Below are 209,531 nucleotides of genomic sequence, written 5' to 3'. Positions count from 1 at the left end.
TTTATAAAGGGGGGGGGGTGCGAACTATGTTTATAGTCCGAAAATCTTATGTAAATTCTAATATTTATGACTTTACCGAAATACCGTTGTTTTTTATAAGAATTACCTCATCCCGGACGAAAAATCAGGTGTTTTACCGTCACCGTGGCTCTTTCAAAATACCGTTTCCCGAATACTTTTTATCGTTTTACCGCTTCCCGGCCCTAAATTAGGCCTTATCCCGAGTACCGCCAGATCGTACGCCCCCCCCTTTCATCTTGTTTGAAAAATAAATGCTAAGGTAAACAAAAACTGTTGCACGAAATGCGAAGGAGTGTCACTTGATATTGATAAAAACGACCAAATTAGGAAAAGATTGTACTCCATCTTATTGTTTTTTACACAATTTTGAAACACTATTCTATCCCTTATAAAGACAAACTTTGAAACAAAATATCTATTCCACTAAAGTTTGTTTAGATGAGTTTAAATCAATTTCATTGTGTGGACATGTGTAGGATAAAAAGAAATCTACACGCTTTTTTTATAAGAATGGTGTAAATCCATTTCATCATGGATATTTATAACTTTTTTTGGGAAAATCATCCTAAAATATTCTTACAGTATTCTTAGGTTAGGATCCTAATTTCAGACTAGATTTAACATTTAGTACAAAATAATAGCGCTCCGCAACGCATACGTCATAATTATTACTTTACACTTTTTTTGACATTTGTACGAGTTGCAATCCCACAATTCAAGCGGCTCAATTAAAAATACGTGCAAGTTGTTATATATATCTTTTGTCAAATGATGCAATTAAAGTGCAAAAGAAATTAACGCAAAGGTTGATGGGATTGGAACTCGTACAAACACATCGAGAGTAATGATTATGTCAAAAATAAAATCTGTTTTTAGACTCAGCGCGGTGCGCTATTGAGAATATGCTAAGAATACCACCATCATGGAATTTTTGGAACTGAACATAAAAATGCCCATTCAAGAGCAATTTAAGGGCAATTTACCATTAAACTAACAATTTTTCCCAAGCAATGCTAAAATGTTTCACATAAATGGCAAATTTTAGCTTGAGGGTATGAGTTGCATACTAGATTCAGGCTGGGTTTAGATTCTATATTGAGTTTGAACCCCCCGAATTAGTTAGACAGGAATCTTCAACCTTTCTATAGCAAAAAGGTGAAGCCTTAAGTTTGCCCCGCGTTTTAAACGGTAAAAAAAACAAACAAAAAACAAAATTTGTTTGAAAAACACACGGGTCAAGTGTTCTGGATGGGAAATAAGTTGCTTTCATTTCCCATCCAAGAGTTTTGGATCTAGCTCCTTCGGAGCTTTGAAATCAATGGGGTTCTAGTCTTAGATTCTTTCAGAAGCTTTTTTCCCAATACTCCTTTTTGACCCTCTTTTTTCACACCATAGACAATAGAAAAAAGTGTCAAAAAGGATTGGACCCAGTTTAGGGACAATACCCGCGCGGTAATTGGCGGCTACGGTCGAAAAGGTGTATAAGGTTAAGAATATCCATGATGAAATGAAAAACACCATTCTTACAAAAAAGAGCGAGAGCATATCACGCAACACTGTTATGACATTACTAAATCACCGGCTCTTTTTAATATTGAAACTGGCACGGAAAGCTCACAATTTCTTCAAATCAAGAACGATGAAAACAAAATTGAAATTTCGGACAAACTTTAAAATCAAGAAACGGAACACATTAAAAAGAACGCAGAAGCTTGTTTCGCATTGAAAATTACTCATAAAGAAAATGAAGAGGGTTGAAAATTTGTTTTCGAAAAATCTGATGTCTATTTGTCCAAATAATTACAAAAGTTTGTTTGCAATATGAATTGAAAGAACAAGATTTTTTATAAGAACAAACTATATAAGAACATAGAATAAGTTGTGAACATTTGAAGGCTTTACAGACTCTTAAACACTCAATTTCTTAGGAAAATGAACAAAAATATTCTCGAAATGGTAAAAATTTTAAAGACGTTTTTATGCTTAAAACTCAAACAAACCGAAAGTATAAAAGAATTTTGGATGTTCTTATAAAAAAAGGCGCAACTTTTAAAGATGAAGAAGATGAACGGGAATAACAAATCGAATTCCTCGATACTGTTTGGTTGTTGAGGGGCATTAGTTGGGAATTCTTTTTATAAGAATATACAAAATTTTTGAAGCCTTCGGATGTTCTTAACTTTTTATGTATTATGTATGCATCTTTTATGTATTTTGTCAATTTTCCTAAGAAATTGGCTGTTTTCGAGTCCGCAAAGCCTTAAAATGTTCTTAACTTTTTGAGTTTTAAGCCTAAAAATGTTCTTTACATGTTCTTATTTTCCCCTTTCTTTTATGTATTTTTGTCAATTTTCCTAAAAAATTGGTTGTTTTCGAGTTCGAAAAAACCCTTTGAAAAAAGTCTTCAAGAACTAAAGCCATTATTTTACCACCTGGAAGTTCTACAATAATTCTTTACCCCCTGGAAAAATAAACAACTGGAATTATCATGGTAAAGTTACCACCAAATTACCACCCCCTTTTTTAAGCATTCACGTAACGACAAAAGCCCATTGTCACAAGAAAAACATTTTGAAACTGATTATTTTTGTATCGCGATTTTTACAAGGTATGTATAAATCAATTCACCACAAGAGTGCTCAATGGTTGCATGCGTAAAGCAACCAGGGCGAATTTTATAATTTTTTATAATTTTTTGCGTGTGTAGATTTGAGTCAAACAAGGCTAGTTGAAAAATGAACTTATTTTACTAGAGGAAGAAAGCCAGTAGCGTAATTATTTTGGTAGGTTGCCTCCCTGGAGAATTTTCCTTAAAATACGGGTGATTTAGAGTTCCAAAGCCTTAGACGTTCTTAGCTTGTTCGTAATATGTTGGCTATCAAAGCCCTATGTTTTTATAAAAACACGTGTGCATAGGAAAGGTTTAATCTATATCGAACAAAGCGAGAAAACAGCAACAACATTAAAGAATCCAAAACCCAAAATCCAATCCCAACACTAACAAATAAACTGTAGACTGGAATAAAAAAAATGCTTTGATTTAATTATACAAAATTTCTTCATCAAGAATCAAAGTGAAAACTTTATGCGAAAATGCGTTTCAGCCAGTGTTTGCGGTGAAATCCACGCGAGCGTAACATTGAAACAGACATTACGGAAAATTTATTTATTTGCTTACAATTTGGCGAAGATCTGTTGTTTTGATTTTAACACAAACAAATTAGTAAAATATGCAGAAGTATAGAAAGCGAACATTCGTTTAGTGACAGTTTATACGTGCTCAACCAGACAATCAGAAAGATTTCACACCATTTTTGGTTAGACATGTCTCTTTCGCTTAATTACTGTTCGAGAACCTCCCTCGTTTTAAACTAAATTAACAAACTAGATGTTTTTTTGTAAGAAACTAATATAAAGGACCGGGAAAAGAAAAAGTTTTTTATAAATATTAAGTTTCATGTATGTATGAAATAAAGGTCCGAACCAAACGATTTGAATTCGAAATTTTCTTCAACCGAAGATGTATCTCACGTTTATCGCTTCATTGCTTTTACGGCAATGAATTTTGAAATAAGCCGTAGATACTGGGTTTGTGTACAGACAGCATAAAGCTTCGATGTCCAAAATATTAAAAATAGGTTAAGAACTTGCAAGGCTTCCCGGGCTTTAAAACAATATATGCAAAATTATTCACAAAATGTTAAAAACATCCCAAGTAAAAAAATTTGGACGTTCGTACAAAAAACGTGTTTGAAGTTTTAAAGGTTAGAAGATTTTTTTGTGCGTTTTGCAAAAACTAAGTTGAAAATTAGCTCTACACTTTCTTTTTTATATAAGAACAATTCTATAAGAATGATGCTGAGCCTGAAATTACTCGAATTCGAGCAATTTAATGGTTAAAGTAGTAAAAATTGGGTATAACGCCTAAAATACCTCAATTACATCCTATGAATAAGAACAGGATAAGAACAATTTGAGACTCAAAGTGCCAAAAGTGTAAAAACAACCGAGCCTCAGAAAAATTTTACTTTATTTACTTATAGTATACTTTATTTAAACGACTCCCCATTGCTTTTACCAACCCGCAAAATGCTCTGCTTTTCTCAGCTGCAGCATAGCACGGCTTAAACGTCCATAGCATAACGTCCGTTGAACCTTATATGAACGTTGAATCAATGCTATGTTGCAGCTGAGGCGTTAAAAAAAACGGGACGGGCCTATATAGAGTACACGTTTTTTTTTATAAGAACAAACTATATAAGAACATAAGGCTTCGAGGCCCAAAAATTTAAGAACATTCTAGAAACATACTAAGGCTTTGGAGACTTAAAAACATGCAATTTCTTAAGAAATTACATCAAAATGCTCAAAATAAGAACATTTTAAGAACATTTTTAGGCTTCAAATCCAAAAAATTAAGAACATTCGAAGGCTTCAAAATATTTTGACGTTCTTATAAAAATAAAACATGTATCAACCAGCCAGAATAGCATCACCTGTTTGTTCCTCATCCGAGCATTATGAAGAAGCCACAACTATAAAGAGACCATAAATATGACATTTTTTCGTCCTCCAAACATGTCTTATCACATTAACAGAGATATTGATAACACTAAACAAACAACCAAACAAATCGAAAGACCTTCTCTCTTATTTACTTTTCTTTTTATAAGAAACGTAAATTACAAAAAAAACAGCCGAAAATTGTCCCTAGTAAACGAAAAGTAACATAAAATTTGGTCCCAGTTTGTGAAAAACACTTTATAGAGTTCTAAAAACCTCAATTGAAATTCTGTGCTGTAAACAAAGAAATGTTGGATGAAAAACCAATTAAAGGCTCCAACCCCGTTGGCTAAAACAAATTCACCAGGACTGTAATCTAACTTTCCTGTGTTAACCTCTTTTAATATATAGAATAAAGGTTTTTCAGGTTCCAGTCCCCGTGAAGGAAAAACCTCTTAAAATAGTTTCTATAATTCGAATCTCTCTGTAATTCGAACAAATAAGACTCCCATTAGAGTTCGAATTAGTGAGAGTCAACTGTAAGGGTTTCCAAGGTTACATAATTCTAAGAAATAATGCATTCGATTTGGATTCGCTAAAATTCGAATGTTTTTCTATAATGGTGGATCTGTTGTCCGGAGGGGGTAAATTTCAAAAATGTTATATCCTCCCCCCATATTCAATTTTTTTCTGGAAGAGACCATTACGCAGGCTTTTATCTGCCTTTTGGTAAAGTAAATGTTATGTTCTTACAAATAATTGTAAGTGTGAGTCGAAATTGGGAAGAAGCAAAAATTGCAAAAGAAACTCTCGATTGAGCAAAAAAAAATAATAATTTATAAAGAAAATAAACAAATACAAACAAAAACAGTTTCTTGATGTGGACTCAACAGTGAGTGATGTGAAAAGTCAACACAATATTTCATAACGAGACAAATTATTTCCTTCTCATGTCAAATAGCTCTTTGTATGGACAAAAATGCAGACCCAGATTAAAAATGATTTCAGCTTATAACGGTAATACAAGTAATATTCTAATTTCCGGGAATGGTTTGTGAAAGACATTTCTCCTCGAATAAAATGTTCCTCATGTAAGAGAACTTATCGCTAAGTTGTAGGAACAGTTAAAGAAAAGTGCTGAGCCTGGAGTTGTTGAATTTCATATAATTCGTTTAAAGTTTTTTTAGGTCATTCCGTATAAAACATTACGTCATGATTATGATTATCATCAATTTCGCCCAAAAAATAAGAACAGGTCGAGCCTATTTATTAGTTCTTATAAAAAAGGGAGTGTATGAGAGAGCAGAAGATACAGATGAAACTACTGAAACCAAATTTTGTTGTCAGAAGATAATGTGTTGTGTTTCTGCTGAGTTTGCAGACAGACTTTTTTGGAATCCAAAAATGTAAAGCCTTCGAATGTTGTTCTTAACTTTTCGAGTTTTAAGCCTAAAAATGTTCTTAGAAAGCCCTTATTTTCCCCATTTTTTGAGCATTTTTGTTAATTTTTCTAAATCAGTTGTTTTAGATTTTAGTCTGAAAATTTTCTCAGTACTTTTTCTGAATATTTTTGCCATCGAACCCTTCTGTTCTTTTTATTTCTATTTACTGTTCTTATATAAATTTTTAAGATTTGAACAAATATATTTAAAATTCTGCAGCCCTTCAGTAAAACTGTCTATTTCAGGAGCCCCAAAATTGGTCTGCTTATAGAAAAACACATCCTACATTGTAAAGAACAAATAAAGATTAGCATCATGCAAATAAATATTGAGTTACACATTACGGAAGATGACATTCATGCATTTTCATGTCCACAAACATGCTTACACGATGAAGAAAATTTCGATGAAAATATTTGCACAAGGTTGCATGACCAATGTGTTTTATCTGTCATCCTTAGTTTAAGATAATTCAAACTTTTCGTAGCTTCAGAGATACCACAATTGTCAGGTTTACAAGTATTTTGCGAGAAAAAAAGTTCTGGTATACCTTAAGGAATTAATCTTCGCGTTTTTGAGTGTTTACCCCGAAAATTTAGTTCCGCAAAATTCAATTTTGCTAAAAGTTCTCGAAAACTCCTAGAAAAATGAAAGAATTTTGACAAAAAGTGCGTGTCACCTCGAAAATAAGTTCGACAAAAAACACCATACGGCGAAAATAAGTTACCGCGAAAAACCAAAGTATCAGTAAGCAGGAACAAAATAGTGAGGATACTTTACCGGCATCCGATATTTTGACTTATCAGTATTGAAATGTACTTCGTCGAAATCTTTTGAACTCTTTTATTGTGATTGGGTCACTAACCTTTATTAACCTAGCCCTGGACCTATGTTTTTTCCCTTGTAAACAAAAAGAAGCCATGGAAACAATAAAGTGCCAAATGTTTTACACCTCTATTGGGTAGTGCTACCATTAGGGCCTCGTCCAGGGTTTATAGAAAGCTTAGTGAATTTGGGATTTGGTTTGGATCGTGGTTTCTAAGCTTCAAGCCAGAGACTCGCTGTAAAAGCTAAGCAAAATATTGTCACGCGAACATTATTTTCAAACGACTAATATTACTGTTATGCATGTAATTTGATAATACGCAAATTTGGTTTTGTCCACATAGGTCATATAACATTTTCGCCTACCTTTTAGTCTTGTAAAAATCACATGATCAAGATATTGATAAATCAAATACAAACAACAAGTGTGCATTCGTCAGCTCTGCAAACATAAGTAATCTTCTTTCCACTTTCTGACCAACGACGACTTACAAATAAATATATAAAGTCTTTGTCCTGACACAATCACTGACCTTTATATATTCCTGGACCAAGTTTCTCAATCCCGGCCAAGCAAAATCTTTGATCGGAGTTTTTTGAAAAGTGGTACCCTAATGGCGGCACTACTCAAAAGCGGTGAAAATGCATCGAGAGCGCTAGATCTACTTTCCCTCAAATACTTTTGATGATGTAGCCCCGCTATACGTTAATTTTTAACATTGCAATGGCTTCATCTCGGGTACCAATTCCAAATTAACTCCAATCAAAGATGACGGATATAACTTGGTCCAGGGGATATATAAAGGTCAGTGGACACAACCTTTCGAAGGTACTGAAACTACTTAGACTAGAAACCTATCAGCCTGATGTTTGAAAGTGTTGCGCAGAGCTTGCAAGATAAAGCGTGTCAGATTGTAGAATCTAGATACTGTATTATGTCTATAGACACTCTCATTTTAGACACTGTTTTACAAATGTTAGAATCATTAACAACCATAGAAAATTATAGCTTTTTCTGAAGGGTGTATCGTTTAGACTGCCAACACGACTCATCGTATAGGCTGAAAGTGTCAGTAAAATAAACCGTCCTGGTTCCTTAATCATGCAATATTTTACTTTACAAGACCAACATTTTACAGTGACAGCTTGCATCCATTTCAATTCCAATACATAAATCACATCAGCAATTTTAGTGTGGATCCTCTCAAAAACCCTCAGACATGCAAATTTAGTCACACGTATATACAATATTTTTTAGCGATTAACACATCGCATAAAGACATTTCAAAACAAGTTCAAAAAGTAAACAAATCGAAATTTAATCCCCTTTTTTTGACTTTGTAAGGATGCTGTAGTAACTTATAGACAGCCTGTACCAGACTTCGTATTACAGTTTCACGGATAAAGAGAAAGTGTGGTACATTCTTCGGTCCCTTTACAAAGGAGCAGAGTTCACACTTCTTCTCTAATAATCTACAAATTTCGGACAATTAATTAACAAGGTTCCTAAATAAATTTAGATAATTAGCATGTAATCAAATAAATGAAAAATACTTATTGAAGGATATCAATTTGGTCAGCCAGTTAGACCATAAGCAAATTATGGAATCGAGGCTTGCGATCTGAAAATATTGGACAATGTCTCCTTTTCATGTTGAAAAAAGAGTAATATTCATGAAATGCACCATTGCAATGTCTTCTGACATTACATCACGGAGCCAACAGTTGGTTGGTTGTAAGTGACGTAAAATTAATCAATAGACCAACTCGGCAAAATCCAGTTAGGCTCTATCTTCAAGCAAATCTCAAGCAAGCTGCTTGTTCCTAACTGACATGAAATTTCACCCGCGAAACAAAAACAAACAAAAAAACTATGCGCAGGTCCAAACAGGAAATATTTGAAGACTTTGAGCTATCAAGGTGTTACTAAATCATCCTGTACATAATCTTTCTATCATTCCGTAGGTAAATGCTATGATCGTAGGTGAAAATGACGTCACACGAAATCGGTCTATACGACACTTTCAACCAAACAGCTGTTGGGTCTATGGATGACATTGCGGTGTTGCATATCATGAATATAATGTCTTATGTTTTGAAGTAAGTTTCACAAAAATTCCGAGTGAAAATAAAAAGAAAAAGAGAAGTGAAAAATATTTTTGAGAGACAAACATAAGGTTAAGTAATGAAAGAAAAGAACAATGAACATCTTTATTATGAACAATACGAGAGGCAATGAGGGGGTAGTGGAAAAGACGTGAAAAAAAAGAACGAGAAAGAAAAGTGATTCCTACGATCCTACAATTTTGTATTTCGTTGCGACGAGAAATTTATCCAATGTTAGTTTTAATGAAGCTAGAATAAGTGAATTTTTAGTTATTCCAGAACAACAAGCGTCGAACATATAGTAACCGTACACACAGCTGAGAATAGAGAAAGGTTTACTTATACTTGAAAATTACAGAAAGTTCATTTTTCATGTTTCAAATTTCAGAGTTTGAGAGCGAAAGAGGAAAAAAGAAAAATACCATTTGTTACCACTGATGGAATACCAGTAAGACAGAAACAAACATGAAATAAAAAAGGGCGTACAATAACGGCATGTTGGTATAATACAGTATAAGCTGATTAAAATGGAGAAGACTTTTCGCAATATATTTTCACAACAAAACAGAATTTTTATATGTCCCACTCAATAATTTGTATGTACAGTCAGTAGTGTGGTGGGTCGACCAAAATTCGAGCAAATTGGGGAGACAATTTTAGAAGATTTTGATTTTGGCGCCCCCTCTGAAAAGTAAGCGCGCACGAACATTTTCTCTCTTTTTGGCCAGAAACTACCAATTATAAGGGGGAAAATCAAAAGAGCGCCACAATTAGTAATCAGAGACGTCTGTTACGCCCTTTGTTTTTCGGCGGTCGGCAACCATATCAAGGACAGCGCATTCACCATCCTAGGATAGAGAAATCACTGCGCTTACTCAAAACTGCCAACTCGTGCTCGCGACACAAAGAACTGAAGGAGTATAGTACATAACTAATACTCAATGATTGAACCTGACAAATATATTAGCCACCATACCACGAAGTAAGCATACCATCCCAAACTCTTGTATCAGAGAACGGTAGTCAATTCCTCTTAATTGGCACAAATTAGCCAAGGCGAAGATATAATCACGTGTAAACATCATCGAGTGGGAATCGAACCCCAACCTCCTACACAAACTGAAGACTGCTGCCCCTAGCGTTAATAAGTGAACTTTGTAATTTCAAAAACGAAAGAAAAATATGTATATAAGCATTTACCAGCAAAACTTCATACGTAGCTTCATACAGAATTAACGATTATCAAAATGATCAAAAAAATCTAAACAAAATTTCTCTCATACTTATGATTACAAGATACAAACCAATTTTTGGCCTCATTAAAATACTCTTTTCAATCAAAACAGAATGGAAAGATGTATAATTAAAGCGAAAAATGGTATGTTATCAAACAAAATTGGTCAGACCCTTGTTAACTTAATTACACTGTCTTCAAGCGTATAAGCGCCTTAGAACAACTATTTTTTATAAGAACAAACATTGAGACTTCTCAAATGATACATCTGTTACATGCAGCTGACGCTCTTTAATTCGACACTCTACTATTTTGATATAGGGGATACGTAACGTGAAGAAAATTGCCGTCCGAGAATTACCCCCGTCTTTGTCAGAGAGTCATATCAATCTTATAAAATTTGTGTAGTGGAATGAAGTGGCTGCAAATTGAAACAGGTTACCCCAAACTTGGGGTAACTCTCGGAAATTAATTTTATACACAATGCGTGTCCTCTATATCAAATTCAATTTCGGGTATGCGCGCAAGCTACTGTTCGATACTGTACGCTCCTTCCCTTAGTGCCAGTTGTAGATTTAAAATCAATTTAGACTACACAAAGAGTACACCTCCTTCTTGCTAATGGTACCACATAAAAGATAACAAATCTTGCGTTTCTTAAAACTATCAATAAATAAACGACCCTATAATATCCAGAGAGAGTTTGATTCTTATAAAAAATTAACCTTTTTATCAGATGAAGATTATTCTTAGGAAAGCGGACAAACTTTGGTATGAAAGATAACACCGATCTCGATTTCATCCACTAGATAGCAGATCATAGCTCAGGAATATAGCAATAACCGACCGTAAACATATGCTTTCCAACTGTTTATCCAATGTTGGATAAGAATTCATGTTTTTCATGTTCAAAGGTATCTACTTTACAACTAGTCTAGCATGCTAGGCGACTAATTCAGACATTGTAGGAAATAAGCAAAAATTAATGAAACTGGCAAAATGTAATTGTCTAAAAGGTTCTGTGCAAGCCAAAAGTTTAAATACAAACTAACATTACCCCGTAACAGTTATAACATATCATATCATATAACACCAATATTACTGTATTACATGGATTACAATTAAGACTCTAGTCTAGCTTTCCAACAAGTCAGCATCTTAATATTCTTAGGCGAGGCAAAGAACATATTAAGTAGAGAAAAATGTATGTCTGTGTAGAGATGAGACAACATCTCTAATCAGATTGTTTTTAATGTTTTGTTTGTTACCTCCTCAAACCAAAATAAGTACTTCAATGAAGCTCGATATCCGTAAAAACTAAACCGAATTAAAGGCTTGGCTCCAAGACGAATTTTAAAGCACTATTGTAATAAATAATTGTTTTAAACTTGAATCTGCCTCTAACCCGTTGGGCAGGGTTACTAAGTTAATACAATCCGAAAATCCAAAATCGACCCATTAGAGACAAAAGGAATTAGGAGGGACCCTTGAAATTTGGTTTAGTATCGTAATTTTTGTGATTTTTTCCTTGCCACTCGCACACAGCCGGCACCCATTTCAACAAAGACCCTCCCACCACTCTAAAAAAAAGTCCTAGGGATAATAGAGAATCTTAGAACAATTCATTTCCAGAAATTATTTTTGGTATTTAAAATCGAATCCAAACGTTTAAAGGAATGACCAGTATTTATCTCAAGATACGTACTGGTCTGACACTATCAGTTCTTTGTTCCGTTGTGCTTCGATGTTCGGAGAAAAAAAGAGCGGTATTTCGGTGTCGAACATGTGCCATGCGATGACGAAATATGGGTTTTGAAGCCTTAGAATGTTTTTAACCTTTTGAGTTTTAAGCTTAAAATGTTCTTATTTTCACCATTTTTATTAGCACTTTTGTTCATTTCCCTAAGAAATTGGGTGTTTTAGAGTCTACTAAGCCTTAAAATGTTATTAACTTGTTCTTAAGCATTTTGACCATTGAAGCCTTATGTTCTTATATAGTTTGTTCTTATTAAAAAGAACGTGTACTCTAAGTGAAAAAAGACTTTTCGAAAAAAAGTACACGCCTTTAAGTCAGAATCCGTGCTAGAAAGCAACGATGAATACCTTCGGTTTGGAGTTAGGTGAACACAAATAGGCCTTCGGGTCGTGAGTCTCAACGCGTCGCTCGGAGAGAAAAACCCTGAGCGCGCTACAACAATGCTCAAAAGTTATCGCTAGCAAAAATATTTTCATTTTCATTCACACACAAATCATACCATTCAAAAGTAAATGCAAATATATTGATTGTGAACACTCTGGTGTCATAACAAAAATATCACCACGATTGAGTTTTTGATATTTATAAGTGCAAAGTTATAAATGCAAGGTTTGCCAAACATAGACTTCCAAACACAAATTTGATAACATTTAAAATTCTTGAAAAGACCGAAAACTCAAAATGTTGAAAATAAAAACAATTTTTAAAGGGCATTTTTACGTATAAAACCAAAAAAAGTTACGAACTTCCAAATATGTTAAAATATGGTGACGTCCCCATAAAAAACATGTATCTTGTCAAGTGTTTGACTTAAACGCTTTTTTATACACTTTATAAGAATGTCCATGATGAAAATGGCCAAAAAACTATTCATACAAAGATATGTCATGAACGAGAACAAATGGTATTGGACAGTGACATTCATTGGGCCTTTTCCTTGGAAAAATTCATCTACTTCAATGTTGACGTGAGAGGTTTTGCAACGTGTCCAATCAATGGAGCAATTGTAGCCAATTATTGAATCATCAATCAATGCTAGAGCATTTTACATTCAAGCCATTGGAAACATCAAATGTTCTTCAATTAAATTACTGAAGAGTTCCAAGTAATTTCTCACCTACAGATGCGAATTTCAGTTATCCAATCCACAAAGTATCAAAAGATCTTCAATAAAAGTACACACACACACACAAAAGCTTCGTGCAATTTCTTACCAATAGAAGCGCAAAGTTTTCTTGCGATAAAAAAACACATAAGAATCATCGGATTTTGCGTCGTACCAAAATAAAGAAATCGAAATAAATCAATAGTAATACAAAAAGATCTTTTCAATTTCGGGTGGCTGACCCTCGTGGGAATGGAAATACTGTCCAGTCCGAGACGTTGCTGTATGATGATGGCCAACACACAACAAAAGATAAGAATCTATCATTGTCATATGTCGCGTTAAATATGCATGATGAAATTCTGGCAAAACAAAAACACGAAAAAATAAGAAAAGGAAAACGAAATAAAAAAGCATTTTCAAAACAATAAAGAACGAGTCACACCACAACAAAATAAGTTCAAAAAAGCAGAAAAAGGAAAAAAATGGGTTTAAAATTTCATCCATCATTTAGAGGGAAGAACAATAGAATGATACGGATTATGAAGGATTATACGACATCTTGAACCGGATGAAAGCGAACCCTATATCTTGACATTATGGTCAGAAAGAGTGATCGAAAAAAAAAGAAAAAGCTAATTTCTATCTTCAGTTGAAATTTGTAACAGCTTATTGACCACTGTTTCGAGAACCCCGGAATAAAAGAAATTTCAAAAAATGTCAGAAATTTCCGCAGCCAGAAAATTTCACGAATTTTTTCGTACTGTATTTCGTAAGCATTCAATTTGACATCGCGAATTTGACTTGAAATATTTAGCAGGAATTTTTAACTATCTAATAACTTTTGAAGTACTTTTGATTTATTTCGCGAGAATTCAATTTCGTGAAAATTTCGGACATTAAAGTATTGTGTAAATGATTCACCAATCCATGATCGTCAATATCTAAACTAATAATAAATAACATCCAATTTCCACTCCAAACAGCAATAAAACCAAATACATAAAGTGTATCACAAAAATTTACAAACAATTTTATTAATTCCATACAAAACGAAATTGATCAAAAAAACACAATCAACTTTTTGAATTTCTTTTTATCATTGCTCGGTGTGAACAGTGATGAAGGTAATGCCCTTTTTACACCATGACAGAGCTGACATGCACAGCGAGGATAGAGAAGTATTACATGTTGTTTTTGAATCGTACTGTTTCCCATTTACTTACTCAACTAGTGTCCACCGCTACTTGATTACTCTGTACCAGAGTTGTATCTCACGATTATCGTAGCGTAGTTCCCTCTACGGCAAGGAATTTTGAAATTAACCGTAGCCCAGCAGGCACACAACGTTGTTTCAACGTTTCTCAAACGTTCACAACGTCCGTATAACGTTAGATGAACGTTGAAACAATGTTGTGTTCCCGCTGGTAGATACCGGGTTTGTGTACAAACTACTACTGCTTCAAAACATCGAGTCTGATTTATTATTATTATTAATATTATTATTTACAGCTTGGAGTGTAGGGGCATAGATTTATAGGCGTACTTTTGCTAGTCTAGCAAGCTAGACGACTAATTCAGACATATTAGAAATAAAGCAAAAAAGTAAATTTTAGTCGTCTAGAAACCTTTGTGCACTAACTCCAAACAAAAAAAAAGTGTCAATATCGCAATTAAAATTTTTTCCCGCTCAAAAAAAATTCTTTTAAATAAAATGTGTGTGGATTTGTGTGTTAAAAATGTTTCATTTGAGTTGATTTTATTTTGAGAGTTTGTTGTTGCTTAATAAATTGTTTTCTCGCTACGCAAGTTTCTGCGTAGCTAGCCGGGGTATCTATAAGGCTGGAACACCGGATTCTTCCAGTCGTTTATACAAACTAAATCCCGTATCATTATTTGTATTTATTATTAGTATTACATACATGCATTATAAACGACTCCAGTCTATACTTTTGCTGAAAAGTGTGCCGTGGTTAGGTAGGAAATCCTACCTAGGTCACATGACATTACAATAGAATTTCAGCGATTGACCAATCAGAAGATTCGCGGGTTTTCGAAAACCAATAGCAAAAATATTTTTTCCGATATTCACTTTTTTTTTGCCTGTGATGGCTTAAAGCACGACATCTCATCCGCCTTTGGCCTTTATAAATCTATGTGTAGGGGCAGGCACGACGGAAGCTTTTTATATCTGGTACGGCGAATGAGGAAATTTAAGCGATTTTATAGCGATTTGACCGACGAAGAGGAAAACTTCGGGTATTTTTGTGAAAATCTGGTACGGCGGCCGCCGTACTGCCGTACCCGTTGCGTCGTGCCTGAGGGGGTTCAAAGGCCGGGGATGCTGAGTATGTGCATATCTACTGTATGTGTTTTGCTTGTAATGCTTATGGTGTTATTCTGAGAGTTTTGAGCAACGATGATGAGGGGTAATTATTGGCCATTTACAGGTAAAAATGCTTTAAGAATGTACTAATTAAAGCCTGAAATTGGCATTCTTAGGGTTCATTTTCAAATTTAATGACGGTGATATTCTAAGTAAATACTTCTTGATTTATTGATAAAAAACTAATTGAAAGGTCAACTCACCAAAAATAAAAGTTCTTGAGACAACCCGAATGTCTTCATTCTTTTACAATCGATCGACAAACGTCAAAAAAATAATAATCAAAGATTCCCTCTTCAAAAATTACCACAACAATCAAGTACCAAAAGTGCTACAAAATATCAAGCAAAAAAAAACTGAACTAAAGTGTGGCGCCTACAATGTATAGTTTCGCTCTCAAAACGATATCATGGAAAATTTCGCAAGTCTGAAAGTTTACAAATAAATCGACTAAAAAAAACCGTTTAAAAGGGGAAAGCTTTCTTATAAGAAAAATCATCATAAGTTTTGATAAATCAGTAATTTTAAATAATTAAACCAAAGATAATGCGAGGGACTGCAAAGAAAAACGTTGTTAAATTTCTTGGAAAAATGTCTTAATTTTATTGAGCTAATGAAAATGCTAGATGCGAGATAAATTTGATTGTTTCGAAAATATCAAATCAAATTTCACGACAATTATATAATCCTCATAAAACCTGAAACGACCAGATAAACACTGTAGCATATCATGAATATAAAAAAAACGATTGACGAAATACACCTCTGTGTCAGACCCACTAGAAAATTTGGCTGAAATTTCGCCCCCGAGAAGACGGATAAAAAGTCTACAGTTTTAACTTCAGTGAGAAATTACTCTCATTTTATCCCTTTTTAAGATTTAAAGTAAAAATTGGCACTCCAAAACCATCCCCACTGGATTTCCTTAAAAGGAAAAAAAAATTTCCATTGAGATTTCGATAGGAATTTCAATCTCCTCTGTCTGAAAAACTTCCACGGGGGCTGTGAGTCAGGGGTGATAAAATAGAGACAAAATAGAGACGCAGCAAGGCTGAAATTGAGACCGCTATAAACTCAAATTCTTATAAAAAGAATGTTTATAACAAAAATGGACCATGGGGACCAGTTATCAAATCCTCAACAATAACAAACAAACAAACAGTCCTTTTTCGAGACAAATCTCTCCCTGATTTGTAAAACATTAAACGCGTTATAGTCAGAATGTTATTTTTCTTAGATTTTAAGACAACAAATGTGAAATATAGAGCCCTCTTTGACTGCAAAGGTACTACTACTTTAAAGTTAGACTATTTCCCGTCCATAATTTTTGGTCTACACAAAGGTCAAAAAAATTCTAGGACTAACTATCTGAGAATCTTTCACTCTACCTTAATGCAAAAAATCAAAAAAAACTAATAAAGCAATTTCACACTAGTCCAATAAGCCCCATTTTTAGGCGCTTTTTGGCCCAAATTTGATCAAAAACATTTTTTTCGAAAGTCAGAATTTGGGTGTTGCCATTTTGCATCATTGTACGAAAATTCAGATAAAAGTAATGAGCCAATCCAGCAGAATCCCGAAGAAAGCTGGTACTGGTAACAGACGGACGAACGGACGGACGAAAGGACACATCAAAATATTCTAGGCAACGATGCAATGATTTGAGCCAAGTACGAATAAACAGATTGTTGAAATTTTGCAGTAATACTTACTCCGTCAGAAACTAAGGAGCCGATAAAGACGAAAATAAGGCAATAGAGACGATACATAAAAGCTAAAAACAAGCTCAAAGAAATTTCGAAAGTTAATCAAATCAAATACAGTTGGCTTTCCAGTTCGATTTTCAAGAGGAATGTGATTTTCATCGAATAAGGGAGCGTATCGAAAAGTGGAGCGTCGTTTATGAGAGTTTCTTGTCAATGACGACTTTCACTATTATCGAATAATGGAGCGTATGGAATAGAAGAACGTCGAATTAGAGAGCGTCAACTGTGTATAAAAGTTCTACAAAGCCACCAGTAATTTTCCATCTGTGCTGTAAGTGATCGATTATAGCACGATACGCCCAACGTCTTAGAATATGCTTTCAAAGTAATCACTTTGAACCAGCACAATAATTTGACAACTTCTACATTCGTTCAACTCCAAACACCTGGCAAGTTTATATAGCCTAAATTCAGAAGAATATTTTGAATTCTATCATATCACAAGCCTCAAATCGAAATAGCTTAGTTTGGCGTCAAGTTTGAGACAAGAGAAATATATAAAAAGCCCTAAAATACTGTAAATAGATTGTGTACAAATAAATCGTTTCATTTTTATCGATTGATCTGATGAAGTGTCGTTTGACGAAAAAAATCTTTCTCACAGAGAACATAAGCTGACGAGCGAAGAAAAAGTTTCACTTTTCTTTTAAGTAACATAAAATATTCATCCCTTCATAAGTATTTGAACCGTATCCATTTACCCCCCCTCTAACTCACAAGAAAATTGTAATTCGTCAGGCTTGTATTCAAGTCCTCCTTTACTTAGTATTTTATCCGGTTTTAAAAATTCACTCGTCTTTTACAATTCCATACTCAATTTCCCAGCTGAAAGATTATATTCTTATATGCAAATAATGATACGTTTTTTTATAAGAATAAAACATTTAAGAACTTAATGCTTCCATGGCCGAAATATTATGAAAAAGTTTAGATCATTTTTGAGGTATAAATGGAATCAAAAACATCCTAATTTCTGAGGTAATTCCACAAAACTCCAAACAAGATGGTGAAATTAAGGAATTTTTTTTAAGAACGTTTTCAGGCTTCGATAGCCTTCATAATTTTTGGATGTTCTTATAAAAAACGTGTAGATTGGGAGTTTTAAATAATTTCAAACAGTCTCATAAAAAAATCAATTTCTCTCTCAAAATAAGAAAGAAAATACAAGATTTCGAATTTTAGTTCACTTACTTTAAAACGACTTAAACGATTTAATCAGGATAAAAAAAAGATATAAGAAAGATATAAGATGAATTATGAAATTCTATTTGAAAGATTTTGCTTGCGACTAAATCGAAAGCGAAGTTACCCTACCCCGTTTATGACCTACAGTTTCCTGATCGTTGGAAAGATATGAATATTTCTCATACTACTCCACGTAGGGACTAGGCTGCACGCATTAGCATCCTCTAGATCACAGAGGATGCGTAGAGTCTACTAAGGACGTAGGGGACCATTATAAGTGTTCGAATAATTCAATAACTTGCATTCGAGATTTTAGGATTCCCGTAAGGAGTAAGGAGTTCCAGCAACCTCAGAGAAAAAAATCACGTTTTTGTAAGAAATTTTGCAAAAAATAAAGCTGAAGTCGATAAAATGTGTCATAAAAATACCATAGTAGGGTTAGTAAAGTAAAAATGAGGTCTATAACGCACTTGTGCGCATGAGGGTTTACATCTATAAAGTAAACACTAACTCTACTTTCACGCAGCATCAAAATTTTCAGCAATCAATTTTTCTAAAATCATCCCTAAGTGAAACTTATAATAAGCCATTAAAAATCAAAATAAGACATAACACATTTTTCAAACATAAGATATGTAATATACTCACACGCAACCCAGCTGACAGTAAAAAAAATATGAACAAAAAACACAAAATCAAAAAGTCTTAACAGTTCAAAATCAAAGTTTGAGATGAACAGGGCCTCCTTTAATAAAAAATGATCATAAAATGCACCCTGCTACTCCTTAATTAAGACATTGAAACTGTATTAGAATGAAAGTGAGAATGATGTAAACTACAGATTTCCTTCCTAAAATCCCGCCCTCCTTGTTTTCATGCTTTGTAAAAAATATGTATGAATCAAGAATTTTGGAATTTGATATGATTGGAAAGTCAGATGGTAGGGAAAAAATGCAGTTTGGGGGTGTATCTCCCTTCTATAAAGTGCGCATTCTTGATATTCATGAAGCACAAGAATTTCATTTTTTAAACTCAAAACTGGTGGCAAGCGCCCGGCGTTTTTCGGGTGTTTCCGTATAAAAAAGTACGTCACGAATATCAAGAACAATGATGGGTAATTTATTGAACGAAGATCTTTCGTAGTCCAAAATACAAATGTCATATTAATCAAATATTTCAATTTCAAAGAAAAAAATGTATTGAGTACTCTATGATTTGAAGATTTTAATTCTTAGAAATCAGATATCAATGTATGTACTGCTTGCAAACAGCTCTTACAAATATTCAACCGTGTAGACATTCAACAACATTAAGTTACTTCAAACCATACTAGCACTACAGAGCCGCAGCCGTCGTTCTGAGTTGTCTAGTAACGAAAAATTCTACCAAATTTCTGTTTTGGAGTCAAAAATATCAAATTTCACTTCACAATGGTTCTTTTATTAACAAACGTCACCAGGATATATTAACCAATCAAACTTGATGAAAAAGCAGGAATCAACCTATCAGGAGGCAATCTTAATTCAGTCTTATCCTAAAAGAGAATGACCGTATTATGAACTCTTTAATAATACCAAAATATTTTGAATTGTGTGGCACGTTAGAATTGAACAGATTAGAAATGGATTATTTTGTGACGATTATAAACATTTGGAACGTCAACGTTTTTCCGACGTTTATCTAACGTTCACAACGTCCATATAACGTTAGATGAACGTTGAAAAAACGTTGTGTGCCAGCTGGGTAAACATTTGGAACGTCAAAACTTTCAATATACAGTAACATTATCATCATGGCGATCAAAGTTTTTTTATAATACTGTAAAGCTGTAAAGAGCTAACCTTCAGTGTTTTTAACAGTTTTGGAGGTCTAAAAAAGAATTGCAAGCTGAGTGGTGTCCGTCGCCCTGACTTTTGACCTTTAGAGCGGGACAATAAAGGTGGAAAAGTTTGTGAATTTTTCTATCCTTATATTGGGACTAAATTGTCCTAATTTTAATCTTTTTCCAGAAGCAAAAATATTTTTCCGACTCTCTGTGTGAATAAGATAATTTTCTGGGAATTTTTTACAGGGACGATTAAGATTTCATAAAGGCACACTCAACGACCCCTACCCTTCTCTTACCAAGTTGAGAAAATGAACTTACAACTCTCAAACAACTGCATATTCTTGCTTTTGCCCAACATAAAAACATAAAAAACTTGAGTTAATTGCATTGTTCTGAAACACTAACTTACTTAACTACCTTCAAACAGCCAAAATACAAGTTAAACAATTCATCATTATAAGTCTAGTATTTGAAACTCTTGACAAGAATTGAAAGAAAAAAAACAATTTTCAAAAAAAATTTCCAACTAAAATCTAAAAGTAAGGTTTATAAGTGAAAAAGTTATTTCAATAAAAATCGCAAAAATACCCCAAAAAACAAAACAAAAAGGGGGCGTTGGAATTGTACCTCAGAAAAGAGAGGAGGAGGGTTTTACTATTACTACCCTTCCCTTTATAACATGTTTTTTATAAGCATACAAAAATTCGAAAACAAGCTTAAGTTGAGTTGCTTAAAGTTGAGGGCTTGACAAAAAGCCAAAACAGCATAAATCAGGGAATTACATTTTTCGTAGGCTCAAGGTGATGCTTAGCACATGCTTAAATTTTGTCATATCTAAGCCTAGATATGCTTATCAAAAAAACATGTAATACGAAAAATTGCAAGAAACTTGGTAAATAGAAGGTCAAATCAAAAGCCCTTGGTCGTAATCAGCTCTAAGTGTGATATGTTTAGGAGGACTATTCACGATATGCATCACTGCAATGTCTTCTGACATTACATCATGGACCCAACAGCTGATTGGTTGTAAGTGACGTATAATCAGTCAATACGTCACTTTCAACCAATCAACTATTGGGTGGAATGGAAGACATTGCAATGGTGCATATCATGAATTGTAAGAACGAATGTACCTTTCCAGAAAGAAAAAAGACAACCTCTCTTGCAGAGGTCCACTTCTGTTCCGATAGAAGCTTTGTAATTCGATGAAAAAGGGAAAATCTGTCAAAAATAATCATGTCAGGCTATAACATTTTAAAACCATGTACAGGGGTAAAGAGTTTCTGTTAAGTTTTATGGAAAATTCTAATCAGAATCCAAATCTGCTCCAATAAGCTTTTCTTCAACAAAGTATGTTAAAAAAATATTCAAATTCACATTGTTGTATTATGGAAAATCATAACCAGCAAATTATGTAAATATGATTTTACACCTTGTATCAAAATAACAATATTTATACCATCTTTAACGTTTAAAGGCATCAACAAAACTGATCCACATATCTTAACATGTGACATTTATCTCATTCATATTATTAAAAATGTATCTCACACACAAGAAAATGTAAATCCTAAAATTAATATAACTTTTTCATGAGAGTGAAAGAACAGTTACACTAAAGACAATAAGAGGGGATCATTTGCAATATCGTATTTTAAAGTATGAAAAGTCTCATTTTTTTGACAAATTAGTAATTCATTTCTATTACACTTTTTAAGAGGATCAAGTAACGTTACAGCTGATTTAGTTAACAGAATATATGGTTCTGGATATACCATATATATATTTTTTTTATAAGAACAATTTGATTGAGGGGGCGTTGGCGTTTATTTGAGAGGGTATTTCATTGAAATTTTTTCTTTGGGGAGGGGCAGTTTATTCTAGAGGGTTAAAAGAACGCGGCGTTTTTTTTCTTCAAAGTAATACAGTAATTTTGTGAAGTCATTTCAGTGTGGCATTTCATTCCTGAATACTTTTTACATTTTACAAAATTACAAAATCAAACAAAAATATCTTCAAATTATAATAAACCAATACATATACAATATAAAATACACTACACTATCGTCAGCGATTGGGCATCAACAGATAATGATGAGTGATTCATTTTGTAAAATAGGCAGTCGAACTCCATCCCTAAAGCTAGTATATACATTAACATTAAAGGTTTTATTTTTAAATAAGAGTGATATCGTTTGCTTACTCATCAATTTTAATATACAAGCTTTTATATATTGAATTGACACGGATGTGGAGCAAGATTGGTCAGAAAGAGGAAAAGGAAAACATATTTTTGCTTATATCAGCATAATATAAGAAAAGGAAGTCACTGTGCTGATATGAAATACGTGTCTGATATAAAATGGGAACACTTAAAAATAAAACCTTTAACATTCGTCACGGTGGCAGATGCAGTGGAAACAACTTAATAAGGTAATAACTCTCCACACAGAAAAGGTTCGAGATAATACACCTTTCAACAGTTGGGGCTTTTGGAGAGACTGGTATCATGGAATCGAGCATTGCGATCAAAAAAACATTCGACAATGTCTTCCTTTCATGTTGAAAAAAGAGTAATATTCATGATATGCACCATTGCAATAATCTTCTGACATTACTCATCACAAATCCAATCGCTGATTGGTTGTAAGTGACGTAAAATCATTGGTAACCATTGGTTGCTGGTGCAGACTCACTGAAGAAGATAATCAATCAAATAAGAGTTTTTAAGGGCTTCTTCCCCATTCGAACTAGTCATTTAAAATGCTTTTATGACTGAAAAAGAAGAATCTTCAAAATATGGCTTCCAACAAGTTATTTTGATATGGAGGGAGTTACGGTCGATCTTCCTCTTTCAAGCCTCAATTGGTTCAAAATCAACTCAACGAACATAGATTCTTGGTGACTCTTGTCAATTTTATATTATGTCCTATAGTAGCAGAGAAAATACAATTTTTCGACCCCAATTGATTCATTTGCAGATATCAAAGACAACCAATAGAGGCATTACACAAATTTATTCATCGTGTGACATCACTTATAAAATGCAAAACAATGTGCAAATTATTTATGTGCAAAGAATCTGCCAAAGTAAGTTTTCACATCAATGAAAATTGTGAAAGGTCTTGGCTCATCTGATAAAATGCATTAGAGAAGAGTTAGTAAGACCGAAGAGTTCTGGGCTACGTTGGAACACTTTTTGTGTCAATATTCAAAGTGCTGCAATATCTAAGCTCACTTCTTGCTCATTTAATGTTTGTCCTAATCTTAAGTATCGTAAAGAGATTTTTACATGAAAGATTTCATTTGCACTGATCGAATGATATTCAGCTTGCCTAAAGACAGGATGTTGTTACTCAGATATCTACATAAATGAAATAATAATACACGAAAATTAGCATTAAATTGATCATTTTTACAGTCACAAAAATTACCCTCGGGTACTTAAAAGGCCACCCCTTTCCCAATTTCTTCGAGTCTTTCTTGATTATTTCGACATGCCAAAAATCAAATCTTTTGAAAAATGAAAAAAAAAACACCAACAAATATTCATCGAAGGAACTTAAGTGTGCCGATATTTAGGCAAATCAGACCATTTTTTGACGTCTACAAGCTGTCCTAAAGTTTTCAGACAGACTTACAGCCATTGTCGCATTCTAGCTCAAGTGAACTTGAGACTACCTTATTACACTTGTATAACTAATCATGTATCTAACATCAAGTATTTAACGCAGGAAAAAGAGTGCAGCTATTTTCAAATGCAAGGTACTCACAGGTACCTAATAGCCGAGGGGTTGGAAAAAATCACAAAACTTTAATAAGCGGGGGGGGGGGTTGGAATAAAAATGTCCTGGGCGGAAATTTTTTTTAAAGGAGGCTAATACTGCAGGATTAAGACAAAAGAGGAAACTTTCAAAAACATTTTCCCAAAAATCAATAAGCGATGGGGTTGAAATAAGAATAGTAGAGGGCATTTTGTAAAATCGCTCGAATGTTTCGGTCAAAGCACTTGTTATACATTTTTGGAAAGCTAAGGGGTAAGGGAATCGAAATTACGATGTTTCCAGTTTCTGGCTGAAAAACACAGTTTTCAAGGGTTAATATCTTGAGTTAGGTACAGAAATCACCTATACTTGCAATATATCTCTAATCTTAATTTTTTGAGAGCTGTCCAAAAATATACAACAGGTCTCCGTTTTCTCGAGCTAAAATTTTCATTAATTTCTAACCCTATAATTTTTGCCTGAGACCGTCATATTTGTCCGAAAATCACACCAAAGTGTCCGAAAAAAAATTGGAAACATCGTAATTTCGATTCCCCTACCCCTTAGCTTTCCAAAAATGTATAACAAGTGCTTCTAACAAAACAATCGAGCGATTCCAAAAAATCGAACAAAATTCCCCCTACTAGAATGTCGTGGGTGGAAAATTTTCGAAAAATTAATTAGCGGGGGGGCAGCTATTAGGTACCCGAGAAAACAGCTTTTAGCTATTAAAGGTCAATAATGGACCTTTTGCTTGGTCTAATACCATTTTGACTCCAGCAGCAAAAACATTTAGTAATGACTCCACGCATAGTAGATCAACTTCTTAGAAAATTTTGTGTGGTTAATTAGCTGCCTGTTGCACGTTTCATTTTGTTTCAAGCTTTAAAATTTAAATTGTCTTGGGAACTTGATAGTCGTTTATAATCAATAACCAATACATAATGGATATACAAATGGATAATCAATAATGCAGATTTTCAGAAAAGCTTGATTGGCGATCAATTGATCAATTACCTAAGATAATCGATTGATCACAATCCATTTTCAATCTATTTTAGAATAGTCTTGATTACCAATACCCAATCAATCGATTGGCAGTCTAGACTTAAACTCCTTTTTATCAGGATTAGAAACTAGGCTAGCCTCACCCCTTTTATCTTTGCCTTTGTATCAATACAATACTGACAAGTTGACACAACACATTGACAAATAACCCCTGTGAGAGAAGTTTATATCGAAATCTGCAGCAAAAACGAAAGTGGTCTCTTCTACTGATTGACTCGTGGCGCTCCTTTACAGACTATTTATTTAATTTCCACCGATAAGATTGCCGCATTTCACACTGCCTTTCTTCTTGGCACCCATGGCCTTTCAGTGCCTTGGCAGGCGGCTGTAAAATCTCTTATGTTATGAAGTTTCAATCCGTGATCCTAAGGTGTAGACTATTTCTCATTTTCAATTCTCCGAAGAAAGCAGAAATTTAATGCGAGAGGTAGATTGTAAAAAAAGTGTCGTAAAAAATCATTGAATGAAAGAAGAACTTAAAATCTCAAATTTTCATTTTGAAGAATTGGTGCAAAAAAGTGAAACATGGAAAAGTTTCATTTTTTATTGTTTTAATTGAAGGGGGGATTTGGAAATTTTTTTATGTTTAGTTTTTTGCACAAACTCCTGTAACTATGGGCAAGCATCCTGTTGCTAAGATGTTGGCTTGAAATCGAAAATGAAACCACTGAAAACAAAAGTAAAATCGGCCTCCACTCCAAATCCTGTAATCTTGATATAAATGTTTAAGATTGGTTATCGATTAGTCATTAAATGGAAAAACTTATTGATTGTATTGAGTTGCAGAGACTGGTTATTACTAAAAGCTTGATTTCTTAGTCTTAGTGAGAGCTACAATGTTCTTTGTGTGCACAGACTTGATAAAAGCAAACTAACTTTCTTAAATAATCAATTAGGTCTATAAGATCACAAAAACGAGTGGTGAGAAAATTTTTGACCATTTTGCTGGTCCCCATCTGCCTTGATCTGACAAAAGGAAGTAACCATCAATTTTTGAAAATTCATATTTTTGCAAAAATCAATTCCTAAGAGTCCAGCCTATGTTTTCCAGTAGTTGATTTCTAGTAAAAGACTTCTTTTTATCTTTTTTTTTTGGACTAAAGTTTCATTTTATTTTCTGAAGTCACTTACTTCTTTTTATAGCCTGAAAAATGAAAATTGCTTGCAATATTTTGCAGTTTATTTTCTGACAAAAATAAGTAGCTTTAATTTTTTTAGCTTGAAAGAGCTTGAGTAGAGTGGATTTTTCCAAAATCAAGTTGTTTTTAAAATACTCCTTTTAACTCCTTCCTTTTAAATATTATACTATTCTAGGGTTTGGTCAAAAATTTTTTCAGGGCTAATACCGTGTGCGCAACAAAAAAGTTTCTCTCTTTAAAACTAATTTTCTCGAAATTGTTTTCGGGCACTTTCTGAAAGTAGAGAAACTTTTGATCTAATGAACCGAATTTATTAAATGACCCATCAAAATTTAAGTTTATCTTTCTTCTTTCCAATGGAATACGAATGATTCTTTTAAAATCTAGAGAAAATCAGTTTTAAAGAGAGAAACTTTTTTGTGGCGCACCCGGTATATTATCGTCAACTGCTCTAACTTGGGACCATTGATCGAAACATGGGACTGTTAATATCTGGCCTGTATTTTCCCTTACTGTTAAATTTCTTTGACAACACATTTGTTTTGATAACTCCACCAAGTTTATCAATCAAACTTTCTGTCATAACATGTCATGATAACTTTCACGGATAGCGCACTCTTTTTAATTTTTTGTTCTTATTCAAAATGACCGGACACCGATTAGAGAATTAGAGAACGCCCGCCGCCTAACTGCCTATCGCCCGATGGGATCAAGAAATAACGAGTGACGTCAAATGCTCCATTTTTTTGCCACTAATTTGTTCTTCTTCGTTCCAGACACTCGCGTGTGTTCCACTACAGATTTTTTTTCATATTTTGATTTAAAAGCCTACTCGGTGCCAAAGAGAAATCATGTATTTTTTTAATACACCGTTCATTGACTCAAATCAAATGACTTTGGAGGTTCAGTGAAATGGTGGCCGAATTGCCGTCCTGCGTTTTGTCAGATAGTCCCAAGTTAGAGCAGTTGACGATACCGTAAGTTGGTCTAATGTCAACATCCCTCTTCTAATTTTGACACCCTTCTTTAAAGACAGTAATAATAGGAAGGTCAGAATCACTGATAGATTCAGATTTTTTCCTCTCTATGGTCGCTAAGGAAATAAAATTAACTTCCTCTTACGGTAGGTAAGTAGTCAAAATGGTATCATGCCTAGCAAAAGCTCTAATAAGGTGGCCAAATAAGTGAACTGTGCGTACAGATAAGTGAACACGTGGACGCAAGTTAACATGAGGACGATGACAGGTCTACAACTTTTGCATGAAAGTGGGCGGAATAGGAGTAGTGAAATAGACCTTTTTTTAAAGAGGCAGCCATGTTGAATAATTATGTACTCCAGCATAAAAACAATGATACAACCATGCTTAATTTTTAAAATATGCATGATACAGTAATTATGCATGGCTGTATCATTGTTTTTATGCTGGAGTACATAATTATTCAACATGGCTGCCTCTTTAAAAAATGCCCATGCGATCGCTTGCCCGTTAGTCTAGGGTAAGTCTAAAAAAAAATAATGTTTCAATCCCCGGCGCGGTCATGCAACAAGGAAATCCCCGGTGTCCAGCAGGGCATTGGCGGGGTCTTGGCCATTAAAACCAAATTTAATTCTGAAGATGAAGAAAATTTTGAGCGTAAAATGTTACAAACAAGCAAAAATCCTGTTTTAAGGCCTGAAATAGTACAAATTTGGTGAATAAATGGATGAATTTAAACTTGACAGGAACTTTCATTATTTGATGGAGAAATCTAAAAAAAATTGTTCCTTTGATGGCACGATGTCACAGACCTTTTCCTAACAAGGATCACTTATTTTGTATGTTTGAATATTAAGCACAGAAGTCACGAAAATTTAAGTAATGTATTTTTATTGAAAGATGAAAAGAAACTATTTCAAATTTTACTGGGCTCTACTTTTGTTTTTTATGGTTACAAATATTTAAAGTATAGTAATTAAAAATATGAAATGATACCTATATTCATATTGCAATCATAGGGTCGAAGGATGCAAGAAGGCTAGCTGTGCTGAGTGGGATTAAAAAATGTTTTAACGAATTTTTTGCCTTTCACCTCCGCCATTGGAATTCAGCATGGCCTTCTTCAAGAAAGATCTCAAAATTTTTGAAAGTACTTTCACTATCGGTGCGGTTTTTCTCATTGGTCACTCTTTCTATAACTGTTTTATGCATCTTTCACATTGTTTTTTTTCGGCTGTGAAGCCAATGAATAACAAATCGCTGATTTCTCATGGCTTTCCTCGGAATCGAACAAATAAACATGATTTCTTATTGTCTAAATTGAGCCAATCAGAGAGAAGACAAGTTTTTTTCAACCAATCACGTATAAGTCGGTAACGAACCTTTTGGATTTCCCCTGAATAACAAGATTCAGCCAAAAATGAGCAGCAAAACATATCAATGAAAGAACCGAACGAAATAGAGCGCACAAATTTCAACGACAATCATTTTAGATTTTACACATTTTAATCTCAGTTTTTATCAATATTATATCCACAAAAATGGGCAAGAAGATGCCTTGGAGTAAGTATTTTTCAAACCTCTCTTGGCAGCTGAAACTAATCTTTTCACTGGCAATCTCCACCATTCCATGATGGACGAGGTAGTTTTGGCACTGAGATAAAAATGGCGCTCTTTATACCTCATCGCAAAAGTTCGGCTTCTAGCTAGTGATGGCGCCATACACGAGTTATAGTCGTCCAAATTCTTATGAAATTCATTATTTTTTTAATGACAACAGTGTCTACTCAACCTTTAAACAGTTTTTTAAAAAATAAATTCGAAGTTTACAAATTTCTATCCACCTAAAAGTCAATTTTTTTGAAAAAGAGAAAAGCTCTCACCCTCCCCTTTCATCCAAATTTATGACCATTTGTGAAGTCTACTCTAAAGTTGCTTTGTTTTAGGGTGATATGTCGATTCTTCTTCACAGTAGTTCCCCCAGGTACTTACTTAAGCAAAAATTTTGCCAACCTAGGCTTGTTTTTTAGGTCAGCAATGCCAATCTGAGCTTTATTATAGGTTGGTAAAGTTGTTCAAACAGTTACTGTCAACTGCTCTAATGTCTAACTTGACATGGGACTGTTGCATATCTGGTCTGTATTTTCACTTACTGTAAAATCGAAAGGGAAATCGTGTATTTTTAAATACGCTGTTCCTTAACCCAAATCAAATCACTTTGGAGGTTGGGTGAAATGTGGCCAAATTGTTGTCCCATGTCTTGTCAGATAATCCCAAGTTAGAGCAGTTGACAGTAGTTACACTAGGAAATCGAGCTTTCAGAAGAAACAACGTCAGTCATCTACAGGATGTATTTGCAACAACAAGGATGAGAGTTACCTGAATACACTTTTTTTTTCATAAGTAACAGGTTTATAAGGAACTTGAGGCTGAAAATGGTCCAAAAAATAAGGAATTGTTAAGGAACTGCTCAGGCTGAGAATAAGAAAACAAGTTTTTTTTATCAAGGGTTGAACCGATTAGGTTCTTAGCAGCTATGTAAATAAGGAACTAGATAAGGAACTTTGAGGCTGAAATCCTCTGTAAAAATAAGGAACTCCAGGCTCAGAGCAAAATTAAGGTTCCTTATAAAAAAAAAATGTGTAAAGTTCAAGTTCCCAAGACAATTAATTAAAACTTGAAAACTTAAAATGAGACAAAATGACCAATTGCAAACGTGCAGTAGCCAGAATATCAACCAACCAAATTTTGTCATTCAATACACCGTTTAGGAGTGTCGACTGCGCACGCGTCAATCCAATTTTCCATTGTTTTGATTTTAGCGATCACGGAAAATTCACTCTCCTCCGCAAAAAAACGGTAGGTAAACATCTGGTTCTCATAAGGAAACATAGCAGAAAAACGGTAGGTAAAGAACTCCTTTTAATCATAACTTCTTTTCCTCTTGATGAATTTTTGTGAAATTTTCAGGAGAGACTTATAAGATTATCATTGATATCATGTTCAAATATCTAAATCATTCTCTTTAAAGGAGAGAAAAAAATTCACAATGTTTACATTCCTCTAACCTTTCACAGTACTAAAGTGCGCATTTTTACCTACCATTTTTACCGGGCCTCTGCAATGGAGTACCGTGAAATAGCGAGACTCCTAAACGGTGTATTCCCGAGGCAGCGGTTCGATTTTTAAGGCCTTATTGTTTATACACTAAAGTAAAAATAATTCTTCACGTAAATGGGTCAGTGTTTGGGGTCCGGCAAAATTTCCGGGAAGTAGCCTATCCGGCAGTACGCGGATCTAGGTGGGTTCCGTCGCCCTCGTATATCTTTTTCTTGGGAAGTTAATCTTCAAATTAGTTTTCAAAGTTGGCTTGGCTCAAATTTTCTCATCTATGGCTCAAATTTTAGGCAATTTCTCATAGTTTTTAAAAATGTTAATTTCATTAAAAAGTGCCGCGTTATTTTTTCATAAATCCCTTTAGAAGTTTTGCTGCGTATTTTTTTGCCTGCGAGTCAAGTAAACGATATAGCGTCTTCGCAGCATTAATCTTTGATACGCATTTTGGCAGGACCTAGTGTGACTACTTTAATGGGATGAATTTTTGTGGGGATTAAATTTTGCGGATTTTGCAGATTTGGGTGTCATCTGCGAAAATACGCGAAATTAAGTCCCAATGCAAATTTGGAAGGGCCTCATCCAATATTTCTAAACAAAACTCAAAATATGTCAAATAAATAATATTTGAATGGTTACTTGCATCAAAGCGAGGCGCTAATACTGTGTACTTTAACAACCAACATGCATGATTTGACAGTAAAAGTCACAAAATTGTGAAAGTAATGCCACCCATTAGACATTAGAGCCAACCGCAAAATTAAGTCCCCGCAAATTTTTTTAATTTCGCGGAGAGGCCAAACCGCGAAATTTAATCCCCGCGAAAGTTTAGTACATGTAATCACATGATAACGAGTGCAATTCAAATATAATTGCACGATTGATTTTTTTTTTTTGTTATTAATTTTCCGAGTCCGAAAGGACCAGGGAAATTCGAAACAAAAATATCACGAGTGCAATTTTCGAATTGTACGAGTTATTATGTGATTACAAGCTAATCGCACAATGGCTTTGACTACTTTTTCCCAGTTAGGAAAATAAATTACAGAAATTACACTGACAGTTTTATATTTTTCTCTTCTCTTTATGTCTTTCTTTTATTGTTGTTTATTGATTTTCTTTCTCACAAAATAAATTTTGAATGCAATTAAAACGTTTGATGAAAAAAAAAATGTAAGAAAAAACATTAAAATCAATTTTGTAAACATTGGCGCGGCATTGGAGAGTGTGATTAACGATTAATTGCTCTCTACAGGATGCAATTAACGATTAATTGCTCTCTTTGAGGGCGTGCCAAATAAGAAAAAATAACCCATTGTGCGATTATCCCATTAAAGTAACTGTCAAAGGCTCTGGCAAAGTTTTTTTTCTATTTGAAAGCTACAATGTCCTTTGAAACAAGAAAGGGAAGTTCTACGAGCAAGGGAAGCTCTCTTGAAGACAAAAAAAGGATCTGCTTTTCTTTTAGTTCTGTTTTTACTTTTTTTATTGGCCAGGTCAGCTTTGCTGACCAAAAAGATCACTATTATGGTCGGCTGGCAATGAACTGCCGATCATGCACAATCTTTGGGTTTTAGGTCGGCACTGTCGAATGGCAACCTGAAATTTAAGGGCTGGAGTCATATGTTTTAAGGATCACTTTTTGGACCTACCTCCGGGTACCCCGGTGGAGGTTCTATAAATTTTAACCCATGTCCGTTCGTTCGTTCGTCCCTCCGTCTGTTACCAGCTTTTCTCAGGATTGGCTCATTAGTTTTTTCTGATTTTTTGCACAATGATGCAAAATGGCAATGTCCAGAACGTGACGGAGCCCGATTTTTGAGAAAAAATTTATTTGGGCAAATTTGGGCAAAAAACTACCAAAAAATAGGGTTTTTTGGACTTTGTGCAAAATCCTGTCATTACTTTTTTCTGATTTTTTGTACACAGATGGAGGGCAAGAATCTCTAAAGAATGGCTGAAGTGGTTTTTCCCGGAAAATTCTTATTCACCCTAAAAAACGGATTTTGGTATTTTGGGGGAAATTCCCTTTAACCAAATAAGAAAATATAGCTTTTCTCAAAGTTGACTCGTTATTTTTTTCTGATTTTTTACACAATGATGCAAAATGGCAATGGGAATTCCCTTTAGTCTTGTTGATTTTTAGGAAAAATTAGCATTTCTTGCAATTGGCTCAATATTTTTTAGATTTTTTGCACAATGTTATAGTTAGTGTTTAAAACCTTATAGAGCCAAATCTTCAAAAAACAAATTTGAACCCAAAAATGCCTAAAAGTAGGATTCTTTGGAGTCACACAATCATTTTACTTTTTTCTCAATAATCAATGAAAACAATCAATAATCAGCAGCCAAAAACATTGTGAGAAGGGACTAAATCAATCAGTTATTGATTATAATGATGAATCCATTAGCCATATGGGCTATGCCAATGTAGGGTGTATCAGACATTGGCTATATATTAGGGTGAAGCCAAAAGGGAGTCTTTCCAACGAGTAAAAATCAAAAAAATGCAAAAATTTAACAAAAATCCACTTTTTTGAGATTTTGACTGCTTTTGACCATTTTTGTTCAATAAGTGATCCAAGAACCTCCAAATTTGGCCCTTGTTTACTTGATTCTGTCCTCTAGTGAATTTTAAGTTTTACTACTGGGCACCTTTCCTTCATTCAGTCAGGTCCTGGCGACTAAGCTATCCAACAAACTATGAACGAGCTTCTTACTCCTTCTAGAGGAGGATTCTATTGACTAGAATGGACAAAGCCTTTTTCGCCTTTAAAATCCCCTTGAAAAAACCTTATAAAGCTTGAAAGATTTTAAAGTCTAAAAGTCCACACTCTAAAATGGACTTACTGGATGACTTTTTTACTTTGAAATTTTTGACTTATTTTGAACTTTTTGACTAAAACCTAAAAAAGATCACGAGTCCAACAGAAAGTTACCCATAGACTTAAGCCTCTTTTTTTACTTAAAGATAATTGGATGTAGATGACCTCTATTTACTAGTAATAACATGGTTTAAAGGGTGATTTGGGAATAATAGCAAGATTAATATAATCGAAATATTTAAATTTCACAACTATGAAATCGATTGGTTAAAAAAGTCAGTTAAACAAGTTGTACCACTTTTTTGATGAAAAAAACTTTTTCTGTTTTTGCAGGGTGATGACAGCAGGGCTATTACGGATTAATCACCCCGCTCCTCCCTTACATTTCTAAGCTAAATGTAGTCAGCCATATAATTAGGACTATACTCAATTTGCCAAAAATTTGACTTGGGACACTCTTTTTCTGATGAGACAAAATTGAAACTTTATTCCTTTGATCCAGTTACCTGATTTACTTGTATTTTACAGACAAGAATCTTGAGTTTTGTTTTAAGCTTAACATCAGAAATTGGAAATTGGAAAGTTTTTTGAACTTTTACTTTTTTAGTCTCATTTTTTACTATTGTTGCCATTTCCTCCTAGGTAGGTCCATTCAGCATGTAGTTTGTTGCCTTTAGTGGAAATCAGGGCTCTTCTGGGGGAATGCTATATTTTGCCCTCAAAACTTAAAAATTGTGCCAAATTGTCATAGTTCGGAAGGGGGTCACTACTTTCAAAATTTGATGGAACCCCTCTCAAAGTGGGGGCGTCATCAGGATTTTTTCCCACTTTCAAGACATTACGCACCACTCAGATTAACTAAAAAGATAGCATATTCACTCTTGAAAAGAGGTTCTTTTGAGTCTATTCACAGAATTCCTTGTGAAAATTGGTTAAAGTTTTTAGGATTTCAACCTTATAAAGGGGGGTACAAGCTATGATGGTCTTACAATTAATTACAATTATTAAAATTTTTTGACAATCTACTGTTTTCGTCAGTCCCATCAATCAGGATCCAGCTTGTTTGTTTTGGCCATGTGATTCTTCAGTAAAAACAATGAAAAAAATTATGTTTTTTTTTATTCAGCTCGAAGTCGCTCTAATGGCTCAAGGCTAGAAACTGGACTTGTACCAAGAAGACGAAGTAGACGCTTGAAGAAGAGAAATGTAACATTCAAGAAGCAAGTGATGATGTCAGCAGATATACCATACAAATGCTCTGCTGCTCGAAGTCTTTTTGTTGTCAGATCATTGTCAGACTTACCAAATGAACTTTCCATCAAAATACTTGAGTATTTCAATGCAAAGGAATTGATTTCATTGAGATTGGTAAGAATAACAGTATAATCACTTGTTTGTGTAAAAGTATGTGGACACCTTCATTTTGAATTATTATCCAAAAATGTTTTAACATGTATCAATCAACATTTCTCCAACCTAGTACAAAATTAATGAATTAATTTAAAATCTAACTGAATCTAATTATTTGAAAAGATTGGTATCTTTTCTGTGAAAATTTAAAAGTAGTTTTGGATTTTTAATTCACTATGCCCTATGCTTCATACATAATGGAAAACCTACATTTTTACAGGCCACAAACCATTTTAAATGCTTTAAAATGCCCATGACTTACTGTAAAACTGCAGCATGATAATAATTTCAAGCTCAAAATTCTCCAAATCCCAACTACAAAATGGCATTGTCTCATTGTCACGTTTCAATCGATAGGTAAACAACCATTTTAAAAACCTTATTGATGGTACCCCAAGTATTTGGTCAAGAGTTAGCTACCAAAACATGTGGCCATCAACGCAAAAAGACTACTCCCTTTTCAGAAGGTAATACATTCATTTTTGATCTTCTTCTTGGAATAAAATTGCTGAGCCTACCTGGAGCATATTCTTTTTTTTCTTCTGTAGTTTAAAACCCACCACAGAACATTTGAGCTTTATGGTTAATTGCACTTTCATTTTAGGGGTTCAAATCATGGAAATGTTGAAAGTCTAACAAAACTTGGCTTGTCTCATCTCTACCATTATAACTTAACAGGTTGGTTTACAAATTTGATGAAACAATTTTCATTTGCTCTTCCTTTTTTAGAAAACACAATCCTTCCCTTAGCAGCAAAAAAAAAGGATATTAGAGCTTTCTCTGTTTGTTGCTAAAAATCTACTTATCACTTTTTTACTTTTAGGTGTATAAACTTTTAAGAGCAGAAACTTTTGTGATATACATGAATTTTAACCCTTTTTGTAAAAGTAAAGGTCTTTAAAAATTCTTGAAGGGGTCATTCCTGAAAGTTTATGGGCATTATTCAAGGAGGCGCTTATTAACCTAGGTCACTTTAGTAAAATGAATGGGAACCTCATTTGTGACTTCCCAAGCGATTTAAAGTACCTGAAAATCAGACCGGTCTTGGTCTTATTACGAGCGGTCTAGTAGCGGCCAAATCTTTGTTTTAGATCAGCCTCCAGACCTTCTAGAAACGTGATCTCTAACAGTCCTGGTTGCTTCTAGACGCTTGTGGCCGCTCATTAGACTGGTCCGGGCCGCTCATTAGACGGGTCCGGGCTGTTCGTTAGATCAGTCCAAGCCGCTGGTTAGTGATTTTTAGTAACAATTACATCAAAAAATTGTTGTAAAAGGATGTCGACGGGTCACTCGGGGCCGGTCTCAGACCAGACGCTTTGCAGCGACAGCTAAATTAACTAGACTCATAGCAGCCTTTTGGTAAACTGTTTACTTTTCATTTCTTGCTTTAATAAATAGTTGGGGAAGAAAAAAACAAGAAAGACGTTCAAGAACACTCAATCAAAGCTGCAAACTACTTGCACAATCTGGATCTCAATATCCATCCCAATAAACCGCTAACTTGGATGTTAATTCGGCCACCATGGTCTATGTCCAAAAGTATCTGCCTGAAACACTTGGTGCATACGCAAATGTTAACTCTCAAGGTATGCTTTAGAATTTAATATTCCTTGCTTTTCTTTGATGATTTGCATCAGCCTAACTTTCCCTTGTAATGTCTTATTTTTTTGGATAAATTAATGTATTGACTGTACAACGGTGCTGCAAATAAGGAAAAGGAAATTTCAGTTGGCAGGTAATTTCCTTAGTTTCAGATTGGCTAAAGACCTATTTTAATTAAAAGTTTGTTTGTCTTTTATTTGAAAGCGGTATGAAGTATCTAGTTGGGCTGAATCGAAATGTAATTAGCATGATTGAAAATAATAAAATAACTTAATAAGCCTTTAACTTATAATATTAACCTGACTGGTAATTACAAGTCACCGGCCGTTATTTGCGGCACTGTAATGACTTGCGATTTAAAACTGAACTTTGAGAAGAATAGAATTTATTTAATTCTCTTCCCTGTAGGAATCCAAAATGAACGGACCATTGTGTTATAACATTGGACGTATCTTCAACTTGGAATCAGACAACAACAGCAGCAAAGAAAAATCAACTGAAAACTTCCTACAATCCTGTGATCTTCGCTGCTCACATGCAAAGTTTGAGCTTCTGTTGGCAAGGAAAAATGAGATTTCAGCTGATGCTGGAAAGACCTTACAGTGGGTTCGAGAATTGAGAGAATGTGCTATGACAGGGAATAAGGAAACAATTTTTGAACTTGTTGGTTTTGCTTTATCAAACAATTCACTTTTTATTGAGGACATGTTGAATATGAACAAACTCTCGAAAAACTTATTTTCCAATTGTCAATGTGTTCGTGTTGACAAACTTGAACTTTACCAACCTAAAATAAATAGCTTAATGAGATGTATCTTAGTAGATTGGCTAGCAGAAGTTGCTTATATGAAAGACATGTCACATGAGGTGTTACATGCAGCTGTTAGCTATGTTGATCGTTACTTGATGTCTCGAGTGGTTGAAAGAACCAAATTGCAATTGTTAGGAATCTCATGTTTGTTGCTGGCGGCAAAGTAAGTTTGGCCTTGGGTCAATATATTCTTAAATTGCTTTCTAATGGTTTAATGAATGCATATCTTTGTGATAAGTATCAAAAGTACATCATTTTGCAGTCAAGTGGAAATTACCAGATATGAAGTTCCCTATACCATGTAGATAAGTGTTGAATAACATTGCTAGATATAAGTTTGGATGGCAAAATGGATTTCATATTATTTATCTTCAAAACCAAGTATTTCACACATCAGAGAATCCTTTCGACATGTGCAAAATTCGTTTAAGCCTTCGCAATGCAATAATAATGAATTCTTTTCAATTGAAATACATCCTTTTCATATCACATTTTCAAATACTTTTTAAAATGTTTAGATCACATTATGATGCAAGACAAGTACACATTTTGACGGTCAGAGAATCATCATGGTTGACTGATCAAACCTACCAATATGAAGACGTTGTCAAGTATATAAATATTTTTTCATGAGCTTGTGTTAGACATACATTTTTAATCTTTATGTCAACTTGAGTCTAAAACGATTGCTTTGTGCATAGGATTTGAATCTAGCTTAATTTCAGAAAGAATTTTCGATTTATGTTTTGTATGTATGATTTCATTCACCTTAAAAGGTTGGATTTTGTGATGTCAATATAAATTCCGTTTTCTTGATATTATTATAAATAATATTCATTTTTCAGGATGATGGGAGAGATTATTGGAGCATTTGCTGGTGATCTATGGAAACCTACTTCTTGGAATTATCTGAACACCATTCTTGCTTTACCAATCGTACAAATTGTTTGCACTTTTAAACCTTAGCCAACGATCACTATAACCACCATAAGCTGATATTACTTAAAATAATCAGTTTGCTTTATAAGCTCTAGACAAAGCTATCAACCACCTTTGATCAGATTTTTTTTGAAGTGGTGCCTGCAAAAAAAGCCTTTGTAGATTAAAAAAGATGAATGAGAAAGTTAAATGACACTACACCATCGCAATTATTCAATGAAAAATGAAAAATATATAATAGCGCTCTGGATGGATTTACACCGTTATTGAGTAGTGCTACCATCTAGGTACCACTTTTAAAAAACTCTGATCAAAGATTTGGTTGGCCAAGACTGAGAGACTGCCTCCAGAGCCTTTTTCTATAAAGCTCAGTTGAAATAATATGCCTATATTACGTGCAAATAAAAAATAATAATTCACATCGACTCCTGTCAAAGTCAACCTTTGTAACTCAAAGTACAAGAACACCGGATTTGTGGAGGATGTACTGTTGATGAATTTTACTTTGATTTCTTTTGTTCACATTTTAGATTGACGATACATGGAAATCTTGTTGTCATTATGTTCATGATTTAACGCTGCAATTCACTTTGTTTGGAAGGTAATTTCAAAAACTCATGACTTTTGATTTTCTGCTAGGTTAATTTCAATATATAACTTAGGTTTTAAAGATATACTCCAATCAGATTAATTTTCACGAGATTCAATTTTCTGAATTACAGTATATTTTTGCGAATGAAAAACAATCAAGTTAAAATGGTTCTGAAAGCGAAAACCTGAAAATTAATCCCATGAAAATTAATCCTGCGAAAGTTAATCTGATTACAGTACAAAATAAGTAAATGTTCAGAAGTTGAAGCCAGGCATTTCTTATGTAAGAATCCTAATGGTAATAAAAGGCACTCTCAAAAATGTTTTTCTTCTTCCAGCTACAAACCGTCTGTTGTTGCTTGTTCATCTTTGTTCTTAGCTGGTCTCATCTTGGACAGAGGTATGGTTTTTCTATTCATTTTCTCAATTTTCACGCATTAAAGCGTGTGTTTATAGAAACCACCAAATAAAAACAGTTGATACTTGATGCCTGTCTGATCTGTTACCATTCTTTTTTTCTCTGATTTGCTTTAGTTTGTTTTGATCTGATTCCAGTTGTTTTGTTTTCAGAAAAAATTGATTGAAAGAAGCCGGCAGCATTTTTTTTACCCAATCTGAAAGTAATGATTTTTCTCCAAGTTAGATAAAAGAAATAAAAGAAAAGACCACAGCCAGTCCTGACTATAGTATACAAACCGATTAAGAGTGATTTTACATTTTTCCAATTATTATTTGTTGTAGATAACTCTTGGCCATCAGAACTGGAAGAAGTTACTGGATTTCACGTCAAAGATATTGCTAACTGTGCATCCCTTATCCACTATAAAAGGTGAAAAAGAAAATTCGTTTCTCTATGAATTTGGAGCAAAAGAAATTTGGGGCTATTGCACAAAATTTGAAATGATAAAATGATATTTTAACAAATCATATTTCAACATTTTTTTTCAGCTTCACCTGCTCCTCAATGAAGGATGACCGTGGTCTGCCACTTGAAAGCATCAAAGCTCGATACAGGAGTCAACGAATGCATTGCATTGCTTCCCTTCCTTTACAAGATGAGAACACGTTGAAAAGCCGCATATTATCCACTGACAGCGCATTATCATGTGCATCGCAAGAACCACTGCAATTTGTCGTGTTGTCTAATGACGTTGATGAAACGTTAAACACGAGCATCAAAAGTGTTGATTATGATGGAGACAGTGAATGCGAAGTTGATTCTGAAAGTGATTTTGATGAGAGTTTTTGTGTTGGACGCAGTCGGTTATCATCTTACCATTCAGTAGAAGAATTCTCAGACGACGAAACCACCATGGATGCTAGCAGTTTCAATTTCCGTGATCCTGATAACAGTTTACCACCTAAAGAGAGCTTCACGCCAATCTTTAATAAATCGCATAACTCCTCTGCAACCAAAAGGAACTCTTTCTTTGATGGCGTGGAAAATCATGAAAATAAGGTCACCGGTTTTCACGGGCAATATTTGGAACCCTTGAAATATGCAGGTGCGCAAGGTTCACATGATAAAGACTCGCCCAACAAGCTCGATGCTGCTTGTGGTACGACAAAACCGTCCACAAGTCGCCACCAAAGCCCTAAATACCAACCATATCAACCATGTTCTAGCCGCTATGATCATGTCGGAAGGCGGACTCGTTCAAGTTGTACACGCAGGTGAGAGAATTTCAATTTTTTGCTTAGTGTACTTTTTAGTTTCCTTTTTTTTAAATTCAACTGTAGATATGTAAATAGACCTATTCACAATTGAGAAGTTATTTTTATCTCTAGGGAAATGACTGACTATCTTATCCATCTTTTGAGCGTGAATATTTTCACTAAATTCTTGAAAATGTTATTCACAATCTCTGTAGTACAAGTAGAAAGCTGTTGCAATGGTATCTTAGAGAAGTGGGCTTGTCGCCGTGTTTGGGGCGCTATCTTCTTGGGTGATTTTAAAGATTGCAGATTTTACCTTTATTAAAAATGCGTCTTAAAAGTGGATTCATAATGCGAAAAGTGTATATTTTAGTCACCAAATATGTCATGTGGGATGTTAGAGTAAAAATTATATATATCCTTACTATTTCTTAACATTTTCTAGAAGCTTTTTCGGCTATATTCTTTATTATTATTATAGATATTTAAAAATTGAAATTTACAAAACATACAATATTTAGTTATGAAAGTACAAAAAAATGCAACAACATTAAAAAGGCGGTCCTGTGATCGCCTTTTTAATCATTTGTAAAAAGTTCTATGACAATTGTATCAAAATTTTAAACCTTTTTTTTTTTGGAGTATATACATTCCTAGTAATTATCATTTTTGAAAATTAGGACCTTCATATTTTTTTAAACTTTTTAATTCATATTTAAGTGTTTGGGTAATGTCTTTCTCTATATCGAAATGGGATCGAAATTTCAGGAAACAAATTCAGTTTAGATAGGCTGACTGGTCTATGTATTATGTGTCTTTTATTATATGTAAACACCATGCTAATTAATTATTTCTTTGGAAATTCGATGTCACTTTCGTTGGTCAAAAATTAAGCAGTCCGATTTAAAAAAAAATCTTGTATGACTAGTTATTTGTCACTTTGTATATTTTCTCATATGACTACTTAATTGAATAATGAAACAAAAGAACATTTTATTCAATAACATTTTCATGTAAAATATTTCTTATTTATTTGTTTCTTTCTATAGATTTCCTTACGTTATTTGTCTTCGTACTTAGTTAGATAGCTTTGTTATAATTACGAGTTTATTTCCAAATGAAATGTACACCTTTTCGACCGTAGCCGCTAATTGCTGCGCCGGCATTTTTTGTCATCTTTATCCCACTAAAACCTTCCCAGTCCTTTTTTAGCACCTATAGACAATAGAAAAATGTGTCAAAAAAGGATTGGATCGAGTTTAGGGGGATAATTAAATGATTAAGTGGCACGTGCCTAACCACGCGGCTACGGTCGAAAAGGTGTATACAGATACCTATTTGCGGAAGGTTTATAAAGACTTTTACACTTTAAACTTTGATTGCGTGAATTTTGTAATGTCAGCTTTATCTAAGGTTGTACTTTATCTATGTTTGTATTAATAGTTTCTGTTTCCTTAGCTTACCAGATAAAGAGTGTCCGGGAAAAGAGGAACATAATTTTCATTTTCGGTGTGTTTTATTTAGTCTTTTTAATTATTTTAGTGTTTTTTTATCACTGATCCTTTACGTTCTTCCTTTCAGAGACACTTTATTTATTTCTATATTTCACTTATTCCATTTTGTTTTTGTTTTTTTTATCTAGGTATTGTTCCCATTGTCTAGGTAGAGTGTACATACAGGACCTCGTTAATTTTATTGGTTATTTTTCTTTAATTTTTTTTTTTACGATTCGTAGTGATTCATATTATTATACTCTTTGCTTTTATCTCTCTAAGAATTTGTTATTATCAAAAATGTAGCATACATAATATTCTTCATTATTAAGTACATGTTAATTTTATTTCCTCAATTTTTAACACCCTATACCGTTTTTAAGTTAATGATAATGTTTACAAAAGATATTTTTAAAAGAAAACTTTGAACGTTTTAACTTGTAATTGGTTCAGTTGTCCTCGTGGTGTTCTAAAGTTTATGAAAATTCTGCTGTGAATAGAAAGCTCTAAATTTTGAAAATGTGAATTAGATTGAGTATTTGATCCACAGAAATCTACGCCCAATGAAAAAGCGCAAAAAGTACCCTTTTCAAGATTTTTAATTTTCAATTTTCAGCCTTAAATAAACTGGCTTGCGTGAACGATTGTTAGACTATAGAAAGCTATGGTTGTCCCACAATTATGTAAGATATCAAATCAATGATAATGAACGATTTGATAAATCAGAGCATCAGCGTCCACTAACAACGGATTCATTCTCCTCATACCATAGTCATTATAAAAAACCCCGGTCTGGTAATGTATTTTTTATTAGCTATTGTCAATTTTTTTTTTGTTGCAAATAAAAGGCAAGTTGCGATTTGCATACTTTTTTATCACGTTACCATTTTCGACTCTTGGGATTGGTTTATTTTCTAGTCAAATGATCAAAAAGTATGCAAAACAAATCGATTTAAATACGAAAGCTCTAACTGTTAGCAATAGAAGAAAGAAACAAAAGCCTTCCAGACCGGGGTATTTTATAATGATTATGCTCATACTAATACTACCTGCGGTTTTGTTATCTGATATACCGATGAGGGATTGGCGGCCGCCCACGTTTAAGCTCTAAAGGAGCGGGCTAATTTCCCATCGGAGAGGGATGATAGTTATGGCCTTTGAGTGTCGCATCGCCTGTCGGGTTCAACTTGCGCGTAAAAGCGCGTAAACCTAAAACTATTTCGTTTGGACGTTGGACGCGCCAATCCCCGAAAACGAGGGCTTGTTTACCAGACCTCTTACTGCGAAATCCCTGACGCGGTCTTGAAAAATTCTGCAATCTGAACGCTTCCGCGCCGCAGATGCGATGAAAATTTTCCCGACCTTTTCCCGATTTTTAGAGCTTTCTTTTTAGCGTGTCGTGGATGAAAATTTCTGTATCTGGTATGTTAATGGTAAAATTCAACTCAACATTGACAGAAGAGCAACAAATTATTTTAGGTACTATATATACCATCAGTATATTTTTGTAGAAAATGACTAGACGAGACTTAGACGAAAGTGAAAATATGCCCACGTGCGGGGAGGGGGGCGAAATATATGCAGGCGGACATTCCCTTCACTTGCGGGCGGCTGTTAAATACGCCATCGTAATAAGAAAACCATCCATCAAGACAACTCTTATTTTTTTTTTTTTTTTTTTTTTTTTTTTTTTTTTTCAAGAATATAGTAATTAAATATTAAATTAAAACGTTACAATATATAAATTGCTTAAAATACGTAGAGCTAGGAAATTTAAAGTTAAATAAAGAAAAAAAAATTTAAATCACGACACAAACAAAACTGAAAACTGAATCGAAAAACTGTCGAAATAGCACAACCTAGCGGGTCATGCCAAACTCAAAAGCATAAACAAAAGCAATGGTCAATACGGTGAAAAAAATTAAGTACTAAAATCTATGAAAAGCTAACATTTCAAAATATTATTATTTAATAAGTCAATCTCATCAAACCTAAGGTTTGGTTTTAGTGTTCGTGTGCCGCGAATACATGTTACGACGGATCTCGTTAAAGCAAACGAAATTTTTGTTCTGATCCAATTTTTGGTTTGAGACGCGTGAGAATCTGTCTTATCAGCTAGTAGATTAGCTAGCGCTCCAAAGAAGTGCTCAGCCTCTACACCCATTCCACCATTCATGGAAAATATCAACGGAGTGAATGATCCATGATCAACTTTGATAATTCGTTCGTTGTAGTTTCTCTTTTTTTCCCGTTCGTTTGACGCAAAAGCGCTTTTGAGACTTTGGGCTGTGTATCTCAGAGCATAGGCGTTGAATACCTTTACATCAAAAAATGCTCGTTGTCCACGAACCCAAAAGCCTCCAGCACTGATGTCAGCTCTCGCGTTGTCAGTCGTGATCGCACCTTTGTTTAAGCGTTCGCCAGTGATCGGCTCCAACATTGGTTCGATAGCGACATCATGTGTCACTTGATTCAACATTTGAGCAATTGTATCCCTCAAAGTGTTGTGCCGTTGGTAGATGAACCCTCCTTTAGGGCAGGAAAGTGCATGCTCAACAGAGAACGACTTGCCACATGCACATGTCGATGGTAGGTGCTTCATGTTCCATCTGTATCGGACGGCAATTGCGTCGAAGAACTCTCTTTTTGATAGGTTGAAATTTTCAGATTTCAGGGGTACAGTGGTCAACCAATTGGATGCACCTTTTGCTTGAGCAAGATCGTTCGCTTTCAGCTCTTGACGTGTCATTTCTCTGCGGAGATTTTCGAGGATGATTGTTCTTCCTTCTTTCCGTTTTCTCTTGATCTCAGACTTTGCTGCCCTGTTGTCAACTTCGTACACTGGTTTCTGTTCGATGATGTCTTGGGAGAACTTCATTGTAAGTTCTCTGGAGTTTTGAAATTCTTCCTTCGCCAGAGATGATAAGATGGGTATGGCCAATCCTCCCATACGCACCGGTAGTGACAAGAGTAGTCTTTCTTCGGTGCTGCAGTGATGGTTTTCAGTAATTGAAGGAATGAAATGTTTGTCAATAACTTCATCGAGGGGCTTCAGATATTCCTCAATTCCGGGCATCACACGTAGGTAGTAGGTGAACTTGCTAACATACCCACCAACGAATGCACAGTAGGCGAGGTGTGGTTCTGATCTTGCGATATCACTCAGTGTTTGGAGCTCAGCTTGCCATTTTTCTATCAATTTCTTTACATATTCCTGTTGGCCACCCTCTTGACCAATGAAACCACCAAGATATTTGTGTCCATCAACCGTGATGTTGATTCCTGTGTCTTTGAATAGCACCTTTGCTTCTTCGAGCTTCTCCTCCTTCACTATCAAATACGACTTGGAAGCTTTTGGGTTGTAACCTAGGAGAGGTCCTAAGTCATTGACGTCATCCCACCACTTTTTCAGGGCTTGAAGCTTCCCAGTACCAGCGAGGTCGTCAGCATATGCAGCATTTTTAACTCCTTGTGTCAGCAAATCTTCTTGGAGGATCTCAAGCAGTGGCATTAATCCAATTGCATATGCTGGCATTGCTGCAGGGTCACCTTGTGTGGTACCTTCTTGCGATGCAATCTCCTTTCCTCCCATTAGGAAAAGTCTTGATGGGCGGTGGTAGCAGTTGTGAATATATTGAGCCATAGCTGGACACAATATTTTGATGTTGTGGAGCAGTGATCTTCTGTTAATGCTGTTGAAAGCATTCGCTGCATCCACTAGTATCACTCCGTCTGTCTCATCTTCTTGGAATAGTTGGTTGATTGCGTGAACTGCCGCTTCACAGCCAGCCTGCTGTCCAGCGCACACTTGAACACTACCAGTTGCTTTAAGGATATCTGGCTTGATGGTGTTGATCAGAACTTTGCCGAAGATACGTCTCATCACTTCTCCAATTCCAATTGGTCGTACCCCTGGGTTTTTGTCTAGAGGTATCAATCTACAAGCAAGTACAGCTTCAATTGATCGTCTTTTAACATCAACTTCTTGTCGGCATAAGATTTTCAGCATGCGTGCCATTGCTTCCCTCAAATCAGAGCTGTATTTGCCATAGTTCTTGGAGGCAAGGATACGTCTCCATTGGTCAGCATCTTGCCCTGATGGTCCAGCAGCACCCTTCGTCTTAACGGCTGCCTCTCGAATCATTGTCCCATCAATGGACTCAAAGATGATTGGGTCAACTGGAACTACTTCTTTCTTCGAGATGATACGATCGTCGGTGTGTTCGTTTGCATTTGGATGAAGCGATTTAAGAGTGTTTATTACATCCCCAGTTGGTTGCAGGACACCACTTGAAGCTGTATCTTCAAGAGTTCTAATTGCCGCGGAGATGTTGCCCTTTAACATGTGCTTCGTGAAGAGTGTGATTGGCTTGTTTTTGTCTTTAGTCTTTAAAGCGTCAACTCGGGGAAGACGTTTCTGTATTTCTCTTGTTTCCCTCAACAATTTATCAAAGTCTCCTTCTTTCCAGATGTTCAATCTCCTAGCTAGCGTTTCTGAGTGTTCTCTAGCTTTGGATCGTGCGTGAGTCTTTTGGAGGAGTATTGATGGCATACACATCAGGAGTTTCATTGATGATGCTGAGAAATCATCAGATTGATTGTTCCAGAAGTTGATCAGTCTCGTCATTTCTTCTATGTAGTCTTTCCCCGCTTTTCCAGATGGTACAAGGAATAGATTTTTACGAAAGTACACGATTTCTTCGTACATCGAATCAGCAATTTGACAGAGATCTTGCTTCGACAGCTTGCCCCAGACAGGGACTTCTTCTTGTTCGATTGGAGTATGTGACGTCAGGTTTCGTTCAACATTAATTGACGTAACTTCTGCGGTTGGCACCAATGCAGGAGATTCTTCTCGATTTTTTCGTGCGTGGGCATTTTCATGATTTGTTCGACCAGTTTTAGTAGAAAAGCTTCTTGAGCAATATTGACATTGAAAACCCTTTTCTTGTGCAGATTGCGAATCAGGAATAGCGGTCTTCAGCTCGTTTGTTAGAGTTCCCCTTATCTGCTGCTTGTATGGTTTTAAATGACAAACTCTTAACCCTATTCAACCTAGGCTCTTAGGGGCGGTTCAGAACTAGGGGGGGCTTTTCCTGTACCACCCCTTAACTTTTGATCTAGTGGGTCTTTTTGGATGAAATTTGGCACACAAGATCCTTGTGACGTAAGGTAACTTTTGACAAAAAATTTTTTTGATGACGTCACTCATCATGCCCAAAGTGAGCAAAAACCGAAAATTTCCTTTGTTCTTATAAATAGCTATTGTATTCTAACAAAGGCTTTAGAAAAAAGTTGCCTGAGTTTAAAATGCTTATTTTATCCTAAATATTCAATAAATTACGGTTTAAACGATATATTTGACAATGAAAATAAATTTGTATTGGAAAAGTGTCAATTTTGTGACACCTTACTGTCAGAAATGTCATCATGCTCAAGGTGTGAAAATATTTAGGTGTCAATTTTTTTTTTATTTTGAAGCTAAATAAAAGTTAGGAATTTACAGAAAATTTCACGGCAAAAGCTCTATTATTTCAGGAGCTATTACCAATAGTTTGACCTCCGAACAGAAAGAGCCCCCCCCCCCCTAGGCCGAATAGGGTTAATGGAGTTCATGACATCTCTAAATAAAATTGTGAAAGTTCAAAGTCCATGAAAACAAATCAGAATTATGATATAAAATTTCGGAAAGTGATAAAAATTGACCGTCAGTCGAACATGGTTTTTTTTCTTATCTACGATTTTGTGTTTCCGGGGGTTTTGTTGTTTAGAATTGATTAACTAACAGTTAGGTAGGGTTAGGGTTGCTAGTAACGGCTTGTCACTGTGCCGGGTGCATACTCGGCGCCTTGGGCCCCGCAGGGTTGCTAGTAACGGCTCGAATTTCAGTCAGGTTAAAAAAGGGGTACTTTTACCCATATTATAATTACATTACCCCCGTCTTTTTTGTCATTCTATAAGTATTTCCAAATTTTGTGTTTTGTTGTGCGAGTGTGGCTCAACGGATAACGCGGTGGGTTCCTGATCATAGACTCTTTCATTTGGTGGTTCGAATCCCGGCCGGGTCGATATTTGGAGAAAGTTTAAAATTCATAGAAATCATAGAAAAGTTAGTAGAAATTAGAAAACAAGTCTCAGAAAGTCAGAAAATAGAAAAGGAGATAGAGAGATAGGAAGTAGAAAAACAGAGGGGAGGATGTTCGGTTGACGGTCAATTTCTATCACCTTCCTAAAATTTCGCACAAGTCAGCTGAAAAATGACAAATAATGTTTTAAAAGGATATAAAAAGAATAATGCAATAATGTGATTAATTATCAGCTAAATTTATCATTCACCATGCTGTTACATAAATCATGCATGATCGTAGTTTCTTAGTTTGGTTAGTTTTGAAGTTTGGTTATCAAACAACGTGCAGACAGAAAGATTTTAATTAAAAAACATCTCAATGCAAGTGCAACATGATGGTTTTATCATTACTTGGAATGTTAACAAACATAATTTTTTTCCTTCCTGTGGTCCTTTTCATATTGATTGCTTATAATTTATTGAAAAATTACATTGCATGCAACAAGCTGAATAGGCATGGGGGATCTTACAAGAAGATTCCAGAACCAGCAAGCTTACCAATTTTGGGACACTCCATGTTTATTTTTACAATGAAAAATCAAGATGAGTTTAATTACAAACTTGGAAAACAGTTTGAAGAGTATGGTGTCTATCGCATACGAAATACACTTTGTAAGTTTAACTGGACAACATTCATACTAAGCAACTACCTCGAAACAACTCTAAATGATCCTTAGATTAACTCATAATTGATAATAGACCTTTTTTCAAAGAGGACGTCCTGTTGAATAATTATGTAGTCCAGCCATAAAAACAATGATAGAGCCATGCATAATTACTGTATCATGTATATTGTAATAATTATGCATGGTTTTATCATTATTTTTCTTGCTGGGCTACATAATTATTCAACAGGGTGGCCTCTTTGAAAAAAGGTCTATTGTGAGAATTCCATGACCATGCATGACAACCTGATCCAAACAGCAAAACCCACTGTCAGGGAATTTTCTCAATTTTTCATGATTTAGATATATGACCACCGTAACTTGGTCTAATGTCTACACCCCTCCTCTGATTTGGAGCGACACCCTTTTTATCAGACTGTCAGATGAAATTGATAGAAAGGTTGTTGAAACTGTTTTTCTTTGCTTAATGGTCAGAGAGGAATTATTATTTTTCGCAATCAGTGATTCAAGCTTTCATATTATTCCTGTCCCTAAAAAAGGGTATTGCTATTGGAATTAGACGAGGGATGTCGATATTAGACCACCTTACGGCATTTTTGCAATTGTAGACCATTTGCTAGATCAGGATGAGGTGTGGGTCTGAATATATATAGTGTCGTTATGGAGAACGCGAGTGTCTTTTGAATAGTTGTTTTGGAGAACATGACAGCATAGGTTTTTGGTTTGGCAGTTTTTGGTGTCCACTGAAATCTACTTAGTCTAGTTAGGCGAGGCCAATTTAAATTTGTTGTTTCACGGGCCAAGCTACTACCCAAAAAAAGAAGGTCAGTCGTTCTGCGAAAAAATAAAAATAAAAATATAATTTCACCTATAACATGTATATATAATGTATCTTGACAAAAATGCGAAATAGAAAATAAAAAGACATAAAAAAGTTGAATTCATGGATAAAATGGAAAATTGAGTAATAAAATTATCAAAACCTTGGAGAAACTACTAAAATTTTGAAAATTTGGCACTCTGTAAAGCTATATGGCAGTATGGAAATAAAAATGTACTACCAAAATCAATTTTATTTTTATTTCGATTTTTAAAATTTTAGGGTCAGTTGAACCTGCAAAACAACTAATCAAAACCTTACTGCAAGAAAATTTTGGGGATGGATAGCATATGAATATATCAACATATCAAAATCAAATTCCTAGATTATTTTGATATATTTTTTGCAAAACCAGAAAAGTTTTTCCAAAGTGACGTCTGAATTTCCAGTCAAATTTTCAATCAATTGAAAATTGGTAAACTTAGACTAAAAATAAGTCCTTTAAACTAGGATCAGTTTTAAAACCCTGTCTATTCTGAACATTTTGCCAAAAGTTTAAGTAACAAACAAGTTCCTTTAGGCTCATGAGGTATCAGAAAGAAAACAATAAATCTATCGACATTTTTTGGGGTGCTTCCAAGTTCCAGCCACAAAATTTTGGTTCCAGCCACAAAATGTCATATTTGTTGTCATAATTGCCCGGCATAATTGTCATAATTAAAAGCTCTAGTATTAAAACAATGAAACATTTTTAATGGCACGATTATCAAAAGTGTATATAAGTTTTTATTATTATTATTAGTTTGGTGCTGGAGTTTTTAATTATCCAGCAGGACATCCTGATTAGCAAAGGTCTATCTTAATTACTAAGAAGTTATCGAGGCTTTCAAAAGTCTCATTTCTGGAAAATCTGAAATAGGTTCATTTTAAAGCATACCAGTAGACCGAAATATTTTTTTCTAGATTAGCAGTTTTTGTCTAGAAAGTATGACCCTAAAAATTTAATTTTTTATCCTTGCTGATGATATTCTCACTGGTTCATTGACTTACTTTTGACTTAACTAATGTTGACTGTTGGCTTTTTTGTTTAAGTTTGTTTCCAGTTTGTTGAGGAGATCAATAGTTCTCCTAAGACTAAATTTTAGAAACACTTGTATCTAATCCTAGCCATTTTAAGCGGTCATTATGCAGTTAAGATTTGCTCAGAGTTTATTTTTTGCAAATATTAGGTATTTCCACAGTGTGTTAGCTTCCTTTCTTTCTTCCCTTTTTGATGTCAGGAGTTAACAAAATCATAAAACTTTACTTGTTTTTCACGATGAAGTCCAAAAGAAATAAAATTAAGGATCGGTGGCTTTACGATAAAGTTTACTTGCAATAGACAACGCAACGATCACAAAAGTTCGTTATTACTAAGCTCTGGTAATTTTCCGAGATCCTATGCTATTAACTGGCAACTTTTGTATTGAAGTGCTATTTTTTGAGTTATTTCTTTTGAAAGAAAATATTTATCCTTTATCAAAAATATTCTGAGTATTTTCTGTATCGTTTTTTCTAGTGGGAATGAATTTGGTATTCGTTTTGAAACCAGAATGGGCCAAATATATATTATCAAGACCAGACGAATTTCCACGTGGTGAATTTCTACCAAAGTTTTTTCCACTTCTTGGCAAAGGATTATTGACTTCAGATGGTGATCTGCATCGTTTCCAGAAAAGAGTGCTTGCAAAAGCATTTACTACGCCACAACTTCAAAAATATGTTCCAGTATTTGATCGTCACACCAAAGATTTTGTTAAGGTAAGAATTCGTTCTTTAAAATCATTTACAAAGTTTTGTACACATAATCCTAAGTTCACTTTTTACGTTTCTGATTAATTCTCATTAAAAGTGTATGTTCTATGATGATGACGAGATAAAATATTATCTCTTTAACTTTGATTCTTTGCCCTTCAATTAAAGAAAACATTCACTTTAATGTCAGAATTTTCTAACCGAGTCTCTTGAGCATTACTGCGGGCGTAAAATAAACTTTTGCGAGCAAAAACTTTGATGAGTTCGAACATCCGGAAAGTCGCGAAATTTGCGACATTTTTTTCGGATTTTTGGATAAACCTTTGCGAATCATTGGATAAGAATAAGAAAAATTTACAGAAAATAATCAAATGCCTGAAATCGACAGAAATGTTGTTTTTCAACTTCAAGAGGGTGTTAGAGGCTAATAATATCAATCTCATCCCAGTGTATTCCAGGATTTTTAACGTTTCTGATGGACGTCAGAGAATATTATCTGGCACTATCAGTAAGTGTCATAAAGCTGATGATGCACAGGGAACGAAGTTGTAAGAATATACAAGAACCTTTTGAGTATAAAACATTTGCGAATCTCTTGTTACGAAATTTAAAGAGGTTTTCAGGAAAAAAGACCAAGAATCACGAAAGTTTCTGTTGTTGAAAGTTTGTACGCCCAAAATACAAGTTAAGATTTTTTTTATTTCAATTTAATTTTCGTTTACTTTCAATTTTCGAAGAATTTAGAAAAAGAACTTTCTAAGGTTTTTAATCATGCTTATAGACAACATCATATCAGAAGTATAAGAAAAAGTCGGGAATAAGAATGCTTGATTATTTATTCTTCTGGAACCCTTCAATTTACATAATAGATTTTTTTCCAATTTAAATTTTATTGAAGAAATTGATATCGATCATCGATAGCAAAAAAGATGGTACCAACATACCGATCCGTAAATATTCAAATGTCTTTTCCTTCAACACCATTGCTGAGATTGCTTTTGGTTATAAATTCAGCGAGAAAAGCTCCAATACTTACCTTAACGCTATCCAACAACAGACAGAATCACTGAAAAACTGGAAAGGCCGTGTTCTACTCAAATTGGTACCGTTCTTGAGATATATACCCGCAATTAATAAAATGGTGACTGCTGAAAATGGAAGACAAGTTCTAGCTGATGTGAGTATTATTTTTTTAATAAAATTAAGAGGCCCAGAAGTATGACACCCGTATCGTTGTCAAGGATGTCTTGCTGATGTTCAAACAAATAAAGGTTTTATTTTTACATAAGTGTTCCCGTTTCATATCAGATACATATTTCATATCAGGACAGTGTCTGCCTATTGTTATATTATGCTGATATAAGGAAAAAATGTTTTTTCTTTTCCTCTTTTTAACCAATCTTGCTCCACATCCGTGTCAATCCATTGTGAAAAAGCTTGTTAATTAAAATTGATGAGTAAGCAAACGATAACACTCTTATTTAAGAACAAAGCCTTTAAACCCTTGAGTGTGAATCGTTTAAATCTTTCCAGAAAGCACAATTGTTGTTTTTATTTTGTTGCGGTTGTGTCCTTTTGAAGCGACTGAGATATACTGTGATCCGATCTAGAACACATGTAAGAAAAGACCCCCTTTCCAACCTTTCCAACGGCACTCCTCTCCTAGAGAGAAGTAATCATTATAATTTGGTCGGTGGAAATTGGTCCTTTTGTTTTGAAAGTCTAGAAAACATAATATTAAAAAGAACTTTATAAAAAAGTTTGTGGAAACCGTTCTCAAGAAAATTAGTCTTATTGTGCGTGGTTTCTGTAAGGAATTAAAAAAAAGAGTACACGCTTGATTCGAGTAGACTACAGTGTGTTCCAAAAAAGTAAAATCCTCATTATTTATGCCGAATTTTATGACTTGTATACTTCATATATCAAAAACCTATTCCATCATCTTTGGAATTGAATATCAATTGATTGAACAGAGAATTGAATCTTATTTCGATTATTCTTTCAAGTTTAAATAATTTTAAGTTGAGAGTTTTGAGGGTTTTACTTTATATAGAAGTTTGTCAGCTTTTTTGGGACATACTGTAGAATTTTTATTACAGATTTTGTTGACACACGTGGAAATTGTTTTCAAGAAAATTTGTCGTGGTTTCTGCAAGATTGTGAGTGTCCACTTAATGAATAGACTATAAATTATATTACAGGTTTTGTTAACGCGGAAGCAAAAAGTGGAAACAGACTCATTAACGGAATTTGAGAAAAATGACATGTTGTCAATTATGATGAGAGAGCGGGACGAAAAAACGGGACAAATATTCACAGATCAAATGATACAGGATGCATGTTTCACTTTTATGTTGGCGGGATATGAAACAACAGCAAGTGCGATCCCTATCGTCCTCTATTACATGGCGAAGGTAAAATAAAGTCATTAATTCAGTGTATTTGTAGACGAACAAGGTCACCTAAAATGGGGAAATACTTTTAAGAAATGGGAAACCTGCCTCTTATCATTAATCTTATTTCAGCGCTACATTTAATCTCGTTTGTAGCCGAATCAAAAGGGGAAATACTTCTAAGACAACCCGCAGCTAAATAAACAGTGATCGATATATTTGGTACTTTTATTCTCACAAAATTTCAATTATCGAGCATATTTTGAGTCTCAATCAATAATTTCAAATTCCTCAATTTTTTCTTTGAAATTATCTTTTTAGTATCCCAAAGAGCAATCCAAATGCCGAACAGAAATAATGAACGCCATTCCAACGCCCAACGACACCATGAATTTTAAACACCTTGATCTACCCTACACGACCGCCTTCATTCGGGAAACGTTACGCCTTTTCCCGACAGTCAACGGTAATGGCCGAATGTGCGGTAAAGACACGACAATTGAAGACTATTTCTTCCCAAAAGGAACGCACTTTGCATTCAGTAACTACTTCTTAAACAGGGATCCAGAATTGTTCGACTACCCGGATGGTTTTCTACCGGAACGTTTTCTTCCCGATAGTAAGATATTTTTGTTTTTACTTTATAATAGACTATGCTATGGTCAATGACAAATCACTTTAAGGACAGAAACTTTCGCAGGTAGATTTTGATCCTTTTTCGCGAAAGTTTCTGCCAGGTAAAAAATTAAACCTGAAAAACGCGAAAGTTTTTTTCGCGAAAATTAAACTTTACTACTCAGTTTTGCACTGTTTGCTAAATTTTTGCATGTTTTATGAGTTTTTGTTACCAAATAAGGTAAATTTTATATGGATTCGCGAAAGTTCTACCTGTGAAATTTCGGCTAAAACCATAATTCGCGATAATTTCACGATTTTTTGACTTCGCGAAACTTTCTGAAGTAAGCCCAAACCGGAAAAAAATTTTCAAACGGGTTTTTTTGCCGAAAAGTAACAGACGATAACATCGTCTAACTTTATAATAGAGTTGACCCCCAACAACTAGAACAGTCAATAAGGTTCTATACTGATTTGAAGACAAAGATTGTACACCAAGCAAAGACTTTAAAGAATCGCACTTTATGCGAAGAGAAGAAATCTTCTAGTCTTGTTTGCATACATCTCTATCTTCTATAAGAAACTTTTCCGCTTAGACTTGGTAATCAAAGGAAAAAATAATGCCAGCTCATCATATTTTTTTCTTCTGCCAAACTTACTTATTCTAGGATAGGAGGATAAAACTATCTTTTCTATGTTCTTCACAGGTGGTATAAAATGTGGCAACATCCTAACCTTTGGTTATGGACCTTTCAATTGTATTGGGAAGAACTTCGCTATGTATGAGCTGAAAATTGTTACAGCGCGTTTATTACAACATTTTGAGGTCGGTGCATTAGACGAAGGTTATGAGGAATTTAATAGGAGACAAATGTTGACCGTCCGACTGGACCCAGAAATTCACGTACGCTTAAGGACTTTGTAACTTTCGAGCTTGCACATAACGTTTTTGTGATGTGTTTTCTATATCGATGTTTGATCGGTGATTACGGGATAATGACGCATCTGAAATATTCCTATTTAAAATTAAAGGCTTGGGACACGAAAAGTTTTTTTCGCGTTGGTGCAATGCAACATGCTCTATCCCACTAACACCAGAAAAAAAGTGCGTATACTATGGTTTCTTTTATTGTTTCACGGGACAAAAATCGAGGGAAATACCCAAAAGACACGCTGATTTTGTCCCTGGGACAATGGAGTAAAATCTTTTCTAATCGATTTTGTTCCATTGACCCAAGGACAAAAGTGAGAGAAGCACAAATGTTATTAAAAGAAAAATGGGTGGAGACACGAGAAAGCGTTTCAGGTTAGTGGAATGGAGCATGTTGGATTGCACCAACGCGAAAAAAACTTCTCGTATCCCCAAGCCTTAAACCTTAATGGAGATTTTTTTATATGTTGGAGCTGATTACAAAAAGCGAACATAATGCATTATTTTCTTATTACCTGAAAGGTATTAAACGAACTGCTTTTATTTCCGAGAAAAAGGATGACATAAAAAATGTCCTCTCTTGTTTTTTTATTCGTTGTTTGATGGCAACCTTGATTACAACTTTATACCATAGACCATTTACATGATTTTGGTCTAAAAAAAGCGATGAGGACATATAAAGACGAGAAACACCTATTATTTTGGGACAAGTGACATGTTTTCTATAAAATTATGAAAAATATTAAAACTATTTAATTTAAACCTCTAAATATTTTTGTTGTAAGATAAATATACCTATAAACCATTCAAAATGGTAAATTCATTTCTGCACTCTTTGTAACAGATATTCAATATCACTTAACCTTTTGTTAATAAAATAACTTGAACAGATTCAAAACCTTGTTGTTATGATATCCGAAACCCAGCCCCCTTACCCTGAGTATCAGAGGCTAAGTTTTCAAAGAATATATTAACCTCTGAAGACCAATAATATAAATTTTATCGCGCATGTGTCAATCTAATCACTGTAGAAAGAATCAAAGATAAAGAGCAAATATTACCATATTAATGTCTAGAAGACTGTATCAGTATGCAGTTTACTATTTACAAATTCCCCAGAAACCTCCAAGTGTAATTGAAATGAGTTTCTTTCAAAAGAAATCTTTTACATGATTCCCAAATGTATAATAGTAGTTATTAAACTATTAATTATGGACAAGCTATTTTAATTGAATCGAAATAATAGACAGGCTTTTTGTTATGATTCTCTATCACTGTCTCTTTTTAAAAAGCATTGATGACATTTGTGAGTTGTGTTTTCAACGACGGGAATAAAAATATCAACTTTGAACTTCATCCAAGATCTTGGATGGTCGTCATGGTTACTTTTGTCTTCGTTGATTGCGCGATGAATAGAATCTCGATTCGTCGGCACAGCGTCAATATATGATTTTGACCTGTGCTTTTCACGGTACAGCCCCCTCCGAATTTTTCACCTGACCGGTAAAAAATATTTTGGCGGACAGACAATTTGACCTGTAATTACCCTGTAACTTGTAAGTTTGTTTCTTTTGTGGCAAAAATAGCGTATTTAGGCTGATTCGCGAAAACCAGGATTGAAAAACGAATCAATAAAATATTTCGCGTTTTTTTTTTTCGCGCGCAAAATTAATTCCCGATCATATTATAAATTTTCAAATAAGAAACCATTAAGGGCTCTGACCATAGTCGGAAAATTGATTTTAGTATTTGAACATAAAAGTTATGTTTTAGGTTTTAGGTTCTTTAACACTTTCAACAAAGAATTACCTTTATAAATTGCTTTTTAATCAAATCCCTTCAGAGTAATTAAGAATTTAATTGCAGAAATGACGTTATGAACTTTAAAAAGACGTTAATAATATGTTGCATCACCTTCTTTTATAAAAAGTGCTAAGTTTTAATGGGTAATTAACCTTTTTGTTTCAAAATTTCTTTACACTGTCTGCAAAGAATTGAACTATTATAAATTTTGCGGAAAATTTTTCTAAAAAGATGTGTGAAAAGTTATGACTGTTTTTTTGAGCAAAATCAAGATGAAAAATTGATGAAAAACCAGTATTTTGAAGATTTCGAGAGAAAGAAGCATTTACAAAATTTTCCGCAAAATTTTTTATTGCTAAGTAAAAGATACACCATCTACTACGAAATTTTTTTCATAATGTTTTTTCTTCGCCGAAACTAAGCTCTTCAAAGTTGAAATACTCTTCCTCGCAAAAGTCTTCATTTTCTTCTTCATCAAATTTTTTCATTGCAATTTTTGAATTTTCAGATTCAGGAATAGTTTGTCTAACAGAAAATGTATAACATGCCATAGTTTTGTTGGTTACATCAGTCAGAAAACAGATTTTAAACACGGCAAATTATGAAAAATTCACTATGGTCAGAGAGCCCTTCAGAAATTTCACTGAGTGTGTGTAGACAATCCTCCGTGAAAAATAAGTTTTAGGAAATTTCTTAAAAAAGGGGAGATTTTTAATTTTATACTCAAGAAATTTCGAAAATTCTTAAAAGATTCAAAAATGGCAAAAATCACTGACTTTGGTGCTAAATGTACTAACTAAAAGAATTTCCAAGTATCCCACCTTGCATTTTGGTATTTTCAGAATAAAAAAACGTTGTCCGCTATTTGAAGAATCACTATTGATTTAGAATCCACCTTTTGAAAACTTTTTATGATGATTTGACTAGGGAATTACCGGGGAAATTAGAATAGAATCAATTGTCCGCAAATCAGAGGCGCATCCGTCTTTTAGCGAGAGTGTCTGTTAAATGGTAGTCTGAATCGCAGACCTCTACAAAACCCCTGGTAGTATAGGTCTGCTTAATGATCTACCAACCGCTTTCCGATTCGGTTTTTTTTAATTCGATGTATTTTACAGAATCTTAGCGAGTAAATAATTTGATTGACATTGATGTGCGCGCAAAGACGACCGTTTCGAACGTTTTCAATCAGAGAAACAAAACAGAAAGAAAATAAAAAACAATTTGACGCGCACTTTGTGTAGATTTATTTTTGACTTTTGCTTTTATAAGATATCTGGTCTGTAAATTTATCAAAACTTTTCCTTCAGCTCTTCGGTCGAAGCTCAAAAATACAAATATAAACAAAAAAGTGAAAGAAAACAACCAAAAACACTCCAATCTCTTCAAAAGGATTGAAGCTAAGTACATAAAAAAGTTAAACACAAAGGCCACACAGTATCGAAAAGTGAAATGCCAAAGCTGAAGAAAAGTTATTTGTTTGTTTTAATATTTAACAAGGGAACAACAACACTCCCTTTTGTAGAATCATAAAGAAGTAATGTCAGAAATATTCAATACAGCCCCCAAAATGTACTGTATATACATAACTAAAATACCTTGAAATAATCTGCAACATATCTGTAGAACTGACAAAACAATTATCTGGAGCCAAAGTGATCAAACAAAGCAAAGAATCCAGTGTGGTAAAAAAATATACACTCATACAAGTCCAAATTCAAGCATCAAAATGTAGTTTTATGAAGCAAAATTTTGTTGGTGCACACAGGAGATACATCAGGGCACTTAAATTCAATAAATTTAATTTCTAATCTTTTACAAAATTTCCACATTAAACAAGAAAGGAGGAAGAAAAAGAAGCAAACTTCCTTCCGCCTACTTTAGGCGTACAAACTTTCGCGAGCAGAAACTTTCGCGAGGACGAAAAATCGCGAAATTCACAACATTTACTTTCGCGAATTTAACAGAAAAATATTTTTCGCGAGCATAAACTTTCGCGTATCAAGACGTAAAATTGAGAATTTTCACATGAAAAAATGGCTTAGAGGGACAAATACTTCTTGGATTGGCTTGAAACATTTGTCCTTTGACTTATTAGTCTTTTAGCAGGCTAAAAAGTGTCATAAAAGTTACATTTTATTCAAAGTTTGAAGTTTTACAGATTTTCTATTTTGTCAAGAATATTTCGCGAGCATAAACTTTCGCGAATGGCCCTTCCTAGAATTTTTAAAGACATTTACTTTCGCGAAAAGGGCCAAAATTCGCGAAAATCGCGAAAGTTTCTGCTCGCGAAAGTTTCTACGCCTAAAGTACTTTTTTTTCGAAATCCAAATATATTTTCCAATCTATGATTCGGTGCCTCACAGAAAATGTAAACATTACGTAATGTTATATTTGTAGACACTCGCCAGCTATCGGCTAAAGGCGGCAAATCTCTGGACAAAGGAAATGTCGCTTATTAAGCATCCTCTATAAGGAGCACGAATCCGTTAGTGGATGCCAGCAGCCTAGTTAAATTGAGGTGTCACTGAATCTGTTAATTTGGGAACCTGCAAAACTAAAAATATATATTTTTCTTTTTTCACCCGGAAAAGTGTGGCAAAACATGTTAATGTTATGTCAGCGATACACATCTTGAAAATTAGTAAACTTTGGTTCCTATAAGATACTTTAATCGTAGAAATTTTAGCACGAGTAATTTTAGCGTATATTAGCGAGTCAGGAAAATCTTGATTTTTTTTGGATTTATTTTAGCGAATCACGATTTCAAAAAATTTCGCGTGGATAAATTTTAGCGAATACTTGTCTGAGAATATTTCGCGTGGATTAATTTTAGCGAATCGCCATTTCCAAATAACTTTTTGAGATGTATTTTGGTGAAAGTTCGAGATATAAACGGAGGTTCGAGATAAGCGTGTGTTTTTAAGCCTACATTTTCTTACAGAACTCTAGGGACCGACAAAAATAAATAATCTTTATTAGTTTTCGCAAAAATCGTGAAAAAAAAAGAAGAAAAAAACTGGATTTATTTTAGCGAATTGCGTTTTTGAAAAATTTAGCGCGGATAAATTTCAACGACCTGACGATTCGGCGTGTTTTAGCGAGATTAATTTTAGCGAAAATAGGGAAAACTCGCTAAAACGCTAAAATTAGTCTCGCTAAAATTTCTACGATTAAAGTATCTAATCTTCAGAGTTCAAAAAAGGGACCTTAGCCAGCGACACGTCCTCCGTACCCAATTTCGCCTAAGTACCCCTCCCCACACGGACGAATGGCTTTGAAAACATTTTGCAGATGAAAGATATTTTGTCTACAAGTACAAAACTAGACTGGCAGGGCGGTCGAGCTGGAATGATACTACGCGGGAAAAATGAGCGTAGGATTTAGGCAAGCGTAGGTCACTTTGATTTTACTGATGTGATGGACGTAAAATATTTTGCGAGCGCTATCATAGTATCAAAATCATAATTTATAAAAAGGCGTGGTAAGGGACTGGATACGCTCGCCACGCAGAAGATGCTATTTATTGTCAATTTTAGACCAAAATGTGGCGAAAAGTGGAACTTGCGCATGAAATATCTCGAGTTACCTTAAAGGAAGAAATTTTGGCGGGTACTTAATTTGGCGGATGGCCAAAAAAGTTTTTTCAGAGGGAATATAATTTGGCGGATGGACGAAAAAACTAAATTTGGCGGTCGCTTAAAAATTTAACCTTAAGATGGCGTCAAAACAGCAAAAAAATAGCAAAAACACCTTAAAAGAGATCATATTTTTTAAATGTTTAATTTGACGGGAATTTAATTTGGCGGATGGTGGAAAAAATAAATTTTGGCGGGAACAAATCCGCCAAAATTTCTTCCTTTAAGGTAGGTAAGGAAATCGGCTATAACCGTTTAACAGTCTTCTATATATAGTTATTCGAGAGCTTTCGAATGGTATAATAATACATGATATTGTCTGGAAATAAGTTTGAAATTTTCAAAAAATATCGCCCTTAGGCTTTTGCCTGGGGAAAATATAAATTGCCTAAAAAAGGGATGTTTTACCAGTGGGATTTTTTCCTGAGGTTAAGTATCCTATAGAGAAGGTCTGGAGAAACTTTCAGCTAAATCTCATGTCACGACCACACATCATCGGATTTTTCGATTTTGGAAGGGGCAAGTGACTATGTTCGCTGCCTTATTGAAACATTTTGGAGCTTTTAGATCCTGAGTCTGAAGTCTAGTGTTAAAACTCAGAGTTAAAAATCACTAACAGTTTTTAAGTTTTGAGGGAATTCCCCCTTTTTTGCCAAATATTTCGGCGCCAATTGTAGATAAAAATTAGGGGTGGTACAGGGAAAGCCCCCTAATTTTGAACCGCCCCTAAAAGCCTAGTATGAATAGGGTTAGAGTAAGCAAATTCACAAAGGATAAAGCATTCAATGTCGAGAAAATTTTATACACCCGTGTCTCACAGGCACGGTGAAACTTGTCCCACAGGGGGATAAAATTTTCGAAGAAATCTAAATGTTCAATAAATGGAATTGAAATCAAGTCAATCACCCAGGAGGGCTGAAATGCTAGTGTATTTTTTCCAACGGGAACGAAATTTTTGCCAAAATTTCCGGTATCGGTTTCCTTATCTGACAATCTCAGCTGGGAGAATTTCTGGCAGGACGAAAGACAAAAAATTAAATGTCAAGTTTTTTGAGGGAGAAGAATCTTTTATGTACATGACGACAAAAATTAAAAAATACAAGAATTAAAATTGATCCCACCTAACGTGAAATCGGTTCTTGAGCTTAGTGATGTTCAAAATATAGACTTTGTGATCCAAATTAGTTTAAAAGATTTGTAAGAGGGATATCTTCTATGGTTCAATGAAAAATCAAAAGTGAGACCTCCACTAAAAAATCACCTTGTAAATTCAAAATCTGGTATAAAACTTCTTATTGATAAAACTTCAGCATTATTTACAAGTCTTTTGTTGTTCATGAATTACCATAAATATTAAAGTCTGTTGTTATATATCAAATTCTATGCTTAAAAAACCCCCTCATACTGCTTATGCACGTTCTCCACGGATTCTTCGGGCCAATTGGATATCTTTAGGCATAATGGTGACACGCTTAGCGTGAATAGCGCACAAGTTGGTGTCTTCAAAGAGACCAACAAGGTAGGCTTCAGCAGCTTCCTGAATGAAAATTAGGAGACAGTTTAGTAGAACACCGCCTAAATGCAGCACTGCATATCTTTTTTCCTGAACTTTAGATAAAGACTTGAAGTTGCACAAGTTTTTCTCAGTTTTATTTTGCTTCATAATCTGAAAAGTCTTTCCTATCCTTCAAATTTTGATAATGTCAGCATATTTCAAAATAGACCCAATTTTTAAGGCAAATGTATGGAACAAACTAACAAACTATAAAACTGAATATCGATCGTAATAATGAATCAGAGTAAGATGTCTTTCAAATTTTAAGTGTTAATAAGTACTAAACAAAGGGGCTTTTTCATGATGTTTATGTCTCTGTGACTTGCTAGATGGCTCACACACACACACAGCCCTCAAATTTTTAAGTTTAAAAATATTTAAACTATGGGATCCTTGCAAAAAAAAGATTGCTGACAAAAAAGCCATTAGCCGTAGAATATTTACAGGGATGAAGGTTTGAATATCTTGAGAGTAAGTTTGATTGTCACAGCAATGTTATGCTATGGAAGGGGTGAGGGGTTCTTAAACAAAACATTCCAAAGTTTTGTGGTAAGTTTGAGTTTGGATGGCTACTTGACGCATGGCCTCGTCTTCGGCCCAGGGGGGGCATGCCCCCCCCCAATATTTTGCAAACTAATTTTTTTTACTTTAAAAAATCTTACATATACCATTAAGAGGGGTGAAATAAGGGTGAATAGTCGAACATTTTCTTCACAAACTCAACATTCAAATCAATAAATAGTTGTAGGGGGTAGGGGGTCTTGACATTATATCAGAAAGACATAAACTGTCGAAAAATTTATCTGATAGTGGCCCCTAACAGTCTGTTCCACTAAAGAATCCTGCATTAGGTTATTGTAAATGTGTGCAGATTCAAATTGAACTCTTGCTGTTCCTTAACTTGTTTTTTTATTCTCAGCCTGAACAGTTCCTTAACAATTCCTTATTTCTCAGACCATTTTAAGCCTCAAGTTCCTTATAAAAAAAAACATGTACATATTTACCCTGAAAAAGGCTAAACTTGGGAAAAAATCCCCCATGGGTCTCAAATCTATAAAATTTTACTTTTTCTTCGATTTTCTACCCTAACATTTCTGATTTTCAAAAATCTGGTGGCACCACACTGTTATCTCGCAGACCTAGTACCCCCTCCAGGAGAGGAATGAATATGTAGGGTGGTACAGTCACTTTCAGTGTCAGGTTGATTGTGGATGGCGAAATTTGTCGTTCTTTATGAAAGTTGTTGGGCGTGGGTCATCAATAAGTTGTGTTCGCATCATTTCCAGCCCCAAATTGTGAGTAGGCCGGCCGGCATCTTAGATCATCAGATAATGCGCTCTGAATATAGACGATTGGCGGTGCTAAAATCATCGGAAAAATGCGCTCTGAGCATTAAGGTTGTTCAGCCGACAAGAATCATTGAGTGCGTGCGAGCTGCGATGTGATTACTTTGCATATCGCGACCGACCGCACAAAAAGCAGTTGCGCAGTGCTTTTTACCGCAAAAAATCTTTGCAAAATTACGGACAAAATCTTAAAAACACTCGATGATCAATACACTGCCTACGCTGCATTTACAAAATTCTTTGAATAATAACACTGAAAAATTCGACAAATTTTCCAACATTCCCACTAGAAAAGGGTCGGATTTAAAAAAAATAGAAAGCAAGTTGGTCGGAGGATGACGCGAACACAACTTATTGGTGAGCCCAGGCCTTGTCCTTTTTGTCTAAATACATGTCTACTTTTAGTATATAAGTGCAGAATTCTTTAAATAAAACCCCTCTAAGAACTAACTTTTCGAAAAATTTTCTGATGCGCATAAAATTCTAACTTCTAACACTAATTTAATATTCATTCTCTTAATAAAAAATCATGCAAATATTAAAATAAGACTCTTACTTGCAGGGCACCAATAGCAGCACTCTGGAATCGAAGATCAGTTTTAAAGTCTTGAGCAATCTCACGAACTAAACGTTGGAAAGGAAGTTTTCTGATCAGTAATTCAGTAGATTTTTGGTATCGACGGATTTCTCGAAGTGCGACAGTACCAGGTCTGTATCGATGTGGTTTCTTCACTCCACCAGTCGATGGTGCACTTTTTCTTGCTGCTTTGGTGGCAAGCTGTTTTCTTGGAGCTTTTCCTCCAGTGGATTTCCTGGCTGTTTGTTTAGTACGTGCCATTTTTAAGTAAGTTTTGTGGTAATGATGGTTCTTGTGTCAGACTTTTTCTTCTTCTTGTGAACTTTTTTCGTGATGAAAATTGAGCGGGGAAACTATTTCAGCGCGCCAGAAGAATGGGTCGAGAAAAAAAAACCGGGGGTTAAATAATGATTTCTCCATAAGTTGTTTTTGATTTGAAAAGCTTAGTAAAGCAAGTATTAATCCATGTTTTAGAATATAAATCAAAATTTATCAACAGTAAAAGTTTTTGCAAAAATATCATCAACATTCATCTAACACGATGATAAAATTGCAAAATGACCCCCTTAAAGATTTTCACATACAAGATCGACATGTCGGCGATAAAATACGCCATTTCGGAGTTCACGACGCCATTTTGTAAGCGGAGCAAATCTAATGGCGGGGGTGCAGTCGGCCTCAACCAGAAAATCATTTCGGAAAGCCGTAAGCTACGATCTCGAACTATTATCGAGTTGTACCCGACTGAGATAGAGCAAAACAAGCCCCTTGGGGTGATTCCTCCAGCACTCCCTCGTCGTGTCTACATAAATAGTAAACAAACCTTTAAAAATTCGATTGAAACTCATCCTCAAACAGTCAAGATATAATTTTCCACTTAGAACTAAATCTATCACGGATGTTATTACACAAAACCTAAATATTTCTCTTCTTTAGCTTACCAAGAGTCCTCTATTCTTCATTGCCTGATTGTTCATATCTAAAAACAATGCTGTGACTGGGGTCTTTCTATATAATCATATCAAAGAAAACAGGAATTAAACAAAAGGAGTCTCCTAAAGAATTGTCCTGATTCTTTTTTTTCTAGGTATTTTCCCATCTAGGAAATTCCCATGCATCAAAGCAACGATAAATAATGGAACACACTTTTGCTAATTATACACCAGTTTGTTATTGTTTTGTTAGATGGACAGAGTTTTATATATTCAACATGAATTTGTGGCTAACAAAAATATCTCTAGCTAAACACTTCCATTAGCATTAGCTCAATAAAAAATATAAAATAAGATCTATTAATTAGGAGAACAATGACTACAGTAGTAATTTGATGATACATTTGAAATTCAACTAAAAGGAAGAATAAGTTTGAGTATATTCAGAAGTAAATTTTTATAAGAAAAAAAAACACGATCATTTGTTTTAACTTTATGAAGTCTTTAAGCCTGTTTAAGCAGCTGTGGTGAGAGCAAATTCATCCGTACATATTCCATAATTTTACACCGTTGACTGTCTATAAAATAGGGTTTTTTCAACCGATAGCCCATTCACGAAATCTTGATGATTATACACAACACAGTCTAAGATTTAGTTTATATTCAAAAATTGCCCAAACATTGTATATAACAGCATCGTATCATATCATTATGAACCCATCGGTTGATCTTTGACGCACAGGTTCAAAATCAGGAGTATTCCAACAAAAATGTGTCCTACAAAATTTGTCTGTGTTGCCACTTGTAGCATAATTCTGCCAAAAGAATAGTATACGTCCAATTATTCAAATTTCCTTTGAGAGTAATTTGTCTGCCATTAAAAGCACTTCCTCTTTTGTTACTACAAACCAGATAACATCAACCATCAACAAGGCCAAATAAGATAACAGAACAGCTTGTTTTCTCTCTACCATGCTTGCTAATTCTGCTAAATTCATTCATTCTGTCATTTGTTTTTTTTCTAAAATAAGTAAATGGAAAATGTTAAACCATCCTGACACGACATGCTTGAGATATGGCATATGGGGCAATGTGAAGGTTCATTCACTTGCCAAGTGAACCGCTGCAAGTGGGAATCGAACCTCAGTCGCCTCTGTACAGCAACCAAGATCAATGACCACTATACCACAGCGCCTTAGAGTATATCTACTAGTGTATATTCCAATAGAGCAAAAGGTATAAAAAATATATCTGAGAAGAGCATATAGCTAGCTAGTAGAGCTACCAAAACCAACAAAAAACTTCTAACAATCAAAGCAAGGTATAATGACCACACAGAAAAGAAGGTTATACCTGCCTAACTAACCAGTGCAGTACATAATACTGTAAAAAGACAATGGTAAAGCAGTAATTAAACACTTTTATGGTAATTTAGTGAACAAATACAAAAAGACAGCCTTCTCTTTCCATTTTCCATCCACCAAGAAATTGCAGGAAATTGCAGAAAAGTTTTTAGAAAGGGGATTCTCTTTTGTTTACAAAGGAATCTCCACCGGCCTCTGCCCCTCCACGGCCATTTTTTGCTCCGCCTGCAAAATGGCGTCGCGAACTCCGAAATGGCGTATTATAAACAAAATTCTTCGACGATCAGAAAAATTCAAAATGGCGGCTCGAGTTCGTGAAAAAATTAAGTATCTCACTTTTTTTATTTTGTTGTCTGTCATCCTTTTGTCTGCTGTTTTGTAATATTGCAAATGGCGAAAGTAAATAAAAGTGTTTGATCTTGAAAGAAGGAACAAAGTTGAGACTGTCCCTATCTACCTTTTTGTAATCCTGTCAATACCCCTCTATTAGCCATAGACCTTTTTTCAAAGAGGCCACCCTGTTGAATAATTATGTAGTCCAGCAGAAAAACAATGATAAAACCATGCATAATTATTACAATGTGCAAGACACAGTAATTATTCATTGCTCTATCATTGTTTTTATGGCTGGACTACATAATTATTCAACAGGACGTCCTCTTTGAAAAAAGGTCTATTCCGGGTTTGCTTGTTTTGTATTTGACGCTTAGGCGGCAATCGCAAATATGTTCATTTCACGTCCTCGTTGGGTCTAAAAAGTGAGTCGGTCGGTCGGTCATAAAAAATTTTGGGTTTCCATTTTTCCATCCATTTTTGGAGTGCATTCTTGGAGTAAACTGCCAGCCAGCCAGCAGCCAAAACAACCACGTGTAATGGGTGGTTTAAAAATTATGACCTTTGAAAACTTGTGACCCTCCGATCCCAAAATGGCGCATGTAATGATAAACAAAGTCAAAAGCTGCGAATGCGCTAGAAATTGCTCGATTGTTCGCAAAAAATCGACAACAATAAAATTTTTGAATGAAGGAAAGGTCATGACAGAAAAAGTCCGACAAATTTACCGACTCACCGACTCAATTCTACTCAATTTCGAGAGTCGGTCGGGCGACGCGAAACAAAGATATTTGTGATTACCGCCTTATCAAAATCTTCAATTCTAGGTCAAACTTTGAAAAGCAATTGTTCTTTGTGTAGTTGAGCTATGAAATTAATTATTTTTGAGTAATTTAGAGCTTTCTTTTAGCTTTCCAACCATATATAATATGCAGGTGTAATATTCTACACTTTTGTCTAAAAATTTGTTTCAACTAAGGCCATTTTTAGAAAAATTAGATCTGCGGGACACAAAAAATTTTACAACTCATCTTTGATTTCAAAGCGCTGCGAAGGAAAAAATGTTCAGACAGTGAAACTTTCCATATTTATCAGAAAATACCTGAGAAATCCAATGGTGCTACTCTCTGAAATTAATTCTTTCATTAAAGTTATTATTTTTTACTTTTCATACTTTGGCAAGCATTTTCAGCCTAAAAATGAGGACTAGAATTATAGAGAGTGATACCACTGAAAAATTTGACCCTTTTTTAGCCTAAAACAGTTATTTATATATGCCATGAGGAATTTTTCCTCCGCAGCGCTTTGATTACAAAGATAGGTAGGTTCAGCAATTTTAACTTCCGCTTTATAACGTTTTTATTGTTTTTTGCAATGCAATGTCTTCTTTTTCAAAAAAATGTCTTTTCATTTCTTCCTTGAAGTGTTAGCAAGCCATTACAAAAAGAATTTTATAAAAGTCTGCAGTCAAAATGAAGATATCTGGAATATCTTGACTCAATACAAAAGCTTGAATTTTCAATTTTCGCAGCATATTTCGGTGCCATTTTATATCCCATTTCTGGGCTAAATTGTCAACCTCAAATGTCTAAAAAGGTGCTATTTTAGCGGAACCAAAATCTCAATATCTCTGGAACCGCTTATCATTAGGAGGTGTATGACCCCTCATATTTTTTCTTTTTTGAAGCTCTACAAGATGAACTAGGTTTGATTGCCACCAGAATAGTTTCAATTTGACCCTGGAATGGCTACCTCTATCGCTCTATATTAAATGCCTATAAAAATGCCTAATCTAGTTCTATTGAATTATCACATAATACATTACGTACATTTTCGTGATTTTAAACATAAAGGATAAGATAAAATAAAAAGTTAAAAACATTAGCGCAAGATGTTCTAAGACGCTGGTAAAATCAGCTAATGGCTTTTGTTTTTGTTTTGTTTTGTGGATGGTAATAACTCAATATATTCAGTATATTCCCCGTTGCCATCCCCCCCTTGCTGGGCCATTCATTACCACTCTTTGGTTTATGTCAGCGTGTGAAAGCATGATTTGCTTTTGCTGCTTCATATCCAGGGGGGGTCAGGGTCCAGGATACCAACCCAGGGCCCAAAAACCTGACTTTTCGAGATTTGAAAGTAGTACACACCACCACCCCCTAAATGGGTATCAATACCAACTTGAAAAACCCAATTTTCTAAAAAAGGGGGACCCACCCCCCCCTAAATTAGTATCGATACCAACATGAAAATCCTGATTTTCTGAAAAAGGGAGGACCCACCTCCCTAAATTGGTATCGATACGAACGTGAAAATCTCGATTTTTCTGAAAAAGGGGGACCCTACCCTCCCTAAATTGGCCATCAGTAAAAATGCATATACTGCATAAACGGGACGCTAAACAAAATCAGTGGATGTTTTTATTCAATGAACATTCCTCTTATTAATCACTTATATTATGTACCACACTTTAGACTCAAGAAACAAGTTTTTCTCATTCAAACACAACGTAAATTAAGTTTCTTGAACTAAATTGGCAAAATGTATCTAATTCATAGAACTAGTTGATAAACTAGACTAGATAAAAAACTCATTGTATTAGGCACGAGTCTTTGTAACATAGCCTATATGATGAACGTTATGTACAGAAAAACTTTATCATGACTAAAAAAGTTTCAGTTTGTTCAACTCTAGTCTCTAGTTTTGAATGAATTTTGGTTGATTGAAAGGATTGAGAGCAGCAAAAGTTGAATAAAAATTTAATTTCAATTATAGAATGAAGAATGCTTTTATATGGAATTGTGTAAACGATTCAAATAAGTTTTTATACTTACATTATACAACATTTTAAGTCAGATACCAATTTCAAATTCAGCAAAAACTAGAAAAAAAGGGGACCCACTCCCTCATTTTGGTATCGATACCAACTTAAAGATTCCCTAATTTTCAAAAAAAGGGGGACCCACCCCCTCATTTTGGTATCGATACCAACTTGACTTTTTGAAATTTGAAAAAAAAAATTGACACCACCCCCCGGCCCTGGGTTTGGTATCTGGATCCTGACCCCCCCTGTCATATCGTGAAGTCGGGTAACTTGCATCAGTGGGCAGAGCCAGATCAGAGTGGAGGGTAACTACAGCGCAAAACGAAACTATTCATTCAGCGGATCGTCTGGTAGGTTCTACTAGCCAAAGAGGCCATTTCTTTAAAGTGTCTATTCCTCCTTTTCAACAAACAACCCTTTTCAAAATAGGGCTGGACCCTTCATGCATCTTGGCAAGGAAGGGGGGGGGCTCGAGCTCGGGGGTACTAGGGTTGCGAGAGTTGCGAGCTGACGGGGGGGGTGCCACCCGACTTTCAAATTTTGGACCCTATCAACAAAGATATCCACAGAATCTGTGATTGCTGTAAAACTTGTATCAGTCACTCATCCAGTCAGCCCAAGGAACAGATCATCCAAAGCCCTCCACCGCAATATCCATTTCAAATGATCACCAGTGATTATTTCATTATTGCAAGTCACCACTATCTGACGATCATTGATAAATATAGCGGTTGGAACTGCCTGTATCATTTCGGACCCAATGAAACCACCAGTGCCACCCTGATATCCACTTGTCGCACCCTCTTCACTACATAGTGCGGAAAGGGGTCTGAGCCCCCCCTTCTTAAATGACCCCCCCCCTTCTTGACATCCCCCCCAACCTTTAAAAATGCCTATCCCCCAAGGGTTTTGGGCTAAATTTTTTATGGTAAAAAGGGAGAGGAAACAGTAAAGAAAAATTAAGTCTGGCAAATAGAATACCACTTTTTAGTGAAAATAAAGAACTTCCTTTCATGCAGACCAAATTTCATAACAGTGCTGGAAAATAATCTACAATATATGTAAGCCCCCCCCCCTTCTTAAACGATCCCCCCTCCTTGCTACCCCCCCTTTTTAATGAAAATTTCTGATCCCCCCTTCTTCACTTTGGCATAATTGTAGTTGAGTCCCGACACGGGATTGTAATTCAATCCCGACGAAATTTTTAAGAATTTTCGTTAAGAAAGAAGAAAAATGGCGGGACTGAACTGCAAGTATATATAGTATTTGGCGGGACTAAACTGCAAGTATATAATATAGTAATTGGCGGGACTGAACTGCAAGTATATATATAGTAATTGGCGGGACTGAACTGCAAGTATATATATAGTAATTGAATAATTAATTTCCTTTTGTTAGTTTAGTCCCTTTAAAAGAAGGACTGGCGGCTTGAACTTTGAAAACAGGGAAGAACGGGGCTAATTATAAATAATACGCACTAATTATAAGGCTTTTAAGTATTTGTCGGGACTGAAATTCAGTCCCACCATTAAATTATCGGGACTGAAATACAGTCCCGCCGAGTATTTGGCGGGACTAAACTGCAAGTATATATAGTTTTTGCGGGACAGAATTATTTCCCGTTCTTTAAAAGGATTATACTAAGGGGTTATTCTAAAGAACGGAAGATACACTGTCATAATTTAAAGTCCATTCCCAATTTTTCCCGTTCTTTAAAAGCATTATAGAAAGGGGTTGTTCTAAAGAACGGAAGATACACTATTATATCTGATAGTCCATTCCCAATTATTTCCCGTTCTTTAAAAGCATTATAGAAAGGGGTTATTCTAAAGAACAGAAGATACAGTATTATATCTGATAGTCCATACCCAATTTTTGGCCGTTCTTTAAAAGCATTATACAAAGGGGTTATTCTAAAGAACGGAAGATACACTATTATATCTTATAACTATTCCATACCCAATTATTGCCCGTTCTTTAAAAGCATTATAGAAAGGGGACATTCTATAGAACGGAAGATACACTGTTATATCTGATAGTCCATACCCAATTATTGCCCGTTCTTTAAAAGTATTATAGAAAGTAGTTATTCTAAAGAACGGAAGATACACTGTTATATCTTATAGTCCATACCCAATTATTTCCCGTTCTTTAAAAGTATTATAGAAAGGGGTTATTCTAAAGAACGGAAGATACACTAATATATCTGATAGTCCATACCCAATTATTGCCCGTTCTTTAAAAGTATTATTGAAAGGGGTTATTCTAAAGAACGGAAGATACACTGTTATATCTTATAGTCCATACCCAATTATTTCCCGTTCTTTAAAAGTATTATAGAAAGGGGTTATTCTAAAGAACGGAAGATACACTAATATATCTGATAGTCCATACCCAATTATTGAAAGTACTGATTTACTGTCGTCCTCAATTGATCAGGAACTAGGCAAATCAAAAATGAATCGGTCCCGTTAATTTGACGTTTAGTTTAGCTTTATAGTGCACAGTGAAGGTTATCAAGAGTAATAGTAGCCATCAAATAAGTGAGTTTTCATTTTATTTCTTTCCAATTTTTTCACAAATAAGATCATCAATTTAGATCTGAAAAAATCAGTCCCCCTGGGGGACTCAAGTGCAATTATGCCTTCACTTTTTTGGAAGGTGTCACCCCCCCCCCCCTTAAGAAAGGGGGGGTTCGAACTATGCACTAACTACGGCATTCCAGAAGAATTCAGTTCAGATGGAGGACCTCAGTTAACCGCAAACAAGTTCCAACAATTCTTATCAGATTGGGGAGTCAAACACCGTCTATCATCAACAGAGTACCCCCAGTCTAATGGCAGAGTAGAGCTAGGGGTGAAAGCTGCAAAAAGAATTCTACTCGATAACGTATCACGAAATGGCACAATCGACAACAACAAGGTTTCTCGAGCAATCTTACAATACAGAAATACTCCTCTACCAGATCTCAAACTCAGTCCTGCCCAAATCCTATTTCACCGCCAGCTGCGTGACCACATACCCACACACCCATCCCATTATCAGCTTCACTCATCATGGGTGATAGACGCAAGACAACGGGAAGAAGCATTCTCCAAACGAAACCATGTCATCAGTGAGAAGTACAACAGACACGCCAAAACATTACCGTCCCTATCCGTTGGAACCACTGTCGTCATCCAAAACCGTAGTAAGAAGCATCAACGCCGATGGATTCGCTCTGGAATGATTGTAGAAACACTCCCTAATAGACAATACAGAGTCAGAACCAATGGCTCAGGGAGGGTGACACTGCAAAATCGTCGCTTCCTTTGACTAGCAACATTTTTATCACCAACAGCACCAGACGATCTCAATCGAACAGAATCAACAATCGAACCAGTCAATCGACCGATTGAAATTCAGTTGTCGAACGCAATCGAATCTCAATCGAACGTCAAAATTCTGGGTAATATTCGATTGGTTCAATTGTTGTTCGACTGTGGTTCAATCGTCGATTCCGTTCGATTGAGATCGTCTGGCTTTATTCTTGCAGCTTCCCAACATCCAAGCTCTCAAGCAGAATGAAATTACTTTCGATTTCCCGTAGAAATTATGCGATGAACAATCCGGGGATCAATGAATCGACAATCAAACGCAATCGAACGCAATCGAACATCAATCGAACGCAATCGAATATCAATCGAATTTGAAAATTGCGGTAATATTCGATTGAGATTCGATTGCGTTCGACAATCGAATTTCAATCGGTCAATTGCGTTCGATTTGGTTCGACTGGTTCGATCGTCCATTCCGTTCGATTTAGATCGTCTGGACAGCACTACCCACACCCACCAATCTGCTTCCAGCCTCACCATTAGAGACCACTCCTCCAACTATTCCTCATCCAACCGTTCCTATGCCCGCTCAGCCTCAGCCAGCACAGCAAACACAAGCAATAGTTACCAGATCGTCATCAAATATTTTACGACGATTAGCATCTCATAACGCGCCTGGCCTCTTGGAACAACAACCACTAAAAAGAAACCGATCACTATCTACAGTGACCATGACCTCTCCGGGAAGGGGAGATGTTCAGATTAGTTTATATTCTTCTTTCTTTTCATTTAGATCTAATGTATTAGTAAACAATATATTTAGATGTGGCCTTAGCCATCATTGAAACTAATTCGTTTCCTTCAATCACCTTTCTACAGCAGCCCTGTGTGCTGTGATAGATTGTGCTTGAGACTAGGTTTGATATAGAGAAGTACTAAAGAAGTATAAAAGCTAGCAGAAAGAATGTAACTTGAAGTAGCCTCAGTGCTGGGGTAAGCATAGAAGCAGGCATAATGTGGTAGCAGACTACTAAATATTATAAAAATTTTATAAAACCGTATTTATAACTCGTTTACTGTAACTCGCCTTTTCTGGACGTAACTTTCGGACGAACTGAGATAGTTTCAGTTAAATAAATATGATAGTTTCTTTTTAAATGAGATAGTTTCATTTTAAATGAGATAGTTTCAGTTAAATAAATATGATAGTTTTGTTTTAAATGAGATAGTTTCGTTTTAAATGAGATAGTTTCGTTTTAATGAAATAAGTACTAGTTATCGCATGACTTCGAGTGCAATACGAGAAATATTTTACGAGTGCCGAGATTTTTCCGTAATATTTTTCCGAGCCTTTAGGCGAGGAAAAATATCGGTAAAATCTCGGAACGAGTAAAATATCGAGTATTGCACGAGAAGTCATGTGATAACTAATTTATTGTCGACTCAAAAAAATTGTCCTGATATAAATCTCTTTATGTTTTTGTTTTAAAACTTACTTCCGCCTTGCTTCTTTCTTCTGTGTAGTTTCGAATGTTTTTATTCGAAAATCTAATTCGAACGTTAGGTTAGAACAAAAAAATTCGATATGTTCCCGCAGAAAATATTCACACAAAAACAAAACAGAAAAGCATTTTTCGATCATTTTCGATCCAGAAGTTTTGTTCTGCAGAGTTGCAGATTTTTCAGAGATGTATTTGAAAGTTTCTAGATTGATAATTCAAAATGCAGATGGTGTACAGTATTGTTTCGATAGACAAGAAACCCTTCATCATTGGATTAATCAGATTGATAACATTCAGTCTTTTTCTATGTTTTTGTTTCGATGCATGGAAAAGAATAGCAGAGGAAAGGGAGTCCCATGATGGAAATGTATGCTTATAATAATGGTTAAAGAACAACATTTTTTCAAGAGCAATACAATTTGGATACTTTCTTGATTATCGTCAAGCTTTAAATGTTTTGAATTTTAGAAGTCAGATCCCTCTGATTGTTGAGTTGAAAATTCAAGGACGTACCTCGTCGAGAACGAGAATTAGGAGAGAACTTTTATAAAAATCACTCGTCATTTGGTTTAATACAAGACATTTCACTTCCCTTGCTATGTTATGAGAAATTTTATTGGCAAACATTCAAGAATCTCAAGTTTTTTTGTATGCATGGATAAAAAACTGTTTGGTTTTATCACACGAACAAATTTTATACCAAAAGCTGAAAATATTTGGGTGGTCTCAAGTAGTTTTATAATTTCTTAGTTCATCAGATTTGATTTTAGTGTCTTTTATGGAAGAACTCCAAAGTAAAAGTTAATCTGAAAATATTTTTGTTGCGTTTTCCCTTTGACTCCCAAGTCAGTTTCTTTTCAGCTGTTTTGTTTTGATTTTTCTCCCGCCGCTTACCCAGTCCCCCAAAAGTCAACGCGGTCATATTTCCATACTAGAGAAATATGAAATATCGCAAATATCTCGATGCTCTTGACCAATCAAAACGCTGATATTTTTTTGGGTCGGCAATAAAGTTTCTTTTTAAACAAGGTAGTTTCGTTTTAAATGAGATAGTTTCGTTTTAAATGAGATAGTTTCTACTGAAATGAACTTAGCTTCTTTTTAAGGGAAATAGTATCCCCTGAATGAAACAGTTTCTTTTTAAACGAGATGGTATCGGTTTAAATGACATAGTTTCGTTTTAAACATTGCAACGCAATATTGCCACAATTGCCATTTACCAACTACAAATCTTCGCTAACACTTATAATAATCAATATGTATGTCACAGTTGTGTGCGAATAACGAGATCCTTAAGAAGTAAAATCGGAGAAAACAAGTACCATATGATGCAAGAGCAGATTGCTAAGAACGTCCCTGTTTAGAAAACCAACTTTTCTATTTTAGAATATACCTTATAATCTAGTTTTCATATTTATAGAAACTAGATTGCTGACGTGTGGAAAGGAATTTCGGCATGACTGATCCTTTTGTTTCTATAATAACATCAAAGCGGGAATTAATTTTCTTCTCGTTTCTTTCTTTCCTTTTTCTTTCTTATCAGTCCACGCTTTCCCTCACTACTTCCAAAGCGTGGTTAGCTCAAGCGGTTAGATCGTCTGTCTCATATGCATGGGGCTCCAAGTTCGATTCCAATGGATGTCCATTTTTTCAATTCTTCAATTTTCTTTTTTTTAAAGCGTTTAATAGTTTTTTAAATTTTTTTTTCAAAAGTCTTTTTCAAAAGTGTTGATAGTTTCTCCCAATAGATATGCTTTCATTAATTTTTTTTTATTTTGTCCAGTCATGTCTTATGTGTTTCATTGTTTCAATGTTCATTGATTAGTTTTGATAACCAGGTAGGTCCATAAAAGTATCACGCACTTGTTTAATTGTAAAGTAGTGTTGACTTTTATAAGCCTTTGTTTTGTTGCTACCTTTTCGTCAACATGAAATAAACTATTACATACATACATACATACATACATACCCTGGGTAGGAAAATTTCTTGTTGATTTTTCATCACACCACCACCGTAGTAAACGTCATTATGTCTGAGATTCTACTATCGACCCCCCCCCCCTGGCTGGAATGGATTGAATATCTTTTGCACTGTTTTTTTTATGGCCAACTAGCGAACTCTGCAAAAGATTTTACGTTTTCAGCAGAATTTTTTCTCTTGATTGTTGAGATTTCAAGATATTTCTTCTACAGAAAAATAGGAAGATACATTAAAAGGCTATAAGCCAGCCTCTATAAAATAAGAGATTTAATGTTAGGTTGTGCCCAAAGTCCAACTGCAATTATCGTTTCATTTACAGGAGATAAGATAAAATGGTGAAAAAAAATAATAAACAACAATTGGCAAAACAAAATAATAAGAAATCAAATGTGAAATCAAGGCTTGGCATTAAAAATAACCCTAACTTGGGCAAATTCAACAAATCAAAAACAACCACTAAAGCAATAATTAAAAAGATAGAGAATGGGGGACCTGGTAGTAAGAAAGAATTGAAATTGTTCACAAAACATTTTGATGCTAGAAGCAAAATCAAGCCAAAACAAAGTGATACAAGATCTCACAAGCAAGGAGGAAGAAATGATGGAGGAAACTTAACAAAGGTGAGACACAATTTTTTTAAAGAAAAACAAAAGTGGGTCAAGGCTTCCACAACATTTACACTGTGATAAACCTAAGTATCTCTTCAATAAGTAATTAATATGATTAGTAAAAGTGAAAGTAAGTGAAAATATTTCGTTTTCATTAACAACAACCAAAATATAAAAAAATACTAGCTGAACTTTTTCTTTGTTTGACTTCTTCAAAATAAATTTCAAGTTAGTTCCAATCTTTCCACAAGAAAAACAACCAGAAAACTAAATCAGATGTGCGTGCAAAACAACAACAACAACAACAACAACAAAAACAAAAGGACAAAAAGAATACAAAAAAGCATTCAACAACAGTACAACAAAACTCTGATCGTTTGTCAACATTTACTGGAAAATCTATTCACATTGTCGCTAAAAATGATCTCATACCCAAAGCAAGAGAGACACACGTTAAAGGTACAATTTACATAATTTTCCAAGATTCAACTATCAGGGTCTTAAATTATCAGATCGTGTGAAGGTAAACATGATTTATTCTCTCCTTCTGGAAAGTTCTTTTTGGACCTACCGGGAGGTCCTTTAATTTGACCGTTGTCCGTTCGTCTGTTACAAGCTTTTCTCGGGATTGGCTCATTAGTTTTTTTAAATTTTTTGCACAATGATACAAAATGGCAATGCCTGAAAAGTGACGAAGCCCGATTTTTGAAAAAAAATTTTGGGGGGCAAATTTGGGCCAAAAACTACCTAAAAATAAGGTTTTTTGGACTTTGTGCAAAATGGCTTCATTAGTTTTTCCTGATTTTTGGCAGAAAGATAGAGTGCAAGGTACCCTAAAATGTGGCTGAAGTAATTTTTCTCAGAAAATTTTTTTTCGTCGTCAAATACGGATTTTCGCAAATTTGGGCCAAAAACTACCTAAAAATACGGTTTTTTGGACTTGGTGCAAAATTGCTTCATTAGTTTTTCCTGATTTTTGGCAGAAAGATAGAGTGCAAGGTACCCTAAAATGTGGCTGAAGTAATTTTTCTTGGAAAATTTTTTTTCGTCGTCAAATACGGATTTTCGCTTTTTTTGGGAAATTCCCTTATACCATTTTCCTGTTAGCAGCTTTTCTCGGGATTGGCTCATTAGTTTTTTTTAATTTTTTGCACAGTGATACAAAATAGCAATGCCTGAAAAGTGACCGAGCCCGATTTTTGAAAAAAAATTTGGGGGGGCAAATTTGGGCCAAAAACTACCTAAAAATAAGGTTTTTTGGACTTTGTGCAAAATTGCTTCATTAGTTTTTCCTGATTTTTGGCAGAAAGATAGAGTGCAAGGTACCCTAAAATGTGGCTGAAGTAATTTTTCTCGGAAAATTTTTTTTCGTCGTCAAATACGGATTTTCGCTTTTTTGGGGAAATTCCCTTTTACCATTTTCCTGTTAGCAGCTCTTCTAGGGATTGGCTCATTAGTTTTTTTTAATTTTTTGCACAATGATACAAAATAGCAATGCCTGAAAAGTGACGGAGCCCGATTTTTGAAAAAAAAATTTGGGGTAAATTTGGGCCAAAAACTACCTAAAAATAAGGTTTTTTGGACTTGGTGCAAAATTGCTTCATTAGTTTTTCCTGATTTTTGTCAGAAAGATAGAGTGCTAGGTACCTTAAAATGTGGCTGAAGTAATTTTTCTAAGGAAAATTTTTCTTTGTCATAAAATTTTCAAAAAAAGACGACCAAGTTACACAATGATAAAAGAAAATAAATCAGACGTTTTTGCATTGTTCTAAAACTTATTGTGTTTGCTCAATACCAATAGTAAAATGTAGAATACCTACTTTTATCTGATTTTGATCAAGGTAGGTCCATTCAGCATGTTGCTTGTTTTGTTTTGAATAGATTTGTAATTTTTTATAGTATTTTTTATAATGTAATTTTTTAACTTCTGACATTTTATTAATGGCCAAAGGTAAGTATTACTTTTTATTTCAGTGATAACTTCTCAAATCATCAATTTGTCAATAAGGGGAACTTACTTGAATCTGAAGTGAAGTGGAATTGCGGATTCACTAAAAACATTTTATTTGTATTGGTGAACCCTTTTCATAAATTCACAAGATTCTTATTTATCTGTTTTACTTTGTCTGAATTCAGGTAAAATGTTATCAGTGACAGCGACAAACTCAAAAACAAGGAAACAGAGAAGAAGTCCACAGAAACAAAAACAAAAACAGGACTCAATACTTTCCAAATCTTTCAAGTTGAGGACCACAAGGCAAGCAATGGAAGAACCTGAGGATTATATAACACCTTCTTCAATTTTGTCGAAGGTTTGGATTTTGAATCAATAGTTTAACACCACCTTACCTTATTTCCTGTTTTTGAAAATTATTTTGTGGTTTTGTGGTATTCAACCATTGATAACTTTAGGTCCAGCCACTTTTCATAACGCAATTATGACAATTATGACACTTGGATTTTCTTCTTTAAAAGATTAAAATACCACAGATTAGCATGATCTTTGTTAAGAATTTTGTTTAATTTTTGTTTTCAGCAACAACAACATCAAAATTCACTTCCTGCAAAAATCGTCATCTCTAATTTACATCAAAATGTAACCCATGATGATATAAAGGTAATGAGAAATTACTTAGATTACAATATTTTATTACAATGAAGTGAATACAGTCGCTCTCACATTTTCTTCTGATCAGCTACCAGAACCTTTGGAAAACTATGGATCCAGCGAGACCCAACTCACAACCAAGCCATTCGCTGGGATTTGCTCTACCATTGAGCTACGGATCCATGTGGAACCAGAGGACTCAATTGCCAATAGGTAGAGCTGGAAGTGAATTCTTGTCTACTGACTAGACAGAGACAGTAAATTGGGATTTTCGTTTTTCAACTGTTCTGGTGACTGATCAGAAGACAGCATGACAGCAACTGTATTCACTTTTTTAACGAGAAAGTAATTAACATAGGGTGAATGCAAAAACAAATATAGTTTCCATTTTCTGCTTTTTAAAAATTGGCTCTTGGAGACCTTGACACATGGCCAGGGGTGGTGGAAGACATCTTTCTAATGACCATCCTGGGCATTTCAGAAAAAAATCACTTTAAGGCCACCTTAAAAGGGAGAAATTTAAAGCGGAAAGACCCCAGTTCAATTCGAGAAAAGCACTCTTTCAGTAAATCATTGATTTTGAAACAATTCATTTCACTTAAATTCCAGGAGCTGTTTGGTGCTGTGGGAGCATTGAGGGAAGCAAGGCTAAAAAATTTGGGGACAGCTGAAGTTGTTTATGAAAGTGCAGAAGATGCTTTTGCTGCATACAATAAATACAATACAAGAAATTTAGATGGTATAAATTTTATTGTACTTACTCTTTTGGTGAATCTAACTTTGAAATATTTCTCGGTGAAAAAGAATCAAAATTGGCAGAAACTCCTTATGGTCCAATGAAAATAAATCTTTTGTGATTGGTAAATTTGTTGTGCTAGTTTCGAATGAAATTGATTATTTTGTAATGAGAAATGTTGGATCAATAAGTTCAAAAAGTTCATGCAAGCAGATGGCAGATGTTTTACATTCTCATTGTAAGGTGTTAGAAAATGACAAAAACTTTTTCATCTTCATGTTACTCAATACCTCTTGTCTTCTACAGGTCAACCTATGATTTTGAAAATCACAACTGTTCAAGAAGCTCCAGAACCGCAACCAATGCCTTCGCAATCATCAAGGTATTTTCCCCTATCCTTTTGAAATCTATTTTTGATTTTAATTCATGCAAAGGCTCCAGATCAAAAGCCTTTGGTTAAGCTTTTTATTTGAAGACTTTAATTAATTTAATTCACAGAGTCATCATTGGCAAGTGAACTTAGGGGTCGTCCACAGTACGTACGCACTAAGGGGGAGGTGGCATCTTCTCAAAAGCGTATGCTTACGTACAGGGGGAGGGGAGGGGAAATGTACGTACACAGAGAAAAAAATTTTATAGCCCTTTTTTGCTTGTAAAATCTTTTGAAAGAGAATAAAAGCGAGCAAGGAAGACTGAATGCCAATATAATGCCAATATTTGATAATGTATTTGAACTATTCAAATGACCTTTTTTACCGATATCAACGTTGATGATGAGAAAAAGAAACCTTTCACTTATATATCTGTTTATTCTGATATTTCATGTTATTATTATGTTTTTTTGTCAACTTTTACGCTTCTTATACGAAACAAAGAAAAGAAAAAGTTTCATAAACTAAATAAAAAAAAAAAGAGTTTTGTGTATGAAATAAAGGTCCGAACCAAACGATTTGTATTCGAAAAATTCTTCAAATGAAGGGGGCGGAGGGGGCGGTGAATGAAAAAGTAAGTACTTACCAGGGGGTATAGCAATTTGCGTAGGCTTGCGTACAGGGGGGGGTAGTCGATTTTCGACATGGCGTACGTACTATATTTGGACGGCCCCTCAGATAGATTAGATTAAGAAGGTAGATTTTGAGTTCAACTTTGTATGTGCAATTTAGATTTCTAAAATTAAATTTTCTTATTTTTCTCTTCAGGAGCTCCATGCCATACTATGAAAATAGACCATCACAAATATACAGCAGTGGTGGTGTAAGCGGTGGTGCCACCCCGCTCAACAAAAGGTTCAATAGCGGTGCAAGTTACACATCAAATGCACCTGCAGCCAAACCTGTTGTCTTCACTGTGCGACTGTGATCCACATCACATGTCATATGATCACAGTGAAATTTCGGCCCGAAATGGGTTCAACCCTTTTGTATATATCAAAAGTTTTATACGCTGAGCTTTAAAGTCTCAATTACGAGAATGTTAATAAAGCATGACCAGCTATAATTGTATATTTTATATACCAAATTTTTATGCAAAAGCTCTGGTCTCGGTATGTGAGAGTCATACTAGAGGTCCCAGTTGCTTTTGTTCGAGAACCTACCATACTGAATTTTATATTTTTTATCATGGGTTAGTGTGACCCATATTCAGTAGTTCTCTCATATGTACTGTTGTTGAATGCTTAACAGACCTTAGTATTGGTCAAACACACTCTTAGAAGTTAATTAAGTTAAGGTAAGTATATTTTTTGTTACGATTTTTTCTCAATTTTAAAGGCAGTTATAGAGGCTAGTTTATTAGGCAAGTCACGGAATAGTTTATAGGAAAGGGTAGATTTATTATTTTGATTTAGATGTTTACGCGTAACTCTTTGCGTGTCAGGAGGGGTTAAAAATTTCCCAAAAACGCTACTTGTTGAACGTATCTTATTCATGATATAAACCATTGCAATGTCTTCCACGAGCTGATTTTACGTCGCTTACGTGCTCTTTCAGAATGCTCGTTCACCAACTTCGTAATAGACCTTATCGGAGGTCTTTTTTTTCTAAAAAAGCGCTGCATTGTGGGATTGTTTCGAGTGTATTACAATAGCCTCGGAATCTCACCCTGATATGCTTATTGAACTTATTCTTATAAAAAGCGTGTATTTTGTAGTGTTGTCAGCAAGATAGTTCGTATTGTTGAAGCTTTGAAGAGGTGTATCAATTTTAATTTTTACCCTTTTGATTTGGATAATACATTTCGATTTTGGTTAGTGTTGTACGATGGCTCTGAAAGCGGTTTTATTCTCTTTTTCAAAATTTCTCCGTTCCTTTTAATGAAAAGGAGAAGTGAAATATAAAAGGTAAACTTTTTTCTCCTTTTAACACAAAAGGTGAATTTTTTTCTCCTTTTAACACAAAAGGTGATTTTTTTTCTCCTTTTAACACAAAAGGTGATTTTTTCTCCTTTTAATCAAAAGGTGAATTTTTTTCTCCTTTTGAATTTAACACAAAAGGTGAATTGTTTTCACTTCACCTTTTGACAAAATGGAAATGGGAATTCTAAGGGAATGCACACTTGTGTGGACAATCATTCGTGTTGAATATGAACAGTACTAGCTAATAGCCAGGCCATGACATGATAACCTTTATTAGATTTCCCAGAAACAAAACGGACCGCATTTGGAGTGAGGAGGGAAAAATGAAGTAAAGTCGAATGATAGAAGTGAATCTCCTATGTAGAATTTGAAGCAAATTGTTTTCTACATAAGTTGCGCGGCCCGCATGGTTTAACGTACAAACGCCAGATTAAAGATGGTCCGAAGACAACGGGATATACTAAGCTTTTCCTCATCAACTCATGATTAAGGTTAAGGTTAAAATTCAAGGTTAAAATGCATGACGACTAGTCTAAAAATCCAAATCCAGGCGATAAAAGAATTCTCATTTTGACAAAAGGTGAAAAAAATTCTCCTTCTGTGAAAAGGTGAAAATAATTCTCCATTTGACAAAAGGTGAAAATAATTCTCCTTTTGACAAAAGGTGAAAATAATTCTCCATTTGACAAAAGGTGAAAATAATTCTCCATTTGACAAAAGGTGAAAATAATTCTCCATTTGACAAAAGGTGAAAATAATTTTCCTTTTGAGAAAAGGTGAAAATAATTCTCCTTTTGAAATTCACTTCTCCTTTTGATAAACAATAGAACCTATTGTTTGTTTTAAAAGGAAAAGAGAATTTGAAATGGAGAGGAAATTCTCCCTCAGAGCCATCGTAGTGTTGTATGTATGTGCACTTCCATAACATAAAATTTTTGTATAAAGGTGACTGAGGATATATCATTGACTTGTCCCCATCCCCACAAATTAAGTTTTAATCCCACAAGCCATCTTGTTTTTTCTCTCCTGACAAGCACTAGTGTACATACTCCCTGGGAATTCCGTCTTTTTTGTCCTCCTGCGGGACAAATTTTCTTCACCCTAGATTAAAGACCAGTTTTGGGAAGGGTCGATTTCCATTTAAGCTTAATCATCTAAGCCCTTCCCACACCCTAGTATATCCTGCTCTAGAAGTTTCATTTTCTTAGTTAGAGGAAACCAGAGACTAAATGGAGTCATGTGACAATGAAAGGAAGAAGAAGAAACATGTTTTTTCAAATATATTTTTACCTCCTTGAAATGTAAACAGTTTTTATCGTGTTAAATTATTTTAGCAAAGTAACAGAAGAAATCAACTTGATCATTTTTTGAACTTTTCTATTTTGTGTTTTATTGGTTTGGAACACTTTAGAACACTTTAAGGTACAAAAATTCAGGGAAAACCTGGGAATGTTTTAATCCGTTAATAATAATAAGGAAAAATAAGGTTCAAATTTACATTTTTAAATTGACCTGGGTCATAAATGATTTAATAAACACCCCCTTCTTCAAAATGTCCCTTCCTCCTCGAATAAACACCCACCTAAAGCCAAAAAAATGATACGATATAAGTTTTAGTTTCCCCAAGTTATCAACTATTATTCCCAGGTTTTCCCTGAATTTTTGTATAAAAGCCTACATATTTTTTTCTGTCTGAACCCTTGTTTTATTGGTTTTGAACACTTCAATGTTAAACCTAGTGGATTAAAGTGTGGAAATAAATTTCTTGGTGAAAATAATTCTTGTCTCCGATTCTTTTGAGGTGTCATTAATAGTAGGATCAAACATTAATACACGCTTTTTTTTTATAAGAATAGTGTACTTTGGTTGAGGGTGAGCATTATTCTTATTTTTCTATTGTTCTAAACAATAGGCTTATTGTTTTAAACCCAAAATCTCACCCTGATATTCTTATAGAAGTTATTCTTATAAAAGAAAAAGCGTGTAGTAGATTCAAAAATGTTTTGTGCCAAATAATAATGTGCACTGAAAACAGAATTAGTCATTCCAATTTTAATTTCAATTTTTTCTATCCTTTTATAGCAAACAAAAGAAAAAAATATTTGATAAATAGAGTGGAATATGGAATCGTAATCACGCCACTGCTTTTTGAATGAAATATTCAAAATAATTTTCAGTAGAAAACACGTTAGTCAGCAGACTCCATAAATCGCAATGGAATATTTGAATGAAGCGATTGTGAATGGTCCAAGGACCTTCGACTTCTTGACTCACTTTAATCATCCACAAGAAAGAAGGCTTGGAACACATTGCATGAAATAATGTTTAGTTAACAAGATGGAGGCTGGCGGTTATTTTTCCAATATTTTAAAATGATTGTGGATATGATAGATGTTGACGATCAGCCCAACCAAATGCTCTCAGGTGAGATTGACTTCTAAATTTCAATTCTTTAAGGATATCTAATTTTGTCTGTGTAATTGTACACGTTTTTTTTGTTTTTTTTTAAGAAACACTTTTAAACCTGAGGCTCAGAATTCCTAAAAAGTAAGAAACATCTAAGAAACATGCTGAGGCTGAGAATGAGAAAAAAACATTTTTTAATTCGGGTTTTTTAAGAACCTTTCAAAAAAAACAAATGTTTTTTCTTCTTTGCATGAAAAATAAGCTGATTATTTCAAAAAGTTTAGAAACATGTAAAAAACATTAAAGGCTCAAAAGGTCGATTTCTTAAGAAACATTGAGGCTGCTTGGTAAAACAAGTTTTTTAAAAAAAAATGTTGTTTTTACCCCTTCGTTAAAACTGTGAAGGTCCTTCTTAAAGATTTTCAATATGCTGGAATTTCGACCTGACGAGAAGTCGCTGACATATCGGCCGGATCACTAAAAGCGAGCGTAGCCGGCTGCCAATCCGCTATGAAATATCAGATAACTAAGGTACATCACTTTCTTAGACCACGTTCACACGCTCCGGATCCGTTTCACTCCGAAACGAAATGAAGCCATTCTATTGGTTAAATTCATTTCTTACGTCACTTCTAACCAATAGTATTCATAGCAATAGGTTCATTTTGTTTCGGAGTGAAACGGAAAAGTGGGAAGAGGAAGTCTGGTCAGATTTTAATTAGATACGCACGTTTACACAATATTTTTGATATGCGAAAGTTAAGATTACCTTATCGGGAAAACTTCGTCGGGGAAAAATATTCGTCACTTGCTGGTAGTTGGTAAACACATTAAGGCCGGGGAAAATTTTCGTCGGGGAAAAATATTCGTCACTTTTCCCCGACGAAGTTTTCCCCTATAAGGTACGTCATTTTCCCTATCGGAAGCACCCGAAAACCTTGAATGTTACTAACAATAGCAACACAGGGGTCAAATTCTGGTGTTCTCGGGTGTTTCCGATATAAAAAATGACGTAATCTTGACTTAAGCATATCAAGAATTGAACTTTTTGTTGAAAAAATGTTTGTCTTTTTCTCTGAAATATTATTCTGCTTTACACGTTTTTTTGTAAGAACATCCAAACTTTTTGAAGCCTTCTTAACTTACAAAACATGATTGTATTCTGCTTCTGAAGATTTCTAAACCAATCAAAGACAAGCGCGGGAAACTGTTCGAGGGCTTCTCTATACTGGAGTCTAGAAGATAATTAAAACCCTGTTTCTTTCACTTTCGTTTTCAAGCAAAAGGGAACGCGATTTTGAATGTTTTGGCTGAACAACCAGGTCAGATAATTCCATTGGACACACCCATTTAGAGCAGAGCGTGGTGTGGTGTGGGCAGAATGTATGATCTGTAATGAGATTAGTTTAACTCGAGCCAAAGTGTGTTTGTAATGGTTTTGAGGATTGAAATTCTGAGCCTGAGAGATTTGCTGTCACAATGATTATAAAATTACAAGAAAATCTACGTAAGATTTAGATAGGAATAAAATGACGCTAAATTTTAATCAAACAAGGTAAAATCATATTCAGAGAGTGTTCGATAAACCAACCAGGAGTAGAGCTAAATGACGCTAAATTTTATATTTTATTTGATTTGGCCTTTCAAAAATGCATGCCATTTAAGTTACAATTCTACAAATATGTATGTTTAGGGATTAATTTTATTGACGGAAAATTCTATTTGATATTTAGATGAACTGTTTCATCCTAGTCTTCTCCCACTCCTGCTTGTCACTGTGTCAATAGAACCCTGCGTTAGAGTGCTTTATCACTTTAGCGAATGAGGTATTTTGTTTCTTTTACACTCCTCCGTCGATGATTTTTAGAGAGTCATGTGTGTCAATAATGATACTGTATCGCATTTAGGATTTAATGATGTTCGACTTAAGTTTTTTGAGATGTTGGCTTTGATGGTTCAATGCTTTCTAGGAGTTTACCATTTTTATGTTCTCCATATTTAAGATTAGATTTTAAACGGCCTGCTAAGAATATGGAAAGTTACGTCTTCGTTTAAAAGAATCAGAAGTTCTTGATATTCGGAAACGGAAACACACGAAAAACACCGGGCTTCTGGCACCAGTTTCATTGTTTAAATTCAAAACTGGTGGCAAACGCTCGGTGTTTTTCCGGTGTTTCTGTATAAAAGATTACGTCATGATTATCAAGAATAGCCATTTGGTCCTTAGGGAAATGATTGTAAAGTCAGTCGGAAAGTTCGAAAATGAAACTATAACAGAACAGAGTAACAAAACAGCCATTTTAATATTTTTGTTCTTCACAACCTAGAGTGTCATTTTTTATATGGGATGGGTTTTTTAAAAATTATCTAAAACATATGATTCAAATCTCTCTATAATTCGAACGAATTTGACTTTTCGTTTGAGGTCGAATTAGCGAGAGTTTACTGCAGTGTTTTTTGTTACATTTTTCTCTTCAATTAGAGACTCACTTGTATTGTCATTTCTTGAAATGAGAATAACTTTGGAGTAGCAAAAATAATTTGCACAGTATTGCTGAAAGGTTTAAGTACAGATTCAATGAATTAGCATTCTCTCGTTAAATGCAAAGTGAGCCATTTTGTCAACAAACTTATTGCATCTTTGATATCATATCATTTTTTACATCAAGCAATGGTTAGCAATGGTTGATTTTGATGTTTTTAAGTTTGGATTTGAAAGTCCAGTCTAAATCTTTTTGTAGTTGTTACATTTTTTGAGCGAGCAGGTTAGACTTGTTATCATAAATTTGGTACTTTTACTTAGCTAGGTGATTTTAGATTCTTTCCGAATTTCGATTCCTCGAATAGGATGGCTACAGTGCGTACCATAGTTTAGCTTTCTCTGAAATTTGACCTGTGGCGACGGACTATGATAATTTTATCGCGCATATCTCAATGACATTGCTATTCAAAGAACGAAAATGGAGAGTACGTATCCTCATCTAACCACGCGGCTCGTATGGTTTTCATACAAGCCCCAGATTGAAAGTAAATTTTATTGTCAGATTTCAAAAAATATGCCGCGTGAAAACAAAGAAAGCGCTTTATTCAATCCGTCATGCTAAAAGTTTTGAGCTTCACTTTTCTTGCTTGAGAATGGTTAAAGATTTCTCTCGAGCTCTTTGGGCTTTAAACTCAATACACCTTTTCGACCGTAGTCGTGTGGTCAGGCGCGTGCCACTTAATTATTTAATTATCCCCCTAAACTCGATCAAATCCTTTTTTGACAGATTTTTCTATTGTCTATAGGTGCGAAAAAAGGACTGGGACGGTTCAAGTGGGATAAAGTGGACAAAAAATTCCCGCGCGGCAATTGGCGGCTACGGTCGAAAAGATGTATTCATTTCTCTCTTCAGAAAAAAACGTTAAAAGCATCTGAACTTATTTCATGGGTGACTTTATTTTTGATTCATTGCCTAATCAATTGTCACTCCCATCTTGTTTTCGTAGAGAAACTATTAACCCATTTATCTTTTTCGAAATGTTTTCGAAGTTTTGCAATTAGAGGTACGTTTTTTTATAAGAACAAACTATATAAGAACATAAGGCTTCGATGGCAAAAATGTTAAGAACAAGTTAAGAACATTTTTAAGGCTTCAAACTTAAAGAGTTAAATCCCTAAAAAATTTTGAATGTTCTTATATAAAAGAAAATGTACATTTGGTTAGACCTTAAAACTTCTATGGCTTCAATAATGAAGGAAACATTTTCGTAGGTTTGCAAAAGTTTCATGATCAACATGATAGCGTATGAATATGTAGTTTACGAAATCTTGTCACGTCGATGTGAAAATATTTTGATTTAATAAAAATTAAAGATATCGGAGACTTTAATATTTAATTATAATGACAGTATAATGTTTGTTGTGATCAATTAGCCAATTAATGAAAAACACAGATGAAGTCTCAAGGATTATGTTTTGATTGTTTGTTTTGAGTATGTTTGTTTGTGATCTGAATGGATAAGAGGGAGCTTAGAACTTCGAGATAAGTTAAGCTTTATGGTAGGAAGGGTTTTGAGATTTTTGTTTCGATAAAAACGAAACCTTAAAGGTTTTGTATTTAAATAAGAGTGATATCTTCTGCTTACTCATCAATTTCAATTCACAAGCTTTTTCACATTGAAAGAGAGAGAAAAAAACATTTTTTGCTCATATCAGCATAATATAACAATAGACAGACACTGCGCTGATATGAAATATGTGTCTGGTATGAAACGGGAACACTTATGTAAAAATAAAACCTTTAAGGTGGAAACGGTTTGGGTATTTTAGATTATTTTTAATTTATTCTAAGTGTCGTGGTTGTTCTTAAATTGTTCTATCTTTTTGGCTTTTTCCAACCTCATTGTTCTTACAAAATTGTTCTGATAAAAAAAGAGTTTCATTTCCATTTTTCATCTCAATCGTCTCTCCCTATATTTGTTTTAAACATTTAAGAGGACTAAATCTTTGTGCATACAAATTAATTACGTCTGTTTATTTAACATGGCAAGAATGAGAAGATATACACATTTTTTTGTATAAGAACATCCAAAATTTTTAAAGCCTTTGGATGTTCTTAACTTTTTCAGATTTAAGCTTAAAAATGTTCTTAACATGTTCTTATTTTCGCCATTTTGTGGGCAATTTTTGTGCGTTTTAGAGTCCCCAAAGCCTTAAAATGTTCTTAACTTGTTCTTAACATTTTGGCCATCGAAGTCTTATGTTTTTATATAGTTTGTTCTATAATAAAAATGTGTATGTTGTATGATTTTGAAATTAGTAAAATGACTGTAAAACATTTGTTGGGCAAATACAAAAATACGTGCTACAAATTTTCGGAAAAGACTTTCCTTGCAAGAAACATAGGCGGTTTTAGAACACGTCAAACTTATCAGAAGAAGAGATTTGTAATTGTAATTTCATTGTCTTTTAACGAGCGTTACACTCCTTTGCATGTTACCGACGTAATTGCTTCATTGTCCTAAATCCGTCAGTGTAGTAGTGAGAAGCACGGGTACTAGGTTTTTGACACGCCTTTTAATTATTCAATGCTATTTTCAGGGTTGGATTAGATGATTCCGTTATTTTACTCAGTTGTATATTCGTAACTTAAGTGGTGAATTCGCTTGCCTCGTTTTGAAATTATTGCAATGGTGATTAAATCCAAGCGGATTTCATTATGAAAACTACTTCCTATTCATAAAAAATCATTTAATGTCTCAAGGGACATAATCACCATGGTAATTGTTTGAATACGAGGCAAGTGATGTTTGTGACGTAATTTATGAACAGCTCCATTGTGAAGATAATAAAAATGCTTGCTCGAACAAAATTTCCGGTATCAGCTCTTCTTTTTTATGCTGAAGGTTTGAAGCGAAATATGGATTTTAAAGTTTTTCACGAAGATTTATTTAGGTGAAAGTGATTTTGGCGATCGAAAAATTTAGTGCCTTGAAGTAACTTCAACATCTAACGAACTTGTTCACTCATTTTTCGTTTTCATGAATATGTTGTAGCCCAGTTGGCACACAACTTTGTTTCAACGTTTATTCAATGTTCACAACGTCCATATAACTTTAGATGAACGTTGAAACAACGTTGTGTGCCAGCTGGGAGATAAAATGTGGAGTTTTTCCCTTTTTCATAAGTTGTAGTTTTTGTAAGTCTAAGGTTTCAAATTGATTACGCGGATCTTGGGGCTGAGGTATAGTGGTCATTGACCTTGGCAAGTGATTGAACCTTTGCCCGGGTCAACCAATCCCATGTTAGGGGAATTGGGTAGTCAGTTCAAGATGCTGACGGGGCGCTAATCGAAAGCATCTATAGTTGCGATAATTGGCCTCAAAGCCTCCTGCGACTCAACCAGACAGAAATTGAATTTGGTTCTCATTTCATTTCTAGCCTGTCTATTTTTTTTCAGCTCATAGGTTACGGTGATTTGAATTGAAAAGTTTGACTTTCGGAGTTTCCCGTAGCCATAGTTTTGCTTCGAATACCTATTAATTGTATACCTTTTGACGTGAAATTTAACTTAGATTTAAGATGGCTTATGGCTTATGTTAATTCTGGAGTCTTTGAATCTCATGGGTGACTCATATTTTATGTATTTAATTTTTTTTATTTCAGATAGAAAATACAATAAACTTTTTGCGTATTAAGAAACTAATTAGGCACGTATGAAAAAAATTGGAAGGCCGATAGTCTCAGGATTTGACAACCCAACAAAGTGTTCACCGACAACCTCGCTTCATCCTTTTGTATTTCAGAAAGTGACTAAAAGCTGAAATAACCTTTTCTAACGTGCTTCAGAACATCTAGAATATCTGTATATAATTTGTTATGAACATCATGGGGAAACAGATGTCAGATTTCGAACTTATTCTTCTAATTCTGACGTCATTCACCTTCGTGTGTGGTTTGGTCGGTAATTTATTCATCTCCGTCATAATTATTCGTCAAAAACGTATGCAGACCATTACCAATTGGTTCGTTTTTAATTTATGCGTATGTGATTTATTCATTGTTTTGATTGTTATTCCATTCAATACAATTATTCCACATATGGACTGGCCCTTCGGTGAATTCACCTGCCAGTATGTTCAACCCATACTTGAGATGTTCGCTGGTGTTTGCGTCCTGACACATACATCATTAGGCGTGGCACGCTTCGCGGTCCTTAAAAGTGCGCTTACAGGCCGCACAATCAAAATAAAGCACGTTCGAATAACACTTGTTTTGGTATGGCTTGTACCCTTTCTTATAATGGCTTTGCCCCTGATGCCCGGCCTCTTGGGGCCGGGACCTGGTTTAGTGGTACAAGGAGGACAACTCTATTGTTTAATGCGAATCCCAGATCCAGACAGGGACTTTGGCTACGAGTTGATCAAGTTCTTTTTAACTTATGTTTTCCCTATGCTATCGACCGGATTCGCGTACTTCAAAATCAACCGGATTGTATCAAAAAACGTTAAACAGATGTACGGACATATGTCGGAATTTGATTTACAAAATCGACGAAATAAAAGCCGACGTATGAACAGAGCATTAATGACCATGTTTTTAACATTCGGAGCTTTAACGTTACCAATTCATATTTATTTCTTCTTGTTTACTCAAAAAATTGTACCAGATGACCCTGAATATATGAAATTTTTGAACTTTCTGTTGGCTCTCTTTTACGGACAAGTTGTCACAAATCCTTTCGTGTTATTTTACATGAGTGAAGAATACCGTAAGGCACTGTATACTCTACCATTTTGGATTTGTCGACCTCGTATGATGCGAAGGTTGTCAGTGACAACAACAACAACATTGCATAAATTTCAAGAAAAAATTAAAGCAAGACGTAAATCGAGCTCCTCTCCTTGGCACGAAGATTCGCCTTTAACGGCCTCGGCCCACTCCCGTCGCAAGTTTTCGACGCCACTCTTGCTAAGGAAAGAAAGTGACGTCATTGGATTGAGCCATCAAGGATCTCCGTTATTGAACAACAACAGTTTATCTAACGGCTACGTTCCGTTAGACGCTTTTATGCCTGTTACTTTACCGAACGAAGTTATCAACGAAGAAGTCAATTTACAGAGCAGTTTAAGCGATCAATCACAGAACGAAAATCTTAGTGAAGGATCAAGAGATTCATCTCCAGAATGCATTTCGACAGACCCAGAAACCATGACAACAGAAGAAAACGGAAGTGATGAACTTCTAACGTTAGATTTAATGGAAGAATTAAACAAAGCGAAACAATTGCATGACCTTATCACAAGCACGCCCGTTTCCACCAAAATAGACACTGAAAACCCGCCCTTGCAGCCTGTGGCGGCTTATTATGATGACGGAAGTCTACTTTGCTTTTACGATACAAAAGTGGATCCAATTTTCCCTTTGAATAATTTTGATGATGAGCGAGAAACAAATATTTGAATCTGAGATATGGTTTACGCAAGGCAACTTTATTTCACTTCATAACCGATAAACCAGCGCAGTTATATAGTCGTTACTTCTATTTTATATGCATTATACAAATTCTCTGTAAAACCTACTCTAATAATCTTTCGAAATATGATTTGTATATAAATTTTCAAATAATCTTAAAATTATGTTTATCTCGTTGTAATTTCTTTCCCTACACCAAATACCCTGAGTATCAGAGGTTAAGTTTTCAAAGAATATATTAACCTCTGAAGACCAATAATAGAAATTATCGCGCTTGTGTCAATCTAATCACTGTAGAAAAAATCAAAGATGAAGAGCAAATATTACCATATAAATGTCTAGCAGACTGTATCAGTATGCAGTTTACTATTTACGAATACCTCCAAGTGTATAATTGAAATGAGTTCCTTTCAAAAGTAATCTTTTACATGATCCCCAAATGTATAACAGTAATTACTAAACTTTCAATTATGGAAATGTCACTTTAATTGAATCGAAATAATAGACATACTTTATGTTATGATTCTCTATCACTGACTCTTTTAAAAGAGCATTGATGACTTTTTTAGTTGGGTTTTCAACGACGGGAATAAAAATATCAACTTTGAACTTTATCCAAGATCTTGGATGGTCGTCATGGTTACTTTTCTCTGCGTTGATTGCGCGCTGAATAGAATCTGGATTGGTCGGCACAGCGTCGATATATGATTTCAACCTGTGCTTTTCACGGTATACACCAAACGATTTTAAACCTAGGACTTTGGCTAGGACCCCTTTTTACAGACCCGGTAGGGCTTTTTCAGCCAGTCTGAAATTCGATGGGGATCGAACATTTATTTATGACTTGGGATTTCAATTTCATTGTTTACAAGTCAGAAAACCAATTTGGTATTGAAGAATAGCAATATTTTGCAGTGAGAATTGGTTTATTTTATTTTTTCCACTGGGACTATATTTTGGCTAGTTTTTTCCAGCTTATGAGGGGTTCCCACCGGTCTGTGAGAAGGGGGATTTTGGGTAGGCTAAGAATGTTTATGTTTCATTTTGTTTACGAGGATCGTATTGCTTGTGGTGAAAAATGTATTTTGGTCGAAATGCATTTATCGACAGTTTTTAACCACAAAATTAATTTGCACTTTGTACCATTTGGTTTCTGTGCGAGTTGTTCAAGTTACAAATAACCTAAAGGAATTTGCCCTGTCCTGGAGACCTGGAGCAAGCTAAAATGGCCTTGAAGTGCATTAAATTTTAAAATCGTACCAAATGCGCAAATACTTTTTCCAAACATGCTTTCACAAGATAATTTTTCTTGTCACTCAGAATAGATTATATTTTACAATGAAGTGAGTACAGTCGCTCTCATGTTGTCTACTGACCAGCCACCAGAACCGTTGAAAAACCAACGGATCCGGCGAGACTCGAACTAACAACCATGCCATTCGCTGGCATTAAATTTTGAACCAAAAGGTAAGTAGACCCTTGCACTCATTCCGCTAGGTTTTCGAAGAAAAAGTCGTTACAGTATCACGCTTTACACACTTTTCGCCTTTCCACTTTGAATTTTAGCCCTTCACAACGATCACACGTCAGCTAAACCATCCATTCAAAAATCTAAAATTACCAAAGCTCAAGGGTCACACGGATTAGAGCATACTTTCTATCTTAAACGTTCTTATGACGTCTATTTTGTGTTTTGTTATGAACGTTGTATAGCAGCCTGTATGGATTCCTATCTGTTTACGTTTTCAGTTTGTTTGTAAGCTTATTATGTTTTTGCGCGGTAAATAATGTTATAGTGAGATTGCACTGGTGTCCCTTTTCGAAAAATGAGCGCCAACTACAATATTACACCTATACTGTAGTGCTGTAGCATTCTTACTCTCAGGTAGCTTATAGCCGGGGGGGGGGGGTTGGAATAAAAATGTCTTGGGTGGAAAATTTTTCAAAATCAGGCAGATACAGCAGATTTAGGGCAAAAGCAAAGGAAATTTCAAAAACATTTTCCCAAAAATTAATAAGCGGGGCGGGGGTTGGAATAAGAATGTCCTGGATGGAAAATTTATGAAAAATTAAAAAAATAATTAGCGGGACGCTTATTAGGTACCCGAGAGTAATTGTGTTACGTAATGCTTTTAATAAAACGATTATATACCTCGAAAAGGATTTTAGACTCTTTATTATTTGAATATTTTTTCAATAACAACGAAATAGGGAAGACTACAGTCTCCTGAATTTTGGGGTAAAACATAATTTCTAGAAAATTCCTTTGCATCCAAACCTTGTACGGGAGACACAAAATATCAAGTGGTCTTAAGTGAGAAAATCTTTTGCTTTTTGCAAGTAGGAATTTTGAATTTTTTCGCTCAAAGTTCGAAAATCCAATAAAGACTTTCAAGTTTTTTATTATCACTCCCCCAAGTGGAAACAGAAGTTTAATGAACCTTCTCTGGGGACGAAGTGTCAGTTTCTTCACAAGCAGGGAGAATTTTTGGTCTTGACCCCCATCTATGATGCTCCAATCGGAACTGTTTCATGGGAGTGTATGGGCGGGACAACTTCATGCATCAATAAAGTAATTGTAGAGAAAATACGATTCACAATTCAAAACACGTGTTGATTGAGATGCTACATGGAGTCGTTTATAATGCGTGTAATACAGTAGTAGAGGCGTTATATGATAATACGATTATTGTTACGGGATTTAGTTTGTATAAAACTATAAAGTCTGTATAAACTAAAATTGTTCCCTCCATTACTTTTTGCTTTATTTTTACTATATGTCTGAATTAGTCGTTTAGCTTGCTAGACCACTGTGATGCGAGACTCATTCACATGAGACGACTTCATTCACCATGAGTACACGTTTTTTATAAGAACATACTATGTAAGAACACAAGGCTTCGATAGCCAAAATATTAAGAACATGCTGATAAATTAAAGCTCAACCCCGGGGGGGCACTGCTTGCGGACTGACGGTATGTGCGGGCCAAAAATCGGTTTTTAATTGCACCCTTACAGGCAAAAAAATCGGGAAAGACCCTTAGAGGCTTTCCCCCAAATTTTCACCCTTTCGTGCAAGAATGGTCAAAATTCTAGCATTTTTTGGCAAAATATCTAGATTTTTCAAGAATTTTCTGAAAATTCTACCCTTACAGTGCATCTATAGTTTTTTCCGACTTACAGATTTAAACATCTTAGAAAAGGTACTTTAGGGGCACAACCCGTCGGTCATTTTGCCCAGCTGCCCCCCCCCCCCCCCCCCCCCGAGTCTAAAACATCCAATTTCTTAGGAAAATGGACAAAAATACTCAAAATGGGGAGAATGAGAACATGCTGAGAACTTTTTTAGCTAAAATTTCAAAAGGTTAAGAACATCTGAAGGCTTCAAAAAATTTGGATGTTCTTACAAAAAGAAATGTGCAGGAGGTGGGATTTTTAAAGTGATGTTTACATAAAAGGTAGCCAGAATATTGTTTGGACTGTGACCGTACTTTAACAACACTATCGCGATTGTGAAATCGATGATGTTGTTTTGGTATGTGTTCGCTAAGGTTACTTATAAGAAACCTCCAAAATTGTCGAGGTTTTTAGATCTTAACTGTCTGAGTTTTAATCCTAAAGATTTCTTAAAATGTTCTTGATTTTAGTTTTATGAGTAATTTTGCGCAATTTTCTAAGATATTGGGTGTTTTTTTAGAGTCTGCATCAAAATAGTGTTCTCAAATTATTCTTAATATTTTGACCATCGAAGCTTATATTGTTTGTTCGTTCTTATAATGTTATATAGTGTATTGAATGAAGCACTTCTCCATGGTTGAAATTGTTTTTATTGTACTAATTTTTGTTTCTTAAAAGTTAGCGTAGACAGGAGGGGCGCAAAATTTGTGTAGGAGAGCAGATTTTTATGACACGGTAATTATCTTATTTTTGTGTCATAAAAATCTGCTCTCCTACACAAATTTTGCGCCCCTCCTGTCTACGCTACTGAAAAGGACTTTGTCCATTCAAGTCAATTCTGAGGGTATTGTCGTCGTGGATTAATCTAGAAAACAACAATTCTGGTTTCACGTTTTTCACGTTCAGTTCAGGATTCATTGATAGAAAACATTCGCCAATCACGTGGTCAATTTAACCTAAACCATGTTATTGCTCAAAGATACAAAGCTAATCAGAGGCCTTGTCACGAGCCTTTTTAAGGCGGGGTAGGGGGCGTTGCGAGTTGGCAAAAAACATTGACCTTTTTTGAGGAACTTTTCTCAAATTTGTTCTTTCAGGCGTAGAAGCTTGTGTATCAACAAAGTCAAGCCTTCCTCCTGTCCCCTCCCTAACGAATTAAATCAGATTTATAAACCCTAGAGCTAGATTATCTATAAACCTCAATTGAACTGTCAAAAACTTGCGACATATGAATTAGCCTGCAAAAAACTTTCCACCTTCCTTTTACCTTTCCAGGGTGTCTTAAAAGAAATTTTGAGCAATAGATTATTTTGTTTCACACGATTAATTTGTAATGGAACATTCTACAGTATCAAAATATTCCCACTTTCATGGCGGCAGAGATACGCCTTTATCAACTAAGGTGGATTGCCTCTAGATTTAAAAAGTCATTAAAAATAAGTGGGAAATTCCAAATTCCACTCATTCGCGATGAAAAGAAACGTCCTCTTGAGCGATGTTTCTGAGAAGGCCGATATTTTCAACTCTTTTTTTGATAGCCGATGAAAAATCTTTCACTGACTTCAGGCTAAATGATCTTGAATTTGACGAAGAAAAAATCAAGTCGATCATTAATAAATGAATGTAAACAAGGCCCATTGGTGGGATCTTTCCTCATCACATCACATCTCATTTACTTTTTCCTTAGTTTCTACAAAGCCTATTACTTCTGGCGATATAACTTAAGTTGCTGGCAGAACACTACACCAGATAAGTAATAGGACATGATGTTTATGTAAGTTCAAGTAATGAAGCTCCCGATCGTTTTGCGAGAATGTCCTAATCTTTAACAGGGAGACGAATATTGATATTAATAAACTGTCAATCACTCGGTTAAAAGATGAACTCTACTATAAATACCACTTAATGCCATGCGGCGCACACATATTTCGCAATTTTTACAAAAAATAATGATGATGATTTCGAGAGTTGTTCGAGTAATTTGTCTCCTTTTTCAAAAGCTCCTCAACGATTTAGCGTATCTCGTAAAACCACAACCTTTCCAACACTGTTGTTTTCTTCATAAACAAACGGTTTATAAAAGCCCTTAACAAAAACACTTACTCAAAGGTATATCTTGGCTCTTGGCTTCGAGTACGCCTTGCCACTGAGCTCTATAATGAAATGTGGAATGGGCTAGACGTTGTTTTGTAAAGGCGTTAAGGCTATGAGTATTTCATTGGTGAGAAAACAGCATCATAATAATTGTGTACAAGTCTACAATTCGGTTTAGAGTACCATACCGTGCCAATGATTTGAAGCGCCTTATCTTTAACAGAGCAAGAATTAGAAAGGTCTTGTACGCATTTCTTTATAAGAACAAACTATATAAGAACATAAGGCTTCGATGGCCAAAAATGCTAAGAACAAATAAAAAACATTTTAATGCTTTGCGGACTCGAAAACACCCGATCTTTTAGGAAAATGGGTAAAAATGGTCACAAAATGGCGAAAATAAGAACATTTTAAGAAAATCTTTAGGCTTAAAGTCAAGTACATTCGAAGGCTTCAAAAATTTTGGATGTTCTCATAAAAAATGTGTACGCCTTCTAATCTTGATTTTGAAGTTCGGTGTATGTTTTCTTTGTGATAGTCAATTTTGATTGGTTCATTTTGCTTTGAGAGATCTTGGTGTAGTCAATTTTGATTGGTTCATTTTGCTTTGAGAGGTTTTGATTGGTTCATTTTGCTTTGAGGTCTTGGTGTATTTCAAAGCCGTTGCATGGATATCAATTAAAAGAGAGACGAATGTGGTCTGTGGTTGTTCTATATAGTATAATAATTTTCCATGGTGAATATTGTTTTGCTTTTATACAGGGCTGAGTGAATATTGCTAAAATCCATAAAATCTGTCTCAATATAGTCTGCAACGGTTATAAAAAAAGTTTTAACTTTCGATAGAAAATGAATTAGATAGCAGTTTTGTGCTCGTTGAAAAGATATGTAAGAGAGGAATATTTCCAAATCTATATTCAAAAATATTTATTTCACTTGAAAGATATAGTCGACAGTTTATCACGGTTTGACTTGAAAGATCATCAAAAAACAAAACAAAAAGAGTGCATTTTATATACCAAACAAAACGTTTTAAGCTGTTTTTTTTGACTCGATAAATAATCTTAGAAATTTCTTTACAGTGATAACGTTCTAAGATTGAAAATTTTCCGATATAAAATGGTTATCATAACATTGTTCTACAAGAAATTGTTTTTCTTCTACAAAATTTTTCATCTTCCGAATTTTTTCTTATTTGATGATATTCCACTCATGATTTTGCTTTCAACAAGAACAAACCCGCCATCTATATATTCAAAAATTGCAACCTTTTTGTCTCCACTTCGGATTATAATGAGACATAATTTAGTTCGTTATGAGTTTATGCATATTTGTCTTTTTTTGGAACAACTCTTACATAAAAATTGAGACAATAAAAGCGCAGCAAGTACCAAACCAAAAACAAAAATCTTACATAATTCTTAAATTTGAAACTTATCTGTGTTGTTGAATTCGTACCAAACAGATATATATAGACCACATTAAACCGCCATACGCTTTTTTATAAGAACGTAAGGCTCAATGGAAAAATATTAAACAAGTAATAGGACAATTTTAACTCTTTGCGGACTCCAAAAAGCATCCGATTTTTAAGGAAAATTGGACAAAAATTCTCATCAAATGGTGAAAATAAGAACATGTTAGAAACATTTTAGGCTTGAAAATCAAAAGATTAAGAACATCCAAAAGGCTTCAAAAATTTTGGATGTCTTATTAAAATAATGTGTAGTGCTGTAACTTTAGCACCCTCTCTCAAGCAAGGAATCGCGCGATTGAATTCCATATAAGAAACAGATAAACTCTGAATGTTTTTGTAGGGTCAATAAATGACGTCATCAACACTTACTTGTATTATTACAGTTGTTTAAATGCAGAATCTTTCATCTATTCGCTGTCTGTTCTGTAGTTTGAAAAAGCGTGGGTTGGAAGTCGGTTGTTTGTTTGTATGTGGATGATCGTATTTTTACGTAGTGGGTTTTTAGTTGAAGTACTCAAAATGTATATGAAAGGGGTCTGCATTTTTAGCCTTGAATATTCTGCTTGATAATTGGGATGCTTTTCATCCAGGTCAGTTTCGACTAATGTTCGCAAAGTCCATATAACGCCAATCAAACGTTAAAATAGCATTACCTCTCGGTTGGGTATGTTGTAAAGTTTTCCAATGAAAGAAGTATTTTACCCCAAAGGACGATTACCTCAAAGATCTGAACAGGTCTGTGATACAGGGGTGTATTTCTTTTTTGTAGGTCTTTCCAAACTTTGAAAATGCAAAGAAATAGGTTTTTAATCTTGGAGCATATCAAAAGATACCTTCTTTGGGAGTGGGTTCTAACACTAACTTCGGCGTTCTTCTTTTATCTCATAAGTAGCATCGCTTTCTTAGCTAGAAAAAGGAAAATTATTCAAGATGTTTGTCTCTCTAGTGTTAGTCAAACCACTGCAAACTATTAGAACAAACTATGTAGAACATAAGGCTTCGATTGCCAAGATGTTAAGAACAAGTGGAGAATATTTTAAGGCTTCGTGAAATCGAAAACAGCAAATCTCTTATGAAAATGGACAAAAATACTCACAAAATGGGGAAAATAAGAACATGTTAAGAACATTTAAGGCTTAAAACTAAAAAATTTAAGAATATCCAGAAGGCTGCAAACATTTTGGATGCTCTAATAAAAAACGTGTATATACCTGCTGAAATCCACCCCTCGACCTCCCTCGCCACTCCTGACATCCACTTTTAATTCGTGACAGGAATTCACACGTGAAGTACAGGAAAAGAAAAAAAAGTTTTTTAATACAAACGCAACTGTGATAATATGATGACTTTAGATTTACGTTTTTATACCCTTGTTTATTTGTTCGTTTACCATTTCTATCACACGAAAGAAAAGTGACATTCGCTCACAATCAATACACGGGCTGCAAAATTATATCAATGCAGTCAAAACATGTATTTTGCAACCTGTGTATTCGAGCTAAAACTCTAGCTGAAGTTCGAACACTCCATTAAAGTTGTCTTCAGCAGTTTTTACCCCTTTTTTCGTTTATCAATTACACGTTTTTTTTTATAAGAGCAAACTATATAAGAATAAAGGCTTCGAGGCCCAAAAATTTAAGAACATTCTAAGAACATTCTAAGGCTTTGGAGACTTAAAAACATGCATTTTCTTAAGAAATTACATCAAAATGCTCAAAAAATGCTGAAAATAAGAACATTTAAGAAATTTTTAGGCTTCAAATCCAAAAAACTAAGAACATCCGAAGGCTTCGAAAATTTTTGAAGTTCTTATAAAAAAAAAAACGTGTATGCAAGTTAATTCTTTAAAGTCCTTGATGAAAAATGTTTTGCGATCAATGAATAAAGAACGAAGTGCTGATATTCGAGCTTCAGAGTTTTGTTAAACCTGTTCAACAGGTCAAAATTCTGCCTCAAATTTTTATGATATTTACAGTAGGGTTAGTATGGTTTAAGCAACAATTCGAATTACAGGCAGCTGACTCAACAACTTAACAAACAAATTAAGTCTTGGAATTTTTTTTGGCACTAGTTCCGTTGGACTTGTTGTTTTTTCTTTGTTTTTTCGTTTTTAACCAATTAATTTTTGAAGCCTTCGGATTCTCAATTCTCTTTTGAGTTTTAAGCCTAAAAATGTTCTTAGCATGTTCTTTATGTTCTTATTTTCACCATTTTGAGTGTAATTTTTGTCCATTTTCCTAAGAAAATAGGTGTTTCAGGTTCCAAAAAGCCTTAAAGTCCTTAAAATGTTCTTAACTTGTTCTTAACATTTTGGCCATCGAAGCCTTGATCTTATATAGTTTTTCTTACTGTATATAGTTCTTTATAGTTTGTTCTTATAAAAAACGTGTACCCTTTCTTCTTAAATTGACACTTGATTTGCTTAAACTCATTAAAGTCATTTTAAGCTCAGAATCGCTCATTCTTTTGAAGATATCGAGTCAAATTGTTCTTATGAAACCTTCTTATAAAAAAGAGATTGTATCAAGACTGAATGATATGAGCAAATAATCTCTTAAATGCGATCCATTTATAGCAAGTTGAGTTGTTGCTGGATGTTGATTGTAGATTGATTGTCTGGTCAAATATTTCTTAATCTATTTCTATTTCTATTTCTTATGAAAATATTCGGGACGAGATGGAGTTTTTACAAGTTCTTATTTGATTTGGTTAGTTGTTAAACTGTAATAAAACAATAATTTTGCTAGTTTTCCCAAAGAACGCGTCATTTTTATTACTTCAAATGACCAATTATTTAAGTATCTTATAAAAACTCCATCTCATCTGAATTATTCATTTGATCAAAAACTCTGTTTCTTTGCGAATTGAATTATTTGGGCTTGAAAAAAACTTGATTGGATTTAGTAGCAGAAAAGCGGATGAATATGTTGTTGAAATATCTTTACACCTCTGTCTCACAGCCCCGGTGGAACGTTTTTCCTCAGTGGGGATAGAAATTCCTATTGAATTCTCGATGGGGGTGGAAATTCCATTGTTCCAAGGTTAGAAAAATTCAGTGGGGATGGTTTTAGAGTGCAATTTTTAAACATGGAATTTCGAATGGGGACGAAATCAAAGTCAATTTCGCAGTGGGCTGAAATTACAGGGTTTTTCCCACCGGGGACGAAATCTTTGCCAAATTTTACAGTGGGGCTGGGGTCCCAGTGGGTCTGTGACACAGGGGTGTATTTTTTTATACAAACAAAGTATTAGCAGTAGTAAAATTTGCAGTTGTAAAAGCTTGGCTATGTCTCAAAATCCCGCAAATCAGGGAGTTTCTAAACATCGACCACAACCGGCGACCACGACCAGCGACCAGATAAATTTGCGTTATCGAGTTTTTTCCCTTTCTCCAACGTAGAGTGTCTCTCAGTATATAAGACAATGAGTGGTTACTTCAAAGGTCACTTTTTAGTATTCTGAGGACTTTATTAGGAAGTTCTCTACGGCGGAGAGAGAGCAGATAGACTCGATAACTCAATTTATATGGTCGCTGGTCGCTGGTCGTGGTCGCAATTTCTGGTCGATGTTTAGAAACTCCCCGCAAATCTCTTAAAAAGGCGGATACCTCAGATTAGCAGAAAAATTCTTTCATGGTAAGGTTGAGTAATGCTGCTTATCTCTGAAATGAGTCAAAATGAGATTTCTAGAAAAAAGTTCAAAATAAAGAACAACCTCTTCCAAATAAATTTTCTAATGTCAGATTTTCATTTCTTCATTTTCATTACAGAGTGAAGAAGTAAAAGAACAAGATCGCAATTATCCATAATGCTATTGTTCAACCCAGAATGCAAGACGTCTCTTTTCCCGCCACGTGACTATCAAAACATCAAAGACATTTTCCTTCTGACTTTCAACTGCGTGGTAGCCATTTTGAATTTCACGTTAAATTCGCTCGTCATTTTCATGATTATCAAGACCAGACAATACCACAACAAATCTGTCCTTCTGGTCCTCATTTTATCATGCTCTGACGTCATCACTGCGCTTGTCAGTCAACCGCTCATCGTCTACATGTTATACGTCAAATCCTTTTACACCATTTCTTGCAATTTATCGATAACGCTACAGTTCATGTTCTTTTTTTCGCCTTATTTCTCCGTTTTTACGATCGCTTTCATTGTTTACGACCGATATTTACGAATCACTTATCTCAACAAATACGACAAATATATGACGAAATACCGATTCATGTTTGGTGTTTTCTTAGTTTTATGTGCTACCATGTTTCAAAACATCATCGTTGTCATAGCAACATTGAAAGAATCAACAGAATTAGGTGGTTGGGCTGTATTACCTTTAAACGTTTTAACGCTGCTATTCGAATTCACCGCATACACCAAAACCATTTATAAGTTACGACAGTACAAGAAAGAATGCAAGAAAAAGAATTTTCATACGGTAGCCGAGAATTCATTCACACGTTTAGCTGCAGGCTACCTTCTTATGATTCTGATGTTTTTCACACCTTTTATGGTTGTGAATACTGTGTATGCTACATATCCAAAAACCAGCCAATCATATCTCGATATTCAGTACACGTGGTTGATGACGCAAATCCTCTATTGTTTTAACTCTTTCGCAAATGCCGCCATCTTTCTTCGTATAAACCGGAAAGCGAAAGTGGCGTTGAAAATTTTCTTGCAGAGATGTTTGAAAACGAGGCTGGAGCATGCGCAGAAGAGGAATGTCTATCATTTAGGAATGACAACATTGAGAAGAGAGAAAAGTATCTCTTTTGATTTGAATAACAACAATTCGTCTTTTTGTCGCACTGAATCTACAAAATGTTAATGATGAGCAGAATATAGTTCAACCCTTTCGGCAAAACTTAAAGTGCTTCAAATGTAAAACAATGATTTTCGAAGTGTGTTCCGGATGGAAAAATGGGCTGTTCCATTAAAAATTTATTTTTATACTTTTAAGTGACGGTGGACGAACTGTCTTTTACCTCCTGGAAAAGTTATTCCTAGAATAACTATTTACCCCCTGGAAAATGAAAAAAACAGCCCTTTAGACCCCCTGGAAATTCTTCTCAGGTTACCCCCTGGAAATGTTCATCCACCCCCTGTATGGATATAAAACGGAATGGCCCAATCTTTCGAGGCTTTCCTTTAACATGGACATTTGTCTTTCTAAATATGAAACTTTTTTTTCTGGGCAATCAAAACTTTTCCCCTAACTTTTTCAGTTTTCAACGCAATAAGTGAAGAAAATTCAGGGTTCGTTGGCGAGTTGGGATTTTCTGACCTTATCGTAGCAGGTACCTATGATCGTAGTGTGGGTAGTTGTGTGGACCTTTTACAGATATGATCGGGAGTCAAATTTTAGGAAGCAAAAATTGAAATTAACACGAGTTTCTATTGCTAGAAGGAGTACATACACTTACACAGGCAAGAGTAAGAAATATGAAAAGGAAATCAACCGAATAGTCCTGTGATGTTCTCCTTTCTCATCCGAAAGGCGTTTAGAATTCTTTTAACAGCAAAGTGCATTTCTTTATATTTTCATATTATCTTCTTCAAAATTTAATATTTACATCCAAAATTTTATGTGACAATAATAATAAATGTATTATTTTTAAAGAATTGTTTATGTACATTTTTAAAAGAAAACTAAAACGGTATAAATTAAATCAAAATGCTTACAAAATTGATGACAAACCCACCCTGTTTGAAAGAAAATGGAGTAACGCAGAATTTAACTTTTTCCACGGAATTAGTTTCAATTATTTGCAGAAAATTTGTTGACGCCTGATCGGAAAAACCTTAAGCATCACAATCAAAGTTGTTATGCTGCTGAATGCACCTTTTCGACCATAGCCTCCAATTGCCGCGCCGTCATTTATTTGTCCGCTTTTTCCTAGTTTGATTCGCAAACCTCTATAGATATATCTCCTATATTTCTATAAGAAACTTTTTTCGCTAGAGGATGAGCAGGAGCCTAGCTTTTTCCCACTAAAACCGTCCCAGTTCTTTTTTCGCACCTATAGACAATAGAAACATGGATCAAAAAGAATTGGATCGAGTTTAGGGCGATAATTAAATAACTAAGTGGCACACGCCTGACTGCGCGACTACAATCGAAAAGGTGTATAAATGTGGCCTATGAAAATTGCCAAAAAGATCTTTAAATTTGTTTGAGTTCAGCAAACATTCGAGTTATAAAGGCTCGAGTGAAAGAGACTCCACTGTAATATCGATTCGTACATAATGTTCTCAAATGGCTCAGTTAGCCATGAGTAAATAACAGTGTTATGTATGGAGAACATTTTTAAGAATGTCTCAGCTGCCCAGACAAAAATAACAGTGTTTTGTACTAAATCATATCATCGTCATCTTCAATTTCATCCACTTCTTCGTCAATTTCCCCTTCGCTCTCTTCCACAGAGTCATCTCTTGCTCCACCACGGTGTTGATTTCGTCCTCCACCGTTGTTCTGGTTGGATGAAGGGAGAGCGATTTGTAATTCATTATAAATCCTTTCGATGATTTTACGTTTGATATATTGTTGGATTTTGAGATGCGGGAAACGTTGACGCATGTTTTCCATGAGGTTGTACGCCTGTTGGTAATTTTGAAGGGAAAAAATTAATATATTGCCCTTTCTCTTGTCACATTTCAATGCAGTCCCCTCGCAATGAACACGCAAAATTTGTTTGCGTTAAGACTATGTTCGTACATAACGGTTCCGTTTCATTCCGAAACGAAATGAAGCCATTCTATTGGTTAGAAGTGACGTATAACTTGAATTTCTCCAATAGAATGGCTTTATTTCGTTTCGGAGCAAAACGGAACCGTAGAGTGCGAACGTTGTCTAAGAAAGTTATTAATAAGGACTCGCGAGTCGAAGGAACGAATACGTGTATTCCAGTAGATGTTGGTCTGAGTCAGTCTACAAATTCTATTGCTTTGGAAGAGGCTAATGTAAAAAACCTAATTGAAATCTCTGAGTGTTCATTATTTCTTCCTGAAAAGAAGATTGGGAATCTTTTTTCTGTCCTCTCTTTTGCAATTTCAAGAAATTCGAAAGCTTACTTGTTGACTAAATTGGAACAATAAACATTAGAACAGGGAAAGATGATGAAAAGCTCGAACGTGTAGTTGACCAAATTGACAAAGCCGATCTCTCGATATGTGGGTTACAGGAAGTTCGACGTCTAAACAAAGGATCAGCTCTGATTAAATCGAACTCTGGCAAAAAATACGAGGTACATTGGTCGGGACATAGTAACAAACGAACCCATGGTGTTGGTATTGTTATTAAAGTAGACTCGTCGATAGAAATTGTTGAAGTAATACCAGTAGATGCTCGAATTATTGTTGTTGATGCAATCGTCCGTAGCTGCTCATTGAAAATAATAAACTGTTACGCTCCTACAGAGGAAAGCACCGAGTCGTCAAAGAATTTGTTTTATAGAACATTGAATAAACAAATTAAATCATTGAAAAAGAACCAAAAACTGATTTGCATTGGAGATTTCAACGCTTCTACATCTGCCGCTTGGTCGAACACTTCGTTACGAGAAGGAAGTATAATTAACGATTTGATTGTTAATGACAATGGAGAACGATTCCACGAATTCTTTGAACTGAATAAATTGTCTGTATTGAATACTTGGTTTACGCATAAAAATTGCAGACGAATTACGTGGCACTCCCCAGATGGAAAGACGAAAAAGGTATACGATTTTATCCTCTGTGCAAGTTGGTTACGTAGATATGTTACAAACTGTCGCGTGTTTAACTCTTTCGACTTTGATAGCGACCACCGTCTTGTTGTTGCACACCTTTGTACACCAACATCAAAGAAAGCAAGATACATCAACCGAACCCATACCAAACGTCAAAAGAGAATCGATTTCGAAGCAGTCACCCCAGCAATGACTGGACTTTTCAAAGATGATGTCTCACGAAAGCTTAACTCTAATGACGTTCTTAACTCAGAGTCGAACGATTTTCTAAACGAAAAACTTGTAAACACGATCAAAGAATCTGCCAATATCTACTTTCCTACAATGACATCTGAATCTCAACCACCTCCATGGAAAACAGATGCCAAACTCCAAGAACTTTTCCAAACTAAATCTGAGCTTTCATCTAAAAATGTTAATCTTGAGGATATCAAGCGAATCCGTAAAAAGATTCGACTACGAGCTCGTCATCTCAAAAACGAACACTTCAGGCTTGAAGCTGAGAAAATGAACACTTTTGTTATTAACAAGCAGATCGAAAAGCTATTCCATCGTGCCAAAAGACAGAAACTACCCTCAAACCAACAAACAATGCTTGCCCAACCGATAAACTCTTAGAACACTTTAAGAAACATTTCAACCCTACTGACCCATCAATTGATACGTCACCTGAGGAAATAAATCAGACACTTCCGAAATTTGTTAAGGAACTTCGAAAAATTTCTGACAGTACTGTCATCAACGACCTCCCACCTACAGCCGATGAAATAGAAAAACACATCCGTCTCCTCAAAAATAATAAAGCAAGCAATGACGTTGAAGCAGAGCTACTGAAGAAATGTTCACATCCGATAATGATTCAAGTAATCCAAAGAATCACCAACAACTTGTGGGAAAATCTAGATTTACCGAACGCCTGGGGTAACTCCCATCTGAGAACACTCTGGAAAGGAAAAGGCTCAAAAAAGGACGCATCAAAGTATCGGGGTCTTAGTAACGGATCTACTATCTGTAAGCTCGTTGTCAATATCATCTTATTCCGACTCCGCAACTGGTACGAATGTCAACTAACCGACGAACAGAACGGGTTTCTGTCCAAACCGTGGCACTACTGATGGGATTTACACAGTAAAGAGAATACACCAAATCAGTCATCGAAAACAACAGCCGTTGTATCTATTATTTGTCGATCTCTCAGCCGCCTTCGATCATATACCCCGTAAATGGCTGTTTGATACAATTTGTCTTCGTTTCACCGACAAAAAGTCACCGATTATGATCATGATATTGGAAAAACTTTATCAACACACCTCTCTAACCTATGAAGGAGAATTATTCCAAACATCTTCTGGAGTCCGCCAGGGTGGGCCAGAAAGCCCGTTTTTGTTCAACTTATATCTCGATTTCGTCATGCGTCTGATACTCGAGAAATCACACTTAAATGATGATATCAAGTTCTTTGATCACAAATACCAAATCAGCACTAGCTCTCTTTCGCGAGCAGAGAGATTATCGACTCGTAAAAAGAACATTAATCTCTCAAACTTATCAATATTACCCTGGAGCGGTTACGCCGACGATTTAGTCTTATTCTTGAAAGATCAAGAGAGTTTACAAATTGCAACAATTCTTCTTGATAATGTTTTCGTCAAGTTTGGTCTATCTGTCAATGCTCAAAAGACAGAGACGATGATTCTCAATTATCCAGTAAATTCTCCATATCCAAAGTCAATTGTCGAATTAAAGCCAATGTTTCTGAATTCAAATACCTGGGAGCCTATCTCGATTGTAACCAGCCGAACACTGGTGAAAAGGAGATAAACCACCGCATCCAGCTTGCTAACACTAAATTTCAACAAATGTCAAATTTAATTCAGAATTTTCGAATTAATCTGAAAACTCACATACTTTTCCTGAACAGCTTTGTGCGAAGTAGGCTAGTATACGCCTGTCAGAACTGGAATCTGACCCAAAAACAATTTGACCGTTTGGATGTTGTGTATCGAAAACTCCTCCGTCGAATGATTCGTGGTGGATTCAGATTTGTGAATCCGGATGCTAATGACTATCGATATGCAATTAACAATTAACTTCATAATATATGTGGAACATCTGATGTTAGCTTCTTTATAAAATCTCAGCAACATCATTACGTTAGTCATATCATTCGTATGCCAGTAACACGAACTGTCAAATTACTAACTTTCAATAACGATCACTACACTAAAAGAGGTCGGCCAACGAAATCGTTACTTGACCAAGCTATGGAGTTTATAAATGTTTCATTAAACCAATATTTTACTCTTGCCTTAAGCAAGAAAAAATAATTTTGAAGTTTTTTTTCTTTTTTGATAGCTCGACATAGAGTCGTAACTCTCTGAAGTGAATAGGCCTCATGGGCGATGTCCAACCTTACCCAGTAATGGGTGGTTGTAAATAAATTATCATTATTATTATAAATACGAGAATCGACTGTCAGAAATTAGCTTATCATAAAATACGAAGCAATTTTCTCTCACTGACCTTTATATACCCTGGACAAAGTTTTTTAATCCCGGACAAGCAAAATCTTTGATCGAAGTTTTTTGAAAGTGGAACCCTAATGATAGCATTACTCAATAGCGGTTTAAATGTATCGAGAGCGCTAGAATGCTTTTGATGATGTAGCGCCGTTAGACGTTAATGACTTTCTCGGGTACCACTTTAAAAGAAAACTCCGATCAAAGAGTAGAGTGGAGTTAGCAAGGTCAATAAAGGTCAATATTTTCTCTTCATCTTACCTGTTGATAATCTTGAGCAGCAGTAAAGTGACTGACCACAAACGAATAAACATCTCCTACGCGGATGGCTATTTCCACATCTGGATCGTCCAATAATGCGATACACGCTTTGATCGATTCGTCGATACTCGAGTCGTATGATCTAAACGAAAACGAAAACAAAGTCAGTTAACACTTCGAGCATCTTCAATTATTTTTTACTAGGGGAAGCATATTGCCATTTTTTTTTCAAAAATCGGGCTCCGTCATATTCGAGGGTTTATAGTAATACATCTTTGAGCAAAAAATCAGCCAATCTCGAGAAAAGTTGGTAACTAACTAACAAACAGGGGTTAATTAATAGGAACTCCAGGTAGGTCCAAAAAGTGAAACGGAAAAACGTTAGAGGGTCCTGATCCGATCAAAGATTGTGGAGTTAGCATGGTCCAGGGTTTATAAAGGTAAATATTTTTGACGTCAAGTGGCGAAATTTTCACCAAAGATGCCAATTGATATTTGATGCGCACTTGCAAAATTTCAAGTTTTTGATTGAATAAATATTTCTAAAGTTATAAAAAACATTCGTCTTGGAGAGCCTCTTTGCCCCCCTCCCCCAAGATGCTCGAAAGGTTAACATCTCCTCTTTTCACAATCACTTTATTCTTATTAATTTCGCCTAGTGAAAGTATTACGATAGCCTTTCGCGGCGGCGGCGGTGTAATAAAAAAATTAGAAAACGAAAGTACTCGATACGGTGGACAAACTCACTAAATTTAATTTACAAATTACACGCTCGTATAACCACAGAAGATTTTCGCGGGTTTTCTTTGAATTACGTCATATATCTTTGTGTCTTTAGATTCACAGTTTGGATTTTTTCTTTATTTTCTTATAAGCATATACTTTATAAGAATCAAATCAATACCTCTTGATAAACGGTGATATACCCTTCGTTAATTAGTTCTTACAAAGTAAACAAGGGATGGCGCACAATATGGGCATATTTATTTTTCTTATAAGCATATACTTTATAAGAATCAAATCGATAACTCTTGATAGACTGTGATATACCTTTCGGTAATTAGTTCTTACAAAGTAAATAAGGGATGGCACACAATATTAGCATATTTATTTTTCTTATAAGTATATACTTTATAAGAATCAAATCAATAACTCTTGATAGACTGTGATATACCTTTCGGTAATTAGTTCTTACAAAGTAAATAAGGGATGGCACACAATATTAGCATATTTATTTTTCTTATAAGCATATACTTTATAAGAATCAAATCAATAACTCGTGATAGACGGTGATATACCTTTCGGTAATTAGTTCTGACAAAGTAAACAAAGGACAGTGCACAATATGAGCATATTTATTTTTCTTATAAGTATATACTTTATAAGAATCAAATCAATAATTCTTGATAGACTGTGATATACCTTTCGGTAATTAGTTCTTACAAGGTAAATAAGGGATGGCACACAATATTAGCATATTTATTTTTCTTATAAGCATATACTTTATAAGAATCAAATCAATAACTCGTGATAGACGGTGATATACCTTTCGGTAATTAGTTCTCAAGAAACAAAGGACAGTGCACATAGGAGCATATGTATTTTTCTTATAAGTATATACTTTATAAGAATCAAATCAATAACTCTTGATAGACTGTGATATACCTTTCGGTATTTCGAGATAAGTGACCATAATACCCCCTACATCTTGCTGAATATTAAAAAGGAACGATTCCAACCTCGCTACAAGTTTCTTCGTGATGACAAAAATCTCAATATGAACTCATATGTCAATGATGTAGCACAAGCACCCTTTAACACCATTTATGCTTTCGACAATCCAGAAGACCAAATCGATATCCTCAACTATCTAATCCTCGAATGCATCGAAAATCATGCTCCACTGAAACGTGTGAAGCTGACCCGCCCCATCGCGCCATGGATGAGGGACCCAGCTATCAAAAACTGTCGAGCTCAACTTGAACTTTCTCGTCACAAGGCTAAGTTGAACCCACAAGACAAAACCACCTACAAAGAAAACCTCAAAAAGTACAAAAAGAGACTGAAAGAAATCAAAAATAACTTTTTCAGAAAATCCCTATCTTCGAGGGATCCAAAGCCGTTGGAGTACGATACATCGAGTTTTGGATAATCAAAAATCCAGAATTAAAGCACCATCCATCCGAGATGATGATTACTATTGCAAAATTAGCATCTGAACTCACCCGCAAACCTAACGAAGAATCAACATTACCAGATAATATCGAAACGATAGATGACGAAAACGCGTTTAAAATTCATCATGTTCTTATGATGAAGTATGTCAGATCTTAAAAGCCTGAAAAATGACTGTTCTTGCGGCTCTGATAATATCTCTATTCGTTTTGTAAAAACCGATATCGGAATTCATCACATCGCCACTTGTCAATATCATCAATACTGCATTGACACAAAATCTTCCCTCGACAATGGAAAATTGCTCGTGTATGCCCTATTCCGAAAATCGACCTACCTATCAAAATCAAAGACTAATCGCCCAATATCGGTACTCCCTTGCTCTCGAAAGTCTTTGAACGAGTTATCTTGACATCAGCTCTGTAAATTTATTGAAGATAAAGCTCTCTATCGTCAAACGCAGTCCGGGTTTCGTAAAGGACATTCTACAACTACCTTACTGATCAAGCTTCGAGATGACATCAAGAAAGCAATGAGCAAAAGTGAAGTAACTCTTTCCATTCTAATTGATTACTCCAAAGCCTTTGACACAATAGACCATCTTAATCTCTTGTTGAAACTTCGAGATATGAATTTTTCTTCTGATTCTCTACAAATCCTATCGAGCTATTTATTGGAGAGGAGACAGTATGTACAGGTTGAGGATAAAACCTCTTCATTAAAACCTATGTATTTTGGAGTTCCACAGGGTAGTATATTAGGCCCTGTGTTATTCAACCTTTATGTCGTCGAGCTTTCAGATCAAGTAACATCATCCAGTATTCAATACGCTGACGATACCACCCTTTACCGTCACTGTAAACTCAAGGACTTGCAGGAAACCATCAAGGATATGGAGAAGGATGTTGAGAACCTTCAGTCGTGGTCAAAAGACAGTAACCTACTATTTAATAGTGACAAACTACAACTCATCATTTTTCATTCTCAACGCTTGAGGAATTTTCCAAAAAATCAAAGCCAACTATTCCGCTGCTCTGGCCGATCAATCGAGCACAAAACCTACGTTAAATTGCTTGGTGTCTATCTTGATCATAACTTAACATGGTCAACACATATCAACGAAATCATCAAATCCTCTCAAGGAACATTACGAGCACTACGAAAATTCAGTCGCTTTACTCCATTTCATGTTCGCAAGACTCTGGCTGAAACGATGATATTATCCAAGCTTAACTACAGCAATGTTGTCTATGCGCAAATTCCAAAGTACCAAGTAGAACGTCTTCAAAAGATCCAAAACATTGCAGCTGGGTACGTGCTTTCTCGATTCGCTACTTTAAATGACGTAATTCAACTAAAATGGCTACCAGTCAAAGAGTACATCGAACTTAACACCGCTAAAATTGTTCACAAGTCACGTCGAAGATAAAAATCATCCCAGTTATCTAAATGTCGAATTCTCTAACCCTAGTAAGAAGCTTCGCTGTACACTCAAAGAACCAATGATCAAAGTTGTTAATGATGGTACATTTCAATGTCAAGCTCGTTGGTATGATGATCTGCCAGAAAACATAAAATCTTTAAGACGACTAGAAGAATTTTATAAAGAAGCTAAATATTATTTTGATAAAGCATTAGCCAGGGTTTTTATCCCTGTGATTATAATTAGCATTATAATATTTTGTTACTTTAATTAGTTATGTATTTTACGGTATAAATTTTTTTTTTCTTTACTGACTTATTAATCTTACAGCCTTTTGTTTACCGTCCATGTTTTCTTGACTTCCAGCAGGCCTAGCTCTATACCTATATCTCATCCTCAATTCAATCTCTTGCCAGTCCTGTGTCTTTAGCATTCTTTAATTACATTTTAAATCAATATAAAAATTTTACTATATTTAATAATTTAATAATTTATATCTTTTGCATTTTCATTTTTATAATTCTTAGTTTAGACGGAAGAACAATTTTGTAAAAATTGAAGTCGAATAAATGTTAAATAAATAAAAAAAATAAAATAAAAAATTAGTTCTTACAAAGTAAATAAGGGATGGCACACAATATTAGCATATTTATTTTTCTTATAAGCATATACTTTATAAGAATCAAATCAATAACTCGTGATAGACGGTGATATACCTTTCGGTAATTAGTTCTGACAAAGTAATCAAAGGACAGTGCACAATATGAGCATATTTATTTTTCTTATAAGTATATACTTTATAAGAATCAAATCAATAACTCTTGATAGACGGTGATATACCCTTCGGTAATTAGTTCTTACAAAGTAAACAAGGGATGGTGCACAATATTAGCATATTTATTTTTCTTATAAGCATATACTTTATAAGAATCGAATCAATATCTCTTGATAGACTGTGATATACCTTTCGGTAATTAGTTCTTACAAGGTAAATAAGGGATGGCACACAATATGAGCATATTTATTTTTCTTATAAGCATATGTACTTTATAAGAATCAAATCAATAACTCTCGTTAGAAGGTGATATAGCCTTCGATAATTAGTTCTTACAAAGTAATCAAGGGATGGCACCCAATATGAACATATTTACATTATCGGGGAAGACTTCGTCGGGGAAAAAATATTCGTCACTTGCTGGTAGTTGGTAAACGCATTAAGGCCGGGGTAAATTTTCGTCGGGGAAAAATATTCGTCACTTGGCCAAAATTTCGTCACTTTTCCCGGACGAAGTTTTCCCTGGTAAGGTATTTTTTTTTCTATAAGAATCAAATTAATAACTCTTTATAGATGGTGATATGCCCTTCAGTTATTAGTTCTTAAGAATTATAAACAACCATTGTTCGTAAATTGATGTTATCTTTTTAGCGATTTTGAGCCTCGTTGTTCATATAAAATTGTTTCATCAAGGCTCGATGTATGTAAAGTAGACTTCAGATTAGCTTTCATCTCTACTTCTTGTTTTTTCCCCATGCAGTTTAAAATTTAGGCGAAATTTTCGACTTCAAGTCGTCTTGTTGTTTTTGAATTTGGAAAGCTTAGAATTTCTTTTCTTTTTGTAATCCGTCTGAGAAAGAAGAAGCCTTTAGTGTAAGATACAGAAATAATGAAAACGTAACATACTTTTTAGCCTGGATGAACTTCTTCATAACAGTAAGTCTAGCCTTGATGGTGGCCACTCTATCTTCATGTTCCGTTTGATTTTTCGGTTTCACTTTGTTCAAGCATTTGTAGGATTCTGATAAAGCTCCAAACGCTTTCTCGTAATTCTGGAATTCGTCCATTTCGACCTTTTGAAAGAAATTAGCTCTAGTTTAGACGGCCGACTTTAGACAGCCCACTTTAGACAGCCCGCTTTGTGCCCACTTTAATTCACAATTAGAATAGGCAGGGCAGAAAGTGGGCCGTCTAAACTAGAGCTTAAACGTAGTTTGATTAAAAATTCAGCCAATAAAAATGTCGTGGTCATTTCTATTTTTATGCTTGAAGAAACTTTCACATGAAGTATCAGACAAGAAATTCATCTCAAATGGGACATTACAAACAGAGAAAGATTTCAAATCTCTATGTTGCATTATTATTTCAACCTTTGATGTACAATCCCTCCCCTGGATTTTTGCCTTGATTTTTCACAAAACCACACTCATTCTTTCACTTGGTTTTGCAGGCACACTGTGTACGGAAAATATAACATCTCAAGCTAAGAGAGCGGTAGAATAACCAAATGAGGTGTTGAAAATATTACCTGTGCACATGCGTCATAAAAAGAAGCAAGCGAATCGAGCGCTCGTCCTTTAGTGTAGAAGTTTATGATTCCTTTCATAATCTCTGGATCTTTCCTCCAATCGAGGGATTGTAAATAGTTTGCAGCCATGATGTAGATATCTTTCTGTCGTGATACTCCGGCGAAAAAGATGATTTTCTCCGTATCACCAGATTTCAAGAGTGCTTTCATCGCCTGAAAGAGATGTCATTAATAGAATATGAAATTGGATAATAGCAAGTAAGGCGAGACCAATTTGATTAGTTGTTTGTAAAGTCCGACCGATCCTGAAAATTCAAAAATCGAAATAAAAATAAAATTTTGGAAGTTTTTCCAACGTTTTGAGAATTTTATGTTCAATTTTTTCATTTTATCCATGCATTTGAGCTTTTTGTGTCTTTTTATTTTCTATTTCGTATTTTTGTAACGATGTAGTAGTTTTTGCTGCTTTTGCCTTGTCCGGGGGTAAATTTCCTCTTTCCGGGGGTAATTTGGGTTGTCCAGGGGTCAACTGATGCTCCAAAAGTCACTTTGTCCACCCCCCCACCATATTCAAATTTTTTCTGAAAAAGCCCAATCTGTTATTCCTACAAATCGAAGTCATTTTCAATGAGTGTAAAATTAACCTTCTTATCTTCTTCGCGTAAAAGAATTATTGCCAATAAATAATGATGGTAGGAAAAAAGTTGAAAGTAAGAAACCGACCTTAATTTTGTTGCCGGCTTGAGTGAATTTCTTGGTAGACAAATGATACGAGCCTTGTTTGAAAGCCACTTCACCCAATTTCTCCAATAAACGTAAACGATATTTCGCATCTTCGTAATCTTTGGGTAAAGTGAGTTTTTCACCCATTTCTTCTGTGATTGTAATGTGGTGGTCTAAACACATGTCTAACGCTTCCTCGAACTGAAAGAAATAGAGTAAATGATTATTATTATTATAAAAAATTACAGTCCAGGCACACGAGGGCCTTCTCAACCGATCTTGTACAAAAAATCTTTTGAAGGTACAGTTTATTGTTACGATGACTTCCCCGCACTCTCCATTTGAAATCTTCACATGTCTAACGCTTCTCGAACTGAAGGGAAATAGAATAAATGAAAAAGGCGTACCTTACCGGTAGAAAATTCATCAGTTTAAAGTGTCGAAATTATCGGCAACTGACGAATTTTTTTACCTTTATAAGACAATAATTTCTTATAGTATGGAGGAAACCCTTAGGATTCGTAGCATCTTTCGTGGGACGGACAACCGTGTGAGTGGTTCGGAAGTAGACAAGATCTTGAGGCTTTTTTGAGAAGAGGCCTGTGAAATGGGCGTGGCAAAGTTTTTAAGGCCAAGAAACTGACGTTGTAGGCAAAACCCCTAAACAGTTTCATTTTTACAGATAAAAAACCATTTTTTCCATACCATTTTTCATATTAGGCTAGATACATTCTTTTTTTAATGTGTACGATTTTGTGTTGGGTATCCAAAAATTCCTTTCTCTCTTCATAAATGAGCCAATTCAATATGAATTAGTTAGAGGTTTGAAATCAATGAGCAAGCAAACAAATCTTAGAGCTTGTTCTTTTTGTCTGAACCAGTCTGAATAGTAAATATTTCAAATTAAAAAGAACCCTACCTTCTAAACAGCGCTACTCCTAATGAAGTCAAAATTTAAGAGCGCTGTGTCGCTTATTAGAGAAAGAGCGTACGGTATGTAATGGTGAAAAAACGAGACCTACCTTTTTAGCGACGACCAGAAGATTGACAGCTTTATCGTATTGTTCATGGTCGATGAAAAATTCAGCGCATTTTCGCAAAACCTCTGGATCCGCATTCTCGTCCAAGTCTTCGGAGATGAGTTGCAAAGCTCCGAATTGCTCCGTCTTGAAAGCCAGATCGATCGCTTTCGATGGACGCCCGCCCTACCAAAAGAGACCGATTACTTTATAACGTTTGAATCAATAGAAATCTCCTTTTTGTTAAAACCATATTAAGCAAATTAGGCCGGTTCAAACCCCTACCTCGATGAGTTCATGGTCAAATCGTCTAAAGCTATAGACTATCCATCAAGCATTTCGAAGCATACAATCTAAAAACAGTCCATTAGTGGAGTAGAATTCTTTCCACATTGTTAAGCCGTACACTATAATCCTGAACACCCATTAATTTGAAAAAAAAGGATTCGAAATTCACACTCTCTGCGAATCATTTTAACAGCTCAATCACAAAATTCAGTTGACAAAGCAGATTTTTTTGGTTGTGCAACGGAAAATGCAGAATTTTGTTGTATTTTGTTGAATTTTGAGACGAAAAAGCCTATTTTTGTACGTCGCTGAGACAAAAGAACTATGTACAATGACAGAAAACATTTGACGAACCTTATGGTAAAGAATGACTGCTTTGTCTTCCATCGCTTTCATTTCGAAGTATCTGAAAGAAAAACATGTACAATGTAATAGGAGCAATTTTCACAGGGATTAGATTTCGCGGATTTCGTTGTCATCCACGAAAAATAATGAAAAAACTGTATATTCTTAACTTAAACTTTTCATGAACTTTGAATACAATCATTATTATGGTCAACTCTCTCTAATTCGAACCTCTCTTATTCGAATCTTTCTATAACTCGAACTAAAACACGGGTCCCCTCAGCCGGAAAGTGGTGTAAAATCCTTAAAATATAATCCGGATCTTTCTATAACTCGAAGAAAAATTATTGGTCCTTGAGGTCGAATCAGAAAGGGTCAACTGTCAACATTAAAAAACTGTCGGACAGAAGAATCAAAGGAATATGAGAAATTGTGATTGTAATTACGATTGTAATGTTGGTTCAACAAGGAGTTGGTGACTCTCTCTAATTCGATCTTCAAGAGTCAAATAATTTTATTTGAATCATACGTACAGAATTGAAGTACAAGGTATATTTAATAATGATTTTTGAATTGAGCGAAACAATACTTGAGTTCGAACTACAAAAAGATACGATAATGAAGGTTCGAGTTAGAGAGGGTTGATTGTGTTTTAGAATATTTAACCAAGGTTTCCAGGGCCAAATGCCTAGAACATCAACGAACCTAGCACTGTCCAACATATCTTCTTGGGAGCTCAACAATGCCAGATTCATTAATTCATGGTCCATTTCATTGTCCTGAAAGAAAGAAACGAAACACATCATTGAAGTATAAAAGAAACACAGGCCTCTCATAAAGAGTTAAATTGATGATGAGGTCCAGTGTGTATTGCATATTTCTGACCACCTGTTTTTTTAGAAATATAAAGAGTCTTGGTCCATTCAAATTAGAGGACAGTAATTCAATGGGCCATTCCAACATTCGAAAGATTGGCCATTTCGTTTTATATCCATACAGGGGTGGATGAACATTTCCAGGGGGTAATCGGAGAAGAATTTCCAGGGGGTCTAAATATCAAATATTTTTTCCTGGAGGTGAAAGTTTTTTCTAAAATTTCCAGGGGAAAAAGACTCATTTTAGTTCATCTACCCTTACTTTTTAAGATATAAAAGAAATTTTCCCAGGGCTTCTTTTTCAAATTTTGCCATTTTCCAGGGGGTATCCACACATTTCCAAAAAATCTTTTTTTGCCTTAAAAAGGTTCGTCCACCCCCCTGTATGGAAATTTAATGGAACAGTCCAATAGTGACAAACACTTAAGAATACAGAGTAGGTTTATATTGAATTCTACTCAACCTTATCAAAAGCATATTAGAGCTAACTACATTCAAATACCTTTGCGAGTCGTATAGCATTCGAATAAGCTTGAGCTCTCGAGAAATAATGGATAGCTTTGTTGATCTCGTCATTGTTATCAAACTGACGCGCTAGATGGTAGCTAGCAGCTTTATCGCCGGTCTCATCACACAATTCGGCCGCGCGGTCGAATTCCTCACAAAAACAATGTATTCGAACACGGGCTAGATAATCATTAGCCATTGTGTAGTACTGTAATGCTTCGTCCATGTCGCTCGAACTTTCAAGATATTGCGCAAACCATTTATATAATTTCCTGTGGAAGAGAAAATATTTTTTTTACTTTAAAGGAATGTAACTGCAGTTGCATCTCTCCAATTCGATTTTCAAGGGACTAAGACATCAAATAAGATTCGAATTATAGAAAGCATTTTACACTACTTTACACCTGAGGGACTAATGTTCGAGTTCGGATTACAAAAAGATTCGGATTATAGAGGTTCGGATTAGAGAGAGAGTTAACTGTATTTTTCCTGTCTGAGTGAAAGTCACTTTACAGGTTTACCATTTCTTGTGTCGTATCAGGAGTAGAGTATTTGACTGCTTTTATATAAAGCTCGAAAAATCACCAAATTTGATCACAAGACAAAACAAAATACACACAAACTGAGATGAGCTACACCTTAAGTAGCGAGGAACTCATTAAACACCGGAATTTTTCATTTCGTCTCTTGCTGAGTTCCACTTTAATGATTTTCGAAAAATAGAAGCCTTTCAAGTGCTCAAGTTCGATTTTTTTGCTACTGCAAGAGCTTCGAAAGTTTAAAGTGACGTCAAAAAATCGAATGTTTGGAGCCCGAAAAACTGGGCTCAAAACATTCGAAAAACGTTGCAAAGTGGAATAGCCGTTAATTGCGTAAAAAAACGTGGGTGACGTCTAGTATACACCTTAAGTGGATTTTTTTTCGCAAATCGCGATTCTAAAAATTTCTTGTGTACGAATTTTCCCAAATCAGCTGCCTTTTCACTACTCTGTACCAGAGTGTATCTCACGTTTATCGCTTGGTAGTACTTTAGGTGTACAAACTTTTGCGAGTAGAAACTTTCACGATTTTCGCGAATTTTGGCGAAAGTAAATGTCGTGAATTTCACGATTTTTCGTCCTCGCGAAAGTTTCTGCTCGCGAAACTTTGTACGCCTAAAGTGCATATTGTTTGTTTGATAAAAAAATTCCCGTACGGAAAACCCTCTGATGAAGTATGATTTATAAACAGAAACACTTCTCACGTCGTATCCACTCTCTTTTTCGATTTTGGCCAATTTAGGGATTCTAAACTTTTCGCCGGGACTAACTTTCGCGAAAACGATCGAAATTTGCGAAAATCATGGATATCTAGTAATTCAAGCGAAATTTAATCCACTTAAGGCAGCGAAAAGAAATTACGGCAAAAAAATGAAATGTGCGAAAAACGAAACGAAACTTCTGTTACTCACGGTTCATTTTGTCGTCGAATATAATTCTCCAGTCGAGTATAATCTTCATTCAACATTCGTGGCACTTCAATACGGTATGTTTCGGAACTTTCGAACCTTGATGAAGGAAGTAAAAGGTTTTAATATCGAATTAGAATGTCTTGCCGAGGTTTCTAATAGAGCGGAGTCTCTTCAACTCGAACCTCTATAGCCCGAATGCCTCCTTAACTTGAACAAGATTTATGACCTTACAAACCTTACTCTATTCCCCTAACTCGAACAAATTTGTCCCCCCCGTGTGTATTCGAGTTTTGGAGACTCCACTACAATTGCAACGATAGATAGAATACACAGAAAATGGCAAGGGTTCCAATTATTATGCAAATGTACATCGAAAAAATCAATAAAACATATACAAAGTTATGTGCTGATTTTGCGAACGCGATGCAGACGTCACAGTTAAGACTGTCAATTTGACTTTAATGATATGGTCTCATAAATAACAGACACAAACAAATTCTTTTCAAATATTCAAAGACATTTCAGGCCGATAAAAGCTTTTAAAATATATCTTACTGTTTAATGGCTTCATCAATCCTTCCCTCATCTTCCAAATATTTTCCATAATTATAATGCGTCGTACGCAAATGGATGCGGTCGTGCGTGTCCGCGCATTCAAGAGCCTAAAATGTAAACAAAACAAACATCTTTTGAGAGTTATGTGGTCTGGATTCTGGAAACTGGATGAATGTTCGGAAAAAGTTAAAACTCGCCATTTTCAAAGCTTAATGTTGTTCTTTCACAGACAAAGAGTTTTGCATCGAATACACGTTGAAACAACGGTACATACACATGTTTTTTTATAAGCAACCAAGTTTTTTTATTATCTCGCAAAGTAAAAGTTTTTTAGATAATCTAAGCATGGTAAACGATAGCCCTTTACCCAATAAGCATAAATATGGTATAATATTAGGAGTGGTGAAAGCTAATTTCTCAAAAAATGAGCTAGAACGCCAAACAACCCCAGTCCTTACTGATCTGAAATTTGGAGTTAAAAAAATGTGTACCAGCTGAAAAGTTATAACATGAAATAACACGGAAGGTTTACTTACCTTGCTCCATTGGTTAGAGGCTTGATAAAATTCATTCAACAAATCGAAACGTCCGCTTTCTTTGTAAAGTTCTTCTGCCTCTTTCTGAAATACAAAAAAGATGAAACGAAGTTGTTGATACACACCTCTTTGTCTATAGTATAAATTCATTTTTCACCCTGATTCCATCTCAGTCAACAGAAAAATTGCTATAAAGACTGTTGAATAGGATTTCACGATAACCTAGTTATGAAATGCCCCTAAATAATCGGCTAGGGTCGAATAGGTGTTTTAGAAAATATCGCAGGCCCTTATAAACTGATTCTCAATTATTATGGAGATAAAATCTTACCGAAAAACACAATAACAAAAAATTTCTAGAAGACATTCAAAATGAACCAATAATGATGACATTTTGTTCCTGAAAATATTATTTCTACTTACATACATTCCGATCTGTATAGCCAACATGGCTGTCTGTACATTGACATCGCTTTCCTCTCTCTGACATTCCCTTACAGCTTTGGCGGCTATTGCATTCCCCATGTTCCCTAAACAAACCATGGCAACGTCTAACCGTTTGGTTTTGACGCACATGCGCGCCATGTTCTCCCAGACTGAGCCACTGAAAACAAGAAATAATAGAACGAAAATCAATGATACTTTTTCTAATTTTTGTTTTGTATATGAAGTTTTATCTTATACAATGCTTCTGAAGTAATATCTACTTAGTCGTTTCTATGGTTATTATTCTCTGCTAACTTGTTAATCACTTGATAGTAGCTTTGGAGAAAAACCCAAAGATTTGCAGACGACAGATTACTTTTCTGGAGACCACTTTTCCTGTACAAAGAACGCTAGATTTCTTGGTGAATCTAAGGCAAATAAGTATAAATGCTACTAAAAAAGATACTATTACAAGACATACTAATTTTCTGGTTGCATACTGGAATACTGAAAAAATACTGAAATAACTGTTAAACGAATCAAACCTTCTCTGAACATTCTTTCTTCCTGATCTGTAAGCATCAAACCCAAGAACATCCAACTCTAATCTTGAAAAATCTAACCTGAAGGTGGAATATACATTGAACAAGAGATTGAAAGAAATAAAGGTTTTGTTCTTTTAATATGCAAGTGTCTATCTCCTATATAAGGCTCGCATTATGCTATTGTCCTTAAAAAATTAGAGCCATTCTTAAGTTTTTTTTCACACGTACGTAAAATTTTACTTAAGACCTTGAAGGGTGGGGAATTTCCCTAAGCTTACGTAGTGTTTTAAGGCCTTATGTAGAGTTTGCTTATGTTCAAAAAGTTTTGACCGGAAGGAAAAGTCACGTAAGACCCTCTTAATCAACAAAAACTCTACATTATGTTGGGGAAATTCCCAAAAGACAGCCTTGCGAACGATTTACCGTAAGGTCTAAAGTAAAATTTTACGTGCATGTGAAAAAAGCTTTAAGGTGCCAAGGTGTTTAGGAGCATGCGTATGCTTATAAACGTTATACTTATAAAAAACATGTCGTCGAAACATTCGTGGATAGTATGAACAATCTAGACCATAGATAGCAGATCTCTACCCTCCCATTCAAACATTTTCCCTCTCCTATAACTTGGGATCCCTTTTAGAAGAATGTTATAACCCCGTTTCCGTTTGAAATTGATGTTAAAAAAAACTACAAGTAGACATACTAGCCAATCACAATCACCATAATTATATCGAACAATTAAAAAAACGATGTTGAGAGCTAAGAACAATTTATAACTGAAATATATCAGAAGCAATTTTAAAAATCCCAAGAATGAAGATTACCTTTTGATAGTTTTGATGGCTTTAAAAGCTTCATCCATATTACCGATAGCCGAAAGATAACTGAAGTTAGTCATGGCTTTCTTCACCGTCTCATCACAATCTTCGAGACCGGCAAAATCTCTCATGGGAGTTTGAATAATTCGTTCTTCATTTTTCGCTTGTTCGCTCTCTTCATTTTCTTCTGTGTGTTCTAACGACTGAAATAAAAGAGGTTGTACAGCCCCAAGATGTGGCCCGATTTCCCGAAGATGTGAAACCTGCCTTAAGATGTGACCCGTTTGCCCCAAGATGTGACCCGAAAAGCTGTTCCATAATGTGACCCCGTTCGATCTCTTCATTTTCTTTTGTGTGTTCTAACGACTGAAACAAAAGGTCTTTTTTCAACATGTAATAAAACTTGATCAAATTTCGATTGTACTCACTTAGCAAAGTGGACATTCTGGCTAGCTCTTAAAAATATCAAAATGCTTTGTTCCAGTACAGGGGAAGTTCTGACTGTTCTGAAATCTAGTTTTCTGTGACAGTCCAGGTAAATTATAAAGTGGAAGTCAGATCGCAAATTTAAGAAAAATAAGGTCAGACATCAAATATTGAAGAAACAGAAAACTTACTCCTTTGGCAAAATAAAACCATGGCGTAGAAATTCCAAGAAATGCTAAAAATATAAAAAAGAACAATTCTCAATTAAGTTAATCCCTAATGATGTAGAAATATCAGGGAGTAATTAAGATCTTGAAAGGACCCTCATCCTTAAATTTTAACCGGAAAAAATGGGACAAGCTGGAGTTTTTACAAGCTCTTATTAGATTTGGTTGGTCGTTAAGATGTAATAAAAGAATCTTATTACTTTTTCTAAAGAACGCGTCATCTCTATCACTTTAAATGACCAATTAGTGAAGTATCTTGTAAAAACTCCAGCTCATCCCGAAAAAATGAACCCATTTTCAGTATTATCTAAAACTGTCAAAAAGTAATATGGTAAAGGAAATTCTATCGCTTGATATTCAAGTGTGACCATTACTTACAATAATCAGCTTTTTGTTTGTTGAAATGATCTTGAACAATCAATCCATGGTCAGGCGTGCTAAACATTGTGACGATGATGTTTGTAGGCTGTTAAAGAAGATGAATGAAATTGGTTTAAATTAGATAAAACCTTTGAAAAATTTTCATAATTAAGTTTCCTTTCAAACCGCATTTCAAACAGCAGATAATATAAGATGTGCATTTTCTAAAAAATGCTGACGTCACCAAAATTAGTGAATTTAGGCGTTGGCTCACTTGAAAGTTTTTATCAAATGGAGGAAACAAATCCGCCAAATTTTAGATCGTGTTTTTGTCAAAAGAAGCCTGACTAATGTATAAGAAATTAACCTCTGGTTCTTTGGTCTTGAGATTACTAACTTTTCTTGAGAATCCGCCGCCTGGTTTGTTGCGTTCGTTTGATGACGGTTTATCCAGTGATGATTTGATGGCTTCACACACCAACAACTTTGCTTCGTCAGAATCCCAATGGATGTCACTTGGAACGTAGCCTGTGGTCAAAACAATGTACTGATAATCTATTATCGTATTGAGAATGCTAACAAAGCAGCAGATATCATACATACAACACTAGATGGGATTTCTCAGTATCTGGTTGAAGCAAAAATTATGCGCCATCTTTAAAAGTAGACCATAGTTCAGTTCAGTTTAAATTATGCCACGAGCAACGCTTAGCTTGTTCAAAATAATATTGATATCGTAATTGATTGAGGAATTAATTCACTCTATTTATAAGAGCAAAATTTGAAAACTCAGGTAGTTGTTGCACTCAAAATAGTTTATGAAAAGGCCTATATAAGCCATTCTCTCACCCCCGGCGATGAACTTTGGTCTTCTGTAAAGATGGCGCATTGTTTCATTTAAACTTGGAAAATATAGAGAAATTCTTTGGACAAAGCTCACCACACCGAAAATTTAGAAACACTTGCGGGGCTTTATAGTTGATTTTCAAAAAGGTTTAACCACGACCATTATACACAAAAGAGTATAAAGTTCTGTAGAATTTTCTTTTTTTCTTTCTTAAACAAACCTTTGATATTGGAAGTGAGTTGTTCTTGAGCAGCAGTCAAATTATCATCCATTTGTTCGATACCTTCCCCAGTCGCGAAATTAAAACATTGGACTGTGTCTGTTTCTACATCCCATATGTACAGAAAGGCGCTCGTTACGAAATTCTGATGTGAAAAAAAAAATATCATCTATCAGAATAAGAGGACATTAAAAAGATTGAAAAGTTTACCTTAAAGGTATAAAAAATACGGTTATAATGGCGATAAATTAAAAAACATAAATAAACATTGTGCTCTCCATTCCTTTGAAGTTCAAGTAAATTTTTTGTTGTTTGGAAATTTTGGTGTCCAAAACGGCGATCTCGTTCACGTGTTTTTTAATCTACCTCACTGGAATCAGCGACAGCAAAAATTATCAGAGAAACAAATTTCAGACAGAATCAAACTCTGGTCTATGGTGGTGGTAAGGAGGATTATTACATCAATGATAGTCTCGGGCATTGTTAATTATTTAGAAAGATGGCAAACACTAAACATTCTAGTTCTGAAGGGGTCCAGACCCCCTTAAGTGGTAACCCATACATTAAATTTCATTTGAAAACTCAGACCCCCTTTGGAAATTCTTTAGAACTTTTTCAGAAAGAAACAATTTTGTACATAATTTTATGAAGACCCCCTTAGGAAGACCCCCCCTTAACTGGCAACATCCCCCTTGTCTGATTTTAATCAAAATCCAAGACCCCCCCCCCTAAATATAGACGGTAAAAATTATGCTAAAACATACGTTTTGCGATATGAATGCGACCTTGCTTCCATTACAATTACACCGTAAACATTGTATTGAACCGAAACTTGGTATTGCATCTTCCAGGTTCTTGGAGATACTAATCTGACGAGCCTCTCTGAAAAAATGGAGTAGATAAAGTGAATTATACATGTTTTTTCTTTCTTATGAAAACGCTTGATTCTTCTGGAGAAAAATATATCCTGACATTCTACTTTTGTTCTTGAAAATAGAAAAGAGACAATCGCTACAAGGAAATAATGAGTGAGCATACATTATATTTCAAAAAGTTTGTACAAAATTCAGACATTGTACAGTTATCATTTCCGATACCTAATGATCATTTTCAAAACCTTCCATCATTTAAATGGAAAACACCCAAATTTCTTCAAAAATCTTTTCTTCTCTTCCAACGTTTAAAATATAGAGTTACATCTACCCTTTTTGAAAATAGATGGATGACTGAAACGATGTGGAACAACCCCCGGGGGTACTAGGATTGTGAGTTGACGGGGGGGGGGGGTGCCACCCGACTTTTCGACCCTTAGACCCTTACTGGGACTAAAAAGTTGAAAAGAAAATGTTGTGAATTTTGCAACCCTTATTGGGACTAATTTGACCAATCTTGACCAAATTTCGATCTTTCCGGGGGTAAAAAGTTGAAATCCTCCTTTTTCTTCGACCCTTAGTGGGACTGAAAATTGATTTTCTGATTTTTCCAAAATCAAAACCAAAAAAGGTACCCTTAAGGGCGGCACACACCGTACCCTTCATTTGCCTAAGTACCCCCCCCCTCCCCCGGGAACGACCCGCAAAAATGACACGTAAAACTGAGGTTCTCAGTCAGTCAGGATCTAGACAAATAATCTCCACTATAGAAAATACATTCATCCATGAAAGGAAAAGGCGGCCAGTTACAGGTGTACTGATATTTGACAGTGGAAAGATCAAGAAACTTACCGTCTTGAGAGGTCAAATATCTTGAGTATTGACTTAGTGGTACCAACCGCCATATATGGACCACATATGCTCATCACTGAAGGGTCGCCCTCTGTTTCTGAGAACTTCATCTCTTGTTTGATAGTACCCTGCATGTTGTAACAAATATCATCAATTTAAAAATTCATGTCGACTTTCTTACAGAGAACAGAACTAGAAGTTTTACTTTCCATCTACACGCTTTTTTTTGTAAGAATACACTTTGTAAGAATGTCCATGATGAAAAATTAAGAAAAATGTTAAGTAAGGATATCACCATCATGGAGTTTTGCTATTCAAACTAAGAATGCCATTTTCAATTATAAACTGCCAATTACCCCCAAGTAAGGCTCACTCCTTTCACAAAAATGCCATTTTATACTTGAGACGCATTCACTAAATGTTAAATCTAGTCTGAATTACGATCCTAACCTAAGAATGCTGTAAAAGAATATTAGGATGATTTTCCCAAAAAGTTAAGATATCTACATAAGCGTGACCATTAAACAATCATTCAGAACACAAATAGTGACGATCTATTAAAATTAGTCGTTTGTTTCTTATAAAGAAACACGTTTAGAAACCAAATTGTCATGCTCTTGTAATAATTTTTCATATTCAAGACAAAAAAACATATCTCATCAAAAAATTCAGTAATTTTAAGAACATTGATGTATGCTTATTAATAAAGATAAATATGCGTTTTTTGAGCTGAAAAATTATTTTTTTTTTTAAATCTGCTTGAGCCATCTTTTACCTACTTTCATGCAAAAAGTCAGAAAATAACAAGTCCAAAAAACCCTTTTTTAGCCTTTTTTTAGCTGAAATTTACCCCAAAATTTTTTTCTCCAAAAATCGAGCTCCGTCACATTCGAAGGTTTATAGTTATGCATGTTTGTGCAAAAAATCATAAAGGATAAAAGAGCCAATCTCGAGAAAAGCTAATACCTAAGTAATTGATAGTGTGCTTATAAAAAAACATCGAATTTGGCCAGTTTTTCTATAAAAACACGCCAAGCAACCAACCAGAATTTCATGTCTAAACACATATATGCTTCAAAAGTAAGCCCTCGTGAGCAAAAAAAATATATATTTCATAAAAAAATTTAGTAATTTGACTAAGAACATTGATGTATGCTTATTAATAGTGATTCTTATAGATAAACATGCGTTTTTTGAGCCAACAAAATTTTTTTGCAAAAATCTGCTTAAGCCATCTTTACCTACGATGGTACTCTACTTTCATGCCAAAAATCAGAAAAAATTAACAACCCAATTTTTCACAAAGTCCAAAAAACCCGTTTTTTAACCGTCTTTTGGCCCAAATTTGCCAAAAAATTGGTTTATAGTTATGCATCTTTGTGCAAAAAATCAGAAAAAACTAACGAGCCAATCATGAGGAAAGCTAATAACGAACGAACGAACGAACGAACGAACGAACGAACGAACGAACGAACGAACGAACGAACGAACGAACGAACGAACGAACGAACGAACGAACGAACGAACGAACGAACGAACGAACGAACGAACGAACGAACGAACGAACGAACGAACGAACGAACGAACGAACGAACGAACGAACGAACGAACGAACGAACGAACGAACGAACGAACGAACGAACGAACGAACGAACGAAGGTTAATTTATAGGACCTCCACCGGGGTAGGTCCAAAAATAACATGTTAAGAACATACCTGGAAAGTTCGTATGGAGATTTTTTCACCTTCCAGGATATAGATATTTTGTTCATACATGGCCACTGTTGCTGCGTCAGAGTTGAACGTCCCTGTATGGTGTGACGAAGGAGAGTATGTTATCAGGTGTTTTTTGCAGAAGGACAGAATCTGTTCCTATCAACAGAATATCTTAATGCAAATGTAGGCTCAAATAAAATCCATTTTGCTTAAAAATAGGCCCTAGGTTACAAAGAATTTTTTAAAACCAGTCTAACAAGGGATATATAAAAACTTATGTCTTTGTCATGCTTTCATATTGATCAATATAAAAGACTGGTGTAGTTTATATTCCATGCAATACAGTAATATTAGTGTCACAATACAATAATCGCAACGGGGTAATACCAGTTTGTACATCTACAATTTGTAATTACTTTTTTGGCTGGCTAGCTGTTCCAAAATAGCGATGAAATTTTTTGATGTGCTTACTACACCGCTAGGAAAAGGCTACCGTTGTAACAAAGCCCTTGAAAAATAATCCTCATTCTTAAGGCCGGCGCAAATGAATCCAACATTTCAAATTCATTGTTTGATGAAATGTTGGACGAAAAGTCACGTGGAAAAATTCGAAAAGTTGCATGAAAAGTCATTTGCGCAAAAACGTCAAACATTTTCATCCAACATGATTACGCAAATGCATCCAACATCGAAACCAACATAAAAGTGACGTCAATCTCATTAAAAATGTTGGATAAAAAGTTTGACGGCGATCAAACTTCATCCAACATGATTTCCAACAATTTTCTTAAAAAGTTGCAATTTTATGACAACAATAACGTTGGATCAAATGTTGGATTCATTTGCGCCGGCCTTTACCAGCAGATCGAATCAGTGATTTGTTGTCAGAGATTTCATAAATGGCCACTTTCCGGCTGTTCCAAATAGCGATGAAATTCTTTGTGCAGTACACTCCTTTGATGTGGATGTCTGTCTTCAAATCAGTTGATTCGGACGATGGGAGGGTTCGGACGGTCAATTGGTTGGGTGCAGTCTGTACTGCTACCACCTGCAGATAGAGAGTTCCAAAGAGAAAGTAGTTTGAAAAAGTTTTTACATTAATGATGTTCAAAGAATCACTCGTGTGAAAATGATAATTAAAGCACATGATATTGCACTCACGTTTGTCTTTTCAACGAACACAAAACCGCTATCTAATTCGAATTCTACTAAAAAGTAGAGCTTTTTTTGTCTCCGCTGCATATTATATTGAGACAGATTCTAGTAAAGCTTTTTTCACATGTACGTAAATTTTACATAACACCTTCAAGAATGGGGAGTTTCTATAGTATAAGTTTTTAAACGGCAGCAAAAGTCAATCGAGAACCTCTTGACCAATAGAAACTCTACATGATGTCGGGGAAATTCCCAAAAGACAGGCTTACGAGCCATTTACCATTAGGTCTTAAGTAAGATTTTACGTACATGCGAAAAAAGCTTTACTGGAGGAGAGTCTGTCTCAATATAATATGCAGCAGAGACAAAAAAACTGTAGTTTTTGTAAATTATAATGAGACATACTTTATGCGGAAATTTTCAAAGTCACCACGGCTCTAAAAGTCAGTTTTTAGTCGATATTTCTAGACAAATTTTCCCGACTCCTTACGAGACAAGTGGACAATTTATCCCCTAGTAAACGAAACGTTTCTGATTTGTGAAACATACTTCACAGATAAAAGACTCACATGTTGGTTAAAATGGACATTCATGATGGATTCACTCAAAATGGTGGCTGATTGATCGGTGATGGATGCCATTAATGACCCACCACCTCCCCACTGAAACATCAAGAATAATAATATTATATGAATTCATACCACACAAAAGACGGGATATTTTAGTCAAGATTTATAAGGTATGTGAATATTAATAGTGATACCATCAATTGTCTTGCACTGACCAGCTCAGTATATAAAATCTAAATTCATATTCTATTCGTATTAGACTGGAGTCGTTTATAATGCGTGTAATACAGTAGTATAGGCGTTATTTGATAATACGATTATTGTTACGGGATTTAGTTTGTATAAACTAAAATTGTTCCCTCCATTACTTTTTGCTTTTTTTTCTACAATGTCTGAATTAGTCGTCTAGCTTGCTAGACTATATTCATATTAAATGTAAAGGCGCCGCTTTAACATTTCATCGAACTTTCATTGAAGTGTTATGTACAAAAACTTCAAGACACAAGCTCATTAAAAATTGTCCTCAAAGAGTTTTCTTCAAAGCTTTACTAGTCTAGCAAGCTAGACGACTAATTCAGACATAGTAGAAATAAAGCAAAAAGTAATGGAGGGAACAATTTTAGTTTATACAAACTAAATCCCGTAACAATAATCGTATTATCATATAACGCCTATACCAGCCTATACTACTGTATTACACGCATTATAAACGACTCCAGTCCAAAGATATACATGACAAATTCACCAGAGGATGATATAAATGCAATTATGTACAAGCAATTGATAGACACCTCAAAATAGACATCATGAAACAAATTCAGCGGTTTTCACTTTGTTTTGATAGGCTGCCCAGTGAAAAAATTAACTCTGGCCAATTCTAGATTCTAGGCCAGCGGGTTCTTAGCAAGCCTAAAATATTGATGAGCGTTATGATGTACTGGAGGCGGCAACCCGAAATTTTAGGCCTGTGAAATGTTTTTTTTTTTCGTGACTTGGACCAGCGAAATTCGCCGTTCGCGACCTAAATAACTCACCTCTATAGATTGAACACCTCCCTCCACTTCACAGGGTGATTGTAAATCCCAAGGATCGTCAGGTTTGAATAGATTGTTTTTCCAAATTGCGATGTGGCCTTTGTTTGTACCACCAGCAAGAACTCCTGAACAAAATACAAGATACAAAGGTGCAGTGATTGAAACCTAAGAAAGTTTTGCATAAAATTTTACTAAGTTGTCCACCCTATGTAAATAACAATCGGGAAGGCTTGCTTTGAGAGGGAAGTCATAGTCGGCACCCCCCCCCCCTTGAAAAAGGAGGGGGGTTGAGAATTTTACTGAATTTAAAAGAAGGAGGGGCTTGTAAAAATTTCAAATAAAAGGGATGGCTTGGGACAAAAAGAGGGGGGTTAATCCCGGGGGGTACTAGGGCAAGATGGGTTACGGGGATGCTCCGCTGGTCAGGGTACCTTTTTTAACCTCCACGAGTCCCAGGTAGGGTCGCAAAAACACCAAAATAGAAAAATCAGTCCCTCGTAGGGTGCCAATTTTTGGAAAATTTGGGGAAAAAGTAGAACATTTGAGATAATTTTGGAATTTCAGTCCCATTCAGGGTGACTTTTTTCGCAAATTTCGAGTCCCACGTAGGGTCCATTTTTCGAACCTCAGCGGAGCACCCCCGTCGGTCGACAAGGGTAGTACCCCCCAGGACTTTACCACAATTTTCAGATTGTTTTCACGGGACTCCGATATCTATGAATTGAACAGGACATTGAACTGAACAGGATATCGAAGCAGGAACCAGGAGGTTTGTTGAGTAGATTACTACGCCACTACCACGCCACCTTCAATATCGCTCTTGAAATTTTTAACATATGAAGCATCTACGAGGATGATAGGCCAGTCTCCACTTGCGCCCGCTACGATCGCACTTTTTCAAGCAAAGCTTCCAAGCTATTGGTCAAAAGAAAAATAAAGGAATTCCATTGGCGCGATCTGACTTAACGGTTGAAAAAAGTTGAAATGTGTTCAACTCTTTTTTCGAGCGCACGCTATCTTTTTATGACGTAATCTTTTTAAAAGCAAAAATGATTGAAAGCAAAAGGTTCGATCGCAGCGCACGCAAGTGGAGACCGGCCTAATCACCGTATACAAAAGACAAGAGGTCCAAAACTCCTTTTCAGACCCTATACTAGCTGTTTATTCATGATATGCACCACTGCAATGACTTCACGAAACTATGCAACTTTTTTTTTTTGTTCCACCCAATACGTCACTTTTTCTATTGTTTAAGTGACGTATTGGGTGGAAAATTTTGAAAGTTCTCAGAAGATTCTCCAGTGGTGCATATCATGAATAAGGACAATACCGTAAAATATTGACCGATGTCTAAAACTATTGGCCTTGAAAAGAAATCATTATGGATGGATTGCTACCTAAGTTTCAACCCTTTTTACAACCTGTAAAGACTTTCGTTACGAAATGAAATTATTTTTCTTTCATGCGTTTCTCCATGCAAAGATTGACGTTAACAATACATAACCAAGTTTATGTATGTGTGTTTTCCTGCGTCGGAGACGGTAGGGTTTTAATTTTCTTAATCCTGACTGACTGAGGACGACGGTAAATCAACACATTTACCGTCCTCGATTTTGCAGTTCAAAACTGCGGGTTATTCCAAATTGCTTCAGTCATTTTACTGTCATCAAAAGTGCAAATACATAAACTCGCTATGACTTCGATTGAATGTCAATTGACTGCATCACTATGACTCCCGTTACAAATCCTGCGGTATATTAACTGGAATATAACGTCGTAGAACCGTTGACGTGTAAAAGTTGAATCTTACCCTTTTTGGCGTTATAACTGAGACAATTGATGGTTTCTCCGTTGACAAAAGCTGAATTCCCGTTCAAATTCAAGATATAATTTTGGTCATTATCAATGTCAATAATCCTATGAAGAAAAAGTAAGAAATGAATTAAATTAGTTAAATCGGTTGTCAAGATGAAGAAAGATGTATCAAGAAAAGTCAAAGATACTTTAAAATACTTTATAGATGAAAATAATTTTGACTTTGCTCTCCAAGAAATTTGATAATAAAAAGCGAATAAAACCCACTTTAATTTTAATGATCAAAATTTTGTTTCGCTTAAAAAAATAAACATCATTGACCTGGCGAGCCTCTCTTTACTGCATGTCGCAAGAAGACCGGAGCCTGCCCAAGACGCTTGAAAATGTGTAGCATTTCCACCAAGTTTTGCCTGAAAAAAGAAAAGGTGACTTTTTTGTGATGACTTTCGTCTAATATGTGAGAAGTTGAAGAAATAATAGTGTAGATTTGGATTATTGCAAAAGAACTGTCCTGCAAAAAATAGAAAATCTCTTATTTTCATGAAAATAAAATTTGAAATTTCATGAAAATAAAATTTGAAATATCCAAAAATGTCTAGAAAAGTTTCTTTGATGAAATTTAGAAAATTATGACAAAATTACGAAAAAAGACGGCAAATCGATACCGATATTTCCGGTAGATTGCTATTTTTTTTCTCTTAAAAACACATGAATTCGAACAATACCTTGGACACTTCAGAGAATTGTCCATCCGCTTGGAGAGTATGCTGCGTCAATATCAAGTTTTCGGTAATGACCACTATAATATCTCGAACTTCATAATAGAGCACATGTTTGATGCCATTATCTAGTTGGTAGCATTTCTTACATTTTCCTCTGTCATCCATAAAATATATAGCTCCTAGTAGAGGATGAAAGAAATTTTTTGAGAGTTGGGATCAGAGAAAATAATTACCAAGATCTCACTCATTGAGATCCAGGAAACAATTGTTACGGTATATTGATCCTTGACACTTGTCATGATCACCTTCTTTCAAATATTTTAGAAAACAAAAACTCTTTTAAACGAGTAAAGCAATTTTCAGTCACTTTCAGGAATACTGTTTCCTTATGAACAATTTAAAGCTCAAAGTTCCAAAAAAAAATAAGAACAGCCAAGCCTCATCAAAAATTTATTGTTTCTTTTTTTTTTCAATAGAGTAGTATAGTTGTTTCCGTCTACAAACAAACAAACCCATAATTCTCTTTATTTCAACTCCAATTAATCTACTTACCATCTTTAGTGCCGAAATACATTTGAATGCTTTCAGCTTGACTCATATTGAGTTGTGATTGGCCAGCTTTCTGCCAATCAAAAACATCTAATGCATCTTTATCCCCGTTGACTGCTGCTTTTGCTGCAGCTACAAGATCACTGAAAACAAAACGTTTTGATTGTGTTAGTAATTTTTAAGAGATAAGGTATCTTATTAGGGCAAATTAAGTTTTCTTGGGGTACCATAGCGGCTAAATTTTATCCGAACTTATAATTAGTTTGAGGAGAATGTTGGCTAAACTTTTGACTAATGCGTGAATCTTATCATGACAAAGAGAGGCCTTTTCTCGAAGTTATGTATTCTAAGATAAACGAAAGCATCAGGACGAGCTCAAATTTTGTTAGAACAATGGTGAAGGCCTTAGTTGTTCTGTGACCTCAGTATGGAAACAATTTTGAACCATCTAGGCTAGGGATGGACACTGAATCTTTTAAAAGCTGTGTTGTGGTGGATGGTGTACATTCTTTTTTAGCAGCCCTCAAATAATCAAGAATTACGATTAATAATAGAAGAACTCACTTTGCTGCATCAATACTGACAGCAATCTTGAAAGCCATCTGTACGATAGGAGAGCCAACCTCGTTTTGAAACATAGGAGATTGTTGGAGTCGTCCACGTTGGTCAATCTTCCAAACACATATCAATCCATTCTATAGGGGTAAAGTAACGAGTTGATAAGTTTAAATGATATCATTATCAAGGACTTATCATTAAGTGCCAACACGTATGTATGTGCGCATTGACCTCAGTTTTGATAGAGAACTACTAAACTGAGGACTAAAAGTTAGACTAAAGTTAGATACTATCTTGGCCCTAGATGGGTGGGGGGGGGTATGTTGCCGATACGAAGTATAAAAAAAAGGTGTACACGTTAAAGAAATTGGATTACTAATTAAACTCCGGTTAAGGAGTTTCATAAAATCAGTTCAGTGTTTTTCATTTGTAATTGTGCGTAAATCCGATCAATCGCAATAGCCGGGCTCGATTTCCTGATCTTTTCGGTTTGATTTCCTTATTTGGTTTGCATTTGCGCTCGCACTTACTAGGATATACTCTTTTAAATTTCATGTTAGATTTATTAAGAAAGGCTGACCCATGACAATTACCGGTGTTTGCAGCTGTCATTACAGCTGTTAAATTTGATATTATATTTCCTTGTTACTTTGAAAAATGAAATTCCAAAGTCCAATCTCTTCAAGTGTGTACTCTTCGTTTTTAACATGTGGAAACCACTTTAAAGGTTTTGTTTTTAAAGAAGAATGATATCGTTTGCTTACTCATCAATTTTAATTCGCAAGCTTTTCACATTGGATTGACAGGGCTGTGGAGCATGATTGGTCAAAAGAGGAAAAGAAAAACATTTTTATGCTTATATCGGCATAATATAACAATAGGTAGACCCTGTTCCGACATGAAATATGTGTCTAGTATGAAATGGGAACACTTAAGTAAAAATAAAACCTTTAATTTCAAGTATCACTCGGATAATAAAATGAAATAATAAAAAGAAAAAGTACTCAAGAAAAAACTCAGTTCTTTATTATTCCATATACAATTTATTTGAAACCTACCTGATCAGCAGTGATCAATCTTGATCCTGTGCCATTCCAATGAATATTTGTCAATGTTGATTTATGGAAAATTGGCGCCTCATGCACATCTTTGTCTGATTCGTTCCAAATACATATTTCACCGTTACTCCATCCAACCGCTAGTAACTTTTTTGACGGATGCCATACCATTTGTACAGGTGCAGTATTATCTTTTTCGATGCTTGATCCATCAACAACCTCAGCCTATTATATTTAAAAACGAAAAATAATGTAAATGCTTTATCAAGAAATATATTTCTGAATGATAAAGAAAAATTGCAAGTAATTGCCTCAGATTTTCTTTGAAGCGACTTTTAAGGACCTGTCCTACATCCAGCAGAGCAGCTGGGTCATGACACCTCCACTTTTTCACAAAAAGAAAAAAGATAATTTCAATTCCCATGATTCAGACTTTTAAACACGTCATTTTTTGGCAAAACCAGTTAGAAATAGGGCCTTTTTTTGGAAGCATATCAAGGCGCAAAAATCAAACATTTCCCTAATCAATGCAAACCATGGTTAGGTCTCCTTTTTTACTATACTTTTGACCTCTCCGGGTTTAGTTTAGTTTTGATTGCATTGACGTCAATAGAGGGCAATGCATTGACTTAAGACAGCCCACTTTATGCCAACTTTAATTGATAATTAGAATAGGCAGGACGAAAAGTGGGTCGTCTAAACTAGTGCTTATTTTCAAAACTCTTTGTGAACTATTCCACCCCATTCTCGCAAGTCCTGAAAGTTTATCCTTGTTAAACATTGTCAAATTAAGAAATAATAAGTAAAAAGTCTACAGAAGCGTTCAGTTTACTATTTTAAAAACCTTTGGATGCGGCAAAAAGGGTAATTTGAGACCTCAGTGTGCACTGTTTGAATAGAACCTCAAAGACCCTTTCATGATTATGCATTATGCATAGACTAGATCATCTTCTATTTTAAATTATGTGGCCTTTGCATACAGCAATTCAATTTGGTAACAAAAGGTTTCTGGAATAGGTTTTTGATAAGTGATAAATGGTTAAAATTCTACCCTAGAGAAAGAATCTGCATAAGTTCATCATGAAGGAGGCTTTCTGTCATTTCTATCATATCAGGCCTAAAAAATGCATGGATAAAGTGGAATAGAGGCACAATCTAAACTGTTTTACCATTATCTGCAGGGGAGTACAAAAGGCTTTAACTTTTGATAACCTTCAATTTAAAATATATTTTTGGTTAGGTTGGTTAGAAAAAAAGAGTCCTTTTTCTTGTTTATGGGCTATATCTATGGATTAAAGAAATATTTTTGAAGAATTTTTTCACAATTATGGTATTCTGAAATCAGAGAGTTACTCTTGCTAACACGGTTCTTCCAGAAGTTGATTCTCTTATTCAATTTTAATTCATCGTCATTTTCTAATTATTTCAATTTTTGTCTAGATAATAGTCCAATCCTGAATATCTTTTCAAAAAGTTCAAAACAGCTTTTTAATTTGAATTCAATCAAAAGTTACTGCCTTTTTTGTCTCCATTATAGATTAATAAAAAACAGACTTAAAGTGCTTTTTCAAATTTGTTACTATCATATTTCAAAAAGTTAAAACATACCTCATCTAGGTAAAATTTGACAATTCCTTTGCCATTTCTTGAACTTGATCCAATCGCAAGTAAGGGAGACGTTTTATGCCATGCCAGAACTTCATTGGTGAATTCGTCATCTTCAGATGGATGGATGGGGTAGTCAAAATATACTGCCATATTTCTTATTATGCTATTTGTTTATTATTGAAAAGGATTTAGAATAACAATTTCAAGAACTTTTTTAAGAACTTTCGCAGAAGAAACTTTTCGAGAAGAAAAAGTTGCGAATAAATCGCAAAAAGTTTGGGAATTTGTTTTCACGAATGGCTTATTCAAATTTCACAAGAAATAACTTCCGTCCGTGAATGACAAATTTGACCATATTTTGTGGGAATTAACTTTCACGAATGGCATTTTCCTTTGGCATTTTTGCAGAACTTTAATATTCGTGATTTGTATCACAACCTTGCAAAAGTTTTCTCCGCAAAAGTTTCTTCTGCGAAAGTTTCAGAACAAAAATTCACTTTATTGTTCATTGATTTTATTCGCATACTTACTTCTTCAGTATACTTCAGTTTGATTTGATGATATTCATCTGTCCAGCTCATTGAGCCCAACACGTATAATTTGATCGAAAAGAGCATTTGATCCAGCCAATCTTGTTTGTTGCGACGTAGTGTGAGGTTCGTCGGGTATAGAGCACAGATATTTATCGAGTCGTTTCTTGAATGAATCTTTTGAACAGCCAGTAATATTTCGTATGTCAGAGGGAATACTGTTGAAGAGTTGTGGACCCTGTACAGCTAAGCTCTCACAAATAAATTTGCGAAAGCTACTTCGCTCGATTGTCCGTAGTTGGCATTTTCGACCATGACGGCTTGTAGTTGAAGACGAGACACCACCTTTTACAGTACCATCTCCTTCAGTGTGGCTGAAATTTGGTACTATACCCTCTAGTATCGACCAAATATAAATAATTCTGTATCTCTCACTCCTCCTTTGTAAAGAATACATTTTCAACATTTTCAATTGCTCCCAATAATCGAAAGCACTAAGGCCTTTGATTTTATTGAAGAAGTTCTTTTGTACGGATTCAATCTGTTCAATTTGGTGGATGCTGTTTGGTGACCAAAGCTGAGAACAGTAGTCGAGGTGAGGGAGAACTAAGGATTTCCATAACGTTATCAAAACATCACTGCTTCTGTTGTTGAATGTTCTCAAAATCCAACTAGAAATGATGTCCTTAGCTTTTGCTATCATTTTATTGATGTGATCAGTGAATGAGCAGTCACCGCTCATCCACACTCCAAGATCTTTGACAGAGTTTTTGTTTTCAATTACAGTTTTGTTGTTAGTGAAATAGGTTGATAAACTTTTTGATTCAGTATCTTTACCGTATTTCAAATGTTCGAATTTACAACTATTTAGTTTCATGTTATTGTTCTCAGTCCAATCATAAACTATGTTGAGATCATGTTGCAGCTTGAACGTGTCAATTATTCCTTGGATTTCTTTAAGCATTCTAGTATCGTCAGCAAAGCTTGCAAGGATTGCAACAAAACTTTTGCAAATTTTGCCTTCGTTAAATTCCTAACTACTGTTAGTTTTTCTGGAAATACTATTTTTAACTTACTATTTAAACTTACTTATCAATTATTTATTATTTACTATTCTAATATTTTAACCATTATATGTACATTTTAAATAAACTTAATTTAATAGACTTAAATTTTTTTATTTTCCTAAAAAATCTTTTGTTAAATATTTGCAAAAGTAATTCTAATGAATTTATGCAAATAAATATATAGAAATAGAAATATAGATTGAATAGCTGATATTATCATCAATATCAGAAATCATCAGAAGAAACAAAATTGGCCCAAGTACTGTTCCTTGAGGTACTCCTGATATGACAGGGGCACTTTCGGATTTGAAGCCATTTACAACAACAGATTGTTTTCTGCCTTTCAAAAACGATTCAATCCATCGTAAATAGGAATGATATGACTGTCTTTGAAGAGATGTGGTGTTACTTGTTATCAAAACACTCTCTCCAGATTGAACAAAAAGAAGTTGCTAGTTCTTGACTACAATTTTTGAGAAAGATAGCAGAAAAACCATCGGGTCCTGGTGCTGCCTTTTTGGATATTGTTCCAATCTCCTCAACAAAGTTGAGATAATAAACTCAACAAAATGTCTTGGAGTTACAATCAATGACGAATTAAAATTGGATGTTCATGCTCAAAAAATTACTAAAAGTTTTGGTGTTAAAGTCAAGCAGCTATACCAAATGAGAGGGATGCCAAAGTCTACCCTTTCAACCATCTATTTTCAAGGAATATTACCATCCGTCCTGTATGCTATTTTGATTTGGGGAAATTGTTCCGATGCCTTACTATCAAGCATTGAAAAAGTTCATACCCGCTTCATTCAGCGGATAAAGAAATCAGTCCCAGATATCTATGTTCTGTCACAGGCCAAATGGAAGGAAATTATTTATTATTATAAGAAGAGCATTGCGTGTAAAGTGTACAAAATATACAACGGTCTCAGCTCACCACTTTTATCGGAACTTATCAGCAAATCAAATACACGTGGAAATAGAAAACCTTCAAAAATTGACCAGGCAAAATTCACCTTTGTTGATTATAAACGATCATTTATGTACAGAGCAGCTATTGTTTGGAATAACATTCCCAGCTCAATACGGGAAATAAAAACTTACAAAGCTTTTACAAAAGCCTTGAATAAATCTGATTGTTTGGATAAAATTAATTTTAATATGACGGGCCGTGCACTATTATATAAAGATTATGTTTATTACTAAAATTACATTTACTGAATATATATCTTCTTTTTTTTCTTCACAAATTTTTAGCTTATTATTACCTAGAGTTTATTTATGTACTTTTATATATGTACCGGGTGACCCACGAAAAAGTTCAGACGTTTCCCGACGTCTTGAGGCCGAATAAATGTCCCAAAGTGCTTGGAGTTTTGATATTTAAAAAGTAGATATCGTAACTTAAAATTTGAGCCATCACTTTTTAAATTTAACCAACTTGTTCTCTACTTATGAGCTTTTAAAGTCAAAATTCACTTTTCGAAAAGTGTAAAAAAACACGTAAAAAAGAGGTATTAAATTCATGCAATCGAATTAGAAAATCACTTACAAATGGACTTATTTAACGAGTTTTATGACATTAATAATAGGGCCTATTAATAATTAATAAAAACACCTTTGAAAGTAATTTTTGTTTAAAACAAGACTAGTTTTTATAAAAATTGGCGTTTTCATAGAGAAAGAAAAACTGTATATCAAAAACGTCTAAAAATACCAAATTTGATATGGTCATCCATATTGTTAAATATTTTCATTAGACAAATTCAAAGTTCCAAATACCAGTTTGATTCACAAAGTTGTATAACAGTACAAAAAACGATCCAGAAAAATTCTGCTTCGAATAGGAGAAGACCACGAGAAAAGGGAACGGGATAAAGAATAAAAAGAAGAGATATCGTAACTTAAAATTTGAGCCATCACTTTTTAAAATATAACCAACTTGTTCTCTACTTATGAGCTTTTAAAGTCAAAATTCACTTTTCGAAAAGTGTAAAAAAACACGTAAAAAAGAGGTATTAAATTCATGCAATCGAATTAGAAAATCACTTACAAATAGACTTATTTAACGAGTTTTATGACATTAATAATTAATAAAAACACCTTTGAAAGTAATTTTTGTTTAAAACAAGACTAGTTTTTATAAAAATTGGCGCTTTCATAGAGAAAGAAAAACTGTATATCAAAAACGTCTAAAAATACCAAATTTGATATGGTCATCCATATTGTTAAATATTTTCATTAGACAAATTCAAAGTTCCAGTTTGATTCACAAAGTTGTATAACAGTACAAAAAACGATCCAGAAAAATTCTGCTTCGAATAGGAGAAGACCACGAGAAAAGGGAACGGGATAAAGAATAAAAAGAAGACCATATTATGTAAGATTCAAATCGTTCTTTTTAATAATTTTCCTAACTTAATTGGAAAATAGATGATTAACTTTTATATTTGAACAATATATATTTGAATAAAGATGAAGATTTTTAAATTTGTTTGCTAAAATAAGGAATTTCAAATATAAATATTGGGTCCTGAAATTACACGTGCGATCGTAGCAAGTTTTCGAAAATCTGGCCCGAACATGGTCCGAAACTGCGGGCCATTTTTAAAAAGTATTTATCAAGAGGCCCGAACATGTTAGGGCCATGCCGTGGGGCCATCAAATTTAAAAATCTTCATCTTTATTCAAATATATATTCAGTCAGGCACATCCTGGCAAATGAACGGGGTGAGCATTTGCATGGGGTATTCGTCACCCATTGTAAATGAGATAGGACGTCTCAGGCTAAAAGCGTGAAAATGAATAAAAAATGAACTTCAAACTGAAAAAGGGAAAAAAGGAAGAAAACTGGGAACTTTTTTTTTCGTTAAAATAAAAGTTTCTTCAATCTTCGACAAAATTGACCCATGGAAAAAAAATTTCATCTATGCAGTTCTTTGAAATGAAGCAAAATATTTCCAACCTGGTTCAATTAAACTGGATATTTGGCGCTATTACGTCACTTTCGTTTTCGACCCCGTTCATTTGCCAATGGTCGCAAGTGAAAAATACCCGTTCATTTGCCAGGATGTGCCTGACTGATATTGTTCAAATATAAAAGTTAATCATCTATTTTCCAATTAAGTTAGGAAAATTATTAAAAAGAATGATTTGAATCTTACATAATATGGTCTTCTTTTATTCTTTATCCCGTTCCCTTTTCTCGTGGTCTTCTCCTATTCGAAGCAGAATTTTTCTGGATCGTTTTTTGTACTGTTAATACATGTTACAGTGTAGCTCTAAAGCTCTAAAACAGCATCTAATAACATGAAAACCAGAATATGATTCTTCAATGGGAATCAAAACTATAAAGTGCACTTACAAACATCAATTTGTCAGATCTAACAAAATTTATAACGGCACTGTCATCATTGACAATAAAACAAACAATATTCTGTCAAGAGCCTTGTAAACATTCCAACAACTTCCATCGAAATGATCTATCACAGCTCAGTCTACCATTTTAGCGCGGTCCGAGGATTGAGCCGAGAACTCTCGCAGAGCGCCCAAGCTCCCGCGTGGCGCGCACTGCGGGATGAAAAACTTCAATCTGTCAATCATTTTCTCAAGCGAAAAGTACGCGAAGCGATTCTAGCTTTACGATAGTGCCGCGGATCATCAATGGATAGTATTCAATTATCATTATCCCTTTATTTTCATTCCTAGAACTTTTGCAAAAAAAAGGAAAAATAGAAGATTTGTTTTTTTTACTGCTCTATTCACATACAGTGTAGCTGGAACCTCGATATTCCAGGATTAGAAAAAGCTATACCTGTTATCTTTTTTCTTTAAAGAATCAACAAGCCATCAACATCAATAAATTACACACATTTACTCAGAGAAACTTTTAAAATTATCTGCCATTATGACTTTCTTGAAGCCGTTCTGAAATGAACCAATCGGGTTATGAATCGGAATTCCTATGGGAGCTCTTTTCCGAAATTTGTAAAATAGCTAAGTCGGCAAAAAAACTTTTCCCGGGGGTTTGAGGGAAAAACAGAACTGCTGTCATTTGTTTTTTATTTAACCAGATATTTAAATTTGGGCTCAAAAATATTTAAATAAATAAGTTAATAGTATTCAATATACTATTTGTATCTATCAGAAAATAAAACACTTACAGAACGACATCGTTTATCATTTGGAATACCCCCGTATTTGGACCATTCTATGGTGGGCGGAAACTAAGTAGCACCCTCAGTGCAAGATTGCCGCCTCATCTTTATTCGCCCGCGCGAGAATGCGAGCTAATCATTTTTTTCTCGCGCGCTCAAGGGGAAAAGGAAAGTGATCGATATTCTTTGAAGAAAAAACGTCAGAAACAAACCCAAAGACCAAAAGATGTATTTTGTTGTTGACAATCGATCCTGTGAAGATGAAAAAATTTCTGCTTTGCATTTTTTTCGGAACGCTGAAAAACTCTAATTTCGATCATCCTTTAAGATAAAGAGGTTGCGAGATTTGGGTTAGCGAGGCAAAAATCGCTAAAAAGCTGGTAAAATCGTAATCCTCAAAAATCGATGTTCCAGCCTCACTGACATACTGAATTTGAAAGATCTTCTATGTGGCGTTTTTTTGCAAACTTCAAAAAACTGATTTTTGTCCCGCCTTTGTGGGATTTTGGCCCAAGTGCTTGAGTGCAGCATAGGGTACAAAGTCCAAATATGCGTTTCCCGTAATTTTTGTATGAAGAGTTAGGTCTACACTGTGTTATATACAACTTTGTGAATCAAACTGGTATTTGGAACTTTGAATTTGTCTAATGAAAATATTTAACAATGGATGATGATAAACCATATCAATTGTAAATACATGGCCCAAACATGGTCCGAACAAAATATTCGGGCCGATTCAATAATACTTTTTTTGTGGCCTGAGCATGGTCCGAACAGGCCTGGCCATTCCAGAAAATTTTTGTATACCCCCCATAGGACGACGTGCATTATTTTAAATTTTTTCTAGCCTCAGAAATAATTTTTCTTTTCCAGTGGTGGTCGGAAATTCCGATGAAAATCTACTAGAGTCAGTTCGCCAGTGCACGAACGGCCCCAGTGGACGAACGAGCGTCTTTGAATTTGAAAAAAACAACCAAAAACAAACTTCTATAGAACTTCCTTTGTGCAGCAGAATCCTCAAACTATTCCTTGCAATCTCTCCAAAAATTAAAATAAACGGAGCACTAGAACAAAACTAAACCGATTTTGAACGAGGCCAAGTAAAAAAATCACAAAATTCGGGATTTTTGTAAATATGGCTGATCGCGAGAGAAAATGTTTTTTATAAGAAAATTTGCGCAAGAAGAGTTCTGAGAATGACTTTCCTCTTTTAAAAACCTTTTATCTTCCATCACACAAAATTTCATTGAAACATGTTAGCTCATTAATTCAAAATCAATAGAAACATATCACCAGTAGTTGATATAAAAAAGGTTCCAGTCTGCGAACGATCCGAACACCATATTCAAAATGAAGACATTGCAACGTCAAAACATTCGAAAGCGCTGGCGATCTCAATTTAAAAAGAAGACACTACATTGCCGCGCTTTTCGATGAGCAAAACTTGAAAAGAAAATCAAAGAAATGGACGACAAGAAAATATTTACAAAAATTTTGTTACAGGTTAGTAAAACACTAAAGTTCTTATAAAAAAAACGCTTTTTTAGTGAAAAAGCGCGTGGTTTTGAAAAGTTCAAATACCCCTGTATCATCTCGGAAGAGAGTTAAAGTGTTACCTGCGAGCAGAGCTCTAATTTTTTCTTTCAAAAGATCGTTCGCGAACTGGTTCCTCGTTCGCGGACTGGGTTCGAATAGCGCTCGCTTTAACGACTTATTATTCCAAGAAGAAGCTTTCAAATAAAGTGAAAACAAACTGAAAGAAGGACTTCAAGCTTGTTTACGAGATGGTCAAAAAGGATTTATGTAAAAACCAAAAGTAAGTGAGAAAAGTGAAAAATAAGTTTGCCGTTCGTGCACTGGGCACCCCCCTATGTACTTTTGCAATATGCATCGGAAATTCCACTCTATTTTGCCTTTTTTAATTCAATTGCCTTCGAAATTCATACATTTTCTTCTCTCGCCTTAGAAATTTTGAATTTTGGTGAAAACTTTTGCCCTCAGAAATCCGGTGTCGTCCGCTCCCCTGTTACAGACAATCTGGAATGGCCCAGTCTCAATCTCAACCAAAAAAAAGAAGGGATCACTCTAGAAAGTCTAAGTAAACAAAACTTTAATAATTCTCAAACTACTTTTTGAAAAGTGAATTCAAACTTCAAAGGCTTATGACTTGGTAATTACATGACCAAATTCAAAAATTATACCTTGAAAATTAAGTTAGACATTACGACATTCGCCAGCTTTCGCGTTTTGTTAGTATCTTTTGCTTGTTCGAGAAATCTCAAACATCGCATTCGTAGCTGTGGTCACCATTTTGGATAAATTAAAATCGTAACTAGATGACGTAATCAAACTCCTAAAGCGCGGTCAAAGCACTGACCTTTATATAACCCTGGACAAAGCTTCTCAATCCCAGCCAAGCAAAATCTTCGATCGGAGTTTTTTGAAAATTGGTACCCTAATGGCGGCACTACTCGATAGCGGTGTAAATGCATCGAGAGCGCTAGGTCTACTTTTCCTCAAATTCTTTTGATGATGTAGCGGCGTTTAGACGTTAATTTTTAACATTACAATGGCTTCTCCTTGGGTACCAATTCTAAAAAAACTCCAATCAAAGATGGCAGATATTGTTTGGTCCAGGGTTATATAAAGGTCAGTGGGTCAAAGGCATACCTTTATCGGTTGTCTGTAAACAAACCCAATATCTACGGCTAATTTCAAAATTCATTGCCGTAGAGGGTCTGTTGTCATTGTCTTTTCTGGTTTGAGATTTTTCAAACCAACCGCTACGATGGAGTGCTGTTGGAGTTTGGCGAGAAATCGGAGGCGATAAGACAAAATGGCCGTCAGAGTTGTCAGAAAGTATAGAAGTTTGTCGAAAAAAAGTGTTTTCATAACAAAACTGACTTCTTTATTTTTTAATAATTGGAATAAAAGAGAGCTCTAAATGAAGACATTCTATTGCAAAATAACTCTTTTTGCACAAATCGAATGTTTTTTGTTTACATTTTGTATCTTTGAGTTCACGAACATGAGAGAGAAGTTGTTTGATTGGAATCTTGTTTTTAAAGTGGTTTTAACTTCAGTTCTTTGCAAAAGAATATACTCAGAGTATCTCTGCATGTTTTTATGTTCAATTCAGTAATTACTTTTACGGCATTCGATCTATGTAGAGTGGCTATAGTTTGTTTTGTTGGCATAACTTTTGTAATTAAAATGTTTGTATTTTTCTTTGGCGGACTACATGGATAAATAGGGTAATTGGAAAATAATTTTCTGTTAGACAATTTTGAATATGTCTTCGTTACTTTTCAGCTTTTAGTTTGGCTCAAAAACATTAAAAAAGCAGCCAAAACATGCTTAGAAAGTGACCCTCAATGGACCCCATCCCTTTGTTTACAATTGTCGTACTTTGGCGGCCATTTTATTTCGAAATTGTACTTCATCGCAGAGGTCTCCGTACGGAAAAACTTTTATCAAACAGACAATGCGCACAGAGTGAACTACCTTATTGGAACTAATTTTCGCGGGAACTAATTTTCGCGGTGGAAAAAAAATATCCGAAAAATTGCATTTCGCGGGTTTTAATTTTCGCGGTTTTTTCCATTCTGGAATTTTCGCGGGTTTTAATTTTCGCGGTTTTGTCCTTTTTTGGACAAATTTCTTTCATTTTCCTAGGGATTTTTCAAATTTTTCGATAAAATTGGAAAAAATTGTATTTCGCGGGAATTAATTTTCGCGGTTTTCAACTCTCAAAATTTTTCGCGGGATCAAATTTTCGCGATTTTGACGAAAAACCGCGAAAAACGCTAAAATTAAAACCCGCGAAAATTAGTTCCAATAAGGTACGCTACGATAATCGTGAGATACACTCTGGTACAGAGTACTTTATCGGGGAAAACTTCGTCGGGGAAAAGTGACGAAATTTTGGCCAAGTGACGAATATTTTTCCCCGACGAAAATTTTCCCCGACGAAGTTTTCCCCGCCCGATAAGGCGCTAATCTGGCACCCGGGCCGGATGTAGAAATTTTCTTCCGACACGCTAAAGCTCTGAAGGTCGGGAAAATTTTAAACATCTCTGGAAGGTTTACTTACATTACGGGATTTTGCGAGACCGCGTCAATAATTTTGCAGCAGGAGGTCTGGTAACCCAGCCGTTTTCGGGGATTGGCGGGTCCAACTGAAATATTTGCCCCCGCAGGAGCGTGGCGACGAGGAGGCATTCATAGTTTCACGCTTAGATATTGGACTGGAATCTCGAAATTTTGTTGCGCGTTTGTTTGTTTTGTCGCCCAAGCATCCCCGTAGTTAGTCTCTTCCGTAAATGTACGGTAGTATACATATTTTCATATTACGTTATATGCTATTACCATTATTACATATTACAATTTTAGTTTTGATTTAGCTTTGAAAAGCTGAAGCGAGTGTTATAAATGCAAATAATAACAGTGTATGATATAACACGAATTACGATATTACTTGTGCAAATCAAAACAAACAAAATGGCAGACTGGTTATGATGATGATGAGCTGATTCATTGACTGGAAAAAGTGTTTTGTATGTCAAATTTTGTTTCTTGTCTTTGAAACTGAATACTAACTACTGTAATTTAGTCAGAAGTTCACTTCAGCAATGATTTCAATTCTTTTTCCGGAATCTTTAAAGAAATTTGCTCAAGTTTTCAAATGTACATTTGATATTTTTGTTCAAACTCTAATTTATCTTTGTCTTTTATTTTGTTAATAACTACCTTTATTGTTTATAGAGCTTCTCGAGCTTTAAATACCATCATATGGTCGTAACTCGAGAAAGTCCTTCTTAACTTGTAGTAAAACAAAATACCGGCAAAGTACAAAAAAGTTGAATATGCATATGTACCAAAAGTGGTTGAATGAATGTTGAATGTCAATCAATGTAAACAAACTTTTTCTTTTGGTCTTCAAAATAGATTTACCTCACTTAGAGTTTTTTCACTGTTTTTTCAGTGTGGTAAATCTATTTCAAAAACCTGCAAAAAGTTTGTTTACATTCGTTTAACTTTACATGCGCACATTCAACTTTTTCATGCAGTTGTGATAGCCTAAATAACTTACGCTCCAGTGGTTTGGTGAAATAGCTTCAATTCTGGCTTTCCAAGTTAGGATGGATCTTCCCGAAGGTATTTAACGGTGGTTAGACTAGGTACACAGGCAGTCACACAGAAACACCATAAAGTGAAAGTATATATAGCTATAAACTCAAAAAGTCTAGCTTCCTGAAGGCACGTCTCCTCATTGTCTGCGCTGCGATCATCCTAATGGCTTCAATCCTTTCAGCTTGGAGAAAAGATTGCATCATGAAAAAGTACTATGCACTTGAAAAAAAATTTAGGCGCATTTCAACTTTTCTCGACTGTACGTCTGAATGGACCACAATGGCTTTCACTTATTTTTCTTTTGACCAATAAAATAGAAGATTTTGTTTGAGAAGTGCAATCACAGCGTACGCAAGTGGAGGCCGGGTCTTAACTAGGATTGGTTTCTATTTCACCCTATTTAAGATGGCGCAGACCTTTTGATAACCTTGACTATTGTTTATTAGGCAAAGTTGCAATTGAGAATTGTTGAAATATAGCAGTCAATGAAAAAAACAAGCTATTTCTGATTGGTTACCTTGTTGATTTATTCACCACTATATAAAGCTTTTCCAGCTTTTCCTTAAATTTTATTAAATTATCAAGCTGCGAATTCTTCAAGTATAATGGAATTAATATAATTTTTTTTCAAGCAAATGCCTCAATCAATCAATCAATCAATCAATCAATCAATCAATCAATCAATCAATAATTAAATCAATCAATTATTCCTGATTATTTTTTAATGTTTTTAATGCATTAAAGCTTTGTAAGTGCTTGACATGATCTTTATGTGGGGGCATTTAGTGAAAGCTATGACTAGTTTTAGGTTTACGTTTACGGGCAAGGGCTGTTGAACCCGACTGAGGATGCGGCACATCATTCCTCTCCGATGGGAAATTGGCCCGCTCCCTTTAGAGCTTTAGCGTGGGAGGCCGCCAATCCGCCATCGGAATATCAGATAACTGCGAAAGTAAAGGTATTTCGGAATTGCGGAGATCGACCCTTTTTTCGGAATTTCGGAAATCGGGCAATAAATTCCTTCGGTATTTCGGGATGATGAAATTGTTTCGGTATCAAAAATCCGTAAATTTTTGCTTCAGGCAGAATTTCGGTATTATATTTATGAAGTTTTTATCCCCCTTTTTCGGAATTTATACATGAAAAATCAAATTTAATGAAAATTTAGTCGAAATGAGGAAAAATACTCCAAATAAATAATAATCGTTATCGGAATTGCAAGTATTTTTTTACGCAATCTCGGAAATTTTTAGCAAAATTATTCGGTATTTCGGAAATCGCAAACCCCGTACGCCCCCCTCCCCATCAACATAAAGTAGTTACTTATAGAAGGGAGAATATCGAAGAACAAATCCCAAAGAAAGCTATCAATAGACGCAAAGATCATCATCCACGGGGTGCGTTAAAAGAAGTAAGAAAGAATGAAGCCGTAAACTATACGCCGTATTTTGACGAAGGATTAAATTTAGCGGTTACTTTGTTTTCGAGTAGTGTATATTTTTTTTAAACTAGCAGAAAATTTTACTTTTGATTTTGGAATTTGTATAATATAAACACCACGCACGGGGATAGGCTGCTGGCATCCACTAACGGATTCGTGCTCCTTATAGAGGATGCTTAATAAGCTATATTTCCTTTGTCCAGAGATTTGCCGCCTTTAGCCGATATACGGCTAAAGACATTTTTAGCTGGCGAGTGTCTACAAATATAACATTACGTAATGTTCAAATTTTCTGTGAGGCACCAAATCATAGATTGGAAAATATATTTGGATTTCGAAAAAAAAGTAGGCGAAAGGAAGTTTGCTTGTTTTTCTTTCTCCTTTCTTGTTTAATGTGGAGATTTTGTAAAAGATGAGAAATTAGATTTATTGAATTTAAGTGCCCTGATGTATCTTCTGTGTGCACCAACAAAATTTTGCTTCGTAAAACTAAATTTTGATGCTTGAATTTGGACTTGTACGAGTGTATAACTTTTTACCACACTGCATCAGTTGATCACTTTGGCTCCAGATAATTGTTTTGTTAGTTCTACAGATATACGTTGCAGATTATTTCAAGGTATTCTAGTTATGTATATACAGTACATTTTGGGGGTCATATTGAATATTTCTGACATTAGTTCTTTATGATTCTACAAAAGGGAGTGTTGTTGTTCCTCCAACAAGGGTCTTTAAATGTTAAAACAAACAAAGAACTTTTCTTCAGCTTTGGCATTTCACTTTTTAATACTGTGTGGCCTTTGTATCTTTTCAGGTACTTAGCTTCAATTCTTTGAAGAGATTAGAGTGTTTCTTGTTGTTTTCTTTCACTTTTGTGTTTATATTTGTAATTTTCGAGCTTCGACCGAAGAGCTGATGGAAAAGTTTTGATAAATTTACAGACCAGATATCTTATAAAAGCAAAAGTCAAAATTAAATCTACAGACTGTACATAATACGCGCATCGGATTGTTTTTTATCTTTTTTCTGTTTTGTTTTTCTGGTCTGGAATTCGAATTTCGAATGTAAACATTCCATTGAAAACGTTCGAAACGATCGTTTTCGCGTACCCATCAATGTCAATCAAATTATTAACTCGCCAAGATTTCCTTTGCGAACCGGAAAGCGGTTGGTAGATCATTAAGCAGACCTATACTACCAGGGGTTTTGTAGAGGTCTGCGATTCAGACTAGCACGGGGAGGATTTAACGATTTGTCAAATCCTGGGTAGGAAATTCGCTTTAACTTGTACTTCAGCTCTATGCAATGGGCGGCTCCGTCCGTCTAAGACTGAGATAATCTGTCCAGTTTGGTTTATCACAATAGCCATATCTCTTTAGTTAGAGCATACAGAGCGTGATGGTATGCGCAGAATGAATGGATGGTCTGCTATGAGATTTCGCAATATACTACCCGCCGGTGAATGACCACACAAGTTTTTTTTACTTTAATTTTTATATTTTGATAAGCCGTCCGTACACGCATCTGAAGCATTTTTCTGAAGCCTTTTTGGTTTTCTCTCTAGTTGTTTTTGCCGTATATCTTTTCCGGGGGTTCGGTTATGTTCTATTTTTTCCCAACAACACAGTTCCCAACTATTCTTGTGCTTAATTAAGTGTACAAGAATAACTTGGAAAAGAATAAAGGAGAATTGAAATTGATAGCATCTAATCAATTATAGCGCATGAAGGGGAGACGAATCGAGGAATTCATTTAATTTTTGATCGTGTCATGTGTAAGTAGCGAGTTCACTTTCGTTTACACCACCCGCTACCTTCTCTTGCGGCTTTATTATACGAAAATAAGTATCTGAAAGTGCACATCTTTCATATTTCTTTAATTTACTGTACTTTCTTTTCAGTTCTCTATCAATAGTGCAGGATATGAGGCTGACGAAGAGAATAGTTTTACAAGTTTTGAAAACAAAAATGTTGTTAACAAAAATTACTGCAGTAATCGAAAAGGCTAAAATCTTAACATCTTGGACCCTGCCAACTTCACAATCTTTCACTGTATGATCACACTGTATAAATCATTGGTAAAACCAATACACGTTTTTTTTATAAGAGCGTCAAAAATTTTCAAAGCCTTCGGATGTTCTTAGTTTTTTCATGAACATATAAACGACTGGACATCTATCTTTAATGGTCTCTTTGAAGCGAGCTTCGTTGCCGCCTGTATTTCAAAATTGGTATGAAAAATCCGACAATATTCCGTCATAATTTTATTTCTTTGAATTATTTAGGTAAAAAGATTGATAGAGCTTGAACACTACTCCTAATGTACAAAAAAATTATTTTCGAATTTTTTTACAAGTTTGCAATATATTTTATCAACATTTTAAACTCTGAAATGCAGAATTTCAACTGCGTGTAAACTTTTGAATCTTTTTTGTCACTCCAATAATTTTTTTTATGACTCGAAAGAAATAGCTTGCCAAAGTTGAAAGCCTGTGTAATAATAATATCAAAATTAGCATGTGACACTCTCTAAAATTATTAGACACTTTGACAAGTCAAAATTTAGAAATATTAGTCGGAGTTTTGACAAGTTGACGATGATTTTGCCTCTGTTATCTTTGTTATGATATAGATAAAAGACTTGAGAAGAGTAGAACGACAGAGACTTTTGTCGAAGTTTTGACGTTGTTAGCAAGGTATTCCCAAGTGGTATATCATCAAAATCTATTGTTTCATTTTATGCTTTTAACGAGGCGGCAACGAAGCTAGCAGACTTTTCTACAAAAATACAAAGGAGATGGATGTCCAGTCGTTTATATGTTCATGGTTTTTATTTTGGATTTGAAGCCTAAAAACGTTTTTAAAATGTTCTTATTTTCAGCATTTTTTGGTCCAGCGCGCAGCAGAATGGACCTTTAAAAAGCAACTGATCGAAAAGATTTTGTCTTTGTCGGGGCTTGTGCGCGCAATAAATTAACAAGTCCAGGCTAAACCAACCGCCGATCTAGAATTTTTGACCCGCCTACCCGCGCGATGTTTGACCTATGTTTTGGATTGAATTGGTAGTAGATTCAAATTTCCCGGTTAGATTATTTGTTTCAGGTAGGGTCATGTAGGGTTAGGGATGGGAGTTAACCCCTGATTAGGGTTTTAGCCCCCGGGTAGAGTTTGGAGTAAATACCATCGCAGTTGTGACTCGATGGCCGAGTGGTTAAGGCGCGTTTGAAAAATCTCAAATGAGAAAAGACAATGACAACAGACCCTCTACGGCAATGAATTTTGAAATTAGCGGTAGATACTGGGTACACATACCCAGACAAATTCGTTCCCAAAGTTAGCATGGATCGCTAAAAGTTCAATCGGACTTCTTGAATATTTCTTAGGTTGAAACTGCAATAAATACAAAGTTACTCTATTTATACATGTAAAATTTATATTCTGTAATAATAATATTCAAATTTTTTCTAAAAATAAAAAAATGTATTTTTTCGTTTTTATGAACTCTTGTTTTTTCTTCGTGAAAATAAATATAAAATTTTCGTAAATCACTTGATGCCAGAATTATTTCAGGTCCTTGTCCAGCTGATTGCAGGTTCATCAAAATCCAAAATAAATGCTGACTTTTTAAATCTTTTTCAATTCCGAAATGCCCAACAAATTAAGTTCTGAATCAATGAGAAATTTTGGCGAGAAGTAAAATTAAAAATTTGGAGATTTGATGTTTCACAGAAAAAAAGTGCTAGCAAGGGGTATTTCGGGTCCCATTATCTTCCTAAGGACTTTTCCATTTGCCTTTACTTTGACAACCTCTTAACCGGTTGAACTACCATGGTTGTAAAAAGAAGTATAGCTTAAGAGATAAAAGCAATTTTTTCATCAAATTAACCGCTAAAAATCACGAATTTTTCAACCAAAAATACATTCAAATATAGCACTTTTGATTCTCTAAAACAAACAGAAAAAGTTTCGAAATTATATCAAAAGTTACAGGCATTCTTGTTTCAACTGTCAATTATATCTGGAAACACATTAGGCAAAACTAGCAAAATTCTCAAAATTTATTTCTCGCCAAAATTAGTTTCCTTGGTTAAGGTATCTATTGAAAGTTCTACTTAGCCGGAATAAACGACACGCATCGCGTGATTCCAGTAAACGGTTTACTTTTTGCCAGGATCACTGTGAAGAAAGTCCACTGTTTCAAAATGCATTGTATGTGAAAACATGATACTGTGATAACCACGAATGACAACTGAATCTGAAAACCATTACACTAAATGAAACTCCAAACTGGTCTTTACTCCAATCAATGGACAAGCAAGTTAAACTGCTACTGTTGAAAAAGACTCCAAGGGTAACGAGCAACGAAGACAAATAACGACAGTGTCTGCGAATTAAGTATCGTCACAAACGACAAGGAAGCATGTTGTCCACGAAAAACGAATAACGTCGTGTACGAAAAACGAATAATATCGTGTACGAGGAACGAATAACGTCGTGTACGAGAAACGAGAAGGAGGTCGTGTACAAAATGCGAGCACCACTAACGGCGAGGGACGTGAAACGGATTTCGGACTTTGGAAAGCAACAACGAACGATAGACCTGAAAACAAAAACATAAGATAAGGAAATTTCAGACTTTGTTTTCACCAAATAATATTGTTATCAAGCACACCTGATTCGAAATCGAACCATTCACACTTTTTTCATAAGAACCAGTTAATTTTGCTGAGGCTAGGCTGTTCTTATTTTTTTTGTTATTTTGAGCCTCAAATTGTTCTTATACTATTTTTATTTATTATTGGATGTAATTGAGAAATTATTATAAATTATAAATGTTATACCCAATTTTACTACTTTGTCCCCTAAATTACTTGAAATTGAGTAGATTCGGGCTCGCCATTTTTCTTAAAATGTTCTTATCTTTTGGGAATTTTGAGCCTCGTTGTTGTTATAAAATTGTTCTTATAAAAAAGTGTACTTCGAAATGTTCACTAATATCAAATCAACGGAAGAACATTGCCAAATCATACATAGTTAGAGTATCTACATTTTGATTTAAAAATCCAACCACGTGATTTATCATAGATTTATTAAGAACTGAATAAGATTGAAACAAACTCATCATAAAAATTTTAGTACATTGGTACTCTTAGGTTCCAAATAAACGGGGGGGTTCGAATAAACGGGGGGGTTGGAAAATTTTCTAGATTTTAATAAACGGGGGGGACCTAATTGCCGGGGGGGTTGGAAATTGTACTTCTGAAACCCAAAAATACGGTAAAAATAGCTTAAAATCAGGCTATTTAGAGCAAAATAAGGGGCCTTCTCTTTGAGATCTGAAAATATTCTTAGAGATTAATAAACGGAGGTGTCCTAATAAGGTCCGGGGGGGTTGGAAAATTTTCGAAAAATTAACAAGCGGGGGGGCCCGTTTATTTGGAACCTAAGAGTACTAAAAAAGTACTTTTCAATAGTGGGGTTATGCAAAGAATTCTCCAAAATCATTTTAGTACAATCTGAGATTCTAATACCGACCCCCCCCCCCTTATGCACCAGGATTTAAAAGTTTTAAGGGTATACCACCACGTCACTAACCAGCCCGATGTCTGAGATTTTAGAGGAAGTGCCTTGAAAAAAGTAATCAAATTCTTTTACCTTTTCGAGTTGGTGGAGAGAAGTGATTTGTGGAAATTTTCGAAGGAAAGGAAATGTTTGTGTGATCAACCCATCAAAACATCGATCTGTAAAAAAAACCCAATGCATGGTTATCTAATAGAACAACCAGTCTGTTAAAAAAACACTACAATAGTTTCGTACATTGTACTAAATTGATCATTTTTCATGAAGTCGTAAATATTTTTTCATCTTATTGTTTTATACTTTTCTCTATTGTAATGACTGTATGTTTCTACTGTATGTTATAAAAGTCGGTTTCCACTTAGTCTGGAGACCATACTCTCAAATCAAAAATTATACTTCAAAATCCATCCCATAGCTAATCAGTGAGTACTATGTCAAAACTCTGATATTTTCTGCTCGAACTAAATGCTATACCTCAAAACCACACGGACATTGTAGCCGGGTCTCCCAGCTAGTTTCCACTGTATGCTATTATTAAAAGCATGTTTGTCACACACCATCACGAAAATTTTTTGTTTATCATCTCGTAGTGGAAAAACGTCTAAAAAAAATTTTATCACGCGTTATCATGTGTTCTTGGATTGAAATTCATTTTAAAAAGAATTCTGTGAGATAACGCATGACAAAATCAAATGACACCGCCACTCACCTGGCAAAATCTAAGTCACATTTTTTTATTATTTGAACTTTTCTTTGTTTAAAATTTGAACGAAAGGAAATAACAGGTGTAGTTTCAGAAAACAAAATTTTATCTTATCTAATATTCCGATGGTGTATTGGCGGCCGCCCACGCTAAAGCTCTGAAGGAGCGGGCCAATATAGCATCGGAGACCTATAGTAGTCATCGTTTGATGTACCACATCACAGTCGTGTCTAGCTGTCCTTACACTTTTTGCTTGACTATCGGTTGCACCCGACTGAATTTAGCATGAAAATCTCTCCTGCCTGAGAAACCTTACAGAAAAAGAGAAAAATGGTAACCCAAAGGTTCCAGATGTTAAAATTTTCCCGACCTTCAGAGCTTTAGCGTGTCGGAAGAAAATTTCTACATCGAGTACCAGATAAAATTTTATCTCAAGTTTTTTGTCACACATTATCACGCGTTATCTCATCGTGGAAATCGACCTTTACTTTCCAAGAAAAATTTGATGAAAGAAAATGCTATTTCCTAGAAAGAGTCCTCTCTTATGAATTACTTATTTATTCGGTCATCCATTCATTGACTGTTCATTCATTCTTTATTTCACTCCTTTCCGAATAAAAGTGTTTTTAATTTGAAATCAATTAAAGAATCAATATTGCAAATCCTTATTCTAACCCAGCTGGCACGCAACGTTGTTTCAACGTTTATCTAACGTTCAGAAAGTCATATAACGTTAGATGAACGTTGAAAGAGCGTTGTGTGCCAGCTGGGAAGAAACCAAGGAGAAACTTAATAGGAACAACTAAATTTTAGTTGTATGCTGTTCTTAATTTGCGTGCCTAAGAAATAGGATTTCTTACAATTGTATTGTTCTTATAAAAGATGTTATTCGTATAAAAGACAATTCAAAATAAAAAAATTTGCGTTTCATCAATCCTATCCGAAAAAAAAATATTCCTATCCTAAAAGATAATCATGAAAAAGTGGATATTTTTCTTACCAAGACGAACGAAACGATCGAAAGATTTCTTTGGTAACACCATCACAACCAGACATGAGTTGTTCATCAGGGCGTTGACCATCTTCATCTTTCAATTCAGGATTCGCTCCTTTGGCCAACAACCATCTGATGACGTCATGTTTGTTCCAACATGCTGCAAAATGCAATGGTGTTTTGTTCCATTTGTCTCTTCCATCGATCAACATTTTGATTGTTTGTTGATCAAACTTTTCCAAATGACGAACTGTTCCATAACGACCAACCCAATGAAGAACGTTCCAACCATTATTGCCCACGAGTGAAAAATCTTGAGGATATTTCATCAAGTGAACGAAAACGTCGAAACGATCTTTACAAACAGCCTCCATGAGAAGTGTGAAACCATAACCATCACGCAACGAGTTGACGATGTTCGGATTTTGTTGGAAAATTTCTTCGAATTTCGCGAATTTCTTTTCGTCCAAAATTTTGTAAACATCTGAAGAGAAAAGTGAAGAAATTCAAACTTTTCACGCGGTAAAAAAAAAATCAAAAAAAAATGAACCTCAATATCTCAAGAACTAAAAATACTTTGAAGCTGAAGTTTTGCAAACAGAACGAGAAAAATATTTCCGAATTGATGGCGAAAAAATTTTGAATTTTGAAGGAAAGCTTTTTGCTCAGCAAGAAATCATTTTTATCCGTGTCGGTAGAATATGTCCACTTAAAAAAATCGAACCTCGAGATCTCAGAAAGTAAAAATACTTTAAAGCTGAAATTTTGCAATCTGAACGAGAAAAACATTTTCGAATTGATGGCGAAAAAATTTTGAATTTTGTATGAAAACTTTTTTCTCAGTGAAAAATCATTTTACTTAAAACGGGAAAAATCTCCTCCGTGAAAAATAAAATTGAATTTCGATATCTTCTGAGTAAAGAATTGTTTTAAGTTAAAATTTTGGAATTAGAATTTCCATTTAGTTTGAAAAGAAAATACTTTATTTATTTGGGCTGAAGATATTTTTGATGAACAAAAAACTTATTAATATTTCTACGCTGAGAATTCAAAAAATCTCCAATCTCACTATTGTAAGTTAAATTTCGGATAAAACAATTAAGATCTTTTCAGATTCATGGTACACGCTTTTTTTTATAAGAATACACTTTATAAGAATGTCCATGATGAAAATGGCCAAAAAATTAAGAATAATGCTAAGAATATCTTAAAGCCAAGACGGCCATTTTTAATGAACATTTTCATTATAAATTGTCAATTACCCCCAAGTAAGGCTCACTCCTTTCACAAAAATGCCATTTTATGGTTGAGACGTATGTTCTAATAAATGTTAAATCTAGTCTGAATTGGGATCTTAACCTAAGAATGCTGTAATAATATTTTTCTGATGATTTTCCCAAAAAAGTTAAGGTTATCCATGATGAAATAGATTTACACCATTCTTATTAAAAAAAAAGCGTGTATAAAATTTAACGAAAAGACCAAAAACTTTTTTCTGGGACGATTATACGACTTCTTTTTCTTAGCAGCGGTAAAAATTTCTCTGAAAAATAAAAATTATTTAAAAAATATTTCGACAAATGAAGTTCAAGAAATCTATGAAAATTTGGTCAGAGAAGAAAATATTTTGGCTTTTTTTAACGAATTTTTCATTCACCGCCCTTGAAAATCCATACATACCAGCTTAAAAATTAGCCCGGAGATAAGAAACCTCCTTTATGAGAGAGTCTTAAAGCAAAGCATGAGTTTGAATAATGAGAAAGAGAAGAAAATGAACAAAAGTTCAGAATACCATTCTTTCATTCTCTCGCAGTAAGTATTTTTCGCAACCAAAAGACAACCGACCAACTTCCATCTCATAAAAAAACTGAATGAAAAGCTGAATGAAAAGCGCGCCAAACTTCTTTTTATATTATTATCAGAAGAGAAAAAAATTGATTACTCTCTCGAGAATGAAATTGACAACTCAATGCAAATAATGTCAATTTCAACTTCAAATGAATATTTTCTGACGACCCCTCCCGGTGGTGTTTCATTACCCACCAAGATGACTATGAAAATAGTAAAGATTTCACCGGATTTGATTTTGAGGTCCCATCAAAATCTCACTTTGAAATAGGTAATGTTGAGAATGGGTATAAAAATTGAGGAAGGCATTTCTTAACTTGGCTGTTCCCTGCAGAAGAGGCTAAATTGACATAACATAATTTAATGACCACGGTGGAAAATTCCGAATGAATTAGACCCGGTTCATTCATTAACCCCAGGCTTAAAATTATTAATATCCGCAATGGCAAAATTGACCGTTTCACAAATACAGTGTTAAAATTCAACTTACCATCAAATGTCAGCGTTTTACCCTGAAACACTATGTTGTACATTTTCTGTCCGTCCCATTTGGCTCTAAATTAAACAATGAAGTTTTCAAAAATAAGCGGAAGTATTTTCGTTTACTGTTTCATTTTGTGGCACAAAGAAAGAATTTCTTTCGGGAAAATTTCTGAAATTTACATTCGAACAATATCGGCAATTTTGGGTATTATTCAGCATTATTTTATGAAAATAAGTCATCTTAGTGAACTGATGGGGCCCCCCAGCGGTTTGCGTGAATGCGTGAATGGGCTTTTTTGGTTGCGTGAATGCGTGAAAATCGAAAAAAAATTGCGTGAATGCGTGAATTGAAAAAACTTGCGTGAACGTGAAAATCCATATTTCTATTGCGTGAATGCGTGAATCTGCCCTATTTTTTGCGTGAACGCGTGAATTTTTCCTTTTCACAGTTTGTAGAAAACCCCAAGGTGCGCACCTATCCCAAATTCAAGGGATGCCAGGTGAAGGTGCACAAAAAAATCAACAACTTTCAAATTCTCTATTTTATAAAACGATTCATGATTTAGATGCGCTTTCTACCAATCTAGACACCTTAAATTTCAAGAATTTTTCGCTCGAGCCAAACATGTATTGGCCCTCGAATCTTAAATAACTCTAATTTGCCCCCTTGAAAGTGTTTGTTTAAGATAAAACAGGCGGATAAAACTATGGTTATGCATGATGAGTGATCCAGGGCCAGCCACGGCCAGGGCCAGCAAGGGCCAGAGCCACTTGGGGCAGGAGGCAGCCATGACTTCGTTTTTGCAAATAAAAAGAATCTTATTTCAAAGAAATTTTTACCCATGATGTAGACTTTCGATAACCTGATTTCTTGGCAAAATTAGTCTGAAATGGAGTTGCATTCAAGCACATCAGAGGGTTAAAATAAAAATTTTCTCCTGTCGGCGCAAAACATGGTTGCGCCTCCTTAGTCACTATGTTTTCGGCCCCTCCATGTTAGGAAATTAATTGGCGAGCCCTGATTAAAACCTTTCTTTTTAATTTTTTTTGATCGCTTCGCTCGCAACAATGTCATCTTTTATTCATTTTACAAGATTTCAAGTTAACCTTGCCTCTAACGATTTAGACTATTCTTTTTCAATGGTGTTAAAGAGAGCATTTTAGCAACGCAGTGAAGAAATGCAAAATTCTCTCTGCGTAAACATGGTGCGCCCTTACCTTGAGCTAAGCCATCATTGTTTCATACTCGAGTTGTTTGACTATTGGATAATTTCAGCTTTTGTACAAAATTCCCTGCGGCGCTATCTTTTCACTTACTATCGATACGTAATGCAGAAGCTTCACCTTTTCACGATCGGACGTCGATCGTTAGAAGAATAAATATTTTGCGTGTGCATGTGATTAAGTTGAAAAATTACGTCGCTTTCTATTTGGGGCTCTTTATGACGCTACCAAACCGGGTGTTTTATAGTCAGGTCTAAGGAAAAAATCACTACTGAGTTATTTTTTCAAGTACTGAACGATCCGGTTCATATATCTCGAGTACAGCTTGTCATACTTTTTATGCAAAGGACGTTTACTCCATAATGGCAGAAATTAGTAAATTACGAACTTAGCGCGAATGTGCAAGATCTATTTTTGACATTTCCCCGATTTTTTCGAAATTTCCCCGATTTCCCAAAAAATTGGGTTTGCGTGAATTTCGAGAAAAACTCGCGTGAATGCGTGAATTGCGAAAAAATTTTGCGTGAATGCGTGAAATTTGGGTCCGCTGGGGGGGCCTCACTGATTGACGTACAAGATAGGAGTAGGCTGCACACATCCCCTCTGATAAGTTTTGATATAGGATAATAATAAAAACTAACGAAACACGTTATACGAATGTAAATGAGCAGTTTTACTGCTCAACTTTGTAACAGTAATTGGAAAACGCAAATTTAATTTTATATTTTTCATTCAATCGTTCTATGTTGTGGCATTTCTCCAGTACTCAAGATTGATAACCACTACACTACTGCCCCTCATAATCATAAACTATATGTCTACCCCCTAACCTGAGGAGGGAGGGATATGAGAATTTTTGTAAGGGGGTCTTTTGGTTCCCAATTTCCTAAAAGAGGGCTGGCATTTAAGAGGAGGGGTGCTTCCTTCAAATATAGTTAAAATCTGAAATTTCAAATCAATGAAAAAATATCTCCTGAATTTCGTAAGGGGAGAGAATTTCGTCTTCCTGCCAATAAGGGGGCTCTTAAATGAACAATGATGGTCTCCAAAGCTTTAAAAGAGCTAAATACTCACGAAACCGGTCGAAAGGGATTTGTTGCTTGTTGTTGTTGCTTGTCCTCTTTCTTTTCGTAAATTCGAATTGGAGGTCTGGGGAGAGTTTTCGGTTCAACTGTCTGTTTCACCGTTGGTGAGCTAGTAAATGAAAAAGTAGGGCTGACATAATAAAAGATATACTTGCAATGAATTAATTGTCACTAACACAATCCAGTTCAATTGGATCAATAAAATCTTATTCTGATCTTATGGGTCAAAATAATATGTATAATAGTCTTTACACCCTATTTTCGGAAGCCTCAAACTTTCTTGAAATTCGACAAAAAAACTATCCCAGCCTATCCCCAGATTATTTAACTGTCACTAACACCATGCAAGATTACTTTCTTTCTTTGGTCATTGACCATATGCGGTCTTTCGTGACCTGGAGCACTAGGAAGGTGCCCTGTTTTAGGCTAGCCGCAATAAATGAAATTAAAAGAGTTGAAAAAAGGTATTACATTTCATGGGCTTAAGAGCACTTTGAACAATTTTGTATTTTTTCTAGGATTTTAGTATGCTAGTGTGCGATATAAAAGTACTCAGATAATAAAATTTTGATTTGCTATACTTGGTCACCACTTAGTAAGAAGGGAGACTTTCCGAGCTGTAGGAAAAGTTTTAAAAAACAAGATAAAACTAATCAAAAGCCAACACACAGCTTTGAATAAATACCTTGAACTGGTTGCCATGGGTAATTTAGTTCTTTCGAGTTGCGTTGTTAAATCTGTAATGTGTTCACTCTGCAAGCTGACTGTCGTGTTAAGTTCTGTTACAATTCTGTCATAATGAGTTTTAACAAGTTCGATATGACGTCTTGCTGAATTGGCAAGGTGACGTTCCATGTGTGGTTTGTATACCTGGAGTACGAAATAAAAAAATAAAACAACGAAGTAAACAAATTCAGAATGTCACAGCGGCCAATTCTTCAAGAACTGGAAGTTCGGTTAATATTCGGGAGCCGAGCACTAAAGTGATCTTAGGTGCGTAAAAACGCTTTATCCCCCATTCTCGATTCTCTCAATACCGCCGGACCTTCGTAGGACCCTCTCTCCCACGGTTTATTGATTTTTAGGAGTATTTTTAGAGTTCCTCATTGTTCTCTAAAAAGCCGTCGTATTAGTCTACAATTACCTTAATTTCAAGTTTATAGACAAATTCAAACCCATTGGCAATAAAGACCCCGTTCATCGAATTTTAAAGACTTTTCCAAATCTCCCATTTATTGCAACCCAGACAGAAAACTAGAGAACTCACCTTTTCATTGCAACCATATTGCCAATAATCGCATTGCACCTTGCACTCTTCATCTTCGTGTTTCTAAGGTGAAAAAAGAAGATTGATTGAGAAAGGATGGTAAAAACACCTCTTATGATAAAGCCCTGGACAAAAACGTCCTACCCACAGAGAGAATGATATTTAAATCCCCCTTGGAAATTGATTTCTGATCCATCCTTGCTTACAGACTATGTGGAATCCTATCCTAATGTTATTGAATTTGATAAACTCTTTAGCTTAATTCAAATTTTTTCAATTGTTTCATCCACATTTGCTAGAGGATTTATAAGGCCACTAAATCAGGGGTATTTCTCTTGAAAAAATAAAGTTGAAAAAACAAAAGTTATACCTTTTTGTTGATGAAGCTGTACTGGGCACCACATGTTGTGCAATTAACCAAACGATGTGTACACGTCAACTTGTGTCCCTCCTTTTCATGACGGGCGACTTTTTGATTACACAGACGACATCTGACGTTTCTGAATGCACACTCTTTGCGGTGCTATGTACAAATTACATATGTCTAACTCCTTTATCATTAGTTATTATTCTACTGGTGGCTCTGGAAAAACTTTGGTGAATAAATGACTTCAATTGTTCGGACGTTTAGAAATCACATTATTTTAACTCAAAACTTAAGGTATTACTTTTTCATTAAATCAGCTTTCTCGTTTTCTCTATAGTTTATTTTGAGCTTTTAAAGTCAAAAAATTGAGTATTAAGAAAGTGGAAAATTGTGATTTTTTACGTGATATGGCTATTATTATCCCAGCAATCTGATAAACACTCCCGACGGAGTAACGTATTACACGAACAAGTATTGACAATGCTGGCTATTGTGATGATGACGGTATTTATTGAGAAAGATTTTTAACACATTTTTAAACATACCATAGCGAACTCGAATTTTTGTCATTAACAATCACATACTTTATGTAGATAGAATTTTCTTTAAATCGCAACCAATTAGGAAATATGAAGTCCAAACCTGATCTTTGTAATCTGCAATGGAGCCTTGCCAGATGCAGCCTTGTTCGTGTTGCTTGCAGAGTGCCTTTCTTTGATGCTTGATGGTTCGATCGATGTATAAACTGCTATTTTTCTTTAACAAAATAAAATTTACGTTTTTTGTTTGCAGATACTTTACAAGGGTTAGCATTATTATGCTGCGAGGACAAATTCCGATTTCATTCAACGCACTCACCGATGCACCAAAAGTGACCATGGCAATCATCCAGGATCCCGAATGAATCACGGTTAAGAAACGGAGAAAAGATTCATTGAAAGAGTGTGATCTCTCACATAACACACAGTTTCTTTGAAATTTTGCCATTCCAAAAGTTAATTTAAAGAAAAAACAACGAAGTTTTATTTTAAAATTGAGCATAACACACAGATTTTTATATAATTAGGAATCGATTAAAGTAACGTTTATAAAGAAGGAAACTCATTTCACTGACTTTTTTATTCTAGAGGGATTCATATCATTTAAAACTATTTTACTCTTCCTTTACCGTCTTCGTTCCAAAGGCGACGTCAAAAAATAATTTTCAAGTCGTCTTGAGATTTGATAAGTCCATTAAATACCCTATTAAAATTTACTATTCTCATGAGAAAATTGATATGAAAAGAATAGAATGCATGGAATCTAGCTGTAATCAAGATATTCCTAAGTCATTTATTTTTGTTTCATCCGTGCCGTATTTTTTTCTAAGTAGCCACCCTAGATGGTATGGTCCGTTATAGTAAAGTCACTGAGGCATGCATAATAAATTTCTCATTTACCGACCTCAAAGGTTTGATTTTAGAGAAAGCTAAACTGTGGTGCTCACGGCACCGTGGCACGAAAGGCTTAACAGCTTTAAGAAAATACTTAGCAATATTTACCTTGGCTCTGTCGTACGTTTTCTGGCATTCACAGCAGGCTCTGAAAAGTAGATGAAGTATGAAAAGATTTAGTCTAAATCGCAAGCCTCTATAGATATACTTTCTCTATAAGAAACTCTCTTTTAAATTTACTTTTTATAATCTATTAAGATAACTAGCCATAACTTTCATTAAGGTGCCACCGCAGCAAAACGAACACATAGAGTTGAATTTGCGTTCAAAAGGAATGATCTTAGCCCTACAGTAATTTTTGTTAAGAGTGACCTCTCATCGGAGACAAAATTCTTTCAATGTTAACAAATGTGTCAAGGGAGTGATTTACAGTCTACTTAGAGTGACATCCGTGCCTTGTCTTACACGTTTTTTATAAGAACAATTTCATAAGAATACGAGGCTGAAATTTGGCCAAAACCTAAGAACAAATTAAGAAGAATCTGAACCTCAGATTTCAGAAATTACTGAGAAGTACATGTTTCCATTTGAATTAATATTGACATTTAAGGCTGAAAAACTCATATAAGTTTAAGAGCAGCCCAGCCAGAATCATATGACTTACTGGTTTTTCCTATAAAAAGCGTATATATCTGAAGATACTGCTCTTCATATGTTATTTTACTAATGTACACGTTTAGCAACATAACTGTTCGAATACTTTGAGTAGAGCAATATTTTTAACCTATGAAGAGCGCTTAATAACTACTTGTGGTATAAAAAGGGAATTTCCCAGAAAAGGGAATTTCCTTAGATTCGTTTAACTCTCCAGGGATAAGAAAAAGACAAACTGACATTTCAAAATGAGTAATCAGATCAAAATAACTCCGGAAAAGTCTTTTTGATGATGATAAAACAATAGAGAGACCGTAAGATAAGAATGCTACCGTTAAGCGGAACTAAAATACTGAAAAACGCGCACAAAATTATGAGATGTTTGACCAACTTCCTTATGCGTGAAGCTATGAATGCCATCCTCAGAAGCTTTAGGCTTCCTCCGGTGGCAATAAAGCGGTGAACCTTACAATCTACAAACCTGTCGAAGACCCGTCGTAACACCGCCCCCAGAGAGACGAACTTGAAATCGCAATCTCATTGAAAAGGTTTACTAAAATCATCTCCACTGAAAAATAGGACTTTAATTCTCTCAAAAGATTCGCAAAAAGTTTATGCATGGAAAATGATTTTTCCCAAACTTCGCGAAAGAAAATTTCCTGACTTATTGACCGGGCAAATCTTTGTAATCCTAAGTTGAAATAGCTATAAAGTATTGACTTACACTTTACGTTTTTCCCATTCTTCAATGCAAAATTTGCACCCAGCATGACCACATGGCAGCTCCGTAAATCCTCTGATCACATAGTGGCAAATGATACATTGAAAATCATTTTCAACAAGTTCAAAATGATATCCAATGTTTTCGTCTTCTTCGCTAGATGATGAGGAGTAACCGTTCATGTTGTTGTTGTCATGATCACGAGAAGCTGCCATTATTGGTTTGGTTTTTCTTTAAACAGTAAAACTTGAAGGAATCTGAAGGAACAAAAAAGTGATTGATGAGTTTCAAATTTCTAGCGGCACTTTTGCACAAAATCTTCCTATATTCTTGAGTTTAGTGGAAACTGTTCTTTCTTTTACTTTTTGTTGTTTTGGTCAGTTAGACTGGTCAATGTAAAGGTGCCGACCAGCAAGACACGTTCATACCCAAAACCCATTTTGGCCAATGTCTTACCCTGGGACTTCCTAATCTAGGTGTTATTTATGAGCTCACAGAATTATGTAATGTGATGTAATGTGAGAGGACGTTGCAGGGATGCTTATCTTAGACAACAAAAGATTTAAAAAATTCAGTCTTGATGATCCGCTAGAGCCAACTCATAATTCTAAACTTTTTATAAGAAAGAGTAATATTTTAACGAGGCTTAGCTGTTCTTTGGTTTTCTTATAAACCTATTTTAGCTAAGAATATTAGTTTATTCTACCCAAGAATCTTAGTCTATTCTGTCAAAAGATTTTATAAGACCAATGCATCATAAGTCAAATCTAAATAAAATTTGAATGATGAAACTTATAATGGATGTCACTTTATTGGGGTGGTTAATGTTAAGGAGTGTAGAGCTGTATTGTGTAATGTAGTAGGAAATGTTAGAGCTGAAGGACTTTTAATGATAATAGATTCAAATGCATTAATCTAAACTCAATTTAAAACCAGAATACATTGTAGAGAATAAAAACAATAAAAAAAATGCAAAAGTCAAAAGTCTTTTACCAAGATAATCTGATTAAAATTCCATTTCAAAAAAAGTCATACTAGTGAGACAAATAGAGGGTTTTTAAAAAAACTAACTTTTCAGTAAAGGATCTAAAAGGGTATTTTGATGACGTTCATTACAAAACTTTATTTGCATGTTTTGTGAGAAAATTCAATTTTTTGGGACATGAATAATTTTGAAGTTAAAGTAAAAGAATTCTGGACGATGAAATTTTCATATTTATTGGAATATGGAGTGTAGAGATTGTATAATGTAGGAAATATAAAAGCCGAAGGAAATAGATTCAAAAATGCATTGTATTATCAAAACCATGATGCTTTAAATAGAAGAATAAGAACTAAAAAAATGCATCAAAAGTCAAAAGTCCTTTAGCAAGATAATCCGATTAAAATTCGATTGCAATAAAAATAAAGCTAGTGAGACGAATAGAAAGTTTTTTGATAGAAATATTGGTAAGCGTTTTATATCAAGTTCTAAATCTTTCCTTTATATTCCTTTAAGAGTTACTTCTTTTGAAAAGCGAGGATAAAAACGGATATCTTGATAACGTTCAAAATAAAACCTAATTTGTATGTTTTGAGAGAAAAATTTCAATCTTTTGTGACCTCACACTGTGAACTCGATCAAGGCGTTTATTAAAAGATCTTTTATATTGCAGCTTGTCAGTACTTTTGATACCATCCTTTTTTTCCCTTTTAAATAAAGGACCTCAAACAGTGATATTTTTTAATGGCACGAATTATATTTGACTTCTTTGCACTTTATCTACGCAGTGATTAAAATCGATGAAAGAATTTCTATCTTATTCATTGTTATCTGTTACACCCCTGTCACAAATTAATTGGTGTTTTTCGGAAAAGTAACAGAAGAATTTGGAGTCATGTTCCTGATTTTGATGGTTGACCAGCCATTTATCCCTCAGTAGTAGATCTTACATATACAAACATAGGAGTGTTTAAATTAGGAAATCAAGCAATTAGGGTTAATGGAAAGAGTTATGTTGTTGCTGATTAAATAAAATTAACTTTTAGTGCATTGTTAATTAATACCGCTTTATTGGGATAAGGTGTCTGTGTCGTGTACGAAATATAAAACCCAAACGAACTAAAATGCAAACAAAATAGATGCATTAATTTAAATTCGGAATCGTAGTTACGAAAGAAATGAGTGAGTTAAATAAGATGCAACAAAAATAAATTACTAATCAGGATAATCCGATTTGAATTCCAATTTCAAAAACAAGACTTAATGCCAGTGAGATTAAAGTCGTGAGTTATAAAAGAACAATCAGTAGGAATTCTTTTTTGCTGGTATTAGCTTAAACCTTGTTCTTAAGTTAAATCTTATATAAAAGCGAATGTACAAGATAACAGAGTTCTTGCACCAATCTTTTCAAAAATATTAAATCTTACAAAAACACAACTCCTTCAAATTCTCTCACAACACACAAAATTCTCTCACAACACACACTCTGTTCATTTCTGAAAAAAATCTCAGAAAAATTTTCAACTAAAATATTTTAATAAAGTTCGTTCCGAGCAAACACAAAACACGCTTCTAATGAAAACAATGGAAGCCTATTATTCTCTTTTTATTCTATGGCAAATCATTTTTGCTAACCAACCAAACTAAACCATTTACAATAGACTTTATATACATAAAGTGCTCGTGAAAAAGTGAAGTCATTTTTTCACAAGAACATTCTACATTTAGTATGAGAACTAAGCTTCCTGTAGAAGCCAATGCATAACTAAGAAAAGAAAACCCTTTCTTATAAATCCACAGATATCTCAACAAAAAACTACTGCACAGCTGAATCAACAATTCAATAAAATCTACTCTTACTAAACACCACTACTTAAAACCACCCTCCTATTTCCTCAACCACTAAAACAACCTTCTACAAATTACTTTTTAGACATAAACGACTCCGAATTACGAGACCTTTCGCCAGTCCTTACCAATACGAACAAAATCCGACGTCACTTGCTATTGGAACTTCCATTTCCACAGGGAAAACCTTACAAGGAGAAGGAAAACGCTTCAACCTCAAACCATAACGAAACTGCGTCAACCTCAAACCAAAACCAAAATGCTTCAACCTCAAACCACAACCAAAATGCTTCAATCTCAAACCACAACCAAAATGCTTCAACCTCAAACCACAACAAAAATGCTTCAACATCGAACCACGACAAAAATGCTTCAACCTCAAACTAAAACGAAAATGCTTCAACCTCAAAACACAACGTAACCACCAAAGGCTCTTACAGAATACCCAAAAGATCTAACGAAACCCCGAAAAATGAAGACCGAATCCAATCTTTGATTAATCAGAACATTGGAAGATTCAAGCACCAACAAACAAACAACAAAACCACACCGAAATTGAGAGAACCGAACAACGTCGCCGAACACTTTAAGTTAACCAAACAAACCTTGTACCACTCCACGAATTTATCCAAACTATTAAAAGTTCAATCCAAGAACAAGATTCCAGGAGGCTTAACTATTCAAGTTAAGACCAAGGAAAACCTTTCCAATAACCACAAAAACATATGGGACGAGGCATTAACTCGTGCCAGCACTACACTCCTGGAGGTCCTGATAGAACACCACCTGCAACAGCAGGAGTCCTATCAGGAGAAACGCCTCCTAATCCAAAAAAATCTCTCAACAAGGCAGGTTGAGGAAAACAATCGAAGAGCAGACGAAGAAATAAACTCAAAGAAGGAGAACAACGACCCCGAGAGAAAGAGGAAGTGGGAGAACAACAACCATCAACAAAGATCCGACCCAACAAAGAAACCGAGGATGCAAAAAAACTAGACTGTTTTGTAAATACTGTGAATATTTTTGATACAAAAGTTAACATACATAAAAAGAAACACACACCCCAACCATACCACAAAATTTCTTATACACTTTCTTCATCAGCCTCTTGTGTCGAACCACCCGAAAGTCTTGTGAAAAACTTTTCAAAACTAAAACCACGACAAGTCGAAAAAGACGCATTAAACAAAGGACTCACTTTTGTCCCTACACCACAAGCCACTACTTTGAAAAACACCTTAAATTCGCTATCGAAAACTTCTTCAACAGAATATCCCAAAGATACTTTTTTCGAAATCACCCTCGAAAAATTAAACCACTATTTCGAAAAACAAACTGGATAGCTCCTATCCCAGATAATCCAAAAATTAGATCCTACTTCCGAAAAACATCCACAGACCTCACCCGTTTTTTGAAAAAACTCAACAAGAGACCAACAACAAAAAACTTAACACATCATGAATATAAAGCACTAAAAAGACTGAGTACCAATAAATCAATTGTTATTAAAAAAGCCGACAAAGGCGGCTCTATTGTAATCCTTGACAAAGAGGATTACAAACAAAAAGTATTTGATCATCTGACTGATACAACTTCTTACGGAATGACGGAAGTTAATCCTTTAAAAGATATCCAAACAAATTTAACTGCCTTCCTGGAAACTATACTTTACCATTACCACATAAACGAAGACACCTTTAAGTATCTTCTACCACCAAATGAACCACGAATCAACCTTTTCTATATCCTACCTAAAATCCACAAAGCAGGAATTCCAGGAAGGCCCATTGTATCGTCTGTAAACTCGTTAACAGAAAACGTATCACAATTCTTAACAAAATGCATACAGCCACTAACACCAAACTTACACTCCTTCATTAAAGACACAAAAGACTTTTTAAAAAGATTGATGACAAAGAAACACCTAGCTAAACAAACAAAATACCTCCTCACTATTGATGTCAAATCATTATACACCAATATACCCCATAACGAGGGCATTGAAGCATGCCTTCATTATACAAAATTACATAAAAAGTCACTCCCTACTTATACACCGAACAACAAAATTTTAGAGACACTCTTTAAATTTGTCCTAGAAAACAACTACTTTACTTTTGAAGAAACACTCTACCACCAACGCTTCGGGACAGCGATGGGAACCAAAATGGCGCCGCCGTACGCGACCTTATTTCTCGGAAAACTAGAAGAAGAAAAGATTCTCATAAACCCATTTCTGGAATACATACTAGAATATGTAAGATTTCTAGATTACATCTTTATTCTTTGGGCTGGAAGCCTTCAGAAATTAAAAGATTTTGAAACCCACATAAATTCTATCCACCCAACCATCAAGTTCACGGTCGAATATTCCCCCGACCAAATCAACTTTCTAGACACAACAATATACATTGACAAATCAACAAAAGAATTTAAAAGTAAGGTTTATAAAAAACCGACAGATGCGAAATCACTCTTACACTACTCGTCATACCACCCGAACCACACCAAAGAAAACGTCATCTACACACAGGCGCTTAGGTACCGACTTTTAACAACTGACGACAGAATTTTGAAAAAAGAATTGAATGAACTCGGCTCGACATTAATACAGCGGGGCTACCCCCTGACACTGATAAATGAACAATTCAAGAAACTTCACAACATTAGCCGAAACGACTGTTTCCACAAAAGGAGAATACCAAATAAAACCACTAATAAGCATGAAAACGGTGAATACAGCAACCCCCTACCCTTTATTGTAGAATACTATGAGAGCTTGGCTCCCTTGAAACAAATACTCCATAGACACTGGCACCTCATAAATAATGATGAAGAACTGAAATACACCTTTCCCACAAAACCATTTATTGTATACAAAAGACATAAAAACATAAAAAACATCATCACTCGCACCAAATTCGTTGAAAAATAACCTTGTAAATATCACCAGGATAAATATTTTAGTAAAAATTTGACTGTCTTTGTAAATCTGTTTTTCAATTAAAACCCGTTTTGAAATAATAGTATATTTTCAAATAAATAGCTTCACAGAAAAAACACACACACGTGTACAATATTTCGACGTTTGTCTTTGTCAAGTAATGAAGTCTGTACAAACTGAGGTGGTATTTACATGATTTCTGGCTAACAATATAATCGTCAAGGGAATAAAAAAATTAAAAAATTATTAAAAGAATAAAAGGGTTTGTTTAATAAAAGAAATACTTAGGGAATAGAAATTAAATTTGTAAAGGAAAAATTAATTGATAAAAAACTTTATGTACAGGTATTTAAAAGTGTTAAAAAACAGAAATGATAAAAAAATCTCATGAGAACAAGCTAAAATTAGCAAGGGAGGCATGATGTGCAAGCAGATACTCCTCGACAAAAATTTAAAAACACTATTCTATTGTCTCCAACTAAAATCAAGACAATAGAAAAAATAAAAACACATTAAAGTAAGCACTATTACATTTATAAGAATAATCTAGGTATAAAACTAGCTAAATGTCTAGTATATAATGGGCCCTTACTCGCTAGGCTTTTGTGACCCACCAAATATAATTACATATTTGCAGAGAAAACTCAATTATAAATGTCCAAAAGGCAAAAATAGTACCGACCAAAAATAAAGAAAAAAGGAATTATGTAATTAAAAAACTAAAAAATCGGAGTACGGATTAAATCTAGCCAAAGTCCTCTAACGGCACATCTCGATCATTAAGACCATAGGGAGCAAATGAGTTTAGTTTATATTGCCAAAATGACTCCCTACGGCGTACTGATGGAAGATCTGGAGCCTCATCGATTAGAGTAAGTTCCCAATCATCCCTACCGTGATGGTCTGCCTGTTCGAAATGTGCATGAAAGGAGGCTTGGGTAACGATAGAACCTGATTTGTGTTTCCTATGGCAGCACTTGTAATTGTTAAACCTAGATCGAAAAGGAGTGCTAGCGCTACCAACATATTGTATACGGCAAGTTTTGCAGGTAAATAAGTATACAACACATTTGGAGTTACAATTCAAGTTCTTCGCCCTGATCTTATATTCTTTGCCGTCCTTACCTGAGAATGAACCTGTCTCTTTTATAAAGGGACAGACGCCGCAGCGTTTTCCTCCACATCGACCACTACCCTCGTTGCCCTCTGATTTAACAGGCAACTTAGCACGAACCAAAAGATCTTTAAGACTTTTCCCCCGCTTAAAACCAACAACCGGGACGTTTCGGAAAAGATTGCAGTGTTCATTGTCAGGTGTTAGCAAGATATGGATCTTAGATAATATCGACTTTAGCCTAGAATAAGAAGGATGGTAAGTAATATTTAACACTATCCCTGGGTTGGTCTTTTTCCCCCGTTCTCGAAAAAGGAGATCGTCGCGTTTATGTTCACGCGCTCTAAGGATCTGATCACGTACCATCTTCTCTTTATATATAAATTAGATATTTCGAATAAATTTACTCCTAACTTGACCTACACACTATTACATTTCCTACCACTTGCTTACCAACCAACTTAGCTAAATCGGGCGAAAAAATACATGCCCCACGCCCTCAACAAAAAAGACAGAGCACTGCTACGTACGGATCTAACAACAACTACGGTACACCTAAAATGCGGACACGCGAAAATTATCACTCAAAAACAATACACCTCAAAAGCAAAACAATAGACTAAAAAAAAGTGAACCAATCAAAATAGCTTAACACCCGTACAATAATGGAAACCATCCCCTAAAACACAAAATAAACCAATGGGATTACATCATACTCCAACCAACCAATCATATGACTTGAAACAAAAACGAAATAGAAACCAGGCCTTGAGAGAACACACATGGAAAAAGCCTCACCGAGCTTATCCTTTCCAAGACCACCTACCTCCAGAACACACGCAGAAATGATGAATGATATAAAACGCACTAGCGACATTGAAGATTTTGACATGACGGGTAAGAAAACTTATATGATATCCCCCCTACAGAGAATTAGCATGCTAAGGTTCTGACAACCCAAAAAGGAAAGAGAGGGCTCTACTATACCAAGTAGTTTGGCCCACCTATCACGAGAAGTTATCGAAATAAGGGCCGAAAACTTTGTTTGAGTGATAGACTTTCGACAGAAGACCTCGAAATCTTTTCCTTAAAACACTACCTACGAAAAAAGTCCACGAAAACTCAACGATGGACCACACCCACACAACCTTAATACAAACAAAAACACCAACCTGTAGTTTTTAACACGTAAAAACCTATAGGGAATTAGAGAGTACTCTACACAGTAGACTAGGAAACTGGATCTACTCAATCCTTCATAAAAGAATTCTTTTTTGCTGGTATTATAACTTAAATCTTATTTTTTTGTTCTTAAGTTAAATCTTATATATATAAAAAGCCAGTGCAAAAAAAAACATCTAAATAATGTCCAACTCAAACCCTAATTTGTACGTTTGAAAGAAGGAAATTTAGCAATCAAAAGGAGCTCGTACTGCTATTTTTTATTTAGAATATTATCCTACGATTTTACTATCTCAATAGTTTGGAATAAAGGATTCCAAACTGAGATGTACTAGGTTTTATTTGAAATCTGTGCACTTTTTGATTTTCTGGTTGTTGTCCAAAAATTTTTAGTACTACGAAAAAATTCCCATAATCTACATTAGTAATCTATTACGCCCCCCTTTCTTGGGTCAGTCTAGGCTAAGATTTAAGGTCATCCTTTAGACTGTCAATTTAATACAGTTTAATCGTCATATATACTACTCTAAATGGTGGCTTAGGCAATAAGTCGCGACCTTTTGTTTCAACCATACTGTTCAAAAATCCACAGTAGAGGACTAACTATAGAGACGGGCCCATTTTTAGGTATGTAAAATCGCTTGACGAGTCACGCATTTCGTTATTACGATCTTTATCCATGTGTCTATGTTTACACCTCTGTGTCACAGATCCGCTGGGACCCCATCCCCACTGGAAAATTTTGCAATAACTTCGTTCCGATGGGAAAATACCCTGGGATTTCAGCCCCACTAAGATATTGACTTTAATTTTATTCTCACTCGAAATTCAATGTTTAAAAATTGCACTCAAAAACACTACTACTCATATTTTTTAATTTTGGAACAATAGACTTTTTACCCCCCCCCCCCCCCGAGGAAAAAAGTTCCACCGGGACTGTGAGATAGGGTTGTACTCACATTTTCAAAAAAATAGTATAAATTAAAAACAAATTCAGCAAGTGAAAAGGAAAAGAATCCTGCATTTCTAAAAATAGACAAAAAGAACGACAAATTTCATAAAAAACGGCAAGGGCGCAACCCTTTTTAGAGAACACTTTTCCTGATTCACAAATGTTAAGAATCTACAACAAACAAAAAAGCAACCTTCTCTTTCTTCATCCGGTTGTACTGTCAATTCATCACAAGTCATCAAATCTTGACGCCCTGTTTTCAGTATGAAATATTCTTCTCTCTTTTTGCCCAACCAAATATTGATAGCGCCTTCAACGAATACTGTCTTGTCAGTGGTTAGCATACTAATACATTGTTTTTGATATTCACTTTGTGAACTGATGATGAAATGTTTGTAATCCACCAATCTACTTCAGCTCTGCAATGGACGGCTCCGTCCATCTAAGTATAAAAGAAATCTGTCCAGTTTGGTTTATCACAATAGACATATCTCTTTAGTTAGAACGTACAGAGAACGTGATGGTATGCGCAGAATGGATGGTCTGTTATGAGGTTTCGCAATATACTACCCGCCGGTGAATGACCACACAAGTTTTATTTACTTTAACTTTCATATTTTGATAAGCCGTCCGTACAAACATCTGAAGCATTTTTCTGAAGCCTTTTTGGTTTTCTCTCTAGTTGTTTTTGCCGTATATCTTTGCCGGGGGTTCGGTTATGTTCTATTTTTTCCGAGCAACACAGTTCCAAATTATTCTTGTGCTTAAGTGTACAAGAATAACTTGGAAAAGAACAATGGAGAATTGAAATTGATAGCATTCCTTCTTATCCTAATTTTTATGTGTTTGTTATATTTTCAGGAGCTCTAAGTTATTCAATTTTAGCTGTGTTAAAAATAATTCTTTACAGCATTTTTTCGTGATTCCTTCATTCCACCAGTATTGGCTCGATGGCTCCTAATCAATTATAGCGTATGAAAGTAAGATGAATCGAGGAATTAATTTGATTTTTGATCGCGTCATGTGTAAGTAGCGAGCTCACTTTCGTTTACACCACCCGCTACCTTCTCTTGCGGCTTTATTATAGGAAAATAAGTATCTGAAAGTGCACATCTTTCATATTGTTTTAATTTGCTGTACTTTCTTTTCAGTTCTCTATCAATAGTGCAGGATATGAGGCTGATGAAGAGATTAGTTTTGAAAACAAAAATTACTGCAGTAATCGAAAAGGCTAAAATCTAAACATCTTGGACCCTGCGAACTTCACAATCTTTCACAATTGTATAATCATTGGTAATACCAATACACGTTTTTTTTATAAGAACGTCAAAAATTTTCAAAGCCTTCGGATGTTCTTAGTTTTTTGGATTTGAAGCCTAGAAACGTTTTTAAAATGTTCTTATTTTCAGTATTTTTTGAGCATTTTGATGTAATTTCTTAAGAAGTCTCCAAAGCCTTAGAATGTTCTTAGAATGTTCTTAAATTTTTGGGCCTCGAAGCCTTATGTTCTTATATAGTTTGTTCTTATAAAAAAAACGTGTATTAGAATATTGTTCCGTATAGCCTAACAGCTATTTTTTTGAAGCTTTAAAATAGACTTTGACCCTTTGACATAACAGTTCCATCATTTAAATTTCTTGTTTGTGCATTCGGTACTGCTCTGTACCAGAATGTATTTCACGTTTATCGCTTCGCAGTACACTCTGTGCGCACTGTCTGTTTGATAAAACAATCCCCGTAAGGAGACCTTCTGCGATGAAGTATGATTTATAAAAAGCAACACTACTCTCATCGTCTCCCCTCTCTCACCAACAAATTATCCGTAGATACTGGGTACACATACCCAGACAAATTCGGTACCAAAGTTAGCATGGATCGCTAAAAGTTCAACCGGACCATATTTCTTAGGTTGAAAATGTGCAATGAATACAAAGTTACTCTACACGCTTCTTTTTTTTTATAAGAATGGTGTTTTTTCATTTCATCATGGATATTCTTAACTTTTTGGCGAAAATCATTCAAAAATATTCTTACGGTATTCTTAGGTTAAGATCGAAATTGGCAATCTACAGGTTAAAATCCCTTTAAAATGGCATTCTTAGGTTCAGTTGCTAAATTCCATGATGGTGATATTCTTACCATATTCTTAATTTTTTGGCCATTTTCATCATGGACATTCTTATAAAGTGTATTCTTATAAAAAAAAAAGCGTGTATTTATACATGGAAAATTTATATTCTGTAATAATGATATTCAAATTCTTTCTAAAAATAAAAAAATATATTTTTTCGTTTTACTGAACTCTTGTTTTTTTCGTAAAAATAAAATTTGCGTAAATCACTTAATGCCAGAATTAGTTCAGGTCCATTGTACAGCTAATTGCCCGTGCAGAAACTGCCAGACCTTTTGTCGGGCTTTTTGTAATCACCTTACAAATTGTATAATAACTTTAACTTTTGTTAGCCTTTGGTACTACCTTTTCGTCAACATGAAAAAAACTATAACATGCATACATACAAACAGATTCATTGAAAAACAAAAAAAATGCTGACTTTTAGAAATTTTTGAATTCCGAAATGCTCAACAAAATAAGTTCTGCATCAGTGGACAATTTTGGCGAGAAGTAAAATTTCCATAGCACTTTGAAAGGAATAAATCTCTTCCCAAAATGACCACTTTAGGCAAAAATCAAAATTCATTTTGAAAAAAAATGAATTAGGCAAAACTAGCAAAATTCTCAAAATTTATTTCTCGCCAAAATTAGTTTCCTTGCTTAAGGTATCTACTTAGCCGGAATAAACGACACGCATCGCGTGATTCCAATAAGCAGTTTACTTTTTGCCGGAAACTCTGTGAAGAAAGTTCCACTGTTTCAAAATGGATTGTATGTGAAAACATGATACTGTGATAACCATGAATGACAACTGAATCTGAAAGCCATTACATAATATGATACTCTAAGCTGATCTTTACTCCAATCAATTGATAAGCAAGTTAAACTGCTAATGTTGAAAAAGACACCAAGGGTAACGAGTAACGAAGAGAAATAACGACAGTGTCTGCGAAGTACGTATCGTTTCAAACGACAAGGAAGCATGTTGTCCACGAAAAACAAATAACGTCGTGTACGAAAAACGAATAATATCGTGTACGATAAACGAGAAGGAGGTCGTGTACAAAATACGAGTATCACTGACGGCGAGGGACGTGAAACAGATTTCGGACATTGGAAAGCAACAACAAGACGATAGAGACCTGTAAACAAAAACATAAGATAAGGAAATTTAAGATTTTGTTTTCAATCGTTAGATCGTGCATCTTAAATTACACCAACCCTAGATAGTTAGAGTATCTACATATTGATTTAAAAATCCAACCAAGTGATTTATTAAGAATTCAAAAACCCATCATCTCTACCCCAAAAGAATTTAGTAAATTGGTACTAAAAAAGTACTTTTCAAAAGTGGGGTGGTGGTATGCAAAAAATTCTCCAAAATCATTTTAGTACATATATTATATCTGAGAAATTTTGGTACCGAACCCCCCCCCCCTAATGTACCTATGGGGTACTAAAAGGATTTAAAAGCCTTTGGGGAACACCACCACGTCAATAGCCGGTCCGATGTCTGTGATTTTAGACGGGGACAATCGAATTTATTTACCTTTTCGAGTTGGCGGAGAGAAGTGATTTGTGGAAATGTTCGAAGGAAATGTTTGTGTGATCAAACCATCAAAACATCGATCTGTAAAAAAAACCCAATGCAAGGTTTTCTAATAGAACAACCAGTCTGTTAAAAAAAACAAAGGATTTTTGTAACACTAAAATAGTTTCGTACATTGTACTAAATTGATCATTTTTCATGAAGTCGTAAATATTGTTTAAACCCACTTTTCTCTATTGTAATCGATTTCGAATTTCTCACTCCTACTGTATGTTATAAAGGTCGGTTTCCACTGTATGCTATGATAAAAAGCATGTCTGTAACACACGATCACGAAAAGTTTTTGTTTATTATCTCATAGTGGAAAACGTCTAAAAAAAGTTTTTATCACGCGTTATCATGTGTTCTTGGATTGAAATTCATTTTTAAAAAAAATCTGTGAGATAACGCGTGACATGATCAAAAGACACCGCCACTCACCTGGCGAAATCTAAGTTATTTTAATTTTTCTTTGTTGAAAATTTGAACGACAGGAAATAACAGGTGCAGTTTCAGAAAACAAATTGTTATCTCAAGTTTTTTGTCACACATTATCACGCGTTATCTCATCGTGGAAACCGAACTTTACTTTCCAAGAAAAATCTGATGAAAGAAAATGCTATTTCCTAGAAAGAGTACTCTCTTAAGCTTGGTTTCCACTGTGTGATAACTTGTGATAGTGTGTGATAGTGTGTGACAAAAAACTTGAGATAAAATTTTGTTTAGTGGAAACGCATCTGTCATATCCGCTCGTAGAAAGAGGGAAAATTTGTGATAGCAAACTATGGAATTTGCTTTCTATTATATTTTTAACAAAGGAAAATTGAAATAACAAAGAAATGTGACGTAGAATACACCAGGTGTGTCGGGGTGCCTTTTGAACTTTCTTGTCACACGTTATCTCACACAATTTTCGTGTTCTTGGATTGAAATTCATTTCAAAACAAGAAAACACTATCACACGTTGTCACAGTGTGATAACGCGTGATAAAAACTCTTTATTCATGATATGCACCATTGCAATGTCTTCCGTTCCACCCAATAGCTGATTGGTTGAAAGTGACGTATTGACTGCTTTTACGTCACTTCCAACCAATGAGCTATTGGTTCCGTGACGTAATGTCAGAAGACATTGCAGTGGTGCATATCATTGATAAACGTTTCCACTATGAGATAGAATTTTATTTTGTGATAGTGTGTTCCAGACAGGCTGTCTGTCACACATTATCACATGTTATCACTCCTTTCCGAATAAAAGTGTTTGAATTGAAATCAATTAAAGAATCAATATTGCAAATCCTTATTCTAACCCAGCTGGCACATAACGTTGTTTCAACGTTTATCTAACGTTCAGAGCGTCCATATAACGTTAGATGAACGTTGAAAGAGCGTCGTGTGCCAGCTGGGAAGAAACCAAGGAGAAACTTAATAGGAACAACTAAAATTTAGCTGTATGCTGTTCTTAATTTGCGTGACAAAGAAGTAGGATTTCTTACAACTGTATTGTTCTTATAAAAGATGTTATTTATAAAAAACAATTAACTGAAAATAAACAAAATCTGCGTTTCATCAATCCTATCCGACAAAACAACGTTCCTATCCTAAAAAATAAAACATGAAAAAGTGGATATTTTTCTTACCAAGACGAACGAAACGATCGAAAGATTTCTTTGGTAACACCATCACAACGTTGTTCATCAGGGCGTTGACCATAAATGTCTTTCAATTCAGGATTCGCTCCTTTGGCCAACAACCATCTGATGATGTTATGTTTGTTGCGAAGTGCTGCTTTATGCAATGGTGTTTCGTTCTGTTTGGTTCTTCCATTGATCAACATTTTGATTGTTTGTTGATCAAACTTTTCCAAATAACGAACTGTTCCAACCAAACCAACATAATGAAGAATATTCTGACCATTATCGCTCACGAGTGAAAAATCTTGAGGATATTCCATCAAGTGAACGAAAACGTCGAAACGATCTTCATAAACAGCCTTCATGAGAAGTGTCCAACCATAAGCACCACGCAACGAGTTGACGATGTTCGGATTTTGTTGGAAAATTTCTTCGAATTTCACGAAATTCTTTTCCTTCAAAATATCGTACCAAACATCTGAAGAAAAAATAAAGAAATTCAAACTTTTCACGCGGTAAAAAAATTTTCAAAAAAAAAATGAATCTCAATATTTCAGGAACTAAAAATGGGCTGAAACTGAAATTTTGCAAACAGAACGACAAAAATATTTCCGAATTGATGGCGAAAAAATTTTGAATTTTGAAGGAAAACCTTTTTCTCAGCAAGAAATCATTTTTATTCGTGTCGGTCGGTAGAATATGTCCACTTAAAAAAAATCTAACCTCGAGATCTCAGAAAGTAAAAATAGTTTTGAGCTGAAATTTTCCAATCCGAACAAGAAAAATATTTCCGAATTGTTGACAGAAAATTTTGAAATTTGGACGAAAACTTTTTGCTCAGTGAAAAATTATTTTACTTATAACGGGAAAAATCTCCTCCGTGAAAAATAAAATTGAATTTCGATATCTTCCGAGCGAAGAATTGTTTAAAGTTGAAATTTTGGAATTAGAATTTCCATTTAGTTTGGAAAGAAAATACTATTTATTTGGGCTGAAGATATTTTTGTTGGACAAAAAACTGATTAATATTTCTACGCTGAGAATTCAAAAAAACTTCAATCCCACTATTGTAAGTTAAATAACAAAAAGAGCAAAAACTTTTCTCTGGGACGCTAATAAGACTGTTCTTTTTGTTAGCAGCGGTAAAAATTTCTCTGAAAAAAACTAAAAAATATTTCGACGAATGAAGGCTAAGAAGTCTATGAAAATTTGGTCAGAGAAGAAAATATTTTGGCTTTTGCTAACGAATCTTTCACCGCCCTTGGCAACCTGAATTGAAAATCCATACATACAGCTTATAGATTAGCCCGGAGATAAGAAACTTCCTTCTGGAGAGAACCTTAAAGCAAAGCATGAGTTTGCATAATGAGAAAGAGAAGAAAATGAATAAAAGTTCAGAAAATCATTCACACATTCTCTCGTAAGTAAGTATTTTTTGCAACCAAAAGACAACCAACTTCCATCTCATAAAAAACTGAATAAAAAGTTGAATGAAAAGCGCGCCAAACTTCTATTTATATCATAATCAGAAGAGAAAAAAATTGATTACTCTCTTGAGAATGAAATTGACAACTCAATGCAAATAATGTCAATTTCAACTTTTTTAAATGATCTGACGACCCCTCCCGGTGTTATTTCACTACCCACCAAGATGACTATGAAAATAGTAAAATTTCATCGGGTTTGATTTTGAGGTCCCAACAAAATCTCACAGGATGGTAAGTGCTGAGGGTGAAAATGTTTGACAACTTTGAAATAGGTAATGTTGAGAATGGGTATAAAAAAAATTGAGGGAGGCATTTCTTAACTTAGCTATTGCCTGCAGAAAAGGCTAAATTGACATAACATAATTTAATGACCACAGTGGAAAATTCCGATTGAATTAGACCCGGTTCATTCATTAACCTGGGTGGGCTTAAAATTATTAATATCCGTAATGGCAAAATTGACCGTGTCACAGATACAGTGTTAAAATTCAACTTACCCTCAAACGTCAGCGTTTTACCCTGGAACACTATCTCATAAATTTTCTGTCCGTCCCATTTGGCTCTAAATTAAACAATGAAGTTTTCAAAAATAAGCGAAACCAGTTCAGCGGAAGTATTTTCGTTTACTGTTTAAATTTGTGGTGCGAGGAAAGAATTTCTTTCGGAAAAATTTCTGAAACTTACATTTGAACAATTACGGGATCTGAAATATATTGATGGTTGCTATTTGGGTTGTTATTCAACCATCTAACAGACAGAAAGCTTTCAGCTGACTTTCGATATTCAGCATTATTTTATGAAAATAAGTCATCTTAGTGAACTGATTGACGTACAAAAGTAGGAGGGGTAATAAAAACTAACGAAACACGTTATACGAATGTTAATGACTTTATTTTGCATTTTTCATAAACGTTCTTTATTGGGGCTTTTCCCCAAAACTAACTCTTCCTCTAGCAGCAGTGTCCTCTAGCAATTAAATAACTTTCATTACAAAGGGCTCAACAATGAATAAATATCAAAGTGAATATAATGGTACCTAGAAAAACTGGTCCTTGCCCAGATGACAAGATAATTAGTTATATTATCATGTTATCATTATCATGTAAGCAATCCTAGCGTACATGTTAAGGATTGACGTCAAAGTTAATATTCGGTGAAAAACCACTCGCATAAAACACCAGATTATTGTGAAAAATTACATCCCCTCTTTCAATCATATATGAGGCCCCCCCCCCAGCAGACCCTCAATTCACGCTATCACGCAATTTTTTTTTCGAAATTCACGCATTGACGCAAATTTTCCTCGAGTTTCACGCAATAACCCGATTTTTCAAAAATCGGAAAGTATTTTGTGAAAAATCGGGGAAACATTGGAAAATCGGGAAAACTGCACATAATTGGTGGAAAAAAGGGAAAATTCACGTATTCACGCACAAAATAGCGCAGGTTCACGCATTCGCGCAATCGAAAAGTACATTTTCACGTTCACGCAAGTTTTTTTAATTCACGCATTCACGCATTTTTTTTTCAATTTTCACGCATTCACGCAACCAAAAATGCCAATTCACGCAATCACGCAAACCGCTGGGGGGGCCATATATCTTGCAAATGATAGGCTGAATTTTTGTAATGCTGTCAAAAAATAAAATGTTCGAGAGTCGAGAGTCTATAAAATTTAAGATTGATGCAAACTAAGAAATTAAATCAATTAGAAATGTTCAAATAAGCGTTTTATATCCCCTTTTGTGCTAACTACAATCATGGTCGAAATGTATTGAGATTTTAGTGTATTTTAACGTTTTTCAGAATTTAAAGTTCGGGCGAGAATTGCTATTTTAGCACTTCAATTGTCTCTCATTGAATATTTTGATTTTGGAGGGGTTCGGTGGCTTCTAGGCGGCTATATCCCAAGCCTTATTGGAGCAAATTTGAGCTTTTAAATCCTGATATCTTAAGACTCCTAAGTCTTAAGTCTCATGTTAAAACTCTATTTTCAAACTGTAGTTTAATGCGCTTAAAATTATTTTGTGGTGTTTAAAGTTTCGCAGAGAAATCCACTTTGTCGCAAGTTTTTTGTCCATGATTGTATCTGGACTAAGAACAAGCTGTTTCTTGAACGGAATTTCGGGGCGAGTATCCAAAAATTTTGACCTATTTTAGAAAAATATTCTGAGAAATCTTTCCTTGTGAACTAGCATCAACAAAAGAACTGCAATGCCTCTGCTATGGGTTGGGAAAGTAAAGTTTTCATCGTCATAGACAATAGTATCTACCCGCTAACCTCAGGGTTCCCTATTTCCTAAAAAAAGGGGATCTAAAACTAAAAATTTCATTTCAATTCAATTTCGTAAGGGGAGTTACAGTTTTTACCAAGGGTGTTCTGCCTACACCGAGAAGGGATCTTGATTAAACAATAATGGTCTTAAAAACTTTAAAAGAGCTAAATACTCACGAAGCTGGTCGAATAGGCTTTGTTGCTTGTTGTTGTTGCTTGTCCTCTTCTTGTTCGTAAATCCGAATTGGAGGTCTGGGAAGGGTTTTCGGTTTAACTGTCTGTTTCACCGTTGGTGAGCTAATAAATGAAAAAGTAGGGCTGACATAATGAGAGATATACTTGCAATAAATTAATTGTCACTGACACAATCCAGTTAAATCATTCATAGCGTCAGCCTGGGTTTAGGTCCCAGGCAAAAATTAGGTCCCCCCCCTGAGTTTTAAGTCTCCCCCCAAAGATTTATGAATTTTGTTAGCCCCCAGGATTTTCGACCTTAGACACTTTCAAAAAATTGACCCGGTAGAAAAGGTTTTTCCAATGTAAATTGCGTTACGTTCTAAGTTTAAGATAAAATATTTTGCACACTTTCTATAAAAATATTGGGCCGCAGGCGAAAATTTTTCAGATTCATGAGCTTCAATTTGAGTAATTGAAGCCAACTATTAAGCTGAATTATTTCAGCACCAAAGTTAAGTGATGAGATTTTAGCTCCCCCAAAAAAGGTGGTGTACTTCCAGCCCCCTCCTTTTTTGGGAAAAATTCAGGGTGTAACCCCCCCCCCCAACCAGCAGGGGGGGGGCTGTAAATTGGATCAATAAAATCTCTATTTTTACAAGTAAAGTTTGTTGAGCTGTTCTCATTCTTTGGGCAGGTTGAAATTCAGATTGTTTTCATCCTGTTCTTATGGGTCAAAATAATATGTAATATAGTCTTTACATCCTGTTTTTGAAAGCCTCAAACTTTCTTGAAATTCGACAAAAAAACTATCCCAGCCTATCCCCAGATTATTTTGGCATTTTTGAGCCTCAGAATTTTAACATAAAAGTGTTTAACTGTCACCAACACCATGCAAGATTACTTTCTTTCTTTGGTCCTTTGACCATATGCCGTCTTTCTTGACCTGGAGCACTAGGAAGGTGCCCTGTTTTAGGCTAGCCGCAATAAATGAAAGTACAAGAGTTGAAAAAAGTTATTGTATTTTACGGGCTTACGAGCGCCTTTAACAATTTTTATATTTTTTCTAGGATTTTAGTATGCTAGTGCGCGATATAAAAGTACTCAGGCAATAAAATTTTAATTTGCTATACTTGATCACCACTAGAAGGGAGACTTCCCAGGCTGTAGGAATAGTTTTAGAAAATAAGATAAAACTAATCAAAAGCCAACACACTGCTTTGAATACCTTGAACTAGTTGCCATGGGTAATTTAGTTCTTTCGAGTTGCGTTGTTAGTTCTGTAATGTGTTCACTCTGCAAGTTGACTGTCGTGTTAAGTTCTGTTACAATTCTGTCATAATGAGCTTTAACAAGTTCGATATGACGTCTTGCTGAATTGGCGAGGTGACGTTCCATGTGTGGTTTGTATACCTGGAGTACGAAATAAAAAAATAAAAACAACGAAGTAAACAAATTCAGAATGTCACAGCAGCCAATTCTTCAAGAACTGGAAGTTCGGTTAATATTCGGGAGCCGAGCACTGAAGTGATCTTAGAATCGGAAAATAAACTAGTCTCTATTATTGACTGATATATCGCTCTACCGATGGTATAGAGCACTATCTTGAATCGCAAGTCAGGTTTGCAAAGAAGTGATCTTAGATGTGTAAAAAACGCTTTATCCCCCATTTTCGATTTTCTCAATACCACCGGACCTTCGTAGGACCCTCCCTCCCACGGTTTATTGATTTTTAGGAATATTTTCAGCTGTCAAAAGAAGAGCTCCTCATTGTTCTCTAAAAAGCCGTCGTATTAGTCTACAATTACCTTAATTTTAAGTTTATAGACAAATTCAAAGACCCCGTTTATCGAATTTTCCAAATCTCCCGTTTATTACAACCCAGACCCCCTCCTGTTTATTTGGTACCAGAGAAAACTAGAGAATTCACCTTTTCATGGCAACCATATTGCCAATAATCGCATTGCACCTTGCATTCTTCATCTTCGTGTTTCTGAGATGAAAAAAACGAAGATTGATTGAGAAAGGATGGTAAAAACACCTCTTATGATAAAGCCATGGTCAAAGACTGCCCACAGAGAGAATGATATCTAAACCCCCTTGAAATTGATTTCTGATCCTTCCTTGCTTACAGACTATGTGGAATCATATCCTAATGTTAATGAATTTGATAAACTCTTTAGCTTTCGAATTTTTTCAACTGTTTCATCCACATTTGCTAGAGGATTTATAAGGCCACTAAATCAGGAGTATTTCTCTTGAAAAATAAATTTGAAAAAACAAAAGTTATACCTTTTTATTGATGAAGCTGTACTGGCCACCACATGTTGTGCAATTAACCAAACGATGTGTACACGTCAACTTGTGTCCCTCCTTTTCCTGACGAGCGACTTTTTGATTACACAGACGACATCTGACGTTTCTGAATGCACACTCTTTGCGGTGCTATGTACAAATTATATATGTCTAACTCTCTTAGCATTAGTTATTATTCTACTGATGGCTCTAGAAAAACTTTGGTGAATAAATGACTTCAATTGTTCGGACGTTTAGAAATCACATTATTTTAACTTAAGGTATTACTTTTTCATTTAATCAGCTTTCTCGTTTTCTCTATACTATAGTTTGTTTTGAGCTTTTAAAGTCAAAATTGAGATTTTTTACGTTATATGGCTATTATCATTCCAGCCATCTGTTAAACACTCCCGATGGAGTATCGTATTACACGAACAAGTATTGACAATGCTGGCTATTGTGATGATGACGGTATTTATTGAGAAAGATTTAACACATTTTTAAACATACCATAGCAAACTCGAATTTTTGGCATTAAAAATCACATACTTTAGATTCACAAGTTTTCTGGGTTGTTTTGACACACTTCAAAATTTGCTGAACTTTATGTAGATAGAATTTTCTTTGAATCGCAACCAATTAGGAAATATGAAGTACCTACCTGATCTTTGTAATCGGCAATGGAGCCTTGCCAGGTGCAGCCTTGTTCATGTTGCTTGCAAAGTGCCATTCTTTGATGCTTGATGGTTCGATCGATGTATAAACTGCTATTTTTCTTTAACAAAATGAAATTTACATCTCTTGCTTGCAGATACTTTACAAGGGTTAGGATTATTTTACTTCGAGGACAAATTCCTATTTCATTCAACGTACACACCGAGGCACCAAAAGTAACCATGGCAATTCCGAACGAAAGCCGTAAAAATCAAATCACGGCTAAGAAACGGAGAAAAGATTCATTGAAAGAGTGTGATCTCACAACATAACACACAGTTTCTTTGAAATTTTGTCATTCCAAAAGTTAATTTAAAAGAGAAAACAACGAAGTTTTATTTTAAAATTGAGCATAACACACAGAATTTTATATGATTAGGAATCGATTAAAGTAACGTTTATAAAGAAGGAAACTCATTTCACCGATATTTTCAAGTCTCAGAAGAATTGTAAAAAACTAGATATATGTAATGCTATGATATGATATGACCCCGGGGGGTACTAGGGTTGGCGAATGAGGGGTATGTGCGGACGGGACCTCCGAAAACCGACCCTTAGAGAGACTGATTTTTGCTGAAAAGGTGACCCTTAGAGAGACTTTTTGAATTTTTTTTTTCGATTTTTGAAAAAAGTCATACCCTTAGAGAGACTTTATTACAATTTTTTCTCTGGAAATCAAAAAATTTCCTAAAAATCCTGAATTTTCCGACCCTAAGAGAGACTAATTTAAAACTTTTTGATTTTTCCGACCCTTTGAAAGGTGAAAAAACCGACCCTTACTGACCGCACATACCCATCGTCCATTTTTGCCTAAGTACCCCCGGGGATATGATGTTTCACAATTTATAAGTTTCACATGGGAATATTCTTTGAAAAGAGGGACCTTTAGCATCTAGGATGGCCAATTGAATGAGGACGTGAAGTAAATCTTAAAATGGAATAGCAAATTTTATCCGATTTTATCTAGATTTAATATGCATGGACATATTTGGCGTTTTTATTATCGAGGGATTCATATCATTTAAAACTATTGTACTCTTCCTTTACCGCCTTCGTTCCAAAGGCAACGTCAAAAAGTAACTTTCAAGTTGTCTTGAGATTTGAAAACGTCCATGAATAACTCTATTAAAATTTATTATTCTCATGAGAAGATTGATATGAAAAGAATAGAATGTATAGAATCTAGCTGCGATCCAGATATCAATCCCTAAGGGATTTCTTTTTGTTTCATCCGTGCCGTATTTTTTTCAAAGTTGCCGTCCTAGATGGCAGAGGTTCGTTATAGCAAAGTCACTGAAGCATGCATAATAAATTTCTCATTTACCGACCCTAAAGGTTTGATTTTAGAGTAAGCTAAACTGTGGTGGTCACGGCACCTTGGTACGAAAGGCTTAACAGCTTTTAGAAAATACTTGAAAATATTTACCTTGGTTTTGTCGTAGGTTTTCTGGCATTGACAACAGGCTCTTAAGAGTAAATGAAGTATGAAAAGATTTAGTCTAAATCGCAAACCTCTATAGATATACTTTCTCTATAAGAAACTCTTTTGTAAATTTACTATTTATAATCTATTAAGATAATAAAGACGTGAACTTTACAATCTACAAACCTATGTCGAAGACCCGTCATAACACCGCCCCCAGAAAGACGAACTTGAAATCGCAATCTCATTGAAAGGGTCACTAAAATCATCTCCACTGCAAAATCGGACTTTAATTCTCTCAAAAGATTCGCAAGAAGTTTATGCATGGAAAATGATTTTTCCCAAACTTCGCGAAAGAAAGTTTCCTGACTTATTGACCGGGCAAATCTTTGTAATCCTAAGTTGAAATAGCTATAAAGTATTGACTTACACTTTACGTTTTTCCCATTCTTCAATGCAGAATTTGCACCCAGCATGACCACATGGCAGCTCCGTAAATCCTCTGATCACATAGTGGCAAATGATACATTGGAAATCATTTTCAACAAGTTCAAAATGATATCCAATGTTTACGTCTTCTTCGCTAGATGATGAGGAGTAACCGTTCATGTTGTTGTTGCCATGATCACGAGAAGCTGCCATTATTGGTTTGGTTTTCTTTAAACAGTAAAACTTGAAGGAATCTGAAGGAACAAAACAGTGATTGATGAGTTTCAAATTTCTAGCGGCACTTTTGCACAAAATCTTCCTATATTCTTGAGTTTTGTGGAAACTGTTCTTTCTTTTACTTTTTGTTATTTTGGTCAGTTAGACTGGTCAATGTAAAGGTGCCGGACCAGCAAGACAAGTCCATACCCAAAACCCAATTTGGCCAATGTCTTACCCTATTTATGAGCTCACAGAATTATGTAATGTGATGTAATGTGAGAGGACGTTGCAGGGATGCTTATCTTAGACAACAAAAGTCTTGATGATCCGCTAGAGCCAACTCCTAATTCTAAACTCTTTTTTATAAGAAAGAGTAATATTCTAACGAGGCTTAGCTGTTCTTAGGTGTTAGAATTGTCCTTTTTCTTTGGCATTTTTGAGCCTTGGTTTTCTTATAAACATATTCTATCCAAGAATCTTAGTCATTTCTGTCAAAGTATCTTAGTCTATTCTGTCAAAGAATCTTAGTTTATTCTATCCAAGAATCTTAGTTTATTCTATCTAAGAACCTTTTTGAGTTTTGTGGAAACTGTTCAAGAATCGTAGTTTATTCTATCCAAGAATTAAAAGAATTAAATAAAAGAATTAAATTAAAAATAAAGTTAGATCAAAAGAAATTTGAATGCTTATAAAGGATAGTTAATGTTAAGGATAGTAGAGATTTATTGTGTAATGTAGTAGGAAATGTAAAAACTGAAGGACTTTAATGACAATAGATTCAAATGCATTAATCTAAATTTATATTAAAACAAGAATACTTTGTGGAGGATAAAAACAATAAAAGATATGCATTGAAAGTCAAATGCATCAAAAAACAAATGTCAAAAGTCTTTTAGCAAGATAATCTGATTGAAATTCCATTTCAAAAAAACTCATACCAGTCGTGAGACAAAAAAAAGGTTTTTAAAAGAACAAACTTTTCAGTAAAGGATCTAAAACAATATTTTGATGACGTTCATTTTGCCTTTATATTCCTTTAAGAGTTACTTCTTTTGAAAAGCGAGGATAAAAACGGATATCTTTTGTGACCTCACACTGTGAACTCGATCAAGGCGTATATTTTAAAGATCTTTTATATTGCAGCTTGTCAGTACTTTTGATACCATCCTTTTTTCCCCTTTTGAATAAAGGACCTAAAACAGTGATATTTTTTAATGGCAAAAACTATATTTGACTTCTTTGCACTTCATCTACGCAGTGATTAAAATCGACGAAAGAATTTCTATCTTTTTCATTGTTATCTGTTACACCCCTGTCACAAATTAATTGGTGTTTTTCGGAAAAGTAACAGAAGAATTCGGAGTTATGTTCTGATTTTGATGATGGACCAACCATAAAAATAAACATGTAATTTATGATTATCCCTTAGTAGTAGATCTTATATATACAAACATAGGAGTGTTTAAATTAGGAAATCAAGCAATTAGGGTTAATGGAATGAGTTATGTTGTTGCTGATTAAATAAAATGTATTTTTAGTGTAATCGTCAGCCGTGCAAAATTACTCGAATCTGATTGGTTTAGAAGAGTGCAATTAATCGTTAATTGCACTAAAACCACTTTTTGCACTCTTCGGCGGGGGAACACTTTTGTCCCCTTATTCTTTTCTCTCCGAAGTCCTGTGTCAGAGACTTTTTTTTACTATATAATAAAAAACAAAGACATTTTTTTTCTTCAATATAAAAAAAAACAAAGAAATTTTACGTTACAATAGCTTCTTTTAATTAAAAACAAAGAAAAATTACACTACAATGTTTTCTTTTTAAACAAAAGAAAAAAAGGAGGTTTTCGAATGTTTACTGACGATTACCTCGGAGAAAATAGTAATTTGCACGAGTCCGAAGGACGAGTGCAAATTACGGTATTTTCCTTTGTTACGAGTGATTAATCGTTAATTGCACTACAAAACATACCAAACCATACGATTACTAGTACTAATTGTTAATTAATACAATGAGATGAGATAAGGTGTGTCGTGTACGGAATATAAAACCCAAACGAACAAAAACTCAAACAAAATAGATGCATTGAGTTAATTATAGGTACGAAAGAAATGAGTGGACTAGATAAGATGTAACGAAAATAAATGACTAATCAGGATAATCCGATTTGAATTCCGATGTCAAAAAATAATTAATGCCAATGAGATTTTAAAGTCGTTATAAGAACAATCAGCAAGAATTCTTTTTTGAAAACTTAAATCTTATTTTTGTGTTCTTAAGTTAAATCTTATATAAAAGCGAATGTATAATAAACATCTAAATAATGTCCAGTTCAAACCCTAATTTGTACGTTTGAAAGAAGGAAATTTAGCAATCAAAAGGAGCTCGTACTGCGATTTTTTATTTGGGCATTATCCTACGATTTTACTATCTCAATAGTTTGGAATAAAGGATCCCAAGCTGAGATGTACTGGGTTTTTTTTTAAATCTGTGCACTTTTTCATTTTCTGGCTGTTGTCCAAAATTTTTTTTACGAAAGAACTCCCATAATCTACAATATTAATCTATTACGCCCCCTTTCTTTGGTCAGTCTAGGCTAAGATTTAAGATCAGTCCTTCAGACTGTCAAGTTAATACAGTTTTCAATTTAAGCTTGGTTTAGATATGTAAAATCGCTTGATGAGTCACGTATTTCCGTATTACGATCTTTATCCGTGTGTCTATGTTTACACATGTGTCACAGATCCGCTGGGACCCCATCCGCACTGAAAAATTTTGCCAATAACTTTGTCCCGATTGGAAAATACCCTGGAATTTCAGCCCCACTAAAACATTGACTTCAATTGATTTCATTCTCACTCGAAATTCAATGTTTAAAAATTGCACTCAAAAACACTGCTACTTATTTTTAAATATTTCCTTTCCAGAAGGAAATATTTGTTAAAACGGTAATTTTTCTCCTTCTCCTTCTTCAAGTCTAACGCCGGTTTTGGTCAATTTCGTGAGTTTGTACATGAGTCTCTTTTTAAATCAAGCTCCGGCGGTAAAAACAGTATGATGTTCTTTTTTCGAGGCGGAAGACGTCATTTTTTCAAGACACGTCGTAGGAAATATGCGTACGGTGGGCTATTCTCCTTGCCGATCGGAAAACGTCGCCCGGTTCGAATGCGTATTGTTGATCGGACCATACTGCATTTTAACAGTAATAACAAAGATGGAGGCAAAAAATAGACAACAAATGTTGCTCTTTCGCTATTTTTCTTTGGTTTTTATGCTTTCATGAGTTGAATTGGATCATGTTTTTTGTACGATTTTCTGGATTTGATGTTTCGTTTACATGCTCTTGGTGTGAGAGATACAATCTCTTATCTTGATGGTCTTGGAGAAACATGACATTTTGTCATTCAACTTTCATGTTTCGCAATAAGCTAACTTCAATTTTGCCTGTATATTTACCTAAAGTGATATTGAGGATAAATCTGACCATGTTATACCTGAAAAAAAATACTTGCGACATCAAAAAAGTTTGAACTCACTTTTATGGTATGCACCACCTAATGCGCAATGGTCAGATGGCGATGTGGTTGGTGATGAACTATGATTTAGCTAGCTTTGAGCTAAAAATTTAAACATGGAGCAAAATTGACTGGTTAATGATTGAATTTCCCTTGGTGTTTTTATCTACAACAATGAATTAACTGGTTAGTGACAATTGGTGAAAACTCTTTTTGTGGGGAAAATTCTGTTGCGGTTCACAGAACTGTAATTTCAAACTTTTTAAGCTGATATAACAGGAACACCTTGGCCAATATGAAGAATGTTAACTCTTAAAATTTTGATTGTATTGAATATGGAATTAAGCAATTGGAATCATTGTCTTGAACTTGGTACTTGGAGATTTTCTTCCCCATGCATTTATAATGTGGAAAACTTTGGTCGTGGAGATTTTTTCCACGTGCGTTTTAAACGTGGAAAATTTTGTTGTGAATTTGGAGATTTTCTTCCCCGTGCATTTAAAATGTGGAAAACTTTGGTTGTGAATTTGTAGATTGTTTTCCACGTGCGTTTTAAAGGCAAAAGGTTGAAACTTTTGTTATAAATTTGGAGATTTCTTACATGTGCATTTAAACAATGGAAAACTTTTGTTATGAATTTATTTTCTTCAATACGCGTTGAAAACGTGGAAAACTTTATAAATTTGGAGATTTCTTACATGTACATTTAAAAGATGGCAGGATGGAAAACATTTGTTATGAATATATATTTTCTTCAATGTGCGTTTAAAACTTGACATTTTCTTCCACATATGCATTTAAAAAATGAAGAAAACTTTGTTCACAATTGACAATTTTTTCAAGTGATTTCCTGATCTGGCATGACAACTTTTTTCCTTTTTATCATTCTTTCATTTCAGATATTTCCCCTTTTTGGCTAATATTTCTGGCAATAAGCGCTTAAAATAAAATGAAATAATTATGCACTATACCAAGGCCTTTTGATGTGTTCAATAACACAACACTCTACTCAGCAGGTGCGACGCTGGGTGACGGCTAGTATAATACTAAAATCCAACTAAAGTCCACCTACTCTCAGGTACCTAATAGCCGGGGGGATTGGAATAAGCGGGGGGTGGGTTGGAAAAAACCTCAAAACTTAATAAGCGGGGGGGGGGGGTGGTGGAATAAAAATGTCCTGGGTGGCAAATTTTTTAAAAGGAGGCTAATAGACCTTTTTTCAAAGAGGCCACCCTGTTGAATAATTATGTAGTCCAGCAGAAAAACAATGATAAAACCATGCATAATGTATACAATATACATGATACAGTAATTATGCATGGCTCTATCATTGTTTTTATGGCTGGAATACAAAATTAATCAACAGGACGTCCTCTTTGAAAAAAGGTCTATACAGCAGAATTGGGACAAAAAAGGGAACTTTCAAAAACATTTTCCCAAAAATTAATAAGCGGGGGGTTGGAATAAGAATGTCCTGGGTGGAAAATCTTCGAAAAATAAATTAGCGGGGGGGGGGGGGGGCGGCTATTATAGGTACCCGAGAGTAACGAAAATTAAAGGTTGTCTAGCCAATTTGGTTACTGCATTGTTATTCTCAGTCGAGTTCAGCTTGGATATACTCCGTAATCCGTAGGTTTGAACCTTCGTCATCTTAGGAATAATCCTGCAAATACTAGCAATTACATAAACGAATTTTGAAATTCTTGGGGACTTGTGTTGCTTGATGTTATCTGAGATAAAGCACTTTGAAATCTTTTGAGGACATCAATAATTATTTTATCATTTGTAAAGGAAATATTTATCCGCATCTTTGCGGCTCTTGTTTTAATTTTGGAACAATAGAATTTTTATCCCCACTGAGGAAAAAAGGGGATGTGAGACAGGGTTGTACTATCACATTTTCGAAAAAATAATATAAATCGAAAACAAATATAGCAAGAGAAAAGAAAACAAAGCTAGAATATTTTATTTTATATCGACAAACCTTAAGCGATGTTAGCAGGAGGGTTTGATCTTATTATTGATTTGGTTCCACGAAGTAATTGAGCTGATTAAAAAAAAACAAAAAAGAACACTCAGAAAACAATCGTCACTTTTAATGTCTTTCAAAAATTAAAGTTTTGTTCTCTAATCTGAGTATTTAAATCAGAAATCAAGAATAACTAGATCATACAACGCCAAAGCTACAATTTTGACCCAAATAAATTTCAATTTGCCTAAAGAGAAATTGTCAAAAAAATGATAATTAAATATTGATAATCATGGAAAGAAATGTTCAATCGAACAATTACCTGTTTTAATGCCAAAAACAAATTAACTCCAAAGTGACACAAGAAACAGATTTCAAATATTGCGCCAACAAAAATTATTTTGATATGTATGAAATCGTACGGAAGATTCTCTAAATGAATTCCTCAAACAAAATGCGATGAAGTAAAAAATATTGAGTGATGAAAAATGAAGTCTTTTCAGTCAATAACCACGTTGATCTTGGCGATACGAGATGCGAAAAGTGTTTGAAGTGGGTGTTTGATCATTTACCCTTTATCAAACAAAACTAAGCATTATGGGTTAATTTCTGCATAAATTAATTAGACTGTAGATTCTTATAATATTGTTTGATCAAAACCATTGTTTTATAACAGTGCCAAACAATAGTAGTTGACATAATTAGACACATATTTATAACTAGTACACACCTCTAATTAATTGTCCTGCATCAATGAAGCGTGACGGGTGGATTATAATCATAATATCAGCATTATTAAAGTCGAGCTCAAAATAGCATAACATTTTTTTGAATACGTTTTAAAAAATGGCTTCGTTGATTTTAATATGAGAAGCGCAATAATGATTTTTTAATTAACATAAAGGATACTTCGATTTGAAATCCGCTTTCAAAAAAGATCTAAATAGAATAAACTAAGAGCCTTGTCTTATAGCTGTTTATAGTTTTGATTCATGTTTAGATGAAATTCTTATGATGATATTCAATCTGTTTTTGCATGAAAAGTTGTACAATAGACCTTATCGGAGTTTTTGATCTTACTAAAAAAGCGATGCATTGTGGAATTGTTTCGAGTGTATTACAATAGAATTCCCTCGATGAATTCCTAGGAGATTTCTATTGTAATACACTCGAAACAATCCCACAATGCATCGCTTTTTTAGAAAAATCAAAAACTCCGATAAGGTCTATTATGTTAACTGAGGTTAGCCACCCATGAAAACTTCTTATCCTTACAAACCTTGACAGTAAAATTTAACGGGAAAAAGTTTGACCATTATAGAAATTTAAGGATGACATTCATATCTGACAGGGTCCACCTTTCGTACCCCCCCCCCCCCCAGGCCGCCATGAAAACAGCTCTTCCCATCCCTGCAATCCTAAAAATAAAAAAAAATTCAACAGGATTAATAGAAAGTATGACCATTTTAAAAAGTTTCCTAAGAAGTCTGTGAACAAAAAATTATGCTAATTTATAAATGTGGTGAAAACTCTTACTCGTCTTTTCGACACCATTCCATTCATGAAATAAACATCCGCCATTTTGAATTTATATCATTACCTCAATTTATTTCATTTGTCACTATAAGGTAATCATATGTTGGAGATATTTATGAGACCAAGTTCTAATTCGGATATAAAAAAGCTGATGTTCCAATTATTTGAGTGCTTGGGAAAGTTAAAGAGCAATGAGAACTATTCAATCAAGATTAACTTCCAATTTGTGATTTAAGAAAATCACAACATTAGACCAGCGTCCGAGATTCAGAAAAGGCCTTAAAAATGGTTTTCGTAGGGTACCCCTTAGATCAGGGCAAATTCTTGATATTATGCTCCTAATAGGGTGTAGAATTGACAAAAAAAAGTTGCCCTTCGAATCAGTTTTCGAGTGAATCGATTTTTAGTTAATCGATAGAACTTATCAAGGGTCCCCCCCTTAACTAACGGTTCTTTCGAAGTCTGAAAATAAAATATCTGAGGCTATCAACGGATTCAATGTGAAAAGTAGATAAAGAAAATGGGGTTATTTGTTAAGTTTCGACCACCTGGTGCCGAGAAATGGCATTTTTAAGGCGAAAAATCGACGTTTTCGGCGTTTTCCGATGACGTCAGCATTTTTCTGGGAGCATTTTCCGAAAAAACCATTCCCACAGCTGGATAGCCCTGAATTAGTAGTATCCGAAAATGGTATGGTTAGACTAGTAAACTAGTCGGTTATTACTTATAACCTTATAATAAAATTGTCAATCAAATAATGTAACCACTAATTAAATATTCAGCGCGCGTGAGAGAAAAGGAAAATAACCGACTAGAAGCTACTTCCAACGCCTTTTTTTCTTCACCTAAAATCGTAAGGAGAGACATACAGATTTCTGTATGTCTGACCCGTGCGGAATTGCATTTATTTTTCTTTCTGTTTATTGCGTTTTTAGAAATGCTCATTTATTTATATGTTCCCATGTTCAATGTTACTATGAAATATCATTTAGTCAAAAAAGTTGGATGGATTCTCAAAAACTTAAAAAAAGTTGTAAAATTAAACAACGTTTTTTGAGGGAAGTAGCTTCTAGTCGTTGAAATCCAAAAAAGAGACGCAACTTCACCCCTTCGATTCTTTTTATTTGGAGCTTGATTTTTTGTATATGGGTCTGTTTTCAACGACTAGTTTACTAGTCTATGGTATGGTTTGTTAACTTTCGATGTCTATATCTCCAGATATTTCATTTTTAAGATGGGTAAATGAAAAACTGAAAAACTGCTGACTCAGCAAAAAATATCGATAATTTTCAATATGTAAACTAGTGACAAATGAAATAAATGAAATTACTCACAATTGCTTCTTTTAACAAACAAACACCACAATTGAATCATTTTTCTTCTACAGAACAGATGTAGTCAGTATAGGTTATTGTTAACCGGTTACTTTTTCGAAGCGGGCTACACTGCTTTTTGCGCAATGCAATTGGTTCTTTTTGCATGACGACGGGCCTACACTGCCCAGAGTTGCCCGTCGTTAGGAAAATTTATTGTGACGTCATTTTTTCAAAGGAAAATGAACAATGCGTTGACATCATTTCTCTCCTTTTTAATTTCTGACGTCAGAAATTATAACAATTTTTATCTCTTTTCGCTTGTTATTTTCGCTTTATTTCGCTATTTTTTCTGGATAAAGCGCTAAAAATCAATCGAGGCTGAAGGAAACGGTTAACAAATACAATAATGAGCGGTTTTTTCGGGCTGTACTGAAAATATTGCCTTCGGCCCACAAGCGAGGTCGTTACTTGACCTCGGGCAATATTTCTCAGTACAGCCCTCACTAACCGGTCATTGTTGTATTAATGCTCAGTATAGGTCAATGCTCACAACAAGTCAATTGCTTTTATCTAAATATACACCATTATTAAATCAATATTCCTCTACAGGTGGAGCCAATGTGGGTCTTTCATAACCAACTTCGCCATCAGAAATATTATAAACAATGTTCATTTCTTTCAATTGCTTGTTTTCTTCTTGGAGATAGGTCAGCCATTTTGAAATGTTCTCTCTGTAAGGACGCGTTGCAAAACAAACGGCTAATACCACTCCTGAAATAACAAATAATATAAAATGAAAATACACTGAAAAAATAAACTCATTACTTCCCCAAAATACACAGAAATTTACGAGAGTTTGAAAAAGTATGTTAATCATCATAGATCATACAAGCAGATTGACTCTTTAGGGGAAAAAGTAAACATTCAGTCAAACCCATTGTTGAAAATAATTCTTTTTTTTTTGCGAATTAATAACTCATATTTCGAAAATACATGGCAAGTCGCTGTCGGTTAGCAAGGGCACAACCCTTTTCACAAATTCACAAATGTTAAAAATTTTATTTATACAGCCGCACTTTTCCGCACTCAATTCGAGTTTTTTTGATGAAGTTATTTAAATTAGACACGGCAAAAAACCGGCCATATAAACTACGTCTAAGAGTCTACAAACAAAAAGGCAACCTTCTCTTTCTTCATCCGGTTGTACTGTCAATTCATCACAAGTCACCAAATCTTGACGCCCTGTTTTCAGTATGAAATATTCTTCTCTCTTTTTACCCAGCCAAATATTGATAGGGCCTTCAACAAATACTGTTTTATCAGTGGTTAGCATACCAATACATTGTTTTTGATATTCACTTTGTGAACTGATGATGAAATGTTTGTAATCCACCATTTCTGTTGACTCCTCTTCTGTCTCTTCTGCTGATGAGATCTGGACATGGAACATGTTTTAAAAGGTTTTTATAGAATAATTGAAAGCTAAGTGCTGTGATAAAAAACCTATTTGCGTAAAGTTACACCTTTGAAGATCTTCAATTATTAGAAAAATCATTCGGCGAGAGCGAAAGTTTCTTTTTGAAGGGTGAGATACATGATCTGACTGGCCATGGAACAAGTTTTAAAAGGTTATCATAGAATAATTGAAAGCCAAGTGCTGTAATAAAAATTCCATTTGCATAAAAATCAAAGCTCTGAAGGGCGAAAATGTATGTTAAGAAAACATTTACTCAAGCGACAAAGAGAACAACAGTGAGAAAAAAACTCACTTCAATAATTTTGGTACCATCATTATTCCCAAGAATGCGATCGATTCCTGCTCGAACAATATTCAACCTATCTTTGTATACTTCATCTGGAAGATAATAAGGATTGATATCTTTCAACGTCTCAAACCAAAACCACATTCGATAAACTTTCTTTAAAGGGAAACTAGCACGTCCAAAGATAGAGTACAATAAATCGTGTGTTTCTTCACTAGGCATAATTCCCTGCCATTCCATTTTTGTCAAAATATCTAAAGCTAAATTCATCTGAGGATGTTGCTTTGGCCATATCGCATCAAATAATGTCCTATTCACAAATTTGTCTCGTGGGAACACATCTAAAAGTTTATTATAGACTTCTAATTCCTTCCCTAACCCATACGGTTCGATAAATTTCATAGCAGTGACTATAAATTCCATATGTCCATGTCGTCTTTTGTTTCGATCAACATAAATATCGACTGCTTTGAAAAAACCTTCTCGATCTGGTTGTTCTGATAAACATTGTCTTAATAAAGCCGAGCTTCTATTCTCTTTGGTCATGTGGTTGACACTTATTCCTCTTGTGTCTGCCAAATCAATGGATGGCTCATAAAGGTTGGTTTCAAAGACCTCCTTGGACCTTCTGAGATATGCCAATTTCTCTTTTTCACTTGCACTTATCAACCCCTTTGGTTCAGTCGCATATTTTCGTACATTATTGGCTCTTAATCCATTTTTCGATGACAAAGAAAAGAATCCTTTTCGATAACATTGTAAACAAATACTTCTGGCACTCATTTTATTTTAATATTTTTCTCTTTATTGTAGTCTGAAATAAAAGAATAAACAAAAATAATATAGTTCGTTATGAGTCAAATCCTATCATCCTAACGAAAACAATCAAATGAAGACAGGAGGTTTAGAGTTGAAAGGTTCGCCCATTTTTGTTACCACAGGTACATACATACAGATCTATATATGAACCGCATACTGTACTATTATTCAGGGAAACAAAGATGCAAAGCCTTAAATTTGTAATATTTCTTCCAAAATAAAAAAGAAAATGTACTATGGAACAACAGAACATAAACAAAAAAAATATTTCCAAAAAGTTGAATAATCTCATAATGCTATAAAAAATGTTTGATAAGAAAATGTTTTGGACCATGTACTCTAGACGGTTTCGAAAAATAATCGTAAATTTGATAAATTTAATTGAAACAAATTTGAATAGATGTATAAGAAAAATCTTATTGGTCTTTAGCTTTAAAAATAATTTCAAATAAAGAAAACTAACTAAATCAATTTGCTTGTTTGAGGATCAAGAATTTGTGTTTATTAGAATGAGAAGTACTGGTCAGGTTTGAATCCAAGTTTTTCCAGATTAGGAATACATGCAAATTTAATCATTGGTGGTGGGCCGCACATCAAAATCACTGAATGCTCATCACTTTTTGGTAAGTGCTCTTTCATCATTTCTTCATTAACAAAGCCTGAGCTGTAAGACCAATTTTCTTGCGCCCGATCAAGTGTATACCAAACATGAAGACGCCCTGGGTTTTCTTCAACCATTCCTTCAATTTCTTCTCGTAATAAAATATCCTCTTCTGTTTGGTTGGCAAACAATAGAGAAACCTCTGTTTTATCTTCTGGATGCTTCAAAATATCATTAACCACCTGTAGCATTGGGGTAATACCAGTTCCCCCAGCAATCATACCAATTTTCTTACATCGCATGATTTTCTTCTCCTTGCGGTTTTCCTCAACTTCAAAAACACCCTGACCTTTATAAGTGTAGTGACCTGACGGTCCACGAACATCAATAGTATCACCTATCTCCATTGATTCTAGATGTTGTGACATTTTTCCTCCTTCGGGAAATTTGGGATGGACATTCTTGAAATACACTTTGATGACAAGATCAAAATAGCCGAGCTCATCATCTGAGGTAACGGGTGTGTAGGGCCGGATGACAAGCTTTCCATCAATGTGTGCAGAGAGATACATATGTTTACCTACAGGTAATCCAAGAACATGCTCAGGAGTTTGAAGAGCAAATCTAAATCTTCTGGTGTCATGAGAAATGATATGTTTCTCAATTAGCTTGAATGGAATTTTTTGCTGTGGGTTAAGAGCAATTTTTGTTACTTTGTCACCAGATACCCATCTTTTCCATAAATAGGTTAAAATGCCAACTGATACTGCAACAGTACCTGCAATTATTAATGTTTTCTTTTCCTGATCTTGGAACATTATTTTATCTGAAATATACAATTAGGTGAAAAATAATTTGTAGATAGTAAAAAAATGACACAGATACAATATTGGCAGTATATGAAACATTTCATTGTCAACAATGAATCATTATCTGCCTACTCTATAGCAATAGAAAATTTTCTAATTGGTCAAAAGTTGAAATTTTTTATGTCAAACCAGCAGCAAAATTAACTTTAGTGCTCAGTTGGACCTTGAAACCTTTCTCAAACCATGAAAACTTAAGATAATTGTCACTACAACATAGTGCCGAAAGAGGTCTGATCCCTCTTTATTAAATGATTTCCCCTAACCTTTAATAAGAATGCCTATCTATCCCCAAGGATTTTGGACAAAAATAACTACAGTATGTGGCCCCCAAAACGGCGATCAAATTTAAAATTTCTCTAAAATCTAGAGGAAAAGACGTTTTACAAAGACGTTTTACAAAGACGTTTTACTTTAACGTCTCTACTTTATTTCCCAGAAGTTCCTTTTCAAAATTTTCAATTTCAACAATATTTTTCAATCGCTTAAAGATAGGTAGCTTTTTTCTAATGGCCCCCAAAACAGTGGTTTGCAATTTTAGCGATGTCTCGAGATATCTTTAACTTAAGATATGAATACAAAATTTTGACCATAGTTTTGAAATGTGATTTAGAGGGTTTTGGGCATAAATTTGTTTGATAAAATTTTTACAGTATACCCCTGGTTGTCAAAACGAAGGTTTGGGGCCCCCAAAACGTAGGTGTAGTTACAATCAAATTATTACGCCCAGTGGTAATAGGGGGAGAAACTATGAACATATTTATGTTTTCCCTTAAATTTACGACCCGATGGGCGTAAAGTTCATGATTTTTATAAAATATTTCAAGATTTTCGATTATGCAAAGTCCAAACTGAAAATTTAGAAATTTTCAGAATGACAATTTTGATTTAACAACATCTTAATCAAGTTTCTGAAAACCAATCTCTTTTGAAAACAGTTCCATTCATGTATGGAATATGCTGTGAAAATTTTAGAAAAACAGCTTAACTGAAACTGAAAATATTAAGCTTTAATTAAAGGTATTTTTCTCTTACATTTTGCAGAAAAATTACAGAATTTGCCATATTTGCTGATTCAGAGAAATATTTTTATATGTATATATTAATTTTTTGATATAAACTGTTATTTCAAGCTGATAGGAATGGATTTCCGAGATTTTTAGCTTTTTATTATATTTAGAATTTTTGGTTTTATCAATGCTGATTCTAGGGCTCCAAAATACTGGTTGACCTTTGAGGTGCTATATCTTTTACCCAGCCTCTAAAGTCACAGATGTATCTGCATTTTCTGAAAGGCATTAGGTGTAGCAGGGTGTAGAAAGTTTCCCATACCCCATTTTCATAACTTATTTTCACTACCCAAGGAGTTAAAGTGAGTTATATGCAATTTTTATCTAATTTTGGTGTTGAAATATTTCCTTCAGACGCAAATATGTCATTTTGAAGCTGTCTCAAACATGCTGATTGTTAAGTATGACCATCATTCTTTCAAAATAAAAAAATTGTCTAATTCTGATAAATCTACAAGTCAGAATCCTTATTTTAATGACGACCTACGTTTTGGGGGCCATATACTGTAACAAATATATGGTGAAATATCTTAGAGAGAAAGCGAAAAAAATAAACTTCTTCTTTTTGTCTCAGACTATTAAATCCAACAGAAAACTTCCTTTCCTGAAGACCAAATGTCATAACCTGTGCTTGAAAATAATCTACAATATGTATGTAAGCCCCCCTTCTTAAACTATCCCCCCTTCTTAAACTATCCCCCTTCTTAAACTATCCCCCCTCCTTAATATCCCCCCTTTTTCATGAAAATTTTTGACCCCCCCACTTCTTTAACTTTTCGGAAGGTGTTACCCCCCCCCCCTTAAGAAAGGGGGGGGACGAACTATGTACAAAAGTATCAAACTTTGGGCTTCAATACTTTTGTTCTCCTTGAGGGCAAACTGAGGGGGCAAAATTATCTGGTCAAATGACGTTGCCCACTGGTATGGTATGAAAAAGGGTTTTCAAATTTGAGAGGCTGGAATTGCTAATTTTGGACCCCTTTTCAAACAATTTGTAAAGAACCCTTGATATATTCTGAACAAGCTGTTACCAGGACAAGCATTTTATTAAGCCTTGAGGACTTTGACAGTAACATTGTATTTTATATCTTTCTATTGCTAAAGAAGATTGGCTGCATCCCTTAAACTAACAAATGCTACTAACTACGATCAGCAGCCAATCTGGAAGGCCACCAACAAGATAAATTCACCATGGGGCATATACAGATACAAGAGAATGGTAGGGGAACCAGCCCTGTAAGCAGTGAAATCCAGAAGAAGATCAGGGAGACAGTTAGGCAATGCGCAAGAATGCCATAAATATCAAGGATGCCATATTGGTATATCGAAAATATCGAAAAAGCGGTCACTTATTGGTTAAAAACGATTAGAAATAAAAAATCACTGATCCAAAATTTTTCAAAACATCTTAATCAGAGGAAAAAGTCATTTTCTCTGCTATGCAAAATGATATAGCTCATCTTTCCTTTGGTCAAAAGATTCATTATTAAAATTAATTGATAACATCAAAATGATACAGTTTTAAGCCAAATATGAGGGGCAAATTTTCAAAATTTTCTACCCCTCAACCTGAGTCATGGTCGCCTTTCGAGTGACACTAAACATGAGCTTAAATAACCGCTCACAACGAAAAAGCTTAATTCGACCACTGTCTATGGCAAAGGAGATTAACACAATCTTCACCTGCAAAATGTGCTGTCTGAGTTAACACTCTGCCCAAAAAAGTGCAAACTTGGAAAGCAAAAAGTCAAGTGGTTTGGTCGAATCTACAGCAAAGACGGTATGTCACCAGATCCAGAAAAATGTATATTCATCAAAGACTGGCACAAACCAACAACAATAGCTGACGTGAAAATTTTCTCCAGACCATCCAAATCAATAGCAAATTCTTAGCAGGCCGTCCCGGGGAACCATACTATCGAACACAATTGAATATTACCCAGGATTCGGCTGTTCGATTAAGATTCGATTACGTTCGACAATCGAATCGCAATAGACCTTTTTTTAAAGAGGCAGCCATGTTGAATAATTATGTACTCCAGCATAAAAACAATGATACAGCCATGCATAATTTTGGAAATATGCATGATACATAGCTGTCAACTTCGCCTCACAAAAATGCGAGAGAGCTCCAAGTCGGAAAAATTTTCCCCGATAATCGGGAAATCGGGGAAATTTTCTCGTAAAATCCGATTTTATTGGAAATTTTTTTCGGGAAATTGGGGAATTTTTCGTTTTGATCTTTCAAAATCCAGAAATTTCGCCGTTTGGTTTTTCCAAAATCAGAAAATTTTTGGAAGTGCGGGAGATGCAGGAGAAAATCCCAAAGATGCGGGAGATTTGGCAGAATTTTCTTCACGCGGGAGAAATCGTTGACATGCGGGAGTCTCCCGCTCAATGCGGGAGAGTTGACAGCTATGATGATACAGTAATTACCAGACGATCTCAATCGAACGGAATTGACGATCGAACCAGTCCAACCAAATCGAACGCAATCGACCGATTGAAATTCGATTGTCGAACGCAATCTAATCTCAATTGGACGTCAAAATTCTGGGTAATATTCCATTGGTTCGATTGTTGTTCGACTGGTTCGATTGTTGTTGTTGATTGTCGTTGTTGTCGGGAAACATCGCCCGGTTCGGAAGCGTATTGTTGATTGGACCATACTGCTTTCTAACCGTCAAAACAAAGATGGCAGCTGAAAATAGACAATCAACTCCAGACGATCTCAATCAAAAACGCAATCGAACGCAATGGAACATCAATCGAACGCAATCAAATATCAATCGAATCTGAAAATTGCGGTAATATTCGATTGAGATTCGATTGCATTCGACAATCGAATTTCAATCGGTCGATTGCGTTCGATTTGATGGTTCGACTGGTTCGATCGTCGATTCCGTTCGATTGAGATCGTCTGGTAATTATGCATGGCTGTATCATTGTTTTTATGCTGGAGTACATAATTATTCAACATGGCTGCCTCTTTAAAAAAAGGTCTATTATTAGATCGCATTCGATTACATTCGATTGGTTCGATTGCGATTTTTGTTTGAAGTTGTTCGATTGACACCGTTTGGAAATAATGCACACTCTGTGACTGTGTGCAGCAAATGCAAGGACTTCTGTGGTGACTGAGTAAGTTCGATTGATCAGGTTTGGTTAGGTTAGAAAGCAAGATCTACTCTCACCCGTCCCGTAAAAAGAAGCAACAAGCTCTTCAAAACAACAACCATAGGCATAGACAGTTAGTCACACTAGGAAATCTAGTTTTCAGAAAAAACAACATCAGTCATCTACAGGATGTATTTGCACAACAAGGATGAGAGTTACCTGAATCGAGTTCGCAAGACAATTAATTAAAACTTGAAAGTTTGAAACAAAACAAAACGTGCAGCAGCCAAATATCAACCAACCAAATTTTGTCATTCAATTCCCTAGACAGCGCTTCGATTTTTAAGGCCTTGTTTATACGCTAAATTAAAAATAATTCCGAACATGTAAATGGGTCATTGTTTGAGGTCCGGCAAAATTTCCGGGAAATAGCCTATCCGGCGGTGCGCGGATCTAGGTGGGTTCCGCCTCCCCCGTAGATCTTTTTCTTGTGAAGTTGATCTTCAAATTAGTTTTCAAAGTTGGCTTGGCTCAAATTTTTTCATCTATGGCTCAAATTTTAGGCAATTTCTCAAAGTTTTTGAAAATGTTCATTTCATTAAAAAGCGCCGGGTTATTTTTTCATGAATCTCTTTAAAAGTTTTGCGGTGCATTTTTTTGCTCGAGAGTCAAGTAAACGATATAGCGCTTTCGCAGCATTAATCTTTGATATGAATTTTGGCGGGACGCTAGTGTGACTAACTGATAGAAGAAGCCATAAAACCAGACTTTACTGACTTTACCATCATTTTACTGTTTATCCATATGCATATTTTGGTCCATTTGGTGAAAACAGCAAACATCAGAAACAAATCATCACACAACTAGAATGTTTGGGCTACAGAGAGTATGCATCTACTCGATATCTCTCGATATGCGATACCATACACTGATCTGAAAACTTACAGACTTATCTGAACATCTGAACATCTGAACTGAGAGTGTATTGTGTACACAAGGTCCGTTTGAATAAAGGGTCATGGCTCTACGAGGCCGATACAGGCAGATAGGGATGCGGTCGCATGGAAATGCGGATAGCAAGGAACAACTTAGACGATGCTATCATCATGGACAGTCAAGGACACCTTCAAATTAGCCTATCCTAGGCTGATTAGCCTATCATAGGCTATTTAGACTGAGGCCCGGAAAACCCGAGTTATTATTTTCCTCCCACTGAACCCTTCTTATTTTTGTCGGTTTTTCTTATACGGTGATGAAAGCTTGACTTTAATTTTAAATCAAACTATAATTCTTTCTGTCGTTGAATATATCCATGAATCTGGAAGGTTCAGTGGTGCGTTATTTTAGTCTACTACAACCATAGCTCTCTCCACGTCACACCTTGTTTTACTTTTTCCTTTCTTCATAGCCTTACCTCTGGCGATATAACTTAAGTTTCTAGCGGAGGGAGGGACTATATTAATGTTTAGTAGTAGTTATTTGGTATCATATGTTCGTAATGTACCCTGTGTTTATGTTTCAATAAAGAAAAAAAAAAAAAAAAAAAAAAAAAAAAAAAACTCGAAATCTTTAAAGAAGGAAAAAAAACCGAGTTAAAAATCTTGAAATAACTCGAAAAATTAATGGAAGAAAAAAAACCGAGTTAAAATCTGGAAATAACTCGAAAATTTAAAGGAAGAAAAAAAAACCGAGTTAAAATTTTTGAAATAACTCGAAAATTTAACGGAAGGAAAAAAAACCGAGTTAAAATTCATGAAATAACTCGAAAATTTAATGGAAGGAAAAAAAACCGAGTTATAAATTTGAGTGTGACGTCATAATTTTCTGAAAATGACGTCATAACTCGGGTTTTCCGTAACTCGGAAAAATAACTCGGGAAAATAACTCGGGTTTTCCGGGCCTCATTTAGACTATTTTATATAGGCTATTTAGCCGAAAATCGATAAAAACCTCGATTTCTGACGAAATATAAATAGTCGCGTCTTCTCTAAGGAATACATGGTTTCTCATTGTCAGAGAAATGTTCATGACAAATTTTGACTTTGGGCCGATTTTGGTTTAGGAAATATTCCACTTTTTGGTACTGCGCATGCGTGCGCATGCGCAGGGTAAGAAAATCGGGCTTTTTGAAAAAAAATTTTTTTTTAACAAACATGTGTTTTTGCAACCTCGTCCCCGTGTATCCCAGGCTTTATTTACGTTACTGATTGACGCCAGAGAATACCCTGGTGTTGGCTGATGCGAGTTCCCCCTCTCAGAGGGGGAACTTCTCAAAACAATACGTCATAAAAAAATCTGACGTTACAAAGTTACACTGCAATGCAATGGTTTCAAACCCAGGAACGAATGAAATCTGACGTTTTGTTTTTGAATTACG

At 34.9% G+C, this 209,531-nt stretch overlaps 12 protein-coding genes across 15 annotated transcripts; 5 read left to right on the top strand and 7 right to left on the bottom strand.

Moving 5' to 3' along the window:
- Positions 1-28,521: 28,521 nt before the first annotated feature.
- Positions 28,522-41,961, top strand: LOC136801431 (cyclin-F-like). Of its 2 annotated transcripts, XM_067058070.1 has the most exons (13): positions 28,522-28,668; positions 29,928-29,964; positions 34,171-34,412; positions 34,812-34,921; positions 35,059-35,132; positions 35,853-36,040; positions 36,465-37,030; positions 37,386-37,478; positions 37,713-37,803; positions 38,337-38,407; positions 38,736-38,797; positions 39,139-39,226; positions 39,346-41,961. In XM_067058070.1, the coding sequence occupies exons 3-13, from the start codon at positions 34,272-34,274 to the stop codon at positions 40,073-40,075; spliced, it is 2,214 nt and encodes a 737-aa protein (XP_066914171.1). In that variant the 5' UTR covers positions 28,522-28,668; positions 29,928-29,964; positions 34,171-34,271; the 3' UTR covers positions 40,076-41,961. The 2 variants fall into 2 exon arrangements, with proteins under 2 accessions (XP_066914171.1, XP_066914170.1); XM_067058069.1 differs by lacking the exon at positions 29,928-29,964.
- A 1,530-nt stretch (positions 41,962-43,491) lies between these two features.
- On the bottom strand, positions 43,492-46,254 carry LOC136801474 (uncharacterized). The gene has a single exon (XM_067058119.1). The coding sequence runs from the start codon at positions 46,252-46,254 to the stop codon at positions 43,492-43,494; it is 2,763 nt and encodes a 920-aa protein (XP_066914220.1).
- Positions 46,255-47,770: 1,516 nt separating this feature from the next.
- On the top strand, positions 47,771-55,750 carry LOC136801427 (probable cytochrome P450 4d20). The gene is made up of 6 exons (XM_067058064.1): positions 47,771-48,285; positions 50,678-50,919; positions 51,812-52,090; positions 53,115-53,327; positions 53,628-53,925; positions 54,629-55,750. The coding sequence occupies exons 1-6, from the start codon at positions 48,006-48,008 to the stop codon at positions 54,844-54,846; spliced, it is 1,530 nt and encodes a 509-aa protein (XP_066914165.1). The 5' UTR covers positions 47,771-48,005; the 3' UTR covers positions 54,847-55,750.
- Positions 55,751-61,334: 5,584 nt separating this feature from the next.
- On the bottom strand, positions 61,335-64,121 carry LOC136801426 (histone H3.3). The gene is made up of 2 exons (XM_067058063.1): positions 63,751-64,121; positions 61,335-61,830 (listed from the first exon to the last, which is right to left on the bottom strand). The coding sequence occupies exons 1-2, from the start codon at positions 64,030-64,032 to the stop codon at positions 61,702-61,704; spliced, it is 411 nt and encodes a 136-aa protein (XP_066914164.1). The 5' UTR covers positions 64,033-64,121; the 3' UTR covers positions 61,335-61,701.
- Positions 64,122-76,315: 12,194 nt separating this feature from the next.
- Positions 76,316-83,689, top strand: LOC136801425 (uncharacterized). The gene is made up of 7 exons (XM_067058062.1): positions 76,316-76,644; positions 76,884-77,091; positions 78,769-78,944; positions 79,169-79,249; positions 79,850-79,979; positions 80,283-80,358; positions 81,176-83,689. The coding sequence occupies exons 1-7, from the start codon at positions 76,357-76,359 to the stop codon at positions 81,333-81,335; spliced, it is 1,119 nt and encodes a 372-aa protein (XP_066914163.1). The 5' UTR covers positions 76,316-76,356; the 3' UTR covers positions 81,336-83,689.
- Positions 83,690-84,415: 726 nt separating this feature from the next.
- Positions 84,416-105,131, top strand: LOC136801424 (melatonin receptor type 1B-like). The gene is made up of 2 exons (XM_067058061.1): positions 84,416-84,753; positions 103,210-105,131. Exon 2 carries the CDS (start codon positions 103,248-103,250, stop codon positions 104,271-104,273), a length of 1,026 nt encoding a protein of 341 aa, XP_066914162.1. The 5' UTR covers positions 84,416-84,753; positions 103,210-103,247; the 3' UTR covers positions 104,274-105,131.
- On the top strand, positions 90,993-92,889 carry LOC136801422 (G-protein coupled receptor 54-like). The gene has a single exon (XM_067058058.1). The coding sequence runs from the start codon at positions 91,097-91,099 to the stop codon at positions 92,678-92,680; it is 1,584 nt and encodes a 527-aa protein (XP_066914159.1). The 5' UTR covers positions 90,993-91,096; the 3' UTR covers positions 92,681-92,889.
- Positions 105,132-105,326: 195 nt separating the features above from the next.
- On the bottom strand, positions 105,327-138,684 carry LOC136801423 (intraflagellar transport protein 140 homolog). Of its 2 annotated transcripts, XM_067058059.1 has the most exons (32): positions 138,526-138,684; positions 136,918-137,142; positions 135,866-135,996; positions 135,305-135,444; positions 134,756-134,931; positions 134,352-134,440; positions 134,026-134,132; positions 132,216-132,340; positions 131,182-131,274; positions 130,316-130,505; positions 129,458-129,549; positions 127,742-127,869; positions 126,782-126,899; positions 126,018-126,162; positions 125,318-125,478; positions 124,969-125,056; positions 124,555-124,598; positions 123,944-124,140; positions 123,123-123,200; positions 122,575-122,755; positions 122,152-122,235; positions 121,616-121,722; positions 121,061-121,156; positions 119,606-119,882; positions 118,934-119,007; positions 118,238-118,289; positions 117,599-117,781; positions 116,577-116,777; positions 115,854-116,066; positions 115,232-115,398; positions 109,953-110,094; positions 105,327-106,043 (listed from the first exon to the last, which is right to left on the bottom strand). In XM_067058059.1, exons 1-32 carry the CDS (start codon positions 138,673-138,675, stop codon positions 105,798-105,800), a joined length of 4,500 nt encoding a protein of 1,499 aa, XP_066914160.1. In that variant the 5' UTR covers positions 138,676-138,684; the 3' UTR covers positions 105,327-105,797. The 2 variants fall into 2 exon arrangements, with proteins under 2 accessions (XP_066914160.1, XP_066914161.1); XM_067058060.1 differs by lacking the exon at positions 123,123-123,200 and having other exon boundaries at positions 105,330-106,043.
- Positions 138,685-154,889: 16,205 nt separating this feature from the next.
- Positions 154,890-196,150, bottom strand: LOC136801429 (TNF receptor-associated factor 6-like). Of its 2 annotated transcripts, none has more exons than XM_067058065.1 (12): positions 196,082-196,150; positions 190,364-190,616; positions 189,937-189,976; positions 188,458-188,571; positions 187,794-187,946; positions 187,432-187,494; positions 186,730-186,914; positions 185,505-185,624; positions 160,465-160,529; positions 158,133-158,610; positions 156,505-156,590; positions 154,890-155,449 (listed from the first exon to the last, which is right to left on the bottom strand). In XM_067058065.1, coding segments are annotated over exons 2-11 (1,431 nt in total). In that variant the 5' UTR covers positions 190,576-190,616; positions 196,082-196,150; the 3' UTR covers positions 154,890-155,449; positions 156,505-156,589. The 2 variants fall into 2 exon arrangements, with proteins under 2 accessions (XP_066914166.1, XP_066914167.1); XM_067058066.1 differs by lacking the exons at positions 185,505-185,624; positions 186,730-186,914 and adding exons at positions 162,756-162,875; positions 163,452-163,636.
- Positions 179,100-182,023, bottom strand: LOC136801430 (uncharacterized). Its single transcript, XM_067058067.1, has 3 exons — positions 181,572-182,023; positions 179,893-179,973; positions 179,100-179,485 (listed from the first exon to the last, which is right to left on the bottom strand). The coding sequence occupies exons 1-3, from the start codon at positions 181,642-181,644 to the stop codon at positions 179,103-179,105; spliced, it is 537 nt and encodes a 178-aa protein (XP_066914168.1). The 5' UTR covers positions 181,645-182,023; the 3' UTR covers positions 179,100-179,102.
- Positions 196,151-198,927: 2,777 nt separating the features above from the next.
- On the bottom strand, positions 198,928-201,495 carry LOC136801421 (evolutionarily conserved signaling intermediate in Toll pathway, mitochondrial-like). Its single transcript, XM_067058057.1, has 3 exons — positions 200,688-201,495; positions 200,101-200,353; positions 198,928-199,689 (listed from the first exon to the last, which is right to left on the bottom strand). The coding sequence occupies exons 1-3, from the start codon at positions 201,462-201,464 to the stop codon at positions 199,511-199,513; spliced, it is 1,209 nt and encodes a 402-aa protein (XP_066914158.1). The 5' UTR covers positions 201,465-201,495; the 3' UTR covers positions 198,928-199,510.
- A 152-nt stretch (positions 201,496-201,647) lies between these two features.
- Positions 201,648-202,927, bottom strand: LOC136801420 (NADH-cytochrome b5 reductase 3-like). Its single transcript, XM_067058056.1, has one exon. The coding sequence runs from the start codon at positions 202,917-202,919 to the stop codon at positions 202,005-202,007; it is 915 nt and encodes a 304-aa protein (XP_066914157.1). The 5' UTR covers positions 202,920-202,927; the 3' UTR covers positions 201,648-202,004.
- Positions 202,928-209,531: the final 6,604 nt, after the last annotated feature.

This window comes from Clytia hemisphaerica, unplaced genomic scaffold (assembly GCF_902728285.1).
Source record: "Clytia hemisphaerica strain Z4C2 unplaced genomic scaffold, Clytia hemisphaerica genome assembly, whole genome shotgun sequence".
In the NCBI taxonomy this organism is placed as follows: Eukaryota; Metazoa; Cnidaria; class Hydrozoa; order Leptothecata; family Clytiidae; genus Clytia; species Clytia hemisphaerica.
Note: the sequence above shows the minus strand (reverse complement) of the source record. Positions and strands in the feature narration are given on the sequence as shown.

Excerpts from the sequence above, each read along its gene's own strand:
- LOC136801431 (XM_067058069.1), top strand. The coding sequence starts at position 28,647 with ATGGGCAAGAAGATGCCTTGGA. Across the intron at positions 37,031-37,385 it reads TGTTTGTTGCTGGCGGCAAA|ATCACATTATGATGCAAGAC; the intron begins GTAAGTTTGGCC and ends TAAAATGTTTAG. Across the intron at positions 38,408-38,735 it reads CAATTCACTTTGTTTGGAAG|CTACAAACCGTCTGTTGTTG; the intron begins GTAATTTCAAAA and ends TTCTTCTTCCAG.
- LOC136801474 (XM_067058119.1), bottom strand. The coding sequence starts at position 46,254 with ATGTACGAAGAAATCGTGTACTTTCGTAAAAATCTATTCCTTGTACCA.
- LOC136801427 (XM_067058064.1), top strand. The coding sequence starts at position 48,006 with ATGATGGTTTTATCATTACTTGGAATGTTAACAAACATAATTTTTTTC. Across the intron at positions 50,920-51,811 it reads ACACCAAAGATTTTGTTAAG|AAATTGATATCGATCATCGA; the intron begins GTAAGAATTCGT and ends ATTTTATTGAAG. Across the intron at positions 52,091-53,114 it reads GAAGACAAGTTCTAGCTGAT|GTTTTGTTAACGCGGAAGCA; the intron begins GTGAGTATTATT and ends ATTATATTACAG.
- LOC136801426 (XM_067058063.1), bottom strand. The coding sequence starts at position 64,032 with ATGGCACGTACTAAACAAACAGCCAGGAAATCCACTGGAGGAAAAGCT. Across the intron at positions 61,831-63,750 it reads CTGCTATTGGTGCCCTGCAA|GAAGCTGCTGAAGCCTACCT; the intron begins GTAAGAGTCTTA and ends ATTTTCATTCAG.
- LOC136801425 (XM_067058062.1), top strand. The coding sequence starts at position 76,357 with ATGGTGAAAAAAAATAATAAACAACAATTGGCAAAACAAAATAATAAG. Across the intron at positions 77,092-78,768 it reads AAGAGAGACACACGTTAAAG|GTAAAATGTTATCAGTGACA; the intron begins GTACAATTTACA and ends GTCTGAATTCAG. Across the intron at positions 80,359-81,175 it reads ATGCCTTCGCAATCATCAAG|GAGCTCCATGCCATACTATG; the intron begins GTATTTTCCCCT and ends TTTTCTCTTCAG.
- LOC136801422 (XM_067058058.1), top strand. The coding sequence starts at position 91,097 with ATGAACATCATGGGGAAACAGATGTCAGATTTCGAACTTATTCTTCTA.
- LOC136801424 (XM_067058061.1), top strand. The coding sequence starts at position 103,248 with ATGCTATTGTTCAACCCAGAATGCAAGACGTCTCTTTTCCCGCCACGT.
- LOC136801423 (XM_067058059.1), bottom strand. The coding sequence starts at position 138,675 with ATGGCAGTATATTTTGACTACCCCATCCATCCATCTGAAGATGACGAA. Across the intron at positions 110,095-115,231 it reads AAGTTCATCCAGGCTAAAAA|ATCATACGACTCGAGTATCG; the intron begins GTATGTTACGTT and ends GTTTTCGTTTAG. Across the intron at positions 106,044-109,952 it reads CTGCTCAAGATTATCAACAG|GCGTACAACCTCATGGAAAA; the intron begins GTAAGATGAAGA and ends AATTACCAACAG.
- LOC136801430 (XM_067058067.1), bottom strand. The coding sequence starts at position 181,644 with ATGGTCAACGCCCTGATGAACAACGTTGTGATGGTGTTACCAAAGAAA. Across the intron at positions 179,974-181,571 it reads CGATCGTTTCGTTCGTCTTG|ATCGATGTTTTGATGGTTTG; the intron begins GTAAGAAAAATA and ends TTTTTTTTACAG. Across the intron at positions 179,486-179,892 it reads CTCTCCGCCAACTCGAAAAG|GTCTCTATCGTCTTGTTGTT; the intron begins GTAAATAAATTC and ends TTTTGTTTACAG.
- LOC136801429 (XM_067058065.1), bottom strand. The coding sequence starts at position 190,575 with ATGGCAGCTTCTCGTGATCATGGCAACAACAACATGAACGGTTACTCC. Across the intron at positions 187,495-187,793 it reads ACAGCTTCATCAATAAAAAG|AAACACGAAGATGAAGAATG; the intron begins GTATAACTTTTG and ends TTTTCATCTCAG. Across the intron at positions 186,915-187,431 it reads AATATGGTTGCCATGAAAAG|GTATACAAACCACACATGGA; the intron begins GTGAATTCTCTA and ends TTCGTACTCCAG.
- LOC136801421 (XM_067058057.1), bottom strand. The coding sequence starts at position 201,464 with ATGAGTGCCAGAAGTATTTGTTTACAATGTTATCGAAAAGGATTCTTT. Across the intron at positions 200,354-200,687 it reads ATGGTACCAAAATTATTGAA|ATCTCATCAGCAGAAGAGAC; the intron begins GTGAGTTTTTTT and ends TTCCATGTCCAG. Across the intron at positions 199,690-200,100 it reads ACCGGATGAAGAAAGAGAAG|GAGTGGTATTAGCCGTTTGT; the intron begins GTTGCCTTTTTG and ends TTGTTATTTCAG.
- LOC136801420 (XM_067058056.1), bottom strand. The coding sequence starts at position 202,919 with ATGTTCCAAGATCAGGAAAAGAAAACATTAATAATTGCAGGTACTGTT.